The sequence below is a fragment of the Lynx canadensis genome, chromosome B1 (assembly GCF_007474595.2).
Source record: "Lynx canadensis isolate LIC74 chromosome B1, mLynCan4.pri.v2, whole genome shotgun sequence".
NCBI lineage: Eukaryota > Metazoa > Chordata > Mammalia > Carnivora > Felidae > Lynx > Lynx canadensis.
This window is the reverse complement of record NC_044306.2, coordinates 87,019,894-87,235,427: the sequence shown is the minus strand read 5'-3', so window position 1 is coordinate 87,235,427 and position 215,534 is coordinate 87,019,894. Positions and strand designations below refer to the sequence as shown.

At 39.4% G+C, this 215,534-nt stretch overlaps 2 protein-coding genes and 2 pseudogenes across 15 annotated transcripts; 3 read left to right on the top strand and 1 right to left on the bottom strand.

The window, feature by feature from the left end:
- LOC115513002 overlaps nt 1–2,918 on the top strand; it is a 9,064-nt pseudogene extending 6,146 nt beyond the window's left edge.
- Nucleotides 2,919–23,584: 20,666 nt separating this feature from the next.
- Nucleotides 23,585–23,853, top strand: LOC115511535 (annotated as a pseudogene).
- Nucleotides 23,854–31,100: 7,247 nt separating this feature from the next.
- Nucleotides 31,101–59,831, top strand: NOCT (nocturnin). 3 transcript variants are annotated; one of them, XM_030313054.1, is made up of 3 exons: nt 31,101–31,512; nt 55,253–55,522; nt 57,217–59,831. In XM_030313054.1, the coding sequence occupies exons 1-3, from the start codon at nt 31,323–31,325 to the stop codon at nt 58,050–58,052; spliced, it is 1,296 nt and encodes a 431-aa protein (XP_030168914.1). In that variant the 5' UTR covers nt 31,101–31,322; the 3' UTR covers nt 58,053–59,831. The 3 variants fall into 3 exon arrangements, with proteins under 3 accessions (XP_030168914.1, XP_030168916.1, XP_030168917.1); XM_030313056.1 differs by lacking the exon at nt 31,101–31,512 and adding an exon at nt 40,057–43,031; XM_030313057.1 differs by lacking the exon at nt 31,101–31,512 and adding an exon at nt 51,692–52,424.
- Nucleotides 59,832–67,699: 7,868 nt separating this feature from the next.
- On the bottom strand, nt 67,700–162,225 carry ELF2 (E74 like ETS transcription factor 2). 12 transcript variants are annotated; one of them, XM_030313041.1, is made up of 11 exons: nt 162,044–162,225; nt 133,515–133,602; nt 131,885–132,124; nt 120,700–120,865; nt 81,018–81,131; nt 78,988–79,161; nt 76,408–76,446; nt 75,969–76,055; nt 71,280–71,472; nt 70,317–70,664; nt 67,700–69,940 (listed from the first exon to the last, which is right to left on the bottom strand). In XM_030313041.1, the coding sequence occupies exons 3-11, from the start codon at nt 131,954–131,956 to the stop codon at nt 69,313–69,315; spliced, it is 1,821 nt and encodes a 606-aa protein (XP_030168901.1). In that variant the 5' UTR covers nt 131,957–132,124; nt 133,515–133,602; nt 162,044–162,225; the 3' UTR covers nt 67,700–69,312. The 12 variants fall into 12 exon arrangements, with proteins under 12 accessions (XP_030168901.1, XP_030168902.1, XP_030168903.1 ...); XM_030313042.1 differs by having other exon boundaries at nt 78,988–79,125; XM_030313043.1 differs by lacking the exon at nt 76,408–76,446 and having other exon boundaries at nt 162,044–162,223.
- Between the last annotated feature and the right edge of the window lie 53,309 nt (nt 162,226–215,534).

Sequence of the window (215,534 nt, the reverse complement as noted above, 5' to 3'; positions counted from 1 at the left end):
TATAAAGAACTTATCAACTCAACACTCAACAAATAACCAGGGAGAATGGGCAAAAGCATGAATAGACACTTCTCCCAAAAGACATCTAGATGGCCAACCGACACATGAAAAAATGCTCAACATCACTCATCATCAGGGAAATACAAATCAAACACAATGAGATACACCTCACACCTGCCAGAATGGCTAACATTAGCAACTCAGGCAACAACAAATGTTGGCGAGAATGCAGAAAGAGGATCTCTTTTGCATTGTTGGTGGGAATGCAAGCTGGTGCAGCCATTCTGGAAAACGGCATGGAGGTTCCTCAAAAAACTAAAAATAGAACTACCCTACGACCCACAATTGCACTACTAGGCATTTATCCAAGGGATACAGGTGTGCTGTTTTGAAGGACACATGCACCCCCATGTTTATAGCAGCACTATCAACAATAGCCAACTACGGAAAGAGCCCAAATGTCCATCGACGATGAATGGATAAAGAAGATGTGGTATTATATACAATGGAGTATTACTCAACAATCAAAAAAAAAAATGAATCTTGCTGTTTGCAACTATGTGAATGGAACTAGAGGGATTATGCTAAGCAAAATTAGAGAAAGACAATTATCATATGACTTCACTCATATGAAAATTTAAGATACAAAACAGATGAATATAGGGAAGGGAAGCAAACATAATATAAAAACAGTGTGGGGGACAAAACAGAAGAGACTCTTAAATATGGAGAACAAACAGAGGGTTGCTGGAGGGTTGTGGGAGGGGGGATGGTAAATGGGTGAGGGGCATTAAGGAATCTACTCCTGAAATCATTGTTGCACTATATGCTAACTAATTTGGATGTAAACTTAAAGAAAGAAAGAAAAAAGAAAGAAGAAAGAAGAAAGAAAGAAGAAAGAAGAAAGAAAGAAGAAAAAGAGAGAGAAGAGAAGAGAAGGAAAGAAGAGAAGAGAGAATAGAAGAAAGAAGAGAAGAGAAGGAAAGGAAGAGAAGAGAAAGAAGAGAAGAGAAGAGAAGAGAGAAGAAAGTGGAGTTTCCTGCTCCTGCTGTTTGCATAAAAGGTGCTGCCTTCAGCTAGGAAGTCACTAGGGAAACAACAGAATCTGATTCCATTGATACTATATCCCCTTACAACACCTTCTCCACCCAGCCAGATGTTTTGTTTTATATGCTATGTTTTTAAATGTGTTTTATATTTAAGAACATCAATCAGATATTGTTTCTTTGTTGCTTAGTCTCCGATGGCTTTCTATTGCTCTTAGAGTAATATCGAAATTCTTTATTCGACAGTTGTGATGTGGCTCTCATCACACTGGCTCCTTCTGTCCCTCAAAGTCATTGATTTTCCCACCCCAAGGCCATTCATTACACTGGCAGTTCCCTGCCCCAGCTCTTCCCGCATGGGGGCTCATTGTCATCCTTCAGTCTCAAATCAAATGTTACTTTCTATCACATGGTCTTACCTTCTTCATAGCATTGACCACACTGTGTAATTGTCCCATTGATTTCGCTGACCTATTAATCTGTGTCTTTTCCCTGAACTAGAATGTAAACTTCATAAGGCTCTGTTGTCTGTCTTGTTCACTCACTGTTGTGCACCCAGCACCTAGCACTGCCTGCAGTAAGGGATGCTCAGTAAAAGTGTGTGTTGGGTAGACAAATGAATGAGTGCTTAAAAATCCCTATACCCTTTGCGCCAAATCATAGTGGCCATGAAACTAAGCATACCACGTTGTAGGGAAAGAAGTAACATGCAAACCAAGAATTTACAGTCTGAAGTTTCTTCTCAAGAAAAAGGCAAATACTCAATGTGCTAAGAACTACAGTTAAGAAAGTGTCTCGGTCCCATCCCCAAAATAGATAAAATTGGGATAAATTTACCGTTTGAAAAGAGAACGCCCAATGGCTAGTACCCACATCTTCCAGGTGTTGAAAAGATCAGGTGCTTGGAGCGCCTGGGTGGCTTCGTCGGTTAAGCGTCTGACTTCAGCTCAGGTCATGATCTCGCAGCTCCTGGGTTCAAGCCCCCCATCGGGCTCTGTGCCGACAGCTCAGAGCCTGGAGCCTGCTTCGGATTCTGTGTCGCTCTCTCGCTCTGCCCCTCCCCTGCTCATGCTCTGTCGCTCCCCTTCTCTCAAGAATAATTAACATTAAAAAAAAAAAAAAGCTTAAGAAAAGATCAGGTGCTTGCTAAATCTCCACTTAGGGTGTATCTTCGGGAAGACATGACTGGAGCACAGACATGTTACAAAACGTAAGCTTCTTGGAGGCCTGGGTGCGGGGCCCCTGGGCGGGCCTCCGAGCCCCGCTGCTGCTGCCCATGCGCGGCCACAAGACCCGCCAGGACCCGCCGGCCAAGTGCAAGGGTGGGTGCGTGGCGACCCGCCCGTGGTGGATCCCGTTGAGTCCCGCCAGACGGTGCGCGCCCTCAGGTGTGTGACAGGGAAGAGGCTGCCGTCGGCCCCGTGGTGGTGTGTCGAAGCGGTCTCGCCCAGAGGGCGCCGACTCTGAGCGCGTCTCCGCCCGGGCTGGAGTTCGCTTCGCTTCCGAGATGCAGAAGAAGGTGCACGAGGCCCGGGCGCTGTCCCGGCAGAGCGCAAGGTGCTGCGGGATACCGCTGAGCACCGCGACCTGAGGGCCTGGAACCAGGCGGAGAACCAGCTGTTGCTCGGGCTGAGCGATTGGCGAGGCTGCGGCAGGAGGGGCCTGAGCAGAAGCAGCGGCAGGTGCAGCAGACGGCGGCCCTGCAGCTCAAGGAGCAGGAAGTGCTGCAGCTGCAGGAGGAGGCAAAAACATTTCATCACCCAAGACAACCTGGAGGTGGGGGTGGAAGAAGCGCTGGACTCCCAGAAGAGCTACAACCAGGCCATCACCAGAGAGGGGCTGGTGGGCAGGTCCCGGCACAAGGGCTCTTGAGTGTCCAGTGAGGACAGTACCCACCCAGGGCCCATGTGTGTATGCGGGTGGGAGGGTTGGGCCTGATCTGGAATCAACCAGTTTCTTATGAAGAAGGAGGATCAACCTGTCCCGGTGGGGCCCTTACATGGTGGCCTCTGCAGCCATCACTTGGTCAGAAACTCCCATACGCAGTATCCTGTGCTGCACACACGTACAACTCAGCAAAGCACCAGACCTTAGAGGTTTCCATCTCACGGAGGAGCAGAACGGACCATAGTCCCCCAGGGAGCCAGGTCATCTACTCAGTGGTCATGGAGGGCAGTGGTTGGCAAATTACAGTCCTTGGGCCCAATCTGGCCTGCTGCCTATTTTTGTAAATAAAATGTGTTGGAACACATGCACACTCACAAAGAAACTTAAACTTCTTTTTAAGAAGTACCTAGAGGGCTGTGGCTCAAATGGGGTCTTAAAAAATGAGCACCAAAGAAAAAGAATCTGCCTATGTTTCTCAAACACTGTGTATTCTCTGGGAAAAGCATACCTGTTTCTTAATAACCAGTCCTTCTTTATAATTATTCTGCAAAAGTGAAAAGTAATCCTTTCATAGCTAGCAAGACCAGGAGCCATTGAGAAAGGGACCCAATTGCTCAGTGCTGCTGAGGCACCCTCCTGTTCCTTCTGTCCTGCTGGCCCAGGCACTTGGGCAGATGCCCAGGTGCCTTGGGCAGGCTCCTTCCAGGAAACTGAGTAACAGTTACCTGGGAGAGGGACACCTGGGTGGCTCAGCCACTTAAACATCCGACTCGGTTTCCACTCGGGTCATGACCTCATAGGTTTGTGGATGGAGCCCCACTTCTGGCTCTGCGCTCGCAGTGTGGAGCCTGCTTGGGATCCTCACTCCCCGTTTCTCTTGCTGCCTCTCTCTCTCTCTCTCTCTCTCTCTCTCTCTCTCTCGCCCCTCCCCCAACTTGGGCCTTCACTCTCTCTCAAAATAAATAATAAAAACTAAAAAAAAAAAAAAAAAAAGTTATCTGGAAGGGAAGGAAGAGTCACAAGTGAGGCTGTTCTTCTGTTGTTTGAATGATTAAATGTCTTAAAGGGAGGTTGTATATATGTATTACCACAAAAAGAGAAAATAATCTTACTTTAAAAACAAACCTCTAATTTATCTTCTCAGAACGAGATTGTCTTCCTGGGTAAGAGCCACTTGAAAAAGAATTTATCTTTTTATGAATGTACATTTACCACACAATCCAGCAACTGTACTCCTAGGCATTTATCCAAGTTCACACAAAGACTAGCACATGAATGTCCAAAGGACTTGGTTCTTTTTTTTTTTTTTAAGTTTGTTGAGAGAGACAGATACAATGTGAGCGGGGAGAGGCAGAGAGAGGGGGGGTAGAGAGAGAGAGAATTCCAAGCAGGCTCCAAGCTACCAGTACAGAGCCTGATGCAGGGATCAAACTCACAAACCATGAGATCATGACCTGAGCTGAAACCAAGAGTTGGACACTTAATCAACTGAGCCATCCAGGAGCTCCAAACGGACTTTATTCTTAAAGCCAAAGCTGGACACAATTCAAATGTCCAATAACAGGTGAGTGAATAAACAAAACTGTAGTATATATGGAATACTTTCCAGTACTAACATGAGGGAACTAAAGAGACACACAACAGGGCACCTGGGTGGCTCAGCAAGTTAAGTGGCTGACTTCAGTTCAGGTCACGATGTTACAATTTGTGGGTTCGAGCCCTGCATCAGACCCTAACAAACAGCTCATACCTTGGAGCCTGCTTCAGATTCAGATTCTCTCTCTCTGCCCCTCCCCTACTTGTGCTCTCTCTCTCTCTTTCTCTCTCTTTGTCTCTCAAGAATAAAAAAAATAAACATTAAGAAAAAGAGAGAGAAAGAGAGGGGGCACCTGGGTGGCTCACTTGATTAAGCATCCAACTTCAGCTCAGGTCATGATCTCACAGTTCCAGAGTTTGAGCCCCACATCGGGCTCTGCACTGACAACTCAGAACCCGGAACCTGCTTCGGATTCTGTGCTTCCCTCTCTGTCTCTGCCCCTTCCCTACTCGTGCTCTCTCTCTCTCTCTCTCTCTCTCTCTCTCTGTCTCTCTCTCAAAAATAAATAAACATTAAAAAAAAAGAGTTGGGGCACCTGGGTGGCTCGGTTTGGTTAAGCGTCCAACTCTTGATTTTGGCTCAGGTCATGATCTCATGGTTGGTGAGTTTGAGCCTCACATCGGGCTCTATGTTGATGGCACAGAGACCCTTGGAATTCTCTCTGTCTCCCTCTCTGCAACTCCCCCACTCATGCTCATTCTCTCTCAAAATAAATACTTTAAAAAATTTCTTTAAAAGAGACACCCACAACAACATGGATGAATCACAAAAGCAGTATGCTTGAAGAATATATAGTGTATATTTCATTTATATAAAACTCTAGAAAAAGCAAAATGAAAATATAACAATATACAAGAGATCAGTGGTTGCCTGAAGTCAGGATTTGGGAGTAAGGATTTACTAGGAAGGAGCACAAGGGAACTTTTCAGGGGATTAGTAATGTTCTCATCTTTATTGTGTTGGTGATTACAGAAGTGTATACATTTGTCAAAACTCAGAACTGCACACTTAAAAATGGAGGCAAATTTTGAAGACACTGGACTGTGAGAAGTTTAAAGAATTTGAACTAATCCTGAAGTCATCAAGGAAATATAAAGGGATTTTTAGGTCAATGCAAGGCAAGGAAACCGTGTCAGGAGGTAATGAAATACGCCAAGTATAAGCTGTTAAGTTGCCTGAACTAGTGAAATACAGTGAAGTAAGGGCAGTGGTGTGTGGTAAATGTTTAACAAACATCTGGGGGTGGGGGAAGACCTGATTTTGTAACATCTGCCCATTTCCCAGGATAAATATTCCCACCATGGCTATTTTCAAGCTGCCAATGTGATGTTACTGAACAGGGTTTGAAAAGAGATGCTCACGGGGCGCCTGGGTGGCTCAGTCGGTTTAACATCTGTCTGACTCTTGATTTCGGCTCAGGTCATGAGCTTGAGGTTCTTGAGATCGAGCCCCACATCAGGCTACTCTGGCGGCATGGAGGCCTGTTTGGAATGCTATCTCTCCCTGTCTCTCTGCCTCTCCCCCCATCCCACGCACGCGTGCATGTGTTCCCTCTCCCTCTTTCAAAATAAGTAAACTTAAAATAAACAGTAAGAAACAAAGAGGTGCTTACAATTGGCCCTTATTAGTCAGTGCAAGCCAGCCCCCAGCACACAACAGAGTAGAAGGCCTTGTTAGATTTGAGTAAAATGGTTAAAATAATTTGCATGTGTTAGGGTAAGGCAAACTGCACTAACGAATGGATTTTAAAACTTAGTGGTTCAAAACCAAACTTTTTTTTTTTTTTTCCAAATAATATTCAGGGGCAGAGATCCCAAGTTGGTGAGGGCTCTGGTTCACATAGTCATTCAGGGACCCAGGCTGACTGAGTCTCAACCATTTTTAATACATTGCTTCCCAAGCCACTCTGGCCATCACTGGAAAGGCCAATATAGCCCCTGAGAGGAAGAAAGAAAGAAGATAAAGGAATGTGCGTGGGATATTTTATAGATCAGGCTCAGAAGTAGCATGTATCATGCCCTGCTTGTATTCCTTTAGAAAACGTAGTCACCTGGCTCTATCTAACTCCAAGGGAGACTGAGAAATGTTGTAAAGCTGGGAAGCAAAATGGGAGAAAGAGAGAGAGTATTCTGGAGCTCAAATAGCAGTCTGTGCTACTTTGAGAGATTCTGAGAAAGTAGGGCTGCCAGATAAAAGAGAAAATGCCTGGTTAAATTTGAATTTCAAAGGGAAAAACTAAATAATTTTGTGGTATAAGTATTCCCAAATATTACACGAGACATACTTATGCTAAAAAAAGTATTTTTAATTTATCTGAAACTCAGATTTAACTGAGCACTTGCATTTTTATTTACCAATCTGGTAAGGGTAATTGCCAGGTTATACAATTGGATGAAATGATCCTTGATAATGCTATTATCTGGAGGAAAGATGACAATTTGAGGAGAATCAACACACAAGAGATCCACTATAAGCTGCAGTGCCAGCTCATTAATTTAAAAATGGGACAGGCATTTGGTAGTATTAACTAATATTTGTCATTGGTACAGGTCATTCTGGGTACTTCTAAGATAGTGCAGTCAAGAAACAGTAATCATAGATCAAGAAAGCAGGATGGAAGAAATAGCATTAGGGTAAGCTACAAAAACGATTTCCAAGATACATAAAGTAAAAAACAAGCAAGGCACAGAGTAATGTATACATGTGTGGCTTGTCTATGGTGTGGAATATCTGGAAGGAAACACAAGACACCGGTAACAGGGATGGTCTCTGGGAGAGGAGCCGCACATGTGAGTGAGGGGACAATGGATGAAAAGGGGCTAATTTTTTATGTTTATTTATTTTATTTATTTATTTTTTCTTTTTTTTCAATTTATTCATTTTTTTAATTTACATCCAAGTTGGTTAGCATAGACTGCAACAATGATTTCAGGAGTAAATTCCTTAATGCCCCTTACCCATTTAGCCCATCCCCCCTCCCTTATTTTATTTATTTTTGAGAGAGAAAGAGAGAGAAAGATCAGGGAAAAGGCAGAGAGAGAGAATCCCAAGCAGGCTGTGCACTGTCAGCACAGAGCCCGACACTGGGCTCTAACTCACAAACCATTAGATTATGACTGGAACCGAATCAAGAGTCGCCAGATGCTTAAACAACTGAGTTACCCAGGTGCCCCAAGGCTGATTTTTTACTATATCGCCTTTGTAGGGGTCAATAGCAGACCATCCCAAGATGGACCTACTTTCTCCGCAACTGTCTAAAATAATTTATGGAACTTGCTCGAGGAAGAGACCTGTCACCATAGATAACTACAGTAGGTATGAACTAGGTGTATGGTGAATATGGAGGAACCTTGTTTGATCAAAGTCCTCTGTGCCCCATTGTCTCTGAGTGGCCCAGCAAACTTTTGTTTACCAAACATTTCTTTTTCATCTTCCTGAAGATTGTATTTCTTCCCTTTGACGTCCCAGACCTCTACTCCCTTTTCCTTAGTTCAGGATGATCTATATCCTTCATTTTGCTTGACTGTCTCTGGAATTTCCAGGTCTGTGTGGGTTCCTTGTACATACACTATTGTTGCAGGATTTTTTACCTCAGTACCAGGGTTCGTTGTCTTGCCTCTTCGAAGAATGAAGAGGTGGACGCAGAATAAAATGAGCAGCAGGCAAAAGTTTATTAGAGTATAAGGTCAGAAACAATAGTATGAAAGCTCTCTTTGCAGAGAGGGGGCATTCGAAAGTGAATACCCCCGACTATAGGCAAGAGAATCTGTTTTACAGGGGTTTGGTTGGCTCCCTCCCCCTCCATCCTGTTCCTTCTCAGGTTCTACCCTTATTGGCTAGGTAACTCTAAAGGCCCAGTCATTCCTTGTCAATTGGCTCATTTCTACTGTATGAGGGGTGGTCTATGGCCTTATGTTCCTTGCAGGTCATACATTTTATGGTCTACTGCTTTTTTTTAGTCAGGTCTTTTGTCAAATTCCTGAGGGAAACCTGAGGGGGAGTAGGTGGTGTCTGTTACATTCTCAAGAGGAACTTCACGCCTGAGGGAGTTTGCTCCAGGTCACATGTTCCCAGATGCTCCAGGACCCAGGCTCCTTCCAGTCACGTTTCACCTTCTATGAAGTGTTACCCTTATTCTCATGGTTCATAATGGCTTCCAGACTTCCAGTCATCACACCCACATCCCAGAAAACGTCATGGAGAATTCTCAGAAGTACCATATAACACTTCCTTCTTTGAGAAATAAGCCCACTGATACAATCAACAGAGGGAGGCAGAGACTCATAGCACAGTGAAGCAAGGCTTTAATAAATGTTCTTGCAAGAGCAGGTGTCTGATGGACAGGCACTCTCGTGGCAGTTACAGCAGGCAATTTATCTCCTAGCATGAAGTCCCTCCCCTGATTCCTCATTGGCTGAGTACTACAGAGGTTACAGCCTTACCTGGGAAGCTGCCCGTGCCCATGTAAGACCAAAAAGACATTCCTTGAGGTGACCCAAAGACTTCAGTTCTTTAGTACATGCTCATGGCAAAGCTCGCAAAAAATAAGCCCACGAAATGGAGAGGAGAAGAAAGAACGAGGAAGTGAAGTATCTAGGGGTTTGGGACTTCATTGGCGGGGGGAGGGGGGTTGTACATATTTCCATAGGATGTAAGCCTATTAACTAGACAGCACAGCTTTTATTTGGTATTTCTGAAAATGAATCATCTCACTTACTTCTCACACTTCCACTCCTTGTTAACCCAAATTTAGTCGTATGGCTACACCTTTTTGCAAAACAGTCTAGAAAATGTAGTCTTTTAACTCGAGGTACCGGGTCCTGCTAAAACTCAGGATGCTGTTGCTCAAAAGGAAGGGGAAAATGAATAGCCATCTTAAGATAGGCATTACTAAAACCATTTTATAGTTGATGAAACTGAAGCTCAGACTGGTTAAATAACTTGCCCAAATTCACGCAGCTGGAATTTCACCTCAGCTCTATCTCCTTTCAAAGCTGGTGGACTTCTCAACACCCACTTCTAGCCCGGCTCACTCTCAGCACAAGAGTTTGGTGCTCAGCAATAGGCCAGGTTCTCTGAAGCCACACAATACACATAGCACATTCATGTAAGACACCTTTACTCCAGGGTTTAGGAATAAACAAATTTATTTGAAACAAATACAGATACGTTATGGTGCAGAAGGCCAATTTGCCCTTATTTTTATGATGAAACAAAAGACTTGGAAGAAATTTTACAATGGGTCAGTCCCTGTGGACTGGCCAAGATTAGCCAAGATTAAGAAGCCCCTCACTGCCCTGCACTGTTTTCACTGTGCTCTCCAGCTTGGTGTTATATGTTGACTCTATTTACTGTTTTCTGAACTTATCAATTGCAGAGTTTACTGTACTATGAACCTGTAGCCTCTATATCCCAATAGTACTCACGTCTTACGTAGTATTGATTTTTATGGGCTGCTGTGAAAAAGAAAACTAAAGACCCCAAATGGTATCACTTGGGCCTGGCCAAGTCACCAACCAGGGCTTAATACCTAACCTAATTACAGTTTCAACCTCCCCCAGAAATGTAAGTCTTAATTGGGTGAGTCAGGAATTTTCCCATGAGCAAATCAGGTAATCTGTCCCACTGCCCATCTCTAGCCCCCAAAGGAAGATGAGGTCATCTGCATAATAAGACCTCTTGCCCTCCCCATAAGGGAAGTTAGGTGACCTTGCCTGAAACAAGCCTTTCTTTTCTTTTGCTAATAACTTTCTTGCCCCACCCTCCTTCCTATTAAAACCTTCTATTTTGTACAACTCTGGAGCTCTCCTCTACTTGATGGGATGCTGCCCAATTCATTAATCATTTAATAGTGCCAGGAGTGCCTGGGTGGCTCAGTCTGTTAAGCAGTCAGACTCTTGATCTCAGCTCAGGCCTTGATTTCAGGGTCATGAGCTCAAGCCCCACATTAGGCTTCACTCTGGGCATGGAGCCTACTTAAAAAAAAAAAAAAAAAGCCAATTAGATCTTCAAAATTAGCTTGATTCAATTTGTTTTTTTTTAACACTCCAATTGATTTTTTTTTTAACTTTGACTTTTAATAGAAATGTTTTGATCCTTTTAAAAGCTGGAAAATGACTGGTGATCCCATTTGGATAGGGGCCCTATGTAACAATATTATTGCTACAAAATATAATTCCCCAGTCATTTCACACAGGTTTAAGAATATCTGCTGAACGCTATCGAGAATAGCCAAAGTATGGAAAGGGCCCAAGTGTCCATCAACAGATGAATGGAGAAAGAAGATGTGGTATATATATACAATGGAGTATTACTCAGCGATCAAAAAGAATGAAATCTTGCCATTTGCAACTACATGGATGGAACTAGAGTGTATTATGCTAAGCGAAATTAGTCATTCAGAAAAAGACAAGTATCATATGACCTCACTCGTGGAATATAAGATACAAAACAGATGGACATAAGGGAAGGGAAGCAAAAATAACATAAAAACCCAGAGGGGAACAAAACGTAAGAGACTCTTAAATATAGAAAACAAACTGAGGGTTGCTGGAGGGGTTGTGGGTGGGGGGATGGGCTAAATGGGTAAGGGGTATTAAGGAGGAAACTTGTTGGGATGGGCACTGAGTATTATACATAGGGGATGAACCACTGGATCCACTCCTAAAATCATTATTGCACTATATGCTAACTAACTTGGATGTAAATTAATAAATAAATAATAAAATAAAATGAAATGAAATGATAAAAAAAGAATATCTGCTGATTTGCAAAGAAGGGACTTGATTCTTTTTTTTTTTTAATTTTTTTTTTTTTTGAGAGAGAGAGCACAGCTGGGGAGGGGCAGAGAGAGATAGGGGGACAGAGGATCTGAAGTGGGCTCTGTGCTGACAGCAGAGAACCCAAGGTGGGGCTGGAACTCACAAACCCTGAGATCATGACCTGAGCCGAAGTCTGATGCTTAACAATTAAGCCACCCAGGCACCCCAGGAAGGGTCTCAATCCTGACAAATAAGGCCTTGTGACCCTGAAGACACACAATTTTAACTCATGATTACATTTACAGCCTAGCAGTTCCCGTGAGAAGTAAAAGAGATGATTCATTTTCAGAAATGCTAAATAAAAGCTGTGCTATCCAGTTAACAGTAGGTTTACAACCTACTGGAAATATGTACAAACCACCCCACCCCCATAATGGAGTCCTAACTTTTCAGACACTTCACTTCCTGGTTCTTCTTCCCCTCTCCATTTCATGAGGTAATTTTCTCGGGCTTTGCAATGAGCATGTGCCAAAGAACAAAGGAAGGACTGAGAGTCTGCATCATCTCAAGGAATGTACATTTTGTTCCATTCAGAATACTTTTTGCCTTACATGGGCATTGGCGACATCCGGGAAAGGCTGTAACTTCTCTAGGAGTCAGCCAATGAGGAACCAGGGGAAGGACCTGCATGCCAGGAGATAAGTTGCCTGCTATAACTGCCTTGGGTGTGCCTGTCCACTGAGACACCCACTTTTGCAAGACAGTTGATTAAAGCTCCCTTCACTGTGCTCCAGTCTCCACATCCCTCCTTTGATGGGGTCAATGGGCTTATTTCTCACAGTTCCTTTGATGCTAAGTTTCCAGACAAAGTTTCCCGCAAATGGATCATTCATGGGTGGAACTTTTAACTGCAGAGCTTCATGTGGCTGATGAGATCCTATTATGGTGTCTGCTTAAATGTTGTGGTTCAGTTTTAAATAAAGCTTTAGTAGAATGCCACCAAGTTTGGTGTTTGTTCCCTACAGTTATTATACAAGCTAATGAAGTTTAAGAAAACAATTTGGAGGACTATCAAATTGGTTCCAGACTTCTGATGGATGGGCACACATATGAGTAGAAAGATTTAGGATATACATTAAAAAAATTTCTTTTTTTAAGACACAGATACAAAACGGCTTACCAAAATATACCAAAGTTTGACTATAATGAGAAAAATGGATTCTAATTTATGTGGCCAAGTAACTCAGAGACTTTCTAATGTTAACAAAAATCAGCTTGGTCAGTTTGATGAGTGAACATAAAGCAGGATGATAGGCCACACACACACCCCACCAAGGTGGGATATGTGTGACTTTCCTCAGGCACTTCTGGCTGCCTAAGAACAAAGGAAAAAACAAAACATGGTTAAACTGATAGAGTCTTGATAAGTTTACAAATATCTATTCAATAGCCTATCTCCAATAACTTCCTACCATCTTAATGATAATGCTTTGCTAGGGGGACAAACAACCTTAGTTTGACAATAGCTAGGATTCTAGTAATCTGTAAATCCTCTTTAGCATATGGAAATCCCTTTAAGAAACTTCCTCTTGACTTTATCTCCCCCAACTCCATAGTATATAACCAGTCACTCTTCAGGACGCCATCGCAGCTCTCTCTGCACGGGTCCTGTTCCCGTGCTTTAATAAAATCACCTTTTATGCACCAAAGATATCTTCCAGAATTCTTTCTTGGCTGTCAACCCAGAACCCCCCATCACTCCAAAACGTCATCAAATTTGCCTAAGGCTAACATACAGGTTTCTGAGGTGATTGGTTGGGGAAAAGGGAGAAGAAGGAGCATCTGAAATCTTAGATGTGGGAAATTGCACTTTCTAATACCTTGGTCTCTTGTAAATGATAGTTAAGCCAAACAAAAAGAAAGATTGGAGCCATTGCATTTGCTACACTGGAACACAGAATATTTAGACATTGGGGGAAAAAATGTCTAAGAACATCCTGAAGGTCATACAAGTTCTGTCCTTTAGGATCCAAGACTCTGGCTCTGTGATGCCCCTGTTTCTGACACAGCTTAGAGTGATTGGGCCTAACTCACCCAACCAGGATTTAGCATAAGGCAGGAAAATCATAAACTTCCCAGTCAGTTTTAGGTGAATAAAAGCAGGTCTCAAAAAAGATCTAGGAAAACGTTGGTTATAATTACACCTCTGATGAATGTAAATATTGAATTCCATTCAATTTAAAAAACCGTCTCAAATGCCAAGGTGGTAAAATGTAAAAGGGAAAAAAAAATAGCAAACACATATCTTAGAATTGATGACACATAGCTTGGTAGATGAGGACTGGACTGAGGCACACATTTCCTCAACTGGGAAAGAAGCCAAAGAGAAATGTATGTAAAAACATAACGACGATTGTTTTAGGTTGGCAAAATATTGTTAGGACAAGACTCAGAACTGGGTACGTGCTCAGAAGAAACTGTAGGCCAAAGTAATTAGGAGCTCTGAGTGGGAGGACTATTACTATACATGAGTCCATTACAAAGAAGATCTGTGTCAATATCTAGGCCCCATGAAGTCATTAGTTTGTACTGAAATAGTCACACTTCCTTCCAAGCCTACTGCGTTAGTCTTAGATATCCATGGAGAAACTTTCCAATTGGTTTCTTATTCCCCCAAAAACACCTCTAAGGAAGTTGAACCCACATGGTTACTAAACCAATTTATATGTTACAGGGTTTTTGTTGTTGTTGTTATTGTTGTTGTTGTTGTTGTTTATTGTTATAGGTTTCACTGATGGACCCTGGGGATTTAAATAAATTTTGGTTGCCACAGTAGCCTTGGGATTCTATCAGCTAGGGACTGATAACTCTAGTCAAAAGGATTCTATCCTGTTTATATTCATAAGTACAGTGTAATATTTTCTCTATATTATGAATGATTGGCTTTGGGCTATTGGTTTTAACATTCTAAATTTCTAATCTTGTCAACTGTCTGTATAACTGAGACAGTTTATATTTTCTTTGCTATCAATAAAGAGGAGTTCTGCTTAATAATAGAATCATGCAACCTGAAGCCTAAAAGATAGAATGTTCTTGATTGTCTAGCAGTCTGCATTGTCCAAACCTGGTTTGTTGGGCACATATTGTTGAGATGGAGGAACAGATGTCTGTGGCAGAAAGCCCAAGATGGCATCCCAACTCTCTTTGCTTTATTACACAACGTGGAATCTCTGGTCCAATTTCTAGATAGAAAAAACTATCCAGAAAAGAATGCTGACTGGGTAGTGTGAGACCTGGAAAGTTAGAGATGTTTAGACACTATAGAGAAAGTAACAGAATAAAACTGCAGGCTATTCAACAGAGTATAATATAATTGGAAACAGTATGGTAGGAAATTGGTCTGCCTACCATGGTGCAGAAAATAGAGTACATAGGAAACTTACAGTTTAAAAACAGGTCCACACAGGGATGCCTGGGTGGCTCAGTCAGTTAACTGTCTGACTCTTGGTTTCAGCTCAGGTCATGAACTCATGGTTCGTGAGTTTGAGCCACCTGCCCCCTCCCCATCAGGCTCTGTGCTGACAGTGTGGAGCCTGCTTGGGATTCCCTCTCTCTCCCTCTCTCTGCCCCTCCCCTACTTGTGCTATCTTTGTGTCTCTCAAAATAAATAAACTTAAATAAATAAATAAATAAATAAATAAATAAATAAATAAATACAGGTACACACAAAAACAAACAGTGACATCAATCAATCAGAAAGTATACCATGAGGGGTGCCTGGCTGGCTCAGTCAGTAGAGGATGGGATTCTTAATCTCAGGGTCATGAGTTTAAGCCCCATGTTGGGCATGGAGACTACTTTTAAAAAGGAAGGAAGGGAGGAAGGAAGGAAGGAAGGAAGGAAGGAAGGAAGGAAGGAAGGAAGGAAGGAAGATAATGTAATGCTATGAGGAAGTTCCCAAAAGGATTAATATTGGTGAATACCTGGGGCACCTGGGTGGCTCAGTCAGTTGAGCAACCGACTTCGGCTGGGGTCAGGATCTCACGGTTTGTGAGGTTGAGCCCTGATTCCGGCTTTGTGCTGACAGCTCAGAGCCTGGAGCCTGCTTCTGATTCTGTGTCACCCTCTCTCTCTTCCCCTCCCCCACTCATGCTCTGTCTCTGTCTCAGAAATAATAAACATTAAATATATATATAGTTGAATACCTACTATGTGCTAGACTTCATTGCTAGAATTTTGATTATCTCATCTAACCCTAACATTAACTGTAGAATAGGTACTGCAGCTCTCATTATTCAGATGAAGAAAATAGTTTCATGAAATTATATAACTTTCCGAATGTCACTCAGTTTCTCAGTGGTAAAACTGGGATTCAAATCCAGACCCGACTGATTGCAAAGTTATTGTTGTTTCCACAAAACCAAATAGTCCTTGTACTCTAAAAACCACAAAATATTGTTGAAAGAAATTAAAGAATACCTAAATAAGTGGAAAGATATCGATGTTCATGGATCAGAAGATTTAATATTGTTAAAATGCCAATCCTACCCAAATTGATCTACAGATTCACACATTTCCTCTCAAGATCCCAGCTGGCTTTTTGCAGAAATTGTTAAGTTGATCCTAAAATTCAAAAAGAGAGTCAAGGAATCAACAATAGCCAATATGATCTTGAAAAAGAACAAAGTTGAGGAACTCACGTACTTTCTAATTTCAAAACTTACCACAAAGCTTCAGTAATCACTCAGTCTGGCACTGGAAAAGGACTGAATTCCACAAATTAATGGAATAGAACTGAAAGTCCAGAAATAAACCCTAACTAACGTTTGTGGTCAAATGGTTTTCGAGAAGAGTGCTGAGACGATTCAAACCTGGACCCTTACCTAACACCATATACAAAAATGAACTCAAAATGGATCATGGAGGGGCACCTGGCTGACTTATTTGGAAGAGCGTGTGACTCTTGATCTTAGGGTTGTGAGTTCCAGTCCCATCCAAGTTGGGGGTAGAGATTACTAAAAGAAAAAAAAACAAACAAAAAACAAAAAAAGATCATAGATCCAAGTGTAAAAACTAAAATTACAAAGGTCTTAGAAAAAAGTACAGGGGGGTGCCTGGATGGCTCAGTCAGTTACGTGTCTGACTCTTGATTTCAGCTCAGGTCGTGATCTCACACTCTGTGGGTTCAAGCCCCACATTAGGTTCTGTGCTACCAGCACCCAGCCTGCTTTGGATTCTCTCTCTCTCTCTCTCTCTCTGCTCCCCTCCCTTGTTCATTCTCTCTCTCTCAGAATAAATAAATAAATACTGTTTTAAAAAAGGAAAAAAGTGTAGAGGTAAATCTCTGTGACTTTGGGTTAGGCAATGGTTTCTTAGACACAAAACCAGTAGCACAAGTGATAAAAATATACTTTTGACTTAATCAGAATTTAAAAGTTTTGTGCTTTAAATAATACCATCAAGACAACCCACAGAATAGGAAAAAATTTATGAAAATTATATATCTGATAAAGGCCTTCCATCTAGAATATAAGAATAATTCTTATAACTCAATAATAAAAAGAAATCATCCACTTTTCTTAAGTGGGCACATAATCTTAATAAACATTTCCCCCAACATCATTACTAATTAAGGAAATGCAAATCAAAAACACAATAAAATATCAATTCACACCCACTGTAGATGGCTGTAAGCAAATAGAAAATAACAAGTGCTTGCTAAGGAGGGGGAAAATGGAAACTCTCCTACCTTGTTGGTGGGAATGTAAAATGGTGCAGCTGCTTCGAAAACCAGTCCAACAGTCCCTCAAAAGGCTAAATATAGAGTTACCATATGGCTCAGCCATTCTACTCTTATGTTATATATCCAAGAGAAAGGAAAACATATGTCCACACAAAAACTTGTACACAAATGTTCAAACAGCATTTTTCACAATAGCCCAAACGTGAATACCCCAACTGACGAATGGTAAACGACATACAGTGTGACCTTAGAATATTTTTCGGCCAGGACAAGGAATGAGGTAGTGATCCATGCTATAACACCGATGAATCTTGAAAACATTATGCCCAATGAAAGAAGCCAGCCACAAAAGACCACGAACTGCACGGCTCCACTTATAAGAAACCTCCGTGATTGGAAGATCTGCAGAGACAGAAAGCAGACTCATGGTCACCCAGGGATGGGAAGTTTGCAGAGAAATGGAGAGTGACTGCTAGTATCTATGGGATTTCTTTTTAGGGTTATCAAAATATTTTACAATTGATTGCTGTGATGGTTACACAATCTTACAAGTGTATTAAAAACCATTGTACGGTAGGGGCGCCTGAGGGGCTCAGTCGGTTAAGCATCAGACTCTTGATCTCAGCTCAGGAAATGATCTCCCAGTTCATCACTTCAAGCCCCACATTGGGCCCTGCGCTGATGGTGCAAAGCCTGCTTGGGATTCTGTATCTCCTTTGCTCAGACCCTCCCCCACTTATGCCCACTCTCCCTTTCTCTCTCTCTCTCTCTATCTCTCTCTCTCTCTCTCACACCCACACACACACACACAGTAAATAAACTTTTAAAAAAGTAAAAACTTAAAAAACGTAAACTTAAAAAAATTTTTAAATAGGTGAACTATATGGTATTTATCTCAATAAAGCTGTTAAAAAAAAAACCTATATAGTCTCTTTGTTTATATTTTCTTTCTTTTTTTTTTTAAGAGAGAGGAGGGTGCAAGTGAGCAAGGGGCACAGAGAAAGAGAGAGAAAAGCAGGGCTCGAGCTCACGAACCGTGAAATCCTGACCAGAGCAGAAGTCAGATGCTTAACAATGCCCCTCTTTGTTTATATTTTCAAGCAGATGTTGTCCAAATAGCCAGTTGACAACTAGTCACTCTGTTTCTCCTTACCATCAGCATTCTCAGAGAGCTTGTCTTTTCTTTTCTTTTTTAAATAACAGCCAGTACTGGGGATTTGAATCACAAGGCTCTGGTTGGATTGTAGAGGTTTGATTTCTTAGAAAATCTGTAAACCTAACTCCCAATCCCTGTTTAGCTATTAACATCTTAAACCTATGGATCTCTGTCTTCTCGTTATGAATAAAAAAGATTGTGCGGATGATCTCTGAAAGTTCTTCCTGTGACACTAAAAGAGCTTGGACTCCATCAGTGGAACTGCTGTTTCGTTTTGTTTTTTTCTCCTCAGCACCAAATAGTCAAAATCTGGTATGATTTCAATTTACTTAGATGATCAGCAGGGCCAATTATGAAAAACCTCTGGCAGATTTTTGTATATACAGAAAAGCAAATATGCATAACAATGTGAGTTTAACATTTGTGGAGGTCAGTTACCCAGTACTCACACTAGAACAGTAAATCAAGTCTCCAGTAGCTGTGTTCACTTCTTATTTTTACCTACTTTGTAAATAATCAATCAAGGGGCTCCTGGGTGGCTCAGTCAGTTAAGCGTCTGGTTCTTGGTTTCAGCTCAGGTCACTATCTCACCGTTCATGAGTTCAAGCCCTACATCAGGCTCCATGCTGATAGTGGGGAGTCTGCTTGGGATTCTCTCTCTCCCTTTCTCTCTGTCCCTCCCCAGCTCGTGCTCTCTGTCTCTCAAAATAAATCAGTAAACTTCAAAAAAAATTTTTCATAAAAAATAGATGACCAATCAAGAAAATTAGAAAAATGTATCCACGTAGGAGGAGGAGGAGCCCAACCTTCAAAGATAATCACTCTTAATATTTCAGTGTGTTTTCTTCCAATAATTTTGCACTGCAGTTTTTTTTCATTAACACTATATTATAAGCGTTTCTCCACATCATTAAGTTGTTTTTATAAACATCACTTAATGCCAATGGAGGTATCATAGTATGTTTAACCATTACCCTATCACTGGGCAGACAGACAGGTTCCGGTTTTCCCCTATCTGAAGTAAATGGGAAAAAGATTAATATCTTTATACAGAAAGCTTTTTGGTATTTAGGATCATTTCTTTGGATCGATTCTGATTCCTAAGAATTAAAATGAATGAATCAAAGGATGTGACCGTTTCATAGCTTTTTTCAAGAAGTTGTACCAATTTGGGGCACCTGGGTGGCTCAGTGGGTTAAGCATCCAACTTCAGCTCAGGTCATGATCCCGCAGTTCGTGAGTTCGAGCCCCACATAGGGCTCTGAGCTTTCAGCCCAGAGCCTGGAGCCTGCTTTGGATTCTGTGTCTCCCTCTCTCTCTGCCCCTCCTCTGCTCATGCTCTGTCGCTCAAAAAAAATGAATAAATGTTTTAAAAAAAATTTTTTAAAGAAGTTGTACCAATGTATGTTTATAATGAGAAGTGGTATAATTATTTTGATTCTTATATGGAGACCCACAAAATGGAGGTTACCTAGGGCCCCAGTCCAAGTCACAAATCTAAACTGAAGTCAGATCAGAAGCACCTGTCAAGAAAACCCAAAATACACATCAATCATAATCATCCGAATCAGCCATAGCTACTTTACCTTACCCTAGAAAATAGGACCTGCTAGCCTTTCTTTTTTTTTTTTTTTTTTTTTTTCCTTTAAGCTTATTTATTTTGAGAGAGAGAGACGGAGAAAGTGTGAGTTGGGGAGGGGCAGAGAGAGAGGGCTAGAGACAGAGAATCCCAGGCAGGCTCCTCACTATCAGTGTAGAGGAACCATGAGATCATGACCTGAGCCAAAGTGGAAGCTTAACCAACTGAGCCGCCCAGGTATGCCAGGACCTGCTAACTTTTTAAGGAGATCCCTGACCTCCTAGCTAATCATGCCCTGTTTCTGGGTTGCTTTTTCTAAGGCTCTGTGAAACTTGCTCCTGCCCCCAAATTCCTCAGGCAGAGCACTCCCCAGCTTGTGAGGCACTGTACTTCCCTGGACATACACAGATTGTTTTTCCTTGAATAAAGAACATCAACTGGTTACTAAATTGTTGCAGTTTTGGGGCACCCGAATGGCTCAGTCAGTTAAGAGTCTGACTCTTGGATTTGGCTCAGGTCATGATCTCGAGGTTCATGGGTTCAAGCCCGGCAATGGGCTCCATGCTGATAGTGTGGGGACTGCTTGGGATTCTGTCTCTCGCTCCCTCTTCCTGTGCCCTTCCCCTGCTCACTCACTCTCAAAGTAAATAATTTTTTTTTAAGTCTCTTAAAAAAATCAGTTGTTGTAGTTTTGTCACTTGACAGAGATAGTTAAGGTAGATTTAGTGTATTTAAGACCTAACATTTCTAAGTTGAGTCTTCATCATTGAAATACAGTATTTACTTATTTATTGTTCATTGTCCATATACCCCTGCTAGAATATAAGCTCCACAAGGGCAGGAGTCTTGGTTTACTGATATATCTCAAGCATCTAAAACAGTGCCTGATATATAGAAGACATTTAAGTATTTGTTTCAAGAACAAATGAAATAGGGAAAAGTTTTATTTTCAATCTTTTTGTAATGTTTTATTTATTTCTGAGAGAGAGAAACAGAATGAGCGGGGGAGGGGCAGAGAGAGAGGGACACAGAATCCAAAACAGGCTCCAGACTCTGAGCTGTCAGCATAGAGACCAACGTGGGACTCGAACTCGTGAACCTCGAGATAATGACCTGAGCTGAAGCCAGACACTTCACCGACTGAGCCACCCAGGCGTCCCTATTTTTAATCTTATTATCAGTTCCAACACTGAAGTGACAAGATTCAGTAGCAGGTTTTAACAACACTGGCAAGTGGATATGTTCCTATATTTATCCCATTCTCTGGTATTATTTATCATGGCACAATTTAAGCTTTAACCGTTTATCACATGCTTACTTCAAATATAAAAGTTGCATTCCTCAGTTCTCACATGCAGCAGAAACTGCTAGTTGCCAATCTAATTTCAGGTTCTCTTGCTTTTTGAAGGCAATGTGCTCATCCAGAAGACTACATTTTTTTTTTTTAATGTTTATTTATTTTGACAAAGAGAAAGAGAGAGAGAGTGCCAGAGCACAAGTGGGGGAGGAGCAGACAGGAGATGCAGGGCTTGAACTTACCAACCATGAGATTGTGACCTGAGCCGAGATCAAGAGTCGGACACTTAACCAACGAGGCCACCCAGGTGCCCCTAGAAGACCACATTTCTAATCTCCGGGCAGACAGGTGTGGTCAGATGACTAGGAAGATATACATGGAAACTGTTGGAAGTACTTTTAGGAAAGCTCTTTGAAATGGGAACAAATAGCTGGCATGGTTGTTTTCCTTCTGCCTCCTGCCTCCAATGTGAACATGATGGTTCCAACAGCCCTGTCTTGTACAATGAGGTAAACTGAAGGATGGAAACTCTGTTCAGCGGATGATAGAGCAGAAAGACAGAAGGAATCAGAATCTCTGGTGATGTGGAGATGTAAAATGAGATTTCAAAATAGAACAAGCAAGCCTAGCTAAGAGTTTTGTTTAAATGGGGTCAGGGGGCCATGAGGGAGGAGGAATTTATGCAGGTCCTCATCAAAGAAACCTTGAACTTTTTACCAGCAACAGACACTCAGCCTGGATTTAACTCCGTCCTCGCCAGGATACCTGAATCAGTCATATTTTTCACTTCCAAAGGAGCCAACGCCATTCAAGGACAAGTTTCATTCTTTTCTTTCTTTCCTTCTTTCTTTCTTTCTTTCTTTCTTTGTTTCCTTCTTTCTGTCTTTCTGTCTTCTTTCTTTCTTCCTTTCTTTCCTTCTTTCTTTCTCTCTTTCTTTCTTTCTGTCTTTCTGTCTTCTTTCTTTCTTTCTTCTTTCTTTCTTTCCTTCTTTCTTTCTCTTTTTCTTTCTTTCGACATGAACTTTTTATTTTTATTTATTATTTATTTTAATGTATTTATCGTTTAATTTACATCCTAGTGGGGCGCCTGGGTGGCTCAGTCGGTTAAGCGTCCGACTTCAGCCAGGTCACGATCTCTCGGTCCGTGAGTTCGAGCCCCGCGTCGGGCTCTGGGCTGATGGCTCAGAGCCTGGAGCCTGTTTCCGATTCTGTGTCTCCCTCTCTCTCTGCCCCTCCCCCGTTCATGCTCTGTCTCTCTCTGTCCCAAAAATAAATAAACGTTGAAAAAAAAATAATTTACATCCTAGTTAGCGTATGGTGCAACAATGATTTCAGGAGTAGATTCCTTAAGCCCTTTACCCATTTAGCCCATCCCCCCTCCCACCTCCCCTCCAGCAACCCTCTGTTCGTTCTCTATATTTAAGAGTCTTATGGTTTGTCCCCTTCCCTGTTTTTTTTATATTTTTTTGCTTCCTTCCCTTATGTTCATCTGTTTTGTATCTTAACGTCCTCATATGAGTGAAGTCATATGATATTTGTCTTTCTCTGACTGATTAATTTCACTTAGCATAATACCCTCCAGTTTCCAGGACAAGCTTCAATCCCTCTTTTGCATATTAACCCAACCATACCAGGTAACTTAGTTTCAATCCCCGTTTTGCACAGAGTTCCTAAATGAGAACTGCATTCATGACCTTTTTTCTTCATAACTCTGCCCTTTCTTTGTCTTCCTCAGAACACAAGTCACCTGACTCTGTGTCTCTTGAATTGCAATTTTAATTGCCCAAATAAATACCCGTTTGCTTATATTGTCAGTGAATTCTTTCTTGGTCAACATAGACCACACCAACCCTGGACTGCCTTCTTAAATGCTATTTTACATAAGAAAAAAAGAAAGCACTATCTTGTTTTAATCTAGTTATTTCAGGTTTCTTATCAGCTAAACACAATTTCTAACTGATAAACCACATATACTGATTGTCATCTTCCTAAAGCTTTGAAGATTTTTCTTTCTTTTTTTTTTTGTTTGTTTGTTTTGAAAGGTTTATTTATGTTTGAGACCGAGACAGCAGGGGAGGGGAAGAGGGAAGGGGATAGAGGATCCGATACAGGCTCCGAAGCAGTAAGCCTGATGGGGGGGCTTGAACTCACGAGCAAACTGTGAGATCATGGTCTGAGCCGAAGTCAGACCCTCAACCAACTGAGCCACCCAGGGGTCCCTGAGGATTTCAGTAATACTATAAGTGCTCTTTAAAAACAACGAGACAGGGGCACCTGGGTGGCGCAGCCGGTTAAGCGTCCGACTTCAGCCAGGTCACGATCTCGCGGTCCGTGAGTTTGAGCCCCGCGTCAGGCTCTGGGCTGATGGCTCAGAGCCTGGAGCCTGTTTCCGATTCTGTGTCTCCCTCTCTCTCTGCCCCTCCCCCATTCATGCTCTGTCCCTCTCTGTCCCAAAAATAAATAAACGTTGAAAAAAAAAATTTTTTTTTAAATAAAAAAAAATAAATAAATAAAAAATAAAAAAAAATAAATAAAAACAATGAGACATCGAGTGTCTTCCCGAGTCGCCTGCTTTGGAGGTCTGTCCTCACCTTGGCTCAAAATGGACCCCAACTGCTCCTGTTCCACCGGGGACTCCTCCACCTGCGCCGGCTCCTGTACATGTAAAGTGTGCAAACACACCCCCTGCGGGGACAGCTGCTGCTCCTGCTGCCCCGTGGGCTGTGTCAAGTGTGCCCAGGGCTGCATCCGCAAGGAGACACCTGATGGTGCTGCTGCTGTGCCTGATGTGGGGGAGAGCCTGTTCCAGATGGAGAGAGAGCAACAGGTACGCACCTGCAGTTTCATTTCTATTTTATTTTTGTAAGAGCAAAGTTTTATCTTAAGTTTATTTATTTATTTTTGAGGGGGTGGGAAGGGCAGAGGGAGAAGGAGAGTGAATCCCAAGCAGGTTCCACACCGTCAGCATGGAGCCCAGTGCGGGGTTCAAACCCACAAACCGTGAGATCATGACCTGAACCGAAGCAAAGAGATGGACCCTTAACAGACTGAGCCACCCAGGCGCCCTTACACCTGCAGTTTTAAAACACATTTTTCATATTACCCTGTCTGCTACACTCCTGTTTCTATGAAATACAGGAATTATAATAAAAGTTGGCGACTTTAAAAAAAAAAAGTGAGAAATCTTTTGCTTTATGTACTTCTCTTTTAAAGAATAAAATATGGGCTTTTTATTCTGAGCTGATTGCCATGTTTTAATTTTAATCCTGAAAAAGAACATTTGGTCCATTGACAGGAAGCGGGGAATAATAATTTCATATGGCATCATTGGACCGGACCTTCCACGAGAAAGACCATGAAATACCTTTGGATGATGTTATAAATGTAGGAATAAAGAGGAAATCTTGAGAGTTCCTCGAGCCCGTGCAGAAAAGGAGATTAAAATTTAACTTCTGGTCATGGACAACTACAAGAGTTTGGAGTGTTCATTACTGCATCAAAAAAAACAAGGTTTTTGAAATTTGCTTTTAAACTTGTACCCGTGTCTGTCCTCCAAGAAGCACATGCCGAGAGGTAATTAACTGCGAAACTGAAACCAGCCACTCCCACATCTGCATTAACCTGATTTACTATTCCATTGTCTTCACTTGCATAACTTTACTATTCCAGGAGACTTCTGTTCAGACAAATAGCTTTTTAAAAAAAATTTTTTTAACGTTTATTTATTTTTGAGAGAGAAAGAGAGAGCACAAACATGGGAGGGGCAGAGAGAGAATCCAAAGCAGGCTGCAGGCTCTGAGCCATCAGCACAGAGCCCAATGCAGGACTCGAACCCACAAACCATGAGATCATGACCTGAGCCAAAGTCGGACCCTTAACTGACTGAGTCACCCAGGTGCCCCTCAGGCAAATAACTTTATTGTTCATTCCAGGAATTTGTTTGAAAGATCATCAATTCTTGGGGCACCTGCGTGGCTCAGTTGGGGTTAAGCGTCCAACTTCAGCTCAGGTCATGATCTCACCCATTCATGAGTGGGAGCCCCACGTCAGGCACATCAAGCCCCATGTCCAGCACATCAAGTCTGTGCTGACAGCTCAGAGCCTGGAGCCTGCTTCAGATTCTGTGTCTCCCTCTCTCTCTGTCCCTCCCTTCCTCGTGCTCTGTCTCTCTCAAAAATAAATAAACATTAAAAAAAAAAAAAAGAAAGATCATCAACTCTTTGTTAGAAGGTATCAACATTTTTCTTACCAATACTCTTGGGACTCCGTGCCTCCTAATCCTTTTCTTGCTATTTCCACCAATCCTAAATCACTATTATGTCACTCCTCATTGAAGGACCTGTCTTAAACCAAACTTCAAAATCTCAGTAAGAACAGACTCTGCCCTTTCTTCTTTGAGACACAACAAAGTTCTCTTGAGGTGGTAATTCTCCTGTGCAACAGGGAGCAATAAATTCAATTTTATCTTGGTGGTGGTGATATTTGGGCACTGGCATTTAATACATGCAAAAGATAGGGCAAAGTCAGTGAAGGAAACAGAAAGGACCTGGAAGAGGTGGAGGGAGCTGTTGCCCTCAGAAGTTCTGAGGCAGGATACAGGGAAAGCTGGAAAGGAGGAAAGGGAGAAGGAAGGTTAGGCAGCAGTCCAGTTTTCAGAGAATTTGATAAGGCCAGTGGGGACTTACCTAGTCAAATTCAATCATTCCTCAAAGTAGTCCTACATTTTGCAGGAACCCTACTGCCTTGGTGCCCCTGGTGAGCTCAGTGCACATCAGCCATGGCTGGACGCATTTTGTGGGAAGCAAGGCCTCAGCATCACAGTGGTGACGGGTGTCAGAGCAATCGTACCTTTGCAGTCCCAGTAGGAGATGTAAAGACACATTTCTCCTAGCTCAGGATGCCTGATGAGCTAGCCTCTGAAAAGATACTTGCAAAAAGTGTTACCTTCTGAGAACAAGCATATAATGAATGAGAAAACTCCAAAGGAGACTAACGTTGATTTTTGAATGAATTTATTAATTATAAAAATCTAGTGAAAGCAATTGGGGTTTTTCTGCACTGTTAAATATGCTAAAGACAATATCAGTTATTCAGTTATGAAAAATTAGAATAATTTAGAGTGATAGAATTTGAGAGTCCTTATTACTTTGTTTCATTTTGTTTGACTACTCACCAACTGATGTTTCCAGCTTTTGACAGTGCTATGGGTTGAATTGTGTCTCTCCAAATTCATATGTTGAAACCCTAACCCCCAAAGCGACTGTATTTGGAGATAGAACCTTTAGGAAGGCAATAAAAGTTAAATGAGGTCATAAAGGTAGCACCCTAATCCAAAAGGATTATTAGGCTTGATGAAGTTATGGGGTGATGGAGGGTTCGTGGGGTCCCAAGCCAACGGCCAAGAAAGAATTCTTGAAGACATCATTGGTGCAAAAAGGTGATTTTATTAAAACATGGGGACAGGACCTGTGGGCAGGAAGAGCTGCACTGGGGTTGGGGGGGGGGGGGGGGGACTGTTTTATGGAGTCCAGGGAGGAAAAGTCAAGAGGGAGTTTCCAAAGAGACTTTCACATGCTAAAGACTTACTGGAGGCCTAGCTATTGTCAAGCTAAGGTTGTTTTTCCCCCTAGCAAGGCATTAATATTAAGACAGTAGGGAGTTCCTGGACTTCAGGCTATGATGAGATTGCATTTTTCCGGTAAACTTGTGGAGACTCTTACCAGTTTAACCATTTGGTTTTTTTTGTCCTTTCCTGTTTTGGAGTAGCTGGGAGTGTCCAAGGAATATCATGCATGTCCCACAGGGGGAGGGGATGTGTACTAACTTGTACTTCACCCTCAGCTTGCCTCACTCTCCCTCATCAGGCTTATAAGAAGAGAGAGGTGCCCAGTTGGCTCAGTCAGTAGAGCATGCAACTCTTGATCTCAGGGTCGTGACCTTGAGCCCCAACTTGGGCATAGAGATTACTTAAAAAAAAAAAAAAAAAAAAACGAGAGAGAGAGAGAGAGAGAGAGAGAGAGAGAGATTTCCCTTGCCCTCCAGCCTGTCTATGTGCTATTTTTATGTAGCTTTGCCCCAGACCGCTAACGTTAATAGGGGAACTAGCAGAACTGCTGGGCAAACAGTGGTGCTAAGCAGGAAGTCTCAACAGTAGAAAAACTACACTTTCTCCTACGTTTATTGGGCTCCTTCTCCTCAACTTCTATTTTGAGGTTGCTCCAATCTTACAAGAAAAAGAAAGCCTCACCTGGGGCTTTATTCCATTGTTTTTCATCGGTCTCCAGCCTTCCAGTCCCAGTAATCAGTGCACTCTGGTTTCTTCCACCATCACCATGCCTACCTGCAACTATTCACAATGAGCTAAAGAGCCACCTTCTAACTCAAATTCAAAGGATTCAGTCCCCACCTTGATCTCTTGGGAGAAGTTATCACTGCTACACCCTTCTAGAAACTTACTGTCCCCTTTTTTTATATATATATATATATATAATATTTTTTATTATTTTAGAGAGAGTGTGTGCACAAGCAGGCGAAAGGCAGAAGGAGAGAGCGGCAGAGGGATAGAGAAAGCTAATCTTAAACAGACTCCACTCTCAGCCCGCCAAGGCTCAACCCCATGACCCTGGGACCGTGACCCAAGCAGAAATCAAGATTCGTACACTCAATCAACTGAGTCACCTAGGTGCCCCATTTGTCCCCTTGCTTCTACGACACCAATCTCTTGTTCTCCTCTGACCAGGCCTCAAGTCTCTTTCCATTCCACCAATCCTTAAAGGTACGTGTTTCACGGGGATTTCATCCTTACTGCTTTTCTTATCTCACTCTAAAGGCTTTCTGTGGGTGATCTCACCATCTATGGCTTCAACTCCTGGGCTCTTAAGTGTTTGGCCCTGACCCTACTATGAACTCCAGGTCCACCATTTTATTTGTCTACAAAGTGACTCCCCCTGGGGGTTCCACAGGCCACATCACAATTATATGTTCTGACCTTAACTCAGTGTTTTGTGTTCCCTGAGAGCAGCATTTGCACCTTATTTGGTACTGTTATCCACCAGTCACAGAAGTCATCCCTAGACTCTGTACTCTCCTCCCTCCTTCGACCCTTAGATTTAATCTGTCACTCAACCCTATGGTTTCTGTCTCTTTCATGATTCTTTTCCACCATCACTGCCCCCACTTTATTCATTGAGAGAGGATTAGAGATATGCATCAGAATCACGTGTGTGTGTGTGTGTGTGTGTGTGTGTTATGCCCCTCCTCCAGAGATCTGAACCAGCATATACCCTTCCTTACCTGCATTGTTCTTACTCTTCCCTGATCTCCAGTCCATCTCCCACACGGCTGACAGAAAGACCTTTCTTTTCAAAATTTTTTTAAAAATGTTTTTGAGAGCGAGCACAAGTCGGACAGGGGCAGAGAAAAGAGGACAGAGGATCAGAAGCAGGCTCTGCGCTGACAGAAGACAGCCCAATGTGGGGCTGGAACTCACAAATTTCGAGATCGTGACCTGAGCCGAAGTCAGGTCAACCGACTGAGCCACCCAGAATGATCTTTCAAAAATGCAACCTTGATTGTACTGCAAACTGTCTGCTTATTTTTTCAAAGGTTCTTCAGAACCTTCAGGTTCTTTATCCTGAAGAATAAAGTCCAAATTCCTCTGGAAACCCTTCATGCTTTGGTTCTTGCCAGTAGCTTCCACCTCATCTCTTGCCACTCCCTCCTGGGCACCCTGCACTCACGCCTTATCAAAGTGTGGTACTTGCTGTTCCTGGAACATCCGTCCTTCTTTGCCTTGCTGTTCTCGGTGGATATCACCCCTCATTCCTTCCTACTTAGAAGTCACCTTGTTCCAAAAGCCTCTCCTGATTTCTCCAGGCAAATAGGAATTCTCTGTGTTTCCACGGTACCTCGTTCATATCATGATTCTATATTTATTATCGGATAATTATATTTGTGTTTATACAACGTCTCACCCACTAAACTGTGAACGGACTGTTCAGTTCATTGTTGTACGTGCCCTAATGTAGAGCCTGGCACAGAATATGTACTCAACAAAATGCTGACTGAATGAAATTTTGAAATGAGTAAGTTTTATATTTTTCTGATTTCTTAAAGTACACAGTGTTTAATATATCTTAAATAATACTACTGACCCATTCTCAGGATAGAATTGCCCTCTAAAACCCTTTTAATGATAACAGTTTATATTTAAACAGTACTTTTAACTTTTCAAAGCACCTTTCCCCCAACACTTATTACAAGTATTTCCAAACATATGGAAAAGAAAAAGAATTGTAAGTGAACACCCATACACCCATCACCTAGATTCTAATTTGATATATTTGTATATTTGCAGAATACTTTTTATGGGCTAATTTTGTTATCACCTTTTATTTCATGTAATGACTGAGGTATGATTCTATGTTTTATAGATAAGGAAACTGAGACCAAGAGGGCTTAATGACTTCCTAAGGAGATTATTTCCTGGAGTTGTGATCAACTTGTGCCAGCTGACTCATCCTTACCTTCTGGGTGTTAGATAAATAACCCTCCTCTGAAAAGTATTTTGAATATTCTTGCTAATGAAAAGCTTCCAATTCTGTAAGATAGGAGAATCAGCAAAATCATGGGAAAACCAACAAGAAAACATTTCTAGCTCATAAGTCACTCAAAGAGGAATCCAATCTTGGATATTCTTCCCCCTTAACGCGCCCCTCCCCCCCACTTCATTCCTGGTTAGTCATTTCCGGCCCAATTGGAGAAGTTTCTTCCATTCTTTTCTAGTACCAGATGCAGATCTAAATTATCTTTCATTTCAGCTGGTCAACTCTCTCCTGCCTTTTCTTTTTTAATGTTTACTTATTTATTTTTAGAGAGAAAGAGAGTGCGAGCAGGGGAAGGGCAGAGAGAGGGAGAGAGAGAGAATCCCAAGCAGGCTCACACTGTCAGCACAGAGCCCCATGAAAGGCTCCATCCCACAAACCATGAGATCATGACCTGAGCAGAAATCTAGAGTGGGATGTTCAACAGATTAAGCCATACAGGCGCCCCTCTCCTGCCTTTTCATGTGCCAAGAATACACGACCTCCAATTAAAACATGACCCTAATTCATATCTTTGCCTAGCTCACAAAACATCAACCACTCTCATTTTCTACCAAATTAAGTCTGGTATAATCTCTGCCATCCACACTATAACCTATCTAAGCTTCTGTCTTCTTACCTTAGCTTCCATCCTACATAACCAAGAAGAGTTGTTTCCGCAAATACAACCAGGGCTTTCTGCTTACTTCCTTTCTTCGTGTATAAATCACCACCGCTCCCCTCCCAAATTCCACATGTGTTGAATTCTAGACCTCCTAGTCATGGCCCAACTCAAATGCCAATTCTAATAAACCTAGAACACCCAAGCCGGTTATAACCTCGATTATCACGCTTGTGGATCTTGTGGCACTGATTTTAATCTACCTTGTAGAGCTTTATAGTCTTATTTCTCTTGCCATCTTCTGCCCCCTTTGCTTGAGTAGAGCACCCTTGAAGAAAGGGACATTGTCTTATCCATCATGGCCTTCGCACACAGTCGGTGCTTTACACGCTCAATTTCGTTTAACGAAACATATACTTCCGAAGGGACCGTTGGCGAACGCCCTTTGCTGTATTCACACATACACTCACACGCACATACAGATGCTGTCTTCCACCTGGACACACACACGTGTCTCCAGGGCCACAGCCCCGAACTGTCTCGGGATCCTCCGCCTGTGGGCGCTTCCATTCCAGCCAGCGGAAGGGGAGGCTCATTCCTTTAAGACACTCTAACAGATACTTGTTACTTTAGATCTTCTACAGCCTCCGCCCTACGAAGAGCTTAAGATCTCCTTCCTTCAAAATACTATTATTCCGAGTCAGGGAGCCGCAGCCTGGTCGCGCCGGGGTCCGGTCCCACGGATCCCCCCTCCTGGTCCCGTTTGGTCGCGCCCGCTTTGTCAGCGCGCTGCGCTAGCCGGTTACCCTCCAGCTCTCGCCGGCCGGCGGCAGACCGAGCTGCTGCTCCCTGAGCTGCCGTAGCTCCCGCGTCTCCCTCCCGGGCTTGTCTGCTCAGCACTGCCCTCAGGCCTGGGCTGGGCGACTAGGAGCCTGGGAGCATCCGCTCAGAAGGTCCCCGAGAGTCTGCTCGTTTCGCCCGCCTCGGCCTCGGCCAGGCTCCGCTCCTCCCGCGCGCGAGGGGCCTCGGCGGTTGTGGCGGCGGCGCCCGGCATGTATCAGAGCCCGCGGCGGCTCTGCTCCGCCCTGCTGCAGAGGGACGCGTCCGGCCTGCGCCGCCTGCCCACCCCCGGGCTGCGCCGCCAGTCGCCTCCGCCGGCGGCCGCCCCCCGGCCCGCGTCCCCCCGGCTCCTGGCGGCGGCCTCAGCGGCCTCGGGCGCCGCGAGGTCGTGTTCCCGAACAGGTGAGTGCGCGGTACCGGGCGGAGAACCCCGCGGCTGCCGACCCGCGGCTGCCGACCCGCGGCCGCCTCCTGGGGACGGCGGGGAATGAATGGGAAGCCCGGGGCTGCCAGGGTGTGGGGGTCTGGCCGGGAAGCCGGCCCTCCTCTCCCCGAACAGACGACTCTTCCCGTTTTCCGCTTTCCCCTTGCCCTGCCTATCCTGGGGTTTGCGTCCAGTAAGAACTGGAACACCTTTCAGGGTCCCGTTTGATCCTTGGATGCGGTGCCTTTGGTATTTCTCGCTCTTAACGCTAAATCTGCCCCTTCCAAGGCCGCAAATTAACTTGTGTCTGTTTTACTTCCTATTGCGCTAATTAAGCAAATTTTGTGCAAAAAAAAAAAAAAAAAAAGCCATCGAAAGTGGTATTTTTTGATCATGGAGCTTGCATGATTTAGATGTTATGAATTTCTTTAAAGTTATGCTGACTACATGATAACACACATTGACTGGTTTTACATTTACGTATTTGGATTTTTCCGGAGTCTTCCACTCTTACTACTTAGGTCAATCTGTGTGTACTGTATACCTGGGTTAAGATCTTGTAAAGGCGATGCCTTCGTTTGTCAAGAGCCAATGTGATACATCACATACATACCCTGGACTTTACCTTTTTTGCCACCTCCGTTTCTGCCTGAGGACACATTGCCGAGGCTAAAAATTACGTACAAAGTAATGATACTGTTTTAAATAAGAATGAAGGTTCTCTTTCAAATCTGGCAATTACTACATCACACTAAAAAGTGTATCTTGGCCATGCTCAAGTTAGGTTATTGCTGTTTAAGACCTTTGTATAGCCATCCTAGGTTATAAATGCATTTTCCTCAGAAAGTTTTGGATTGATTTAAGAACTGAGCAGTAGAAAAAATATGTTTAATGGGACTTTCTTTTATTAATGAAAGTGATAATCTAAAATCTAAACGTGATTGAAGCCAAGACTTTAAACTCTTCGGGGTTCCTGGGTGGCTCTGTAGGTTAAGCCTCCGACTTCAGTTCAGGTCACGCATGATCTGTTTCTTGAGTTCGAGCCCTGCTTGGGACTCTACTGACAGCTAGGAGCCAGGAGCCTGCTTGGGATTCTGTCTCCCTCTCTCTGCCCATCCCCCACTTGCACTCTGTCTCTCTCAAAAAACAAATAAACATTAAAAAAAAAAAAGACTTTAAACTCTTCTCAGATTATTAGCAGATGTTTAGGCTGAGATGTACCTTTAAAATTAGGATGCTAAACTGGTTACTTTAGACTCAACTCCATATTATTCTTTACAAAGGGTGAACTTGACAGTCCTATTCAGCTTTTTTGGTTTTTTGTGTTTTATAGTGTGAACATGTCGATTACATGAAATTCACAGGGTTTCTTTTTTTTTTCCCCCCCCAGCTCTGTAGGAATTTGGCACATTGTGTGAAAATAGCTGTTGGGATGAGTGCCACCTAATAACTGTTAGTGTTTTTTCTTGCTGGAAATTTTCAAGAGGAATGTTGTTTGGTTTGAAGAAGAAGAGGTAAAAGAGAAAGCCAGTTAGTGTCTTCTCCAGAACCAGCTCAGATCTCAAAGTCCCTTAGGCAGAGTTTGTCCGTAGTTACATCTTGGGAATACAGATAGCTTGTGTGATACAGATAGCTGTGGTGTTGGCTGAGGAAAAAAGGTCAGGTTAGAGTATTTGGAACATTAGGCTTTTGACACAGGTATTTAATGAACTTTTTAAAAAGTCTCTGAAACCCCCTAGTTTTACAAATAAAGAAACTGAAAGGCTTTAGGATGCTTATGATATCATAGACAGTTACTAGAAATCTAGGCAGTTTTCCTTTTTCATGCAGTTTTAGCTTCAGCTACTTGTTAGAGAAGAAATGTGAATACATTCATTTACTCATTGCTGGATCACTCATTCATTCAGGAAGTCTTTGCAGAATGCCTTACACACACTGTAGGTGCTTTATTACAGGAAGTAAAAGAATGTGAGCCTTAGTCTGCCTTTATAGAGTTTACTGCCTAATAAGAGAGAAGAACTTACAAAAAGAAATAACTGTTGAATGAAATGAAACACCTTTTATTCTCTTACAGTTAGAGGTTTGCTCATGACACAAGGGTGCCAGAGATGGGGAGGTCCCTTTCAGCAAAGGTGATCTTTTTTAGCCTTCAAGAAGTAATTGGTATTTGAGCTGGGCCTTGAAGCATGGTTAAGATTGAAAGAAATTAAATCATTTTATTTGGGAAAAGGCAGGAACAAAAAGGGAAAAGCAGGAAGCATCGAAGCAGCTGGCAGGGTGAGAGAAGAAACCCCCAGTAAAATGTTTTCCAAAGAGCCCCAGAACCAGCATTCAGTGCTTTTAAAAATGGCAGACTAATGGATCCTACTAGAGACCTATTAAAAGAATTGGTTCCACATTACTTAACAGATTCCACATTACTTAACAAGCTAACAATAAGAATAAACCTCCCCATTATTCTTCCATGCCCCAAAGTTTAGACATCTGGCAAGAGAAGTCCTCAGGTAGCTGAAAGCTACTCTTCCCTCCAGAGAGTCTCTTGTCGAGGCTTGGGGGTAGGTGATGAGTCCCAACCCTTGACTCCATTTGATAATCGTTTCCTTCCTAACGTAGGTCCCTTGGCAGTCCATCAGAGGTCACTAGAAAGACGAGTACAGTCATCACATCCTAGGTTATTAGAATTTAAAGGGGAACTTGGAAACAACTTCAGTGTTTTGCTGTCTTTTCTCACACAAGGACAGCACCCCCATAAAGAAGCAGCAATTGCCACGGTTACTGTACTGGATGAAATGCCATCGGGAGTCATCTGTGGGTTTATAAGTGCTGTCTTCCAGATCCCTCCTCCTCAGATAATTAAGAGTTTGGCTGAATGACTGTTCGCCACCCCTGGAACATGTTACTTTTTTCCTTGGGACAGTTTTAAAAGCAAATACCAGCTCATTTCAGGAGGTGGCTTTATTTAGTATGTCCCTTAACTCTGAGTAAGCTGTTGATGAGAGAGAAGAAATGGGAAAGCTTGTAATTATCAAGTTCCTACAGAATAAATTGCTTTCCTTGTGGGAGAACTAAGGTATCATTTTCCTGTAGCATTCAGTGCTAATAGTTTAAATAGTGAGCTGTTGGGGGTGTTTGAGTTAATAACCATAGCTCCAGAATCACATTCAACACATTTACATATGAACCTTTGCAAAGCATTTAATCTTGCTTACTGTCTCAACACTGGACTTGACCTAGAAAAAGTAAAGAAGATAAATTGACATCATTCAGTCCACAAGTTTTATTGAATACAGTATACTTAAAAGGCCAAATATTGTATCACATGACTAATTGTGTCAGGAATTGAGAAGAAAGAGAAATCAGTGTGGCTGGATTTGTTGGGAAGCGAAGTGCTTTTGAATAGGTGAAAGGAGGGTACATCCCTGGAAGGGAGCACAGTGATGACAGGCAGGGCGAAAAGACCACATGAGAAGGTGGCAGGTATGGAAGCAGTGATGAATGAATACCATCAGAAAAGATGTACTTCTAGAATCTGGGACAGTTGTTAAAAGACAGATTTCTTGTCTTTCACCTATGTACTTGAATCATTTCCTCCTAGGAGAAGCCTGGTGTGTGTGTGTGTGTGTGTGTGTGTGTGTATTCATTTTGAGAGAGAGAGAATATCCCAAGCAGGCTCCACACTGTCAGCACGGAGCTCAAACACATGGGGCTCAAACCCACGAACTGCCAGATCATGACCTGACCCAAAATCAAGAGTCGGGACGCTTGGAGGCTTACCCAACTGAGCCACCCAAGCACCCCAAGTTGTATATTTAACAAGTGCCCCAGGTGATTCTTTCTGGAAAACTTGGCGAGTATTTTATAAGCTCCACTCCTCCTTTCAAAAGTATTTATTTCTGGAAAATTTGAGAAACCTGGGAGAGGATTCTGGAGGAGTGTTAAGATCTTTGAACTTGGGCTCCAAGGCAATTTAGGAGGCCTCTGAGTAAGAACATTTACCTGAACAAAAAGCAGGCTTTAAGAAAGGGAAGGAGGGGCGCCTGGGTGGCTCAGTCAGTTAAGTGTCTGACTTTGGCTCAGGTCATGATCTCACAGTTCATGAGTTTGGGCTTGCGTTGGGCTCTGTGCTGACAGCTCAGAGTCTGGAGCCTGCTTCAGATTCTGTGTCTCCCTCTCTCTCTGCACCCCCACCCCCACTCACGCTCTGGCTCTCTCTCTCAAAAAATAAACAAACATTAAAAAAGTTTTAAAAAAAGGAAAGAATTGGTGCATTTAAGAAAATTCAGTGAGGAAAAATTTGAGACTGACATTGTAATGGAAGTGTAGCAGTGTGGATAAATGTAGTATCATGTAGATTTCAATGATGTTTACTAATGAATAGGGCGATTTCCAAATTTTTTTGGAAGGAGGAGGTAGAAAAGAGGAAGTGTCTATATTTTCTTAAATTCTTTTTTTTTTTAAGGTTTACTTATTTTTGAGAGGGGGGGAGGGGCAGAGAGAAAGAGACACAGAATCTAAAGCTCTAGGCTCTGAACTATGCTTGACGCACGCTCAAACTCATGAATGTACGATCGTGACCTGAGCCAAAGTCAGCCGCTTAACCAATTGAGTCACCTGGGCACCCCTATATTTGCTTAAATTCTTTTTTTTTAACGTTTATTTATATTTGGGAGACAGAGAGCAGGGGAGGAACAGAGAGAGGGGGAGACACAGAATCCAAAACAGGCTCCAGGCTCTGAGCTGTCAGCACAGAGCCTGATACGGGACTCGAACCCACGAACCGTGAGATCATGACCTGAGCTGAAGTTAGTCGCTCAACCGACTGAGCCACCCAGGTGCCCCATTTGCTTAAATTCTAATCAGGATTTATATACTTGAAAATGGTTATCATACTTGAATAAATACTGAGAAATTCAAGGATAATGTGCATGGGTGTTTGGCTCTGTACTAAACTCAATTGGGGGCGCCTGGGTGGCTCAGTCGTTTAAACGTCCGACTTCAACTCAGGTCACAATTTTGCGGTCGGTGAGTTCAAGCCCCACGTCGGGCTCTGTGCTGATGGCTCGAAGCCTGGAGCCTGCTTCAGACTCTGCGTCTCCCTCTCTCTCTGACTCTCCCCCGTTCATGCTCTGTCTCTCTCTGTCTCAAAAATAAATAAACGTGGGGCGCCTGGGTGGCGCAGTCGGTTAAGCGTCCGACTTCAGCCAGGTCACGATCTCGCGGTCCGGGAGTTCGAGCCCCGCGTCGGGCTCTGGGCTGATGGCTTAGAGCCTGGAGCCTGTTTCCGATTCTGTGTCTCCCTCTCTCTCTGCCCCTCCCCCGTTCATGCTCTGTCTCTCTCTGTCCCAAAAATAAATAAACGTTGAAAACAAAATTTAAAAAAAAATAAATAAATAAAAATAAACGTTAAAAAAAATTAAAAAAAAAATAAACTCAATTGTACTTTCATGAAAAGCAGCGACAATATTTTCAATTTATTGTTATTCTTAGAATAGGTGAAAACCAGCCTTCCCGCAGGAAGGAGTAATACCTCAAGTGGATGATTTTAGCTGGTGTCAAAGCAACACTTAACATACCGGTTACCGAGAATTCAGTATCTGTTGTGGGCAGGAGTGCTCAGGGGAAAGAAGGATAAACAAATTTACTACTTTGAATGTCTCCCCAGAAATACTTTTTTCTCCTTTCAGTATCAAAAAATGCCTGGGGGAGGGGTGAGGCACCTGGGCGGCTCAGTCAGTTAAGCTTCTGACTTCCCTCCAGGTCATGATTTCAAGGTTCATGGGATGGAGCCCTGCATTTGGCTCCTTGCTGACAGTGTGGAGCCTGCTTGGGACTCTCTCTGCCCTTCCCCCACTTGTGCTTTCTCTCAAATAAATTGATTTTTAAAAATACCTGGGCCCACTCAGATCTTCTGAATTTTAACTCATGGGGCCTGAGCATCCGATGACTCTGATGCATAGCCCAGGCGGAGAGCCTCTTACCACACAGATTTGTTTTACTGCCAGTGAGGAGATTTGTTTTACTAAATGCATAGCAGCCTGCTAGAAATTTCTTACCAGTGCATTGATTCTCATGCCTCCAAAAGTTAGATTCTGCTGTTAGATGATGAGGGACTGTGCAGAGAAGAAAAATTTAAAAACTTTTTTGTTCCATCTTCAGAATCAGAGTAGTGTGGGAAGTCCAGGATAGTAAAAGTTACAGTGCAGACAGAAGTACAGTAAAGAATTGTTTCCACAGGATGTCCAGAGAGTTCCTCACACTTGCCCTGCCTGTTCCCACTATCTTCCTGCTCCCAGCTCTTTGCGCTTCCGGTCCTTGGGCAGGTCGTTGCTAGTCTGCAGGCACACTTGTGACTCTGAGTGTCTCGTGCAGTACAGGGTACACAGTAAAGTACTTTGCAGATTCCAAAGATACCTGGAATATAATAGTTTTGTATTTCCTTTTTATGTTTTGCTGTCATGAATGTTAGCCATCATCCAGGGACTACTGAAAGAAGTTTATCTTTCAAGTCTTTATAGGTCAGATAGGTGTCCTGAGACGTATTCTGGAATTGGTTTCTCTTTCAGGTACTTTGTTCTGAATTTTATTTAGAAAAAAAGTCATGATGAATTTTTAAATTAAGTCTTTAGAAAATTACTGGAATAACGCATGCCCGTTAATAAAAATCTTCTGTCCTCAAAACTTTAAATGTCTTTGAGTATTATTTCCAGAAACTTACAGGATTTTTCTTACGCTTTGTGTTCCAAAATTCCATCAGAAAAAATGTCCCAGCATTGGGCAAGCCCATTTAATCTAAAGCCATACCTTTCTTTAGTACAGGAAAACTTTGTTATTTTTTGGATTATTTTATCAACTCTGTCATCTATTCTCATGTTCTTAAACTCCCATTAGACAGATTGTTGACCATGTGGATCTATCCTGTGTCTCTTCTGTCATTTTTTAATGTCTTTATCTCATCCATTTTGTCAGTTTTTCTATTTCTGTTTTGCAGTCATTTAAAATTTCTAGGGGAACGTGGGTGGCTCAGTCAGTTAAGCATCACTCTTGATATTGGCTCAGGTTGTGATCTCACGCTTTGAGATCAAGCCCCACATTGGGCTCTGTGCTGATAGCACAGAGCCTGCTTGGAATTCTCTCTCTCGCTCTTGCTCTCAAATAAATAAACTTGAAAAAAAAATTTCTAGGGGCGCCTGGGTGGCGCAGTCGGTTAAGCATCCGACTTCAGCCAGGTCACGATCTCGAGGTCCGTGAGTTCGAGCCCCGCGTCGGGCTCTGGGCTGATGGCTTAGAGCCTGGAGCCTGTTTCCGATGCTGTGTCTCCCTCTCTCTCTGCCCCTCCCCCGTTCATGCTCTGTCTCTCTCTGTCCCAAAAATAAATAAACGTTGAAAAAAAAAATTTTTTTTTAAAAAAAAGAAAAAAAAATTTCTAGACATTTTCTAGTTCTCTGTGGCTTTTTTTCATAGAAGCTTGTTTTGTGTCCATAATACTCTCCTGTAGCTTTAAATATATGTAGATATGTAAGCCTGGTTCTCCCACGGGCCTCCCCTAAGGGGGAGAACAGTTTACACGGTTCTGTAAGTAGAAGGTTATGTGGTGGTTGGACAGGCAGGTTTCCCAAGAGCAAGTTGGAGACCTCTACCTTTGCCAAAGCTAGGAAGGCTTCTTTCTGTGTTCACTAATCTGTTTAACTCCTCACCCTACTTTTAAAAATATTCTCTTTTTTTTTATTTTATTTTAAATTTTTAAAAATTTACATCCAAATTAGCATATAGTGCAACAGTGATTTCAGGAGATTCCTTAGTGCCCCTTACCCATTTAGCCCATCCCCCCTCCACAACCCCTCCAGTAACCTTCAGTTTGTTCTCCATATTTATGAGTCTCTTCTGTTTTGTCCCCCTCCGTTTTTATATTATTTTATATTATTTCCCTTCCCTTATGTTCATCTGTTTTGTCTCTTAAAGTCCTCATATGAGTGAAGTCATATGATTTTTGTCTTTTCTCTGACTAATTTCACTAAACATAATACCCTACAGTTCCATCCACGTAGTTGCAGATGGCAGGATTTCATTCTTTTTGATTACCGAGAAATAGGCCATTGTATATATGTATATATACCACATTTTCTGTATCCATTCATCCATCGATGGACCTTTGGGCTCTTTCCATACTTTGGCTATTGTTGATAGTGCTGCTGTAAACATGGGGGTGCATGTGTCCCTTCGAAACAGCACACCTGTATCCCGTGGATAAATGCCTAGTAGTGCAATTGCTGGGTCGTAGGGTAGTTCTATTTAGTTTTTTTAAGGAACCTCCATACTGTTTTCCATAGTGGCTGCACCAGCTTGCATTCCCATAAAAATATTCTTGAGGTCAGAGTTAGACCTTGATCTGGTCTGCTTTTCTTTTTTTTTTTTTTTTTTTTCTTTTTTTTAAGTTTTTATTTTTAGTAATCTATACACCCAGCATAGGGCTCAAACTCATGACCCTGAGATCAAGAGTCTCATGCTCTTCTGACTGAGCCAGCCAGGGGCTCCTGGTCTACTTTCCTTTTAGATCTGTCATCCTTGGGAGCCCTTCCAAGGCACATCTCCCCCTTTTCTTTGAAGCTGTTCTCTGGTTCTGTCTCACAGGCAGAAGCCACCCTTGCTTCTGGGGAAGACAGGGGACGTGGGGGAATTAGCACAGCTGTTTCAAAAGCCATTCTTGAATGAATTACCCTAACAGTTGCCCCTCAGCTTCTCCTGCCCTTTATCTTTGTTGACTCCACTTGGAGTTTCTTCAAAGCTCCCTTGGCAAGAACCATATTTAATGCACCTTTGGTAACTTGTACTACATTTTCCTCCCCTCTGGTTTCTCTGTTAATGCAAATCTGTTTCTGTCTTCCTGGAATTCCTCCAAATTCTTCGTCCACTGATGGCATCCTTTCTTGTCTTCCCATATTATCGTTTCATTCTTTTTAAAAATTTGAATACACTTAGTTTATTCCTGAAAGCTCTTAATGAAGGAGAGGGTAAATGTATGTTGTACTTCATGCCCAGTGACCTATTGAGTGTATTAACATATCAATTCCTATTATATATATTTTTAATTATTTGTTTCAATTCCCACTTGAAAATTGAGTGGTATGAATAGAGGTTTTAAAGCCGTTTACAGTTTCAGTTCAGATGGTGAAAGATCATTCTTTTCCTACATGTACCTTTAACTATTCAAGCAAGGCCATGGAGATTTATATATGCAAATTGTTTTCCCCTATTTGAAGCGACTGAAAATCGTTCATTGGTTTTGTGAAATGTATACAAACTAGCTATACAATTGCATTTCAATAGAATCTAGAACAGGGGTCTGCAAACCTTCTCTGTAAAGAGCCAGGTAGGAAATACCTTAGGCCTTGTGGGCCATATGTCAGTGTCACAACTATTCCACTCTACCGTCGTGGTGTGGAAGCAGCCATAGACAGGACATGAACTTTACTAATTGGACACCGAAATTTGAATTCATACGGTCTTCCCATGTCATGAACTATTACATCCAGATTTGGCTCATGGACTGTAGTTTGTGGATTCCTGGTCACAAGGGAAAATGTCTGTACTGTCAGCAGATTTTTCCTTTTAGCTTTCACGTTTCCATTCATAACTGTAAAAATGCACTATTTGGGGGGCAAGATGTAGTAACACAGACTTCATGTCTTAGTGGGAGCAGTTCCACCACATTCTGTTAGTTTTTCTACCTTTTCACATTTCACTTTGAGCTAGAAAAAGCCCAGTTTGTGGAAATGGTTGGTCAGCCAGCTTCACAGTTGAGCACCAATTAAAATGGGCAACATAAGCTCTTACTGTGGAGAGATTTCTTCTTCCGTGGTGAGGTTTTCTAGATGAATCTGGCATGGCTGAAGGTGTGGCGGAGCCCGGAAAACGTTTTGGCGTTCTTGTATAGCCTGCTGCCTCGAGAGGAAAGGTCGTTCGGATTGTCCCACTGTGTCTAGGTGCTGGTATTTTTAGACGTGTTCGGCTGAGAGTCCCGACCTTCACTTGTGTCTCTAGCACTGCCGTGCAGGCTGTTACACTGCTTTGTACACCGTGTGCCATGCCAGCGCGTGTGCCGTGGTGGCAGTGACGTTGGCAGATGGAGCAGGTGGAATTCGACCTCTGTTTATTCCCTTGTGTGCCCTGGCAAGGCAGCATTGCAGTTGTCCTGGCTGTCCGTGCTGTCGGAGATGCTGATGAGCAAGAGTCCAAGGTGCGAGGAACTTTCTCCGGAGCCAGACCTCTTAGTAATTGTGCAATCTTAAAAAAAACTGTGTCCTCATGTCGTAACCTCAGTATCTGTTTTTGTGAAATGGTGAATACAGTACCTCCTTTGCCAGATTGTTGGAAAGAGTAATGAAAACACACGGAAGCAGTATGGCGTATGCCAGGCTTTCAAAAGTGAACAGCCTTCCCTTTAAACCCGGAAAGTGAGCTTCACTACGTAGAATAGCTAACCTTTAACTGACCAGTTAGGATGTATATCAGGTTTAACTCAATCCTCATAGTAACACGGTGAAGTACATTAGAGTGATCCCCAGATGAAGAAACTGAGGCGCAAAATGGTGGCTAACTTGGTCAGGGTCCTATTAGTAAAAGGAACTGGGATTTGAAGCGAGGCACCCTAACTTGAGTCCCCGCGTTCACGACTGTTTTTGCCTCTGCTAAACGAAAGCCTGGCCTTACTGAGAAAAGTTGAAGCTTTGGCCACAGGGGTTTCACGAAAGAACATACCTGATTGCCGAGTGCTCCAGGCATGCCTGTCACATTCAGTCAGGAGTGCTCAACAACAGAAATTTGAAGACTGGACGTTGGCTAAAATACTTAACCCTCACCGGAAAGTCGTCTCTTCCTAAATTGGCACTTAGAATCCAGCCCCTAGGATCCAGGATTTAATGTACTACACATCCACACTCCTACACAAAACTTGAAGGCGGTTATGTGTGTTTACCAGGTCGACCTGCTGACCACCACAGAGAGAGGGTCCCAACTACAGTCTCACAAAACTCTAGAAAGATAGTTACATTTCATAGTGACTCAGGACAAGTCACTTAAGCTTATGAACTTTAGTGTCGTCATCTATGAAAGAGCCAAGGAGTTTTTGAGAGGGTAACAGATCACAAGTAAAAGTGCTCAGTATACCATAAAACGCACTACCAGTGTAAGGCAGTTCTTCATCAGTGTTTGACAGAATTCCTTGGGGCTTTGCTGTCTCTTGGCATCTTTTCTAATGTATGTATGTATGTATGTATGTATGTGTGTATTTGGTTAGTTACCCCAAGAAGCCTAATGAAAATTAGCTACTGAACAAGGGAAGTAAATTTTCTGAGGTTTCAACACATGGCCAGCAGATGGCAGCATAGGATTGCTGTTTCCATGATGGCTTCCTGTGACGTTGGTCGTTTACAGTTTGTGTATGCTCTGCTCTTTGAGGTTTCCTTGGGCCCAGGGTTGGTGAGCTCCAGCAGCTTCCCAGGTGTGTATGCAGATTATCCTGGTTTTTGTTTAGTTTTTGGCATTTAATCAGCATTTTTTGGCCAAGCCACAGTTTCAGGAGACTAAACTTGTGAGAGAAATTATTCACAGACTGATTTGGGCAAGCTCCAGAGTATGCAACTGCTGGGTAACTAGAGAAACATTATGTGGAGACATGTCTTTCTGTTGTGATTTCTAAGTGCTGTTAGGACTGCTTGGAATGTTAGGCCCAGTCAGTTTGGGTCTAACTGTTAGGATTCTCATCCAGCATTCTGATTATGGTGTGAAGGTGTTTCATTAAGTCTTGATCACTTCCCTCTGATGGTTGGCACTCAGAAACTTATACTGTAGTCTGCCTGTTGCTTTAGAAGTATCTATAATTGGTGATATGAAGAGTAAACTTGTATTCTGTATTTTAGTGATTAGCTCACTTTTGCCTTGTTTTCTAGGAAAGGGATGACTAAATGGGTATTTCAGAAACCTAAATCTGAATTCTCTGGCAACTCTTTAAAGGCTATCATGAGGGAGGGAAGAATTATTTGTTCCTATTAAGTAAAATAGCAGTGAGGTATTTATGCAAGGAGTGAAGATACCCAGTTCCAAATGTATATGGAAATACGCTTTTAGAAAAAGAAAACGGCAGGAATGGTATTGCTAAATCATAACTAGTCATAAGAAATCTGTTTTGATCTGCCCTATTGCCTGTATAAATTATATAACGTGTATCACACTGAGGATGATGGCTGATACTTTTTCTAGTAAAATGCCTGGCGGGGGTGGGGAAGGGGGAACAAATACAATATGGGGTCAAATCAAAAATACCAATCTCCAGGGGCGCTTGGGTGGCTCAGTCAGTCAAGCATCTGACTCTTGAGTTCAGCTCAGGTCGTGATCTCACACACGCTTCGTGAGTTCGAGCCCTTCATGGGGCTCTGCGCTGGCAGCACAGAGCCTGCTTGAAATTCTCTCTCTCTCTCTCTCTCTCTCTCTCTCTGCCCCTTCTCTGCTCATGCTCACTCTCTCTCTCAAAATAAATAAACATTCAAAAAAAAAAAAAGGTGACTTCCTTGTACTGAGAAGAACTTAAAAGAAAATACTCATCTATAAATACATAAAAAACTCACCTACAAGCCAGTATGAGTGCCAAATAAAGTTTAGCGCAGAGGTTTTTGTCAATATTTCATACATTTCAGGATCTTCGGGGACGAATTATTTATACTGTCTCACCTGACGAAATTGGCTTTGGATGTTGAGCATCCTGAACCTTTGAAGATCTTTTTAAAGTGTCACATAGCAACCCCTATTATGGCATAAGACTTAAACTAGGATGACTTAAAATCTTGAAATTGGACATGTATTTATGTATGGAAAGAAATTTTGTTTTAATTCTCCAAAAGAACAAAATGAATGCTATTTTTAAAAAACAGGTGAGAAACAATGAGAATTGATACCAGGTCATTTCCTCATTGTAAAAAGGGCATAATAAGAGTCCCTACGTCCTAGGATTGTTATGAGAGTTAATTGAAAATGCAGTTAGAGCAAGCAGAATTTGTAAATGGTATAAGGTTTGTTTGTTTATTTTTAAGTTTATTTTGAGAGAGCGAGAGCGATTGCACGTGCACACAAGTTGGGGAGGGGCAGAGACGGAGGGAGAGAGAATCCCAGGCAGGATCCACACTGTCAGTGCAGAGCCGGATGCAGGGCTCAAACTCGGGAACCATGAGATCATGACCTGAGCTGGAGTGGGATGCTTAACCGACTGAGCCACCCAGGTGCTCCTGGGTTTTCTTTGTTTTTGTTTGTTTGTTTTTTAAGTTTATATATTTTGAGAGAGTGAGAGAAGTAGAGAGAGAATCGCATGACGTGGGGCTCCATCTTAGAAACTGTGAGATCATGACCTGAGCAGAAATCAACAGTTGGACGTTTAACTGACCGAGCCACGCAGACACCCCAGAATTTGTAAATGGTGCCTGTTAAGTATTCAGTAATCCTTAGTGGTCACTGGCATCATTTTTAGGATGGGGAGAAAGAAAGGTGTCCAATAATCTTTAGTTTTCTTATGTTTTCAAATTTTTATAGCCTTACTACATTGTAGTCCTTATGTGGGTCTAAGTCTTGGCTGGCACTGTGTTTTAAGTGCAAAAATAGTATGTGAAGTGTTGTTTTGGGTTTTTCCCCCTGGTGCATAATGAACAGGTTTTCTTAAAGCATGGGGACGGGGCCCCGGGGCAGAAAGAGCTGCCATATGTGAAGTCTTTATGTGTTCACTTTTCGTTATTAATTCCCTAGCTTGGGATTTTGCACTTACTTTGACATGTCTGTATGTTACCAGAAAGTTTTGGGAAATAAAGCCTTAAGAAATGACTAAGTAAGCTCATATGTTCTTGGGACTAGGAACAGAAAAGAAAAACCGAACACATGGGAAAAAATGAGTTGGAACTTCCCCAAATCTCTCTTTTCTTTCTGTCTCATGACTTTTTGAGAAGAATATTTTTGAAGTATAGAAAATCTAGGTTGGATACCAGAAATATAAAGACAGACGTCAGGGAAGATTATCCATAATTTGGGGTAATTGAAGTCTCTGGAGCAGCACGGAGACAACTTTACAGCAGTGACTTCCTAGCTTTTGTGATCATATGTGCTACCAGTTTAAAACAGTTTAAAACGTGGGGCGCCTGGGTAGCTCAGTCGGTTAAACGTCCGACTTCAGCTCAGGTCATGATCTCGAGGTCCGTGAGTTCGAGCCCCGTGTCGGGCTCTGGGCTGATGGCTCGGAGCCTGGAGCCTGCTTCCGATTCTGTGTCTCCCTCTCTCTCTGCCCCTCCCCCGTTCATGCTCTGTCTCTCTCTGTCTCAAAAATAAATAAACGTTAAAAAAAAATTTTTTTAAACAAACAAAACAGTTTAAAACAAATTTAGTTATGTGCTCTGTGTTTGTATGAATTGTATACATGTCTGCTTTCAACCTCTTATATTGTCTTTAAAAAACATATTTTTAATGTTTAATTTTGAGAGAGGGCACAGGTCGGGGAGGAGCAGAGAGAGAGAGGGAGACAGGATCTGAAGCAGGCTCCGCACTGACAGCAGAGAGCCCAATGAGGGACTCGAACTCACGAACAGTGAGGTCATGACCTGAGCTGAAGTGGTATGCTTAACCAACTGAGCCACCCAGGCGCCTGCCTGCCTCTCTCTCCCCCCCCCTCTCCCTCTCCCTCTCCCTCTCCCTCTCCCTCTCCCTCTCCCTCTCCCTCTCCCTCTCCCTCTCCCTCTCCCTCTCCCTCTCCCTCTCCCTCTCTCTCTCTCTCTCTTTCTCTCTTTCTCTCTCTCTCTCTCTCTCTCTCTCTCGAGCAGAGAGAGATTATATTTTATAAGAAATGTTTTAGACTCATATCTTTATTTTTATCCTTACAATAATCCTGGACATAAAAAGATATAAAATGCATGTTTTTAGAATGCATAAAAGGTTGATGGCAGAGATAACTCAGTTGTTAGCTAATGGCATACAGCAAGTGGAAAATCAGAATCCTACACATATCTATAATTATTTCTGTATCTGTACATCTTATATGTATGGTAAGCGAAACATGAATTCATCCTGATGTCTCTGACCACATGATTCATTCTAGCCTTTTTTGCTCTTTAACTTAACTTCAGTCTCTGTGAGAAATAGGGTTCCCATCATCCACTACCCCTTTACTTGTGCAACACCAATATATATGAAGCAGTTTTGAGATTAACACCTACTACACCCGTGAGAAACTTTACTAACTAGAATACTGTTCCTTTCGTCTTGAGCCATGTGGTTTCCCATTAAACATTGTTTTCCAAAATTACTCAGATCAACAGCTCCCTTTTTACTGAACCCCTTCTGTGAGATTGCCATACATTTATTTGTAAAAAGTTAGATTCATTTGTCAAAGTCTGCATTCCCTCTTGAGATCGTTCCACCTCCTGGTTGATCTTTTAAATTTGTACACATTAAAGTTTGACAGACAGTTGTTTGGATTTTGACAAATGCATAGGATCGTGTCTCTACCACTCTAAGACTGTGCAGATTGGTTCCATCACCCCAAATATTCCCCTAGTCAGCCACCGCTTCCCCCCTCCATCCCCTGGCAACTACTAATCTATAGTTTTGCCTTTTCAAAAATGGCATGTGAACACAGTCACATAATAGGTAAGTTTTAGGATCTGTCCTCTTTCACTTCCAGAATGCAATTGAGATCCATCCGTGTTGCAAGGATGACTCTTGCAAATCGACGGCTTGATCCTTTTCACGGCTGGATACCGTGTTATTCAGTTGTTTATCCATTCCCATGGTGAAGGGCATCTTCGTTGCTTCCAGTTTGGGATGATTATTAATAAAACTGCTTAACATTTGTGTGTGTATTTTTCTGCAGGAACAGAAGTTTTCAATTCATTTAGCTAAAGTACCTAGGGGCACGAGTTATGGGCCATATGTAAGTCTAGGCTTTATAAAAACCTGCCAGACTGTCTTCTAGAGGGGCTGTACGTGGGAAGCAATAAATGGCAGTTTGTGAAAATTGGTGTCATTTCTTATTTAAATATTTGATAGACTCACCAGGGAGGCCAACAGGGCCTGGGCTTGATAATTTGGTATCCTTGCTGCCCTAGTTGAAGTACTCGCATCGAGCTTGAGGGGCAGGGGGGACTAGCCCTGGTGCAGGGTTCGGTAGCTTTCATGAACAGAAGCTTCTGTTTGTTGTATGCCTTTGGTCTGTATCCAGAGCATTGACATAGTTGGTTGTGACAGTTCTGTTCAGGTTTATAGTGCTTTTGGGGGGGAGAGGATATGTGGGCTTCTTCATGCCTGTCATGTCCAAAGTCTCCTGCTTCAGCGTTTTTCCCTCTGGTACCCGCCTCCCCCCCCCCCCCCCCCCCCGCCATTAGCAAACTAAACATGTATAATAGCCTCCAAAAATTCTCTTGCCTCCATCTCTAGCCACTACATTTCTCTCTCTTTCAGGGCAAAATTTCCTCAAAATATGTCTCTACTCTCTCCTGTTTCCTTTTTTCCCCACAACTCCACCAAAAATTGGAAATGGCTATTGTTAAAGTCACTGAAGTTTTCCATGTTGCTAAATCCAGATGGTCTCAGTCTTTGTTTTGCTTGAACTGTCAGTAGCATTTGGCACAAGAGGGAACTACTTCATGGGGGAAACACTTTCTTTGCTTTGTTTCCAGGAAGATTCCAGAATAGGATCCCCTTATTCTACTTCTCTGGCTTGTCATCCTCAGATTTTCACCACATCTTCCCCGGTTTGCCGCAGAGCTCAATCCTTTGGCCTGTTTTCTCTCTACACTCACTTTAGTCTCAAGTGTCCACTAACTTCTAAACGTTTATTTCCCGTGTGTACCTCTCTCCTGAACCCTAGTCGTATCTAATTGCTAAACTCCTATTTTCTGCAAACCCCATCAAATCTTCCTAGCTAGTATTGGAAACCTCCTCTTTCTGGCTGCTCTGCTGGCAATGCTCAGGACCTTTTTGACCACTCTTCTCTCTCAGACCACATCCAGCTTATCACCAAAACTTATTGGCTCCAATTTTAGTATTCATAATCCAGCCACTTTGACTGCTGTCACTCACTGGTCTAAGCTACGACACTGACACTGTCTTTCGCCTGGATGATTGTAATTGTCCTCTGATGGCTTTTTCTATGTCTGCCCTTACTTCCCTACGGTGTAGTGTATTTTTAAGACATCAGCCAGTGAGATTTTTTTTTTAATTGTAAATCAGATTCTTATTCCTGCTTAACATTTTCAAGTGGCTTCCCCTCTCAGATAAAGGCTCAAGTCCTTAGAATGGCCTACAGTGCCCTGTATAATCTGCTCCCCTGTCCTCACTGCTTCACTTAGCTCTTTATTCATTCTGTGTATCATTTCAGTGCCTTGCTATTTATCAACCCTGCCAAGCGTGGTCCTTTCTCAGGACTTGCATTTGCTGTTCCCTCTGCCCAGAATGTTTGTTCTCCCATTGGATCTCCATAAGACTTAATGAATTTATTGCCTTACCATCTTCACCTCTCTGCTCAAATTCCATTCTTTAGTGAGACCTCCTTGAGCATCCCACACGGATTAGCAGCTCCCCACTTGCTAGCATTCCCTATCTCCCTTTCTTCATTTTTTTCTCCATAGCCGTTTTCACCAGATGACCATCCCCTTGTATTTCCCCACTACAGCAGAAGCTCCATGAAGACAGATTTTAGTCAGTTCACTGGTCTGTCTCCAGTGGGCTAGTGTCCAGTATGTGTGTGTTTGAGAGAGGGAAGCAGGACTTTATGGTGGCTACCTGTGATGGGCCAACTGTTTTAGTCAGCAATTAGAGCTCCATATTTTAAGTCTTTTTCTGGTTATTGTTATCCATTCTGATTATTTTAACCCTTATTATACCCTAGCCCATTCCGCATAGTAAGTACTCAGTTTTTCTCTCATTAGTTCATGTGTATTAATCTTTCCCCAAAAGATTAATTCCCCAAACTTGTTAATTTCTTGAGAGAAAAGATCAACACACATCTTCTTGGTATGAGTGCCCATCCCCAAACTCAGGGAATAGGGAAATAAGAATGTAAAATTAATGTACTGTCAACAGATTATCCCTGAGGACTGAGAGATTAGATTAAGAAGATTAGAGTTTTGGGGTGCCTGGGTGACTCACTTGGTTGAGTGCCCGCCTTTGGCTCAGGTCGTTATCTTGCAGTTTGTGAGTTTGAGCCCCGCGTGGGGCTCGATGCTGTCTGCCCAGACCCTGCTTCAGAGTCTCTGTCCTCCCCTTTCTCTCTCCCTCTCTCTCTCTCTCTCTCTCTGTCCCTTCCCCGCTCATGCTCTCTCCCTCTAAAATGAACATTAAAAAAAAAGTTTTCTCCAAGACCACACCCAAGAGAGTAAAAGATTAAATTGTATAGTGTACAGAGAAGGCATAGACTGATGCCCTCCTCCAGGAGTGGGTCGACCTCAGAGACATCTTTCAGCATCATCTGTTCTCTCTTTTAGTTCAGGCTCCCTGTGCAACACGTTGGTTGATTGATTAATCAGCTTCCCAGGTACTTTACCATTAGAAGGCATGTGCTGGGTCACTGTTATTGTAGAACTTGGTATTCACGTTTGCATCGGTCCATCTTAGGGACCATCTTTCAGTTTCCTTTAAGATCCAAGGAGCAGAGACAAGACTATAATACTACTCCCTAACAATTTCCCTCTACCTAGAATCTTCACAGTTTAGCCTAATGACATCTTTTGCAGCTCAATGAATCCACAGTGAAATAAGAGCAAGAGGTCTACGCTAGTAAAACTTCTTTAAAGGCTTATTTTCAGTGCATTCCATACCCAGGTATAGTTGACTCTTGAACAACACAGGGGGTTTAAGAGTACCGACCCCCTGCACAGTTAAAAATGTGCATGTAAAAAAAATTTGCATGTGACTTTTGACTCCCCAAAACTTTACTAATAGCCTACTGTTGACAGGAAGCCTTCCTGCTAATGTAAACAGCCGATTAGCACATATTTTGTCTGTTAAATGTATTATATGCTGTATTCATACAGGAAAGCAAGCTAGAGAAAAGAACATGTTAAGAAAATCATAAGAAAGAGAAAATACATTTAGAGTGCTGTACTGTGAAAAATCCACATATAATTGAATCACATGTTCCACCTGTGTTGTTCAGGGTCAGCTGTTCTGTTAATATGTGAAATCGTCCATTCTGGGCCTCAAATATGAGAGGAATAAAAGTCATTCTGAATGGTACATGCAAGTTTTCTCAAGAGAAATATGTGTGTCTCTGGTACAAGTAATAGAAATGTTATTTTGGGGTTGCCACCAGTTCTAACCTTGATTCATTTTCCAAAAAAATCTCGAGAAAATGAGGATCCTTTGACAGGCCCTCATTTGAAAGCTGAGTAAGCAGGTATAGAGAGCGGGGCACAGTTAAACAGTGACGGAACCAGGAGCGGAATTGGTGTGTTGACATCTGTCCCGTTCAGGCCTTAGTACTTGGCTGTGCCACAAGGCGTCCTTCATTGTGTTTGCTGTAAAGCTTTGTCTTTCGAGGGCAGATTTAATTTTTGAAAACCACTGAAAGACTTTGAGAGGCTGAGTCAACAGATAGGTGATCAGATTTAATCATTGCAATTAGTCCAAAATGGGTTGGCTTTAACAAGAGTGTTTTCCTTGAGTGTTGTGGCTAAAAGTCTATAAATGCATTTTCAAAACTAAACCAAAAAAAGGACAACAGAGAATGATGGAATTAGAATATCCATTTGCTTTGTTTCACACCTACACAACAGTCTCACAATAATAACAATACAAACACTACCACTACTAATTATGATCTCTGAAAACAATTTACAGGTTTTTAAATTTTATCGTATTTTGATTTTAGTAATCTGTGCACCCAGCATGGGGCTCATACCCATGTCCTCGAGATCAATTGCGTGCTCTTCCCACCGAGCCAGCCAGGCAACCCAGTTTAAAATTTTTAAATTGAATATATATTTTTAAATATTTATTCTTGAGAGAGAGAGAGAGCGAGAGAGAGGAAGACAGAAAGAATCCCAAGCAAGCTCCACACTGTCAGTGTAGAGCCCGATGTGGGACTTGAACTCATGAACCACGAGATCATGACCTAAGCCGAAATTGAGTCAGACGCTTGACCCACTGAGCCACCCAGATGCCCCTAGAATATATTTAAAAAAAAAAAAAAAAAATTAAATATTTTCGTCATTGTGGTCCCTACTCCCTGCCCCCTTTCTCAGCTGTATTAAGTCTTTGTAAGTTCATTGTGGGATCACATAGCCGTTGTATATTGTACTCTCTCCACCTCATTTAGACTTGATTTTCTAAGTAGCAGTATATTTAATGCTTACCACCCATCTTATATCAAAGTCCTACCATTTTGGTCTGAAGTCAGTGCTCTAGTTCCAGAGGTGGCAAAATTTTTCTGAAGAGGGCTGGGTAGTAAACATCTAGGCTTTGAGAGTCAAAAGTGATCCTATTCCATATTGTGTGTGTGTCTGTGTATGTTTTTAACAACCTTTAAAACCATTCTTAGCTGGAGGACGGTGCAAAAGTACCTCTGGCTGGTTTGTCAGCCCCGCTCATTTGCTCAGGAAGGGCTGATGGAGTCAGTCAATATTCCCATGTTGCAAGATATAAATTCCTTGCTCACTTGTAGATGAGCCATATATATAAAGTTTGAGTTATATATTTCAAATATGCAACTTCATTTTCTTCTGGCATAAAACATTGCAATTGAAGTCTGATGATACTCTTAATTTACTTTCCTTACAAGTTAACTCGATGTTTTTGCCTAGATGCCCAAGGGATTTTCTTTTTCTTTACAGTCCAGTTGGTGTTGCTCATTCTGGGTTGATATTCTCAGGTATGTGATGTGTTTTTCAATATGTAGTTTCAAATATTGTTTTTTTAAGGTTTTTTTTCTTTTTTTTTTTAGAATAGCAAAGAGAAGGTAGACCTTTATGCATGTATGTTTAAATATATCCATGATACGTCTTTTTTTTAACCTCATAGTTTTTTTTTCTTTTAAACCATTTTATTTATTTCCAGCTTAATTGAGGTATAATTAACAAATAAAGTAGTATATATTTAAGGTATATACCACATGATGTTTTGGTATACGAATACACTGTGAAATAGTTACCTCAACCAAGCTAATTAACACATCTGTCACCTCACAGTTACCTTGTGTGTGTGTGTTGAGATCACTGAAGGTCTGTCTACTCTCTTAGAAGATTTCAAGTATACAGTACAGTAGTATTAACTATAGTTACCAAGCTGAAATTACCTCTCCAGAACTTAATTCAACCCTCCATGATTTGTACTCTCAAAAGTTTTCTTGATTTATAGTTTTCAGTATTTGTTTCATTTCCTTGCATTGGTTTTCCTGCTACAAGAATTCCTTTTACCCATATGTTGGATCGTCTTTGCTTAAGGTTAAGCACAAAACTGTGTCTTTGCTTAAAATAAGCACATAATATTTGCCACTATCTCTCAAATGATCTTTTTTTTTTTAATTACTGATTCTTGCCTCATTTCTGAGTTTCTTAATTCTGATTTAGGCTGTACTATCATTTTCTTAATGACGTTTAGCTCATTTGCATTTGTAGTGAGATACAGTTTTGATTTGCTTTCTGGGCATGTCTTTCTGGCTTGCATTCATTGTCTGAAAATGGATGTTACTCTCTTTATGTGAAGGTGTTCCTAACTTTTTAAAAAGAAATGTGGTTCAAGATGGTTTTTCTGGCTTCACATAACTCCTCCGACCCTAGACTCCTGTTGGACACTATTACTCTCTTTTTCATGTTCATTTTTGCACACTTGTTTTTTTATCACAGTAACCACCCCAAAACTCAGCCTGACAAATGAAACTAAGCTACATCAGGCTAGTAGTTTGCTTAGAGCCTGACATATGTCAAATATTGCTGTACGTTTCAAATTTAAAATACCCCGTGGTAACCTGGGAGTTTGTTGTGGTGCTCTGTGACATTCCGGTCTACAGTTTGGGTGGTGCTACTCTTCTGGAGACTACACTTGAAAAACCAGTAAGACCTTTCACTTCTTTTTTCTTAAAAACTAGAAGTACAGAAGAAAGATTTTCAAAGTTGTACTACCAGCCCAGAAGAAAATCTCTTCCTTTGGACCCATGCATTCAGATAGGCAAGCAAATTGACAAAAATATTTTAATATATTCAAATCAAGCACTTTGGAGACAGGTGTGTGCATGTGTTTGCGCATGTATGTGTGAGAGAGAACAGGCTTGCTTAAATGTATGATGTGTTTGTTTCTTTGCCTTTATTTAGTTTTCTTGCTGGGGGAAAAAAACTACATTGAGTTGATGAAAAGGAACAATAGAGAGCATGCTTGCATGCTTATGGACCTTGATGTTTAAGGACATTTGGTGGTAAATATTTGAATTTGCCTTTGTGTCCTGAGACAGTGAATATGATTGCTGGTTTCAGGTGCAGTCAGTCAGCCTGCCAGATAATGTATTTTATAAGAAAACTGTGTCTTTTTTTTTTTAAGTTTATTTATTTTTGAGAGGGAGAGAGACAGAGCACAAGCAGGGGAGGTGCAGAGAGAGAGGGAGACACAGAATCTGCAGCAGGTCCAGGCTCCGAGCTGTCAGCACAGAGCCCGAGGCGGGGCTCGAATTCAGGAACCATGAGAGCATGACCTGAGCTGAAGTCTGACACTCAACCTACTGAGCCACCCATGCACCCTAGAAAACTGTGTCTTTGAAGAGAAGGCAAGGATAATGGATGTGGTAGGGAAATCCAGATTCGTCCATACCAACATTCGTCATACACAGAATCTTGAAGGTTGTTCCAAGTAAAATTGACCCTAATTTATGCTTAACTGAACAGAATAAACGAGCCATCACCTGCTTACAAGTACGGTTTCCCTCATGCTAATTAGTGGGAGATTGTGCTCTCCTCTCCTTGGTGAATTATAATCTATCAGGATAAAAAGTGGAGCACTAGAAAATGTTTTCTGCTCCTCTCCACCCCATTTCTCCTCACAGGATCCCAGGAGATGTGGGCAACCTTCTCTTACCCCTTCTGCCTACAACCCCTTTTCTAGATTCTTAAAAAATCTGGCAATTGATATTATAGACTAATATTGCTCAGCGACGTCCAGAGCCTACAGAAAGCCAGAGCCCTGATGTATAGTAGACACCTAAGAGAAACGGATATGGATTTAACCCAACTGTTACGTTCCATAACGGAGGGATCTATATAGATGAGGTGTCCACAGCAACAGCTTGCTATAACCTAATCTCTTCCAGATTAACATAGGCTTTCTAACATCTGGCTTTTTCCAAACTGGCCTCCAAATTTTTAGTAAAATATTTAGAAAAAGGAATGTGAATTTTGTTGAGCCATGCTTTCATTAAGACCGGGTTTATAAATTATAAAGACAAATCCTAAATTAGAAAAGGCCATAAAGATGAAGATATTTCTCCCTTAAAAGAATTATCTTAATCAGAAACCGACTTTAACATTTGTATTTAAGTTACCTGTCCTAGTAGAAAGCTAGAACCTGGCAACTCCTTTAATCCACCTCTGTGGCAGTGGCTTTCTGCATGAACATGGCAACATTGCCCTCTGTCGGGTTCTTGGCTTCTAGGGACGGTGAATGTTTTATCTTCTGGTTGAGCAGGGCGTGTGACTGTGCTCTCCTTCCCTGTAGTGTGCTCCATGGGACACGGCACGAGCAGGCTCTATAGTGCTCTCGCCAAGACACTGAACAGCAGCACTGCCTCCCAGCACCCGGAGTATTTGGTGTCACCTGATCCAGAACATCTGGAGCCCATTGATCCTAAAGAACTCCTTGAGGAATGCAGGGCTGTCCTGCACACTCGACCCCCCCGATTCCAGAGGGATTTTGTGGACCTGAGGACGGATCACCCCAGCAGCCACCCACCTATTAGGGTCATGCAGTGGAACATCCTTGCCCAAGGTATGCCTGATGCTTTTGTGCCTGAGCAGTTAAGTTTGCTGTGACTACCTTTCTGTTTCTGCGCATACCTAAAGCACTGATGTGTTACGTGGAGGGAAGAGGCGTGGGCAGATAGAGGTGTAGGAGGACGGGGTGACCAGGGCAGTATGAGGAGCTCCCAGACGGGGAGGGTAAGAAAGGGAGCCATCTGATTTTCACTAACAAATCCAGCAACTCAAGATTTATACCTTACCTTCCATGTTTGTAGGCTATCCAAATACAATGTCTGCTTCCTAGCACATCCATATTTAAAGGACCCTGTCTTTTATCATTCTCTCACTTTCCGTTGCCTCCAACTTTCAGTCCACAGCACTAGGATAGCATTGGCAAGGCAGAAACTAAGTCTGCTGGATGGGTAACATATAGGACTTTTCTGCAGGGAATAGGGCCTCTGTGGGTGCTGGTGAATCCGGATATTCCTTTTTATTTTTTAATGTTTATTTTTGAGAAAGAGCACACACAAGCAGGAGAAGGGCAGAGAGGGGGGCAGAAGATCCAGAGTGGGTTGGCACTGTCAGGGCTCAAATCCACGAACCGCGAGATCATGACCTGAGCCGAAGTCAGATGCTTAACCAACTGAGCCACCCAGGCTCCCTGAGTCTGGGTGTTCTTGAAGCTAGATTCCCACCCATATGCATCTGTAACCTGAGGCTAAGGAGATAATGCTTTAGTTCATTAAGATATTACTTTGTTATGGCAGAAAGGCTGTCTTTCGTAGATCTGCTGAATTTAAAAAAATGTGTCAGTCGGCTCTCTGTAGAATTGCCTTTCATGTTGCAGTTGAAATTTTAAGAAAAAGAAACAAAGGCAGTTTTAAGAAGGGTGTATACCCTGACTTCCCAGTATTTGATTGGAAAAGCTGCCTATTTAAAATAGGTTCCATTCATTCCAAGTAGTGTCTGCATCAGTCCTTATGGTTCATTATAGTTAGTGTTAACGTATAGATGGGGTGCCTGGCTGGCTCAGTCAGTAGAGCATGTGACTCCTGATCTTGGAGTTGTGAGTTTTAAGCCCATGTTGGGTATAAAGATTACTTAAAAATAAAATCTTCCTTAAAAAATTAGTGTACAGAGTTAAATATTTACTTCCTCTGACATAGGTTAGATCCCAGGGATTGTAAAGAACACTGTTTCAAGCTAAAACTTAAGATCTTATATCCTAGAATATAGTTACAGGAAACAGTTTTGTTGTTGTTTGTTTGTTTTTTTTTTACTTTTTTTTTATTGTTTATTATTTTTGAGAGAGAGACTGAGAGCAAGCAGGGGAGGGGAGAAAGAGAGGGAGACACAGAATCGGAAGCAGACTCCAGGCTCTGAGCTCTCAGGACAGAGCCCAACGCGGGGCTCAAACTCACAGACCGCGAGATCACGACCTGAGCTGTAGCTGGCTGCCCAACCAACTGAGACACCCAGGCACCCCTACGTGAAACAGTTGTAATATGAAAGAAAAGAAATTGCTTGCCTCATTTGGATAGTAAGAGGTTATTTAGTTTGGTAGGTTAATGCGGATTAGACAGAGAAGAATCACCCAAAGCATCTGAAGTAGAGGAAGCGTTCTGAGGGTCTTGAGTACTGTCAGACCCTAAGGAGACTTCCAGGTACTTAGAAGTCATGTGTCCTGTAGTAGCTGACAGCTGACTGGCTTTTTTATTTCAGCTCTTGGAGAAGGAAAAGACAACTTTGTGCAATGCCCTGTGGAAGCACTCAAGTGGGAAGAAAGGAAATGTCTCATCCTAGAAGAAATCCTGGCCTACCAGCCTGATATATTGTGCCTCCAAGAGGTGGACCATTATTTTGACACCTTCCAACCACTCCTCAGTAGACTGGGCTATCAAGGCACATTTTTCCCCAAGCCCTGGTCACCTTGTCTAGATGTGGAACACAACAACGGACCAGATGGCTGTGCCTTGTTTTTTCTCCAGAACCGATTCAAGCTAGTCAATAGTGCCAATATCAGGCTGACGGCCATGACACTGAAAACCAATCAGGTGGCCATTGCACAGACCCTAGAGTGCAAGGAGTCCAGTAGACAGTTCTGTATCGCTGTCACCCACTTAAAAGCACGCACTGGCTGGGAACGATTTCGCTCAGCTCAGGGTTGTGACCTTCTCCAGAACCTCCAAAACATCACTCAAGGAGCCAAGATTCCCCTTATCGTCTGTGGGGACTTCAACGCAGAGCCAACAGAGGAGGTCTACAAACACTTTGCTTCCTCCAGCCTCAACCTGAACAGTGCCTACAAGCTGCTGAGTGCTGACGGGCAGTCAGAGCCCCCGTATACTACCTGGAAGATCCGGACCTCAGGGGAGTGCCGGCACACGCTGGATTATATCTGGTATTCTAAACACGCTCTGAGTGTGAGGTCAGCTCTTGATTTGCTCACCGAAGAACAGATTGGACCCAACCGGCTACCGTCTTTTAATTACCCTTCAGACCATCTGTCCCTAGTGTGTGACTTCAGCTTTAATGAGGAACCTGATGGACTTTTATAAATGCTCTTCTGTGTCTTTTTCATCACAAGAAGTCTTAACCAGGGATGTTTCAGGAAACTGAAATAGGATAAAAAGTTGCCTGAGGAAGGATTCCCAATTTCTTTTACATCATTTTCCGTGTTTCCAGCATGCCCTTGGGAACCCAGGAATCCCATTAGTCCACAAACCTTTTCCATTAAAACCTACAGCAAAAAAGGTGTTTGCACTCCAGTTTTGGCTTGTATTATTTTCTTTCCCTTAGCATTACATTTTGATCATTTAAGGGTATTTCAATTAGGCTTGTTTTGTAGCTTTTTTCAGTTTAAGGATGCTATATAAAAACAGACTTGCTTGAGTCCTCCGTAGATAATAATAAGTATACAGGAGCAATTTCTCTAGATAGCATTTCAAGTTATTTATTTGTGGGTTTTTAGAATGCCAACAAGATATGCATGGCAATATTTATTTTTTTATATCTTCATGTAAGATGAAGTAAATAAGAACATTATGAACATTTTAAACCCTTGCAAACCATAAGTTATAGAGTAATTTATAGTGATTTTCTTAAATCTCTAAGATGTTTTTACTTCAGGTCTAACAGTAGCCATGTACGAAGGGACTATTTAGCCTGAAGGCATTTTTTTGTTATTTAAGTGACAATATCAGGTTTCCTTGATGCATTCTTCATAAGTAATGCTTGCTATGCCTCCATGTTCCCATAATTGTGTTTCTTAAAGAGATTCCATGGCCAGTCAGTCTTCATTATTTAATCACTGTTTTGCATTTATCGTTTTCCATTGGAATGCTATGGTATATACATTTGAAGTCACCCAGTGTCTATTTGTATTGGACTGTGCTTTTCACAATTAGGAACTGTTATGTGGCAGTAGCTAAGAAAGTAAGTGGGACCTGCTTTTCAGAGACGGGAAAGTAGAAAGCCTATTAACGAAGCTGTCATTGAAATTTCCTAAGATAGCCAGGTGACTAGTTCAAAACATCTAGAAAGAAGAGTATAAAAAGTCTGAAAGATAACCTGGAATTCTCTTCCATAGGAAATAAAAGTGGTAAAGATAACAGGCGAAGCCCCCTCCAAACAAAATCCCAACAAATAACCTATTGGTAATAAACTGGTAAATATTTTAACCCATGAGTTGTAAATATTTAAGAATAATAAATGGTCTTTTAAAGCTAGTGCTTTTAATATCTTGTCTTTTTAGTCCAAAAAAGAATCTGGGAGTAGATTTGATCTTTGAATACTGTTAACATGGTGACCGACAGTATCCATTTACCCACAGACCTTCATTTTCAAAGCGGACAAAGGTGGGTCTGTAGCTGCACATGAAAGGCATCTGTGCTGTGCTTATGTAGTATCTCTAGGCATCAAGGTTGGAGTCCCCCAAAATGGTTCACCCAAATGTTCTGCATTGGAGCTACTTTGGAAACAAATGAGGTTTTCAGTACATTGCACACACAAAATCTTAGGGCTGCCTGGAAGGAATGGTAAGCAGGAAGAACATCTATACCAACTGTCATTTGGTTCAATAATGGTAATCCTATGCTGTTGAGGAACAGAATACTGATTAGAATACTCACTAGTACCAGCATTAAATATTGTTTGCCTACCCCAAAGTACACCAGCCTGAAGAGAAACTATCACAACAGCCTTAAGCAAACCATTCCAGATGAGTATGAAAGCCAAAATAATGTCTGAATTTAAAATGTCCACCAATATATGAATTAACAGGCGATGGGTTGAGTGTTAGGCTCGGGGTTGGTGGGAATGCTAATGAACAAAAAAAATGGAAACACCTTGTGATTGTAATGTTCCCATAAATTAAGGAGATGGGGGAAAACCTATAATGGAACTCTTCGTTATGAGTGGTCTTGTGGAGTTACCGTGACAGGAGGCCTAAACACTTCAGTATGCTTGTGTTTGATGCTTTTGTATTTGTCTATTTAAAATGTAATTATGGGAGCATTTAGGTAAATAATTTCTTAGTAGTGTGTTAAATCTTGTTGGATTATACTTCATATTTTATTCTTCCTTTTAAGTCTTTATAGACACCTTTGCCTTACGGACTATCAGTAACCGGAAGGCAGAATGGTAAGTAACAAATCTGTATTCTAAATTTTTAAGCATGTTCCATTTAACAAATTTCTCTTATTCCATCCCTCTGTACCTTTTGGTTTGGCTTTTCTTTTTATATCACATAATATTTTAGTCGTGGTCATAGTAAGAGTCTTCGGAGAGAAGGTAAAATTGTGCCGATTTGAAGAGAGAATGAGGGGCGATGGATTTTTTTTCCTCCTCTGTGCCCTATTTCAGTAGATTCCCCTCTACAAGGTGGTAGGAATAGGAATGACCACCTCATTTACTCAAGCAAAGCATGGTGGTGTATACTTACAAAGAAACTAACATTTGAACTCCTTATACCTTTGCCTCTAAGAGCTTTACATATATGATCTACAGCTGTTCTTTATTATTAATGTTTCTACAACTACTCTTAATTTAAAATGGATGTAAAACATCAAATACGTGGACCAAAGTGACATGACAGCTAATAGTTCTTGACTCCAGAGTACGTGCTTCTTTCCCCTGCCAACATGCTCCTTTGGCCCCAAGTGAGTACAATTGGAGAGAAAAGTGATAGGTGGAGGAGGAAGAGATCGGTTCAATGAAAAATGGTCAAACACCTGAGTCAAATACTTTGTAGTACATACGCAGTATAGAACAGAAGCGAGATACAGAGGCCAAATAGTGGCCGAAAGAGTAGATTTCAGTTATTCTGATGGCAGCGAAGTAGTTCAAAAGTAGAGTATCTAATACTATTTGCATACTTTGATGGTAGCTTTTTTTTTTTTTTTTAAGCAGTGAGAACAGCTACTCGGAGTGTTTCAAACTAGAGGAAATTGATGCAAGTATTCTCTATTTGAGCGAATTTTTAAACCATCCAAGGTTTTATAATAGTGAAGGGAATATAATTAGATAATGTGTTTTAGGCTTGAGGAAGCTTATATCCAAGATATAAATTCTAAAAAGAGATAAAAACACATGTTCATAATCATAATTGATTTCAATTTTAGACAAGGATAGTCATCCAAAAAATGAATGTACTTGCAGAAAGAGCTTTTTTAAATGACATGTATAAAAATATGGCACAGTCCAGCTTTTATCTAGAGTGGATGGATCCCAGAATGGTAGAGGACTGGAGTTGGGCTCCCGAAACAAGGGGAGGAGAAAACAAACATCAAGTAGAAGGGGCCAGGCTCCAAGCGAAGACACATGACCGGCGTGGCCCTGGACGAGCCGCTCCATCTCCAGGGCCTCCGTTTTCTCATCTACAGAGTATTGCATTGTACCTGCCCTGTCAACCCCACAGATATCGGAGGTGTGTGTAAAACAATACTGTAAATTGTTCTACACGTAAGTCACTGAACCTTCCTTCAAAGGTTTAGAGCAAGAAAGGGAAGGGCACTGTACTTGATGTCTTAAAATATTCATGATGTTGTTAACAACCCACTGTTACTATTCCAAGAAGAGTAATCTTTCAGTTTGAAAATGCAGAACTAATAGCAGTAATAGAAAATAAAGCCCCAAATAGGTGAGAGGTTGATAGAATGAATGGCAAGGGTTTTTTTTTCCTAATTGTTCTTCCAGGCATATGTGAGGTTGTGGGTGATCTGGTTTTTAAATTTCATGGGAGAAAAAAAAAAATAAAAAAAAAAAAAAATTTCATGGGAGAATGTCAACCCTACTTTGATTTGTAAAGTAAAAAAATATCTGCCTTTGAGTGATGAACAGAATACTCACAATTCCAGGCCTTTGTTCCCCAGATTTCTGTGTAAAGCCCACATCTAAGAACACTCATGCAAGATTAGACATGCAGACACGGCCATTCCTTTTTGTTTGTTGTTTATTTCTTAGAATGAAAGAGAGAGACAGGTGCAAGCGGGGAAGGGGCAGAGAGACAGGGAGACACAGGATTGGAAGCAGGCTCCAGGCTCTGAGCTGTCAGCACAGAGCCCCATGTGGGGCTCAAACTCATGACCGTGAGCTCCTGACCTGAGCCGAAGTCGGACGCTTAACTGATTTAGCCACCCAGGCGCCCCGATTCCTCTTGACAAAATGCTAGGAAAAGCTTAGTTGCTTCTAAGCAGCTGGTAAACTGGATTCTTTGAATCTCATTACTGATCATCTTTTTTGCCTTGGCTTCCAAGACATTCAAAACCAAACCTTATAGCTGAATTTTAATTACTGTGTAACATTTTACAACATGTATTCTGTATGCTTTCATCTTTTGCCATCCTTTTTTCTTTTACCTATTTTTTGACTTTCACTTGTTCTTAGAATATGTAAACTATCTGAAATCCTTTTGGTAATAAAGCAGAGTATAAATTACCTTGCTACATTAAACAGATTCAGGTTTCTAGATGTGGACAATTTGTGTACAAGAATGTTGAAATAGGATTATAGAATCCTTATCTATAATGTAAAAACATCAAGAAATATGATGGAATGGGGCGCCTGGGTGGCTCAGTTGGCTGAGTGTCCGACTCTTGATTTTAGCTCAGGTCATGATCCCAAGGATCACGGGATCGAGCCCCTGCGTGGGGCTACGTGCTGAGCATGGAGCCTACTGGGGATTCTCCCTTTCTGCCCCTCCGTCTCTAAGATTAAAAAAAAAAACTAAGAAAAGAAAGATAATGGGAGACTGGGCACCAAGAATATGTCCAACACCTCATTTTGGTTTCCACAGATTGGTAAATCTGAAGAGAACAGCATCACAGCAAAATTCTGCAACGTTTTAAGATTTAGTTTGTGAGAAAGTAAGGATCATTAGATGATAGTACAGACTTATTCCTAAACTGACCTACCCGCCCCCCACCCTTTTTTTTTTTGGAAGGGAGGGAATGGAGATTGAGGCTAAAACTGAATTGAGAGGCAGAGAAGTTGTTTTTAGGTCTGCCACTGACTAACCTAACTACGACTGAGGAGTCAATTGTTTTCAAACCTTAGTGTCTTTCTTTGTAACACAGGCAATAGATCAGAAAATCTCTAAGGTTTCTCAAAACATTGAACTCTGGTACCTCCACAAAATTTGAATTTCTATTCACACTGCTCAAAACTGTTTTTGCAGGGGGCCTCTGACTCTTGGTTTTGGCTCAGGTCATGATCTCACAGTTCGTGAGTCTGAGCCCCACATCCGGCTCTGCACTGACAGCACAGAGCCCGCCTTGGATTCTCTCCCTCTCTCTAAATAAACTTAAAAAAAGTCCCTTTAAAAAAACATATTTTTGCAACTTTTTGGAACTGCTTCCATATCCAGTTTTAGGGTGCTCTCCAGAAAAGTACTGTGAATTTTATAGCCACATCTCGTTTTGAACCAAATATGGCATTACCTAGCTTGATTCACATCAATTTATTTACCTCAAGTGACTTGGCAGTTTCTAAAACTAAAATCTTCCTCAGAAAACTTGCCTCTATTAATTATGTTTTAAATTTTAGGCCCTGCTCCAGGAAGCAATTAGGAAAAAAAAACAAAACAAAACAAAACAAAAAACCATTTCGAACAATGGTAGCATTGTTGGCATTAGTATATAGCTTTCCAAAACAATTTCTTTGAAGGGACAAGGCATGTTAACATAATATACTGTTTTGTAGGACTTTCTCACCTTAATTAAAGAGCTGTTAAATATGAGAAAGGCTTTGGAATTGATGAAATATATAGTATATAGGCTTTTCAAAAGCCTGTTCTAATACTTTAAAAAAAATGTTTTATTTATTTTTGAGAGAACGCAAATGGTGGAGGGATAGACAGAGGGGGGACAGAGGATTTGAAGCCGGCTTTGTGCTGACAACAGTGAACCTGATGTGGGGCTTGAACTCATGAACTGGAAGATCATAACCTGAGCTGAAACTGGACGCTCAACCGACTAAGCCACCCAGGTGACTCAAAAGCCCGTTGTAATACTTAATATACCTATGTCAAACTACCTTTTTCTACTGAACATTTAGAAAAGCTTGGGACAGATAGAGCAGATCCCTGAATATAAAGCTTTCTTTGATTGTATCCATACAACTTGCCAGCAGCAACAATGAAGTCTCCTAGACATAGTTAATACTGATACCTGGCTCCCACTGCCATACGTTGTAATTGAATTGGTATGGAGTGTGACCTGGGCAACAGGATTGTTCAGTCTTCCCAAGTGATTCTAATGGGCAGCAAAGGTACATGTTACAGTGAATTAATATCCTGTAACTCAAATAATTTGCAGATTATGTAAATAGTATTTCATCTGTTATGACAGCGATGGTGTCACTTAAGTCTTCTGAAATAGACAACACTTTCTCAAAGTTAAACATATTACTATAAGGGGATGGGAAGAAAGATCTTGGGAGAAGACGACAACTGTTATTTTACAGCCTATTTATAGTTCAGTTTTATTTTGTTTTTGATACAGAAGTATTAAACAGTCTTGTTGTTTGGAAGTTCTCACTGTGGAAGTTGCGATATATTGTGTTTAAGTCCTGAACTCCCAACGTTACCGCTGAGTTGCAGTGTTCAAAAAGATAGTTACAGTTGCTTAAAACGAGAAGTAGATAAAAATCAAATCAGATCAGTCTCCCTTGCAGCACTTGAGTTTTCAAGGCTTTGGAGGCGTGATGCGCAAAGGAAGCAAACCAGTGCGCTTGCAAAGGGTTGCATAGTATCTTCTCATTCTCTTTAGGAATGTATCATTGTGTACGACTTCCTACAGAAGATTGTAAGTTTTAATTACGGAGAGTGTATGGTGATTGTAACATAGGGGCTGAAGTACAAATAAATCACAACCACAGAGGGCTTGGGTTGTGAATAGTTAAAAGCTGTAATACAGGGAAAAGTTACAGTGACAGCTATGGAACTAAAATAAAGTAGGGTTATTCTTGCCTCCCCAAAACAATGTGCTGTGTCCATGCCCTCGGAATAGGCCAGGTGACTTCAAGTAAAAGTAGCATAGGATACTCTGTAAATAACCCCAAAGACAGTAAAATTGTCTTCCTGTGTAAGTCTAATTATTACACACGACTGATTTATATACAGTGATCAGAGATGCCTTCTCTGTAGTGAAGTAATTGCCAGGTTGTCAGAGGGAGGCCACTGGTAACGTCTCAGGTGCCCCATCCCTTATTTTCTGCCTTCAAGGCCACCGCCTACTAGAACTGCCCTTTTATTTTTACTGTATCAACAATCTCTGGCTTTTTCTTTGGCCACCTATGCTTAGCCCTTTCTGCTACACTTGATAGTGTTGCCCACCGTATCTGGAAATGTTTCCTCATCCATCCTTTTAATTCTCTGTGAACCATCTTTCATTCCCACTGCTTATTCTTTTTCCTGTCCCCTAATCCTGGTCTTTATATACATTACACATTTCCGTCTTTATCCTCAGAATTCACTCAGGGTAGACCACTTCCCAACCTGGGTGGTTTCCCAGCCTATTTCAGAGATTTTTATTTTGATATCTGTCACTTCTAACTCCATAAATAAAGTGAACTCCTATGTGGGTGAATGCAGAGGGAGGTCTAGAGAGCAGCCATCTGTGGAAGGGCCTAGTGAGGTACAGGTGCCTGGAAAGTTTGTAGTCCAGAGATGACCAAAAGAGAAGCAAGAGAATAAGGCTTGGGGAGGCAGGCAGAGGCCAGATCAAAGGACTTAAATGTTCTGCTTTAAACTTTTATGTTTTCAGGAAGAGATGCCATTGAAGAATTTAAAGCAGTAGCAAGAGAAATGGACTACAGAGAGGCTTGGCAAGATGAGCAGTAAAGGTAGGGAGGATGGGAAAGGAAGCTACTTACAAGGTACTGTCAAGAGGATTTGGTGAACGGCTGGAGGTAGGAAGTAAGGTGTCTAGAATGGTTTCTTCTGGCCTGAGTAATGGGCTGCTGGTTATGTCATTTACTGAGCTGAGAACAGATTTCAGAACAGAGCTCAGCTGGACATTCAAGGAGTAAAATCGTAGGCATTTAGATAAACCCAACTGAGCCTGAAAACTCTAGGCCAGAACACATTTGGCAGTAAAAACAGGCATGGATGAAATTATCTTACAATTCAGTTGAAGTAAAATCATAATAGTAAGCACTTACTAGAGTGCTTGCTAGATGCCAGGCACTGACTCTAACAAATTAATTCATTTAATTCTTACAACTACTCTGAAGAAAAGAGCCCCATTGACAGAACCTTAGTGTTAACATTAAATGGGAAAACTGAAGGACAGCAAAGCAGACTAAGAAGACTGACTGGTCAGGTAGAAGGTTGTCATGGAAAACCAAAAGAGAATTTTTAAGAAGCAGGCTAAGGCACAAGGTCACATGAAAAAAATGAAGTGTCTGTTTCATTTTACTACTGTATTATTGGACCTCAGTGAGAACTGTTTCTAAGCCAGAATTCAGCCACTGAAGAAAAAGAGACAGAATGATAGGCTATTAAACTGCTGGAACAAGGAGACCAAGGAGGTGTGAAAGGAGAGGAGAGGCAGAGTCCAGGAGGAGGGCACACCTGCCGCCTCCTTGAAACAGGTGGGTGAGGAAGGATGCCCGTATAAGTAGATACTCTTAAAGCAAAGGATCCAGATATGGAGGGAGTTCACAGCTCACGACAGACTGCTGATTATTGTTCAAAAGCCCTAGTGAGGCTGGAAAACATAGTGGCATCAAGCTATTGTTATGTGGTTCCTCAATATACCAGACACAAAAAAACAAATGTAAGTTACAGTGGTTTACAGTTTGGATGGGTTGAGATTAAAAGCCATACCACTGGGGATTTTAATCAGCAGAAACACTCTGATCAGTAATACTGTCTACATACAGGTTTTCAGATCTAGACCTTAGGTGTACTTGTTCTGAGAGCTAGAAAAATGTCTAGGCAGAATGGTAGAGATAAGCTAGGTAGTTCTGGTTTGACCCAGTTAGAACCAATTAATAATATAGCGGGGAGGGGGGTATATTATTCATTGAAAATTTAAGTCTTATCTGTCATTCACAGTACGTGACTTAGATTCTTAGCAAATGTGTTACCAAAACCAATACGTGTCTGAGTGTCCAATATGCTTAGCACTTTGGGAGTGGTGAAGGTATGGTATAAGCTATATATGTACTCTTTGCCCTCAAAAAATACAGAAGATAGGACTCAACAAATGAAACTATAGTGCAAAAAAGAAAGTGCCAAAGAAAACTGAAATACTTAGGAAATGTTTTAAAAGTAGGCAGAATTTGAGCTTAACTCCCAAATGGGATAAGAAGCGAGTTTTTCTTTCAGCTTTTATTAAAAAGTACCATCAGGTAGGGGCGCCTGGGTGGCTCAGTCAGCTAAGCGTCCGACTTCGGCTCAGGTCATGATCTCGCAGTCCGTGAGTTCGAGCCCCGCATTGGGCTCTGTGCTGACAGCTCAGAGCCTGGAGCCTGTTTCCGATTCTGTGTCTCCCTCTCTCTCTCTCTCTCTCTCTCTGACCCTCCCCCGTTCATGCTCTGTCTCTCTCTGTCTCAAAAATAAACGTTAAAAAAATTAAAAAAAAAAAGTACCATCAGGTATATTTATGGAAAAGATCAATGCTTAACAAAGGGTTCAGTTATAAAAAATCTTTGTTGACCTAAGTAGTATCTGATCAAAAGCACAATTAAAGGCCACAAAATATTAAGTATCAGTTTATTTAAATTTCTAAAAGATGTAAAAATAGACAACTTTTCTTTGTAGTAGAAAGAACATGAAGATGTCGAGTCCTAGGACCTAGTTTGGTGTGAAATTAGGAAACTCCTGTAATCCCTCTGGTACCTACCTCCATTTCCTAATTTGCAAAAGGGCAAGAGTATTACTTGTTCATCCTAACCCTCAAAAGGTCTGTTTGAGAAATAACTGGTCTGATTTGAAATAGAAATTCTTTACGTGTGGCCAACATTAAAATAATAAAACTCATCACGGTAAGTAGAACATTATAGTTCATGACAGTAATTAGAAATTAAGTGGCAACATGCAGATACTTGCAAATATTAATGTAATGAAACAAAACAGAAGGAATATTTCTTCACACGGTAGTTGGGAAGGAGAAATAAGACTTCTACTACTTAACTAAAACAGTGTCTCTATACTAGCTTTTGAATATTATAAATATCACCAGACACCAAACCACAACATAAATTTCATTTCTATATTTCAGAAAACCTACTTGAATACACTTTGAAACAAGAGTACAACAAAATAGAATATACTTCAAATGTTGAATATACAAACTATTATAGTTCAAATCTGAACACTGGTACTTTCCCTCTTAAACTTCAACTAAAAAAAAAGAAAAGAAAGAAAGAAAGAAAAGAAAGGAAGGAAAAAAACAAAAACACCAGGTATTAGAGCTACCTGACAAAAATTCATGCTGAGCCTGAACTTCCAAGTGACAGTAGAACTGGAACTGATATGTCTGCACAGATGCCAGGGCTAAGTGAGTGACACAGGCAGGTTACAGCAAAAGGCCAGAGCAACTGTTAATTTGTCCACAATTAGGAAACTGACAGACTTAAACTACCATATAAAATGTTACATGTAAATTCTATAACAATACTGTGCTAGGTACAAGATTTTTAAAATTTTTCTTTTAATAAAAAAGCTTTACACAAACAAGCCATTAGCTTATTTCGATAAAGAAAACTGAAAATTAGTCTAAGGCCTTTGTTTTAAATCAGCTTAAGCTATATGATATAAAAAAAAAAATCGCACTAGATCTTTTTTGCTATCTTTCTGAAAAGCTTTTGGATCCATTTTCAATTCACATTCTAAAATACCTATATTAGCAGTCTTCACGTAGCACCAGTTAAGTGAGTTCTGTGTGAACACAGTAATAATTGCTGGTATGCATATAAAATGCATCAAAAATTGCTGTATGTAACAATGAGATCACCCATCCCAACCCCTCCCCACTGAAAACTATATAACCTCTTACAGAATGTTAGTGTTCCAAGTCTTAGTGTAACTTGATATTGTAGTGAGTTGCTTGGTCCCTTTTCAATCCTTTTCCTTATTGATGGGTTCAGTTGTTTCCTACTGTAAGAGGCAGTTTTCTGTCAGCATCTCCGTATGTAGTTCATTTCCCACTGAAACATGGGATAGGTAATTTACTTCCAGTAAGTTTGATTGTTTTCTTATATGCATTAAAAATGTTTTAAAGTCTTCTTTTGACTCTTCTTGATGACCTCCCTTGCAAGTATTTATGTTAGTACTATCACTAACAGTCTTAAGTCCGTGGTAGGGCTGCTATTTTATTTCTCACACGTCACTAGTCCTTCCGTTTTCATAGTTACGGGAAGGGCAATAGCTGAAGGTGCACTGACAACCACTACGTGGGTCACTGTCTTATTTCCATCTGCTGGTTTTTCTTCTTGTACCAGCTGCAAAGTTTTCACGTCATGTTCCTGCTTTTTTGCCACTGCTTCTGATTTTACCTCTGGCCCTTTTATGACCGCACTGATAACTCGGGGAGGAGTCTGGCCAGATGCCTGCTGAGTAGGCACCGATAGTCTCATTACAGGTGTACCATGGGCTATGGAAACAGGAGTAAGTGCTCTCACAGCCAGCGGGGTTCCAACAATGTTAATGCTTCCCGATCCAGTCAGATTTGACTTTGTCTGAAGTTGACACTGTGCAAGTTGTGTAGCTGGGATGGTAATAATTTTGGCAGGCTGCATGGTGATTTTGTCTCCATTTTCAGAAGAGGCTGGCATCACAGTAGGGATTGTCTGAATAACTACCTTTGGAGAGGTTGCTGTTGTTGGACTAGTGCTGGTTATTAACGGTGCACCTGCATTAACTGACTGAACTGCCACAGTTGAAATTTTCTGACCCAACGATGTCATTACAACAGGTACTTGCATTGCGACACGAACTGTCCTAGTAAATTAAAAAAATTGATTTAATGTTAGACAATAGGTTTCTTGAGCAAAAAGATGAATGCAAATCTAAAATGTACAAAACTATTGCTCTCAAACTCTACAGGTGTACTGACAATTTACAGTATGAAATAGCATGAAATAAATACATTTTAAAAACAAAAGCCCACACTAAGTTCCATCTACAAAACCATAAAAACCAAGTCAAGTTAGTTGAGACATCTACTTTAACAACAACAAAATACATTTAAAAAAGATCAGGCAATTTTCCAAGTCTTGATGACAGTGGGTTCTTAGGCTGCTAACATTAAAAAGGGGACATATTTTTGCTAAGGCACTTTCTAAAATAAATACGAGTAATGGTTTCCTTCACTGACCTTGGAGCTGCCGTTGCTGACACAGATGTGGTAGTAGTAGGGGACCTGGATGGAGCATCGTGACCAGGGGAAGTGATATTCACAACTCTAGCTACACCCTTCTCTGCTCTGGAGCAGTTTAGAGAGGAGTTTTTTCCACCACGAACAGAGGTTGCTGCTTTTAGGAGACTTTCTGCAGACAGTGACACTCGTTCTAATGATTTTTCATCAGTAGCTGCTGCTAAGTCTTCATTACAAGTTTCACTTTTGTCGTCGTCTATGACCACTATGTTTTTGGGCATATCCTTGAACTGATATACAAGCCTCTGTCCTTCAACCTTTGCAAGAATACCCCTTTGGTAATAATATCTGTAAGGGAAACAGTACTACATGAATCAAGTGCATTACATTTTTTTACCCCCCAAGAAACACCATGTAGAATGAATAGTAACAGAAACATTCACTTGTTCCTGTTAGAGACCAGAAGGAGCTCCTTTAAAAGGCTGAATCTGTGGAGTATGTGAATACTGTCACGTAAACTATATGTCCATTTACAAACACCCCTAATTACAAGAAGGCATGTATACTGAAAAGTTTTATGGGTTTCCCAAATTGACAAAACTTAGGGGAAATTTTCATATTAAGATAAATCCATTGTAACAAATTCACAGGAACTAAAAAGTAAATTAACGATTTGGAAATCGTTTTGTTTGCGTTTAATTTTCTTAAAGGTCTTCAACTTTTCTATTAAAGAATGGTCCTAAAATTAAGCACATTTTTCTGCAAAGATGGGTTTCCAGTGATGCTGAAATTTTAGACATCTAGACCAAAATCTTTCTCCCTATCTACCTCCAAATCCAAGAAACTGCTCTAGAATATCCCCCAAATTGTTATAATAAGGGGCTTTTAGAGCTCTTTTTAAACCACTAAGACAATGTTCAGAGGTAATACGTTTTGTTTAAAAATTCACTCTTGTGTTCTTACCTCAGAGCTCGTCCCATAGTTTCATAGTTCATATCTGGCTTATTCTTATGCTTCCCCCAAAGCTTAGAGACAGCCTTGGAATCCACAAGCTTGAATATGCCTTTTTCTCTCTGAGTCCACTTAATATACCGAGGACAAGTATTTTTATCTTGAAGTAGATCTAAGAGAAACTCCCACAAATAGGTTGTGTTTCCTTTGAAAAAGTGATAAGACATTGGTGAAAAATTCTTTAATATAATTAAAAGCAAATATTTAATTATGCTGAATAAAAATTCATTTACTACTGGTAAAATAAATGTACTAAGAGTCTCTCAATAAGTACTTGACTATATGAGCAATCACTTATACAGTGTCAAATTGTGTCGCCCAATTACATATAAACTATCTTTCATTATAAAAGTCCTACGTATACTTGTTTGCTGCTTTTCAAAAATAATATCCTATTTATAGTTATGATACTCCTATAATAGAGGTCCTGGGTTTTGTACTATTATACATCACCCTATCCTAAATTTTGAGTTCAGTAAAGGCAAATGCATAATGCATAGCACAAAGTGAACCTGAATTAAACATAATCTAATTTAATCTAATTTATTAATTTATAGATTTAAACCACGAATAAATATGCACCAGTATGTTTATCATATAAGCCCAAATTCCGAGATCAAAATTCATCAAAAGGCACTTATTTACTGAAAAGGCAAGTAGTACACAATGAAATATGCAAAACTTTTAGACATTAGTCCAAGGATCTTTTTATAAGATCTATATATATACTTTTATAAGATCTATACTATATACTATATAATGGCACACCCAACATGAGGCTCAAACCTACAACCCCGAGATCAGGAGTCGCATGCTCCACTGCCTAAGCCAGCCAAGCTCCCCGAAACGTATTTTTCTTTGGTTCACCTTTATGCATGAACTCTGAAGTACAAGTCTTATAAAGTATAAATTACCCATGACCCTTTAAACATTCTTTTATCACTATCCTCTGGACTACCAATCTGGATTTGATTATCAATGAATGAGAGCTACTGCCTCTAAAAATAGGGTTGTTGTTTTTTTTTTTTTCTTAACTGCTAATCTCTTTCTACTGATGATACCCGAGATTCAGTGAAGATAAGCAGTATATCAGGATTTCATTATACACGAACAATTCAGTTAGTAAATACATTTGTGCTTCAGTCTTAAAATATGAACTCCTTAAATAGAAATACTAAGTAGTATTTCTAGCATTTCCTTTAACTGTCAAGTATTCACCAAATGTTAACTATATACAACATTTGATCACATACTAACGAAATTTGAAAATGGGATATTTCTGCAGAGTAAAATACTTATTCATCACACACTACGTAGTAGGACACAAAAGAGCATTTAAAACGTGGTCCTTCAAGGAATTTACAATCTAGTCGGGAAGGGGGAAAAAATAAATGACAAGTTAACAACAATACAAAAAAGAAGTAATGGTTTGAAATGACCTAAGATCTATCACAAGGCAATGCATAATTATATTCCAAATGATTGGCAAAGTTTCTGGGGTTTCAGGAATGAAAATAAAGTGGATCAGTAAAGCATGAAGACTTGGAAAATGACTAAGATGTGCATAGAGGAAAAGGAGAGAAACTGGGTAGGTAAGGTAAAGAACTTAATCCCCCAAAGAAGAGTCAATTTTTTTTTCCCCTTTGGAGAACTCTTGAGGGCGGACAAGTAGTGGATGGACAGTGTTTATAAGAAGATCAGGCTTTTCAGGCTGCTGACTTTCTTTTATTCCCCTCATAAGCCTCTAGGGCCAGAGGTTCTTAAGTTGATCAAAGAACAGAAAAGAACACTGAGAAGAAGAAAATTACACACACCACCACTGAGTCACTGGGTCATCTCTAGGCTCCTACTCACTATCCCCTTACTCTCATCAAATCTAGATCCAAATTACAGCCTTCATGAGAAGAACCTTTAAGGGTGGGAGGCTTCCAAATTAAGCCACTGCTACTCAATCTAAATGCTGATGCTCTTCCTCAGGCATTTCATTTTCATTCTGGAATTCTCTGAAAATTCAATAAATTTACTAAGCCATAGTTGAGACCAGTGTGCATCTCTTGACTTGAAAAGATTAACCTTCAACTTTAAAAGGTTATATTTATGGCTCTGAAACCCCACTGCACCAGCATCAACATGTATAAACTATAGGTAACCTTCAACCACATCAAGATGAGTACTTGGGACATTTTTATTTTCTTTGTGATCAGGTCCCAGAAGTGGATATAGTAAAAGTGCAGAGAACCTACTCTGTAAAAAAATGTTTGAATAACAGACAATGCCTTTTATATGGTAGGGATTTGAGTGCATCAATGTTTGTTGAACTAGACTCATAAACGTTCCTCAGGTTACCTTTAGGTACCACTCCACCCCAGTTCCCAACCACAAGTTAAAACTTAAAAGTCTTCATCTCATTTTAAGGAAAACAATTTGGAAAGGGAAGCCTTTATCAGACAAGGTAGTTCATTAAGCCTCTGACATACTGTCAGCATTTACAATGACATTTTACAGAGGAAACACTGAACTTCTTAAAATTTTTATTTTTATCTTTTTTTAATGTTTATTTTTGAGAGACAGGAACAGAATCTGAAGCAGGCTCCAGGCTCTGAGCTGTCAGTGCAGAACCTGATGCAGGGCTCAAACCCACAAACCGTGATATCAAGACCTGAGCTGAAGTTGGACATTTAACCAACAAAGTCACCCAGGCACCCCTTAAGATTTTATTTTTATTTTTAAAAATTTTTTTAATGTTTATTCATTTTTGGAAGACGGAGAGAGACAGAGCACAAGCAGGGGTGGGTGGAGAGAGAGGGAGACACAGAATCCGAAGCAGGTTCCAGGCTCTGAGCGGTCAGCACAGAGACCGACGCGGGGCTCAAACTCACAAACCGCGAGATCATGACCTTAGCCGAAGTCAGACGCTTAACTGACTGAGCCACCCAGGCGCCCCTCAAGATTTTATTTTTAAGTAATCTCTACACCCAGTGTGGGACTCAAACTTACAATCCCATGATCAAGAGTCACATGCTCTACCGACTGAGCCAGCCAGGTGTTCCCGACTGATTTTTAATCTTTAATCTTCACATTTACCATGCTGCCTCAAGTTTAATAATACAATATGGGAATTTTAACAAAAAGTGATTCTGACTGGCAAAAACAGGTCATCACAAAGGTTTTCTCCAGTGTTAAGCATAAGGTCTTTGAGTACAGGAGACTGCTGATGATGGGAATTATTTTAAAAACAGTAATAATTGTACACAACATAAATTAAAAGATAAAACCTAAGATGTTAGAAATGTAAAATGACCAAAGACAGACAAGGAAATAAGTATCCTAAATCCGTCCTAAATTGAATTATTATTGGTTCCTGAATAAATAACATTTCAATGTAACTTGATTTGTAACGGATTTTTTTTTTGCCTTTATTTCATGGCAAACTTATTAGAGAACATTTTTTTTTTACTAGAGACTTAATTTTTGCTTTAATTATTTAAAATTAGATGTAAAACCACCTGTTGAAGATGGAATAAACTTGAATGTATTAAACCAAAATATATCCAGCTATTAAATATAGATCTGAAAACATTCGTGAAAGTGAGAAATTTTGGTTATCAGATAATCAGAACACACCTAAAACCATGATTAAAATTACCTGAAATCAACTTACTTAACATATTAAGACAACAGAATGTAGAAGTCTTGTTAAAGTTTGTTTTTAACGAAAATATGCCAACTCTAAAGCAAAAATATGGTAAGTTTTTGTTCTGACTCCTGACAGGACTGACATTGGTTGAGTAGGAAATTAAATCCAGTTTGCCTTGGGAATTCTTGCATTACCTCTATCAGTTAAAAATGATGTATCCGAAATAAGTCTTCATTATAAACTCTTTCAATTCTGAGTGGCTCTGTGTGAGGATGAGTGCTGTTACACATACCTCCCCATCAAGAACAATGGCCCTTAAGAAGGGTGTGCAGGGGCGCCTGGGTGGCGCAGTCGGTTAAGCGTCCGACTTCAGCCAGGTCACGATCTCGCGGTCCGTGAGTTCGAGCCCCGCGTCGGGCTCTGGGCTGATGGCTCAGAGCCTGGAGCCTGTTTCCCATTCTGTGTCTCCCTCTCTCTCTGCCCCTCCCCTGTTCATGCTCTGTCTCTCTCTGTCCCAAAAATAAATAAACGTTGAAAAAAAAAAATTTAAAAAAAAAAAAGAAGGGTGTGCATAAGACTGCACTTAAGGGGCACCTGAGTGGCTCAGTCAGTTAAGCTCCGACTCTTGATTTCGGCTCAGGTCGTGAGCTCACGGTTCGCGAGTTTGAGCCCTGCACTGGGCTCTGTGCTGAGGATGCAGAGTCTGTTTGGGATTCTCTCTCCCTCAAAGACTGCACTTAAGACAACCTTTCCCAAACATAAATGCCTACCTACTGCCTTTTACTCCCCCATAGCCTATCTCAGGCTACAGAATTTCAGTGGGGTAGGGACTGGGTACAAATTAAAAAAGCTCCCCAGGTGATGCTCATACATCCCTGATTAAGAACTACTACCAAAGACTGTACTTCCGCTTGTACTAGAAATAATTTTCTTACAAATGCAGAAATGTCGACTGAAAAAAAAAAAAAATCATCTCACCTCCAAAACAGCCCTCCCCAAATTACCTTTGCCTTCTCTGGGTTTCTTCTTTATACCTAACTCAGGAGACCCATTGGAAATTGGTGATTGCTGGGTCTTTGGTTTACGGCCAACTGAAAAAATAAGATTGAAACCATACAGTGAAAACAAGAAAAACAGAAGCATGATCAGCAGACTCTGTGAGAACACATTATTCATGAAATTGACTAATTTGTGTATTAATATACTGCAGTGTATATAAAAACTGCATTTAAAATGACCATTAAAAGCACTTCTGCAATTTCAGATTACAGCAGTTAGTTGGCAGTAATTTCAGTGTATATGGCAAATCAGGTACTACCAACCTATTATTTATATGGTCAGAGCCTCAATTTGCTAACCTCTTCCAATAATGTAGCAATGGAAACGAATTCTAGTATTAACTTTTTTCTGTTCTACAGGATTGTTAGAAAAAGCTTTACCTACCTATTGCAGAGGATGTGGTAATCTGCGAAGCCCTTTCAGCTCAAATGAGGAAAAGTAAAAAGTGTTATTTTAAACACTCTATTGCTCTGAGCCAATCAATTCACCAGAATTTAAGCATATGTGTCCAGATTTCCCCACCTCAACGTGTAGGTACATTATAAGGATAAAAAAAAACCTTCCAAATAATTATTTAGTGTGTCTAATAAGGGTGCCCTTCCTTTTGCTTCTCACTTCTGCCATAAGGCTCTCTCAGACAGACTAGCATCCACCGTGAACAGAAAGAAAAGCAAGAGCTGCACTTTATACTAAAACGTGTAAGGCTGAAATGCATTGTTTCCAATCCTTAGCACTGACAGAAGAATTCTGGCAAATGAGGGGGAAGCCTCCACAAAGGCTGGGAGTAGCCAAGCATACTATATTTACAGATTATATTACTAATTTGGTGACTGTCATACATCTGGGATTTCTGATGTCACTCTGTTCTTCATTAGCAAGGATATTTAGAGCTAAATAGAGACCTAAATTAAAGTATTTTATTTCAAACTACATAGCTTTTATATTCTAGAATTCATCAGGTAAAACTAATAAATAAGAAGTATGCTCTGACAAAAATTAAAATGGAAAGTTCACTGGTCTCCTTATTAGAACAGAGATTAATTTTTCAATTTAAATAATGTTTAGATGTATAAATCAATCAGTAATAAGTCTCAAGCAAAAACAAACAAAACAAAAAAAACAAAACCAACTTCCTTAATCAAAACGTTAGCCCAGGGATGCGGCCTGGGTGCCTTAGTCGGTTAAGCATCCGACTCTTGATCTCAGCCCAGGTCTCAATCTCAGGGTCATGAGTCAAACTCCATGTTGGGCTCCATGCTGGGTGTGGAGTTTACTTAAAAATAAATAATTTAAAAAGCCCAAAAAGGCTTAATTTGTTTTCATATAAAGTAGTATTTGTGAAATCATACTCCTTAAGAAATAGTTTATTCATCAGTAGAAAACAAGGTTCTCCAAATTAATTTTTAGAATTGCATGTAGTCGTCTCTTGGAGATTCATAACACACATTAGTATATCAGAAGGATCTGTTATTAAAAAACAACCTAATTGGGGCATCTGGCTGGCTCACTTGGTTAGGCATCCGACTTGATTTCGGCACAGGTCATGATCTCATGGGTTTGTGAGACTGATCCCCGTGTGTCCAGCTCTGCGCTGACAGAGCACCGCATGCTTGGGATTCTCTCTCTCCCTCTCTCTCTGTCCCTCCCCCCCACTCATGTGCGTGCACGTGCTCTCTCTCTCAAAACAAATAAACTTAAAAAAAAAAAAAAAAAAAAAACCCTACCTAACTCTGTATGTCCCAAATGAACTTAAGCACAAAATACAAGGTATATATATTTACAAATACATTATTTATCTTTTAAATGGTCATTAAGACCATCTATTTTCAAATATGTAAAATTAGTGTTAAATTGGCAAATTATTTCCTGGTTTATATCATACCACATTTTGGTTCCCTAAATGATCCCATTTTTCATGGTCTTTTCCATCTTCTTTTAAATCCAAAAATTCCTTAAGTATTTTGTAATAATAGCTCCCATGTGAATACAGCCAGCCAAGGTACAATGGGAAGGTAGGTAAACAGGGCTATTTATATGTATGTCTTTTGTTTTTAAACATTTACAGCAGGAAATAATTCTTTCTAAATCCTCTCTCATTCATAGCTCTCGCAAGATACATGTAATCTACATGTAACACAGGACTGAAGGTACTCAATCTTATTCTTCACTGTGTCCCTCACAGTAATGAGCACAGACCTATAAATACCACAGCAATTTGAAATACCTCTAATAGATGAAAAAGCTACCATTATTTCTAACACAAGTTTTTCTTACTTTTGCCTTTGTTTTTTTCTACTCTAAAATGTGAAGAGATGCAGAAGAAAATGGAATTAGATGAGTACCCATTTATACAGATTTTTCATTTTTTTCAAGTTTTACCTTTGGACCGAAGAGGAAAGAAAAGGACCCAGTTGCTGCACATCCCTTAGGGATGCTGGAGGTGTGCTGGGGCTTTGTGCCTCACCCACTGAGATCAGGTCAAAAGAAGTTTCAGCAGGAGTCAAATAGTAAGTAGAAAGGCTCTTTATCCATTGGTGAGTTTATTCCACTTAAAAGTCCTTACTGGCAATCTTGGTGTTTTAAGACAGAAGGTAAATAGCATTGGGCTTTCTATTTTAATTCCCACAAAAGAGGGGAACATAAGATTAAAAATAGAGAAAATAAAAAATGTTTTTTTAAAAACAGAAAGCAAATAGGCAGTGAATCTCTGATCTTCCATTTTCCAACACTTGTTATTTGCAGGCAACTTACTTTACAGCTCAAATACACACTCCTTTTGAACAGTATGAATATGTTAAAACACTACTTTAATCTCAATTTGTTGATTCTTTGAGAATATCTAGTTAAAGATAACTTCAATCTTAAATCTACAGCATATATTTCCTATGTCCCTTGATGTGGGAAAAAAAATACCAGAAAAAATTTCACCCACTTTTCCAGAAATTTATAAATATACTACTCTACCTTTTTTCTTTTTCATTGGTTCATGGCTGTCTGGTGATGTGGGAATAGGAGAGGTATCCATTGGTTCGGATTCTTCAGTTGACACCTCCACTACAGTTTCTGTAATGACATCTGGCCTCATAGCAGCATGGATAAATTCTGGAGTTGATACACAAGGAGGGACAAACACTTCCACTATAAAGAAAAGTTGAAAAATTAAAATTTCCCACCCCCATTAACACTTTTTAATGCGGACAATTCAATATTTGATAGAGGTGAGACTTATTAACAATTCATCAAAACAGGATAAATGCCTGAAGTTAATTTGCTGAATATGCAATATGATCTCAAGTACGTAAGGAAATAAATGCAAAGAAAATCAGGCTGAAGGTAAGGTGGTAAAAAGGTGGGGATCATACGAGGTCACCCCCCTTCTTCACATTTTTACATGCTTTCGAGCTTACTGTAGAAGACTTTGAATTATTTTGACAATTGGGAAAACATCTGAAAATAAAATAATAGTATAATATAATAGTGAGTTCTTTAATAATTACTTTCCTTCCTGGTACCCATCATTATGCTCTAACTAGGTAATACATGCACATGGTATAAAATTAAAAACATTTAATAAAGGGACGCCTGGGTGGCTCAGTCAGTTAAGCGGTCAACTCTTGATTTTGACTCTGGTCATGATCTCACGGGTCTTGAGATCAAGCCCCACATCGTGCTCTGTGCTTACAGTGCAGAGCCTGCTTCAGGTTGTCTGTCTCCCTCTCTCTGCCCCTCCCCCACTTGTGCTCTCTTCTCTCTCAAAAATAAAATGTTACAAAAATATTTTAAAAACCATTTAATAAATGTGTCTGCAGTGAAAAGAAAGCACTTACAGATCATTTCAAAATATGAAGAAAAGGAAAACCTCATTACAGCCCAATTAATATCATCTTTCAGTATTTAAAATTTTATTTAATGTAACAGTCCTGATGTTTTGAGTCATTAAACCAATACATACAGACTGCCATTCAGTGTTCTATTACAGTAATGTTGCTCTGGTTTCCTTTCCATGTGCATGAATAATCAGAATAGGACATTTCTATTTCAATTAGGAGACAGTTAATACATACTATTGTGGATCAATACATTGACCAGCATGCCCTAACTTTTTTCTCACATCTCTAAATAATACATGGGATTCCAATTATGAAAAAGGACATTTGCTCTTAGGATTTATTATAAATCCCTATAATAAGAAAGGCCAATATCATTGTATTAAGTCAAATTAACACTTGGACATTAAAACTGGAAGACAAAACGACTCTCAAAGGCAGTCTTAAAGAAAAAACGGGACCAAAAGAAAAAGAAACTTGTAGCCTGAGGGAGTATAGGGAAATGGTGGAAGCTCCATCTCCTCTTTCCACCTCTGATGGTTCCCTGGAGCTACTGCCTATTTATCACTGAAGAAAGGATAGAAAGCAGTCTTGGGAGGCAACTCCACCACCCCATGTGCCATTCCCTTAAGGACTACAAAGGTTTCTAATTTACCCAGAACTAGGAAAATAAGACATGACAGGAGAGGTAAAAACTTAACGAACATTTATCTGTCTATAGTGGGCATTTTCTGTATCATTTATTATAAAAATCAAGTATTTCAAGTATTTAAGTCTTGGGAACTTTGACAAAGATCAATTATTGCTGTCACAGGTATTCGTGCATAATAAACCTTGAGGACAACAACAACCCCCATGTATTTAAGAAGAAACTTTCAGGGCACCTGGGTGTCCTAGTCAGTTAAGCCACCGACTCTTGGTTTTGGCTCAGATCACGATCTCGCAGTTCGTGGGTTCAAGCCCTGCGTCAGGCTCCACACTGACAGCATGGAGCACTCTTGGGATTCTCTCCCTCCCTCTGCCCCTCTCCAGCTCCCTGCTTGCTCACTCACTCTCTCAAAATAAAAACACATTTTTTTTAATTAAAGACAAAAACAGAAGAAACTTTTATTTTAGATACGTGGAGTGATGTGACATGTTTTATATAAAACAGAACAATTCACATACCAGGACTTCTTGAATCCCTTAAGCAGGTAGGAGATTCCATATGAAGCAGGGCTTCAGCAGCTTCAATGGTCTTATCTGTACAGTGTGCATTACTGCTATGAACTGATGCTTCCACTAGGGGGAAAATAAGTTCTACTCAATTAAAAATATACTGAATACATTACTAAACTAAAACATATTAGTCTATGAGAAACAAATTCACTCTCATATGAATAAATAAGTCATTGATACATATTAGTCCATATAAATTATTTACACAAATAATTTAAAAAAACAATCTGGTATCTATACTTTACAAAATAAGTGTTGAATTATAAAGCAACTATTGAGAATGATTAGAAATTACCAAGAAGTTTCTGAATCTTATCGAAAGGAAAACAAGGACAGACCCTTGAAATCTGAATCTTATATCAACTTTAGAACAAAACTAACTTGGGGGTAGGGGGGTGGATAGTTGTAGTTTAACAATTGGGGAAGTCAATTCTGTATCTTGACATACTGCTACTGAAATCAGGGGAGATACCTTGCAGAATCAGTGGGAAACACACATTTCTACATTAGTTTAATGAATTGGTTTCTTACAGACCCTCCTAGGTGAGTACTCTAACATAGCACCAGAACACTAGGAACTTTCTTCCCAATAACCTTGTCTCTTCTTCAGGACTTCACTGAGCTTTTCTGGGTTTTACCCAATAAATTTGTCTTTAACGTTTCTGTGTTTGTGGGGCGCCTGGGTGGCTCAGTTGGCTGAGCGTCTGACTTTGGCTCAGGTCACGATCTCACAGCTTGTGAGTTCGAGCCCCATGTTGGGCTCTGTGCTGACGGCTCAGAGACTGGAGCCTGCTTCGGATTCTGTGTCTCCCTCACTCTCTCACCCTAACCCACTCACATTCTGTCTGTCTCTCTCAAAAATAAACAAACATTAAAAAAAATAATAAAGTTTCTGCGTTTGTTTTCCCATGAAGCCTTTTCTAATTCTGCCACCTTCTGTAACTCTTTTTTAGCACTGTCTGCTTTGCTGACTGAAATACCTGTGAAACAGTAAAACATAATACAGCAATCATTTGGGCTTTCAAGTCCAACAGCTTGGGTTCTGCCACTTATATGTTACCCTAGACTAGCTCAGTTTCCTCTTTCACAAAACAGGTGTATTACTTACCTCATATAGGTGTGAGAATTAAGTGACGTGCAATACCCATAAAAAACATGTACAGTACCTGGCATATAGATAAGTATTTAATAAATGATAATTTCTTACCACTCCTATAAGATTATATGTTCCCTGAGGTCAGGAGGGCTATCTTAATTCATCTTTATATCTGCTATAATTTCCAATATAGACTTTAAATACAACAGACATGCAAGTATTTCTTTTATATATTAAAGTTAAAAACAACCCACAGACCTCACAGGGAAATTGGCCATTCAAAGCACAAACTTGCATTAATGACATATTAATTTAACACCCTGACTTAAAATGTTGAATATTCTACTTGGTAAGAGCTTCTGAAACATGAATATGCAACAGTTTCTAATTTGATAGATTTTTCTCAGTATGTCCTATAGAAAAACTGAAACGAAATATTTGTATAAACTGCATAAACCATATGACAGAGCCATACATTCTACACACTAAAGATATGAATCTTTTAAAACTGTTTTCAGGAAACTCTGAATTGAAAAAAAAAAATTCACTTAATCTCAAAATTCACCAAATGCTAAAGCTTTAGCCTTAAACAGTAGTCATTTGGAGAGCATTTATTTAAAGGAAAAAAAAAAATCCAGCGACTGTTTTACCACCTGTTGCACATCATCCACACTCTCAAGCAAGGTACTGAGTCTCTCCAGTTGCTCTTTCCATTTATGGAAATCTGCTCAAAGCTAAACAGTTCCAGAGAGGCAGCCAAACCTCTAAGTAAATCTATCTTTAGGTGACCCTGCTTACTCTTTATCTGCAGCTTCACTGAAGCAAAGGATTCAATCAGTCCCAGCTCAACTTTAAGAAACTTAGTAAGTATAAAATATATTACCATTCTCAAGTAGTTTTTTCAAAGTGCCTCCCCCAACACTCACATGTATTAAAGAACCTTGGAAAGCAATTTCTCAGGCTTTTAAAATTTATTCTAGGAACTACATTCTCTTTAGAGTCTGCTTGTGTTGCAATTTAGGTGTTGTCTTATGTGCTATTAATAAACTATCCTGGGTAAACTAATTCCTTATGTAATTGTATTAAGACACACCCTAAAAACCTTACCATATTAAAATGACAGCTTCGAAGCACTTGACAATAAACAGAATTTTACCCAATGTTTAATGTTTTCAGTTATAAACAATGAAATGTGCCTAATGGTTACATATAGTGCTGCTCTGAGTTTTAATGCAGTTTGAGGCACATTTCATGTTAGTCATGTTGCTATTTCTGACCTCAAACTCCCGTCTCCCCCAAATTCAACATATTATTTCCCAGAAATATTTTACATTTACAGAGTAAAACATTACATAACAAACTTTAAGAATTAAATTTACCAATTCATATTTTAAATTTAGGATAAGAATATAAAAAATGCAGATGTTCTTTATGAATTATCAAAGAGAAGATCTAATACTCTGTGTTCTGTCAACAAATGGTTCTTGAGCACTTATCATAGCCAGATCCTGTGCCACAAATCTGAAATACAAGTGTGAATAGATCTCTGGCCTCATGAAGCTTATACTAAGAGTTTAGAAACATAAATGGTAGTATCAAAAACATAAATGAAAATAAAATATTTCAAAACTAAAGAAAAGTACAAAATAAAGTTACTCTGTAAACTAACAGCTTATTAAGTAGAACACTGATTTCTTTTTTTTTTTTTTTTGATGCTTACTAATTTTACCTTTTGTCATTTTTATTAACTGAAATAACCCTAAGCACTAGGAGCTCATGCTTAGATCAATTTGCAATATTGTACCCATCAGTATCCAAGAATACTTAACCATTTTGTAAAAGAAAGCACTATCTCCTTTTAATTTAATTTTCTTTTGTTGATACAAGTCTGTAAGTAGTTTCTGATAAAAGAAATTTAAGAAATATTTCTCAGGGTGCCTGGGTGGCTCAGTCGGTTAAGCTCAGGTCATGAGCTCCCAGTTCATGGGCTTGAGCCCTGTGTAGGGCTCTGTACTGATAGCAGCCTGCTTGGGATTCCTTTCTTTCTCTCTCTGTCTCTGTCTGTCTGTCTGTCTGTCTCTCTCTCTCTCTCTCTCTCCCTCCCTCCCTCCCTTCCCTGTTTTCTCTCTCAAAATAAATAAAATAAACTTAAAAAAATAAATATTTCTCTTATTCAAGTTTCTGTAATTTTTAAAACCTTTCAATTCCTTTGGTTCAGCTCAGTAATTCAAATACAATTTAAACTAGAATTATGCACAATTCTTAAGGATAAACATGAATTTAACAGTGTTGTACAATCAAAGTAAGCAAATAACCAAACTACATGCAAGGGCTGAAAACTCCTTATCTCTTACTTAAAACTTGATTTACTGGCATCTTTCTAGACCTGTGTATGAAATTAATGGGAGGGAAAAAATAAGCAACACATTTTAAAAATTGAAACAATGAAGACAAAAGTAATCTGAAAGGTATCATTTTCTACTTAAGACTAGTAGGTGGTGTTGCTGGTTAATCCCTCTTGAAGAAATAAATGTATCAAATAAACTTCAAAACAATTTCAACTTTAATCATTGTGCCAAAATCAAATTTGCTTTTTTATGCCCTCCTTTAGTATTGGTAAGAGTCTTGTTTCATTTCCAGCTTTCTAATCAACTGGTGTTTGTATGGCAGAGTACTCCAGACTCACTCAACAGCTGTTACAAAATACCAAACTTGGTAATTAAGTCTGACAAGAGACATACCTCTCAGCTTTGCAGAAGAGAATGCTGGCAATGGATCTAGTTCATAAGAAAGTTCTTAAGGTCAAAAATAAAAATTAACAGCAACTTAATTTGAGAGCAATGGGAAAAAACAACAACAACATTTCCTTAAATGATAGTAGTATGCCCCTACAAGCAAGACCATAAACTAGTATTACAAGGTCATCACTCAAGTGTGCACCTGACTTACTACAGCTTATCTCCTAATGCCCCAAGGTGTCAACAGGTGAGTGAAGAATAAAAAGGAATGCAATAAAAAGGGGGGGAAAGGTAAAAATTTTGGGACACTCCATCTTTTCTTGTTCCTCTTTGACTTTCTAATTACTATAGTTACAATTTAAAAGTTTAAAAGGGAAAAAGAACTAAAATTATTTTTGTAAAATAGAGCTACTTGATGAAAACTTAACATGAGGCACGTTTAGTTTTTAAATTCCTGCAGCCAGCTTTTAAAAAGTAAAACTGAAATTAATGCCTTTCATTTAACCCAGTATATTCAATATATTGTCATTTCAACACGAAATCAATATAAAAGTTTTCCACAGTTTGTTTAAATTAGTTAAAATTTAAAAAAATTAAAAATTCAGTTTCTCAGTCACATTTCAAGTACTCAATGGCCGTATATGGCTAGTGGCTATGGTACTGAAAAGTGCGGACTAAATAAAACTGTAACACAGCTATTCTCAAACTTTTTGGTCAGGGAAACTTTTATACTCGAACTACTGAAGACCACAAAGAGATTTTGTTTATATAAGTCCTCTATTTTTATGAATTTTTTTATTTTATAAAAATTTTTTTTTTTTTACTATTTATGGGGGAGGGGGGCAGAGCGATAGGAATACACAGACTCCAAAACAGGCTCTAGGCTCTGAGCTGTCAGCACAGAGCCGGATGCGGGGCTCGAACTCAGACCATCAGATCGTGACCTGAACCCAAGTCAATTGCTTAATTCACTGAGCCACCCAGGTGCCCCTATACAAGTCCTATTTTTAGATATTATTCTATTTGAAATTGAAATTAAGAAGACATTACAATATTTATAAGTTCATTGAAAATAATAAACCCAATACTTATATTTTTATGAAAACAGATTTTCTATCACAAACAAAAATCAGTAAGTAGCTTTATTTTACATTGTAGCAACTTTTTGTTAATACATGATAGAAACACAGTTGAATTCATATTTGCTTCTTCATTCAATTTGTTGTGATATCAAGTCACATAGCCTCTAGAAAACTCTGAACACTTGTGAAAGTGAAAAGGCAAATGTCTTAGCATTATTATGAAAACAATTTTGACCTCACAGACTCCCTGAGCCTAGTTACTCCCCAGATCCTCAGATAAGAGATTTCAGTTTTTAAGAACTGCAACTGTAATTTGTTGCCAAACATAATATCCAAATTCTATCTTAGTGTTTCTGTAACTTTTAGCTTCTAGTGTGTATAGATGAAAAATTATATTCTATTTTCCGTAAGTACAACAGCATTTTGTCCACTTACACATAAAGGACTTAGCAAGTTTTTCACAAATACTTCTTTGCATCCCTATGAACATTTAAGCTATAGATTAACACAGGGAGTTTAAATAATTATCAAGAACATTCTCCTGCCTGCCCTTTTCAACCAACCACATGTTTCTAAAGATTTTATGTTAAATTATCCTGGTTGAGTACTTAAACATTGATGTTACTCTTCAACTCAGTTTTTATATGAATTTTAGTACTTATGCTGCAATGAATTCTGAAGAGTAATTTCTTAAACACATTTCCAAATAAAAATTTTTTAATGAATGCCATTTTTCCAGGTTTATTTTAACACATGCTTCAGTTTTTCACATCCTAAATTGTTTCCAAATTGATCTTTTCAAGATTGATACCAGATATTTCAATTTACAGTAAACTGGAAATGATTTTCAAGTTCAAATTTCACAATGACCTTTGACAAACTAGACAGATTTGTTTTGTCAGTGAAAATACTTAAGCTAAATTTCAAGAACCCCCCCCTTCCTGCCCCCCCCCCATTTATTAACAGCATTAAAGTAGAGCAAAAGTTCTGGTGACCTTATCTCTCAATTCCAATTTCTTAATTCTCAATTTCTTAAAACAAGTAGAAACAAGTCAAGGGAAGTATAGAAGGTAGAATATTTTAAATTGAAAATCTTCCAGAAAGTCTATAGACCATACACACCCAGTGCTTTCACATAAATGTTAAGAAAGTAACATTCATTTTTCCTATAATTAGCTATATACGTTTATGTGTATATATACATACTATGTATGTATGTATGTATGTATACATAAAAATAAGCCTAAACTATATTATAGTCTCATTCAACATAAAGACCTGGCCTCAAGTTCCAATGTGGCACAAAGACTGGCTAGCAGAAATTAACCCAGTTATGTAATGACCTTACAGACATATTCATTCACATGGTGTAATGTAAAAAAAATCCCAAAAAAATCCTTCACTGTCCATTAAATATTTGAACCACTTATAATTTTAGAGCTTTAAAAATTATTAAAGATCCCCTAGTCAGTCTTGTTCTCTTACAGAAAGTGAAGCCTTAGAGAAGTCAAGTCACTAGCACACAATTAGGTTAGTGACAGTGAGATGCAGATCTTCATCTCCTGACTTCAGGGTCAAGGCTCTTTCTCATACATCACACTGTAAATGAAAGTTTTATAAAGTGTGTCAAGTCTTTACCACAAAAATATTTTCTATGTTAAAATAAAAGTGATTTTTAATAAGTAAGCTTATTTATTTCATTCTTAACTCAAACTCCTCTGACAGCATAAATGGTAATAACTAAAGCTGAAGTTGATAGCTAAAGTTGATAACTTCAAAAGGAGGAAAAGCAAAAGTGTATCCTCAGTACCTTAACATATAATAATATAGTAGTGGTAATATTAAGTGCTTTATAAACTTAGAAACAACAGTTTTGCTAACAATATTCAACTTAAAGCTTACCTCCTTCTACAAGTTTTCATTAGTATCAGTTATTATACACTAATCATCAACCTATTATAGCATTAACATTTATGTATTGCATAGATTTACATCTGTCTCCCCAATTAGACTGTAAAATCTTTATGAGGAAGAATTATGTCTAACACCCGATGACTTCCCCCAAGGGAATAAAAAAGTATCATTCTGTTTTACAAATACAAACTTCACAAACATTACTCCGCCAACATCACTGGAAATTGGCAGCAATCTAAATTTTTATTAATTTAGATCCATGATTCTTCATTTTATGGGTCACGTTTCCTCCCCAACTTTTAACTCACTGAATAATCCTTGGGTAAATCAGCAAACCTATCTCAAGTTTCCTTCTAAAACAGAGCTTGTAAAAGAGCTTCAGATTACGTGAAAATTATTGAGGAAATAATCTGAAAACAATTATATGTAAAACATATTCTTTACAGAATATTATACTCACAAGGAAACTTCAATTGTAAGATTCATAAATACTAAAGAAATGCAGTAAGACTAGAAAACAACATATAACTTAAAAACCTCTTATCAAAGGAGATAAAACTTGTGTTTTCAAATTGCAGACTGCCTATATGTTTCCACTCCAAACAAAATATCTACAGGTCTCGTTCAGCTTCGCTAATTCCAAAAGCTTATGAAAGAAATACCTTCCACTGGGAAAATTAAGCCCTCTAACATTAACAATGTTTTTCCAAATTCTGTGGGGGCTATGCTACCGTTCTCCTGGTATGTTCACAATCACTGAAAACATTTCTCGAAATGTTTCTCACAGAAATATCACTGACCCCCACAATTACAGGTATTGTTAGTACCAGTAACATGAGGCCTAAAATTCCATTCCTTCATATTATTAATGGACTGAACATACAGAAAAGGAACCAAGTTCTCGCTGTACTCTGCCTCTTATTTACTGATACTTAGGTTCTTGCTCTTACAAGAAAATAACTGTCAAATATGTTTTAATCATCACGCAGTAAACTGTGATTTTTCTTTGGGACTTTTGATATGTGTATTACATCTTACAGAATAAAAGGCTAGTCACTTATGTGTTATACAATACAGTTATATTATTCAAGACTTTATTTCAACTTAAAGCCCTTCCGTTAAATTTAGAGATACGCATTTATGTTCATGATTCTCCCCATCCGAACTACTAATTTCACACTCTCAAAGGGTAACATCTTTTTGCAACATTAGTCTTTGGTATTTCCCATCTTCCAACTCCCATAGCTGGCGATATGAAACAGAACCCGGGGAAAAGAAATATGTATGCTTTGTTGTTAGCATAAGTAAATAATATTCAAGCACTGCTACATCGATTCAGGGCCCTCACTGCGCTGTCTGCTATTAAGTAAAGCTGCTTTTTCTATGTAACTTAAGTCCGTGCCCTTCCGCTGCAGCAGTGGCGCTGCACATCCCCCACCCCCGCGGCCACTTCCGTGTTTACACTCCTCTTCCCTCCAATTCCATGCGTACATTGTCAGCTTCACTCCCGCCCAATCTTCATTGGCCCAGCGCGGGCCCAGAGTCCCGCCCCCAGAAATCAACGTTCTTATTTGGAACATCTTAGAGAGCAGATTGGAACCAAAGGCCTGTCAATCCCGCCCGTTCTGTCCTCTCCGAGGCGCTTCCGCTATGGTGGGAGGTTTGGGGGGGAGGGGAAAAGGGGGCAATTCCGTGCTGAGACTTCCCTAGGGCCAAGACTCCCTCTCGCCCGCCCCACTCCTTCACATTCACCCACTGTTTACAAAAATAACCGTTCTTCTCTGATGCCTCAACCGTCCAGGTCAGGGGTACAAAATATATTCCGTGTCCTTCCCATTCTTACCCCTAAAAAAACAACCCACGAGGGAAGGGGCATAAGCCTACTTCTTCACAGCCACCCATTAAATGAGGAAAGGGAGGCGGGCCCCTGAGAGCAACATCAACCCGGGCTATTCCACATTATTCAGTGACCCTTTCCAGAACCGTTACTCCTGAGACTGCACAAGGTGGGGACGTGAAGAGGAGGGGCAGAGCATTTTTTTGGCGGGTATCGGTCTACCGGACGTGGCCCGGGGCTGCATCGTCCACGCGGAAGTCACGGATTTGTGGACCAAGTCTCAAAGGAGAACGGAGCGGGGGTGGCGAGCGTTCACCGGAGAAGCCCGCCGCCCCCGACCGCGGGCAGTAGCGGCCTCTCCGGCCAGACAGCGTGGCAGGCGCAGCCGAGAGACAACAGCCTCACTCACTTCCTGGTTCCTCAGCAACTGGGGTGAAGCGCACAACTCGTCCGCCCCCGAGTCCCCAACTTAACTGCGGCTCGGTTCTCCGGCACCCGCTGCCAGCGCTCCGCCCGGCAGCTGCTGCCGCTGCTCGCCGAACACACCCTGAAGCGACAGCGCCAGATTCGAGGCAGGTTACTCTCCAAGGTGATCACTTCCTGATTCGTCGCCTCCATTACTTCATTCACTACCCCCCTTTCCCCCGGCCGCCCCGGTGACTGAGGTGGACACTGAACCCCCTGCACTGACCGCCACAGGGGAGTCACCCCGCCTTCTGTGCACCCCCTCTCCTGCTGCACCGATGCACAGGAGAAAAGTTCCCTGTCCTTACCAGCCCGGATGAGCAGATCCAGCTGGTTCGTGGGTCCCTCATGCAGAGACGTCGCCATGTTTATCCCGGGGCTGGAGCTGCTGCTTCACATTGACTTACACCGTGAGCAGCGGCAGCAGGGGAGGAGGCGGAACCCACGGCCGGAGATACACGCCGTGCGACCGACACACACTCACGCACTCGCACACACTCAGACGCCCGGATCCTTGCGCGTCCTCCGACAGGAAGCCGAGGCCGGCCCGCCTCCCGCCGCGGGGCTGAGAAACCCCACCACCTAACGGCAGGGGCGGCGGCGGCGGCGGCGGCGGCCGCCTCGGCTGGCAACGCGATCCTTCCGCCCCGCGTTCAGACAGGAAGTCCCGGACGCCCGCCCCGGAGAGCGGCCGCCGGCCCACGGCGAGAGACACCTGAGGCTGGAAACCGCCCCGGTAGCCGCGGCTAGGACAAGGCCCCTCGGCAGGAAGAGGCACATTTCACGCTCTGCGGAAGAAAAGTCTGCAATTGTCCCCACTTTGGAAAAAAGCCATTAATCAAATTTTCTTCCTGGAAGAGATCTAATACCTAGTCCAACAGCTGTAAATAAAGGTGGCTATTTAACTTGTTTTGGCCGTTTCAAAGCTTATGCAACATGTAACCCGTCCACTTCAAAAAGCTACACTTTAAAACAGGAATACCAACAACAAAAAAGGCATACCTACAAAATATTCTAAAAGCTTTACTTGGAAAGTTAAGTAGTTTACAACTACTTTAAGAGGCTGGCTTCGTCTTTTTTCCTCTACAGCAGTCTAAACAGGTATTTATTAGTAAACAACAGAATTTGCCAACCTCTGGGAGATTAGATTATCCTTCCCCAATTTGCTAGTCATGAAATTCTCTTCTTACCCTTTCATTTCTGTTTGGTTCATATGGAAACAAACGTATTCATTTGTATCATCTACTTTTAAAAATCTTTTTCATAGAAACAAATAAGTACATGCTAAAATACAATAGAAGAGCGAGATAAATTGCCATTTAGTGATTTTAAATTTATTGACAACACAAAATCAAACCAATAAAATGACTCAGATGAATCTTCATTAAAACAACAACAAAAAATGCTTCCCTGGTTTCAAAATTTCAGAACCTAAGTTTGAAACAAAATGTTGCCCTGAAGTTGTTTCTACATAAAATTTACATAAAACAGTGCCTCCTACAGAGTAAGTGCTCAATAAGTATTGGCTAAATACACACCAAAAAAAAATTTGGCAGTTACAAATTTAAGGTACAATTTTTATGATCTGAATTGAATGAACTGTGCTGATAATCCAAGGGGAAAAAAAGTTTTCCAGTGGTAATATTAATGCAATATTTGGCAAAAGTTTGCCCAACATGTCAGTGCAATTTTAGAATAGACTTACATAGCCCATGACTTTTTTTTTTTTTTTTCCATTTATATACTCATTTATTCTCTTGGAGCTTTGTCCTAGCCCTTCCACCATGATACCCACCCTCCCATAAAAGAACTTATATGCCATTTCCAGAGTACAACTCCCCTTAAACTCAATAAGGATCTTTCTTGCATTAGGTAAACTTTCACCTGTTGGACAAAAGGGACTATATGAGTGGTAGCTTTTTAAATCTCTAGTCAATTTAAAACAAGGATCATCTACTGATAAGCAGCATCTTAAACTGAGACAGTTTCCAGGTGGGGGATGATAAGGAAAACCAAGAAGCAATTCCTGGCTTTAGGGAAATCACTGAAATTGATAATAAATTTGAATGTCTACTCCTATCAATCAGTAGTTTTTCATGTATTTAAAAAGAAAGAGAAGCTTATTTTTTCTGGAGGCAACAGGTTAACTTGGGCTCAAAGAGGAATACACAACAGAAGAGTCAGTTTGAAGTATGATATATAACTTTTACCTCACGATTTGCATCCTGAGATATATCTTAAGAAGTCAATAGCGTGTATTTTACTCTTTGTACATCTTAATTATATGTATTTACCTCGCCTTATATTTTAAGTTCCAAGAGAAGAGAAGCTGTATCTATTCCTACCTAATACTTCACAGTATTCCTGTGTGTGTGTGTGTGTGTGTGTGTAATAACAGAAATCAATTCAGAAAGACTGGAAAGTATTACTACATATTTAAAGTTCTTGTAAAAACACAATTCCTTGGGCTTTAATGCAATTCTGCCTTGCTACTGAAACCAGACTTTCAAGAGCCACCAATATTTTTTGCAAACTAAAAATACTATATTGGAAATAGCAAGTAAGGAAAAGCTGCTGCTGGAAATATAAATTGGTACAAACTTTCAGGAAAGCAGTGTGGCATTATATATCAAGAATCTAAAAGAGGTTCATGTATTCTGACCCAGGAGTTTCATTTCCAGGGCCTAGCCTGAAGAAATGGAAGACACTCAATGGATTGATTGCTCCATTAAAAATGATATGAAGAATTTTTTTTTTTTTTTAAGGAATTGTCAAGCTGTTTTTCCTGGTGACTGTACCATTTTACATTTCCAAACCAGCACTGTATGAAGGTTCTAGTTTCTCCACATCTTGGCCAACACTTAACTATTTTTGGTCCATTTGTTTTTTCTTTTTTCTTTTTTTATTATTTTCTTTTTAAAATTTAGTACTTTTTTTTTTAAGTTTACTTATTTTGAGAGAGAGACAGAGAGAGACAGAGAACGTGCACAGGAGGGGCAGAGAGAGGGAAAGAGACAGAATCCCAAGCAGGCTCTCCACACTGTCAGCTCGGAGCCTGTTGCAGGGCTTGGACTCATAAACCATGAGATCATAACCTGAGCCGAAATCAAGAGCCAGATACCTAACCAACTGAGTCACGTTTGAAGAATTTTTAACAACACAGTAAAATAGTAAAAATATAAATGTGCCAAGATTTAATTACATATGTATTTGTTCCACACAATATGACCCAAACCATGTAGTACATGTGAATGTATGTATATATAATATGTATACGTATATAGTATACACACACATTCACACACATTCATCTGCATTTCTCAAGTCTTCAAGATTAAGCAGGTATTAATAAGCAGAATAAAAAACTGAGTAAGAATAGATAGGTTAGCATGGTAGACACTTTAGAGCAAATTCACATTCTGCTAATAACATTACAGAAAGGTATCTCCTACACTAAACTTACTGCTCTATATTAGCAAGGGAAAAAAGATAAATAGCTAACTTTTTGGAAAAAATTTTTAATGTTTATTTTTTATATTGGGGGGCGGGGGGGAGGGGACAGAATCTAAAGCAGGCTCCAGGCTCCAAGCTGTAAGTTGTCAGCACAGAGCCTGACAGCCTGCTGCAGGGCTTGAACTCACAACCAAGGACATCATGACCTGAGCTGAAGTTGGATGCTTAACCAACTGAGCCACCCAGGCCCCTGATAAATAGCTAACTCTTACTGAAATAAAAGCTAGTGGTTCCATGGTGTAATGGTCAGCACTCCGGACTCTGAAATAAAAGCTACTATGCTAAATGCTTTACCTTTGCTTTTTTCACATATTCCTCTCTACATTTCTGTGAAATGTATATTACCATTGTGCTCATTTTATAGATGTGGAATCTAAGGTTCCGTGAGCAAGGTCATCGAGTTAATGGGAGGCAGGGCCAGGATTTGAACCCAAACACTGACTCTAAGAGCCCTTACTCTCAAACGCTACCCAAGCACCAAAGTAACAAGGCCTTCTTATCTGTTACAATGCATTTAGTACCTGTCCATTTTCTTTCTTGTCTGAAAATTAGTTTATATTCCTCCCTTCAAAAGGTGGAACCTAATTCCCCTCTCCCTTTGTGTGTGGGCTGGACTTAATGACTCACTTATAACAAATAGCATAAAACTCAAGTGATGATGCAGAACTTCAGAAACTGTCTGCTTGATCTCTTCCTCTTGGGTCACTCTCTCCAAGGAAGCCAACCACCATGTTATAAGTACACTCAAGTAACTATGCAGAGAGGCCTTTCAGGCAAGAAAACAGGGCATCTTGCCAACAGTCTTGTGTCTGAGCTATCTAGAAGACAGACCCCTCCCCCCTACCCCCCAGCCCTAATCAAGCCTTCAGGGGACTGCAGCCTCACGAAAATCCCTGAGCTAGAACCATGCAAATAAGCCACTCCCCAATCCTTAACCTTAAAAACTACCCAGGCCCTTGGGCAGCTCAGTCGGTTAAACATCTGACTTCAGCTAAGGTCGTGATCTCACAGTTTGGCTGGAGAATTTGAGTCCCGCATCAGGCTCTATGCTGTCAGCACAGAGTCCACTTCAGATCCTCTGTCTCCCTCTCTCTCTGCCCCTCCCCTGCTCACGCTCTGTCTCTCTCTCAAAATAAATAAATAAACATCCATAAAGTATTATTAAAATGAAGGCGTTTGAACTCAAAGTCACATATTCATTTATTCAACAAAGAATTATCTAGCACTTACTTTGAGCAAGTTTCTATCATAGGTACCTATTATCACACCTGGTAACACTACGTTATATTAACAAAAGAAAAGAATTAAGCCTTCCTAATTCACATAGAACTCCCACTAATGGTGAAGTCCTTAGAGACAGTATGATGTACAAAATTGCTTATACATGAAATTAGGGAAGAGTGAGTATATACTACATTTTTAACTATCACCCAGGAAAGTTAAATTATTTATATGTATAAAAGCCTTCATAAAGCATACATTTTTAATGAGGGGTTCACAAAGGCAAAATTTTGTTAGGACAATGTGCATTTTTCTAAGGAGAAGAGTCATGGCTATTTTTAGACTCTCAAAGAAATCTATGACTCCTAACAGTTATTTCATCATAAATTATCTTGCCGTATCCATTTAAGGACCACGAAAACCCTACAGTGAGTAAGGACTCAGTATGTACCGTTTTGAAGGCGGATGGTTTGGTTTAGGTTTTCTGCATTTTACTTAAGTTATTCCCGGGCCCGACTCTTCCTTGAGCTTACTGTCTCTACACTCTATAGTTTACACTGGGTGACACACAGCTTCGGATTCTTAGAAGCCACTCCTAAAAGACCGTCAATTGATTATTGTAGCTGGTTTTTTCTAATGGATATTAGAGAAACAACTCTTTCCAAATAGCATTTATTAAGTGCCCATATGTACAGGACACCCTGCAAAATGAGTTTAAATAGTTAACGATCTCTGTATTTCAGATAACATTTATGACAGCTGATTTCAAGGGTTTGGGTTCTTTATTATCATTAAAGAATTTGTAGAATCTTGAATACTCTGTAAAAATCTTTTTCAATTCTTATGAAACTTTCTAAGAGCTAATACATAATTCCCATTTAGCATGTTTATGAAAAAATTAACAACGGAGTTCTTAACTAAGATCTATTGCAACTCTAGGTTAAATTCTATCTTGAGTGATTCCAAAAGGAATATTCGGATTAACTAATTTCTTCCCCTCTCACAATACAGCTTCTGCGTGCTACCTACCAAAAAATTCCTCAGAGGTCAACACTGAGCTTTTAATTGCCAAACCCAGCCAACTCCTCTTAGTCCTCCAAACGAATGACATTATTGGCCACCCCTTAATGAAATCCTTCCCTTCGTTTGATTTTCATGAGAATTAACTGCCTGGCTTTGTTTTTTTTCCTATTTGTTTCTTTTCAGTTGATTTCACCCATTTCTCCACAACCCTTAAAGGTGGCTGTCCTCCCAAAGTGTGATCCTTAACCATCTTCTCTCTTCATTCTTCACTCTCTCAAGAATGTTATTACCCATCCAACACTAGTGTTTTCAATATTATTTCTCTACTGATCAAAAATCAGTATCTCAAGGCCTGACTTATTATTTTTTTTAGCTCTAGGCTCTAATTTCCAATGTTATGGTAAACATCTTTATTGGGCTAACCCACTGGTACCTAAAGGTCTTTTTTTTTTTTTTAATATTTATTTATTTTGAGAGAGGTGGGGCAGGGAGGCAGAGAGAGAGAGAAGGAGAAACAGAATCCCAAACAGGCTCCTCCACACTATCAGAACAGAGCTGGACACAGGGCTCGAACTCACAAACTGTGAGATCATGACCTGAGCTGAAATCAAGAGTCAGATGGACGCTTAACCAACTGAGCCACCCAAGCGCCCCTAAAGATCTTTTATCTACAAATCTCCTATCAACAACATTACCATCTTCCCAGGCTAGAAATCTGCATCATCTATGATCCTAGTTTAGGTATTCATGTATTATACAATTTTTGAGAAGGATTCAAAACCTACGTGAAATTATAAAACATAATGTAACAAACATTTATCTTTCCAACATCCAGAACAACAACTGTTAACATTTTGTTATTTATGCCTGAAGATGCTTTTTTCCCCCCTAAGAAATAACACATTACAGGGTAAGATAACATCTTTCAGGCCTACTCTCAGTTCTCATTCACCATTTCATTTCCAAAGAAACCACTATCATTAAGTTTTATGTATATTCTTCTAGTCTATTTTTTACATTTGTGTGTGTGTGTGTGTGTGTGTGTGTGTGTGTGTGTCTGTCCCAGAATAATTTATACTATTATTTTGCATGCTTTGGGTACATAAATGACATTATTCTATATACACCATTCTAAAATTTACTTTTTTTCATTCAAGATTTACATTCTATCCATGCCGGCATAAATAAATATTGCTATGCTTTTTAGATGCTGCAAAATATTCCAATGCATGAATTTACCCCATTTTATTCATCAAATTATCTACTGGTAGGCAAATAAATTTATTTCCATTTTCACTTTAATGAACAATGCTGCAAAAAATTCTTATCTAAACACGTATGCTAGGGGTGTCTGGGTGGCTCAGTCTGTTGGACATTCGACTTCGGCTCAGGTTATGATCTCATGGTTCGTGGGTTCAAGCCCCACATCGGGCTCTGTGCTGACAGCTCAGAGCCTGGAGCCTGCTTCTGATTCTGTCTCCCTCTCTCTGCCCCTCCCTGGCTTGCACTCTCTGTCTCTCTCCCTCTCTCTCAAAACTAAACATTAAAAAAAAACATGTACGCTAGAGTTAGTTCACTGTATATACCTACAAATAGAATTTTTATAGAATAGAATAAGTACATTTTTAATTTTATATGTTACTCTATCCGAAGTATCTATGCAAGTCTAAAATCCCATCAGTGATGTGGTAAAAGTTTCCATTTTTCTCAAATTCTTGTCAATACAAGATATAATCAGACTTTAAAAAGTCTATTGGGTGACAAGAAAATTTTCATTGTTGTATTAATTTGCATATACTTAATAAGTACTGGGGATACTTTTTCATATACTTACTGGCCCCCTATAAATTGCCTAGTCATATCCATTGTCATTTTTCTAGGATACTTTTTGTCTTAATGAGGTATAGAATGTCAACATATCATAGATAATAATTCAGATATGTGTTGCAAATATCTTCTGCCAACCTGCTGTTTGACTTTTAATTTGGTTGGTCTATAGTATCCTTTGTCCTATAAAAACTTTACATTTTGATGTAGTAAAATTAATATGTGTTTTAATGTATGTTAAATAGTCCCTGGAATAAAAAGGAAATCATAAAGAACTTAAGAAATATTTAGAAATGAATTACAATTAAAATATAACATGTCAAACTAGGTGTGGCATAGCTAAAACAGTACTTCAGAGGTCAGGAGATGAAAAGGTTTAAAAATAAGCTAAGCATTCAACTCATAAAGATGGAAAAGTCAACAGAACAAAACCAAAGAAACAGAAGGAAAGACATAAAAAAGAGTAGGAAAAATGAAATAGAGAACAGTAATTTTAAAAAACAGAAAAGATTCACAAAACCAAAAGATGGTTTTGAAAAGATTAATAAAATAGACCTCAGCAAGAGTCATCAAGAAAAGAAGTTGCAAATATAAAACAAAATGGGAGAAATAACCATAAGTACAATAGATATAGAAAATAAGAAATCAGTATTCTAAACAATTGTATGTTAAGCTTAAATGTGGATGAATTATATAAAGAAACTGTATAAATTATATAAAGAAAAAATGAATAGTAAGTAGTAGAGAAATTAAAATGTAGTCCACAACCTCCTCTCCATATTATTTGTGAAAAGTCCTAAACTTAAAACAGAGCATGGAGAATCCATCAGTTAACTGACCACATCGAAAGATTAAAGGAGAAAAATTGTAACTTACCAAAAAATGCAGAAAAAGCATTGGATAAGACTCCATATTTATGTATAACTAATACAAAAATAAAACCAAAAGCACAGATGGGAATTCTTTATACACTAAAACCTACAACAAACATTACACTTTAGATTACAACTTTAGCTACACTCCCTTCAAGATTAGGAACAAAACAGGGATGCCAATTAGTATCACTACTCTTCAACATATTAGAGTTCTTTACCGACATTATAAGAAAAGAAAAAAATGTGAGATAAGCAGAAAAAATAGAAGACCAGTAAGCTCCCAAATGAGCCACAGATGACCACAAATAGGTAAGTAAGTCCAGCCATCTCAGCAGAACCACATAGCTAACCCACAGTCTCAGGAAAATCCATAACTAGTTCTTGTTTCAGGCCAATAAATTTGGGGTTGGTTTGCTATGCAACAATAGCTGATACAAGTAAGGAGTGATGGGTATCCGTTACTGGTTAACTTATAAAGGTAAAATGTAATGGGTATCTATCCTGGAGTATTGTGTGGCAACATATTACATATACACAAAGCAACATGCATGGATATTAAGAACAGTACTTACTAAAAAATGTAGCAAACAGATACATAATACCATTTATATAAATGTTAAATATGTACAATAGGATATACACAATGTTACAAAATATGGCTTGATCAAATTAAAGTCAATGCTTATGAGGAAGGGAGATGTGATTGTCGTATACATAAAAAGGATAGAAAGGAATAGATCAATTGAAACAATAAAACGAGGGTGTGAAGTATCCTCTTACTTTTTTTTTTCCTATGTAAAAAGCCAACTATCTTAATATAATTGATTGATAGCCCATCCTTTCCCACCGATTTATAAATCTATGTCTATTATATACCAGGTTTATAAATACATGCTTACTCGGTTTCTGGGGTTTCTATTCTATTCTATCCTAATGAACTATTTGTCTGTGCGCCAATAACACATTTAAAATTTTTCTAGGGCTATATAATCATTCCTTAAAGATAGGAGCGCAAGTACTCTACACTTTGCTCTTCTGCAGAATTGTCTAGATTATTTTTGATCTTTATCTAAGAGTTTATCAACTCCACCAAAAACAATACCTGTTAAGATTTTGACTGGAATTGTGCTAAATTTATAGATTGGGGAAGAATTAACAGTTTTACCTTGTCCATCTTTCCATGTGTGTTTGTGGGTTAAAGACGAAAGGAATTTCCTCCTAAGTTATATATCTCTTCATTTATTTATGCTCCTCAATAAAGTTATATTCTTATTTTCATGAAAGTATTGCATATTATTGTTAAGATTTATTCCTAGGGGTGCCTGGGTGGCTCAGTCAATTGAGTGTCTGACTCTTGATTTTGGCTCAGCTCATGATCTCCTGGTTCATGGGATCGAGCCACGCTGTGAACAAGGAGCCTGCTTGGGCTTCTCTCTCTCTCTCTCTCTCTCTCTCTCTCTCTCTCTCTCTCTCTCCCCCTCTCCTTCCCTCTCCCTCCCTCCCTCTCTCTCTCTCTCTGCCCTGCTTGCGTGTGTGGACAAACATTCTCTCTCTCTCAAAATAAATGGATGAACATCTTTAAAAAAAGATTTATTCCTAGATACCTAAGGTTTTTTTACTATTATGAATGGGATCTTTTTGTTTCACTTTGATTTTTTTATTTTTAAATTTTTATTATTGAAGTATAGCTGACATACAAGGTTAGATCAGTTTCAGGTGTATAAAAACACAGTGATTCAACAATTCTATATATTACTAAGTGCTTACTAGAATAAGTGTGGTCATCATTTATCACCAGATAATGTTTTTACAATATTATTCACTATATTCTATGTGCATGTATAGCCTCATGACTTATTTATATTTTATAATTGGAGGTCTCTACTTCTTGATCCCCTTCACCTATTTTGCCCATCCCCCCACCTTCCCTCCCCTCTATCAACCAACACTTTGTTCTCTGTATCTATGGATCTGTTTCTGGTTTTTATTTGTTTTCTTAAGTTACACACATTTATAAATGGAACCAGATGATATTTGTCTTCCTCTGTCTGACTTATTTCATTTAGCATATTATACCCTCTAGGTCCATCCTAGAGCCATATTATACCCTCTAAGTTCATCCTAGAGCCATGTTGTTACAAATGGCAAGATCTCATTCTGTTTTTTTGGCTGAGTATTATTCTTGTGTGTGTGTGTGTGTGTGTGTGTGTGTGTGTGTGTGTGTGAGCGCTCACACATGCACACATGCATACCACATCTTTATTATTTTCTGATTATTGTTCTTGTATACAGCAACCCTGATGAACTCTCTAAAGCAGATTTAAAATCTATGCATTTTCTTAAATTTTATGTGTTAATTAAACCATTTGTGAATACCAGATTTGTTTCTTCCCTTCTGATCTTCATACTTTTTATTTCTTTTTCTTATTTACATTTGCTAGGACCCCCATAAAAAATGTTAGTTAGTAGAGATGATAGCTGGCATCCTGTTCCCCTACTAATTATGGTATTTGCCATAATTTTTAATATAGATACCTCATTAAGCCCCAATCCAGATTAAAAGTCTCAGAAGATGGTGAATTTTAACAAATGCTTTTACACCTACTGAAATGATTGTACGGGTTTTCTCTTTTAGTCTATTCATATGGCAGATTAACAGATTTTCCTTTTTCTTAATTTTTTTTTAAGTTTATTTACTTATTTTGAGAGAAAGAGAGAGAGAGGATGAGTGGGGCAGGGGCAGACAGCAAGGGAGAGAGAGAACCCCAAGCAGGCTCCACACTCAGCACAGAGCCCCAAGTGGGGTTTGATCTCAGGACCATGAGATCATGACCTGAGCTGAAATCAAGAGTTGGACGCTTAACTGACAGAGCCACAAAGTGCTTCAACAGATTTTCTAATAGCCTTCTTTGCCTCCTAGAATGCAGTTAGTCACTATGTGTTTTTTAATTAGCACTAGATTTACTATTATTTATTTAGAATATTTGTAGCTATGATCATACATAAATTCAGCAAGAAATTTTCTTCTTTTTATATTGGGTCAATTTTATTTTTTTTTTAATTTTTTTTTCAACGTTTATTTATTTTGGGGACAGAGAGAGACAGAGCATGAACGGGGGAGGGGCAGAGAGAGAGGGAGACACAGCATCGGAAACAGGCTCCAGGCTCTGAGCCATCAGCCCAGAGCCCGACGCGGGGCTTGAACTCACGGACCACGAGATCATGACCTGGCTGAAGTCGGACGCTTAACCGACTGCGCCACCCAGGCGCCCCGTATTGGGTCAATTTTAAAGTAAAGTTATACTACCTCCATAAATGAGTTGGAAAGCTTTCCCTCTTTACTGTTTCCATAATAGTTTGTATATAATAGGGAGTATGTATCCCTTGACATTTTAGTAATAGACCTCGGTCTGGTGGATTTTATTTGAATGAGGGAATACATGTGTAAAATTAAAGAACTTAAAAAGTTGATTTGAATGTTTTCTATTTCTTCTTGAATCAATTGTAACTTATATATATATTTTTTTCATTGTCCATAGGTTTTCAAAATCCTTGGTAACAGGTCATTCATAGTAGTTTCTTATGATTTCCAAACTCTATTCTACTGGTCATTTTTTTTTTCTTCACAGTGCTCATTTTTCTTTGGTCTGTCTTTACAGAGGTTCATCCATTTTTTAAAACTTATGGTTTCATCAATAATCTATTTTCTATTTCATTAATATTGACTTTTATCTTTATCATTTCCTTTCATTTACTTAATTTGATTTATTCTGTTGGTCTTTTATTAACATCTAAATGCTCACTATATCAATCTTTCATATTCTCCAATAAATGCATTTAGAGCTACTAAATTTTCCAGTGAGTTCTATTTCAATTACATCTCAAATTTCTATATGCAACGCTTTCATTGTTATTTCATTGCTAATGTTTTATAATTTTCATTTTCTCTTTCATCAGTTAATGAGTTTTTAGTTGCCAGTGTAAAGTATTTTGATTTTCACTTCATTGTTGGTTTCTAATATATCTTGTATTAGGATGACATGATAAAATTTTGAATGATATGGATTTTCTGGACATCGTTGAGATTCCTCTATGACCTAGTACACAGTTAAAAACCGACCTAAATATATCTGGAAAAAAGTGTATGGGGTTGTATTTTATTAGGTTAGCTACAATGTTCTATTCGCCTGGGTGGCTCAGTTGGTTGAGCGTCCAAGTCTTGATTTCAACTCAGGTCATGATCTCATGGTTTGTGACACTGAGCCCCATGTCGGTTTCTGAGTAAATAAACTTTTTAAAAAATGTTCTATAAATCTCTACTTTATGAAGTCTGTAAGTCCTATGGTTCAAATCTTTGATCCCATTTTTAATTTTGTATCTGCTTGATTTTGCAATTTTGGCTGAGGTGTACCGAAGTCCCATTGTTTTGTAGGAATGTCTACGTCTCCTTGCAATTCTGAAAGGTTTTGCTTTAAATGATATTTCAAAGCTATGTTGTTAGATGCACATAGGTTTATGATGATTTATATTTTCTGGATTGTTCCTTTTAGCAGTCTGAAGAGTCTCCATAGCAATTAAAAATTTTCACCCTAAATTCTATTTTATTATACCAGCTTCCTTTGGTTAGCATTTTTCAGGTGAATATTTTTTTTCTATCCTTTTTATTATTTACATCATTTTGTTTTGTGTTATCTGTTAAAAATAACACAGGCTCATGTTAAGATCACAACAGGTTATTTTAATATGATTTCTGATGTTTTGGACTTACTTCTACTATCTTGATTTATTATTTGTATTTCCATTTTTTCTCCTTTGTTGCCTTTTGTTAGATTTCATCACGTTTAGTTTATTTCCTACCCCCAACTTAGTATTCTGGAAGCTATACCTTCTATTTCTATTATTTCAGTATGTTCTAGTTGCTTAAAATAAATGTCCTTCTTTTCACTTCTCAATTTCTCCAGCTCACATTTCACCCAGTTCCTAACTATTTTATTCAACGGCTACCATAATCTGGTTCCACTCTATCTTTCTAGCCTTATCTCTCTCTACCATATGCCACTACAAAGCCTAATCTAAATAAAATCCAAAATTCCTGACATTGTTCTGGTTCATGATGTCTTCTCATTCACTCACCCATCAATAAATAATTTATTGAAAACCTATTTGGTGCCTAGCTCTGAGCAATACCAGTAAACACAAAGGATAAGCCCTCTGGTTTTATGAAGCATCATGTGGAAACATTAAACAAGTAAATATAAATAGAACAGAACTTAATGAATACATGAATACATGGTAATGTACTGAATAATGAATACACGGTAATTGGCTCCCATCTTCCACTCTACCCTCAAACCGTCACTGGAGTACACAACTACCCACCAGGTGGCACCAAACCACAGCCGGACCTTAGACTGATCTGGATGCCATAGTCTGAGTCCTGGAACCCCTTTCACACACGTCTTTCTCCACACAGCTTGTCTCGGGCTGTTTTATTAAACTCACAATAATGCCATGTTCCATGCAATTTGAGGTTTTGGGAATTATTTACCCTCACATTGTGGGAGTTTATTGTATCAAAGTTGTAGGTGCTAACCAAAAAAGAAAAATGGGGGGCTATGACAAAAATAACAGAACAGTCCTAATGGAGATTGACTTTTTATCAGCTAAACGCAATATTTCTCTTAGAAAGTGACATTTAAACTGAGATCTAAAGGATGACCAGGAGTAAGAAACTGAAAAATGGAAAGCACTCTGTCCCAGAAAGCAAATGGTGTATATGAGTACCATGTGAAGGTAAATTTTAGATTAATGGAAATGCGAAAAGACAACAGTGTGTATATGTGTGTATATATATAAAAGACAACAGTGTGCAAATGGGGGGAGGGGGATGTATATAATTCATCAGAGTATAAATGCTTCAGAGCTTGGGCTTACAACCTGAATTTAAATCCTTGCTCCACCACTTAAATAGCTGTCCAACCTTGGAAAAGTTATTCACAGCCTAGGGTTGTTGAAAGTATTAAATATATTAATATGTAAAGACCTAAGAACTATTCCTGGCAATATGGTAAATACATTTTAAATGTTACGGTTTTGTTTTTGTTGCTATTATTGTTGTTATTGTTTCTAGATGGATGAGAGGAGACAAAATATTCAGTGTCTTGAAGGCCATGTTAAAAATTATGAATATTATCCTAAGTGCAATTAGAACCCACTGCAAGGTTTTAGGGAAGGGAATGTAATGATTAAATTTATAAATATATATTTTAAATCACTTTGGTTACTATATAAAGAATGGATTGTTTGGAGTGAAAGGCAGAAGGGCCAAGAGTGAAAATAAGAACACCAGTTAGAAGGCCAATGACCATGGTCATAACTCACATAAAATAACTACAGATTAGTCTAGGCTAGGAGCAATGACGATGGAAAGAAACTGGTAGATTCAAGATATATTTTGGAGGCAAAATTGAAAACTGACATGATCTGGTTTTGGGCTAGGAGGTAAGGTAGAAGAAGGTATAAATGATGACTTCTCAACCAGAAAATCTTTTGCTGCTGAACAAAGATTCTTTGTCTACCAAACTTTCTTTAGTCAGGCTCCTGAACCTTCTCCTAGGCCCATCTGTGTACTTCCTTGTAAAATCCCATTCTAACAAGAACTCTAAGTCAGTTTAGCTAGTCTGTTTAGAATCCCCCATCCTCCATATCTGATTACTCTCCATATCTAATCGGGTTCCTCATCCTTCCCAAATCCCCAGCTAATGTGTGATCATCCTGGCCTGTCTTTAGCAAGAATCTGTTTAACCAGAACCCCCACCCCTCCATTCCTGATGTTTTCTCTTAGAAATTTTCCATCCAATGACTCTGCTCCTTGGCCATAAATTACCACTTGCTTATGCTGCACTCAGAGTTGAGCCCACTCTCTCTCTCCCTCACTGCAAAATCATGTAACAGTGGTCTCTATCCTTATCATAATAGTACCCCCCTCTTGAATAAAGTCTTCCTTATGGTGCTTTAACAAGGATCATTGATTTTTTTTCTTTAACATTTCTCAAATGAAATTTTATTCTCCCAGGCTCAGCTAAAATATGAACTTTCCACCAAAATAAATAATAGCTCTCTCTCTCATTCTTACAACACAGATTTTCTTTGAACCTTCGGTTATAAAGAGTTTTCTTTTCTTTTTTTTTTTTTTAAATGTTTATTTTTGAAAGAAAGACAGAGACAGAAACAGAGACAGAGTGCGAGTGGGGGAGGGGCAGAGAGAGAGGGAGACACAGAAACAGAAGCAGGCTCCAGGCTCTGAGCTGTCAGCACAGAGCCTGACACAAGGCTCAAACTCATAGACCATGCATGAGATCATGACCTGAGCCACAGGCGGCCGCTTAGCTGACTAAGCCACCCAGGCACTCCTAAAGAGTTGTTTTCTTATATATTTTCCCCAATAAAAAGCAACATCCTTTACAGTTAGGGCCATATCTAATTTCTTATTCTAGCCACACACACACACACACACACACACACACACACACACACACACAAATATGCTCTGTGTACAACAGCCATCTCAGATAACTCCACAAATGGTCTCAGGTCCTCATGCTCTTTTACTTCCTTTAGGAAGTATAAGAATTCAGCCTGGGGGCGCCTGGGTGGCTCAGTCGGTTAAGCGCCTGACTTCGGCTCAGGTCATGATTTCACGGTTTGTGGGTTTGAGCCCCGTATCAGGCTCTGGGCTGACAGCTCAGAGCCTGGAGCCTGCTTCAGATTCTGTGTCTTCCTCTCTCTCTCTCTCTGCCCCTACCCCACTCACGCTCTCTCTCTGTCTCAAAAATAAATAAACATTAAAAAATTAAAAAAAAAGAAAGCAAGCAAATGTCTCAGGAAGAAATCAGCACCTTTCCATTTCTTTTTCCTCTTAGAGCAATTCTTGGTTTCCTTTGAAAAGAATTTTTTCATTCTAACTTATTATTCTGACTATCTATTTTCTGAGAATTAAGTTGTAAAAAAAAGGTAATATAGAAGAAGCAAAAGAATTCTGGTTTTCCTAAAAGTCTTGTCAAACATCATGTATAATAAGAAGTACCTTTTCACTAACTAAATTAGAGCTATAACTCTTTCCTTTTTGATGTAAAACTTCCTAGAATGATCTTTTGCAAGGTTGTCTAGTTTTAAGAAAATCTCTCCCAAGTTCTAACAAGTAATTTGTTTTGTTTGAATATATTGTTAAATAAATAATAAGAAGAAAATAATAAATAAGTTATCCTGGAGAATAACTACCTATGATCACCACCCACCTAATATAAAACATATGAAAAATCTTTTCAGTTAAATTTTAAAATTTAACTGTTCATTCAAGTCGGATATGTATTTTGACTGATTTACAAAGTGAAAAGAAATCAAACATCCAGTTATGATCAAACACCGACCTTAAATTAGGAGAATATGGGTTATCTCTTATAAAAACTGGCATTATATCTTAACAATGCCTAAGCAAAAGAGAGGAAATGGGCTACATTCTTTCTTCCCTGGTATACTGATGAAAAAAAATATAGAAACATAAAAAATTTTTTTAAATAACAATTAGTACCATCCCATTTCCTAATCCCATTCCTAAATGGTAGCTAACCACTGCAAACAGGCTGGGTTCTTTCAATGTCCCCTGATTTATGAATGGGAAAAAGAAAAATGGGAAAAAAGTCACTCGTGTTTTGTGGTACTATTTCCACACATAAAAAAATTAAAATGGTGAGATTTAGGAATGCTTAATTCCATTTGACCTGCTCCTCTGCCCCTAAAGCCAGAGGCCTTAACTGTCAGCTATGCCTTTATGATGAAATTTAAAATGAACCACCATATAGCTATAACGCAATCTGGAACTTTTAGATTAGCTACCATACTTGGCAATTCTTTGTGCTTCCTCACCTTTCTGCAACTGTACCTACACCACAGTATTATTTCCTTGAATGCTAGTTTTCCTCAATTTAGGTGGTAAGCTTCCTTAAGGCCAGGCACCATGTCTTATTCGACTTTGAATCACTTACTCCCTAGGAGCCATGATGTTGTTTGTATATAATAGGTACTTTGTGCATGATAAATGTTAAGTTTACCAGTATCTCATCTGTATTTAATAACTGTCACATGAAGGTGGAAAAGGGAGAATTTATCTGCTGCTTCAAATGCTTGAAAAGAAATGATCTTAGCTTAATTGCAAATATTAAATCTACAAAAAACCAGTTTGGGAGATGTTAATTTATATAATCTGATTTGTGACAAAACAATTTTACAGTATGACAAACTTACATGCTTTCTTCACTAAATTCTAAGCACTAGGAATGTAGATACATTGCCTGTCTTGTCTACCCGGCTAGCCCATGCCTAAAATAGTGCCTGGCATATGGTAGATGCTCCATGAATATTTACTGATGAATTAATTAATAGTAATTCATTACATCATCTCATATAGACCTGAAAGAATTTTGGTATCTTTTCACCCCCAATATCAATCTTCTGTGATGGAAATAACACAACATGGTAAGAAGCTACTGTATTAACTGGGTTTTCACAATGGCAGAAGCTCTCTTTCAGTGCTGTCATTCCCAATAGTTTAGATAATGGTTCTCAAAGTATGATCCCTGGGCCAACAGCATCAGCATCAGCATCACCTGCGAACTTGTGAAACATGCAAATTCTTAAGTCCCATCCCTGATCCACTGAATCAGAAATTCTGAAGGTGGGCCTAGCAATCTGTATTTTAACAAGTCCTTCAGATGATTCTGATGTATGGTCAAGTTTGAGAACCACTGGCCACAGAAATTTTTGTCACGGAAATAGATGGATCTCAAACTGACAAATAGGTCATAAAATATTAAATGAGCCTTTAAAGAAATATACTAAATGCTCAAATATTAGAATGTTTTAGAATAAGTTAAATTAGGTCAATCAATCAACCACTACATAGTTGAGAGGCTTTTTTTTTCTTAGCAGGGATCATAAAAGTGTATTCAATGGCTTTCAGGGGTGCCTGGGTAGCCCAGTCGGTTAAGTGTCTGACTTCAACTCAGCTCATGATCTCATGGTTCGTGAGTTTGACCCCTGCGTTGGGTTCTGTGCTGACATCTCAGAGCCTGGAGCCTGATCTTAATTCTGTGTCTCCCTCTTTCTCTGTCCCTCCTCCATTCTCCTTCTCTCTCTCTCTCAAAAATAAATAAACATTAAAAAAATTTACAAAAAATATTTAAAAAAAAAATAAAATGGCTTCCAGATCCCCACTATGACTTGTTAGGAAAAAGAGAATAGCAGTAGGGCAGAATATAGGCAAGAAAGGATGAGAAAAAGGTAGATGACAGCTAAAATAATAATATATGGATGAAACCTAGAAAAACTGTTTTTTAGATTTTAACTGAAATTAAGCATTTTAATTTTAAATAATGGCACAAATCACAATAGTTTGGGCAGTTTTGTGACTTCCTGACCAATAGATATCATAAATATTTTCATATTATAGTTGTTACAGATATCTCAAAATGTAATTTATGGTCATAACTATCTATCGACATAAATTAGATCTGCCACTAGATCTCATTTTATGATTCATTATTAAAGAAGCATATGCATTAATATATCACAATTAAAAATAGTTCAAAAGCTATATTTCAATATATTTGTTTCCTTTGTAATCCTAGTTATTGTATTTTATATATTTTAAAAAGTTGTTCCGTGAGAAGGTCGACAGGCTGAATTTACCATGTGATCAAAGAGGTACATGACACAACAAGATGAAACAACTCTACAAAAGTTAATAGTTGCGTTGAAAATGTTCTTGACCTCCTTTAAATGATGGGCGCCTTCCTGAACCTGAGAAAACTCATGGGTCTCTTTCCCAGTTTACAAATGGTCATGGAGGATGCACAAGGGACAATGATTCCTCCTCCTGAAACAGCATTGTACCAAAGCACCCAGCTTTGAATTCCAAAAAGAAAGGCTAGATGTGCAACTACTTTAATCTCTGTAATTTTTAGCTTAGTATAGGCGATGAGCACACCTAAAGCTCAAATCTACAGAGGCAGACAATTTAGTGGCAGGTGAATAAAAATAGCTAACTATTAGGGAGCTCTGAACGAGAAGCTACGGAGTTCAGACGTCATTTTCGTCATTTTCGGTAATGCTTTGATTGTCTTGTTTTACTTCTCATTTACAGTACTGTTTGGGAAACAACTAAATTTGTATAAAAAAAACATACTTTTTAAAAAACTCTTAAAAGGCTTCCTATTGGGCTTTAGGTAAGGCCCAACAAACAGATACAAATCTTACAAAGTCCTCAGCCTTACAATTACAAGATACAGTCTTTACAAAGTCCTCAGCAATAAGATTTTTTTACCTCATTAGCTTCATTTTAATTCCCTTTCCCTTTCATAATCCATATTCTAGCCATACTGAATTCCCTTCTGCAACTCAAATAGGCCATGTTCTCCTTCCTCCCAGACTTTCAACCACGCTATTCTCTGCCTGGCTAATTACTTCAAACCCTTCAAATCTGTTCAGATGTCACTTCTCAGGGAGGCATTCTCTGTCCTCCTAGGCATTCCCTAGCTGTATACTCCCTAAACTTTTCATTAATCCTATCATAACAGCCATCACAGTTAGTTATAATAATATGTTTAACTGTTCATTGCCCACAAAGCTGAAGGCATGGTGAGAGCAAAGACAAGGTCTTGTTTACCACAAGATACTCTGAGCCCAACATACTCTGAGCCCAACATGCATCAGCCCTTAGGAAGAGCTGGTAGAGGATGAATTTACCCAGACATGTTTTAAAGCATTCCTACAGTTAAGAACCTTCAGCTATCCCTACTTGGCAACATTTATAACCTTGTGTGCTACTCATTTAAAATTCTTTTTTTTTTAATGTTTTTTTTTTATTTTTGAGAAGAGAGAGACAGAACATGAGTGGGGGAGGGGAGAAAGACAGAATCCTAAGCAGGCTCCAGGCTCTGAGCTGTCAGCACAGCGCCCGACGCAGGGCTCAAACTCACAAGCTGTGAGATCATGACCTGAGCTGAAGTTGGACACTTAACCAACTGAGCCACCCACGTGCCGCACTCATTTAAAATTCTATACAATCCAAATTTAGCCCTCTCCTCAGTCTAAAATTTATTACTGGGGTGCCTGAGAGGCTCAGTTCTTTTGAGCATCTGACTCTTGATTTTGGCTCAGATCATGATCCCATGATGGTGAGATCGAGTCCCACATCAGGCTCTGCACTGAGTATGCGGCTTGCTTAAGATTCTCTCTCTCTGCCCCTCTCCCCTGCTCATGTTCTCCTTCTGTCTTGCTAACATAAAAAAATAAAAAACTATTACAAAATAAAAACTAAAAAATTTATTACTCAGACACATTGTTATATAGCAAAATTGAAAGTTAACTAGTGCTTTAAAAAATTAAAAATTTGGAGGCACCTGGACGGTTCAGTCGGTTAAGTGCATCTAACTCTGGATTTCAGCTCAGGTCATGACCTCGTGGTCATGTCCATGCTGATAGTGCAGAGCCTGCTTAAGATTCTCTCTCTCACTGTCTGCCCCTCCTCTGCTCTTTCTCAAAATAAATAAACATTTAAAAACTTATAAAAAAATAATAAAAGTTTGAAAATTAAAAATTAAAACGTAAAAAGTTTGAGTGCAAAGGAATGAATGCTATTAGTTTCCAAAAGTAAACATCCTTTAATGATCTACTTTCTAGATATACTTCTCTTTCCGTTTATATAAAATACATGTTTCTTACAGCATCCAAATACCATTTAAAATCATTCCTTGGGGCGCCTGGGTGGCGCAGTCGGTTAAGCGTCCGACTTCAGCCAGGTCACGATCTCGCGGTCCGTGAGTTCGAGCCCCGCGTCGGGCTCTGGGCTGATGGCTCAGAGCCTGGAGCCTGTTTCCCATTCTGTGTCTCCCTCTCTCTCTGCTCCTCCCCCATTCATGCTCTGTCTCTCTCTGTCCCAAAAATAAATAAACGTTGAAAAAAAAAATTTTTAAATCATTCCTTTTCATTTCTCCTTTATTAACTGACAGGGTAGTTCTTTACTTTTGGCCACTATTTTTTCCTTCATGTAATAATCTGTAAAACATACATTCAAGTGAACTAAAAATTGGCAGATATTTTAAAGAGCCCTTAAAGGGACACCTGGGTGGCTCAGTCGTTAAGCAACCAACTTTGGCTCCGGTCATGATCTCATGGTACATGGGTTTGAGCCCCACATTGGGCTCTGTGCTGACAGCTCAGAGCCTGGAGCCTGCTTCGGATTCTGTGTCTCCCTCTCTCACTCTGCCCCTCCCCCATGTGGACTCTCTCTCTCGCAAAAATAAAATAAACATTAAAAAAATAAAATAAAATAACAGTTTAGAAAGCAGAAGCTTCACTTCATTTTCCTTTTGGATCATAAAGTCCAATTATAAAGTAACAATTATGATAAAACTCTATTTATTGATTTAAGTAAATGTGTCATATTAAAACTTTTCATCTTCTATACTCTTCATAATTTAATACCTTCTAGCTACTTTGTATACTTTTAAACAATACAGTTAAATGATTTTCCACTTAAACACCCTCTACTTAGAGACCTTACTCAACACATTTAGGGACTTCCACAACCACAACTCACCTCCAGTTTTTAAAAACCTGATATTTTAATGTCCAATGCCCAGTAAATGGGAATTTCAGGAAGATTAATAATTGCATGATACCATATTTCATTAATTCTAAGATGTACGCTTTTTCACATTTTAACATCTCTGAAACTAGGATGTATCTTACAATTGATGGTATCCTAAAATTTATAATTGGCAGCGTTTTTTTCTTTTAGTGATCTAAAAATGTTTCTTACAATAGATGGCATCTTAGGCTAAATGAAATATACTTACTAAAATATTAAAAACTTTTCTCTAATAATGCTTTCTAACTGATCCAAATCACAGTACAATTATAATTCAAACAGTTCTAGAATAAAAACGAAAGGAACTTCAGATTCACATTTTACCTTTTTAGAAAACTAGTGACTAGGCTAAACTCAACAAAATGGATAACTGGAAGAAAACACTTCTTTAAAAAAATATAGAAAAAGTCTAGATTAGAAGCAACAGAAATAACAGAAATGCAGAAAAAAGGACGGAAGATGTTGGTCAGTAGTAGCATCTAAGTAAGTGGAGGCATGAAACAGCCCTAGAGCTTAATCTATAAAAAGAAACAAATATTAGGAACATGGCAGGGGTTAGCACAGGTAACAAATTGTTTAGGAGGAAAGATACTGTTACATTATTTCTCCCTCCTTAAGGAGAAATCATTGTCACTCTTGAAACAAAAATATGGTATAGGTATATTGAAATAATTGTAATTAAATGGAAAATTGTAAACATTCTTAGTAAATGAAAAACCAACCTACCAGCATTGTCTTCCTTCTGGCTCAATCTGTTTCACCTTCAGGTAATCCTAGGATAGGGGCTCCTTTTCAGATCCCCAGTTTTTCATGTCGATCTTCTACCTCCCTGTGGCAACAATATTTTCTAATTAAAAGAGTCCTTTTGTGCCACAGGGAGGATTTCTGATGGTATAACAAATACAAAAGTTATCACAGCTCATCATGAAGTCAACCTAGTCTTGAGACTTTTCAAGAAAAGAAATTTGGCTCCTGAACTTATTTTTCAAGACAGAAATCTCATTTCTTTTTTTAAACTGCATTTCAAAAAGCTAAACTTCCATGTATTTTTTTTTAAAAGCAGTGCTTTCTTGTTGAGTTATGTAAAAATTCTGATCATTTGTCTATCTTTTCAACTAACCCCTAAACACAATTTTGTTCATAAATGTAGATGCCTAAGTTTTCTAATTTTTCCTGATCATTTCTTTAACTATTAACACAAAATTTTTATGTTTTGATACCTAGTTAAAAACCAAAGTCCTGCTCCCAATGATCAGAAGAGAAGTAAGAAGCTACCAGACTGCTTTCAGCCAGTTTGTTAGTAAAGATTAATAAATCCACTTGTATTATATAACATTTAAACAAGGCCAGCAGGACATATAAAAAGCAATAGTTACTGTTCCCTTGCTGGTAAGATTATGAGTGATTTTCACTGTTTCTCTTTGCAATATTTCCGAATTTCTCCAATGGGAATGTATTGATTTTATTGTAAAAAAAATCAAATTTAGGTATAATCACAAATGATTAAAGCCTACTGTGATTTTAAGATGAAGTTAATCTAGTATGACAACATTATGGGCTTTGATATATTTTGGATAGCCATATTTATATTTTTGGATGACTACCTTTTTATATTTTAAATAACCCTAAAGTATTCAACATTTAATTTGGTACCAAAAAAAAGAAAATATATTTAAGATTTTACATAGATGGTTCTTGATTATACTGCAATACTGAGTCAAAACTCAATTTGTTTCAATCTGTATTTCCTAGCAATTATGTGTTAAATACTATATTGTACACTGTATTCAACAAAATAAAAAAGTATGTCTTCAAGGGACTTCTACGTTTACTTTGAAAACAAAAGGAATATGTATACACACAAGAACAGTATAAGAAAGCAATGATCAAGTGCCTAAGTCCAGATGGTCTAACAGAAGATCAGGAAAGGGAGCATTTAATGCAGGCCAGAATCACTGAGGAAAGTTTCGTGTAGCTGGGCCTTAAAAAAATGGATAATACCTGAACACAGGTTGATAGAAAAATGTATTTGAGCAAAAGTTCAGAAGCATAAACAGTCCATGCAAGGGGCAATAAGGAAAACAGCTAGAGTACAATGTTTCAGTAGATAAGAAGGCCAGAACAGGAAGGACCTACTTCTGGATGATTCTGTGGGTCACTGAATTTCACAGAGGAGTGTCTTTTGAAATCTGATAAACAAAGAGCTTCTGGAGAATGATAAAGGTAGGTGCCAAAACACAGTAAGCTAAGGAAGGAATGACAAGGAAAAAGTACACACTGAAGGTATAGAGCACTTGTTTTTTTACAAAAAGTGAAGTGAAAGGAAAGAGAAAAACACAATGGAAAAGTAAACAAATGTTGTTTTAATGTATAAAAGACCTTCTATACATTTGAAGGCACGGGAAAGGACCTAATGAAGTTAAAGGGATACTTACGGAGCACTTACTACATCACAAGCACTGTGTTTTATATATTTATTTTATGTAGTCCTCACAACCTTGCATTACTATTTCATGACAGTGAAACAGGCCCCCAAAAAGTTAAATACTGATAAGTAAGTGATAAATTAGAAGTCTAAAACCAAGACTAACTAACCCAATCAATATTCTTCCTTTTTCTACTAAAGAGAACTACTTAAAAGGCTAGAAGAAAAAAAATATTAATCTCAGGAATAGGATTTTCTATCATTAATTGATTACTCTTGGCTCTTCTTCAGGTTTCTCAAAATGTAAACATTCCCCGGGGGCACCTGAGTTGCTCAGTCAGTTGAGCATCTGACTTCAACTCAGGTCATGATCTCACGGTCCATGGTCTCGAGCCCCGAAGGCTCTGTGCTGACAGCTCCCAGCCTGGAGCCTGCTTCTGATTCTGTGTCTCCCTCTCTCTCTGTCCCTCCCCCACTCATGCTCTGTCTCTCTCCATCTCTCAAAAATGAATAAACATTAGAAAAAAAATTTTTTTAATGTAAACATTCCCTAAGGTCAATTCCTTAATTTTGTGTCCTTTGTTCTTGATCACAGGAAGACAAACACGGAATATAAATACCTTCTCCCTTAGAGAAATCTCTCAAACACCTTTCCTTCTGGAGATTCCATATGTTTCCATGGCATCGATGATGATGATTCCCAAATCAGTCTCTCCTTGATCTTTCTTTTATAAGCTTCAACTGTACTAGATATGTTCCCTTTGCCCCTCCAGGTCTATTCTCCACCCTTCTTAATGCTGCTCTCTGTCCCAGAAGGCTGACTTCAACAGGACTCCCATAGCTTTAGATTGCATTTGATCAGTGGAGAGCCTTGGCAGGGAATTAGAGGGAAGAAGGAGAACAAAATCAGGGTCCTTATTCCCTGGCTCCTTCCCTGTAGCATCACCCTCAAGCCAGCTGCATCCTTTGACCAAAGGTCCCAGATTCTCCCAAGGTGACCCTCTTTCCAGGGCTCTCTTCTTCTGGGTTCCAGTAACCATGCCCTCCCTTTGGGCCTCAGGCCAAAGGACAGAAGGAGCTCTGCTGCTGCCACCTCTGGACTACTGCCCTATTTCTTATGGGCACCCTATGCTTGCCCACACATTTGTAACTAGCCATTTATTAAAACATTCTAAAAGTTATCCTAATTTGAATATGCCATCACTTTTGCAGTGGGACCCTGACTACACATTTGTACATCTTTAAATACCCAAATATTTCTCCTCAGATCTGCTCTGCTTCAACTCAAAATCAACACACCTACTACCAAACTTACCTGTTTCCCAAAACAGTCTTGCCTTCTTCGAATTCTTGTATGATATTACGGCCATCAAGTTAGGGTCAAAAAAACCGAGTAATATCTTCCCTAACTATGCCTCTCCCCCTAATTTGCCATGTCAAGTATTGTTAGATCTTGCATAGTAGTATTGCTTACATAAGCCCCTTCTGTTCCTGTTGCTTCTACCTTGTTTTAATAGTTCTCAAGTCAACCCTTAACTCATAACCACAACAATGAGTCTGCCTGCCTCATCCCTTCCTCTACAATCATCAGATCCTGAGATACTAATTACATAGTACTTTCTACTCAAAACCTTCCAAATTTTTCTGCTTCTTACAAGCCTTATCACTCACTCTCGGGTTCAAATCATAATATAGTCACAACTCTTAATGGGACCTCCTGTCAAGGTCTCGTTTACTCACAATATCTTCTAAACATGCCTTGAACTTCAATATTCTACCCATTATTAATTATATTGTCCTCAATCTACAGTGTCTTTCACTTACCTCCTATCTGCCCATCCAAATCCTACCATCTGTCCTCCTTCTTTACTTTCTCTAAACATTCCCTAATCCTGTAAATTGAACGTTCTTCTGAAAATCTCTTTGAACTTGTAAGCAGAACCCAATTGATTCTATACTGCTTTATATTTCCAATACAGTATATATTATATATGTTAAAACTAAATGATTAACCCCTTGAGGGAAAGAAACATGTTGAAGGCAGTACCTTTGCACGTAAGAAATGCAAAGTATCTGTGATATATTCTCATAAAGTAAAGTGGAAGGTTAAGAGGATAAATAGAGTTAAGGTGCAAGATGAAGAAGCAGATCCTAAACAGTTCAATCTTCTCAGCCGAGCCTTAAAAGATTTCTATCAAAACGTATCTGCTATTGATTGTATTGGTATAAACTTGTTACTTTTTAAATGGTAATCTGTAATAACCTTTTAAAATTCATGTGTTCTCTATCTACCTATCTATCTATCTACCTCAAATCTCAGTAGGGAATCCCAGAGACTCCTCTCCATCCCCAATGTGCCACATCAGTCTATCTAGCAGGCCCCCAGAACTGGAGTGGAGTGGAGTCTGCAGCCACTGGCAAGGGTATTTCCAGCCTGCCAGACTCAAGACGGCACTCATACTTCATTACTATTCCCCAAAGACTCCTTATGATTACTGATCTCCAGTTATCATCAAAAGGCAATTTATAGGTTTAGATGAATATGCCTATTTTTAAAGTCTCAAAACACATATTTGGCTTTTCTTATAAAATTTAAGAGAGGATTACTATTGCACATAAGCTCTGTGAGAGAAATGTAGAATTTTTTTGTCTATAAAAAGGTGAAGCAAAATAGCCTATGGTTACTACTAACAAAATGAGAAATCATTTTATACACAAAATAATTAAGATGGCTAACTGTACTTCACTATATAATTTTAGTACTCCTGCCTAGATTTCATCATGAACATGGTTTCTGGTATAAACATATACATATGGTTATATAGCAATAAAAGAAAAACTTTAATGTACACATGCAGAGAATTGCTATATCAGGTCAATAAATATAATTATGAATATTGAATTATGAATATATGAATATTGAATTATGAATTATGAATATAACCTAAGTTATAACATAGGAGCATTCCAGAAAGTATTTCCTAGATGTACAAAAGGAAATCTTATTCTATACAGATCTCATTTCCACCAATTCACCAAATGAAAACCTCTGTAGACATCTTATAAATATTCCTTTCCCTTTTTCCCAACTTCTTCTCCAAAACCTACACATTTCTGGAATTTAAGTTAAAAATTTATAGCACTACAAAATGAACCTGATCTTCATCCACTACCTAAAAGGAAACATACATTAGGATAAGTCATAACAACTTTATTTATCTGTATATGTTCTAGGTATCAGAAGAATGAAAATTTATTCAGATTTTTACTTGTTTAAAAATGCATTTTATTCTTGGGGCACCTGGGTGGTTCAGTCGATTAAGCGTCCGACTCTTGATTTTGGCTCAGGTCACACACGATCTCTTGGTTAACGTCAGGCTCTGTGCTCACAGTGAGGAGCCTGCTTGGGACTCTGTCTCTTTCTCTTTCTCTCTCTTCCTCTCTGTCGGCCCCTCCCCTGCTCTCTTTCTCTCTCAAAATAAATAAATAAACTTAAAAAAATGCATTTTATTCTTTATTGGGGCACCTGGCTGGCTCAGTAGGTAAAGCATGGGACTCTTGATCTCAGGGTTTTAAGTTCGAGTCCCATGTTGGGTGTAGGGATTACTTAAAAATAAAATCTTTTTAACAATGCATTTTATTCCTTAAATAAAAACAAAATTAGGTTTGGATTAGCTGATTCTAAACTAATGTATATATATTAACAATTCTTATAAAGTTACATTAAAAACCCATGAGCCATAGTATTTTCAAATAACTTAGTATGTTGTAGTTTCAAGTTCTGCATGCCTTATGATGAATAAATTGGAGTGTTTTAAATTGTTCTAATTATAGATGTATGAGATGTATGAGCCAGCAGTTTTCAGTCTCAAATTGGCATTGCCTTTAAAAGAGTTATAAATGAATTCTAAGTTTTACTGTGTTATTCTGTGAGAGACAAAAATAGCTATATGATACTATATTTTTTGAAGTAATAGAGCAAGCACAGATTTAAAAAAAAAACAGAAACATGAACCAGAATAGAATTAAAAATGTTTAAGATGAACTTCTCTGGTACTTTTAGACTATTTTAGGATAATACAAGTTATTTACTAATAGTTCCTTTTCATGTTGAAGAAAAAAAAATCTAAAAAATATTATCAGCTAGTCAAAAACTGCTTTCAAAATATCACAAAAATAAATGTTCTTTTACCCAGACTATGTATATTCCCTTTTCCAATATCACGATCGTTCATATCTCTGCCCTATAAATGATTATCATCACCCTCAGAGTTTAAGATGACTAAGAAAATAAAATCCCTTGAACAGATTATATCCACTTCCTATTTGGAATTGTTTTTACCTGAGTAATTGAAATTAATGAAGCAGCAATCATCAATTATACAACCAATAAGATCTGGCTGACCTGCTGTGGTATTTTAATGTGATAAATATCCATAATTTTCTACTTATGCAAATTTGGCACTGTAGTTTTCATATTTTACAAAGTTTCCAATTTGCTACCAAAATCATAGTCTTCCTTATTTTTTTAATTTTATTTTTTATTTTTTAAATTTACATCCAAATTAGTTAGCAAATAGTGTGTCTTCCTTATTTTTTTGATCAAAACAATTTCCAGGAATTTCAAACAGGTTCTTTTTTTTGTTTTTTTCCATTCAACTTAAGCTATCACACTTTTTTTCTTGTGCCATTAGTTTTCTGCTTAGTTATGCTCCTGTAATAAAATCAGTTACAATATCTACTTCAAACTATCACCCTGCTGTTCTTCCTATTCTTTTTCTCAAGAAGAAAATTCATCTCTGCCCCCATGTGTCTCGCTTCAGACTGGAAAACTCTCCAAAACCCTCAAAAAACCACACATGTATCTTCCTGCCACTTGCATTATGTACCGTGTAAATCAAGTACCACTTCAGTCCAAGGTCACGAAGCCTGTATGAAGTGCTTAACTACCTATTTTGAGAGAAGGAATTATCACTTCAAGCGGAGTTTGCTGGCCTTGTTGCCATCACTGCTCTGAAGAGCAAGGTAACTTTTAATCCTTCAGCTCAGTAAGAAATAAAACTGGAGGAAGAACAGCCTTAAGCTAGAAGGAGCTAGTGGTCTGAGGGGTGCTAGTGGGCCTCAACAGCAGAATATTCAAAAATGTTAATCATGAGACGTAACTACATTTGTAGAAATTTATCTAAATATGTAAGAAAGTTTATGAGAACTGCAAGCCAAGTATAAGGATTTTTTTCTCCATTAAGAGCTAAAGATAAATTTTAACGTTTATTATTACACAACAGTCATACCATCTTTCTGGTGAAATACTCTATTCTCTTTATGGTCAATGGCAAAAATGAAAAGGTTTCCAAGGATTGCATATTATTAATCTCCAATTAAATGCAGACAGACTGAAACACCAAAATTTCTCAGACGACAAAAAGGGAAGAAGATGCTGACTGACTGCTACAAAGACGCGTCTGACCTAAGAAAAAAGGAATCATACTGCTCCACCAATATTGATTCAAACAAACTCTGAATCTGTTATAAAATGAGAGTACTCTACAGATTTTTGAATTAAAAAGTTACCCTCATATACTAGCCTATGGACTTCTATATCTAAATAACTGGTCACACTCTCAAAAAAAAAAAAAATGCTAAAGATAATTCTATTATTGCAGGCCTGTAATTTTGTCCTTAGGGTCCATTGTATGAGACCTGTTATACTTCAAAGAACTGTGATGTAGGACTTTGTGTATATATATACTATATATATATATACTAAAGTCCCTTAAATAAGAGATGTTTCACTGGTTTCTAAGCAAAAAGAGGTTCTTTCGTATGTATCATTCAGTTGGCAATAGTAACATTGACACTTATAAAATGAGAAAGTCACAAATAATGAACATTTTGTGAGATGTCTACCTGTTTCCACATTCTCGGTCTCAACTTCTTGTTCCTCTGCCACATCGTGCATCATGTAAGTCTCATCATCATACACCAGAACCTGGGCTGCATAGCCCTGCTCTAATCTGGCACTTGGGACCGGCTCCACAATCACTGCTGGATACTCAGAAACCTTTTCACTTTCCTGCAAGAGCAAATTTAGAAAACAATCAACTTTTTTATTCACAAATTCTGGATTCACTCATAAATACTTGAGTTCACGTAGTCTCAAGGGGTTTCATGTATTACACAATGAGTTTCACATATTACACAATGAGTTTTATGTATGTTACATAATGAGTTTCATGGATTACATATAAATATGAACGTAAAAACTAAAACAAGAGATGAAAAGGGAACTTTAATAATCTTTTCAAGTCTCAGGAAGTGAGTCTTAGATTAAACTTTTTAAATAATCGGCTTCAGGATTAAAATGACAAATTAAAACCATGCATATAATTGCACTATCTCATGAAACCCACTAAAACGAAGTAAAAGACTTTTCAACACAAACCCATAAGGAGAAGAGATAAGTGCAACAAAGGAGAAGAGATAAGAGCAACAAAATCTTAGAAGATTAAAAGTGGATGGGTAAGTGTTATGAAGTAGTTAAGGAGATCCAGGAAAGCCAAATCAACCTGGCAGCAAAAAGAAGCTGAGAAACAACACACCTTACACTGGAAAACCCACAGAAGGCAGTACCCATTACCCCTGAAAATGGAGTAGCAGGTGGTAGAGAAAGAGGAGGGGTTCAAACAGGAAAATCCCACCAAAGCTGTTTGAAAAGCACTCTGATTCCTAGACCTGTTCCTCCTCCATGATGTTAAGCAACTGGCCCTCATTTCAGCAGAAGACTGGAGAATTAACTTTCTTGGTGAGGGAATAACAGGAGCATTTTCAAGGTATATTAGGCATATTTGTTAGTACTGATAACGTACCAAAAATAAAGGGTTATTTTAACATTTATTTATTTTGAGAGAGAGCATGCACAAGCAGGGGAGGGGGAGAAAGGGAAAGAGAGAGAGAGAGAGAGAGAGAGAGAGAGAGAGAGAATTCCAAGCAGGTTCCACACTCAGTGCAGAGCCCAACATGGAGCCTGATCCCACAACTATGAGATCATAACCTGAACCAAAATCAAGAGCGGTGGCTTAACCAACTGAGCCACCGAGGCACCCCCCCAAAATAGATTTTTCAATCAGCTTTTTAGTCCTCCACTTTTAATCATAAGCAAACAGTCAAGTATTACTAGTAATTTACAGAAAAGCCTTTAACACAGAATACATACATATACACACATACGTACATACATCTATAGTCCTATTCCTCAGGGATATTATATCCATAACAAGAACAGAATACAATTTAATAAAGACATTTAAAAATAAAGAGTTCTTAGAAGTTAAAAACATGTGGGGCGCCTGGGTGGCTTGGTTGGTTAAGCGTCCGACTTCGGTTCAGGTCATGATCTCACGGTCCGTGAGTTTGAGCCCCGCGTCGGGCTCTCTGCTGACAGCTCAGAGCCTGGAGCCTGTTTCAGATTCTGTGTCTCCCTCTCTCTCTGCCCCTCCTCTGTTCATGCTCTGTCTCTCTCTGTCTCAAAAATAAATAAACGTTAAAAAAAAAAAAAAAAACATGATAGCTGAAATTAAAAAAAAAAAAAAAAAGAGGCTTGGAAGATAAAATTGAGGCAGTCTTCCAGAAATCAGAGAAAAAAAGATGAGGTTATAAAAAATAGGAGAGAAAATAGAATGATACTAGAGAACCAGTCCAGGAGGTCCAGTATCTGAATAATAAAGTTCCAGAAGAACAAAATAGGGGAGGGGGGGGAAAAACAGATTGGAAAGAAATGAAAGAATTCCAGAAAATTTTCTAGAGTTGAAGGATATGAGCTGCCCATTTGAAAGGACCTACCAGATATTTAATATAAAAAATTAAGGGAGACCTAAGCTGAGGCACACCACTGTGAAATATCACAATACTGGAGATAAAACGGAAGATTCTGCAAGTTTCTAGAGAGAAAATACAGGTCACATACAAAGAAATGGATTCAGACTTCAGTCTTCTCAACAGTCACATTAGAAGGAAAATGACAAGGGAGTCATTTCTTCAAATTATAAAGGAACATCATTTCTAACCTAGAATCCTTTAGCTAGTCAAATCAACTTAAGAAAATAAGGAGTTTTCTCAGATATGAAAGATCTCAAAACATTTACTTTGCATACATCCTTTCTCAAGAAGCAAATTTTGATTTCATCAAAAGTAAAATTTTAATAAAGACCACAACTTAGGATACAGAATATAGGAGACCCAACATGGGAAAGAGACAATAGTAATCTTTGGGAGGATTGGCAAGAGAGATTCCAGGATGCCAGCTATACACTGGATTTAAAGGGCAACCAGTCTGGATTATACGACCAGGACTCCTGAGACAGCACGATAAACTGTCACCAAGACAACCCCTGGCATGGTTCCTAAGGACAGAGTGTCCAGATAAGCCTACTCCAGGTTTTTATTCATATCTGATATCTGGCTTGCTTTGATGTACCTATTCACTCCACCTTGCCTTGCTACCTGGATTAGCTAAGAACACTCCTTTCACCTCCCAGATGTGTTCTGCTTTGATCTACTCTCAAGTGTTGAAAGAAAACCACAAAAAGTTAAGAAACAAAAACAAGAAGAACAGCATTCTTTCCATGGGACTGTATGTATGTATGTATGTGTGTATATATATTATATATATATATATAATCTGTTGAACAAACCTGCATCTGCATCACCAGGTCATACCACTGCCTGAAACCCTATGGCCCTATGTTTCCAAGAACCAACTCATGACATTGCTTATTGATTGCCTGAGTAGAACTTCTTGAAATGCAGTGAACTTGATGCCAAACTAGTCCTCCTTTTCCTGGAAGCTTTAATCTAACTATGGTAATGCTATCCTTCCCTAACTCAGTTAGCTTGGGACATTATTCATATTTTCAAAGTAAACACCGTGTTGTTTACGAACATATCCACAAACAATAAAACTATAAAGAAAAGTAAAGAAATATTACCCCATAAGTCAGGATAATGGCACCTCTGGGGTAGTAAGAGAGGGGCACAGTTAATATTGTAAAATACTAGTAATTTCTATTTTTTAACCTGGTTCATAGGTAATATTTATTCTTTTTGTTGTTCTTAAACTAATATATATGTATATATATATATATATGTACACATATATATACATATATATATATATATATAACGCAGTCTTCATATTGTATCAAATACTGCACAAAAAAACCTTTAAATAAATTACAAAACAAAGGTATGATAAATTAAAAATAAGAAAGCATAAGGGTGTCTGGCTGGCTCAGTCAGTTGAGCCTCCGATTCTTGATTTCAGCTCAGGTCGTGATCCCAGGGTCATGGGATGGATCCCTTTGTCGGGCTGAGAGTGGAGACTACTTAACATTCTCTCTCCCTCTGCCCCTTTCCCCTGCTCACACACACACACACTCTCTAAATTTAAAAAAAAAAAAATTAAAATTAAAAAAAAGAAAACAAGCAAGCACATGCTGAACAGTAACACTGAATTTCCTACTCTGTATAAAGCAAAACATTTTTAACATTAAAAAAAAATATCCTTGGGCCACGTGGGTGGCTGTCAGTTGGATGGCTGACTTTTGATTTCGGCTGGGGTCATGATCTCACAGTTATGGGATTGAGCCCCCTGGCCGGCTCCAACTGCACATGGAGCCTGCTTGGGATCCTCTCTTCCTCCCTCTCTGCATGCGTGAAGAAAAAAAAACCCTTCCCCACAAATTAGATATACTAACAGTTGAATCTCCATTCTTCTTGCTCAGCTTTATAACCACAACCTACAGGCAACATCACCTAGCTATAAAATAGATGTTAATGAGGAGCATGCGATAGGTAAAGACTGATGAGGTCCCCACTCATAAATTAAGAAAGCAACATCGTAAGTGGCATTTGAGCTGGTACTGACCCAAGCAGTAAATACCTTATTTATACAGAACCCAAAGGACTGATAACTTCTTTCATTCCTCTGAAATCTAATAGTATCTTTAACAGTAACATTAACCTGAAATTATTTTATACTGTGAACTCTCCACCTCCATCTTACCAGTAGGAAATAATTCAAATTTTCTAAACTATGAAATACTTGAGATGTAGAATTCTGGACAAGGCCAATTCCCCCATCTACAGTCTCTTCCCCCCACCAATTAGGATTCTCGACCCACTGTTCTCTCTTGTATACCTTAGCTGGGTTTTAATATTTCAACAGCTCCTTCTTATTAACTATAAAAAAGCCAAAATCTTTATTAAAAAAATTCAACTCTTCTTTCAAGTGAACTCCAGATCTTTGCATCTTATACCTCTATACATTCTCAAAAGATAGTCTAACTCTTTGACTCATTATCTACATATACCTTGCAATCTGGATTCTACCACTCCAATGAAACTATTCTCTTAAATGTCAGTAAGGATTAAACTCTATTTCAGTTTTCATCCTCCTTTATCCTTCTGCAGACTCATATACTTACACACTGTTACCTCATTTAAAAAATTGCTTCTTCAATCTTTTTTTTTGTCTTTCTACCAATCTACTTTTAAGCATATCCTTTGACTCTTCTTCCATCTCCAGTGTCAGAAATATAGCCAACCTACAAAGGTTCTGTTCTCAGCATTTCCTTTTTACTCTATATTACCTTCCCTGGCAATGCCCCCCATTGTTATGGTTAAAAACAGCACCTCTGTGCTGATGATTACTAAATATTTGGTTCTTCTCCAAGCACCTTCTGAACTCCAGAACCAACGTTTAAACTACCAATTTAACATCACTACAGGAGGGGCGCCTGGGTGGCGCAGTCGGTTAAGCGTCCGACTTCAACCAGGTCACGATCTCGCGGTCCGTGAGTTCGAGCCCCGCGTCGGGCTCTGGGCTGATGGCTCGGAGCCTGGAGCCTGTTTCCGATTCTGTGTCTCCCTCTCTCTCTGCCCCTCCCCCGTTCATGCTCTGTCTCTCTCTGTCCCAAAAATAAATAAACGTTGAAAAAAAAAAAAATTTTTAACATCACTACAGGAATAATCAGCTAATACTCTGAGCTTAACGTGTTTAAATGGAACAAATTATTAACATCTTTCCCTGTGCCCTCACCCTGTGTTCTTCTCTACACGTGTCTTCATATTTAACAAAAAAAGAGAGATTATAAATGTTTATATCTCTCAAATTCCCTTGAAAATTAAATATCCACAAAGTACTTAGTACAGTGTTTAGAATGGAGTAAATACTCAGTGAGTGAGGAGGGCATGTCTTCACACTACAATCAAAATTATCTGTATTACTTCTTTGTACAAAAAGCTTTCATGACTCCCCATTTGTCTAAAAGGAAAACAACATACTAAACAATGATTTTTAAGACTCTTTGAAATATAACCCTCAACCCTGTTAGGTATTGAATTGATTCAGACTGAGGAACTACAGAAGACTTCCTACAACTGGGCCCTGAATGGATGAAAAGGATTTGGACAGATGTGGAAGGCAATTTCAGGGACAAAATGGACATAAACAAAACTCATGGAAACTCTCACATTTGGGAATTAGGGGCAAAGCAATTAAGAGCTATGTGAGGTAATGTAGGAAATAAGGCTGCAAAGGTGATATATTAATTTCTTGGAGCTGCTGTAACAAATTATCATAAACTCATAAACTAGGCTATAATATTCCTGTTACTGTCCCTGCTCTTCCTCCCCCTTCTGTTCTATTCTATTCCATGTTTGCCTAGGAGTCAATTTACCAGATCACCCAGTAACTGTGCACTTCATCTTAAAAGGACTATCAAATTGTATTATTTTACATTCCCACTATAAATGTATGAGAGTTCCACTGCTCTGCATCCTTTCCAACACATGGTATCCGTCTCATTTTTGCCATTCTGTGTAAGTATGTAGTAGTATCTCTCTGAGGTTTTGTGTTTCCCTGATGGTGAGTAATAGTGGGCATTTTTTAAAGTTCACTGATTTATTTGGTGGGCAGAGAGAAAGACAGAGAGAGAGAAAATCCCAAGCAGGCTTCACATCATCAGCACAGAACCCCATGCAGGGCTCAAACTCACAAACCAGGAGATCGTGACCTGAGCCAAAACCAAGAGTCAGATGCTAACCGACTGAGCCACCCAGGTGCCCCGTTGGGTATTTTTATATGCACTTATTGGCCATTCATTTTATTATCTGTTCAAATCTTTTTCCTATTTTAATGGTTTATCTCCAATTTATTATTTTATGTATTCTGAATATAAATTCTTTGTCAGTATATGTATTGTAAAGGTTTTTTTCCAATCTTTGCTTCATCTTTTCATTTTCTTAATGGAATTTTTTTTCAAGAACAGAAGTTTTTAATTTAAATGAACTTCAATTCATCATTTTTTTTCTTCTAAAGTGTTGTCATGCTTTTGTGTTCAATCTAAGAAACCATGGCCTATTTTAAGATTGAAAAATTTTCTACGCTCAATTTTGAGTTATTCATTGTGTATGATGTGAGAAAGGATTGAGTTCATTTGCATATGGTATCCAGTTATTCCACCATTATTTGTTTAAAAGACTATCCTTTCTCCACCAAATTACATTACCACCATTACTGAAAATTAATCAGCCTTGGGGTGCCTGGGTGGCTCAATTGGTTAAGTGTCCAACTCTTGATTTTGGCTCAGGTCATGATCTCACAGTCATGAGATTGAGCTCTACGTCGGGCTCTGTGCTGACAGCATGGAGCCTGCTTGGGATTCTCTCTTCTCCCCCCCGCCCCCCACTTGTGTGCATGCACGAGTGCTTTCTCTCTCAAAATAAACTTTAAAAAAGAAAATTAATTAGCCTCAGATGGATCTATATTATGTTCCACTGATCTACATGTCTGTTGGCATATCAATTCCACACTGTCTTAATTACTGGAACTTAATTACTGAACTTCACAGTAAGGTGCGTAGGCCCTCCAACTCTGTTTTAACATAAATTCTCTAATCCATAAACATGGTATAACTCTTCATTTATTCAGGTCTTTAATTTCTCTCATAAGATGCTGTGTTTGCATATACATCTTTTATTTACTTCATTAAACATACCCCTGTGTCATTTTGATGATGCTCAACAGTACTGCTTTTTAAATTTCCTATTTTGCTAAATTTCCTATTTTGCTAAGATATATAAATACAATTAATTTTTACATAGTCACTTGTTCTAAATTTGTTCTAACAGTTGTGTAGATTTCTTGGGAATTTCTATAAACATGATTGTATCATTTAGAAATAGTTTTATGACCTCTTTTCCAATCCATACGTCTTTTTATTTTTCTTACCCTGTAGCAATGTTTCCAGTGCAATGTTGAACAGAAGTGGTTAGAGCAGACATCTTTGCTTTACTACCAACCTTAAAAGGAAAACATTCCCTTTGTCACCTTTAAACATGATGTTGCCTGTGAGTTTTTCACAGATGTACTTATTAGGTTGCAGAAGATGCCCTTATTCCTAATTTAGGGAACTTGTATAATAAATAGGTGTTGAATTTTGGCAAATGGGTTTTCTGTGATCACTGATAGGATCAAATGATTTTTTTTCTTTTTATTTTGTTACTGTGATGAATTACATTGATTAAACCTACCTTCCTGGGATAAACCTTATTTGGGTCATATGATCCCTTTTATACATTACTGGATTTAATTGCTAGTATTTAATCAAGAATGTTTTTATCTATGCCCGTGAAGGATATTGTTTGAGGATTTCTTTTCCTACATATCTCTGTCTGGTCTTGGTATCAAGATAATGCTGGCCTCAAAATGAGTTAGGACATGCTACCTTGTCTATTTTCTGAAAGAGTTATGTAAAATTAGTATTATTTCTTTCCTCAATGTTTGTTAGATCATCAATAATGCCACTTAGCCCTGGAGGTTTCTTTGTGGAAAAGATTTTGACTAGGAATTCAATTTATTTTAAGATACAGTGCTATTCAGATTTTCTATTCCTCTTAGAATGACTTTCAAGGATTTTGTCCACTTCACCTGAGTTGCCAACTTTTTGGCATAAAGTTGTTCAACCCTTTCATTCCTTATATTAGTAATTTTTGCCTTCTGTGTTTTTTTTTTTTTGTGCAGTCTACTGAGAGATTTATCAATTTTCTTAATCTTTTCAAAGGACCAGCTAGCAGATAATTTGTATTTGTCTACTTTTTACTTCACTGACTTATTTTTTTTACTTCCTTCCTTCTACTTTGGATTTAATTTGATCTTCATATTCTAGTTTATTGAAAGCTGAAATGATTTTAGACTTTTCTAACATAAGTATTTGAAACTATAAATTTACCTTTAAGCACTGTTTTAGCTGCATCCTTCAAATTTTGATATATTGTATTTTCATTTTCATTCAGTTAGGATATTCTCTAATTTCTCTTGTGATTTCTTTTTAATCCATGAGTTATATAAAAGTGAGCTGTTTAATATCCAAATGTTTGAGGATTCTGAAAGTGTTTTTTGTTGTTAATTTCTAACATATTTCTGCTTTTGTCACACAGCTTTCTCTGTACGATTTCAATCCTTTAAAAAGTATTGAGAGGTATAGGCACACCTGGCTAGCTCAGTCTATTGAGTGTCCGACTTCAGCTCAGGTCATGATCTTATGCTTCATGGGTGCAAGCCCCATGTCGGGGTCTGTGATGACAGCTCAGCCTGGAACCTGCTTCGGATTCTGTGTCTCCCTCTCTCTCTCTCTCTCTCTCTGTCTCTCCCCTTCTCATGCTCTGTCTCTCTCTCTCTCTGTCTCAAAAATAAACAAGCTTAAAAAAAATTTTTTTTTAAATCTGGTCTCAGTTATCCCATCACAATCTGAAGTAGAAGAACTCCTAACTTTGTTTGTCTGAAAGAAGATGCTCTCTAAAACTGTATTTGCTGTGTTTTAAAAACTCTATTTAGGGGCTCCTGGGTGGCTCAGTCGGTTAAGCCTCCAACTTCAGCTCAGGTCATGATCCTGTGGTTTACGGGTTTGAGCCCCGCGTTGGGCTCTGTGCTGACAGCTCAGAGCCTGGAGCCTGCTTCGGATTCTGTGTCTCCCTCTCTGCTCCCCTCCCATGCTCACGCTCTCTCTCTTCTTCAAAAATAAATAAACATCAAAAAACAATTTTTTTAAACTCTATTTAAATCCTCTTTTAATTTTTTCCTGCATTAATTCTCATTTCTATGAGACTTACCTGTTCTACATCTGTTTCAGAAAACTGCTCTGGCTATTCCTGAATGTATACTCTTCCATACAATCTTTAGGTCATATAACCAATTTCCCCCCAAACTTGCCCTAACATTTTATAGAGGTGGAATATATAGATTAACTGGAAGAAACTGACATCCTCCATAATATTGACTCTCCATTCTCCTATCCAAGTACAAAGCACATCTCTTTGTTTACTAAAATCTAGCCCTGACTTATTCTTTATAGCCATTCTGACATATTTTATTTCCAGTGCCTAGAAACGTACTTGACAATTGGCAGTAAGTGGTCAATTAATATTTGCTGAAGGAACAAATGAATGAAAGTAAGTGGGTTTCTACATAGCATAATTTGAAGAAAAAGTTCCCCAAGAATAATTTCCCCCTTTCTGGTGCCGTATTACCTAAAATGCCTGTGACTACCCATAACGCTACCACATAAATCATTAGTAATGCCTTGGCAAAATGATTTCACTTATCAGATTCTTTCTTCCACAATAATCAGTTCTCCAGGCCATGAACGCCTAGGTTCCATGTAAAAGAAGAAAAATAAAAAGAGTCTTCCAGAAACAAACTGTTGTACTCTTTTTCCCAAATAATAATGATACCAAACCAGCACAAGGTAAATATATTCTGCCTATTGTTCTTGGTGGCTCACTTCTTAGGGTTAAATACAACAAAGGAAGACTATACAATAAAGGGAAAGCATTGTAAAAAGAAGCAATAGTTGGCCTGGGTGATGTGGAGGGGATGGAAGTCCCCCGAGTCCCTGAACTCTTTGGTGAATCACACCTAGAAGTGATCATACAGAAAGTGAATTTTCAAGGAAGAAGTAGACATTGATTGTTCTGTAGCTGGGGCTTCTCTTAATGGGCTTTGAACCCGTTTTAGATTCAAATATAACAGGAACATTCTGGTTACCAAGTCCACTGAGAACAAAGGAAAAGCAGTACCTTCATTTTATCCCCTTCCCACTGAATTTAACCATATAGCTACCTTGGAAGACTAAACAGACACAAACAAGCAAGAAAAAGAAGCAGACTCTAGAACACACAGCCTGATATCCTAACTTGTTTCTTGGTCCCATCACTACACCACTATGCTGCTACTAAGGACCAGTAACAGCAATATCTTTCATAGAATACAGAGAAAACAGATTTTTTAAAGACAGTCAACTCTCCATTTGTCCACCTCATCTCTGACCAAATATTGTGACAAATTATAATTTAGATCCTTTTCAGTATTCAGTCTTTACTGAATGGTGGGACCAGAAGCCAGGCCATGGAAGTCCATATGTTTCTGGTACTGTTATTTTTCTACTCCTATCTCCTATTCTTTAATGTTATCACAACAAGAAAATAACCAAATATGCTAATGATACAGAGTTCTATATGTATAAAATTTCAAAACCTTTCTTTTCTGATGTACAAATCATCCAAATTCTTAAGTATACATATAGGATTAAAATATAATAGATCCCCCTGCTGAATTAGAAATGAGAGAATAACAAAGGAAGCAAAGATGACAACTAAAGGAAATACAAAATTCTAATTTAAGATGAATTTAATTTATGTATTTAGGTACATTATATATCTACAAATTCTGTAATCCAAAACAATGGATTTTATCAGGAATTAAAAGATATCTCTAATACTTTGTGTTCTTTCTTTCAATTTCTTCCTCACAGTTCATTCCAATATATGCATGTTCCAACAATTCAGGTGAGCCTGGCAGTAACTATCTCAACCTTCTATTACCTAAATTATATAAGGGCACATGACACATACATGTACAGTTTCATGCATTGTACATTTCTACCCTCAAATACCTGTTTCCCATTAATTTCAAAATTATTTCACGTATTGATTTCTATGAACAAAACAGAAATGTAATATACATTGGATGCCTAACCTCTTGATTTTCTACTCCATTGCTGGAAAGCTCCAAAACAGAACCTCCACTGTCAACCACTGCTGATGTCATTGTTTATTCCCTGAGGAAGCTTCAAACGCTATTAACCAATATAATGAAAAGGTTCATGGATGATTGCCAATGTTATAGATTTGCATTATCATGTTTTAAAAGTCAATAAACATGGAGTGAAGTAGATATCCAGAAATCCAGTCTTCTAAAGATGATTAACCAGAGAGCCTAAAAAGAGGAAGAATTTGAAAAATTATTAAAAATATACAGGAAGGATATAAAGCACAACCTATTTTACAATCTAATCTTTGACATTTTTGTAAACTAAGAAAAGGGAACTTGGCTTATACAGCCCTGTGTCGAAAGAGGGCAGTAATGAGCATTCTACTTCTCAGAAATGTCAAGCTCATAAGCAATCTATTACAACCAAGCTATTGCACATGGATGACCTTATGATATTTGTTTCTTATTTTAAGAGAGAAAATGTTATAACTTTCTCCTTTTATGAAGATGTACTTTTATTCCTGAAATATTTTAGTAGACATTTTTAAAACCTTTTATGCGTTGGTAACAAAATATACAAAATAAAGTAAAATTATTTTCCTGTTTAACAAATTAAAAGATTTACTGGTTTGCAAATATTTCATTCTTCTTCTTTGGCTCATTTGGTTTATTTACCTAAATAATATAATTAGACTTGTCTTTTGCTTATGGTAGCAATCTTATTCTGTGTTCACATTTTGAATATTCTACTAGGACTCAAAACAGATTAATTTGAGTTGTTTATACTTTCAAATAGTTTAAAAATAAAGTAGTAAATCACTTATAATGCCTTTAGTATTACTTTATCATTCTATCATTCTTTCATCAATAATTTTTTTGCTACTGGTTAAATATTCAATATAGCAAATGGTTTCAAGGAAACATAATCCAAGCTTTTTTTCCCCTAGTAGAGATGACTGTCAATATATACATCATCCAGATTTATGCTTTAGATTATTTCTAAAAGCTTATATTTTACTTGATTTTATGTATGTTAAATGAAAGCTTTTTTTTTTTTTTTTTAAAGTAGACTCCATGCCCAGGTGAAGCCCAACGCAGGGCTCAAACTCAAGACCCTAAAATCAAGACCTGAGCTGAGATCAAGAGTCTGACGCTTAACCAACTGAACCACCCAGGCACCTTCTAAGATTTACTTCTTAAAGAATTTTTTCACATAACAATTAAATAATTCAGAGAAATTAAGCATATTTAAAGAGGAACATATATTTCTAATAAATCATTCCATTAATATTATGTCCTACATTAATTTTGACTACTGCTACCATACAGATATGGAAATAAAATAATAAAGAATTTCTATAAATTTATACAATAAAAGAAATACCTGGAAAAAAATTTCACCCTACCTCCTAAGATACATTCAGGACTATGAGTATCCTTCTTGATCTTATCAACAGAAAATGGGATAGGACATATATGTATCTTAACAAAAATTAGTAAAAATCCACAATATACATCACACTAAAGCTCATTATTATCATATAAGGTAACAACTATTTTCAATTTCTTTTTTCTTAACATATAGGTAATATTGGCAGAAATAAAGTTTACTTACAATTTGAATGTTAAGTAGTCTAAGCATCCTTCACTATTTTCACAACTTGGCAAGAGCTAAAATACAAACCAGCAGTTCTTTGGAACTACTATTTGGGGGGAAAAAGACAGTATTAATATAATTCTATTTAAAAATATTTTGCTCAAAACAGGTATGATTCAGACAATATGTACTTATTACAACAAACGATCTGCAAATCCTGATAACACACATTATATAATGGACATAATAAAGAAGTTATTTCTAGGCTATTGAGAATCAAAAGTGTTTATCAAACTTAAAATTTTAAGTCACCACTAAAGTGTCAAATTACTGAATAATGACAGATCCAACATGCGTGGCCTATGCCTCATATTATGGGCTATATTTCAATAAACCAATAGGATTTTAACACATGGCTGCAGGTATAACCCTTGATGCCCAGGAGTTTAAAATCAAGTTTAAAAAGACTAACCCAGAAAACTACTGTAAAACAACACTAATGATATATCATATTGCCTAATAAGTCACTTTCCTGTTCTCTCACCCTCCAAATTTAGCTTGCATACACTTCCAAACATCCCAAGCCTTCTCAAATAGCCCTCTTCCCTTCAAAGGCTAATCTCCAGACCCATGCACTAGATGTTAGGCCTTGTTCCATCGATTATTCCCTCCTTTTCCTTAACCTTCTCTTACTTAACTTTGGGTCCTTTCCCTCAATATCTAAACATCTGTAAGACTCTTTCATCTTAAACATAGAAAAGTCCTCCTCCATGACTCTGCATACCCCTCCACCTACTATTCTAGTTCCTTCTTTTCTCAGAGACGGTTCTAGAAAAAAACATCTATCTTCCGTCTCTACTTCCTAATTCCTCAGGTATTCCTTCTTTTATGGAGGTTTGGCATCCATCACCACCAACTGAAAGTTTTACTCAAAATTCTAATTGTCATTCAAATCCAATGGATACATTTCTGTTTTCATAGGACTTAATGTCTCTGAAGTATTTGATACTATTGATCATTCCATCCTTGAAACTCCATCTGGAATTTATCTTCTCCCTCTCTAGCTACTCTTTTTCAATTCCCTTCTGCAGGCCCACCCCTAATTTTCAAGGGGCTCGGAGCAAGAGTACAAATGGAAGCCTACAGTCCACATGCCTAAATATTTTAAAGTTATAAATCAAGCTAACATGCTGGTAAATTATTATTCTATCCTCCTATATTCACATAAATACTTCTATAACAACCTAAAAGGTTGATTTGGAATTCTGATTTGGAATTCTCCCTGATGTTCTACAGGAGCATGGGAATCACTCATTCATATATATATATATGTATATATATATATATGTATATATATATATATATATGTATATATATATATATGTGTGTGTGTGTGTGTGTGTGTACACATACATATATACATACACACACATGTAGACATCCCATCCCACACGTCCAAATTCTGGCCACATGCCTGCAAACAGCTGCAGCTTGGTCATCCCTTGGGCCTAAAGAAGCCCATACATGTGTTCAGTCAAGAGAGGAGAGAATCAGGAAAGAAGCTTTTTTTTTTTTTAAATGATTTGAGTGTTTTTTTTTTTAATTTTTTTTAAACGTTTATTTATTTTTGAGACAGAGAGAGACAGAGCATGAGCAGGGGAGGGGCAGAGAGAGAGGGAGACACAGAATCCAAAGCAGGCTCCAGGCTCCGAGCAGTTGGCACAGAGCCCGATGCGGGGCTCGAACTCACGGACCGCGAGATCATGACCTGAGCTGAAGTCAGACGCTTAACCGACTGAGCCACCCAGGCGCCCCGGAAAGAAGCTTTTGAAGGGCCACATGGGCAGGGAATTCTGGGGTTCAAATACTCAGAGCTTAATCTAGAAATGGGTACCAGATGGACTAGTTCCCTTGTGCGTTCCCCCTCCCCAACCCTTGCCCACCAAATCCTCATTCTACCAGAAGGGTTAGAGCTGGACAAAGGCTAGATTTGGACCTCTAAAGCACAGGGCCTGGAGGAGGGTTCCTGCTTGGTGAAGTCAAACAACAGTGTTACTCTATGGTCAGCCCTTACGTGGAGGTGTTTTCAGGATCTCATCCCTAATTTTCTTCTGATTCTTTATACTCTTTCTTACTACCTCATATACTGCTATGGCTTCACGAAAATCTCTCTTCCAATCTAAACTATTTTATGGGCTCCAGTTTGTCTACTAGACACTTCCTTGCCTCTACTTCTTTGTGAAATTAAGTAGCGTAAAAATAAACAGTAAGCATCTGTTCCAGGATATCCCAGGCACTCCATTAATTGATTCAGTCGTTCAGTAAATACTGAGCACCTGTTATATTATCAGTTTTCAGGGCTAGAGGTGTAGCGGTGAATAAAGGAAAAGTCCTCATTCTTATGGGTCTTAAATTCCAGCAGGAAAAGATGAAAATAAACAAAATATGTTTAGCATACACATAGATAGTGATAAAGGCTAAGGAGACAAATGAACCAAAGAGAAAGAATATTCAGCAGGGAAGAGAACTATAATTCCAAGTTAGGTGGTCAAAAAAGAATTCACTAGAAAACTCACATGAATAAAGACCTGAAAGTAGGAAGTAAGCTGTGACAATGACTGGGGGAAGAGTCCTGTAGTTGAAGGAAAGGGAAATGCAGTATCTTCAGGGGGGAGTATGCCTCACTAGTTCAAGGAGGCCAATATGGCTAGAGTGAAATGAGCAAGAGGGAGAAAGAACAGAAGATGACAGAGAGTTAAGGGGAGGGGGCCATGTAGGCCCTCTTTGAGGACTGTGACTTTTACTCCAGGGAGAAGGAGAGTTTTATACAGAGAGATGACTTATTACAAGAATCATTAAGAAGCTGGGTTGATTGCCATTTGCAACTACATGGATGGAACTGGAGGGTATTATGCTAAGTGAAATTAGTCAGAGAAAGACAAAAATCATATGACTTCGCTCATATGAGGACTTTAAGAGGCAAAACAGAAGAACATAAGGGAAGGGAAACAAAAATAATATAAAAACAGGGAGGGGGAGAAAACAGAAGAGACTCATAAATATGGAGAACAAACTGAGGGTTAAGGGAGGGGTTGTGGGAGGAGGAATGGGATAAATGGGTAAGGGGCACTAAGGAATCTACTCCTGAAGATATGCTAACTAATTTGGATGTAAATTTAAAAAAAGAAAAAAGAAAATTAAAAAAAAAAAAAAAAGAAGCTGGGTTGAGAACAGACAAGGGGACAAGGGCAGAAACAGGGAGATCAGTTAGGAAGCTACTATAATACTTAGGTGAGAAATGATAGTGGTTAGGACCAAAGTGGTAGGTTCTGGAGAGAGTGAAAAGTGGCCAACTGTTGGATATATTCTGAAGGTAAATGGACAAGATTTAATAGCAATTTGGATGTGGATGTGAGATAAAGAATCAAGAATGAATCCAAAGATAGCAGTCAGAGTACACAAGGAATAGCCATTAAATGGGATAGGGAAAAGTGCAGCAGGAGAAGTATATGTCCCAAACTAAACACGTTTTCCTGACAGAGGAAACTGTGCTTAGCTAAGTAAGCCACCCTAACGCCCACACAAACAATCTAACATGAAGAGTGCCTGAAGTTCAGAGTTCCTGAAAAACAGAGTTCCATCAACACTATCATAGTTTCTCACTCTTCACCCCATTTCTATAATCTCATATCCTCTGCCATAGCTGAGGTCTTATTATCATTTCTCTGTATTGTTTTAATGGCCTCAGAATTTGCCTCCTCATCTCTAATTTTCCCACCCTTCAACTCCATCTACGGCAATATCAGGATGATCCAAGATGGAATAATGTTAAGCCCCTCTCAAAATTCTTCAATAGTTTCTCATCACGGGAGAAACTCTCAGCCTCTCTGTAAACATCCTAATTTAATAGGAACAAGCAAGGGGTATAGGTCTATTTCTCGGAAGTTATGAAATGTTCATTCTGATATGCTCAGGTATGAAAATCACAAATCTAATCCACACTCACTTGTCCAGTCTCATCTTCCATTTCTCCCTTTATCTAACCTTAAACCACAATTGTTTATAGTTCTCTATATTCTTCTCTCTCTTTCTGTGAACATCCTTCCTTTTGCTTGCCCATCTGCCAATTCCTAGCTGTCTTACAGGTCTCAAGTTGTAAGTACCTTCATCCCCTCAGGCTCAATATCATTTTTGTTTTAATTTTTAAATATTATTTAAATCCAAGTTAGTTAACATATAATGTAATAATGGTTCCAGGAGTAAATTTAGTGATTCATCACTTACATATAACACCCAGTGCTCATCCTAACAAGTGCCCTCCTTAATGCCCATCACTCATTTAGCCCATCCCCCCCACCCAACACCCCTCCAGCAACCCCCAGTTTGTTCTCTGTATTTAAGACTCTCTTACGGTCTACGTCCCTCTCTCTTTTTACCTTATGTTTCCTTCTCTTCCCCTATGTTTATCTGTTTTGTTTCTTAAATTCCACATACGCATGAAATCATGATAGACTCAATATCATTTTCTAGGACTCTCCTTCCCCATCCACACCATGTGCTTCCTTCACAAAAACATCAGGGAAATAACAGCTTCCAGTAGATCCTTCACTTGCCACCTCCTATCAACTGTATCAAGCCCAACACCTATGCCTTTGTCTCAGTGCCCTCCAAAACCCTGCTCCTCTTTACCTTCCTAGTCTTACTTCGAACTACTTTCCCCTGAAGTAACAAGTTTTAAAAATCTGTGGTTTATATCACCTAACCAGGGCCTTTCATACAGTAGATACACAGTAAAGATGTGATGAATACAAGAATAAACAAACACGTTCCAATGAAACAAGTATCTTCACTGTTCATATACCATGCTCATCCCCATCCCTATCCCTCTGCTAGTGCTCTTCTCTTACCAAGAAGGTCCTCTTCTTTGGTTATTCAAATTCCACCTATTCCTCAAGGACAACTTTTCCCCTACAACTGAGTAACCTCTTTCTTATCTCTTACTACACCAGTTCTTTCAATAATACAGAAACAATTACAATCACGTAAATGCCATTAAAGAAACTACAAAGTATAGTGGAAACATAAAAAAAAAAAAAAAAAAAAATCCAAGTCGACCTTGGAGAGTTCTGGAGAGACTTCAGAAAGGAACCACCATTTGCTCTGATACTTTAAGCCAGATAGATACTGGCACAGCAATAAGAAGAGAAAGAACTTTGAATAATAAATGCTAGTCTCAGGATTGAAAAGAAACTGTGAAAAATGCTAAAAACTTAAGTATCACTCAGGAAATCTCTGCTCAGACTATAATTTAGTTCCTTAGAGTACAAACCACACTCTCATCAAAAAATTGTTTAAGTGTATGACTTCATATAAAGTACAAAAACAAGGAACACTCCAACTATAATATTAGAAATAGGATATTATATTACAACAGGCTAGTATAACTAATATACAAAGAATGCTTAAAATAGAGGAATAAAGGACCAAAAAAACAAAGAAAAAATAAAGAAAACACATAAATATACAATTTACAAAAACACATATAAAGATGGCCTTTAGGGGCGCCTGGGTAGCTCAGTTGGTTGAGTGTCCCACTCGGTTTTGGCTCAGGTCATGATCTCATGGTTCAGGAGATCAAGCCCCCGTCAAGCTCTGGGCTGACAGCATGGATCCTGCTTGGGATTCTCTCTTTCCCTCTCTTTCTGCCCCTCCCCCACTCACACTCTCACTCTCATTCTCTCTCAAAATAAATAAATTTAAAAAATTCTATTAAAGATTTTTATACAATCTACATTAACATACACATGAGTAAATGTGATGTGAATTCTTGTTAAGGTTCCAGTTTTCATGTTGAATTATGGATTCTTGTGTGTTTCATAAACAAAAAGTTATGCTTGGGCTAATTATTTAAGTATGTCATGGATCAAGGACTGTGATTCATATGATTTTATATAACTGGGGTCCAAGGAAGGGGGTTTAAAACCATATTAATTTTATTAGTTTCCCATCCAAAGTGTGAAAAACTCAACTGGTTCCCTTTAAATATGTCATGCAATTTGAAAAAATATTTACTAATCCTCTGGCAAATTCTCTTTTTTTCATTTTAACAGGCTATGTTAATTGCTTCTGATCTAATTGCTTCTTTTTTTAATGTTTATTTATTTACTTTGAGAGAGAAGGAGAGCGAGTGTGCATGCGCATACATGTGAGCGGGAAGAGGGGAGAGAGAGAGAAGAGAGAGAATCCCAAGCACAGTGCAGGGCTCAAACTCACAAACCCTGAGATCATGACCTGAGCTGAAATCAAGAGTCAGAGGCTTAACCCACTGAGCAACCCAGGTGCCCATATTTTCATTCTTTACATGTAGTGTCTGGCACACTATGAACATTGAATGTCAATTTATTATTATGTCTTTGCAGAATCTGTCAGAACTGAATCACATTGCTAAAGCTTCACGTAAGAATAAAGCAGTAGCAGAATAGATGATAATTCCTAAAACCTAATTGTTCCTCATGCAAAACGGGGATGTTCATTTTTATAATTTGTTAAAACAAAAATTAGGGGGCGCCTGGGTGGCTCAGTCAGTTGAGTATCCAACTCTTGGTTTTGGCTCAGGTTATGATCTCACAGTTCCTGAGTCTGAACCCCGTGTCAGGCTCTGCTCTGAAAGTGGGGAACCTGCTTGCAATTCTCTCTTACCCTCTCTCTCTGCCCCTCCTTGGCTTGCTCTCTCTCTTAAAATAAAGAAATTAACTTTAAAAAACAAAACAAAAAAAAAATAGTACAGCATTTTTTTTTTTTTTAGTACAACATTTTAAAGGGATAAAAAGTAGGGGCACCTGCGTGGCTCAGTTGGAAGAGCATGAAATCTTGGCCTTGGAGTTGTGAGTTTGAGCACCATGTTGTGTATAGAGATTACTTAAAAACAAACAAACTCTTAAAAATAAAGGGATAAAAAATAAACTAATGAATCTTTTAAAAATATTCCCTTGTGAAAATGGGAATGAGATCATTTTGAGGGAACTAAGTCTAAGGAGTATACAGTTTAGAAATATTCGGGCCCATAAGTCAGAACCAGAAATAATTTTGGCAGCAACAGTTCATGTCATGGGACCTACTTTAGGGCAAGGTGATTGATCCAGATATTTAAAATTGGATGTTAGAAATTTATAGGATAAAAGATTGCAGAAAAGCCCTTTTAATCTGGAAGAGATCTTAGCGCTCATTTTACAGAAGAAAAAACACACGGAAGACGCTAATTGAAAAATCCAGTGAAATAACTTGCCAACCATAAAAGCAGTTTTGCATTTCAAGAGTCCCACACCATGGATAACAGTATCTTAACATCCTCATTTACTCATGGCCCTGACATTGTTATCCAATTAAGATATATGTTCTTAATCTTATAGATTCTCATGTGAAATATATATGAATGATATATAGATAAGGAGTGAATTTAGATACTCTGTGACTTCATCTAAATTCCATATATTTTGATGTTTTTCTTACAAGCATGTTTTGTTGGTTTCTTCAACAAAATAATTACAATGGCCAGATTCCTGGGATATAACCTAATTAATGTTAACTTGTTCAACCTATTTTATGATGATTAAAATCTAACAGAGAAGTTATCATCTAAAAACACTCTGAATACAGATATCTTAATAAAAAAAAATTAACATACTCTGAATAATCAAACTTCACAGTTATTTAAAGAATTGATGAGTAAAGAGACAAGACAAAATCAACCTGACTTAGCTGCCTACAGTCACCACTGGAGATAAAAAAAATGATATTGCTGCCTAGCTACACTCCTTTAATATTATTATCCTCCTAATCTCTGTTACCATTTTGCATAATGCTCAAATTCTAGGGCAGCAATAATAAGGGTCAGAATAAGTATACGAAGGAAGCACATTTTACAATCCAACCTATCTTGAGGCTGAAGATAAGCAACAAAGATCTGATTATTTATCAATAACCTTAAATTTATATGACTATTCATTCCCAGATTTACTTCATGAACTATTTGTAAAAAATAGTAAGTTGTGGGAATAAATGTGTTTAGCCAATTTCCAAATCAAGTACGAACCAGAAAAAAGGACAGGTACTAGGAGGTTTAGTTAGGGAAAAAGTAACAATCAAAGTCATGGCTTATGTCCTGACTTTGCTCAGATGTTTGAAAAGTCTCAAGTCTGGTCACAATAGCCCCTTGTATATCAAAAAGAGATACATAAAAGTCTTAAAAGACTTGTTTCAGGGGCACCTGGGTGGCTCAGTCAGTTAAGCCTCCGAGTTCGGCTAAGGTCATGATCTCACGGTTCGTGAGTTCGAGCCCCGTGTCAGGCTTTGTGCAAAGAAAGCCTAAAATCTAGTTAGGTTCTATTCCAGAAAGCAAAAAAGGAATTTTCCTTTTTTAAGGAGGGACAAATTGCCAGCCTAGCAACTGCGATCCTAACTTAGTGCAAATAATTCTAAAACCTTAGCCAACTTCTGCACTTTCATGATTTAAAAAGGAAATAAAACTGCCTTATACAAGAATCTTTTTAATATTCTGATTTGATAGGATATGAATCCATTAAAGTGAATTTATCCTGGACGAAAGTCAACAACTAGCTTAGTTTAGGGTACTTTTTCCTTCATTTGCCAAACAATAATGGGATAATTACAGGTAACATTCACACAGCACTTACGTCATGCCAGGCATTATTTTAAATTCATTATATTATTAATTGATTTAATCGACACAATCCTACAAAACAGGTATTATCAGTCCCATTTGATATTGGGGAAGACTTGAGACATGAGGAAATTCAAATAACTTATCCAAGGTCAAGCAACAGGCAAGTGAGTCACAATATCAACCTAAGTAGTAGGGCTCCAGAATCTTAAGTTTTTCTGCCTTATGATTATACAAGTATTTTTGGTTTTGTTTTACTAAAACTATGAAAGAATCACAGAGCATCTTTCCCACCCCTCCCTGGGAGATTTTTCTACCTACTTTCTTAATTGGCTTATAACATGGGCTAATTAAAAAGGCTTAAAACACGTTAAGTGGATGTTACACATATCTTGTCTACATATTTTTTTTTCTCTTTTCCAAAAAAGCGGGGGTGGGGGGGAGGGCAGGAAGATGAATTCTTTAACTCATAAATCCTCTCATATAAATTCTATAGGCCTTAGGGAGAAAGTGACAGCATTAGAAATTTTTTCTACTTTGCTCTCTTCAGGGTTGAGTTTGTTTTTAGAAAGAAATGTTGGCCTGGAATTCTGAATCATCAGCAAACAAAGATTCTCAGATATAAGCCTTATATGCTGATTCAAGTTTACCCATATTTCAAGTAAAAGAACCTGGAACCAAAGTATAAACATTTTCGTAATGCTAAATAAAAAGGCCCCTGCAAGGGCACCTGGCTGGCTCAGCAGGTGGAGCATGTGACTCTTGATCTCAGGGTTATAAATTTGAGCCCCATGCTGGGTGTAGAGATTATTTAAAAATAAAAATTTATAAATCAATCAATAAGCTCCCTGCAGAAGCAACTAGGGGGAAAAGTACACCTACTCTCACTTTGAGGCCTAAACTATTTACAAGGTTACCTAATTATGCTAAGGTTTACAGCTCCCTCCTCAGGGCCTGGAACATGGGTACATATGGGCCTATAGGATGCATAATGAATGGATGTATGAACAAATGCAGGCTTATTTTTATTTGAAGGACTAAATATCATCTTTTCCATTGTACCTAGGACTCTAATCACCAAGCAAAGGTAAATACACTTCGTCCCCAGAGGTTAAAACACAAATCTTTAGATTCTGCAGAGCAGAATTTCTTTTAGTCTTGCAGAGGTATATCAGGAGTCTCACAGATCTCAGCATATAGTTGTATTCATGGATATACTAAATACACCAACGTACATATGCAATGTTTCTGTCCAGAGAAGCCCATCAGAGACTCAGCACCCAAAGTTTTATTGAGGGTTGCTCATATGGGCACCCTCTACCTCAGGTATACTCAAATTCTAGACCCCTAGGAGGAAAGCAGATGTTCAACATAAACCATATTGTTTGCACAAACAGTCTAGGCACAGTGAATCATCCTTATCAGTTACTGGAAACACTCTGAGAGTCAAGTTCCCCGATGTCAGCTATGAGCCAACCTTGCAAACAGACCTTTCTAAGGAGAGTAGTCTCAGACCTACTATGTTAAAGTTATTTAACTCCTTAAAGTCTCAGACTCATCTGTAAAAAGGAAAAAAAATAACAGAAACTACTTCACGGCTAACATGATTATTACAGTGGTATTAGTCTCCAGTATGATGGCAAGACTTCATAAAGATCACTTGATAATGATGAGGAGGACTACAGAAAGTTATAGTAATGTAAAACTTCAACTTAAAACTTAATCTTTAGCCCAGCAGCAACTTTTAGAGGAGGATAAAAACCATAATGATCTGGAATGAAGAGGACATAAACCCCACCTTTCTCCTATAAAAGATATGGGAGGATTATTTTATTATAGAATGATATTATGATTGAGTTTAAATGCTTGGATAGGACATAGAATAGCATCTCCACTTCCAAAAATTAAGTAAAAATTCATGAAGGCAGAGTTCCTGGAACATTCTCAACTCATCCAGATTATGAAATAAAACATGAGCTTGCCCTGGAAGTTTATTTAAGCACACTATTAGAGAATGAAAAAGAAAGAGGAAACAATTCACTAATCCTTTTAAAATGAATATACTTTCTATTTCTTACTAATTATCACCTAAAATTAAGATAATCATTAAATTTAGATTTAGAATGGTATATGTTTAACATAGAATTGAGATTTATAAGGAAAACCTATTTTTTAATTCATGTATCTAAATGGTATCCACTGCAAGATTATATATAACATTACTCAAATCGGGCAGTTTGTTCATGAAAACATTGAAACTTTGGCCTTCGAGTATACATAAGAATCCAAAAGATTCTGAGGTTTAATATTTATTCTGAAATCACTATATTATTTGCTTGTTTTATCCCTAATTCATGAATTTAACTTTTTTCTTACATTTTTCATTATTTTTTAATGTTCAGTTTTCAGAAAGAGAGAGGCAGACAGAGCATGAGCAGGAGAGGGGCAGAGAGAGAGGGAGACACAGAATCTGAAGCAGGCTCCAGGCTCTGAGCTGTCAGCACAGAGCCTGACACGGGGCTCGAACTCATGAACTGTGATATCATGACCTGAGCCGAAGTCAGACAGTCAATCGACTGAGCCACCCAGGCGCCCCTAAAAAAAATTTTTTTTTTAATTTTTGAGAGAAAGAGACAGAGTGCAAGTGGGGGAGGAGCAGAAAGAGAGGGAGACACAGAATCTGAAGCAGACTCCAGGCTCTGAGCTGCCAGCACAGAGCCTGAAGCAGGGACTCAAACCCACGAACCGCAAGATCATGACCTGAGCCAGCGTCCAACACTCAACTGGCTGAGACGCCCAGGCATCCCTTGTCTTACATTATTTATAAAGTTTAACCCTATAATCAATCTACCACAATGTCCCTCTAAGTTTTCTTATTATCGCTAATTATGGCTAAGTAGAAAACTATAGACCATTATAAATTACTGGATTAGAGAAATTTTTTGGTTCTGTTCTTTGGCCAAATTTATAATCCCCAAAATAATGCAAATTAACATATGCTAACTTGGGAACCAAAACAAATTAGCTTTATTCTATTTTATTTTTTTAATTTTTTAGTGCTTACTTATTTTTGAGAGAGAGAGAGACAGAGCGTGAGTGGAGGAGCACAGAGAGAAGGAGACAAAGAATCAAAAGCAGGCTCCAGGCTCTGAGCTGTCAGCACAGAGCCCCACGCAGGGCTTGAACCCACAAACTGCGAGATCATGACCTGAGCCAAAGTGGGACGCTCAACCAACTGAGCCACCCAGGCACCCCCACTTTATTCTATTTTAAATGAATCATATCAAGGATACTAAAGAATGTTTTTTAATTGTCCGGATTTTATCCTGTCCCAAGTCATCTTTTTGTCACCTCCCTATAATGAAGTAAAAGGTGAAGGTATTTTCTTACATGCTTATTGCAAATCTTTCTACCCACCTTACCAACACAAACTAGAATAAAAGCTCCATTAGAGCTGAGCCATAGCTATTTTAATCAGCATTGCATATATATCTCTCAGAAATAGTGCGTAGCACATAACAGACAACAATTTTAACTCCCAACTCAACTTTTCTTGTTCTTGGCTTCCTTTTTCTATTTTACTATCTCTAATACATACACACATGTGTCCTTTGTTAAGCCACTTTAAATCATTTTGGGAAAAAAGTGAGCACCTTTTAACAACTATATATACAATACTGAATATAGTCAGAGTAAGTGGATAGTGATTAAAGGGGCAAAGAAATAAACATTCAGATACACACTATAAGTCAATATTAACACAAAATTAGAGTAATTTAAAAATACCTTCCAAATTATGGCATATCTAGTTAGCTTATTTGAAATATATTTTCAATACATTTTCAATACAGTAAAACCTTGGTTTGGAGCCTAATTCATTCTGGAAACATGCTTGTAATCCAAAGCACTTGTAGGCCAAAGCAAATTTCCCATAAGAAATAATAGAAATTCAGATGATTCGTTCCATAACCCAAAACTATTCATATAAAAATGACGATGATACTGTAATATAAAACAATAAAGAAAACACAAAACATAAAAAAAATAATAAACAGATTAACCTGCACCTACCCTTGAAAATCTTTGTGGCTGGTGCAAGGGAGACGAGAGAGGAGGGCTACTGTGTAGGACAACTTTCACTGCTATCACTAATGGAATCACTGCTCTCTATTGGCTCAGTGGAATCTTTTTCTGCATGGGGGCCCTTGTATACACTCACATGGATGTTGACTACGGTGCAGTATTAATAAACCCTGGTCATACACTGTATTTAATGTAAATGGCAATAAGGCAGCAGAGGACAGGTTCTATATCTGCAGGCAGCCTGACCTAGAATGAAGCAAAGTATTCCCAAGCTTACTCTTGTATGGGAAAGCAAAGGACTGTCCATAGGTGCTTTGAAATGACAAAAAAATACACTAGTGCCAGTTGTGGTCACCTTCCAACATTCTGAAAAATCACTGATTTCTACCAAACACCATGGCCTGAGCCTGAAGCATCTGAACATGGCGGACAATCACCCACAATTCTGCAGTGAGAGAGAGAGAGAGAGCGAGAGAGAGAGAGCGCGCACAAACAAGGGAGGGACACAAAGAGAGAGAGGGAGAGAAAAAGAGAGAGAAGAAACATTGGCTCAGTTGTGATCACATGATGTTTGGTGTCCCGTACTACTCCTATTGCAAGACATCGCTTGTTTATCAAGTTAAAATTTATCAGAAATATTTGTTCATCTTGCAGAACACTCGCAGAACAAGTTACTCACAATCCAAAGTTTTACTGTACTAAAAATGTATAACTTAAATATTACAGAAAAGTGCATTTTAAATATCAAAAAATACATGACAATTATAAAGGGAAATATTAGAGATATTGAAGGTTACTATTCACTTTATAAAAACTATAGCTCACTTTTTTTTTTAATGACCAATAGTGGTACTTTGAAGAGGTAGTTTATCTTCAAAAATGTCATTCACATAAAACTTTGGAGGACTATACTCCACACTGTTTAATCTGAAGTAATTTGAGGTCATAATTATTTTGTGTTAATATTAGTTAGCCAAACAAAAATAATCGACTGTTTTTGCTAGTGAAGTGGGGGGGGGAAGTTATATACCGAATTATTTAGAAAGTCAGTCATCAAACAACTAACTACATCATGTTATCTGTATATTTTTCGCCTGTAATTATGAACAGCTCAAAGTCTAATTTTATAATACTAACATGAATTAATTAAAATTGTTATCATAAGAATGCCTGCCATTGCTATAACTGTATTACAAATTTAAAGTTTCATAGATATGGTATTTTATTTTAGTTTTAGGTAGCTAAATTTCAACTAAGAAACATCTGGAAAGTTATTTTCCCTGCTGTTCTTTATGAAGCTAAAATCATTTAGAGAAAATTCTACATATGTTTACTCACACTCAAAAACTGTTAAGGAATAAAGTTACAACCGGGCTGTCAATTAACTCCTTCGTCCAGAATGAAGGTCACTGAAGTATTTCTCCAGTGGGTTCCCACCACATGTAGAAAAAAAAAACCTAGGGGCACCTGTGTGGCTCAGTTAGTTAAACGTCTGACTTTGGGTTTTGGCTCAGGTCATGATTGCACTGTTTGTGAGTTCGAGCCCTGGGTCGGACTCTGCACTGCCAGTGCTTGGGATTCTCTCTCTTTCCCTCTCTCTCTGACCCTTCCCCAATAACCAGCTTGCTCTCTCTCTCTCAAAATACATAAACTTAAAAAGAAAAAAAAAAAAAAAAAGGAAAAAATCTAAACTCAACATGGTCTATGTAAAGATCAACCCAGGGCGAGCCCACCCCAATTCTCTGACCTCATTCATCTCTCATCTCTTCTTCACTGGCTTGCTGAGCTCCAACTACAGTGGCCCTGTTCCTGTAACACACCAAGCTTATGCACCTCCTATTCTCAGATTACAGATTCTTTCAGATCATCCACAGACAGAATCTTCCTCACTTATCATGCAGATATCACCTCAAGTCCCACCCTTTCACAAAGACATTTCCATCATGATTCCCCCCCTTCCAATTATATTCCAATTCCATGTAGCTTCCCTATCAGTCTCTATTTGATATCACATTACCCTATTTTGTTTCTTCATTATATTTGTAAAAATTATCCTAAAATTATCCTACTCGTTTATATGTCTTTGCTTCTTGTTTTTTGGGTTTTTTTTGTTTTTGAGAGAAACAGCGTGCACACAAGCAAGGAAGGGGCACAGTGAGAGGGAGAGAGAGAATCTTAAGCAGGCCCCGTGCCCAGCACGGTGCCCAACATGGAGCTCTACGTTACAACTCTGAGATCGTGACCTGAGCCCAAATCAAGAGTTAGATGCTTAACCAACTGAGCCACCCAGGTGCCCCCCTTTTTTTGTTTATATGTTTAATGCTTGTCTCCTCCACTAAAATGTAAGTTCCATAAGAACAAGTACTGCATTTATCTTGTTTACTGCAATCTTTCAAGGACCTAAAATGAATTAATATTATTATTATTAAATGTGCTGGCTGATAGGAACATTTTGATATTTTGTAACCATTCTCACACATACCGCTCTTTTAGGCTTCTTCCATTTTTTTCTACCCATTAGTACTTAACCATGAGAGAACTGGTTAACTATAAAAAATATGGACAAGCAAATATATGTTATACTGTATAATCAGTTCAGAAACTGAGCCAAGGTTTCAGATAACAGCATATCTTTCCAATTGTACACTGATCCTACGTATCAATAAACATTAGTAATTTTAAGTAAATTGTTAGTTATGTTTAAATAAAAACTATCAGATGAAATTTAGCATTTATGAGCAATTACATTCACGCACATCATGAAATATAGATGAGAATTATTGAACATAATTTAGAAATACAACAAGTATCATTTTAGGATTTAACACACAGTTTAGATATCATCTTCTATCTAAAATTTAATTTTATCTGCAATTAAAGAAACCAAGTTTAAAGAATTAAAGGAGAGTATGACAACTGTAACTCAAAAAATGAGCAATCTCAATAAAGATACAGGCACTATTTTAAAAAATAGGAAAATATGGAAATTCTGGAGATGAAAAGTATAATTCAAGAGTTGGAAACTACAACCAAAATTAAAAATTCACTAACAGAGCTCAATAGCAGATTTGAGATGACAGAAGAGTCCGTGAACTTGGAGATATATTAATAGAAATTACCAATTCTGAAGAACAGAAAAAAAGAATTTAAAAAAAATGAACAGAGCCTCTCCGAGATTTATGGGACACCATCAAGCATCCACTCTACATGTAATGCGAGGTCCAAAAAGGAACAGAGAAGGAGAACAGAAAAAATATTTGAAGAAATTATGGTCAAAACTTACGAAACTTTTGAAAAAATATTCATCCATAGATTCAAGTTTAATGAATCCAAAGCAGAATAAACACAAAGAGATCCACACCTAGATGTACCATTATTGAAAGCCAACGACAGAGAAAGTCTTGACAGCACAAAAAGAATAACTCATTGTAAACAACTGAGGTCAGAAAGCAAGAGACAACATATTCAAGGTGCTGAATGAAAAAATTTCTGTAACAAAGAATTCTATGTCCAGCAAAACTATTCCTCAAAAATAAGGGCAAAAACAGGGGCATCTGGGAAGCTCAGTTGGTTAAGTGGTCGACTTCAGCTCAGGTCATGATCTCACAGTCTGTGGGTTCGAGCCCTGCATCAGGCTCTGTGCTGACAACTCAGAGCCTGTAGCCGACTTCAGATTCTGTGTCCCTTTCTCTCTCCCTACCTCTCCTCTCCTGCTCGTTCTCTCTCTCTCTCTCTCTCAAAAATAAACATTACACTAATAATAATAATAAAATAAAGGCAAAATAAAAACAATCCCAAAAAACAAAGATTAAAATAATTCATTTATGACAAACCTGCTTATGAGAAATCCTAAAAGTCCATCCGACTGAAAGAAAATAACCAGCCCATAACCCAACTACACAAAAAGAAATAAGGAGCACCATAAAAGGTCAACATATGTGTTAAGTATAAAAGACTGCGTAAGCATTTTTTTCCTCTTTTACTTGTTGTAAAACACATACAATTGCATAAAGACTATAAAATGGTCCTGTTGGGCTTCTAACATATAAAAACTTAATATGTATGATAATACCACCAGATAGGCTAGGGGAGGAAATGGAGCAAACTTTCTATATTTTACCATAATTAAATTGTTAATCTGAAGTACAATGTGATAAAGATACATACTGTATTTCCTAGAGCAAAGAAAATAATCCCAAAAATCTAGTTAAAACACTAACAAAGGAATTCAAATGATACTCTGGAAAATATCCACTAACTCCAGAAGAAAAAGATGAACAAAGAAATAAAAAAGAAATGAGACATATGATTGCAGATATAAATCTGACTATCAATGATTATATAAAATGTGAACAGAGTAAACCCTCCAATCAAAAGGCAGAAATGAAAAAAACAAAAGCAGAAATGATCACACTACTTAAAAAAACGAAGCATTTTAACTGCATGCTGTCTGTAAGATACACTTTAGACTCAAAACACAAATGGGTTGAAAACCGAAGTATAGAAAAAAATCTGCCACACAAACAGTAAGTATAAGAGAGCTGGAGTGGCTCCACCAATACCAGATGAAATACAACTAGACAAAGAGGAATCTTTCATAATGATAAAAGGTCTTCTTAATAGCAGTGCCCCCAAAACATGAAGCAAAAATTGACAGAACTGAAAGGAAAAATAGACACTCCAGTAATAATAGGGCTTTTAATCTCTCTCTCAATAATTGATAGTATGGCTAGACAGAAAATCAGCACAGACATTGAAGGCTTGAAAACTATCACCCAACTTGACCTGTCACCTACAAAACATTCCGCCCAACAACAGCAGAACACATATTCTTTTCTAGCACACAGGGAACATTTTTCAGAAAGGATTACATACTAGGCCATAAAAATGTCTCAAAAAATTTAAAATGAGAAAATCATACAAAGTATGTTCTACTACTACAGGGGAATTAAATAAAAAATCAAGAACAATGTAATTTGGGGAATCCCCAAATAATTGGAAATCAAATAATACATTTCTAAATAACCCAGAAGTCAAGACATCACAAGAAATTTAAAAATATTTAGAAGTGGATACAAATTTTAAAACGCAGAACTTTAAAAATGTACAGGATGCAGCTATCCCAGTGTTTGAAAGGAAATTTAGAGCTTTAAATGCCTGCTCAGTAAAGAAGACCTCAAATCAATAACCTACACTTCTACCTTAAGAAGCTAGAAAAAGGCACACTAAGCCCAAAATAAGCAGAATGATGAAAATTATAAAAATCAAATAGAAAGCAGTGAAATAGAAAGCAGAAAATGGAAAAAAATCAATTAAACCAAAACTTTTTTTTGAAAGTAGCAACAAAATTGACATTTAGCTAGAATGACCAAGTAAAAAAGAGAGAATACACATGCTACTAAAATTAATAATGAAAGAGGAACACCACAAACTACACTAGTAAAATTAAAAGCACATATAGGAATACTATGAACTATATGCCAAAAATATTAAATAGCTTAGATGACATGGACAAATCATAAGGAATACAATTACTGAAACTAACTCAAGAATAAGCAAAAAATCTGAAGAGACCCATAACAAGTAAATAAATTGAATTAACAGTTTAAAATTTTTCCAAAGGAAAAAAATCCAGGCCCAGATGCTTTCACTGGTCAATTCTATCAAATGTATTCAAGGGGGTAATAATAACCAATCATGCACACACTCTTACAGAAAATCAAAGAAGAAACACCTCTCAATTCATTCTATGAGGCTAGTACTACTATGTCACAAAATCCAAAGACATCCCAAGGAAAAAAAACTACAGACCAGTATCTTCCATAAATATAGACACAAAAATGTTCAACTAAACATTAGCAAACCAAAGCCAGCAACATATAGTAAGAATTATATACCATGACAAAGTGAGATTTATCCTAGGACTAAGGCTGCTTTAGTATCTGAGAATCAATTAATATAATACACCATATTAATGGAATAAAAGACAGAAACCACATGATCATCTCAGACACTCAGGTGACCAACCATACTAGTTTGTCCAGAACAGAGGGGTTTCCCAAGATGAAGGAATTTCAGTGCTAAAACCAGAACGGTCTTAGGCAAAAGGTGACAGTTGGTCATGCTAACAGATGAAGAAAAAGCATTTGACAAAATCCGATAACGATTCATGATAAAAACTCAGGAACAAACTGGGATTAAAAAGGAATCCCTTACCAAATGTAGAGATCTGCTATACAACATTGTGCCTACAGTAAACAATACTGTACACTTAAAAAGTTTAGAAAATAGATCTCATGTTAAGTGTTCTTACCAAAAGGAAATAAAAATTTAAGTATAAGATTTATGCACTGATATTATAAAATATCACTGAGAAAAATTAAAGATCATTAAATCAAGAGAAATTTTCAAGTTCATATACTAGAAAACTCAATATTACAAGATTTGCAACTCTCCTCCAACTGATCCACAGATCCAGTGCATTCTCATCAAAATTCCAAGCCTGTTTTGCAGACATTAACAAGCTGATTCTAAAATTTTTTTAAATTTTATTTAAGTCAAAGTTAGTTACCATATAGTGTAATAATAATTTCAGGATCAGAATTTAGTGATTCATCACTTACATATTACCATGCAGTGCTCATCCCAAGTGCCTTCCTTAGTACCCATCCCCATTTAGCCCATCCCCCCAACACCTCCTCTCCAGCAATGCTTAATTTGTTCTCTGTATGTAAGAGTTCTCTTAGAGTTTGCCTCCCTTTGTTTTATCTTATTGTTCCTTCCCTTCCCCTTATGTTCTTTTATTTCTTAAATTCCACATACAAATTAAATCATATGATATCTGTCTTTCTCTGACTGACTTATTTCACTTAGCATAATACCCTCCAGTTCCATCAGTGTTGTTGAAAATGGCAAGATTTCATTCTTTTTGATTGCTGAGTAATATTCCATTGTGTGTGTGTGTGTGTGTGTGTGTGTGTGTGTGTGTGTGTACCACATCTTCTTTATCCATTCATCAGTTATATGGACATTTGGGCTCTTTCCACAATATGATCCTAAAATTTGTATATAGGGCCTAGAAGAGCCATAACTTTTAAAAAGAAGAAAAGGGGGCGCCTGGGTGGCTCAGTCAGTTAAGCGGCCGACTTTGGCTCAGGTCATGATCTCACGGTCAGTGAGTTCAAGCCCCGAGTCAGGTTCTGTGCTGACAGCTCAGAGCCTGGAGCCTGTTTCGGATTCTGTGTGTCCCTCTCTCTGACCTCCCCCCCACCCCCCCACCCCCCCCCCCGTTCATGCTCTGTCTCTCTCTGTCTCAAAAATAAATAAACGTTAAAAACAAAAATTTTTAAAAAATAAAAAGAAAAAGAAGAAAAGAACAAAATTGGAGGGCTTATACTACCTGGTTTCATAAGTTACCATAGAGCACAAAAATCAAGTCACAGTAGTAAAAACATAAAGATAGACATATAGAGGGGCGCGTGGGTGGCTCAGTTGGTTGAGCATCCTACTTTTGGTTTTGGCTCAGGTCATGGTCTCATGGTATGTGGGTTTGAGCCCCGCATCAGGCTCTGTGCTGACAGTGTGGAGCCTGTTTGGGATTCTCTTTCTCCCTTTCTCTCTGTTCCTCCCCAACGCATGCTCTCTCTCTCTCTCAAAAATAAATAAACTTAAAAAGCTGTAAAAATTTAAAAATAAATTTAAAAAAAAGACAGACATAGATAATGGAACAGAATTGAGTGCCACATTTATAATCAGTGGAGAAATGATATTTTTTCAACATAGATATGTTGTCTTTTCAACAAACTGTGCTAAGAGAATCCATATACAACAGATGAATTTAGACCCTTCATGCCATACATAAAAATTAACTGAAAATAGATCCAAAATCTAAAAACAAAAATTATAAAAGATCTAGAAGAAAACAAAAGAGAAAATCCTCAATATCTTGGATTAGGCAAAGAGTTCTTACAACAAAAGAATGATCTATAGGGGCACGTGGGTGGCTCAGTCAGTTCAGCGTCTAACTTCAGCTCAGGTCATGATCTCACAGCTTGTGGGTTTGAGCCCCATGTCGCACTCTGTGCTGACAGCTCAGAGCCTGGATGGAGCCTGCTTCGGACTCTGTGTCTCCCTCTCTCTCTGCCCCTACCTCTCTCTCTCTCTCTCTCTCTCAAAAAACTAATAAACATTAAAAAAAAAATTTAATGATCTATAAAAGAAAAAAAGTGGGAAATTAAACTCCATCAAAATTAAAATTTGGGGGAAGGGGGCTCCTGGCTGGCTCAGTCAGTAGAGCATATGACTCTTGACTGTGAGGTCATGAGTTCAAGCCCCACACTGGGCCTAGAGCTTACTTAAAGAATAAAAACTCTAGGGGTACCTGGGTGGCTCAGTCAGTTGAGTGTCTGACTTCAGCTCAGTTTATCATCTCGCGGTTTGTGGGTTCGGGCCCCATGTCAGGCTTTGTGCTGACAGCATGGAGCCTGCTTCAGATTCTCTGTCTCCATCTCTTTCTGCCCCTCTCCTGCTCTCTCTCTCTCTCAAAAATGAACATTAAAAATCTGAAAAAATTAAAAAATTAAAACTCTAAAAAAAAAGTTTAATTATTGCACTTCAAAGGCCTCCAATAAAAAATGAAAAGACAAGCCACAGACGAGGAGAAAATATGTGCAAATCATGTATCTAATAAAGGACTTGCATCCAGAATATATAACTTTTACAACTCTATAATAACATTTTTTAAAAACAGGCAAAAGATTTGAATGGCTATTTCAACAAAAGGGATATATGAATGAATAATTACATGAAATGCTCAATGCCTTGAGTCTTTAAGAAAATGTGAATTTAAACCACAATAAGTTAACCACTTCATACCTACTAGAATAGCTATAACAAAAAAGACAGACAATAACTAGTGTTGACAAGGATGTGAAGAAACTGGAACTCTCTTACGCTGCTGTTTGAAACGTAAACATATGGCCACTTTAGAAAACAGTTTGGCAGGTTCTTAAACAGTTAAATAGATAAGCCAGCAATTCTATTCCTAGTATCTACCCAAGAGGATGAAAGCATATATTCACATAAAGACTTGTATTCAAATGTTCAAGCTGCATTATTTGCAACAGTCAAAACTGGAAACCATCCAAATGCCTACCAACTGGTCAATAATAAACAAGATGTGGTATATCCATACAGTTGAATACTATTCAGCAATAAAAAGGAACAAAATACTGATACATGCTACAATATTGATAAACCCCAAAAAACATTATGCTAAGTGAAAGAAGCCCGATGTTTCTTGTGTGATTCCATTCCTATGAACTACCCAGAAAAGGCAAATCTATAGAGACAAAACACAAGTCAGTGGTTGCCTGGGATGGGGATGGGGGATTGAGGGTAAATGCAAACAGACTAGAAGTAATTTTGGGGAGGGGACAAAAATGTTCTGAAACTGGCTTGTAAGCTTAAACCAGTCCTGCTGTCAGTCTGTGGGAGTCAGATACTGTGCATCCCACTCAGTCTCTGCCATCGCTGTCTCCCACCATGTTTAAGATGGGCTCCACTTCTCCATCCCTAGGATAGACCACCTAGAGCTGGCCTCCCTGGCCTCCCATTGGCCCAATGCTGAGTCCAGCAACTTCACGCATATAAAGCTCTGTCCCTGATCACCAAGCAGGACCTGGTGGCCTGAGAAGACCCTGGGCCCTCCCCCTGGCTGGCTGGGCCACCAGGCTCCCTCCCCTGATTCTGGGGAGTCCCAGGGGAGTGTCATCTCCCCAGTCCTCTCTTACAGACCTTTCTTTGCTGAATTAAAGTTTGTAAGAAGAAAGAAAGAAAGAAAGAAAGAAAGAAAGAAAGAAAGAAAGAAAGAAAGAAAGAAAGAAAAAGAAAAGAAAACTGGCTTATAATGACAGTATAACAATTCTATATGTTTACTAAAAACAACTGAATTGTTTTTATGGCTGAATAATATTGTATTGTGTATATATATTTATACACTGCATTTTCTTTTTTTAATGTTTATTTATTTTGAGAGAGAGCGCACGCGCACACACAAGAGATGGAAGGGCAAAGAGAGAGGGAGACAGAGAATACAAAGCAGGTCCGTGCTGTCAGCCGAGAGCCCGATGCAGGGCTCAATCTCAAGAACCGTGAGATGAAAACTTGAGCTGAAATCAAGAGTCGAGCGTCTAACTGACTGAGCCACCCAGGCACCCCTATACCACATATTCTTTATCTATTCATCAGTCGATGGACATTTGGCCTCTTTCCATAATGTGGCTATTGTTGATACTGCTGCTATAAACATTGGGGTACATGTACCCCTTTGAATCAGTATTTTTGTATCCTTTGGGTAAATACCTACTAGTGCAATTGCTGGGTGGTAGGGTAGTTCTATTTTTAACTTTTTGAGGAACCTCAAAAAGTTTTCCAGAGTGGCTGTACCAGTTTGCATTCCCACCAACAGCAAAAGAGGGTTCCTCTTTCTCTGCATCCTCACCAACATCTGTTGTTTCCTGTGTTGTTAATTTTAGCCATTCTGACAGGTGTAAGGTAGTATATCATTCTAGTTTGGGAAAAACAAATAAAAATAAAAATAAAATTAACTGAATTGTGCACTCAAAATGGATTCACTTTGGGCATTAAATAACTCAAGGTACTAATTTTTTAAATTGAAGTGTAGCTGACATATTAGTTTCAAGTGTATGACATAGAAATTTAACATTTATATAGATTACAGAGCAATCATCACAATAAATCTAGCTACCATCTATCACCACCATACAAGGTTGTTACAGATTAATTATATTTCTGGTGCTCTACATTGAATATTTATGTCTTAATTTATTTTACAACTGGAAGTTGGTACCTTTTAACTCCTTCCCCTATTTTTTCCATCCCCTTGTCCCCCCTCCCCTCTGGCAACCACCAAATTGTTCTGTGTATCTATGGGCCTGTTTCTGTTTTGTTGTTCATTTGTTTTGTTGTTCATTTGATATAAGTAATATCATACAGTATTTGCCTCTGACTTATTTCACGTAGTATAATACCTCCTAGATCCATTCACGTTGTTGCAAATGGCAAGATTTCACTCTTTTTTATGGTTAAGTAATATTCTTTCTATATACCACATCTTTATCCATTCATGTATCGATGGACACTCAGGTTGCTTCCATATCTTGCCCATACTAAGTAATGCTGCTATGAACACAAGGTGCGTATATCTTTTAAAATTAGTATTTTCATTTTCTTCAAATAACCAGAAGTGGATTTGCCGGACTGTACGATAGTCCTACTTTTATTTTGCAGAAACTCCATAGTGTTTTCCATAGTAGCTACACCATTTTGCATTCCCATGAACACTACACAAGAGCTCTCTTTCCTCCACATCCTTGCCAACCCTTGTTATTTCTTGTCTTTTTGATAGTAGCCATTCTAACATGTGTGAAGTGATATCTCATTGTTGTTTTGACCTGCATTTCCTTGACGATTAGGGATGTTGAGCACCTTTTCGTGTGTCTGTTTGCCACCTGTATGTCTTTTTGGAGAAATGTCTATTTGGGTTCTCTGCCCATTTTTTAATCGGATTTTTTAATATATTCAGTTGTAAGTTCTTTCTATATTTTGGAATATTGACCCCTTATCAGTTACATCATTTACAAGTATCATCTCCCATTCAGGAGGTTGCCTTTTCATTCTGTTGATGGTCTCCTTCACTAATGGTTTCATCAGCTTTTTTTTTAATTTAAAAAAATGTTTTTTAATGTTTATTTATTTTTGAGACAGAGCATGAGCGGGGGGGGGGGGGGGGCAGAGAGAGAGGGAGACACAGAATCCAAAGCAGGCTCCGGGCTCTGAGTTGTCAGCACAGAGCCCGACGTGGGGCTCGAACCTGTCAGCCGTGAGATCGTGACCTGAGCCGAAGTCAGACGCTCAACCGACTGAGCCACCCAGGTGCCCCTTCATCAGCTTTTCAGTCTGATGTAGTCCTACTTACTTTTCTTTTGCTGCCCTTACCTGAGGAGACAGATGCAAAAAAATACTGCTCAGGCACATGTCCAAAAGCTTACTGTTTATGTTTGCTTCACGATTTTTATGGTTTTTGGTTTTACATTTAAGTCTTTAATCCACTTTGAGTTTATTTTCCTATATAAGAAAGTGGTCCAGGGGCACCTGGATGGCTCAATCTGTGGAGTATTCAGCTCTTGATCTCAGGGTAATGAGTTCAGGCTTCACACTGGATGTAGAACTTACTTAAAAAATAGAGCACCGGGGTGCCTCAGTTGGTTAAGCATCCGACTGCAGCTCAGGTCATGATCTCACAGTTTGTGTGAGTTCAGGCCCCCTGTCAGGCTCTGTGCTGACAGCTCAGAGCCTGGAGCCTGCTTCGGATTCTGTGTTTCCCTCTCTCTCTGCCCCTTTCCTGCTCACACTGTCTCTGTCTCTCTCTCTCAAAAATAAAACATTTAAAAAATTTTAAATTAAATAAGCAATAAAATAATAAAGTGGTCCAGTTTCATTCTTTTGCCATGTAGTTGTCCAATTTTCCCAGCACCATGTATTGAAGAGACTGTCTTTTCCCTGTGGTAGCTTCTGGCCTCCTCTGCTGAAGATTAATTAACTTTATAAGCATGGGTTTTTTTCTGGACTCTACTCTGTTCTATTGATCTAGGTGTCTGTTTTTGTGCAAGTACCATACCATTTTGACTACTATAGCTTTGTAGTATAGTTTGAAATCAGGGAGCCTGGTATCTTTAGGTTTGTTCTTCTTTCACAAGACTGCTTGGGCTTATATGGGGTCTTTTGTGGTTCTATACAAATTTTGGGATTATCTGTTCTACTTCTACAAAAAAATGCCATTGGAATTTTGATAGAGATTACACTGAATCTGTAGATTGCTTTGGATAATATAGACATTTTAACAATATTAATTCTTCTAATCCATGAGTATGGTTTATCTTTCCATTTGTTTGTATTATCTTTAATTTCTTTCATCAATGTTTTACAGTTTTCAGAGTAATGTCTTTTAACTCCTTGGTTAAATTTACTCCTTGGTATTTTATTCTTTTTAAAAAAAAATTTTTTTTAATGTTTATTTTTGAGAGGGAGAGAGACAAAGAGAGTGTGCATGCATGGGGGAGGGGCAAAGAGAGAGGAAGACACAGAATCTGAAGCAGGCTCCAGGCTCCACAGTCAGCACAGAGCCTGACACAGGGCTCGAATTCACAAACCACAAGATCATGACCTGACTCAAAGTCGCTCAACTGACTGAGCCAACCAGGCACCCCAGTATCTTAATCTTTTTGATGCAATTGTGAATGGGATTGTTTTCTTAATCTCTCTTTCTGATAGTTCATTATTAGTGTATGGAAATGCAACAGACTTGTGCATATTAATTTTCTATGCTGTGTACATACCTAAGAGAAATGAAAACACAGCCACACAAAAACTAATACAAAAATGTTCACAGTGGCATTGTTTATAATAGCTAAAAAGTGGAAACTCAAATGTCCAACTAATAGATTAATAATGTGGTACATCCATATAATAGACTATTACTCAGCAATAAAAATAATGACACATGCTACAACATGTGAACTTTGAAAACTTTATGCTAAGTGAAAGAAACCAGTCATGAAAAATCACATATTGTATGACTCCATTTAAATAAAATGCCCAGAATAAGCAAATCTATAGAGACAGATGAGTGGTTGCCTAGAGCTGGGAATCTTGGGGGGGGGGGGGGGAGGAGTAACCACTAAACCGTACAGAACTCCTTTTCCCATAATGAAAATGTTCCAAAACTGATTATGGTGATGGTTGCACAACTCTGTGAATATATTCAAAATTACTGTACACTTTAAATTGGTGAACTGAATGGTATATGAATTATATCTCAATAAAACTGCTACCAAAAAAAAAAAAAACCACTTGGTGTACAATCTATGAGTAGGTAAAGCCATCAACACTGGTAGGACTACCACAGCCAAAGTTACCAATCTACTTATTTAGGACAAAAAAAATCTCAAAGTTACAAATACCTTCCAATCATACTGATTATTTTGTAAATGAGTATACATCTGAAATGAGAAGCAATGATTAATCAAAGTAATTAGTTAAGTCACTAACCTTAAAAAATAAATTTGACATTAAATATTCAGATTTCAAATGCCCAAGATACTTCAATTTTCTACTTCATGTGTTTCCTAGGAGATAGTTCATTGACAGTCATATGAACGCCCTGCATAAACTGGATTGCCCTTCATATATATGTGTATGTATACACATATATATGTAAAGTTTAATCATTCCTTAATTCCTTAAATGAAATTCAATAATTTCCAGGCTTATATAAAATCATTCTACCTTTTAAAGAGAGGAAGAAACTCTGATACGAAAATATCCAATTCTACGTTGGTAAACTGTATATTCTTCTGTGATTCTGGCATTATAGAAAGTGCATAATTTGCCTCTCCATACTGACTCATAGGTAAAAAGAAAAGCAAATCTGATTACCAAAGACAAGATTACTGTTTTATCATCACCGGATTAAAATTAAAGCCACACAGCTAAAGTAAAATCTTCATGAACGGGGGAAATTTTAGTTTTAGAATGAAGAGCCCCCCCCCCCCACTCATTTAAACAAGTACTAAGAACTTAAAGGCTGTTCTGCAGCTAATCTAGCTCCTAGAAAGAGAGCCCAGGATGCTGGCACATAAGAAACTGCAATCGGGATTACTCTTGGCCTTATGGAATATTTTCTCTGTCCTTTATCGACGTGGAATAAAAATGCCCAATGGAGCGGGGTCGGGGGTCGGAGGTCGGGGGGGGGGAGGGGGGGCGCCTCGGCTACCCTGCTCTCAAAGCTGCTCCGTCAGTCAGCACCAACCCTAGCAGAGCCCTAACCGTTCCTTTCCCGCGCCCCCAAACATCCAGTAGCACGGTCCCAAGGGGACAGCTTCCCCAACAGAGGATCCAGAAGGCGGTCATTGGACGCGCGTGTTACCGAGCCCGTTTTTGTTTGGTTTAAAAAACAGATTCCTATCACAGCCAAACCTCCCTACCCCCAGGGGAATTGGGGGAAGTGGCAGCAGGGGGCCGGAGTGGAAAGTGAGAATAAAAGAAGAACCGAGTACAACCTGCCAGGCAAGCTAGCCGCGGAGAGAAGGAAAGGTAAGAGGCGGCGATAAGGCCGGACGGGGAAGGAAACTGGTTTCCAGCCCTCCACGCCACCCCGAGCGGCCCGAGCCTTCCAGGACCCGCCCCGATCTCGCTGCCCTGCCCCGGCGCCGGCCGCAGCCTCCCGCCCTACCCGACCCTCCCAGGACGCGCTTCCTCCGGAGCCGGACCCCCGCCCTGGCCTCCCCGCGGGATAAGGCGGGTCAGTTCAGTCCGCTTCTCGGCAGAGGTGACTCGCGCGGAGATGTAAACACAGCGAGACCAGCTGCGCTCGGCCCATCCCCCCCCCCTCCGCCGGGGTCCGTAACCTCTTCCCTCAGCCCTGCCCCGCGCCCTGTGCTCCCCGCGGGCAGGCGCGCAGCGCGCCTTCCCCTTTCTCCAAGTCCCGCTTCCCGACCGTTGCCTGGGGGCACTGAGCCCCCTTCCCCAGTTCCTAGCCGTTGTCACCGCCACAGCCTCCGGAAAACCCTCGGCAAACCCCGGAGCAAACAACACAGGCGCGGGGCGGGGGTGCGGAGGGAGGAGGAGGCACTCGGGACGGCGAGGCTTTATCGCCGCGCCCTCCGCGCTCCCTCCCACCAGCCTCGGCTGCCCGCGCTCTTACCTGCTCTCCGCGTCGCCCGGGAAGACCACGGCGTCGCTTTTCCTCCCGGCAGGGCCGAGGACTAGCACCGCCGCCGCCGCTGGCCGGGCGTCCCGAGGGAGCCGGGGCCTCCCCGGCAGCCCGAGCCGCTCCAGTGGGAGAAGAGGAAACAAAACAGCGGCGAGCCGGCCCGCGCAGCGCCCCCCGCCCGCGCCGCCCCACGGATCCCCAACCGCCGAGGCGACGGCGGCGACACAGAGCCCGGCGCGGGGAGCAATGGTGGCCCCCGCCCTCGCCCCGCTCCCGGCCCCCTCCCTCCACCCCCCGCTTCAGCTCCTCCCCCTCGGCCTCCTACCGCCGCCACCAGGACACTCGAGTCCGCCTCCCCCACCCCGCCCGCTCCGAGCGCTCCTCCCCTCCCCACGCGGCGAGGGAGAGGGGGGGGGCAGCACAACCAGTCACCGCTGCGTCTGTCAAACCAGGGCTGGCTATTTATACCCGGCAGGGCCCCACCGGCCCCCTAGCCGGCCAACCTGCTTCGGTGGCTGTCTCGACTCTCGCCCGCCCCTTATCCCCCAACTTCTACCAAACCCGCCTTCTCAGGTAAAGACTCTGGGCACTTGTCCCGCGCCCTGCTCTGGGCTCCCCCATCCCACTCTCCAACCCCGGACTGGTGCCGGAGCCCCAAGACGCGGGCAGGCGCGTGGGGGTGGCGGGGCCGCGCGTGCACCTGCAGCGCCCGCCCGCTTCTCCCAGCTGGCCGGGACCGCACGCACACACCCTCGCCACTCTCAGAAGCCTCCGCGGGCCCTGGCTGTCACTCCATCCCCAGCTCTGGACTCCCGCCCTTCTCCAGGGACTGTTCCGCACTCGGGCAGTCTGACAGTTACCGGGGGCCGGGGGCTGGAGAAACTCCTAGCCATTTCCACTCTCCACTCAGCCTGGGCTAAGTAAAAGGTGGGGGCGCGAGCGCGCCGCCAGCCCCGCCCCGGCCCCTCCTCGGTCAGTGACGCTTGTGGCGCACCGCCCCTCCAACCTCGCGCCCTCGGCGCCGCCCGCTCCTCCTCCTCGCTCGCAGGCGCCCGGCCTTGTACACCCGCGACCCCGCCCCATTCCCAGAAATTACCACCCGCCCAACGGCCGGGCCGCGCGGCGGTTGGTGCCCGCCTTTGCTGACGGTCGGGTGGCGGGGCTCAGCGCGCAGCTGCGGAGCGCGGCGGGCGGCCCCTTGGCGCTGCCCCCCGAGCTGCGGGCGCCCGCACTAAGCCATTGTCGCTCCTCGCTCGGTCAGCTCGGTTGAGTAACTCAAGTCCGAGTATTGTTGGTGAGAGAATGCGGGAGTGTGTTGGTGCGGGGGTATTTTGGTCGCAGTGCCTAACGAATTCGAAAATGAAAACCCAGCAGTAGCTGCACGCTTCTGGTTTCCCCACTTTCACACAAAGGGGAACCTCTGAGCAGGGCACTCACGCGCCTTCAAATGCATAAAAGCCAATGACACGGTGTCCTGGACTGTCCTGCGTTTGGAGCGCCTCACTAATGATCTTTCTTACGCACAGTTAAGCCTACAAACGCAAAGTTGTGGCACAATCTATTTCCCCACCACCACGCTTCGCCGCCGCCGCATTTTCTCGTATTTGTTTCTTTAACAAAGAGCGATGACTGTCCCGGTGCGCGGAGGGACTAATTCTAGCCCTCTCTCGGGCTCCTGCTCCGATAGACCTGGCGCAGTATTCGCCAGGTTCATTTCTGGGCTCCAGCCTTAGTCTTTTTGCAGTTCCAGAACCAGTCAGGAGAGAAAAGAAAACCCTAAGGAATACAAGTGATAGCTGTTCTTGAAAGTAACGTGGGAACCATGGAAATAACCTTAGAGCAGGTCTCAAATGTCGGAGGACCACAGGAGGCCCCACTCATTTGTCTTTGAAGAACCTAAGAATTTAATGATCTCTTTCTTTTTTAAAGCTATTAATGCCTTTTTATTTACTGGGGGTGCGGAGGTGGGAGTGGGATTCTTCCTTTCCTGTCTGAAAAAGCAACTCTGGTGACTCCTTCATAGATTTTTACTTTGAAATGTAGGGGGAGACTGGATAGCAAATAGGGTTAGTCAAAGAGATCTTCTGAACTCTGATGAAGTTTTATGAATTCCTGAGTTCTAAAACATGGCGACTCGGCATTCTTTTGAACTAAAGAATTCAAAACTTCAACACACACACACACACAAAACAACAGAATACTACAAACCTAGCACCCTTTCTAGGGCAGTATTTCTAATCTTCTATTTCCAAAAATAGGGAACCGTTGTCCACTGGATATTTGTAAGGAATTAATTATACTACTGAATGTCTATGACATTAACATGTCATATAAGGAGCATGCAAGGACAAAGCCTAATTCCTATAGTTAGGAACAGATCTCACCTGCTGGGTGAAATCATTCCAGTTTTCAGCTACCATGAGAAGAAACGTCTCTCTCCAACTGCCAATTGGAAGTAAACTGGAAAGTCCCAGGCAGATAACAATGGTAAATAACATCATTGTTTCCAATTCTTCAGTGCTCCTTCCATGCATGTTCTTTAAAATGTGGCTTTGCATTTCTCCTGATTGGAGATAGAAAGTTTCTCCACCCCACTGATGTCGGGCTTAGATTATTCCACTTGCTTTTGGCTGAAGGAATATGGGCAGAAGTGACAGTGTAACAGTTCTGAGCCTGTTCTTAGGAGATTTTGCATGTTTCTGCTTGCCTCCCTCCCACACTTGCCTTTCACAATGTGAAGAACATGACTTGGTAGTCTGCTGGGACAAGAAGAATGAGAGACATGAGGTGGTCTAGAACCATCCCCAACTTGGAGCCAGTGACCTGCACAAAAAAAGCCTTGTTTTAAACACTGTGTTTTGGAGTGGTTTTTTTACCCAGAATTAGTTTTCCAATCATTGACTAGTGGAATAGGAGACGGAGCAATCTGCTTTCTTAGTACTGGCCTTGAAGGTGCCAAACTTAGGTCTTTGGGGTTAGCTCTTTGAGAGTGGGTCTTGGAAAGACACATCCTTTGTGGAAGCTAGCCAAGTAAGAAACTGAAAAAGTTTGTAGCAAAGCATTCTGAAGACCTCAGGTTCAGTAGGAAAGGGGTGATGTGGTCAGTAGTCCTAGTTAATGATCATAGAATCAGAGGTCTCTGGGTTATAACTCAATTGCTCTTGCCTCTGTTTTTTTTTATTATACAATTTATTTTTAATTATGCAAGTGTCTCATTAATACATTCTCATCGTCAATTTTCAAATAATACAAAACAGACTTTTTAAAAACCAAGTCTCCTCATTTCCTTCTCTATTTCCCTTTCCACTCCTCACCCTTCACACATACCTGTCATTACACACCTCTACCCTTCCACAGGTAACCATAAATGATAGTTTAGCATTTCAGCTTCCTGACATTTTCCATGCATTTATATACATATACATGCAATTATGTAGACTGACTATAAATGAAATGGTATAATATGTGTATTAGATAGAATGCTTCTGTACTTCTTTTCTGTTTATTTACCCTTTATTCTCTCTTATTTACCTAAGAAAGTATTTTTAAAGTTCCAGCCTGGCTTTAGTATGGTAGATTAACCAAGAGAAGAGGTTTTCCCCCTTTTATATCAGAATGTTAAATGGGAAAAGGACCTTTTAGGGCCAGTTTAGGGATGGGAGTGATATCATGAGGAACACAGAAGAAGACTAAATTCTCCTACTGGTAGCCAGTAAATCATTGCCCTTCCCAAACTGGAAATTCTCTTTCTTGAGATAATCCTTGGACACTTTGAGTTACAGCTGATTAAATAATGCTATATTTTCTGACAACATTTCGAAGTGAGTAGTCCAAGAGAAGGGGATTCTGTGCTGTGTTTTCTGACCTAGCCTCAAGAGTCACACATGCGCATGCACACCTGTGCCTTACCACCAGTGAAGATCCCTGGGGCCATGTTGGAAGTGAGCTACTACAAGGGCATTCTGCAGTAGTAAATTTTGAATTACTGATACAGCCTTTAAACCTGTTGGATTCCCTCATTACAGATGGGCAAATCCCCAGGTTACCACCAATTATGTAGACTTTCAAGAACAACCAGAAAAATCTCTTCTTTTGCTTCTCCCTAAAGAATGAGTGGTCTGGGCGCTATTGTCCAAGTTTTATTCTGGTATTAGCCTACCTTATTTATAAGCCACTATATCCATCCCTCCCACCACCCCTTTATGGGCTTCTACAAAAATATTATTCATAACTCTCCCATACTCTGGTTCTGAAAGGGACTCAGTCTCCAGACTCACTTTTGTTTGAGGTATCATTTTGCCTTGTATGAATCAGAATCTCTTAAATGTCATATGTTAAACAAGTTATAAGAGGCTTTCTTCAGAGAATGGTCAAAAACAAAATAATTTCAGGGGGGACATGTTAAGTTTCCAGAATCCAATGAAACAATTCTTGAAAATGAAATTTGCATCATCAAATGCCATCAGAAAGTACCAAGTTTTGAATATGGAAGAGAAGTTAAATCTACATGAGTTGCACATGTAATTTTACCATGGAATGTTTTCTAATAAAATAAGTACTTAAAGTCATTTCATACTTTGAGTTCTTGATATATTTTTAAAGCAGCCTTCTCTTTAAGATAGTACTTTACCTGGAAGCATTTTATTAATTCTATTAACAAATAAATTACTTTTAGCATACATTTTATTGCTTTATTAAAATAATTTGAAGTGTCAGGGCACCAAGGTGGCTCAGTCGGTTGAGCATTCAACTTCACCTCAGGTCATGATCTCACCTCAGGTCATGATCATGAGTTCGAGCCCCATGGGGTGGGGGGTGGGGGCGGGGGGCTCTGTGCTGACAGCTCAGAGCCTGGAGCCTGCTTTGGATTCTGTGTCTCTGTCTCTCTCTGCCCCTCCCCCGCTTGTGCTCTGTCTCTCTCTCTCTCTCTCTTTCTCTCTCTCAAAAAAATAAACATTAAAAAAATCTGAAGTTTTGAAGATGGATTATATTTTATTCTAGTTAGAATTTCTAATATTTTCCATGATAAAACCAATTTTTGTAAGCAGATTTGCCTACTTATCTTTATTATAAAAATTAAAAATCCAAATGAAATGTACATGAAGACATTTTATTAGTGATTTAAGATCATATTAATCTTTAGAGTCTCTGAATGAAATTGGTTTCTTAATAAAATTCAGGATAAATGTCATAGTAGTTAATTAAAACACAAAGATAAATATATTCCATGGGGAAAGTTCTGAAATAAATTTCCATATTTGTGAGCTGACTAGTTTTCAAGGGCATTTAACTGTTTCTTCCATGATACTAAGTTAAAATGGATTAATAGAAATTTTCCTTTCCATTCATTTCCTGGATCACTCTAAAGAATAGAAAAGCAAACCAAAAGCTTTGTTTTTTCCACCATTTATTTGCTTTCTTCTCTGCAGTTTTTTTCCTACTGGCCAGTGAGTCAGAGTGAGTAACACTATTTTAGCAATAGTAAATAATAACAACAATAACAGGGGCTCCTGGGTGGCTCAGTTGGTTAAGCGTCTGACTTCGTCTCAAGACCTGATCTCACGGTTTGTGAGTTTGAGCCCTGCATCAGGCTCTCTGCTGTCAGTGCAGAGCCTGCCTCAGATGGTCTGTCCCTCTCTGACTGCCCCTCCCCACCTTCTCTCACAAAAATAAATGAACATTAAAAAAACGATAATAACAATAATATTGGCCACCATTAGTATACTGCTAGGTACCTTACATGCTCTTAGGAGCATCTCCATGTCACAATTCACACTGAAGGTAAGAAAGGTTAAGCCACTCATTCAAAGTTACACAGTTGACAATAGAGTTGGCTATTGAATCCTCCAGAGCCTGTCCTCTTAACCACTAGCACTTCTGAAGTGCAGGCATATTTTAACTGTTCATGACCAAACATCAAGGACAAAAGGTATTGCCCTCTGTTTCAGCTTTGACACCAGCCTCAAGCCCTAGTCCCCCAAATTCCCTGGGCTTGGATACCACCTTGCAGTCCTACTCACCTCTGTTTGGGGCCCTGTTCTGCCTAACATAGCAGACACTACTGCAGATGGTTGAGTGTTTCTGGCCGTCTTCCCTATTTCCCTCTCCCCAGACACTCCTTCCTCCACTGGGTGCCAATATATTACCTCTACTCCAGTTCCTGTTTCCTGTTCTTCCTGTCTGCTTCATTGTGTCTCCCGTATCTGCTGATGACACTGACTGCTAAGCAAAAAGAGAAATTAGGGTCAGGATAAGAAGCCAATCAATCTGGAGATGGAAGGGTCACTATAATTAAGAAGAACTATAATTAAACTGTGAATGCCAGACAGAAGAAAATGGAGTAAATGGGAAGATGGGTTGAGAGTTTTAAAATACCGTGACTCTATATGAATGACTGGAAATTCCCATGATGTGAAGGAGAAGAGGAAAATAAGAATAATTCTATCGTTGATATTCAAAAGTTCATGATAGGTATAGTAATTGATAATATCTGTACTTATATATGGTCAGAGTCCTAAATACCAACAAAATACTTCTGAAATTTTGCATCATCTTAACAGTTTTGATTGAATGTGTACTTTCTTTTAATCTTTTAGGGGCTCCTGGGTGGCTCAGTCGGTTGAGCATCCGACTTCGGCTCAGGTCATGATCTCGTGGTCCATGAGTCCGAGACCCGCGTTGGGCTCTGTGCTGACAGCTCAGAGCCTGGAGCCTGCTTCAGACTCTGCCTCTCCCTCTCTCTCTGACTCTCCCCCATTCATGCTCTCTCTCTCTCTCTATCTCAAAAATAAATAAACATTAAAAACATTTTTTTAATCTTTTCTTTTAAACCTCTTAACAACCGAATCAGGAAAGTACTGTTATCATTTTGCAGATTATGACACTGACGTGACTGAAGGAGTGAGCAACTTTCTCAAGACCACCAGCAAGTGAGTAATGGTGCCAGGCAAGAAATCCAAGCAGGCTGGCTCCAGACTTCATGCTCCCAGCACTCTGCTCAGCTTCCTCCTCCTCTGCATTGTCCTCTCCAGGGTTGAAGGAGAGACCAGGCCAGCTTCTCCCTATCCTGTCCAGCCTCTCTTTATGAATAAGCCAATACCTCTGACATGTGATTTGACTGGTGAAGGGGCCCAGTTCACAATTCAGCAAGCCTCAAAGTGGATTATATTCTACCAGCAGAATATTTTCAGAGCCCACTTACTAAGTCTGCATTTTTATTTGGTTACCTGGGTGGAGAAAGAAAATTAATATGTTAACAAGGACTAATTTTATTACTACCTGGTGTATCTGAGGAGCAAGTACATCCCTTTGTGATCAGTATAAGCTAGAGAAGTAAGTTTTGACAGGTAGAAGAGACAAGGTTGGAGTCTCCAACCTCCAGCTTTTAGTCTTCTATATCTGTGAGAACTATTATATATTTACTCTGACCCAATCATTCTATGTTGAGAACACTAAGGCCTAAAAATAAGTTACTTACTTTTGTTAACACAGGTGAGCAGAGTTGGAATTTGAATCCAGGTTTTCTTATTTTTACAAGCTCCCTTTTTGAGATCACTGAAGTGAAAGTTGAAGAACAGGAAGGTCTTTGGAAATGATGCCCTTGAGCCTAATGGAGGAAGTTTAGCAATAATAACCTCCCTCTCACTGACTTTGTCCGGCTGAGCAAGAAAGGGAGGGACGGAATAAAAGTCAAGTGTAGAATGACAGAGACAGGCTTCAATCTGGTGAGGCACCGGGAAAGAGTTGGGAAATTAAGGAGCCAAGGCAAATCTCAGGAAAGAGCAAAATTGATTAGGTAAACTGTGGACTCACATGTAGACAGTTGTCTATTTTACAGTTGTGTCCATAGCTAGCCATACCCTTTTGTTCAAAATTATTTTGCTTTTCAGTTTTCCTCAGGGTGTCCTGTATATTTTTATTCAGGTGGTCCACATTTATTATAAGCGAATTTTGGTGTTTTTCCCAACACATATGGTGGAAAGCTTAATCACGTGTATATTGTTCACATATACACATATACACATGTGATATTTCAGTCTTTAATATTTCTTATTTACCATTAACCCAAAGAGCCCTTCAATCACTCATATAGTCCTTTTTGAATTAGACAGGAACTAGATATACTGAACTTCCAAATAACAGTGGTTGAGAAATCAAGGGACAAATTTGTATTGAAGTGAGTTACACATCTGGTTTTTAGACCAAATGAGTAGCACTGAGTCTTTTTAAGTGTAAAATTTTTTAATTTTTTTTTTAATGTTTATTTATTTTTGAGACAGAGAGAGACAGAGTGTGAGCAGGGTAGGAACAGAGAGAGGGAGACACAGAATCCAAAGCAGGCTCCAGGCTCTGAGCTGTCAGCACACAGCCCAATGCAAGGCTCGAACTCACAAACCATGAGATCATGACCTGAGCTGAAGTCGGACACTTAACCGACTAAGCCACCCAGGCGCCCGTTGAGTGTAAAATTTTTAAATGGCAACAGCAGGTGCTTCTGTAAATGGTCTAGATGTCTTGAAAGGGGATTAATGAGTAGTCCACAGGACAATGGTGCATGTGATTGACTTTGTGAAACCCTCCCCCAACAAAAATAAATTAGCTGGAACCCTGTTTTCCCATAGCAGGTTTTTGGGGTGAGATAAATGAACGGGGTAAAGGTATGAAAAAGTAATATAAGAAAGCAAGAGTCTTTTGTGTACTCCAGGTATACTAGTTGTTTCTATTCTTGTAGGAAAAATGTTTCAAAGATCTAATGCAAGAGGGGCACCTGGCTGGCTCAGTTGGTACAGTATGTGACTCTTGCTCCTGTGGTGAAGTTTGAGCCTCAAGTTGGGTGTAAGATTACATAAAAATAAAATCTTATTCAAAAAAAGCGATTGGGGGTGGGGCGCATGAGTGGCTCAGTCGGTGGAGCATCTGACTCTTGATTTCAGCTCAGGTCATGATCCCAAGGTCATGAGATCAAGCCCTGCATTGTGCTCCTTGATGAGCATGAAACCTGCTTAAAATTCTCTCTCTACCTCTGCCCTCTCCCCAGTTCGTGCACTCTCTCTTAAAACATTTTTTTAATCATAATTAAAATTCAAAAAATTTTTAAATTAAAAAAATGCAAGATGGGGCGCCTATGTGGCTCAGTCGGTTAAGCGTCTGACTTTGGCTCAGGTCGTGATCTCACAGTTCGTGAGTTTGAGCCCCACATCAGACTCTGTGCTGACAGCTCAGAGCCTGGAACGTGCTTTGGATTCTGTGTCTCCCTCTCTCTCTGCTTCTCCCTGCTCACAAGCTGTCTCTCTCTCAAAAATAAAGATTAAAAACAAATGCAAGAAAAAAAGAGAAAAGAGGGGCGCCTGGGTGGCTCAGTCGGTTAAGCGTTCGACCTCCGCTCAGGTCATGGTGTCGAGGTTTGTGAGTTCGAGCCCCACATCGGGCTCTGTGCTGACAGCTCAGAGCCCGGAGGCTGCTTCGGATTCTGTGTCTCCCTCTCTCTCTGCCCCTCCCCCACTTGTGCTCTGTCTCTCTCTGTCTCTCAAAAATGAATAAATATTAAAAAATTAAAAAAAAAAAGAGAAAAGAAATTATGGTAAATCCAGGGCCTAAGGTCATTCAGTATGCTAGGTGACAAACACTTCATGTTCTTTTTTTTCTTTAATGTTAGAACTTCTAAAATTAACATCAATCTGAAATGATTATTATAAGAGTAGTGTATGAAAATCTTCCTGATGAGCTATAAAGAGATGAAATGTTTCTTTAAAAATGTCCTCACGGTTGGGGCACCTGGGTGGCTCAGTTGGTAAGCGTCCAACTCTTTATTTTTGTTTTTTAATGTTTATTTATTTTTGAGAGAGAGAGCACAAGCCAGGGAGGGGCAGAGAGAGAGAGAGAGAGGGTTCTTTCAGGAATTTAGAACTGGGACCAAAAAGCCATTTACAGTCTCTTAACGTGTCTGGAACCTCGTGTATATGTATGTTAGTAGCTGTGGGAGAGCCATAGTCTCCCATATGAAAACTCAGAGCAGGGAAAGCCTTCAGCTGTGGCTCAGCCACAAGCAGAAGCAGACAAGAGAGAGCAACAGAGAAGTGTGTGGGTTCCTGGTCTGGATCCACTCCATTCCAGTGGCTGGGGGTGAATCCAACTTTTGTGGGGCCTATAATTTGGGAGTCCTCTTTGAAAAAAATAGAAAATTATGAATACAGAATTAGGTGTGACCAAGCATATTATTTAGAATGAAAAATAAATCACAAAAAAATGACATATTTTTAAAAGCTGAGCAATATCCCAAATATTATAAAACCCCAGAAAAGTGAATTATATGATATATTTATTAATTTTTATTAATCAACTGCCTGACATACCTCTAAAGTAATTGTATGATATACACTGGCTACATATTCTTTCATTGCTTCTGCCTGTGATGAGTTTGCAAATATTATTTTCAATGGAAAGAATAGAAAGATAATTAAATTTTTTGTGTAGCTTGATTAAATTTGGTTTTTACTGCTGATAATTTAGAAAAGTTTCTAAAAGCCTCATATCTTGTGGTTGATAATGTCATGTAAGTTTTTAAGATTGTTCTCAATTTGGGGTGCCTGGGTGGCTCAGTTAGTTGAGCGTCCAGCTTTGGCTCAGGTCATGATCTCACTGTTCATGGATTCCAGCTCCTCATTAGACTTGCCACGGTCAACATGGAGCCTGCTTCAGATCCTCTGTCTCCCTCTCTCTCTACCCCTTCCCTGCTTGCTCTCTTTCTCTCTCAAAAATAAATAAATCTTAAAAAACAAAAAGATTGTTCTCAATTTAAGGAAATTTCCATCACATATTTTTCATGTAGAAGTAGGATTTTACCACATTCCGGTGACACATAGCAGTAACTAATCTTAAATATTCTTTGAACTGAAAACACTTGCTAAATTGCTATTTGATGTTCAGTGAGTAGTGAGTATGAGTTTTATGTTATCTCTTAGCATAATACCCACCAGTTCCATCCGCGTAGTTGCAAATGGCAAAATTTCATTCTTTATGATTGCCGAGTAATACTCCATTGTATATATACACCACATCTTTATCCATTCATCCATCGATGGACATTTGGGCTCTTTCCATACTTTGGCTATTGTTGATAGTGCTGCTATAAACATTGGGGTGCATGTGCCCCTTCAAAACAGCACACCTGTATCTCTTGGATAAATACCTAGTAGTGCAATTGCCGGGTCGTAGGGTAGTTCTATTTTTAGTTTTTTGAGGAACCTCCATACTGTTTTCCAGAGTGGCTGCACCAGCTTGCATTCCCATCTAAATTTCAATTTTAATGAAATTTTAAATATATGTTCAAAAATAAATAACTTTTTAAATGATAAAAGAAGGTACTCCTCATATCCTTCCAAATCAGAAGTCTAGTTCTTCTTTGTTTTCTTGAAATGTTCTAAAGTGTCTTTTTTTTTAACTGATTTTTTTATTTTTGAGAGAGAGAGAGCATGAGCAGAGGAGAGGGGCAGAGGGGGAGAGAGAGAGAGAATCCTAAGCAGGCTCCACACTCAGCACAGAGTCAGGTGCAGGGCTTGATCCCATGACCATGAGTGAGACCACAACCTGAGCCAAAGTCAAGAGTTGGATGCTCAACCAACTGAGCCACCCAGGGGCCCATCAAAATGTCTTTAAAATTACAGTTAAATTGCACATTCAAGGTTTATCAACTTTTTGAGTAAATATTTTGCATCTTGTTTTTATTAGTTTCTCTTCTGAATCTCCAAAAGATTGAGAATCTTCAATTTGTCATTGTACCCATGTAGCAAAGCTTGAACAGTTTTTTTGTTTTGTTTTGTTTTTTTTAATTTATTTAGTCTAGTAATCTCTACTACTGTCAACATCAGGCTCAAACTCACGACCGTGAGATCAAGAGTCACATGTTCTTCGACTGAGCTATCCAGGCACTCCAAGGATAGGATAGTTTTACAATGGACAGACCATCTTGTTATTTGTAGGCCCTACAGAGAAATACAAATTGGCAGGTGTGTTTAAATGCTGCAACTAAAAATTAGAAATGCTTCATTTAAACCATGATCTAAAAAGAAAACATGTAACTGCTGCAAAATACTGAAGTAGTCTACAAATGGAGGCATTGTGGAGACAGCTTTCCCCAGTTCCAATCCCTTCCAAACAGGAAAAACAGCCAGTGGTGGCACAGACTCCAAGAATAAGTGAATGGAGAGGTGATCTTAACCAACTGTGGTTAAAATGTCTCACTTTTACAAATTTTACAAAAACACTTCACCACTGTAAGTATATATTGGTGGGGCCCATCCCAGGTACTCTACAGCAATCAGCTTAAGCAAGAAACCCTGAAGTTAAATTTTATTAACCTGGGGCCCAACCTGCCCCAGGGCTTTCTGAATCACCTCAGTTCCCCTATAAAATACTCTCCTTTTTAACTTAGGCTACATCAGGTTGGTTCCCATGTTTTGCAAACCAGTGTCTCATACAAGACTCTATTATATTTTTCTCAGACCACTACATTAGACCTGTAGCTGGTATGCTTTCTTTTTTTTTTTTTTTAAGTAAGTTCTGTATTCAACATGGGGGCTCAAACTCAGGACCCCAAGATCGAGAGTCCCATGCTACACCAACTGAGCCAGCCAGGTGCCCCTGTGATTGGTATGCATCACGCTGTTCCCGATTCCAGTTTCATACGTCCCTGCCAGATTAATCTTCCTAAAGCTTAACTCTGATGATGTCATTCCTCAGAATCTCTGAGTACATACTCCCCAACTTGGCGTTAAAAGTAATGGGATTTCAGGGGGACGCCTGAGTGGCTCAGTTGGTTGAGCATCCCACTCTTGGTTTCGGCTCAGGTCGTGATATCACGGTGGTGGGATCCAGCCCCAAGTCCTCCTCAAGCTCAGCACAGAGTGCAGAGCCTGCCTGGGATTCTCTCTCTCCCCCTCTTTCTGCCCCTCCGGGCTCATGCATATGCATGCGTGCACTCTCTCTCTCTCTCTCTCTCAAAATAAATAAATAAACTTTAAATAAATAAATAAATAAATAAATAAATAAATAAATAAATAAATAAATAAAAGTGATGGGGTTTAGGACACACTGCACCAAAATATGGCATCTTGACACCTTAAATATTTTAAGCTGAAGGAGTTTGATAAAACAGCAGAAGCAGGAGGGTCACTCTGACCTCCTACCCCCTGTCCCATAAAATGCTCCTATGAGAAGCGTCCTCTCTATACCCAGAGGAAAGGAGCATCCTTATCTCTGAAGACAAAGGAACACCAAGAAGAATCCTAATGAACAGGCCTTGCGAAGTTTCCCCCAGTTTGTTACAATTACATCATAATCCTTAACCTATCATATTCTTCCATGACTGTCCTCTCTTCATCAAAGCTAGCATAAAAGATCATAGGTCTGTTTCTTTGGATCTTCACTTCTGCATGAAGATTCCCATGTTATATAAAACTTATATTAAATAAATGTTTATGCTTTTCTCCTGCTAATCAGTCTTTGTCAGTTTACTTTTCAGATGCAGCTAGGAACCCTAAGAGGATAAAGGAAAACTTTTTCCTCCCCTACAAAGGCCTCTGTAAGGGGCGCCTGGGTGGCTCAGTTGGTTAAGCGTCTTGGATTTCAGCTCAGGTCATGATCTCATGATTCATGAGATTGAGCCCCGCATCGGGCTCTGTGCTGACAGCGTGGAGCCTGCTTGAGATTCTGTCTCTCCCTCTCTGTCTGCCCCTCCCTGATCTTTCTCTCTCTCTCCCTATCAAAATAAATAAATAAACAAAAACAGCAGCAACAACAACAAAGGCCTCTGTAAAGTGGCCCACTGCCTATCTTTCCAGGCTTACTTTCCACCACTTGCCTTAATGGAGTCGTGACAACAGCCATGGTAGCTCTCACTCATCATGCCCTGAGCTTTCCCACCCGTGTGCCTTTGCTCAGGATTCTCCTCCTACATATAACTCCCTCTCTTGCTCTGGCTGTCAGAGCTACATATCCTTCAGAGTCTATCTCAAATATCCTCTCCTTCATATACTTTTCCCTAATTTCCCAACAAACCTCCCATCCCCAGCACAAAGTGCAGTTTGACTGTAGGGCTTTATCCCATGAACCATGGGATCATGACCTGAGCCAAAATCAAGATTCAGACAGTTAACCAGCTGAGCCACCCAGGTGCCCCCTGAAGATTTAACTTTTTAAGAATAAAATTGGCCTTTTCTTCTCATTATAAAAGCATCATGTGGCCATTTTGGAAAAGTTTTAAAATTTGAAAGAGTAGGAGCACCTGGGTGGCTCATTTGGTTAAGTGTCTGTCTCTTGATTTAGGCTCAGGTTATGATCTCATGGTTCATGACTTTGAGCCCAGTCAGGATCCTTTCTAAAAGCCCAGAGCCTACTTGGGATCCTCTCCCTGTCCCTCTGCTCCTCCCCTGCTTGCTCGCACATGTGCAGTCTCCCTCTCTCTCTCAAAACAAATTTTTAAAAATTTTAAGAGACTAAATCAATGCCTTTAAAATAAAATTATTTTAGGGGCGCCTGGGTGGCTCGGTCGGTTGAGCGTCCGGCTTCGGCTCAGGTCATGATCTCACGGTTTGTGAGTTCAAGCCCCGCTTGTGAGTTCAAGACAGCGTCAGGCTCTGTGCTGACAGCTTGGAGCCTGGAGACTGTTTCGGATTCTGTGTCTGTCTCTCTCTCTGCCCCTTCCCCGCTCATGCACGCATGCGCGCTCTCTCTCTCTCTCAAGAGTAAATAAACATTAAAAAAAATATTTTAATAATAAAATAAAATAATAAAAAATAAATTATTTTTAAAATAAATTATTTTATTTTAGTTTTCAAGTAATCTCTGTGTGGAGCTCAAACTCATGATCCCGAGATCAAGGGTCACATGCTTCACTAACTGAGCCAACCGGGCACCCCCATGCCTTTTTAAATTATAAAGTAGATTGATCTCTAGCCTCCCTGGAATGCAAAGATCATCCTCAGTAGTATCTCTGAAGTAAATGGCATATGCTGAGAGTGAATTCGTGGTGAAAGTTATACAACTGACATTGCATCTTTAGGATAAAAGGAGAAAGAATTTTGGGTTTTACCCACTGAATTATCAGGACTCTTGATGGCATGTGACAATGTGAAAATCATTATAAGAAACCTCACTAAAGTGGAGCCGGGAGGTTTCAGCAGGGGGAGCTCTCGTGCCCTACCATTCCTAGTCAATTACAGACACAACCGGAACGGATGGATTTGACCTTACACAGACTCGACCTTGCAAGTTGATCCTATATGGCTATCCCCCCTCACCTCCACAGCTCAGCCAATGAGAAGCCATTACACTTGGAACTCCCAGTTTATTCCAGTGGACTGTTTATAACAGTCTTCCCAACTTGCTCCTTTTCTCCATTAAAAAAGGCATATCTCTCCTTCATTCTCCAGACTCACCTATATGGTTTTGCCAGCAGGTTTTTGGCCTGGATCGCAATCCTCTTTTATTTCCGCATAAGCCCATTTTTGCTGGTAAAATAACTGGTAGTTTTTATATTCAAGGTTAACAACAAAAACTGACTTGAGCCAGCTAAGCCAAATATGGCAATACATTTATTGGCTCACATATCCAACCTATGAGACAGGCAAGGACGATTGTAACAAAGTCTCTCACTTGCAGGTTGCCCCCTCCCCATCTTTCTTCTCTGCTTCTTTTAGTGGTTTGGGTTTATTCTCCAAGCCAGCTTGCTACATTAGAGATATTATAGCCTTCAGGCTCACATCCTCAGTGTCCCTGGGCATAATGGACTAATTCTTACCAAAAATAGGAGTGCTATTTCCGTAAGAATAGAAAAATGTTGGGAGAAAAAAATTTTCAGTATCGTTCATTCTTTGGCTACTGCCTACCCCACCAAACACACTCATACACATAACATACCCTTCCTATACATACAATTCCAAAAGTGTCCTTGCCTAACCACTACACAAGATCCCAGCTATGGGATCTTTATGTCATGTCAGTTCCTGATCAGGATGTTGAAGATTCTCGTTTCCTTACAACCTACAAATAAACAATAAATCTGAATATCTTTGATAACCCTAAATAAAAAATAAGATAAACATTCCTTCCAAAGCGATGTTCAAAAGAGAGGGAAAATGGAAAAAACAACACACAGAGCATAGGCCACTTCTTCCTGGAGAGGGATAGCAAGTCTTTTGTGGACTCAGAGCGTTGAATTGAAGGGAGCTTTATAGAGAGAGGGCACTAACTACTAAGGCTCTATATGTCTCTAAATATGCTAGGTGAATGGGTAGAATTATGAATTTATAGGGTGCAACTGGTGCAGCTTTCAAGTGATGACTTTTTTATTTTAAAAAAATGTTTTTTATTCTATATTTATTTTTGAGAGAGAGAGAGTGAGACAGAGTGCGAGCAGGGGAGGAACAGAGAGAGAGGGAGACCCAGAATCTGAAGCAGGCTCCAGGCTTTGAGCTGTCAGCACAGAGCCCAATGTGGAGCTCTTACTCACAAACCATGAGATCATGACCTGAGCTGAAGTCAGAAGCCTGACCGACTGAGCCACCCAGGTGCCCCTAAGTGGTGATTTTTTTAGCCCAAAATTTTTCAGAAGCTTATTGGACATTACTGAACCTAATGGCATTTAAATTAAATGGAGATTAGAAAAAGAAAGAAAGATGCCATGCATACAGATATCAAATCATTAGCCTGTACACTTTAAACTTATACAATGCTACCTGTCAGGTATAGCTCAATAAGAGTGGAAAAAATGAAATTGAAAATAAATTAAAAAGAAAAAAGAAAGGAAGAAGGAAAGACCTAAGCAAGGAAACATGTTGATATCTTTCACAATAGACATTTACACCTTATTGTTATATTGTATTCAGGATTTTAGGCAGGTCTGAGTAGAAGGTAAAGGAATTCCTAAAGAAAGAGTGGGATGTACGGTTTATTGAGAAGAATATTTGGAATACCATAAGAAATATTATAATTTCCTTATTTTTATGAAGTCACAATATATTAGTAAGTATGAATATTGACCAAGAAAGTAAATCCATGAAGTGGCCAGTACCTAAAGAACATCTTGGGAGAAAAAGAGATGTTGATATGGCATCAGAGACAAGCAAATGAACAGTACAGTAAATTATTTGGTTCCGGACTGACCCTTTTAGTATCTAGATTTAAGTTCAGTGGGTCCATTTGAAGCCAGCTGATGTAGTGCTGGACCATACTTAACCCATTTATCTCTGCTGTGGGGTAACTATGGGAGAAGTCTGATACTGAACTTGGCTTTTAGGTGTGCTCTAACTGAAGGATTGGGGTGGAGAGGGCAGAGTGGTGGGGGACAGCCAACTACCAAAGTATCCTCAGGAACCAAGCATGCTAAACAATTCCTTATTTTACTTCAGAGTTCTAGGTTCAATGGATTCATAAAAACATAGTCATCTACACAGAGCATCATGAAATGGCAGAAATTATTATAGATGGTTCAAAAATAAAAAGTTTTATGACAGTTCAGTTCACACAACTGAGAAAACATAAAAGTTAAGTTTTTCGAATAAGAGTTAATACCACATCATTCACATACAATTCTGTCAATTCTGAACGTAAAATTGTAGTTTAAAGAAAACATACAGTGGAATTTACAAAGAAATGTGTTTACTGTATTATTTGAGTTAATTTTTTTTATCCTGAATATTCTACATCCACTTGTATTTATTTACTTAAGAAGAGAAGAATAAAGAAACCTATGTCAGGTTAAAAAAAATTCAGCATTATGTCGATCTTTATGGAGATATGTAAAATCCATAATAGCATCATCAATATAACTAAAATGTTATTTCAATATTTACAAAATTAATATAAACCATTTATACATTTTGTCCTTAAATTCTGTGAGGTTTTTTTTTTTTTGTAAGATTTTATTTTTAAGTAATTTCTACTCTCACCATGGGGCTCAAATTCCACAACCCTGAGATGAAGAGTCAAACGTTCCATTGACTGAGTCAGCCAGGCTGCCCCTTAACTTCTGTTTTTAGGTATAGAGCAGTGCCTATTAGACTTTTCTTAGACTTTTCCCGTAGTATTTTTGAGTTTTATGTCTATGAGACTCTCAGATGGTAGGGAAATGACTCCCCAAATACATTTCAAAACTTAATTTTGTTGAAAATGAAAAAAAAGTTACTTTCATATTGAAACTCTCTTGTTCTTATATCCATAGAAAAAAAAATTATGTAAACATTCTAAGTGAAAAGAATAGTCAGAATAGCATGCTCTACCCACTGAGCCAGCCAGGAAGCCCTCAATATTTCAGTAACTTTAATAAATTATTTTAAAAGTTAAAGTAGACTGGGGGTTTCTGGGTGGCTCAGTCGGTTAAGTGTCTGACTTCAGCTCAGGTCATGATCTCACAGTTATGGGTTTGAGCCCCATGTGGGGTTGTGGGGCTCCGTGCTGACAGCTGAGAACCTAGAGCTGCTTCGGATTCTGTGTCTCCCTCTCTGTCTGCCCCTCCCCTGTTTGCGCTCTCTCTCTCTCTCTCTCTCTCTCTCTCTCTAAAAGATAAACATTAAAAATATTTTTTTTAAAATTTTTTTTTTCAACGTTTATTTATTTTTTGGGACAGAGAGAGACAGAGCATGAACGGGGGAGGGGCAGAGAGAGAGGGAGACACAGAATCGGAAACAGGCTCCAGGCTCTGAGCCATCAGCCCAGAGCCCGACGCGGGGCTCGAACTCACGGACCGCGAGATCGTGACCTGGCTGAAGTCGGACGCTTAACCGACTGCGCCACCCAGGCGCCCCGACATTAAAAATATTTTTAAGAAAAGTTAAGGTAGACTGTACATTTTTAAATGGTTAAGATGATTAATTTTACACTTTATGTATTTTACTACAATAAAAACAATTGAAAAAAAGGTAGAATTAGACTTATAGATGGCAGTGCATCTTCAATACATTATTGAACTTGGTACCTAACTGATTATTTGCATAGTTTTCATGACCAAAAGTTAATATGTTCCAGACCTGTGCTGTCCAATACAGTAGTCACTAGCCACGTGTGGCTTTTGAACACTTGTTGTGGCTTGTCCAAATTGACCTGTAGTATAAGTGTAAAATACTCTAGACTTCAAAGATTTGGTACAAAAAAAAAAAAAAAAGGTAAAATAGCTCAGTAATAACATCGTTATTGATAACATGTTGATGATAATATTTTAGATATATTAAGTTAAATAAGCATGTTAAAGTTAATTTCACCTTTTTTTACTTTTTAAAAATGTGGATACTAAAGCATTGAAAATTATACACAGAGCTGGCACTCCATTTTCAATAAGCAGTGGCTGCTCTGCACAGATTTTCTGACAGCAGGAAGAGCTGAGCTCTTGTCTGCACATCCTGTGGAAAGGGAGGTGAGGAACAGTGTGGGCAGTTCTCCCAGAAAAGGAAAAGCCCAACATAAAAATCAAGACATTATTCTTACAATGGGATACCAAAATATTTGTTCTGAATTATATGAGCCTAAAATCTGTTCAAAGCCACCATTTTACAAAGTTTTACTTTGTAGGTTTAACCAAAAAAGCTAAATGCTCTAACAATCTACCCAAAATATGGATATAAACAGTAAACTATAGTATTTTTCCTTCTAGAACAGAATTTTACCGAATTTACTAAAAGACTTCCATGTTAAAAAAAAAAAAAAGAAATTGAAATAGAACAAGGTGGCAATAACACCAAAACAATTTGTTTCATCATAGTCTAGTCTTTGTCCATATATTTAGAAACTGAACACACAGACAGGATCTTTTTCCTTACTTGTTTCCTTTGTTTACGGGTAGCATTCAGATTCAGTGTGCAGTCTACCTCAGTCAGTCCTCTCCAGTCAACCCCTTCTTCAGAGCATCACTCACAAAATCTCAAACCTGATGCCTTGCAACAAATCCCAGGTGCTTTCTAGCATGAAAGAGAACTCACACGAATATTCACTTCCTTCCTGACCTGCAGCTGCAGTGGGGTTTGATTATGAATCCCCACCAGTCAAGTGTCTCTCCATCCCTCTTCTTCAATTTTTTTCCCTCCTCCTCCCCTTACTGTGCCACACCCCCTCTTCCCTGTAGAGCATGGTGTTTGAAGCTCTCAGACTTAGTGCCCTCTTCTGTTTAAAACTTTCAGTGCGCATCCAGGCAATTTGCCCCGTTCTCAAGCAGTCTGAAAAACTGTTGTGAACACAGAGAGAGAGAACTGTTGTGAACAAACCTAGTAGGTTTGTATGCAGCTTGAAAATTGTGTAAATGGCAGCTTCTGAGAAATGTGGGCACAACAAAGGGATTCAAGAACAATATACCCGAAAATTAGATTTGTCTCACTTTCCTTTTCCAAAACTATGCCTAATACTTTTGGATACACCATATTTCTAATTTAGTGAATATCAACACACTTTTATAAATCAACAAAACCAAGTTTACTTGCTTTCTTGTTAGACAGGGCTTATTACCTATTTCATTACACTAGTGTTGAAATGTTTTTAAATTGTCTTGACAAAAGAGAATGTTTGTTTAAATTTGTTCTATGTCCTTGATAACAGTGCCATGGCCTTCTCCTTTACCTGCTGGAGAGGCAGAAGGGGACAGAGGATAACATTCTCCATTCTAATCAGATTATAACTGATGACAATGAGGAAAATACCACTTTAGAAGCATTTGGGACAGAGACAATCATAGGGTAGAAAACAGAAGTACCATAGAGGCCACACTCTGAATGGCCTCCCAGGATTCTTTCCCCAGCATGACCCTTGACTTCATTCCTGTCCCTGGTGACCCAGACTTCCAGAACTACGCGTTCTGCACTACAAGAAGTAAGACTAAACTAGCCATCATTTTACGAAGGTTTGCATTTGAAAAGTGACCTTGACCTTGACCCCAATTAAATCATATTGGTAGGCATGGAACCACATGTCTTGGTTATATGTCATGGTCCAAAAAAGTGATAATTCTCAGAGGTATGATTCTCATGGTTATGAAATAAATTTGCTTCCTCATGAAACTGTGATTTTTGCCAAAATATAAACTTTAAGGTTGCTAAAATGAATGTTAACCTGTATGTGCTATATTTATCACTTTCACAGTGGTAGAGCGCTCTCCTGGGAGTTAGGGGATCTATCCAAGTTTCTTTTTTTTTTCTTAAATCTAAGTTTCAATACTCATATCTGCTGCTAACTGGATGTGTGATTCATTAACAGTCACATAATACTCTTCTACGTCCTAGTTTTCTCATCTGTGTTCTTGCGAGGATCAAATGAGCTAACATATAAAAATGCTTTTTAACCTATAAAACCAAAGATGTGGCTAACCAAATTAAAATTAGATAATCCCTTTTGGATTTGAAAATGAAACCATTTGGCACTTAAATAAAGAGAACAAACTGAGGGTTGATGGAGGTGGGGGGTAGGAGAAAGGGGAAAATGGGTGATGGGCATTGAGGAGGGCACTTGTTGAGATGAGCACTGGGTGTTGTATGTAGTGATGAACCACGGGAATCTACCCCCAAAACCAAAAGCACACAGTACACGCTGTATGTTAGCCGATTTGACAATAAATTATATTAAAAAATAATATTAAAATAAAAATAAAAAATAATTATATTAAAAAATGAAACCATTTGGGAACCCAATTTGTTGTTTTGTTTAGTAAAAGGGTTCTGTTGTTATAAAAGTTTAGCAGCAGTATAACTGTCCTAAGTGGCTTAGAGAGACCTTATCAACCATCATGACTGAGATGTTTAAGGAGAAAATTTTCAGTGAAAGTGAATCACATGGTCCCCGGATCTGAGTGGTGTATGTAAGATTTTTCTTTCTTTTTCTTTTCTTTTTTTAAGTTTATTTATTTTGAGAGACAGAGAGAGCGGAGGGGCAGAGAGAGAGAAACAAAGAGAATCTCAGTCAGGCTCCGTGCTGTTAGAGCAGAGCCCATGCAGGGCTCAAACTCACGAACCGTGAGATTATGACCTGAGCAGAAACCAGGAGTCAGACGCTTAACTGACTGAGCCACCCAGGCGGCCCTGTAAGATATTTCTTAGTATAATTTTTAATTTTTAAAATTGTAGTAATAAACACAAAATATGAAATTTACCACCTTGGGACGCCTGGGTGGCTCAGTCGGTTAAGCATTCGACTTTGGCTCGAGTGATGATCTCGCAGTCTGTGGGTTCGAGCTCCACAATCGGCTCTGTGCTGTCAGCTCAGAGCCTGGAACCTGCTTTGGATTCTGTGTCTCCCTCTCTCTCTGCCCTTCCCCCGCTCACGTCCTGTCTCTCTCTTAAAAGTAAATAAACATTAAAAAAAAATTTTTGTAAATTTATCATCTTAACTATTTTTAAGCGTACAGTTCAGTAGCAGTAAGTACATTCACATTGTTAGGCACAGATCTCCAGAATTTTTCAACATGCAAAACTGAAAATCTATATCCATTAAACAACCCCCTGTTTTTCCCCAGCCCCTGACAACCACCACTCTACTCTGTTTCTATGGATTTAGCTACTCTAAATACTTCATAAAAGCAAAATCATACAGTATTGGTCTTTTTGTGACTAGCTTATTTCATTTAACATAATGTCCTTATGTTTCATCTGTGTTGTATCATGTGACAAGGTTTCCTTTCCTTTTAAGGTTGAATAATATTCTACTCTGTGTATGGGCCACATTTTGTTTATTCATTAATCAGTTGGTGGACATTCGGGTTGTTTTCACTTGGTCTGCGTAATATTTTTGTCATATTAATATTATGTTCTGAATTAGCTTGTTTAAGATCAAAGGAATACACACACACATATACACACACACACACCAATTTCAGTGATGGGATGGGTAGGAACCTGGGGCTCCAGGAAAGAAAATTCGTTCTAAAAATTGCCTCATCCGGTTGCTCAGACTTCAGAAGACTGTGTGAAAGAAACGACAGGAACCAGGACATTTATTCACAGCAGCGATCGTGGTAAAATGATTTACCTTCTGTTCGGTGTATCTGGCATTTATGTTTTCCAAAGAGATATTTTATTTGAGACGGTTTATCGCCCTTTATTGTGGAGCATTATCCTGGGGCAAAGTGCTAGCCAGACACCCTGAGGGGCAGCTAGCCCACGTCAGGCCTTCTGTTGTTGCCTTCGGCTTCCTCAGACCAGTTCTCTGTGACTGGGACGGCAGGCTTAGTTTCACCTCAGCGCGGACCCCAAGGCACACTAGCTCAGATAGGAAGCAACATTCAGTCTCCTCCTCTAGGGTGGAGGCCCAAGTGTGTAAGTCTACGCCTTATAGAATATATATGTGTATGTGTATACATGGACTTCAGTTATATGTCTCCTCCATTCTTTCCCTCAGAGCTCATTCATCCATTTATTCATTTATTCACTCATTTATTTGTATTGTCATTCAAAAAAAAATACATCAGGTCCTCTAGTGTCTGGTGCCTTCATTTCCCCATCACTCACCCTCTCAAAGGCCCTGAGGGTACCCTGTGCAGGTAGTATTCATGCTCCAGACCTACTCAAGCTGTTTCTTCACATCAAAACTTGGAGGGTCAGTGTTTCTTCAGATATCGGCTCTCTTTAATCAGTTAATTAACACGTTAATTAATATGAGCAAATGGCGTTCACTGGTGTTAATATGGCATGCTTTTCAAGTAAATTATTTGCTCATAAAATAAGGCCCTTCTCCGGACAATGCTTTCACCCAAAGGAGCAGGACCGCGTTAACTTGCTACATAATTTATGGGGCCCAGTGCAAAATGAAAACAGGGCTTCTTGTTCGAAAAGTATTAAGAACTTCAAGCCAGCAACAGCAGAACATTAAACCAAGCACAGGGCCCTTCTAAGTGTGAGGACCTCTGTATCTGCATGGGTTGCCCACCTGAAGCCAGCTCTGCAAAGCAGTGGTGTCAAATTGGAATTTGAAGTAACACAGCAGGCCATTAGGGAAGATGATTCAGATGGACAGTCCTTCAAATTTTACCGTGTAGGCGAGTTCGTTGCAACCACTTCTAAAACTATATTTACTGGGGTAGAGAAGAGACTAAACCTCTCTGGAGGTCATTGGGATGTAGGAAGAAAGACTAGTCAAACAATAATAGAATAGTAAAGTGGCTAACTAATGTGCCCAAGGTCGAATATTCACTAGGGTTTGAGCCAAGACTACAAAACTTCTGTTTACCCCTATCTACCCATCTGCCTGCCTCGGGCAGTATAGTGTCCACAGCCTTGGCAACATAGGTAAAACAGCATATTTAGTTTGTTCAGATTGACATTTGGATCCATTGCTTTATTTTTTTTTCAACGTTTTTATTTATTTTTGGGACAGAGAGAGACAGAGCATGAACGGGGGAGGGGCAGAGAGAGAGGGAGACACAGAATCGGAAACAGGCTCCAGGCTCTGAGCCATCAGCCCAGAGCCCGACGCGGGGCTCGAACTCACGGACCGCGAGATCGTGACCTGGCTGAAGTCGGACGCTTAACCGACTGCGCCACCCAGGCGCCCCTGGATCCATTGCTTTAAATGTACTTGAAAAGTGCCTAAAAGTTGAAAACAACACATTGAGCATATTTGTTGAAAATGTAACTAACATACTGTTTGAAAAATAAATTTCTCTTATTTGCGATCTCAATTGCACAACATAGTGAATGTACCTTCATGCCAGTAAATTATACACCTAAAAATGGTTAAAATGATAAATGTGATTATGCAGTACAATAAACCTCTTTAAAGTTTTGGTATCTGTTTAGTCTGTTCATGCCCCCATAACTAAATAGTATAGACTGAGTGGCTTAAACAACAGAACATTCTGGAAGTTTGAAGTCCATAATCAAAATGCAAGCAAATTTGCTTTCTGATGAAAGGTCACTTCCTGGCTTGTAAATAGCCACCTTCTACCTGTCTCCTCACATGGCCTTTCCTTTGTGCTCATGTGGAGACAGAGGGAGAGTTCTGGTGTCTCTTCCTCTTCTTATAAGGAAACTAGCTTTGTGGGAGGGATTAGGGCCCCACCCTTATGACCTCATTTAACTTTAGTTACTTCCCTAAAGGTCCTATCTCCAAGTATAGTCAGATTGGGGTTAGGGCTTTAATGTATTTATTTGCAGGGGGGGGGGGGCACAATTCAGTCTGTAGCAATACCTTTTGTTGACCTATCTTTCAGATAGATTGCACAAATTTATACCTCCGTTCTCTGTGCTGACGAATGCCTACCCTACATTCTGCCCAAGAGTTTTACATTTACAAACCCCGACTATTTTGAAAATGGAACTTTTGGACCTTCAGAGTTGGACGAACATTCATCACTACCCAAATAGTTTCGACTAAGGGGCTTAGGTCAGGATGTATATTTCATTATTAAATGCTTCATAGACTCTCAGGTTCATTTTCTTGCTGCGGGCTCCATAACAGCCACAACAAACCTTGATGCATCCTTGAGCCTAGGAAGCACCCATACCTCAAAACTCAGAGAAAGCTCACATGTGCACTTACATACTTTGCTAAAACCCCAATGGAAGCAGTGCCTAGGTGTAAGCTTTAGAAAAGATGGGAATGAATTGCTGAGAAGGAACTAAAAAGTATTCCAGTAGATGATTTGGGTGAAATATTGAAAGAATGTGAAGGGAGGGGTCGTCCTGAGGGAAGGGATTGAGAAGAATTCTTTGATATTGAGTTCCACAGCCTTAGGGTACATATTTGATCACAGCTGCTTTTCTAATCCCTAGTGGCAGCTGAGCCTCCAAGAGTCCTGTTTTCATTCAAATTGATCAGGGAAATGATGACACCCCCCCCCATGTAGACCTCCTTGCCCGTCAGGAGTGGGATATCTATTCCTACCTTCCAGACAGCACAAGAGACTTTTCTGTGTATACTGAGGTCCTCTAACAGACTGCAGAAAGCAGGTAAGAGAGGAGGAAGTGGCTGTGCTCTAGTTTTTGCTCACTTCTCCTCACGCCTGGATACAATGATTTCAGACTTCTTTCCTAATGGACAGAGCCCGGGTGGAAACGGAAGAGCAAAAGTACTTGGAACTTACTTTATTATTTACATTTAAGTACACCTTTACCGCTTTTCTTTTCTTTTTTTAATAATGCATGCCCATTTTAACATATCCAAACACGGGAAAGTGTAAATTACAAAGTAAGAAAATCATGTAGAAATTTATGGAGACTACCAATGTCATAATTGTTAGGATGTCCTTGGAACCACAGTAGAGGGGATGGCCATCTTGCCAGCACAACCCAACGAAAAGCCCCTAGTAGAGGTCAACCAATCACCGAGCGACAGCACGACCTGATGCGAAAAAGACCCACCGGGACCTAAATCCAGAACCGCTGCAGCTTAAAAACCCCACCTCACCACACCTGGGTGCGACTTCCCTGACTCCTCTCTCTCTCTCCCCCCTGAGTCACGGAACCTCGCCCAAGACCTTAGTTCCCAAATAAAGCCTTTGACTGCTAAAATTTTTTAGCCTCTGACTCCTATCTTTACCCTGCCTTACCCCCGACCCTAACAATAATTATAGATATATATAAAATAATTTTACGTAAGCTCGTGCATGTATTCTGTGACCTATTTTATTCAACCATAAGCATGAAATCTTTTCAAGTCCGTAAATATGGAGTAACATCATTATTTGTGATTGCAGAGTATTACTCTGAACATATATATAGCATAGTCCACTTAGCCTATTCTCAAGTCGGTCATTTCCAATTTGTGAAGCTACCATAACAAAAATAAAGCCTGATTCTTTGTTTCTAAAAAATAAAAATGAAAACAAAAAGAGGGGCGCCTGGGTGGCTCCGTCGGTTAAACGTCCAACTCTTGATTTCAGTTCAGGTCATGATCTCATGGTTCATGGGATAGAGCCCCCAGTCAAGCTCTGCACTGGCAGTGTGGACCCTGTTTAGGATTATCTCCGTCTCTCTTTCTCTGCCCCTCCCTCGTGCCCATGCCCCCCCTCTCAAAAATAAGTAAACTTCCAAAAACAAGAAAAAAATAAACAATGCTGAGATCAGCATGTTCTTGTACATATATTTCACTACCTTTAAAAATATTTAAATGAGCTTGTCTGATGTCTTTGGGATAAACAACATATTAAAGATTATGAAGTCATGGTTAGAAGAAATTGAAAATATGCACTTCTCTATTCTCTATTTACATCTATAGAAAGTAGTTATCTCTACCCTCCTAGAGAACACAAGGAGCTTGAAGTGCTTTAATTTTGACCACCCCTCATTCTCTCTCTTGTCCCATGTGATATTGTGTTCAGAATTTGGGGTATAATTTGTTATTTTTGCTATTGTCTTACTTTACATTTTTTAACTTGAAAAATTTCAAGCACACAGAAAAGTGAAAAAAAAATCATTTGAAGAACACCTGTAAACACCTCACCTATTTTTAGCAATCGCTAACATCTTCTTTCTCCCCTTTCCAGTTCTCCCTCTCTCTCTCTTTCCCTTAGAGATATTTCTTACTTGTATACAAGCTCAGCTATGCATTTAAAAGAACATGTAGGGGTGCCTGGGTGGCTCAGTTAGTTGAGCGTCCGACTCAATTTTGGCTCAGGTCATGATCCCAGGGTGGTGGGATGGAGCCCCATGTGGGGCTCTGCTCTGAGCGTGGAGCCTGCTTAGGATTCTTTCTCTCTCGGGTGCCTGGGTGGCTCAGTCAGCTAAGCGTATGACTCTTGGTTTCAGCTCAGGTCATGATCTCCTGGTTTGTGAGTTCGAGCCCCACGTTGAGCTCTGTGCTGACAGTGTGGAGCTGGCTTGGGATTCTCTTTCTCCCTTTTTCTCTGCCCCTCCCGTGTGTGGGTGCACTCTCTCTCTCTCTCTCAAAGTAAATAAATAAACTTAAAAAAAAAAAAAAAGATTCTCACCCTCTGCCCCAGACCCCTGTTCACATTCTCTCTCTCCCTCTCTCTCTCTCTCACAGAAAGATCATTTATTATATGTTACCCAATATGTCTAGATATTCTATGGCAAGAAGTTTTTCAGGTTATCTGGTTGACTGTACAGCCAGAAATGGAAGTTCTAGATGTATCAATTTGTATTCTGATTTTTTTTTTCACAGAACATCACCCAATTCTTTCATGGTTCCACTAGGGTGATGGGTGCAAACTTATTCTTTAGCGTAGTCTGCAAAATAATTTAAAATAATTAATATAGTATCTCTTCAAAAGCAATAATTGTATTCAACTTGTGTGGTAACATCCTTCTTCATTCTTTATGTGCCTGTTTATACTCTCCCTATATATTTAATTTTATTTTCATAAAAACACTGTATTTTACCTAAATTTTGCTCAGTTAAAAAAAAAAAAGACATTTAGGGGCACCTGAATGGCTCAGTCAGTTGAGCATCTGGCTTTGGCTCAGGTCATGGTCTCCCAATTTGTGAGTTCGAGCCCCACGTTGGACTCTGTGCTGACAGCTCAGAGCCTGGAGCCTGCTTCTGATTCTGTGCCTCCCTCTCTCTGCCCCTTCCCCACTCACACTCTGTCTCTCTCAAAAATGAATAAACATTAAAAAAAATTTTTTAAATAAAATGAAATAAAGACATTTAGAGTATGTTGAATTGGGAAAAAAATAAACACCAAACTGCATCATGCTGTATTTCTGACATAAAAAAAAAGATGAATCCCAGGCAGAGGGACTTGCACAGACAAAAGCCTTGTGAAAGAAAAAAATCAAGACACATTTTTGTTTAAGTTTATGTATTTATTTTGAGAGAGAGAGAAAAATTGCCAGTAGGGAAAGGGCATAGAGGGAGAGGGAGAGAGAGAGAATCCCAAGCAGGCACTGCACTCTCAGTGCAGACCCTGATGTGAGGCTCAAACTCACAAACCATGAGATCATGACCTGAGCCAAAGTCAGATGCTTAATAACCAACTGAGCCACACAGGCACCCCTTCTAGGAATAGAAAGCACAGTGAACAAAAGGTATAAAGTTAGGCTGAAGAGATAGATGGGGTGACCCTCAGGAACTTGAAGATGGCATTTAAGAGTAAATGCTAAGCTAGGGGTGCCTGGGTGGCTCAGTCTGTTGAGAGTTTGGCTCTTGATTTTGGCTCAGGTCATGACCTCACGGTTTGCGGGTTTGACCCCCCACCACCTCCGCCCGCCATTGAGCTCCACTTTGATAGTTCAGAGTCTGCTTGAGATTCTCTCTGTCTTCGTCTCTTTGCCCCTCCCCCATTCGCACATTTTCTCTCTCTCTCTCTCTCAAAATAAATAAACTTTAAAAAAGTCCAGGTTGTCACTTGTGCAAAAAAAAAAGTAATGCTAAGCTAGTTGGCGTTTAATTAGACTTGCATTTGAAAAACGACTCTGACTGCATTGGGAAGAGCAGTCTGGAAGGCACAGGAGTGGGTATGGAAGTATGGGCAGACCAGTAGAGATTGTAAGAGTCCTAGCAAGAAACAACGGCTTGGGATGGGGTGCTGGCAGGAGTGATGGAAAGAAGTAAAAGAGAAAGAGAATAGTTAGATAATGATCTCACTAAAGTGATAAGCAAAAACATTTTCAAGGGTTCACTTGGTCCTGTACTGGGATGGAAAATCAGCTGACAAACAGAAGGTTCCCTGCTGTAGAAGCCAAAGAGGCTCCATGCTTGGATCTCCTCTCAAGGAAGAACTTGCTGTTCAGCCTCAGGGAATTTTTCACCTAGCCACACGCTTCCTAGGCAGCCCCAGCCAATGGGTGCATATGGCAATGTCACTAGGACTGATCATTTCTGCCCAAAGCTGGACTCCTCACCAAGCGGTTGGCTCTGGGAGGGTCGGCTGAGACTTGATCAGATCTTCTTAGGCCTAAGTCTCTCTCCGCCTATCCTGCATCCTCCCCCCTTTATCTTTACTCACCAATAGATCTCAGTCTCATTATCTGCTTCCCAGGGGACCCTACTCACATCTGCAAAATAATGATGTTAGGCCACAATTCACTAATTGTCTGCTAAATTTTCTCAGAAGATTCGGCAACTGAATTCTCCCATGCTTCCGAGGAGTCCTGCGTGTTGTTTTGGAGTAGCTGCTTGGAGATGCAGAATTCAGAGGCGGACGAGTGCAGAAAAGATAGTCAGGTCTTATCTTCTCTTCAGGCAGAAGGAAAGGCTGGGGAAAGAAGTAGCCTAGGCTTGATACAGCGAACTGTGAACTGTGTGATCAATTGATTTACCACCCATAATATTATTATAAGCCAGATTTTGAGAAAATGTACTTTTGTGCTGCACTGTAAAAACCAAAGGTCAGAATTCACACCTCTACATGGGATGAATTTTTCTCTGAAAGAAAACTCTGCTCGTGCTGTCACTAAGCTTGGGAAAAAGTTGGTTCAGGGACAGAAAAAAAGGTGAGGATTTAGAGAGATGGGCTGTGGCTCAGAGGAGAGAAGGTCTTCCTTTTCTCTTTGGGACTTAGCAGGGGGTGGGGATTGTTGGGCCTGGATTCTGAGGCTGAGATGTGGAGATCACAGTGGTTTAAGCAGGTTTGGTGAGGACAGAGCAAGCTATCCCAGATTAATTACAATAGTGTGGGAACCAAACAGAGAGCTAATGTAGCCAGGGACCCCAGGGCAGATCTGGGACTGAGCTGTAATTCTGAGTTATTTTCTGTGTTGCACTCCCTCCAGGTGCCTCCAGTAAAAGCTTAAGTTGTGCTATGAAGAATTAGATGAAAGTTGTGCCTACATTTGGGCAAACGCTACGTAGAGGAACACAATTCCCAGACTGTACTCCTGTGTGAACCTCATCCACCCCGCATGTCAGAATTTAGAGGGCCCAATGAATGATACCTCTGTTCTCTGCCCAAATGTGGAGGCCACTGGGAGAGAGATGAAAGAGTAAAGCAGAAGGAGAGCAAAAATATCACCTTTATTGCCATTAAAAGCATTTGAAAGAAATGGCTGAGGCGTGTCAGCCAAGGAGTTACCTAATATGTCATCCTGGAATTGAACTTACCTATCTCATCACAGGCAGTGCTGGACAACTTTTACACGGAAAAGCAAAGCAGATTGTGTGAAAAGATGCAGCATCTTTTCAATCACATTCTATTGGTCATATAGACGAACACTTATTCAATGCAGAAATAGACTGCAAAATGGTATGAATGCCGGGAGATGAGGCTATCTTAGAGCCTGGAGACTATCTTACAGCCTGACTACTTCATAGGTTTAGATACATATGTCAAGCATGACACCAATTTTTTATATGGAGAGATAGATGTTTAACCGTAAGGGGAACCTGGGTGGCTCAGTCGGTTCAACATCTGACTCTCAGTACGGTTCAGGTCATCCTCTCATGGTTCTTGAGACTAAGCCCTGCATCAGGCTCTGCGCTGACAGCACAGAGCCTGCTTGGGATTCTCTCTTTCCCCTCTGGCGTGCTCTCTCGCTCAAAATAAATAAATAAACTTTTTAAAAAATATGAATACAGTAGCCCTACATTACTCACGATTTCACTTTCCCTGATTTGTTACCTGCGGTTAACTATGGTCTGGAAGTAGAAGATCCTCCCGATATATGCTCAGAAGGCCAATAGTTGCCTAATGCTACGTCACAGTGTCCCTGTCGTGTACCTCACTTCATCTCCTCACATAGGCATTTAATCGTCTCACGTCATCACAAGAAGAAGGGTGAGTGCAGTACAATTAAATATTTTGAGAGAGAGACCACATTCTCATAACTTTTATTACAGCATGTTGTTATCATTGTTCAGTTTTATTATTATTGTTGTTAATCTCTTACTGTGCTTAATTTATAAATTAAACTTTATCATAAGTATGTATATAAAGGAAAAACCATAGTATAAATAGGGTTTGGGACTACCCGTGGTTTCAGACATCCGCTTGGGGATCTTGGAACATATCCCCCATGGGTAAGAGGGGACTACTATTGTTTTATTTTTATAGAAATATTTAATACCACTTAATTAATTTTTTTAGGTAAAATAAACACTTTAGCTTATAAAAATGATTTAAATTTTAAAATGTAATATTCATTCATTATAATTTGTATTTTGTTTTTCTGCCTTAATAGATAATTTAAGATATTTTACCAGAAAAAACATTTTGGGGGAATATATAAACAAATAATTAAATTTGATTTTTACATTTATTTTACTTCACAATTGTTTATTAAAGCACTCAAATTTTGTATATTGTGAATGCGGTTACATTTCATTTTTTAATCTTTTAGATCAGAGCTATTATTATCACAAATTTTGTGAAAATCTTATTACAACAGTACTAATTAGTGATTTGCTGAAATGAAGAGCAGAGAAATAAATATATAAAAATTTATGAATTATGATTGCCTTTATTTTATACTTACAGTATAAAATGCTGTACATGTATGAAGATGGTATACTGCATACTTTAACTTGCCCTGTACTTACTGTATTGGAGAGTACAATAATGTAAATCCAAAAGCACCACTGTTTTAGCATAATAAAAGAAAGTCCAAAGAGGAAAAAAAAAAAAGCACCCAGATGTGCAATAATAATTAAATTCACTCACCTTTATAATATTTTGTCTAATTTTAGCCATATTAAAAATCACAGGGCCACCTGGCTGGCTCGGTGGGTAGAACATGCAACTCTTGACCTCGGGATTATGAGTTCAAGCCCCACACTGGGTGTAGAGATGATTTAAAAATAAAATCTTAAAAAAAAAAACAAAACGTAGTTTTACACCTATTTTATCACTCACTCTGAAAGGATATTTTTCAAGGCAGGAGGATAAAATAGATTTTATTAAACAGTTTTTCTGCTGGATTTATAATCTATACATATGTCAACATATGGCACGTGGGCCTATGCTTGCATTCCTTCCCTACTTCCATGATGGCCTAGGAAACCTATAGCTCTGTTGGGGTAAGTTATGGAGGGATGAAGCCTGTCTCTGTCAGTTTATCACAAGGGGTGCTTTTGTTTTTGTTTTTGTTGTTTTGTTATTTTTTTTTTAATATATGAAATTTATTGTCAAATTGGTTTCCATACAACACCCAGTGCTCATCCCAAAAGGTGCCCTCCTCAATACCTCACCCACCCTCCCCTCCCTCCCACCCGCCATCAACCCTCAGTTTGTTCTCAGTTTTTAACAGTCTCTTATGACGAGGGGTGCTTTTGGACTGACAGCTCTGAGAGAACAGACTTACTCCTTGCTTTTGTGGCAAAAGAAACAAAATCTGCTACCTGGAACTTGGCCAATCATACACAGCAGAATTGAGGGGACTTAACCAACCCCCCCCCCAATATCAAAGGAATTCTATCCTGGCAGGTGGGGCATGTCTGGGGCAGAAGTCTCTTGGTGGGGAGCTGTTATTCAGTGAGGTGAGTGGTAGTGTTGGTGGTCCATCTAGACTCCAGCAGGACTCGAGATAAGCTATAGGGAACAGAGGCCCAGCCCAACCCCTTGAAAAGAAAAATGGCAAGACCCAAGCAAAGTAGTGTCCCAATCCAGTCGGTTAGTATTAAGGAAAAATTCCACTTCTGACAGAGGATCTCAGTGTCTAAAGCAGATACTGTAGCAGAAGATTAGGCACATGTATCCTAGGCAGGCACAGCCAGTGATTGGGAAAGGGGTAGCTTAGAATGTAGATAGTAGAGCACTAGAATTCACCCAGAAGTGTGGAAGTGGCAGAAGCGTAGGGCTGATAACAGAATTAAGCCCAGACCACCTGTAGGTGAAAAGGAGCTCTAGATATATTGCCTGCCTTGGTCAAAACTATCTCCAAAACTGGGAAGTCCGTGTTTATAGGGTTGAATCTGGAAAAGCAAGGACTATGGAGCATCAGTAGTTGCCTGCAGGGGAGCTATTTTTGAGTAGAAAGTCTTTCAGCACCCATTGCATACAGCATTCAGATTGCCCACTCCCACAAAACATTAAATAAATAAATTCTGGTTGCTGAGTGATGACAGTATGCTGCAGAGGGAGAAGTGGGGCGGCTGATCAGAAAGCTGCAGCACAAGTCTCCCTCAGGACCAGTGCACCATGGTGTCTTTAACTAGAGAGGCAATCATGGAGATGAAAGGAAGTAGAATGATGGTAAAGAAGGAAAGCTACCAGAGGTGAAAGATGAAGAAATTAACAAGGCAGGATCTTTGGGAAGAAAGGTGGGGATAACAGCAGAACATGGAGAGGGCTGGTGTGGGTACTTATTTTAGTAGGAAAGAAGGCAGAAAATATTGGAAAGGAGATACTCAAGATGTATTCAACTCCTACTATATCCCAGGACTGTTTAAAGGAGTTCCATGATCTTAATTCACTTAATCCTTACAACAACTGAGACAAATATTATTATCATCCTCATCTTACAGAAGAAGAAACTCAGCCACTGAGTGGGTAACTTGCCCCCAGATCCCATGACTACCAAGTGGAAGGGCTGAGATTTGAGCTTGTGCTATTGGGCTCCACACTTTGAGCTCTTAATAGCAATAGTAAATCCCTCCACATAGGGAAGCTGGTAGACCTGATGGTGGGAAAAGCTGCAGAGAATGAAAAATTATGTCTCCTAAGAAATTTGCTTTATAAAAGACCTCCAATAAACAAAAAAATAATATTTCTTACATGAAATCCCCAAATGTAATGCCTCTCACTTAGGAGCATCTGAAGAATCTAGGATGTGTTCCGACTAACACAATATCCTTTTTTCATCTTGGCCACTAGGGGGAAGAGTAGAATGTCAAAAAATTAGGTATCTTCATGGATTCCCGATGGCTGATAATTGGTGTTAGTTCTTGCCCTAACATTAGCAGTAGATCAAACTTCTTTTGTATTTTTTAGTTATGAGAGAGCATTTTCAGATAAAACTCATTAAAGAATCCATAAGTGTTTTTTCTCCACTTTCTAAAACATATATATATATATATATATATAGTGAGTGAAAGAAAATAGAAGAGACCACATAGTGCATGATTCCATTTATATGAAATGTCCAGAGAAGGCAAAGCTCTAAGGACAGAACGTAGATTAGTAGTTGCCCAGGTGGAACTCAGGGGAATGGGGGTTGACAATGAACATGCATGAGGGATCTTACCAAGTGGCGAAAACGTTCTAAACTGATATATGGTAATGGTCACATATGTAAAATAGTAAAATAAATGTACAAAAGGTCATTGAATTGTACACTTGAAAGGAATGAATTACACGATATGTAAAATACGCCTCAAAAATTGTTGGGAAAAAAGAAGTGTAACATTTTATGAATCAAACAACAGAAAACCCCATAGATTCAAAAAGATTAAAAATATAAGCCTATGTATGCAAAGAAATGTCTAGAGTCACTATTAGCAGTGATTAAATCTCAGAAATGCTATTGTAGGGGAAAACTGGGAACTGTTTTATACTCTGTCTTATGATTTTGGAGCAATAATTAAAAATTTAACTGACAACTAATTTTTAAGAGATAGGAAGTTAAAATGCATGAAATGCAATGAAATTATAGTTATATAATATATCTAATGGTATATATAATGATTAATCATGACCTTTAGGGTAGTAGAATATGGCTTATATTTTTGTTTATTTTTTAAAAGTGATTATATATTACTTTTATAATAAAAACTGGGAAAAGCTTAACTTAAAAAGCCAGAAAATACTCAGATAACTTAAAAAAATTTTTTTAATGTTTATGTATTCTTGAGAGAGAGAGAGACACATAGTGTGAGTGGTGGAGGTAGGAGAGAGAGGGAGACACAGAATCCGAAGCAGGCTCCAGGCTCTGAGCTGTCAGCACAGAGCTGGATGTGGGACTCGAACCCATGAACCATGTGTGAGATCATGACCTGAGCCAAAGTCAGATGCTTAACTGATTGAGCCACCCAGGCACCCCTCAGATAGCTTTTTTAAAGTTAACTTAAGCACAGTGTTTACTGTATTTCATATATAACAGAGCATTTTTCTTTTAACTCAACAAAGACCTGGGGCTTAGCCATTTAGATAAAAAGAAGTAACATCCACTGGCGTTTGAGCTTGGACCCGATCTAATGAAGCTGAACGGTATTCCCTTCTCATTTTTATTTGCATCTACAAATTTCTATAGGGATGGTAGGAAAAAACTTTCGTGAGATTAGAAATTGGGATATAGATCCTTTCTTTTAAGGATCTATATTAGATCACGTATTAGTACATGCGTGATGGCAAAGAGGGCTTTGAGGAGCCTGATAGGAATCAGATAGTTAAAATGACTATCAGATCGTTAAAATGGGAGAGGAAAATCCTTGAGAGGAAATTTACTAGATGGGAGGGACAGTCTGGACTGAAGATGCAGACCTTTCTGCAGGACCTGAATCTTTGGAGGCAGATGTTCACTTGGGGTCCAGTGTAGTTCAGGTTGGAATTTCTCCCTCCCTAGATACTGTTCAAATGCCTCGCAGCAAATGTCAGCTTGTGACGAATTGGAAGAACTGTGCTGAGGAGGCCACTTCTAAGAGGGACGCTGGAGCAAAGTGCCTGGAAGAAATACTGAGCCCCAGCCACATCCACAGGGACCCATATCAGTAGTCACAGAAACTGAGCAGGGCACCAGGGCTAACAGAAATATATCTTAGAATATGATAAGCCTCTTGGGGCGCCTGGGTGGCTCAGTCAGTTAAGCGTCTCTCGATTTGGGCTCAGGTCAGGATCTCACGGTTTGTGGGCTCGAACCCCGAGTCAGGCTCTGTGCTGACAGCGCAGAGCCTGCTTGTGATTCTCTCTCTCCCTCTCTCTCTGTCCCTCTGCTGCTCGTTAGAGCATGTGTGCTGTCTCTGTCTCTCTGTCTCTCTCTCTCTCTCTCTCAAAAATAAATAAATAAACCTAAAACAAAAAAAAAAGGACATAAGCCTCTTGAAGATATAGCTTTTTGTCTGTCCTAGTGTCTGCTTAGAGCAGTGCCTGACATGTAGTAGATATGCCGTAACTACTTACGGATGATGAGTGAACGAAATAATGAACATATGAGTGGGAGCGTAGACAGACTTTTGGCCTGTGGTGCTATCATGGTTTCAGCCCACAACAGCTGTCCTGGCAGGAAGGCAAAGGCCCCAGAGGCGACTGGCAAGGGCAGGCAAGGTCTGGAAGTCAGTGATGAATGTGCTGCACACGATTTACACGTAAAAGGAAACCATGTCACTCGCTCATTTTAGAAAGTCAAAAGTGAGAGTGCTCTGTCATCCCTCAGAGGTCTAACTGACCCTCCCTGCTCACGTGTGCCTCCTGGAGCTATGACTCCCGTCCAAGAGAGCTCCCTTGCAGCATTAGACAGAGATGGTTCTAGACATAGCATATGCCAGGTTTCTGAAACAGAGGTGATAACTTTGTGTGGTCCAGAAACACAGTTGTAACCTGCTTAGAATTTAGGGGGATTTTCCGCAGGGGCGGTGGGTGGGGGGGGCGGTCGGAAGGGGAGAGAAGGTGGAAAAAATGTCAGGAAACATGCTTTTTTTTTAAATTTTTTTTTTTTTTTACGTTTACTTATTTTTGAGACAGAGAGAGACAGACCATGAACGGGGGAGGGTCAGAGAGAGGGAGACACAGAATCTGAAACAGGCTCCAGGCTCTGAGCTGTCAGCACAGAGCCTGACGCAGGGCTCGAACTCCCGAACCATGAAATCATGATCTGAGCCGAAGTCAGACGCTTAACCGACTGAGCCACCCAGGCGCCCCAGGAAACATGCTTTAAATAATGATTTTTTAAAAAATTACTTCTTAAGTGGGTCACATTTAGAATTTAATGGTTAAGCTATAGATATATGTATGATTCTTCCTGAAAAAATGAAGATTTGAATTCAAAAAGTCTAACAAAATGCCTTATTATATATTTGTCTCTTTTGAGTCAAGAAAATGCCCAAGAATGTCATCACTGTCACAATGTTTTATTGCTTTAGAAAGAAGGGAAACTATTTCTGACTGAAAAGCAGTACAATGCAATCCAGATGGCTTCACTGAGACAGAAGTCAATAAAATGGCAATCAGACTAATGGCAATCAGAGTCGCCCGTAGGTATTGGTGTTCCGATTGCATAACATCCACATTAAAAAATAAAAAAAAAAAAGTTTAGCTCATGTAAAAGCATGGAACTGCTTTAGCCATGAATATAGTAGTAACTGTGCAAAAGGACCAGAAAGGCAATGGTCCTGTCTGAAAATGCCCCTACCCTGTGATTGTTATGATTCGATTCCAAGATGTCAGAGCTCCAGGTAGCACTGAAATTCATTCAGCAGGTGCTCTGGCATGCACTCTAATGAACAGTAGCAGTGTCGACAGGAATTACCTACAGGCCCCAAACATCTTAGACTCTGAATGGTCACCTCGACTTCTCCCTTCACCTGGAATGCCCACTGACCCAAGTCCCCACCTCTTCATCTGGCCAATGCTACTCATCCGTCAAAACTCAGGTGAGCGAACTGTCTTTGCCGGGAGCCCTCTGTGGCCACGGTTCCCTTTCCCACTTTTACAGGCTTCCGCGGCTGCTTTCACATTTCTGTGTCCTAACAATTTGATAGCACCTCTTGTTGGTCTTTCTCTCCGACTAGAATGTGAGCTTTTCCGTCTGTCCAGGCACCTAGTACAATGCCGGTACCATAGTAGGCAGTTCCATACATGTCCATTAATAAATGTTATTCAGAGTCTTCAAAAGTAGTGAATTGATTTCACCAAATAAAAGTAGTTGCTGCTTAGAGAGGTTGTATCGACAATAAGCTTTGACGCTGTAAAGCTTTCCAGTGGTCATTAAAAGAGGTAAAAATTAAGTGCTGTTCGGTTTTCTTGCCATTTCGTCTCTCCAAAAGTACAGTAAGGACGCACTATGGCTTTCTTCTTCTACTCAGAAAAATCTAAAATTGAGGATAATTGCCTCTCTCTCTCTCTATTCAGCAACGGCTCTTGCTGTGTGGCAGGGAAATGACGGGCAGGAATTCATAACCGGGTACTGCTCTGCAGAGTCTGGACCTTTTCTTCTCTTCCAGGTTCAGGATGGCACATTCTCAATTCCCTCTTGACCACAAAAAATAAGACTCTAGCCTCAAATCTGCAACACCTATGGCTAATGAGAAAGTTTGTTCTTAAATTTCCATTTGGCAGAGAAATGCAGATGCAGTCTTTGATCACTGGTCTTTGATCACTCAGCTACTCATAGAACCTGGAACAAGATCCCAGAAGGGAATCATAGCACGGTATTTGGCCCTACAGGCTGAGCAACCTCAAAACGGAGCTGGAAGCTTTTACCATCCAATCAAGCAACAGATTTTTAGTTTTCAGTCCAATCTTTTTGACCAATCGTAAAAGACAGCTTGTACTTTTCTTGGACTACTTTAGACAGGGCCTTTTATAAGTATTATTTGTCCCAAAGTCAGGGAGCTCTTTCTTAATCCCTAACCCACATTTTACATTTCTGAAACTAAAGCAGGATATTACTTTAAGAAAATCCCTGGCAGAAAATCAAGTATTTTCAAACCATTCAGAGGAAAGGAATTTTTAATCAAAACTTGCCAAAGGGGGAAGAAAAAGCAAGCAATGTCTAATTTTTAATATCCCAAAGCAGGTGCGTGGGGGGAGACTATCACTCTTCTACCTATCCATCATAATTAGACATGATTCATCACTTGTATCTGGGAATGCACTGGGACCCTCTCTGACCTCCTATGTCCCATCAGTCTATAGGAGGTGAAAGGGCAACTTCTGTTCTGCATTTTCTGGCCATGGAGGACACTTCGGCTGTTACCTGCTGCTCTGCTTCCAAGTCTGTAGTGACTGAGGGAGATCGTAGCTGGTTTCACCTTTGTCAAGTGTGGAGGATGCAGTAGGGAACCAGAAACACCTTCCTGAAAAATGCCATTTATTTGCGCAGTCTGTGTATTTCTTTTCTGGAGGCGGAAAAGAATTCTATGACTTTCACTAAGTCCTAAGATTTCCAGAGGTAGTGAATCTCATTCTCATGGTAACTGAATGAATTCTCATTGCTGTATTTCTTTTCTGTGTTAGATATATCCATGCTCCTTTAAAACTAAAATTACAACTGAAGTCAGTGTAGTGAGTGGTTAGCTTTGAGGAAGGTTTAAAGTACTAGAAGAAGTTAGGGGTGCCTGGGTGGCTCAGTTGGTTAAGCATCTGACTTTGTCTCAGGTCAGGATCTCGCGGTTTGTAAGCTCGAGTCCTGTGTTGGGCTCTGTGCTGACCGTTTATGGAAGAAGAGCTGTGAGAAGTCCAGAGGAAAACACAGTAATTATTAACTGTAAGGCGAGGGGCAGGGAATGGTCAAAATTCCTCAGACATTTAGTCCATGATGCACTTACTTTTCAGTAGGACTCATGGACCCGTAGCATTACAGAGTTCTTGGATCAGATGCAGCGTCTGGCTTTAAGACAGGACCTGCCTATGAGTTTTTAGCCACCTGGCAGCCATATAGCTTCAGAATACATCCCTCATGACATTAAGGATTCTTTCTTCCGTCCATTCTCACAGGTACGGTGATCTCAACTCTTGGGAGTCAGAGGAAAGTTAGAAGACAGTCTAGTTCAATCTTCTCATTTAACAAGGTAGGAAACCAAGGTCCAGGGAGAATGTATGATTTGTTCAAGGCCACACAGTTTGCTCCTGAAGAAGATTAAAACCTAGCCTTCCAAGTTCATGGTAGTGTTGAATGCCAGATGTATGCTTTTTTCTGCTGCAGAAGGGCCAGTTAGCTAATATTCCAGCTTTTGAAAAGGAGGATAAAGTACATAAACATAAAAGAGTGAGGTTTTCTCGCTTTTATCTAACACTTTAATTTCAAAATATTTCAAACATACAAAAAAGGATAGAGAATGGTATAATGAATACACATCTACCCACAATCCTGCTTTGAAGTAGAACATTTTGCCATTTTTATTTTACATCTTTTTTTTAAAAATTTTTTTTTTCAACGTTTATTTATTTTTGGGACAGAGAGAGACAGAGCATGAACGGGGGAGGGGCAGAGAGAGAGGGAGACACAGAATCGGAAACAGGCTCCAGGCTCTGAGCCATCAGCCCAGAGCCTGACGCGGGGCTCGAACTCAGGGACCGCGAGATCGTGACCTGGCTGAAGTCGGACGCTTAACCGACTGCGCCACCCAGGCGCCCCATATTTTACATCTTTTTAAAGAAGTAAAGCAGGTGTGCCTGGCTGGCTCAGTCAGTAGAGCATGTGACTCTTGACTTCAGGGTTGTGAGTTCAAGCCCCACATTGGGCATGGAGCTTACTTAAAAAATAAACTAAAGAAATAAAGCAATAAAAATATAAAATTCTCCTATGTGTCTTTCCCCTATTTCATTCCTCTCCTTCCTAAGAGGTAACCACTCTTCTAAAATTGTATGCATCATGTCCCTGCATATATTTATACTTTTATACATGGCTGTCTGTGAATAACAAGGTTTTTCTTCTTTTTAAGCATATGGTATCATACACTACATGTCACTTGCATTTTCTATTCAACGTTATATCTTTGAGATCCATGTTGATATATGTAGTTCTAGTTCCTTCCTAAAAGCACAATTATCTTTTTTTTTAGAAAGAAATGTAAGGGTGAATATTATATTTGCATATCAGTTACCAAAAAATTAAAGAAATCTATGTATTTTTTCTTTTTTTTTAAATTTTTTTTAACGTTTATTTATTTTTGAGACAGAGACAGAGCATGAATGGGGGAGGGTCAGAGAGAGAGGGAGACACAGAATCTGAAACAGGCTCCAGGCTCTGAGCTGTCAGCACAGAGCCTGACGCGGGGCTCGAACTCACGGACCGTGAGATCATGACCTGAGCCAAAGTTGGACACTTAACCGACTGAACCACCCAGGCGCCCCTCTATGTATTTTTTCTATCTTGTCAACAGAAAATTGCTTCTCTAAGTTTGTATACTGAAACAATGGCAAAAAAAAACCCATCTTTCCTATAACATTTAAAGTTTTATTTTAATAGGTAATTATTTTGTTAGAATGTGTGCTGTAGAAAACTGTGTTTGTTCACTTTAAATTATAAATTATGTTTGCAGAGGAGGCTGATTTTGCTCAGTAGCTTTGTTATATTTAATGAACTATCACCTGATTGATAATGTAAAACAAATTTTTTCTTGTTAATCTGACTATATAATTGATATATAATGTATATAATAGGTAGCAGTATTCCCCTTTATAAACAAGTTGTTTTCCTAGAAAAGTAAATAAGGGACTCAGATTAATTTTAATATCTACACAGAATCTCAATTTTTCAGAATAAAATTGTATCAACAAAGCATAAAATATTTTTCCATTTTCTTTTTTAATGTATTTTTACTTTTTTATAATGTTTTTATTTATTTTTGAGAGAGAGAGAGAGAGACACAGAGCACAAGTGGGGGAGGAGCAGAGAGAGAGGGAGACACAGAATCTGAAGCAGGCTCTAAGCTGTCAACACAGAGCCTGACGTGGGGCTCAAACCCACAAACAGTGAGATCATGACCTGGGGCAAAGTCAGATGCTTAACCAACTGAGCCACCCAGGGACCCCTATGTTTTACTTTTTAAAGTAAGCTCTAGGCCCAACATGGGGCCTAAACTCACAACCCTAAAATCAAGAATCACATGCTCCACTGACTGAGCTAGCCAAGCACCCCTCTTTTTTCATTTTTTACTGATATTCATTTAGGCTATTTACAATTTTTTCACTATTACAGTGTTTCTATGGTCATTCTGGTACATATTACCTTGAGCACATGTGGGAGTTTCCACAGGATATACACTTAGAAATGGGATTGTTGGGTCATAGAGTATGAGGATCTTCATCTTTACTAAATACTGTCAAATTCCTTTCCAAACAATCTACCAATAAGCTTTGAATATACACAAGCACATGGCTTGGTATTAGATTTTTTAATTTTTTTCAAGTCTGATAGGTATAAATGCTTTGCATATTGTTGTTTTTGTTTGCATTTCATTGGTTACCAGTGAAGGTGAGGATCTTTTCACATATTTATTAGCTATTCATCTTTCTTCTATGAATTCTTTTTCTTAAATGAAGGCACTAAGGCACTTTTTTTTTTTTTAAGCCCAACGCGGGGGTTGAACTCATGATCAAGAGTGACATGCTGTACCGAATGAGCCAGACAGGTGCCACTCTTCTATGACTTCTTGCCCTTTGTGAATTTCTGCTTAGGATGTTTCTCTGTTTTTTATTCATAGGTAGAAATTCTTCAAATATTCTAGATTCTTATACTTTGTTGGCTTTATATTTTGTAGTTTGTCTTTTCATTTCCATCATGGTCACTTTTGTTGTTTAGAAGTTTTCATGTTAATGTAATCAAATTAAACAACTAATCTTTTTATTCTGTTTTATAATTTTGTGTCTGAGGTACCCTTCCCTCTTCTAAAGTCAAAGAAATACTTTCTTCCACAAATTTTAAGTGTTTTCTTTTCGCTTTAAAATTGTTAATCCATTTGGAAATTTAGGGTTGTATATTGTGAGGTAATGGGCTGATGTTATTTTTCCATTTGGATACTCAATAATCCCTACACCACTTACTAAAGAAGTCATCATTTCCTCAATGATTTCTAATCAGTAGTAATTTTTCTTTCCATGTGTATGTAGACTTGTTTCTCAGCTCCCTCTTCTCTTTCAATAGCCATTTGTTCATCCATTCACCTAACCATTTTACTCGCTATAGCTTTATAGGTCTTTATATCTAGTAGAGTAAGTTCCACCACAACTTTCTTCATGTTTTAACCATATATTTTTAGCCATTTTTTTGTTTTACACTTTAGTTATTTTTGAGAGAGAGAGAGAGAGAGAGAGAGACAGAGCACAAGTGGGGGAAGGGCAGAGAGAGAAGGAGACACAGAATCTGAAGCAGGCTCCAGGCTCTGAACTGTCAGCACAGAGCCTGATACGGGGCCTGAACTCACAGATCGTGAGATCCTGACCTAAGTCGAAGACAGACACTTAACCGACTGAGCCCCCCAGGCGCCCCAAGCCATTTTTTTATATTAGACTGCAAACAATGGGGATTTGACTCATCCCCACGACGATATTCCACACAGTCCAGATGATGGCCAACTGTGTGCGCAGACAGGAATATGAGAAATTTTGCTTCCAATTTCAATACTGAGCTATGAGGAAACAGGAAATTGACTTTTAGGGAGAAGCAGAAAATATTACTGTAACCAAAATAGCCAATAGGTAAAAAAGAGTTAAGATGATGCTGGGAACCCTGCTTCATTGCTGCTGTATTCATGGATAAATCTTTTGAAGTGAGTTATCATTGGACAAGAAATGTCTTTGCAAGAACTTATATAAGCTCTCGTGTCAGTTTCATTATGTTAACTTGATTTTTGAATGATTTTTAAGGAATACTGTATTTTAAGGAAGACACTGGATATTTCTGTTCAGCGCTCGGCCTAGGAGAAAGCCAGTCACTGTCATGAAGAGTCATGTTTAAATACTTGGGAAGCAACCTCTTCAGGAACAGTGAAGCTAAAATAATGTGAGGTGGCACAAGTAATTGCACTGGAATCTGCCTGCAGCTACAGTTCTCATGTAAATTGATTAATGTGGTGATGCTTGTTCTGAAGCTGAAAAGGCTTCCCAGAGCACTGTTGAACCAAAATGCTACATTCTTCTCTCTAAACTATTAACAAAGATATGATGGGAAACGGTCTACATAGAGACCTGAGCAAGATGTGTATGTATGTAATTCTTGAGGGGGGAAAAATACAAATGGAATGAAAATTCCATCCAGAATAACAAGTAGGCTTTGTACTATGAGGAGAAGTGTATAGGCTGATATCTTTATGGGAAAAAACACATTTATATGTGGGAATATCTTCACTTGGGTTTCCATACAACCTGAGAAAATTCTGTGTTCACATTATAAGCTATTACTATTTTAGGGAAATTAACAATCTGAATTTTTCTCAGGGTTTACCTCTTGGAATATATTTATGAAATCGCCATTATTGTAGGTCAAAATGGCCAAAGAGCAGCAGTTCATAGAGGTCGATACTACACACAGGACCATAACTCTCTGAACCTCATAATTTCATTCAACAAACATTTATTGAGGGCCCTAATATGGTGTTTCTTCTCAGACAACTTCCATTTTGCTTGGAGATTCTAAAATGTAAACAAATGATTGAAAAACAGAATAAATCCAATAATAGAGAAGGTACAGAATGACGCAAAGAAAGGTGTGAAAGATTCAGCTCAGTCCAGTGAGGAAAGGCGTTGCAAAGCAGATGAAGTTGGAGCTGGGTGATTAGAGAGCAGTTGAGCCAGTTGAGGGATTGGGAGTGCCCTTCCACGTGGGGTGAACTATATGTACAAATCTGTGAGGCATAAACAGGATGGCAAGTTCAAGTAAGGATGCTGTTAAATCATGTAGGCTGTTTGGATCATGGGTGAGGGAAGGTGGCTGGAGACCGCAGGAAAATAGGAGTAAGAACAGAAAATAAGAATGGAGAGAGGTGGAACAGGTGTGGTCTGTGGAGGGCCTCAGATGTTATACTATAGAGTAAGAATTTTGACTGTAAAGTCATAACAATTTTAAATGTCAGATGGATAATGGTGGGCTAGTGAAATTTCAAACTGAGAGGTAACATGCTCAACTTACCATTTTAGAAGAATAACTCTGTAAATTGAATGGTAGGGAGACTCCCTAGACGGCCACAGTGTGAGGAACTGAGGTACAGTAACAGATTGGAGACGGTCTGGGGATGGAGAGAAGTAAGAGGGACCACGGTGGTGAATTCAAAAGAGCTTAGTTCCAGAATACTTTCTACTATTTGAATTCTTTTTAAAAATGTTACATTTTCCTTATTGAAAGTTTTATATGAGTAAAATAACTGGGTGGTGCCTTTGTAAAATCTGCAGTTCTAAATATCTTTTTTTTAAGCTTATTGATTTATTTTGAGAGAGAGACAGAGAGGCAGAGAGAGAGCGAGAGCGTGCATGAGCAGGGAAGGGGCAGAGAGAGCCAGAGCGAGAGAATCCCAAGTAGGCTCTGTGCTATCAGCATGGAGCCCAATGCAGGGCTCAAACTCACTACTGTGAGATCATGACTTGAGCTAAAATCAGGAGTCGAACACATAGCTGATTGAGCCACCCAGATGCCCCCTAAATATCTTAAAAATAGAATAAAATCCGTTGAAAAAAAAAAATTAAAAAAAAAAAAAAAAGGGGGCGCCTGGGTGGCACAGTCGGTTAAGCGTCCGACTTCAGCCAGGTCACGATCTCGCGGTCGGTGAGTTCGAGCCCCGTGTCGGGCTCTGGGCTGTTGGCTCAGAGCCTGGAGCCTGTTTCCGATTCTGTGTCTCCCTCTCTCTCTGCCCCTCCCCCGTTCATGCTCTGTCTCTCTCTGTCCCAAAAAATAAATAAACGTTGAAAAAAAAAATTAAAAAAAAAATAGAATAAAATCACTACATGATTAATTCAATCATCATCTAATCTAAAAATGAATTTTAAAAATCAGTTTAATTGGTCATTCTATTTGGTTTCTGCTTGAAACATAATCAGTATAACCACAGTCTACAGATCTTTCACTCCAAAGGAAGTTCTTTCCCCAGTTCTGAAGGAAAGCATTTCTTTTTTTTTTTAATGTTTTTATTTATTTTTGAAGGAGAGAGAGAGAGAGCATGGGGAGGAGGAGAGAGAGAGGAAGACACAGAATTCGAAACAGGCTCCAGGCTCTAAGTTGTCAGCACAGAGCCAGATGCGGGGCTCGAACTCACAAACTATGAGATCATGACCTGAGCCGAAGTCGGACACTTAACCGACTGAGCTACCCAGGTGCCCCCCGAAGGAAAGCATTTCTGATATGGGAGAAGGGATTGCCATCCTTAAAGGGGAGTAATAATGCCCACAGTGTTTTCATCATCACATCACTTGATAAAGGAAAAAGGTAATTTTCTCTTCATTTTCTTCCCCTCCCCCAGAAATCAGTAATCATGAGAAATAATCTCAGAAAATAAAAGGTAAGTTTTTATATTAGTTTAATCATTAATTTGGGCAATGATTATTTAAAATTAAATATCCATGTGAAAAATTCAAATAATAATATTTAACTGGTTAAATTCCTCCCATTTATCCACTAAAAAATTATCTAAAAGTTAAGTAAAATAAATTTTTTTCTAGAAATTTCTTTAGAGAGATTTTTCACTGATGAAAAACATTGTATATTGTGCTTTATTATAATGGACAGTGTTGCTTCTGGTCAACAGATGTTATCTGACAGGACAAATACTTGGCACAGAAATTACTAACACATTCAGAAACTAATCTGCCCTGAATCCAGCTTCGACTCAAAAGCTGGCTGTGGATTACACTGTATTAGAAAATTCACATTAAAAAAAAAAAAAATGAACAGAGTAGTTATCTCAGATCCATTGTTCAAGACTGCTCCATACATTACTTTCAAAAGTGAAAGTAATATTTAAATTTCAAGGGCCTGTCATTGATTAAAACATGTGTTGTGTTTTTCTAAATTTAGTCCTCATCTTTTTTTTTTTTTTTTTTAAATTTTTTTTAACGTTTATTTATTTTTGAGACAGAGAGAGACAGAGCATGAACAGGGGAGGGTCAGAGAGAGAGGGAGACACAGAATCCGAAACAGGCTCCAGGCTCTGAGCCGTCAGCCCAGAGCCCGACGCGGGGCTCGAACTCACGGACCGCGAGATCGTGACCTGGCTGAAGTCGGACGCTCAACCGACTGAGCCACCCAGGCGCCCCTCATCTTTTTTTTTTTAAGTTTATTTATTTTGAGAGAGAGAGAGAAAGAAAGTGCGATCAGGAGAGGGGCAGAGAGAGAGAGAGAATTCCACCCAGCCTCCACACTGTTAGTGTGGAGCCTGATGTGGGGCTCAAACTCACGAACCATGAGATTAAGACCTGAGCCAAAATCAAGAGTCAGACGCCTGAGCCACACAGGAGCCCCTTGGTCTTCATTTATATTCCTGTCTTCATCAAAGAAAATTTGGTTATCTAATTCTGCTGTCATTTTTTACCTTTTGCAATTGGTTTCACATTCTAAGCCCCACACCCTATCCCACTTTGATTTTTTTAAGGCATATTTTCAGTTTTATTAAAATCAGCAAATGGTCTAATAATAAAAATACTGTTTATGAAATACATTATTAAACTTTCATTACAGTGGTTGTTAAAGTCTAAGAAATGTTAATAAAAAAATACAAGCTGCTTTTAGACTTGATAGTTGCTGCTTGAAAAGGTTGGTTTAAATAACTACTAAATTTTAGGGGTGCCTGGGTGGCTCAGTCGATTAAGTGGTCGACTCTTGTTCTCAGCTCAGGTCATGATCTCACAGGTGGTGAGTTCCAGCCTGGCCCTGGGCTCTGTGCTTACAGCACTGAGCCTGCTTCGGATCCCCTGTCTGCCTCTCTCTGCCTCTCCCCCCTCATGCTCTCTCTCCCTCTCTCTTTCAAAAAATAAGTAAATGTTAAAAAAAAATTAAAAAAAAAGAAATCTGAAATAGTTTAAAAAGGCAATCTTTCAAAAATAATAGGAAAGTGATTTGAGTTGTGGTATAATTGCACAGAGAGGAACAATTCCAAGTGACTTTAAATCACAGTAATTCAACTGTGTATATATATATATATGTATAGACATACATACATATATATAAGTACTCCAAAAATAAATCCTGAGGTGTTTTTATTAATTACATTGTTAATGACAGTATTTGTTATTTTCAGACTGCAGTTTGTGTGTTGTGGGATAAATCACTTGAGTAATTATGTTGGTGTTTTTGAGATGGAAATTTTTGGAGTGGAAGAGAAGACCAATCAGATTAAATAAAAACCCTGTGATCCTAACTTTGAATTGGAAGTATCAGTATGAATTCACCACGTATTTTATTAAAAAAAAAAAAAAAAAAGTACTTCTTAGCTCTGTATAAAGGCCTAGATACGATGACCAACCCAGTGGCAATGAAAGAGACTGAAGTTGACTACTTAAACCCTTAAATAGACAATCACATTAAATAGCAGCAAGGCTCCTTAAAGAAATAGCTGAGGGGCGCCTGGGTGGCGCAGTTGGTTAAGCGTCCGACTTCAGCCAGGTCACGATCTCGCGGTCCGTGAGTTTGAGCCCCGCGTCGGGCTCTGGGCTGATGGCTCGGAGCCTGGAGCCTGTTTCGGATTCTGTGTCTCCCTCTCTCTCTGCCCCTCCCCCGTTCATGCTCTGTCTCTCTCTGTCCCAAAAATAAACGTTAAAAAAAAAAAATTAAAAAAAAAAAAAAAAAGAAAAGAAATAGCTGATTCCAGGTCTGTGGTAGGATATTTACCTCTTATCATACCAGAAAGCAAGGAAGTTTTCCAAGACTATTAGGGTTGAGTCAAAAGAACTCAGAAGCCCACTTAAAGAATCTCCCATATGTCAATGACTGGAAATTTAAGCATTAATAAGAATAACTGCAATTGATGAAGCACATAAATTATGTTTAAATTGCTGAGTTCATAACAATACTAAAACAATTTATTAGTCCCTTATGGAGGATGCTAGCAAGCCATCTAATTGTTTTGAAAGCTAGAAATACAGAGGCGCCTGGGTGGCTCAGTTAAGCATCTGACTTTGGCTCAGGTCATGATCTCACGGTTTGTGAGTTCAAGCCCCGCGTCAGGCTCTGTGCTGATGGCTCAGAGCCTGGAGCCTGTTTCAGATTCTGTGTCTCCCTCTCTCTCTGACCCTCCCCTGCTCATGCTGTCTCTCTCTGTCTCAAAAATAAATAAACATTAAAAAAAAAGAAAGCTAGAAATACAAAGAAAGATCCAATTATTTATTCTATCTTTCCTATATGAACTGTATCTCAGTGTAATCAAACAGTTGGTGAAAGAATTTCCCCTTTATAAAAACAGTCCCGCTAATAAACAATGATAAAATTATATCACTGTTTTACAACTCCTAATGAAATAATGAATCAGTGACTTCTAACATCACAAAAACAATCAGTCATGGGGCGTCTGGCTGGCTCAGTCGGAACAGTGTGAGACTTTTGATCCTGGGGTGGTGAGTTTGAGCCACACAATGGGTGTAGAGATTACTAAAAAACAATAAACTTAAAAAAAATTTCAAAGAAAAGCAAAGAAAAACAAAAGACAGATGGAGGAGGAACCTAGAGTAGAAGGAACTTAAGCATATATTGACCAACTGCAATTTGTGGACTTTAATTGGATTCTAATTCAAAGAACAAACTGAAGGGGGGAAACCCTTTTGAGGTAGTTGAAACTATCTGGTCACTGACTAAGATAATTAGTAATACCAAAGAATTGTTATTGTTATCATCATTATTATTTTACATATAGGCAGTGGCAGCGGTGGAAGATAAGTGGGTAGGACTATAAATACAGGATTTGCAGAGAGTAGATAATTGGTAATTGGGATGTGGGGCACATGAAGTTTCCCTTATACTGTTCTCACTACTTTTGTTTGCAATTTTCCACAAGAAAATGTTAAAAAGAAAAAATATATATACATTTAAATTATTTTTTTTTAAAGATGAGGAAAGGGGCGCCTGGGTGGCGCAGTCGGTTAAGCGTCCGACTTCAGCCAGGTCACGATCTCACGGTCTGTGAGTTCGAGCCCCGCGTCAGGCTCTGGGCTGATGGCTCAGAGCCTGGAGCCTGTTTCCCATTCTGTGTCTCCCTCTCTCTCTGCCCCTCCCCCGTTCATGCTCTGTCTCTCTCTGTCCCAAAAAAATAAATAAACGTTGAAAAAAAAAAATTAAAAAAAAAAAAAAAAGATGAGGAAATTCTTCATTTTGAAAGACTTCTGGTGGCCATTACTGTGTCTGAATTGTGGTGATTCATCCTGTGAATATGAGAAAAGCCTACCAAGGATAAAGCCAAAACATTCTTGATAGTAGAGTGGAAAAATAGAAACAACCTGGCACTTGACGACTGAGCCATGAAATAAACCAACCTTGGAGCAGCTCAACCCCCCAGTATCTAGTTACATAAAAACCATGTTTGGGGTGCCTGGGTGGCTTAGCCAGTTAAGTATTTGACTCTTGATCTCAGCTCAGGTCTTGATCTCAGGGCATTGGGCTCTAACACTGGATGTGAAGCTTACTTAAAAAACAACAACCTACCCACCCACCCCCACCCACCCCCACACACACAAAAAACCTATCTTTGTTGTTTAACCCATTTTGAGTTGGTTTCTGTTATTTGCAGCAGAAATCATCCTAAGCCAAACAGCAGAGAAGAATGCATTTTTGTGCGTATGTTGAAGTCATAAGTGTGGCACTGGGTAGAGTTTCTGCATTATCTTATAAAATGTTTAGTAGAACAGCATCCCTCAATTGTGCCGTAGTCCTCAGGCTTATGAGGCTAATGCAGAGTTGACAAATTCAAAACAAACCCAAGGTACCATCCTTATCTGACACTTAAACATCGTATAGCAATGATGAAGTCCTTATAGCTACTGTTTCTTTAAACTTCTCAAATTCCAGAGGCGTTAAGCCAGCGGTAGATCACCTTCTACCTAAAGGCATACCTCATTTTGTTGTGCTTCATGGATATCACGCTTTTTACAAATTGAAGGTTTGTGGCAACTCTGCATGGAGCAAGTCTTTTGTGGCCTTTTTTTTTTTAACAGCATTGCTCATTTTTGTGAGTCTGTATCACATACTGGTAATTCTCACAATATTGCAAACTTTTTCACTATTACTATATTTGTTATGGTGATCTGTGATCAGTGATTACTACTTACTGAAAGCTCAGGTGATGATTAGCATTTTTTAAGCAAAAAGTATTTTTTTTAAGTAGGCTCCACTCCCAACATGGGGCTTGAACTCACAACCCCGAGATCAAGAGTCAGGTGCTCTACCAACTGAGCCAGATGGTGCCCCAAAAAATATTTTTAAATTAGGTATGTATGTTGTTTTTTTTATAGACATGATGCTATTGTACATTTAATACACTTAATAAACATAATTTATATATATATATATGCACTGGGAGACCAAAAAATCCATTTGACTTGCTTTATTGCAATACTCACTTTATTGCGGTGGTCTGGAACCAAACCTGCAATATCTCTGAGGTGTGCCTGTATATTCCACTCTAGTTTACCATAGGTGAAAATCTCTGGAATTATGTTGCTATAGAATGCCAGGAACTAGCAGTCTTCCACTTACCACAATTGAGGTCCTTGTTGCCATCTAGCAGAAGTGTGACAGTTTCAGAATCTGATTTTTAGGGTCTGCTTCCAAGGACCACATCCAGTACCAATTATCTGAGGTGGTGTTCCCTAGAAACAAAGCTTAAAACAGAGCAGGAATTTGGGGGCAATTGACCTATTGAGGAAGTGCTGTTGGAGAGTAGTAGGGAGGGAAGCAGGAGAGACGAGGAGAGAAAAGCTATACAAAGATGTAATCTAGACTGAAAACGAGCTTCGACCTCAGCCCCCCAGGGAGCTTGGGAGCATGACCTGTCCCACAGAGTCGGCCCCACCTTTGGTACCACTATGGCAGTCAGTCATGGGTTGTGAGCTGCCTGGGGTGAGGGTGGGGCATGTGTGTGTCACACTCACAGAAGCTGGGAGTAAATGTACTGGCCCAGGTAAGGGGATCTAGGCAGAGCATCAGCAACAACCACAACACCCCAACTTACTCCAAGTAATACCTCAAACCCTACAAGACCCGGCATGATGTGGCTCATCCCTGCATAACCCTTGTCCTATTTCTGAAATCATCTCCAACTACTCTCCCTCCCTTTCACTCCACTTTAGCCACTTGGCCACCTTAGAATTCCTCAAATTCTCTAGCTTCAGATCCTTTATACTTCTCAGTTCCCTCATCTGGAATGACTCTTCTTCCCCTATCCCCCCATGTCCTCATGACTAAGTCCCTTGTACATCCTTTACTCACTAGACAGCTTCTTAGTAAGGTTGTCTCTGGCCATCCCATCTAAAATTACAACTTCTGGGGTGCCTGGGCGGTGTAGTTGGTTGAGTGTCTGACTCTTGATCTCAGCTCAGGCCATGATCTCACAGTTCATGAATTTGAGCCCCACGTTAAGCTCCGTGCTGACAGTGCAGGGCTTCCTTGGGATTCTCTCTCTCTCCCTCTCTCTCTGTCCCTCCCCCGCCCACTCTCTTAAAAATAAACATAAATAAATAAATAAAGTAAAATTACAACTTCCACTCCTAAACCCTTACAATCCCTTCACTTTCACTACCTTTCTTTTTAAACACTTGCCAGTATCTAACATATGGTATAGTTTTCTTATGTGTTTTATTACTTGATCATATTCTAGAATACAAGCTGGGAAGGGTACAAATTTATATATATATATATATATATATATATATATATATATATATATATTAACTTCAACATTTAAAACAGTGCCTGGTAGGTTATAGGTGCTTACTTAGTATTTGTTGAACACATGAATGAATAAATACATGAGTTAATGAATGAGTCCTGGCAAATAAACATTGTCTGAACTGGGGTACCTGGGTAACTTCGTCAGTTAAGCATCTGACTCTTGATTTCAG

Bases quoted from the DNA above. Each gene is read 5' to 3' on its own strand.
- NOCT (XM_030313054.1), top strand. From the start codon at position 31,323: ATGTATCAGAGCCCGCGGCGGCTCTGCTCCGCCCTGCTGCAGAGGGAC. The intron at 31,513-55,252 runs GTGAGTGCGCGG...CCTTCCCTGTAG, and splicing joins GAGGTCGTGTTCCCGAACAG to TGTGCTCCATGGGACACGGC. The intron at 55,523-57,216 runs GTATGCCTGATG...TTTTTATTTCAG, and splicing joins GTGGAACATCCTTGCCCAAG to CTCTTGGAGAAGGAAAAGAC.
- ELF2 (XM_030313041.1), bottom strand. From the start codon at position 131,956: ATGACATCAGCAGTGGTTGACAGTGGAGGTTCTGTTTTGGAGCTTTCC. The intron at 81,132-120,699 runs GTAGACATCTCA...TTTTCCCCCTAG, and splicing joins GACCGAGAATGTGGAAACAG to TGGAAGCATCAGTTCATAGC. The intron at 79,162-81,017 runs GTATGTGAATTG...TTTTCTTTATAG, and splicing joins AAGGGATTCAAGAAGTCCTG to TGGAAGTGTTTGTCCCTCCT.